This window comes from Capra hircus, chromosome 1 (assembly GCF_001704415.2).
Source record: "Capra hircus breed San Clemente chromosome 1, ASM170441v1, whole genome shotgun sequence".
In the NCBI taxonomy this organism is placed as follows: domain Eukaryota; kingdom Metazoa; phylum Chordata; class Mammalia; order Artiodactyla; family Bovidae; genus Capra; species Capra hircus.
In genome coordinates this window covers 127,001,744-127,206,354 of record NC_030808.1, presented here as the reverse complement: position 1 = coordinate 127,206,354, position 204,611 = coordinate 127,001,744, and the positions used below count along the sequence as shown (strand labels likewise).

Sequence of the window (204,611 nt, the reverse complement as noted above, 5' to 3'; positions counted from 1 at the left end):
ACAGCAGCGGCAGGACTTGGTGGTCAAGGGTGTGTCACAGCTGGTGGCCTTGGACTGGGTGACAGTGTATCTCCAAGTCTTCTCTTATTGCTGAAAATCGTGTGTTGTTGTTCAGTCAGTAAGTCGTGTTCAACTCTTTGTGACCCCATGGACTGCAGCATGCCAGGCTTCCCTGTCCTTCACTATCTCCCAGAGTTTGCTCAACCTCATGTCCCTGGAGTTGGTGATGCCATCCAACCATCTCATTCTCTGTCGTTTCTTCCTCCTCCCCTCAATCTTTCTCAGCATCAGGGTCTTTTCCAATAAGTTGGCTCTTATCAGGTAGCCAAAGTATTGGAGCTTCAGCTTCAGCATCAGTCCTACAATAGTCAGGGTTGATTTCCTTTAGGATTGACTGGTTTGATCTCCTTGCTGTGTGTTGTCTTTTGCATATTTAAAGCCTATGCAAGTTTTTTTTTTTTTTTTGCTCCCACTCGCAATCTATCTGAATCAGAACTGCTAAACACAGCTTGAAGATTTTAAAGTAAAGGTGAATCAAAAGATATTTTAAAAATCAATTTTGCAACATCTGTTTTGGGAAAGGTGGATATTTTGCATAAGAGCCAATATTAAAAGTGCAGAGGTTTTGCCTCCTAAGACATTGCGTATGCTGCTGCTGCTGGTGCCAAGTTGCTTCAGTCGTGTCCAACTCTGTGTGACCCCATAGACGGCAGCCCACCAGGCTCCCCCGTCCCTGGGATTCTCCAGGCAAGAACACTGGAGTAGGTTGCCATTTCCTTCTCCAATGCATGAAAGTGTAAAGTGAAAGTGAAGTCACTCAGTCGCGTCTGACCCTCAGCAACCCCATGGACTGCAGCCTTCCAGGCTCCTCCATCCATGAGATTTTCCAGGCAAGAGTACTGGAGTGGGGTGCCATCGCCTCCTCTGAGACATTGGGTATGCATGGCATTAAACTATCCTCCTCAGTATCTAGTTCTGACACAGTTCATTTCTATAAACAAACACTGAGCACCCAGCTGAGGGTGCTGGAGTTTGTCCTTGGTTTCAGAGCAATGGTCTCAATGACTTAGATTATGGCAAGTGTGGGTGTGCACACTGCATAATCAGCTTTGTTGTTTTCATGATTAAAATTAATACATGCACACTGGGAAACAGTCAAACAACACTGAAAACAACTTCAAAGGTGAAGTTCTCTAATCCTACCTCCAGAGAGAACACGATGAGCTGCTTGAAAAATATTCTTCCAGAAATCTAACTTGCAGATACAAATATATGTATAATTTTTAAATAGAAATAAGATTATTCAACTTACATTGTCACGTGACTTCTTTCCTTCAAAATATATTTTGTTTCCTTTAACAGTATGTCTTAGACATATTTCTCATTAACTTGTTTCCCTTAACAGAATGTCTTAGAGATTTCCACGATGAGAGGAGAGGTGGGGGAAAGGAAGAAAGAGAAAGAAGGAAAGACAGCTCTTTTATAGCCATAGAATAATATTTCATGATTTCATGATGTAGATGAGACATACTTTTTAATATTTTTAAAGTAATTCCCTTTTTTCTTTTCGAGATTTTACTAAAAGAATATTTATATAGTATTCCTGGCACAAACATTTTAGCATTTTGACAGCCAGGTAGCTTTATAAAATCATCAGTCAACTGACTGAGTTTATTAATTTAATCTTTCCACAACAAAATGACCAGCTTTGAAAGTAGCTGGCAGGATTGAATAGCAATTGTATCACTGTGTTGATTCAGGATGCATATCCAGCTTTTCCTGACTGTCCAAAGTAAACATTTTTAAAAATAATTTTATTATTTATTTCTGGCTGTGCTAGATCTCTGTTGCTGCATGGGCTCCTCTCTCATTGCGGTGTGCAGGCTCCTCACTGCAGTGGCCTCTCTGTTTGCAGAGCATGGGCTCCAGGGCACTTGGGCTTCAGTAGTTGGGGCACATGGACTCAGTAGTTGCAGTTCCCAGGATCTACAGCACAGGCTCAATAGTTGTAGCACACGGGCTTGGTTGCCCCATGGCATGTGGAATCGTCTCAGATCAGGGATCAAACCCATGACTCCTGCATTGGCAGGCGAATTCTTTACCACTGAGCCACCAGGGAAACCCTAAGGTAAACATTTTAATCAAAGATAACCACACTGATCTTCAAATGGTGATATTTAGAGCTGTGTGTTCATATAGTAGACACCGGCCATGGAAAGCTACCAGAAATGAGAGGCGGTTCTTCTGAACTGGCATAAGACAATTGGTGAGACATATTTCAATTTCTTCATTAAAACGGAATGAAATTAAAACATATGTCGAGAGCCCCACTAGAAACTTCCTCAGGACCTAGCAACCTCCAGCCCTTCACCCTTTCCTGCCTGTGTCCCCTCACCTGTACACGCGTGCTCAGTTGCTCAGTCGTGTCTGATTCTTTGTGACTCCATGGACTGTAGCCCATCAGACTCCTCTGTCCATGGGATTTCCCAGGCAAGAAGACTGAAGTGGGTTGCCATTTCCTCCTCCAGGGGATCTTCTTGACCCAGGGAATGAACCTACATCTCCTGCGTTGGCAGGTGGATTCTTTACCATTGAGCCCACATAGAGTTCAAGACCAGTTCTGTATCACTTCCCAGGTATAAGGCCTCAGGCATCGGGTTCCTCATCTGTAAACCAGGATGACACCTCCCACGAGAGTACAGGTAAAGCCCTGGGCAGCGTGGGTCATCCCCACAATGAAGCCTCCACTACTGCCCCCCACTTACTCTTTAACTGTGCTGAGTTACCAAAACCAGCCAGAACGAGAATATGTCCCTGCCCTTTTTTTTAAGCCAGGAAGCCACCTGGAGGCACAGCATTATACTTTGGGCATAACTGGGAGGTACAGTTCCCCAGGCTCATGTACTTACCTTTGGGGGAAAAAATAACAATTCTTCTGAGTCCTACATGTATACTTTGATAAAAAGCACAAAGTGACACCTTATTATAAACATCTCAATGATTTCCCAAGGGAGATAAAGCTCATTGCTCATCCTTTCCTCATTTCCTTCATCATCTCTGTCTAATCCCCAGCTTCCTGCTTGAGTTAAGAGTTGCTGTCCACTGCAGAAGCAGCAGCTGACCAAAGTTCAGCAAAGGAATGGGAGTCTGGAGGCTGAGGCCATGGGTCTGGCCCCTCTGTGGCCCCAAGAGGCACTGAAGGCAAAGCAGCCCAGGAAGTGATGCGCATCTCAACAGAGGACTTCTTGCCCTCCGTGCCTCTCCTTTAGGGAGCTGCACCCCTCCCTGTTCCTGGGGCCCACCAGTGAGGCATCCTCCAACCTCCCCCCTCCCCAGGGCCCAGGAAAGGCAAGTCCTTCTGGTGGGCAGCTAGCTGCTTTCTTCCAGCATGGAGCTGAGGGTGTCTTAGTTAGGCACTCCCCAAATGATAAATCCTTTCAGGATCCATACTTCAGAAGCTGGTCAGAGACTGGGGCTCCCACAAATGCAAAGCTGCTTGTGCCAGTGACGGGATGCCACACTGCCCTCTAGTGGCAACTCTGCCTGCCCCTTGTTCAGCAGTTTTCCCTCTTTACCCTGCAAATAGTCAACTGAGAAGCCAGTTAGCACGTATGCATGCACAGATGAGGCCTCTTTTCCAGCAAGCTGAAGCTCCCTCTTGTGGCCTACGAGTCAACTCTTCTCTCCACCTACCTACACTGTCTTCAAGATGTAACAAGAAGAGACATTCTGTCTCCATATAGTCTCACCCCAAATGCCCTTTTATCTAACTGATGAACCAGTTGTTTGGCAGGCTCATAACTGGATCCCTGATGGACAGACCATTAAATTGACCTTCTAAATGATGGATCCTGATGGACTACTGCCCATCTGAAAAATTAATCCTGAGTACTGGCTGGTTGGCTGATTAAGTTTCTAAGTCACAAATCATTTGATTGACCTACTGTCTTTTTTTTTTTGAATCTTATTAATATATATTTTTTACTGCTCTGGGTCTTTGTTGCTGTGCACAGGCTTTCTCTAGAGGCTACTCTTCGTTGTGGTATGTGGGCTTTTCATTGTGGTGGCTTCTCTTGTTGCAGAGCAAAGGCTCTAGGCATACGGGCTTAGTTGCTCTGGAGCATGTGGGGATCTCCCTGGACCAGGGATTGAGTTCCAGTTCCTTGCATTGGCAGGTGGATTCTTAACCTCTGGACCACCAGGAAAGTCCCAACCTACTGTCTTTCTAACTGAACTACTAAGCCTAAATAATTAAACACCTGAAAGCTTAAACTGTTCGCATCAGGTGGCCAAAGTATTGGAGCTTCAGCTTCATACTTTGGCCACCTGATGCAAACAGCCAACTTATTGGAAAAGATCGTGATGCTGGGAAAGATTGAAGGCAAAAGGAGAAGGGGGCAACAGAGGATGAGATGGTTGGATAGCATCACTGAGTCAATGGACGTGAACTTGGGCAAACTTCAGGAGATAGCGAGGGAGAGGGAGGCCTGGCATGCTAGTCCATGGGGTCACAAAGATTTGGACAAGACTTAGCAACTAAACAACAACAACAAAGCTTGAACTACCTTCCTGGCTGACTCTCCCACTAACCATTTAGTGTTTATGACTGACTCTGCCCAGCCGAGGTCTGGCAAGACGGAGGGCCTGGCTCCATCACTAGAGGTAACAGCTGGGTGGGAGGAGAGACTGCTCCTTCCTCATACTCTGATTCCTCTTTGAACTCAGGGGCCTACTCTTCTCCCTTCTAGAGCCACCTGAAGACTCCAGAGGGGACAACCAGGAAACTGACCTTCTTATCTACCTCTACAGAGGTTCTTAACCAGGGCTCCACGGTGGGTTTAAATTTTGTTTTCCAGATAATGTGGATACAAAGAGGTGTGTTATCTTGGAAGAAGGGTCACAGCTTTCATTGGAATCTCCAACAAATCTAGCACACACAAATATCTTCAGAACTATTACTCTGGGAAGATCCTCGGCAAACACATTCAGACAGGAAAAACCCTTAGCTAAATTCAAGCCCCATTTCTCTGTCACATCAGTCCAGGGTGGCAGGAAGATTAAGGTAGGAAGGGTTAGGGAGTCACAGTGGGCATGGGTGTGGAAGGGTGGAAGGATAAACGCTGTGTATGAAGTTTCCAGAGGGAAGCCCAAGGATATCAACGTGTGTCCTTTCGGTTTGCAGGTTACATGGAGCCCAACATGCAGGGCACCCTCAGCTCTGGGCAGAGGGCTCTTTGAGCTGAGAGGAAGGATACATTTACTAGGGTCTCTGTCTGGGGTAGGGAGTATTGGGAACATGTGGTTATGAGCAGCTATGTGTTTGTTTACACACTCGTGTGCTCACAAAGGTGAGTATAACACAGCCTGTGGTTATGTGCATGGATGTTCTTTGTGTCAGTGTATGTCTGAATAGTTTTGTGAATGCATTTGCACTTGTGTGCTCACTCCTGGACCCCTCAAGCCTTTGGCGAGGGTGGGTGGGGTGTTGAAACAGATTCTGGGTAAGAATTTCACTAAGTGAGATAATCTACAGACCGGCCGGAGGCCCACACGAGAAGTGCGGGAATCCTCAACTCCTCTCTCTCCCCATTCCCCTCCTCCCCTCAGCCCACTGCCACCATCCGATCCCATCGCCTTCCCCTGGACTACTACTCGGGCTTCAGTGCCCTTCCCTCGAGACCCCTCCGGACAGCAGCCACAGTGCCCTTATTCTTCTTAAGTTAGGACGCCTAGGTAGGTGCCCCGCCGAAACCCACAATAGATTTATACTGTCAGGGGATAACGCCCATCTCCTCCGTGGGACTCGGGGTCCTTTCACGACCGCGGCCCTGCTCGCTGGGCACTCTGCGCTCTCGAGGCTCCGTTCTTTAAATGCGTCGCCCCTGGGCCTGGTTCTATTCCACACTCCCAAGCTTTGGCTCCGATGCCTCCTCCTCTCAGCCTTTACGCACTGCTCCTACACCCTGCATCTCGGCGATTATCACTTGCCGCTGTAATTGCCCGATTACAACTGGCAATTGTAATTGACAGAAGATCCAAGTCCGTCCGTCACGTTCCACTTGGTGACCCCGCCCCAGCGGACTCCCCAGAGGACAAAGCCAGAACCGGCGCAAGTTACAGGCCAGCCACACATAAGCTCACGTGTCTCTTTCCCGCCGGGTGGAGCAGCTGAAGCCCAGGGAGGCGAAGAAGAAAATGCGCGTGCGCATAAGGACCAGTAGGAACTACGACTCCCAGAATCCTCCTGACAAGACTCCATTTCCCACAAGGCCTCGCGGGGCCCCACCCCGGAACTGCGCTCTTTGCCTGAAAGCGGAAGTTAGGGTGAGCCTGGCGGTGGAGTCTGTGCCTCAGAGAATAGAAGAGGTTTTACGGATTGTCTACCTCCAGGGGTCGTCAGTGAGTCAGAAACCGGGACGTCAGAGGGAAAGGACCTGGCAGCAGCCTTTCAGTGCATTATTCCGCTTTCCCTCTGGCGCGCACGACCAGACCCAAAGCCGCCGTGCACTCCCACCGCTGCGTTCTCTGTCCCCACCTCTGGACGTCCCTGGGAATAGAGGCCGATGGCTCGATGGTCTTCAGTTCAGTTCAGTTCTGTCGCTCAGTCGTGTCCGACTCTTTGCGACCCCGTGGACTGCAGCACGCCAGGCTTCCCTGTCCATCACTAACTCCCGGAGCTTACTCAAACTCATGTCCATCGAGTCAGTGATGCCATCCAACCATCTCATCCTTTGTCGTCCCCTTCTCCTGCCTTCAATCTTTCCCAGCATTAGGGTCTTTTCCAAGGAGTCAGTTCTTCGCATCAGGTGGCCAAAATATTGGAGTTTCAGCTTCAGCATCAGTCCTTCCAATGGTCTTGGTCTTGGGTAAAGCTTATTCCCAATGCTGCATTGCCTGTCTTGCACTGGGAAGAAGTGAAGACCTGGCCATAAAGGGCATAACCCACAGGGCTCCCCATGTTGGTCTCACAACTTTGCTTCTTCTAGCAGTAGCTGCAGGAACTGAAGATGTGGACTGTGGGGACAGGTGTGGACAGTAGCGTGGAGGGGAGAAATTTGTGGATCCTGACCTGCTGCTGCAGTTCCCAAGATGTTTCCAGTGGCCCCAGCCCTGTGGGTATATAGGACTGGTCCAGCACATATCCTTAAATGCTTGGATTCTGTACAAAGTCAGCCCCCTTCCTCAGACCCTCCAGTCCCAGCTTCATTCCCTCAAACTCCAGCAACACCTCATCTGGGCCCTGCTGCCTATTTTCATCTTGCTCCTCGGAAGCTACTTAGAGCATCCTGGCTTGAAATAGGAGCAATTGGTAGGACTGGAATGAGAAAGAGGGTCTGGACCATTTGGAGGAAAAGAAGAAAACTGAAGGAAAGGAGTGAACTAAAAGGGAACTGTAGGACATTTAAGTGACTGACAGCTACTGAAGCAAAATGGGAGGGTTAGGGTATAGGTGAAAGGGGGTGAGCGGTCTCAAAAGACAGAACTGTATGTATGCCTAAACAGGCAGAGGAACACATTTTTCAGAGTTTCAAGCAAGATCATCTTCCTTTGGTGAAATACAGGGGTTTATCAGGATTACCTCATCATTGCTGCTCATGAAATTTTACACTGACTGGCTAAAGGTCACATTCCAGGGAGAGGCTGAAACCGCTGTTAGGTTAGGTATTAAGTCTTGGTTTGTTGACTTGGGGCTTAGCACAAGCGACTCCATTTGGGGCCTGTTTCTTCTATTACCAGAATGTTCTTAATGAAGTTGTAAAAAAGTGTTCCTTTTACTCAATTCTGAACCTGGAGTACGGGTCCTTTTGTTATTCTGTATGACAGAATGGGAGCTATAATAAAGCAAGTCGTCTGCATCTCAAAATAACTCTGTTCATCTTGAAAAAAGTGTTAGTAGAGGTAGTTACGTGCTCAGTCTCAACCCCTGTACTGTTGTATAAGAGTGTGCTGTGGGCCCAGAACATTTCCTTACAAAGATATAAAGAGCTCCCACAGTCTGGGCTGGGCATATCCCATTGTTTGGGAATATCTTTTCCTGTTCTGGACTGGATGTGTACTTCTTTGTTCTGCTTAACCGTGTGCATCATGTGACACCCAACCAACCCCACTGCTGTATCTGTTTGCAGCAGGGAGAGAATTGGGCCCTTTGCTTGTAGCACAAGAAGAGTACATACAGAGCCGCTGGCCATGGGGACTGTCATCAGTGAAGCTGATCTTGCTCTTTCTCATCACTGGTAAAGAGTAAAGCATTGTTCACACATTGCCCGTGTGAATTGTGTCTTTTCGCCAACACCAATACCTGCCACAATGGAGCGGGTTGACACCCTGGGGCTGATACTCTGGTGGAAGATGTTGTTCTACCAACTACTGGCCTCCATGCAGTGGGACTCCTCCCCTGGAGGTGGTAATAAATGTCACTTGCTCAACAAAAAGCAATTCTGTGCTTGTTTGATTTGCTAGCTGCACTAGGTTTCTCTTTTAAAAAGCATCTCTTATATTTGAATGACGACAACAGCGATTTTTTTGGACTTGGGTATTTAGTAGAAATTTTCTAGAAAATAAAAGTCAGCTTGTCACTTCAAGAGAAGCAACTGAGATTATTGTTGACAATGATAAAATGTGGCCTTTCAGGCAAAAATTAGAATTTGAAAAACATATCTGCCGTGTGGGTGTGTGTGTGTATGTGTGCATGCACATGCTTAGTCACTCATGTCTGACTCTGTGACCCCATGGACTCTAGCCTCTCCAGGCTTTCCTCCGGCCATGGAATTCTCTAGGCATGTATACTGAAGTGGGTAGCCATTCCCTTGTCCAAGGGATCTTCCCCACCCAGGGATAGAACTCAGGTCTCCTGCATTATATGTGGATTCTTAACCATTTGAGCCACCAGGGAAACACATGCTGTGCTGTGCTTAATCGCTCAGTTGTGTCCGACTCTTTGCAACCCCATGGACTGTAGTCCCCCAAGCTCCTCTGTCCATGGGATTCTCCAGGAAAGAATATTGGAGTGGGTTGCCATGCCCTCCTCCAGGGGATCTTCCCAACCCAAGTCTCCCACATTGCAGGCAGGTTCTTTACCATCTGAGCCACCAGGGAAGCCCAAGAATACTGGAGTGGATAGCCTATCCCTTCTGCAGGGGAATTTCCTGATCTAGGAATTGAACCATGGTCTTCTGAATTACAGGGGGATTCTTTACCAGCTGAGCTACCAGGGAAGGCCAGGGAAACCCATACTACCATGTAAATATCTTAACAGCTTTGCATGCTTAAAGGATTCTTCTGATGAGCTTGGTGATGATGTTAGTGGATGTGATTTCAAAAATATGTCAAATAATGAAATGTGTGTCAACATTTGGAAGATCTGCAAAGCTCAGTATATCTGTTGTTGAATAACAGATTACTCCAAAACACAGTGATTTAAAACAAGAAAATTTATTATCTTTTGATTTCTGTGGGTCAAAAATTTGGGAGTAACTTTTGTAGGTGGTTCTAAGTTTGGGTTTCACTCACCTACAGTTGCAGTCAAGATGTCTGTCTCTTGAGGCTGCAGTCCTCTGAAAGCCTGACTGGAGCTACAGTATTTGCTTCCAGGATGGTACACTCCCATGGCTGTTGGCAGGAGAGTGGGTATTTCACCCCATGTACGTTTCCATAGGACTTTGTGTATCCCCACAACATGGCAATTAGCTTCCCCCAGGGCAAGTGACCCAAGATCAAGGGAGCAAGATAAAAGCATCAATGTCTTTTATGATCTATCCTCATAAGTCACATTCTGTAATTTCTACCACATTCTATTCTTTAGAAGTAAGTCATGTGTACAATCCATTCTTAAGAAGGGGAAAATAAGTTCTACTTCTTAAAGGGTGGCGGACCTAATACATGGACATATTTTAATAGCACTACATTGAGTGACCCAATATTTTCTGAATGCCCAATGCGTGACGTCACAAAACTGCAATGCATGGGTTAAAAAAAAAAAAACTATTCCAATTGCAAGATAGCCCAATGGATTTTTAATGACACAGAATACGAAGAGTTCACTGATGCAGTTTTAGATTCCGCATTGCTACTAACCTTTAAGAAGCTACCATTTGTTAGGTTTTGGCATGATATCAAATAAAATGGGGCTTCCCAGGTGGCACTAGTGGTAAAGAACCCATCTGCAATCCAGGAGACTTAGCGATATTTTTGATCCCTGGATCAGGAAGATCCCTTGGAGGAGGGCATGGCTATCCTCTCCAGTATTCTTGCCTGGCAAATCCCATGGATAGTGGAGCCTGGTGGGCTACAGTCCATAGGGTCACAAAGAGTTGGACACAACTGAAGTGACTTAGCATGCAGATAAGAATATCCAAAATTATCTGAAAAGACTACTAAAATACTCCCCTCATTTCCAACTACTTATCTCTGTGAGGTCAAATTTTCTTCATATACTTCACCCAAAATAATATTAGAACCAACTGGAATGCAGAAGCAAGTATGAGAATTGAGCTCTCTTCTATTAAGCCAGACAGATTTGCAAAAATGTAAAGTACTGATTACTGCTGCTGCTGCTAAGTCGCTTCAGTTGTGTCCGACTCTGTGCGACCTCAAAGACGGCAGCCCACCAGTCTCCCCCGTCCCTGGGATCCTCCAGGCAAGAATACTGGAGTGGGTTGCCATTTCCTTCTCCAATGCATGAAAGTGAAAAGTGAAAGTGAAGTTGCTCAGTCCTGTCCGACTCCTAGCGATCCCATGGACTGCAGCCTACCAGGCTCCTCTGTCCATGGAATTTTCCAGGCAAGAATACTGGAGTGGGTTGCCATTGCCTTCTCCACTGATTACTTGTAAAGTACTAATTACTTTTTGTTTTGGAAAGTATATGTTTCTTAAAAAGTGTATGTGCATTCATTAACAAGTATTGGATTTATTATTGTAATTTTAAATGAAATATTTTAAAAGTTTCTTAGTTTCAATTTCTAATATGGTCCTGATGGATAGATATAATCCACATTAACAAAAGCTCTTTGGCATCCTCAATAATTTTTAAGAATGGAAAGGGGTTCTGAGACCAAAAAGTTTGAAAACTACTGTCTAAGCAATCATAAACATCCAGTCACCCTTGAAATGACATGTTGAAGTATGGGCTTGCAGTGCAGTTCTGGCCAGTGACATATGAAGTGAGGTGTAGGCATCATGTTCAGTTTTCAGTTCAGAGTATTAAACAGAAATGTGCATATGGTCTTCAAAGGGATTGGTAATGTTTCTTATTCTAGCTGATTGATATGCGGTGTTTATTCACCTTCTTTATCTCTTACATATTAAATTTTTTGTATGTGCAATATGTTATTACAAAAATTGAACACATGGAGGAGAAGATTCCTCTTCCTCTGTGTAAGCAGTTTTTTTTTTTCTGTTTTGCAGCATATTCATCTGGCATATTGGACCCAAGTGTGCACTGTTGGACTCTAAAGAATGTTGTGCTCATGGCTCTCTGAGTCTGTGTCAACAACATATTTGTGATATTTGACTTGTAACCTGAGAATCCCCCGATCTCTTGCCACATATGCAGTCTCTCCATTCACAAGGCTGTCAGTTCAAGTTACAAAGTCCCTCATGAAAAGACCTTCCCTTTTCTGGGTTAGTCCCTTCTCCCCTAAGGTCAAGCAGGATACCAGCGTCTGTCATGCATCACATCTTTGCTAAGTTCCCTCACCTAAAGCCCATACAAGAATAGATATCAACTAGGTTTGCCAGCTCACCAGTTCTGTAAACTGCCACACACTGAATCCACTTTAGACCCCTTTTAGAACTTGTACGAGTTCTAAATGGAACCCACAACAGGTACAAAGGCAGGCTCACTACACTGTCACTGAGTGAGTGGACCTGCTCCCACGTCACACTGAGGACCTGGGGCTATGAAATCATGGTTTCTGGGTTTCTCCTATCCCTCTTCTTAATGTTACTTTCTCAGAAATTTATAAACCAAGTAGAAAATTAAAGAATTATATAATCCAATTGACAGATTTGAGGGGATACCTGAACAAAATTTGGGCTTGGCTATCATGGGTGAGTGGGGAATGCCTGACGGCAAGCACAAAAATGTTTGCTACAGTTCTACACACATATATGTGTATTTTAAATCTTTCCACAATAAAATATATTGCCATGTGACTAAAAAAGAAATGAGCAGAGGCAATGAATATGAAAGGGAAATAGACATATAAAAACAAATAAACGCAGTCACATTTTGAGGTATTGAGACGTGTTGGTAGAAGAAGCAGACCCATTTGCTGAAACCCAATTTACTGATCCATGCACCGTATTTGCTTGCTGCTTTTGCTGTTTATAAAGTTTACAACAATTCTTACTGGATGGAATTTTTAAAACAACCTTTGACCATTTCTGCAAAATCTTAGTTGTTCAGAATTCCATTATAACTACATGACAGCATTTTAAGGGCTGCAAAATCTTAGTTGTTCAGAATTCCATTATAACTGCATGACAGCATTTTAAGGGCTATTCAGTCTATTGCAGCCCAGTTAGTTAGAAGAGAAGGAATATCTACAAGAAAATATTCATGAGAATATATAAAAGATAAAAGAACACAAATATATAACTCTATAAGAAAAAGGCCACCAAATTGAAACATGGACAAAGAATATGAACAGACAATTCACAGGTTCAGAAATACAGTTGGGGGCTTCCCTGTTGGCTCAGTGGTAAAGAATCTGCCTGCCAGTTCAAGAGACAGGTTCAATCCCTGGTCCAGGAAATATCCCACATGCTTTGGAGCAACTAAGCACGTGTGCCACAACTACTGAGTTTGTGCTCCAGAGACCGGGAACCACAGCTACTGAGCCCACACACCCTAGAGTCTGTGCTCAGCAACAAGAGAAGTCACAGCAATAAGAAGCCTGTGCGCCGCAACTAGAGAAAGCCCTTGTGCAGCAACAAAGACCCAGTGCAGCCAAAAAAAAAAAAAGAAATCACCATTAAAAAGTCTATGTTGACTTAGAAAACAATCTTATGATTGCCAAGAGGAAGGGATAGTCAGGGAGTTTGGGAAGGTCATGTACACACTGCTTTAGTCAAAATGGATAACCAACAAGGACCTAGTGTAGAGCACATGGAACTCTGCTCAATGTTGTGTGCCAGCCTTGTTGGGAGTTGGAGTCCAGAGGAGAAGAGATATATGTATGTGTATGACTAGGTCCCTTTGCTGTTCACCTGAAACTACCACAACATTGTTAACTGGCTATACCCCAGTACAAAATAAAAAGTTTAAAGTTTGGGTTGCGGGGAGTCTGTATTCCTTTGGGGTAGTAGGGGGAGCTAGGACAGAGTGGGTGGGGCTAGGGGATGATATGGTGGGAATGGATTAAGGACTGGAGTGGAAGGGGCAGGATCTGTGGGACCGAGGGTGATTTGGCCAGACTGGGATTGATGAGTGACGGGGAAAGGGCAGAGGGTTTGGAGAAACCAAAAGGTACTTGAAAGGACTGAGGGAAGTGAGAACAAACGGCAGTGGAAGAACCGAGGCTGATTAGAAACAACTGAAGAAACTTGATAAGAGGGAGGGGAAGGGGGTGGACTGTCAGCAGCTAGGAAGGTAAAATGGAAACAACTGGCTTTCAGTAAGCTGACCTAGAGCCACTGGCAAGCAGGACCTGTTAACACTAAGCAAGGTCCCTGCAGAAGAAGAAGGTTTGAAGCAAACAGGAAACACTAATTTTCAGAATGCGACTAACTGTGCCTTGCAGAGGCACTTCCTCTTGTCTTGGCTCTGTTATTACATTGTATTTTGCCTCTAAAGCAATTGAGATCTTTGAAGACTCCTTTGATGGTCAAAGGTTTGACTCTTCCCCATGTGATCCTAAGGTAAAAAATAGGGTACAGCTGCCTTTAGTAGAAACTTCCTCTGTTTCTTAGAATTTGGGAAGCTGCTTCAGATCCTAGGAGGGCATGAATCACGTCTCTCTGAAACAAGGTGTAGGTATGCATAAGAGCATGCAGACCTTAAGACTCTTTCTCTTCTCTCTTGGTTTGAGGCAGGCTTGGTTTTAGGAAGTAGAAGGCCCTGTGGTCACTGGATTTCTCTGTGGTTCATGCCATTTTCCACACAGTGAATCGCAGGGCAACCAGAAAGGAAAATCTTCCAGCAGTGGAGTGGTGGTATTATGGGCTGAATCATAAACCCCTGATTTCATATGTTAAAGCCCTAACATCTGTTGCTTCATAATGTGACTGTATATTGGAAATGGGACCTTTAAAAAGGTTATTAAGTTAAATGAGGCCATTAGAGTGGGTCCTAATCCAATCTGACTGGTTTTATAAGAAGAGTAAATTTGGGGACACGAGACACACCAGGATTGTGCACACACAGAGGAAAGGGCATAGCAAGAAGGGGGTCATCTGGAGGCCTGAGTAGAGAGTCTTGAGCCTTAAGGTGTGGATGGTGAACATGGCCTCACTAGGCTGAGTGAATGAAAGAAGGAGGAGACGACCTCAGACTAGGGAAAGGATGAGGGAGTCGGTGACAGCTTGTTCCACTGGAAGGTTCTAGGGGCCTTGGTATTTTGCAGAAACTAGCCACACTCAGCAGATTTCAGGTTCTTGTTTATTTATTTTTTATTGAAGTAAAGTTGAATTACAGTGTTGTTTTAATTACTGCTGTACCAGCAAAGTGACTCAGTTATACAAACCTATACATTCTTTTTCATTTTCTTTTCCATTATGGTTTATCACAGGATATTGAGGATAGTTCCCTCTGCTATACAGTAGGACCTTGTTGTTTATCCACTCTATATATGCCAGTTTGCATCTGCTAATCCCAGACTTTCCTGCTGTCTCCCATTCCCCTCCTCCTTGGCAACCATCAGTCTATTCTCTCTGTCCCTTTTTTTTTTTTTCCTGTTTCATAGATAGGTTCATTTGTCTTATTTTAGATTCCGCATGTAAGTGATATCATATGTATAAGTATTTATCTTTCTCCTTCTGACTTCACTTAGTATGATAATCTCTCGTTGCATCCATGTTGCAGCAAATGGCATTCTTTTGCTCTTTTTATGGCTGAGTAGTATTCCACTGTATATATGTACCTCATCTTCTTTATCCTCTCATCTGTCAATGGATATTTAGATGGTTTCCATGTTTTGGCTAGTGTAAACAGCACTGCTATAAACATAGGGGTGCATGTATCTTTTTGAACCATGTTTTTCTCTGGACATATGCCCAAGAGAGGGATTGCTGGACCATCTGGTAATTCTATTTTTAATTTTCTGAGGAACCTCCGTACTGTTTCCACAGTGGCTGTATCAACTTACATTCCCACCAACAGTGCAGGAGGGTTCCCTTTTCTCCACACCGTCTCCAGCATTTATTATTTGTAGGCTTTTTAATGATGGCCATTCTGACCGTCATGAGATGGTACCTCATTGTAGTTTTGATTTGCATTTCTCTAATAATTAGTGATGTTGAGCATCTTTTCCTGTGCCTATTGGCCATCTGTATTTCTCCTTTGGACAAAAGTCTCTAGGTCTTCTGCTCACTTTTTTGATTGGGTTGTTTGGGGTTTTTTTGTTTTTGTTGTTTGTTTTTGTTGTTGTTGTTGTTGTTGAGTTATATGAGCTGTTTGTGTATTTTGGAAATTAAGCCTTTGTCAGTCACATCGTTTGCAAGTATTTTCTCCCTATTCTCGAGTTTCAACATTGCCTTTTTCTTTGTATAATCCCTACCTACATTCCAGCCAGTTGCTCATGGTGCCTCCAGCAGGCTCCTGATCGTCAGGGTTGTGCTCACTGCGTGTCCTCAGCAGCAGCATCCAGAACAGTGGAACTCTGCAAGTATCTGCTGAATGGATCAACAGGTTTACGTAGAGGTAGATGAGTGCATGTGCGAATCTGTATGAGTCAAGGATGCATCGCCTTCTACCACCCACAGCCATTTGTGATTCTCTCTGGGGTGAGCCCATTTCTCCTTCCACCTGTCCCTTGATGGCTCTAAAAGCCCTTAGTCATTTGGCTCCAGTGTCCTAGTTTTGGAGACCAGCTACTTATTAACTAAACCGTTGCACCACTCATTCTTATAGCCTTAAATTAGTTTGGGTTAATTCTTAACTGTTTCCTTTCTGTTCATGTGTCATTTAATGGTTTGCCTTTATCTGATTTTCCCCAATTTCCTGTGCATTTGTGGTTTTCTACAGGAGCTCTGTACCAGAGGCCTCATGCGGCCACACCAAACAAGTGTGGGCACCTAGGGTTTCTAGGAGGGCTCTCCGGCTGCTCTGGGTCTCATCTAACTGGTGTCCAACCAAACATTCCCAGCCAAGGTTATTCATGCTAGAGGAGGAAGAATGCCTGCCCCAGGGCCAGCTCTTGGGGAGAAGAAGAATTGTTGATATAGGCCAAGCCCCCAGAGAAGAAAGAGTTCACTGCAGCTGCTAAAGGTTGGTGATATACTTTTTCTCCAACTCAGTGAAAGTTGTCCATATTTGCTTTATTTCCCATGAATTTCATTAGTGTGTTTTGTCCAAATGACCTTTGGAATAAACAGGAAGAAAAAATTTTAAATCAATAGAATAAGCTGGACTTAGAGTGGACTGAGAGTTTTATCCATCATTGATTCTCCACAGCTAGTATGTGCTGGACAGGCAAATGCCTAATAAATATTTGATGACGGAAGGAGAGGAAGACAGAAGGAAAGGGTGGGGGCGGGAAGGAAAGGACTGGAGATTGCCATGGATGGAAAGAACGCTCATTTATTGCTCAAAAATAGTACGATGATATCATAGTTATGTTTTCAAAGCTAATTAGTGGCATTATCACTGACACCTAGAATCAATTAAACAAATTAAGTCACTTTGCAAATTAAAGGATGTATTTATAAAGATAAAATAATAGTAGACAACCAGAATAACAAGAATAATCAAAAAGTGTTTCTTGGAACTTAAGCATAAAGATAAACAGCAGTGCTCATATTTTAAGAGAAATTCAAAACTCTGTAATGTAACTGCCATTTGTTCTATCTATACCCAATTCTCCAAAGCAAATTTAAACAACCAACTACTTTGCTGCTGCTGCTAAGTCACTTTTGTTGTGTCCGACTCTGTGCAACCCCCTAGACAGCAGCCCACCAGGCTCTGCTGTCCCTGGGATTCTCCAGGCGAGAGCACTGGAGTGGGTTGCCATTTCCTTCTCCAATACATGAAAGTGAAAAGTGAAAGTGAAGTCGCTCAGTCGTGTCCGACTCTTAGCGACCCTGCGAACTACAGTCTACCAGGCTCCTCTGTCCATGGGATTTTCCAGGCAAGAGTACTGGAGTGGGGTGCCATTGCCTTCTGCCACCAGCTACTTTAGTTATGGATAAATGCAAGATGATCATGGAAGTGATCAAATTGACTGCAGCTGGCCGGTTTGGTATTTAGAAAAGGCCAACTAATCTGAAATTGTGGATTAAATAAATTTACAAATATGTAGACTTCCTACTGTGGAGAGGGGTTAACAACTCAAAAATATTTTATTACATGTCAATGAAAAACATCTCAGGACAGAAAAAGATTAAGGAAATTAACATTTTTAAAGTATCGATCTTTTATTTATTTGACACCATACAAGCTACACAGTTCAAGTCCAGCAAAATAATTCTATATGACACATATGTGGCAAAAGAACACACCAGCGTGATGGATGTAGAAGGGAAATAATTAAGACATATCATTTTTATAAAGTCAAGATCTCAAAACTAAGGTGTTGTTTCTTCAGCAATTCAGATAGTGACATATATTAAGGTTTTTGGTGTTAGAAAAGCTCACTATAATTTTATATCATTTTAATTTGGGGAGAATAAAATATAACTTTTAGATATATAATAAAAATAAATATAATGAAAAATAAAAATATATAATGAAAAAATAAAAAATATAATGTTTTAGAAAAATCTAAAAACATTTCCAAAGCAAAATTCCAAGACACCTCTGTTTTAACACCAGTCTTGCAAAGATTGTATTAATGAGGCATGTAATTTGTTTTGAAGGATTTGCCAGCATGATTTAGACTCTCGTGATCAGCACAACTATGTTATTAAAGAAAACTGTTGGTAACATAGGTAGAAGATGACTGGCTACTGCAAAAAAATAAAACTGTACTTTCTCAGTTGCTATGGGGTGTTCCCAAAGTTACGATTCAGGCTTTCTGTGTACAATAAATTTCACATGTGAAACTGATTACTGCGAGAGTTCAGTGGGTCCCAAACTTCAACCAGGGATGATTTTTGTCCTGTGTTTTGCCACTTGTACCTCCATTTAACATGTTTTTTCCCTTTAAATCAAAATTTTTTTTTCTTTTTTCTTATTTGTTGTTGGAGGATAATTGCTTTACAGTGTCAAACTTTTTTTTTTTAACTTAAATATATTTTAAAAAGAAACTTGATGGATATTACCACCTAACATCATCTCTGATGGGTATTCTTTGGAAAGCACTTCAATAATAATAATGATGATGATGTTGATGATAATTTAAGCCTATTTCAAAACTAATTCTATGAGACAGAGACATCTTGGTAGAGAAGAAATTAGAATCCTTAGGGCTCATGGGAAAGAGTTTGGGTAAATCATATGCTCAGATTACAGTTTGCCTTCTGTGGCTTTATTTAAGAAGCAAGTTAATGTTTACATGACAGTGAACTTCAAAGTCCAGGCACTAAGGAGGAAAATAGAGTGAAAGAGAAAAACAATTGGCTTGTCACTTCTCCTTACCCTGTGGGGAGGCCACAGGGGTCAGCAGCGCACAGACACTGGAGGGAACCCAAGTGGGGGGGGGGGAGGGGCGGGGTCCTATCTTACCAGAGCACAGTAATTCTTTATTAAATCATTGATATAAAAATGTATTATCCTAAGATACAAGCACTATGTTTCCTGACTCACATGGCTTTTACTCTCGTTGGAGTTTCACCAAGTAAATAATTCTTTCTACAGTCTTGGTGGAAAATTCTTCACCTTACCTCCTCTGTATGATGCCGTCTCTGACCATGTAGTGTGTCTTTACTGTGATACTCTTGGTTTATAGAAGTGAGTGCTGTTATTATAACAAAGTGGGACATTACATAATACAGTGAAACAGCATTCTTCTTTTCAAGCACTTCCTTTCTGACTCTGCCTCTTGTGGGGAATTTTCACTTCTTCCTGACTTTTAAGTTAGGCCAGCATCTTACATGACACCAGCAGGGTAGACAAGGTTGCCAGACGGGCCCCTGGACAAGACATCTTCCAGGCTTGCTTCAAAGCGAAACTCCAGGCCTGGAGGCCCAGCAGTAAACCAGTGCCTGCCTGGAGGGAAGTCACTACTTGTATTTTAAACATGGCAGATAGTATTTTGAGGTGCACACAGATAACATTTAGAAATGTTAAGTCCCGGAAAAGGTCCCTTTAAAGTCATAATGCTGAAAGCTCAGTTTCTCTGTACGCTGGTGCTGAACTGAATTTTGGAGACAGAGTTTTGGGTGAAGCAGAAAAGGATAACTTTATTACTTCATCAGGTGAAGGGAGCCACAGTGGGCTAATGCCCTCAAAACCGTGTGTCCCCACTTGGGGAAGATAGTGAGAAGTTATATAGCCATTGTCCAAAGAAGGCATGATCAGCTCATGGACATTCTTCTGATGGGCTGGTGGTAAGGTAAGTAGGAGTAAGCATCATCAACCTTCTCTTTTCATCTGGTTTGGGATCTGCATGCTTATGGGCAGCCTACCAGTTAATCGTTGTTAACTTCTCTCACCTCAGGGCAGTGGGGGGGCGGCGGGGGGCAGGGAAGCGGTTTCAGTATCCACAAAATAGCTCAAAGATAACTCTTGTGTGTTTCCATTGATGGGGAAACAGGACCTTGCCCCAAAGCTGCTCCTGACTGTTTCTCCTTGGTCTCACATCGCCTCCAGTCTCTAATTCACAACTGCTTGAATCTGCCCATTGGAACCCAGGAAAGGTCCTGCAGGCTGAATGAAGGCTGTTCCCTATAATCAAAGAAATGGGGGCACAGAAAGTCTCTGTGCCCAGGAGCCCCCCAGGGCCCTGCACAGCATCAGTTGAGCTCCATAGCTGACAGGTCTGTGTATTCCTAAAAGACTGTCTGAAAGGAGGAAAAGAGGGCTGAAGAGATTTTTCTTCAGATGAAAATGCAGAGATTTGAGCGAATTGGCTCCTCCCTCAAGAAGGGGGGAACAGAACTCTGCACTCCTTAAGTGTGACTTCCTTCTGAAGGGCGCAGTCTGGAAGGTGGCAGGGAGTGACTTTACAGTGGAGAAACCTGGCAGAGGTGGACTCAGCCAGGTGACCAAGGTCAACATCAGCAGTGATAACTTCAGTCAACAGTGTGCACCTTGGCCCTGAGCATGGCGTTTTCCCTCTATGGTCTTCCTCTCCAGTTTCTGTAACGCCAATAATGAGAAAACAACAGACAAACCCACACTGAAGGGAATTCTGTAAATACCTGACTTACCATTTCCTTCTCCAGGGGATCTTCCTGGCCCAGGGATCGAAGCCGCGTCTCTTGTGTCTCTTGCACTGGCGGGTGGGTTCTTTACAGACTGAGCCACCAGGGAAGCCCCCTCAAAACAGTCAGAGTCATCAAAACCAAGGACAGTTTGCTCCTGGAGGTCCAATGGTTGAGACTCCATGCTTCCACTGCAGCCCAGAGGTTTGATTTCTGGTCAGGGAACTCGGATCCTGCATGCCATGTGTTATGGCCAAAACCAAACCAAAATAAAACAAGCAAACAAAAATCAAGGAAAGTGTAAGAAACTATCACAGCCTAAAGCAGCCTAAGGAAGCTTGACAACTAAATGTAATATGGTACCATGAATGCTTTCCTAGAACAAAAACAGTATATCACCTCCAAACTAAGGAAATCTAAACAGTATGGCCTGATGAGAGTCTTTCTGACTTTCAATATTTCCTGAAAATCCAAGACAGACTTTGTAGTCACATCAAGAACTAGGTGCTGCCTCTGGTGGCTGTTACCCCAAGATAACTGGGGACAGATTCTGGTCCTCTGGTCTAGCGCCTGAAGTTACTTCAAGAGGGAGGAGCCAGGAGGAATGGCAGGGATAAATCATTTAATATACACACTCATTCATTCATTCACACACACCAATCCAATGAAATAGTGATACTCTCTTTTCAAAATGGCTCTCCCAGTCTCCATGGACTTCTCTGTGTCTATCCATCTTTACAGGTGGTGTTTATCATGCACTTTCGTGTGCCTGCTAGCCTAGATTGTTCTGTCCTTGGCTTCATCTACAACTTACTTGCCATAATCCTCTCATCAGTAAATAGATCCACCTGTCTAAAGACTTCCTTACATGCACAACACACAGTGGTACTCAGAGCTCCTCAAAACTTGCTGAGGCCACTGCTCTTTTAGTCTCTCTCTTGGTGGATGATGCCACCACCCACTGCTCAGCAACCCAGATCAGGAGCTCACCCAGTGCTGAGCTGTTCCACAAAGCCCCTGAGCTATAGAATTGGGCCACCTTCTGAATGTTTCCAAGAGTTGAGCCTTCTGTCCAAAAGCTCAGCTCTCAGAAAGTAGCCTGAGTTAAGAAGCTTCAGTTCAGCTTCTTAACACATCTCATCCCAGAGACAGCCTCAGTTCCCTAGCTGAATTCCCACCTCCAGCTCATCCACCCACCACCTGCCCATGCAGGGATGTCTCTAATGTACAGACCTGACCACACCACTCCCCTGGGACAGCCCTCCAGGATACTCCCTCACCCCTGGAATAAAGGCCAGGCTCATCAGCCCAGCACACAAGTCCCTTCATGATTTGCCTCCTCTTGTCATTGTCCCCTCATCTCCTGCCACATTCCCAGCTTCACCTTCTGCTTCTACCATACAACTGGAAATCCCCTTGTTCAACTTCCTCCCATGTCCTCCTCCTTCTTGGGCTTCGAGCCTGAGGCGGGTGCCCTCAGGGCTCCTCCTTACTGTTCTGATAGGCGCCCCCTTTCCCCTTCCCCCCACCACCACTGTGCATAACTCAGCCATTGTGCTCAGTCATGGATGCAGTAACTGGCTAGTCTAAGAACTAAAAAATACAGCAATGAACAAAACAGAAAACCCTGTCTTCTTGGAGCGTCCTGGCTTCGATTTTTCTTTGCACACTGCCTTCGATTTTCCTTCTCCCTGGGGAGATTTTGAAGGTGAGAACTGTTCTTCTATGCATCTTAAATACTTAACACAGTACACAGCACATAACTGGTGTGCAAAAAACACAGATGGATAGTCCATGGAAGAAGACCGCTGTTTCGCCCATCCTTCACGCCAGCTCAAGGATAGGAGTTAGAGAAAATGCCTTCAACATGCCGAGCAAAAACAACCAGAATGCCTCACTCCGTACCCTCCCGAATCCTCCCAATTTAGTTAATTTCCTTTCCACTGAGCAGCAACAGTTTAGGGGCACATCTGCATGTTCTTCTCCGAGGGTGTCCTCTTGCCTCTGGAGAGGACAGTTCTTGCACAACCAGAATACCGTAAATGTTGGTTGTTTTTAAGAATCAAGCTCCAGATGAAGCACAAACAATTCTATTTCTAGAACAGAGCAAGGATATTATAAACTTTGTTGCCGCGGAACCCTGATAGTCCAGGGGCCAGAGCTTAGGGATGGGGTGGAGGAGAGTGGGCGTGGATGGACATGCAATGCAGGGCGAGTTCCTCTGGGACAAAGGTGGAAGTGCCCCAAAGCTTGCCTTGCACCAGTGTGTCAAGAACTAGAAAGTTATCCCACATCTCTGTTTCTCCTTTTTATTGGACAGCCTTTAGTCCTGTTTGCGATTTCTGTTAAATCAGATGCACAGTATTGTATTTGTAAATTTAGAAAACTAGCTGGATTAGCAAACCAGTGAAGAGCAGATGGCACGCATATTGCGGAAGAGGAGGGGGTCACTGTCACCAGAAGGCTGTCTGTGTTCCCTCCTCACCTGTGGGGACAGGAGCTGGGAGGTGAAAGAGCCCAGTGTTGACTGTAGTCAGTAACCTCAGGGAGGTCTGGCCTTCCCATCAGCGCTGAGTCACCAGCTGACGTGCTCTCCTGACTGTAAGGCCACCACTGTGCCCTCCCCTGGGTCTCCGGAACAGAGAATTCTGGAAATTCAGCAGAGGTGCTGGGGAGACCTGCACAACCTCCCTCGCGGAAAGCCTTCCTCTCCTCCCATGATGAGGGGATGTGCAGCACCTTCCTCTTCCTCTTTGTCCCCCTTTCTGATGAAGTCATTTCTTGTCCATCCTGTGGAGCTGTTGGACAAAGCACAGCCTCTGCACCTGCAAGGCCGGGATGAGAGGGGGCCACCCACTGCCTTGTTGGGGAATCTTGTGTAGGGTACTCAGACTCTATGCTTCACTTGCCTCTCTGGATTCTTTTTTTTTTTTCTTTTAATGCAATCTTTCTTTGTTATTTTGCTGCGCTGGGTCTACCTTGCTGCAAGCAGGTTTTTCTCTAGTTGAGGAGAGTAGGGGCTACTCTCCAGTTGTGGTGAGCGGGCTTCTCATTGCGGTGGCTCTCTGGTTGCAGAGCAGGGGCCCTAGGTACGACTTCAGTAGTTGCAGCACACTGGCTCTAGAGGGCGCAGGCTTCAGTAGTTGTGGCTCAGCTTCTCTGCAGCATGTGGAATCTTCCCAGACCAGGGATCGATCCTGTGTCCCCTGCATTGGCAGACGGACTTCTATCCACAACACCATGTAGGGGACACAAAGGCAGAGAGAGCCAGCCAGCCCACACGTGTTACCATCAAACCGTGTCCAATGAGGGAGCATCTTAAACCATCACCCCCAGAGAATTTTGTAGCATTGAGATCCTTCCCTCAGGGCAGGCCGAGTGCAGCTCTCACCTTTCCAGGACCCATTCGTCACGGTTGCTCACGTCTGCTCCCAGAATGCCTGTGTGTGCATGTCGTGTGTGGGTGTTTCACTGTGATGATCTCGGAGGGGTTTCAACAGAAGGCCGTTCTTCTCTGAATTCCTTTGGCTATGCGTAGCAAGCTGAGCCTGGGCTGGAAGGGACGTTGGGTGTTCCCCATTCCTGGATTTGGGTAGAAAGGGGAAGATCTGAGAGCACAGAGCTAGCAGGGAGATTGTACTCTCTGGCGGCTGCACAAGTGTTTGGAGCTCACGTGTTCCTGATGGAGAGGCTTCTTCTGGGAAGGCCTGTGAGTCAGGACCCCCAGAGTCCTTAGCTGGGTGACTTCGCATGAGTCACCACGCCGATCAATGTCTGATGAATAAGTGGTGATAGTGCATTTTGCCTTGTCTGGTCTCAGGGCATGTGACCCTTTGGGGGGAGGGTCAGCAGTGGGGAAATGTGTCATCAACCTCTTCCCTTTGCTCACCCCTCTCTTTTCCTGCAGACGGCGTCAGACAGCGCATCTCAGCAGCATGCAGTGTCTGATTCTTGTTCTTATCTTGTTTTTCTTTGTCCTATTTTTTTTTTTCCTAAGTTGAATCATTCAAGTCTTTTCATGGCCTCTGAAATGAGTTGAATTTTCCTAGTCTTCCACTCGAATTCTGGCTCCTTCCCACTTTCCCATTCCGAACGCCCTGTTCTCCAGACAAATTCATCAGCTAACTCTCCCCTGGACGCTGCACAGACTTTTCCAACCTTGCCCATGCTTCTCCTGTTAGGCTGTACCAACCACACTCACCTTTCAGGTTTTACTGTCTCTTATGTAAATCTACAGAAACCCTGCCCAAGACTCACCTGGCCTCTCTACCCATCTCTGAGCCCCTAGCATTAAGTGTACTTGTGACCCCCCTGGACTGGGCAGGGTTGATGGCTTCTGGCATCTTATCTTCCTGCCTTTCCTTTGTGTCAGGGACACATCTCTCACTTTGCTATGTTCCCAGAGCATTCCCAGAGCTCAGGGCAGGCTAGAGTACATCCATAATATTAACAGGTGCTCCTTGATGTTTGCCTGAGATAAGGATGAAATAAGCTGCCGCCCTGAACTGTGCACCCAATGTTTGTTCCCAGGGCCCTTGGGTTTTAGGAGCGCCTGTGGCCGAGAGTGGGGGTAGGGGCACAGAGAGAAGAAGCCCAGAGCTAACTAGGCTTACACCTCTTCTGCATGGGGGTCTCAAGTCACATTAAAAAAAAAAAAAGTATGTGCTGAAAATTTGAAAACCATTGTGATTATTTTCATGGCTCAAGTGATAAATAGTAGGAAAAACTTGTGCCCACTGCTGAAAAGTGGTGCCTGTAACACTAAGAAACCATCAGAAAAGGAAGGGTTTGGCTCAGAGTGGGCACTTTACACAGAACCCAGTAAAAAGAGCTGACCTGTACGAAAGGGACACATAAACTTGCTGAGACCATCTAAATGCTTAGAAGTTTGCATTTTGGGTGACCAGAGGTCACAAATGGTGAAAACTCTGAAGTGAATCATTTAACAGTTAGACTGTCTCTTCTCTGCAGGCCTTGGAGCCCCCCAGGGGTCAGTGTGAAGCCAGGGCCTCTAAAGCCTTGTTTGCATGCAGGAGAAAGGATGGAGTGGACCAGCTCAGTGAGAGGGGCTGGGCGGTGCAAGGCACAGGCAAGGAAGGCAGGGGCAGCTGCCAACTGCCTTAGTGGCTCACCCCACACTTCCTCACCCCACTTCTCTCTGCCACCCTCTGCCTGTTGCTCCCCTTCCTGTGCTCAAAGTGGCCACCAGCCCAGAGTCTATGCATCTTCCCTGCACCAGAGCCCACAGCTGTCTGGCTGCCCCTCACATTGTAAGAGGGAGAGCCTGGGTCCGGCCAGTGCTGAGTGGAGAGGAGGGGTCACCAGGGGGTCAGGCTGACTGTAGGAGGCCTGGTGTGGGACCCGAGAGGGCAAGCCGGCTGACAGACCCTGCGCTGCAGGGATTCTGAGCCCACAAGTCCATTGTGTGAACAAAGGGATGTTGAAGCGGGGGATTTGCGTTGTCAGAATCAGTCACTAACTGTGAGGCTCTTGCTTCCTCCGGAGGCTGCAGCCTTGTTGCCAGCATGGACTCTGCAGCATAAGACCAGACCCGGTCAGCGGCTTCTCAGCTCTGGTGACAGAGGAAGTCAGAACACATGAGACCTTGACACGCGGTGTGGTACCTTCCGTACAGAGCAGTGACTGAAACCAGCCACGTACAATGAAACTGCTGTTGCTGCTGCTGCTTAGTCGCTCAGTCGTGTCTGACTCTGCAATGCCATGGCCTGCAGCCCACCAGGCTCCACTGTCCATGGGATTCTCTAGGCAAGAACACTGGAGTGGGGTGCCATGCCCTCCTCCAGGGCATCTTCCCAACCCAGGGATCAAACCCCAGTCTCCTGCATTGTAGGCGGATTCTTTACTGGCTGAGACAGCAGGGAAGCCCAAAATGAAACTACATGTAATCAAAATGTCCCTGGAAAATCCTTCAAATCACCCAGAAGGTATGGGACACATATGTCTCCCAGAAAGCCCAACACAGTTGCTTTTTCCTCTAGCACCAGAGCAGACTGTGTTTTTTGGCTGACAACCAGGCGATGTGATTATTGTGCTTTCAGAGGCCATGTGTTGGAAAAAAAAGCCTTTAAATGTTAGATCCAGTCTCAGCTACAGAGCTCCACGGGGAAATGCATATTCCCTCTGAGGCATCTCCTTGTAGGGGTGTGGGGAGGATACCCCACAACCTAAGATCTTCTCCCTGATCTGCCCTTCTCTTCCCCCACCTCCTCTCCCTGCCCTCCCCCCTCCCCCTGCCTCCTCCTGCCTCCTCCTCCCTCCTCCTCCCTCCTTCCTTCCTTCTCTCTTTCCCTCCCTCCCCCCATCTTTCTTTCTATCAATCATTTCTTTCTTTCTCTCCTTTTCTCCCTTACTCCCCACCCCCTCTTTCTTTCTTCCACTTTCCCTTTCTTTCTTTCCGTCAAGGATATATGATGGTTACACTGACTTCAGTTAGTTGTTCCTGGGATGGGATGGGATTTCGCTGGGAAAATGAAGGAGCTCTGCCTCTACCCCATTTGGCGCTTAGGTGTCCTCTGTCCACGTGGGGACGAGGTGCTCTCTGAGGCAGGAACAACACCTTGTAGTTTGAAGCATCTCTTCCATACCGTCTCCTTCTCACCACCACCACCAGCCCTCTGCAGGTACAACGTCCTGCTTAGATGTGCCTTGGCAACCTGGTTGATTCTGCCCGTCTGTGCTTGGTTCCCCTACCTGAGACGTGAGCTTCAAGGAAGGGGAAAGGTACGCTAAAACAACGCACTTTCTGAACTTTGAACAATTAGCTAGCTATGGACATATGATAAAGTAGCTAATTTTGAACAATTAGCTAATGATGGAAGACTCATCCTTGAGGTCTTTCTCTAAAAATGAACAGAGGGGCTAGATCCATGGACTTCAGCTTTGTGATCCATAAGGATCACTGGAGAGAACAGATTCTGATTCGATAGCTTGAATCAGATAGCCAGTGCTGCCGTGTCCCAGCCCAGTGCTAACGCAGGACCACACCATCACGGAAGGGGCCATGATGGGAGAAACAGCCCCAGAGTCTCACGTATGAACTGAGGATTATACTCCTCCCCAGGACCTGGTATGTAGATTTGTTGTGAAGACGAAATGGCTTAATATTTGTCAAGCATTCAGAGCAGTGCCTGACACTAAGTGCCGTAGAAGTGTTTTTAATTAACAATAATTTGTAAAATCCCATGCTAGTTGTCTGACCCCTACACCTCCAAAATGAATGAAATCAACTTCTTAGGTGCAGATGAAATCCTGGGTGGAGAAAGCTGGTAGACAAAATAAGAAGTGAGAATGTCATTCATCATAATTTTACCTGCCTTGGAGCAGGTAAAGATCTAACCCACATCCGCTGTCCTAGGCGGCTGAGCTGAGAGAACAGCCCCCAAAGGCACAGGGTACCCACAGCTGCCACCCCAGTTCCCAGAGCCAGCACGGTTATTCTCCCCAGAGCTAAGCTCACTTCCTCAGACCACCTCCCTACAGAGGTCTCTGCTGGACTCTGTCATACGTCGACCCCACCCCTAGTCTCTGTCAATCACATTACCCCACGTTGTTTCATCCTAATGGTCATCACTGTTTAAAGTGATCTGCTTTGTTATGGTGTCTTCCTTGCTAGAATGGAAGCATGTCTGTCTCATTCTGTGTTACACCTTTGACACAGAGGAGATGCCCAATTCATATTTGTGAATGCATGTACCACAACAGTGTCAGAGACTAGAGAACTGAAGGAGAAAATATAACAGGTTCATTCTGTTTTGCTGAATGTCCCCTTTCAAGCTCTCATTGCTATGAGCTGGGAGCTACTTCCCAAGGGCTGCAGGCGTCTGAGGGCAGCCAGTCTGGTGTGGAAATCGCTAATCACTGGAAAAGGACCTCTCCCAACTTTCCCTGGAAGGCTGTCAGCCCTGCCCCGACTGCTGGCTGGTGGGACATTTGTCTTCAGGTCTCAACTAGGTACAGGGGCTCCGGCTGGTGCCTTGGACAACCCTTATCAGAAATATTTGCATACTTTATACAGAGACATAAAACCCAAGCCACTTGGCCTTCCCAGCCAGAGCAACTAGCATGCCTTTCAATTTCCTTCTCAAGACCATCAGGTGTAAAATTTACTATTTCATATATCCAGATGGAACATGGCCCAGGCATCTGGGTAGTTCAGATCAAAGACAGAAAGTTTCTAATTGGGAGTCACGGATGAATTTATAAGTACAACCCACCCAAACTTCTATAGTGTCTCTCACAAAGACCACTGTTGGCATTTGGGCAGAGGTCCTATTTTGTGGTGTGGGACTTTCTAGCACACTAGATGCCTAACATCCCTCTCTTTGGGGAACTAAATGCCAATACCCTGGATGTCAACAAAATGCCACCAGGCATTTCCAAACACCTCTTGGGGGTGAGACTGACCCATGTGAGAAACGCTAGTTAAGGGGAAAGTAAATCACTTCATTTGACCTTAAACATAGTATTTTAGCATCAGCTTGTTTGGGAGGTTTTAAAAAATAATTTTTAATTACAGAAGTAATCGTCTCTTTGTATAGATGTATTTTGGATAAAGCTGAAGTCTCCTTTGACACCTACTTGCAGTTTTATCCCCTGTCCACTTCTCTGTGAAAATGAAGGTAATTGACATGATTTCTGTCCCTTTCTATGTGCTTCCATACATTTATAGAAACCTGTACAGAAGTCCAGTAGAGTGTCATTAGTGTGTGTTTGTACACATGCCTTGATCTGCATTTGAGGTTTTCACTTGGCAATATGTGTTGAAGATCTTTGCATGTCAAAACACATACAGCAGGAGTTTCCTGGTGGTCTAGTGGACTAAGACTCTGCACTCCCAATGCAAGGGTCCCAGGTTCAATCCCTGATCAGGGAACTAAATCCCACATGCCACAGCTAAAGAGCCCGCATGCTTCAACTAAGACCCAGTGCAGTCAAATAAGTAGGTAAATAAATAAAATTGTAAACAAACAAAAGACATCCTTTATGAAAAAACAGAACTCATAGAGTTGCCTCCTCCTTTGCAGCAGCTCACAGTATTTTGCCGTGATGATGGGCCTCTTGGCAGAGAGCAGCAAAGGAAATTACTGACAAGGTATCGCCTGTGGTCTGGTCACAGGACCAGATTAGACAAAAGCTGAGGTCATTTTGAATCATTGCCTCCAACCCTGCTGCCGTCCACAGAACAAAGCAGTGCCTTGACTTGAATCCAGAAGTAGTATCTCTAAGGCTGGCTACTGTGACTGGCATATGATCCCAGCTCTCTGAGTCTCCTGCACCAGAATGGATTCCTTTTCTTCCTCAGCCTCCAGTGTGCCATATTCCATCAATAAGTCCTGGTTCTAAGAGAGCAGTTTTGATGGCTGCCTTTGCCCTGAACCAAGTAATGCATAGAGAAAGATGTTTACTTTTATGAGTCACTGTAGGTCTATGAAGTGAGTACCTAGTATCAGGCACTTTCATCCTTTATCTCTAAGCCCCACAACATCCTTCATGATAGGCATTACCAGTTAATTTTTTTAAATAAGGAAACTGAGACCTAGAGAGTTTGGATGATTTGACCAAGCTGTTCAGTTATTGAGCAGACTGGGCACAAACCCAGGGCTTACTATCAGATGATAAACCGTGATACCATAGATTTATTTATTTAGTCAACAATATTTATTGAATGTCTATAATGTGCTGGAAATGGTACCCAGTGCCAGGAATATGGCACTGAATAAATAAAAAGGAGATCTTTACCTTCATAGAGCTTACCTTCTAGTCAGGGAAATGATTAAGAAGTAAACAGACATACACCTACTGTAACTTAGGGGATGCTAAGTACCGTGAGTGAATAGAAAGCAGAATAAAGGGACAGAGAGTGCAGAAGGAGCTTCTTTATGTTTTAGTTTTATTATTTTTAAAGTCTGTATTGAATCTGTTACAATATTGCTTCTGTTTTGTATTTTGGATTTTTGGCTGAGAGGCATGTGGGATCTCAGCTCCCCAGCCAGGGATCGAACTCACACCCTGGAAGACAATGTCAGCCACTGGACCACCAGGGAAGTCCCAGAAAAGGCTTCTTTAGAAAGGGTCTTGAATAAGGCCTCGCTGAGGTGGTGACATTTAAGCAGAGACCTGAGCAAGCCATGCTGAAAACTCAGGTGAACCAGGCAGAGATCAGAAGGTTCACAGGCCCTGTGGTGGAACATGCTGGGCAGGGCATTTCTAAAGAGCTGAAGAGGTCAGCAAGTCCAGACTGGAGTCCAGAAGTCCAGAATATACGAGGCAGGGAGATGTGGAAGTCAGGCCAGAGAGAAGCCAGGTCCTGATCACTTGAACTTTCTAGGTCATGGTTAAGACTTCATGGTTAAGATGGATTCCTGCTGTGATAGGAAGTCATTGGAGAGTTTTGAACAGGGGAGTGGTACGGTATGGATTAAGTTTTTAGAATCATCCAGCTCCCATAAGAAGAAATATTGTAGGTAGGGTAGTGTAGATTCAAGGACCTCAGTTAGAAGGCCCGGTAGGAATCCCAGGAAGAGAAGATAGTGGTGTGAGCCAGAGTGGTAAGCTGAGTGGCTAAGAGTGGCTGGATTAGTATGTTTTGGAGGCAGAACTGATAAGGCTTTTTGGTGAATTGGATGACTTCCCTGGTGGCTCAGATGGTAAAGCGTCTGCCTGCAATGCGGGAGACCTGGGTTCAATCCCTGGGTTGGGAAGATCTCCTGGAGAAGGAAATGGCAACCCACTCCAGTATTCTTGCCTAGAGAATCCCATGGACGGAGGAGCCTGGTAGGCTGCAGTCCATGGGGTCGTAAAGAGTCAGACACAACTGAGTGACTTCACTCACTCACTAAGGAGGAAGAAGACCAGTTAAGAATGACTCCTAGGTTTTTGCCTGAGCATCTCATTGGAGATGGTACCATTACTGAAGTGAGAAAATCTGATATGGGAGTAGGGAGTAAATTTGGGGAGGTGAGGAGAATCAAGAGTTCTGTTTTTGACACATTGCCATTGTGATGACTGTTAGACTGCAGATGGAAGTGCTGAGTCAGCCAATGGATCCATCAGAGCTGAATCCACACTAGAGATTCATTTGGGAAACACTGATGCATTTACAAGCGTGGCACTCAATGAGTTTACTACTGGGCACTGAGTAGAACTATTCATCCAGCTGCTGCCGCTAAGTTGCTTCAGTCATGTCCAACTCCGTGCGACCCTATAGATGGCAGCCCACCAGGCTCCTCTGTGGGAGCCCACCAGGCTCGTCCCTGGGATTCTCCAGGCAAGAACACTGGAGTGGGTTGCCATTGCCTTCTTCAGTGCATGCATGCATACAAAGTCGCTTCAGTCGTGTCCGACTCTGGGCTACCCTATGGACAGCAGCACCCCAGGCTCCTCTGTCCACAGGATCCTCTAGGCAAAAATACTGGAGTGGGTTGCCATTTCCTTCTCCATTCATCTAGCTGATTACCTACTATGTGTAGCTCACAGCACTTTGTGCTTGGAATACAGGAACAAGCAAGACAGACATGGTCATTACTCTGAAGAGGTTTGTTCTAAACCGAGCATGCCGTGAGGCATGGTCTCAACCTCTGTTATTATTAAATTTGTTAAATGTTAGAGTAGAAACAAACTTAAGAGATAATCAAGTTCAAGCTCCCAAACTGCTCTCCAGTTTATAGCACAGGAAATTGAGGCCTAGAAAGATTAAGTGCTTTGTTAAAATCTGTTGTTTAGAAACCACTTATATTTTATGGGATTTCCCTGGAAGTCCAGTGGCTAAGATTCCATGTTTCCACTGCACAGGGCATGGGTTCAACCCCTGGTCAGGGAACTAAGATCTCATAAGTCATGTGGCATGGCCAAAAAAGAAAAAACACACATTTTAGATTTTTTCAAAAATGCATATGTCCAGTCCACATTACTCATATTGTTTATTTTTACTTGTATTTTCTTAACTCTAAGAAATAAATTTGAAGTTTAGTGGAAGGTAAAGGCTTTGCCTTAGACCTAAGAGGAATTCAATTGAATTCAATAAGGATCTATTGAATACCTACTGTGCTAGAGAAGACAGCCCACAGAATAGGAGAAAATATAATATTTGCAAATTGTATTTCTCTTTTAAGAATTTTTTGATGTGGGTCATTTTTTAAAAGTCTTTATTGAACTTGTTACAATACGGCTTCTGTTTTATGTTTTGTTTTTTTTTGCCAAGAGGCATCTGGGATCTTAACTCTCCGACCAGCAACTGAACCCTCACCCCCTCCATTGAAAGGCAAAGTCTTAACCACTGGATGGCCAGGGAAGTCCCGTAAATTGTATTTCTGATAAGGGGCTTGTATCTAGAATGATTATACTTTTACAACTCAATAATGAAAAGATGAATAGGCCAATTAAAACACTGGCAAAGGGAAAAAATGGCCAGTTCATAGTATCCAAGACCCCAGTAGTGGGGACAGAGTCCAGTGGAAACTTTGGACCTTCCTCAGGATTCCAGGAGGTTCCATCTGAGGAGCAGGACAGCAGCATCACTGGGAGCTCTGGTGTTAAGTCATAAAGTCAGTGTGACTGGAGAATCTGGGAGCAGACATACAGCCTTTAGAGACAGATGTGGCATGAGGCCAAAATATGAGCACTCCAAACTGCAGGCTGGACAGCTCCCAGGAGTGGAGGAGGGAAGATGGCAGTGGAAAGGAACTCTGAGCAAAGTGGGCTGAGCAGGTAGGTTGCCCCGCCCTTGGTGGTCACAGATGCTGGAAGATGGTGCCTAAGACCACAGCCTGCTTAGACTTCCTGTCCACACATGGTCTTCTGGTCCATAAAGCAGAGGGTGGTATCCTTGGCTCCCTGTTGGTTGAAGATTTCAAGGCAGACCAAATGAAAAATTCTGGAGCCACTGAAGAGAAAGAAATGGACTGACATTTTAAGTGACCACAGTAAAGCCAAGATCAAGCAGATACTAAAGTATGATCCTCCTTCTGGGTAAAGAATAACCATAAAAGCTCTGCCTCAAACACGATGTATCCTTGAGAAGGTTACACGGCTCAGATTCATGTCCGTTTTCTCCCCTGTTTGCATGCCACAGTGATACGCTCCATTGTGAGAATTACGAATGAGGCCAATGCATTCTTTTGTCAGTGATTCTCAAACTTTCCCATCCAAGAATCTCTAACAGTAGAGAAGAGAAAACTTGGATCCTGGGAACTCTGGGGGTTGTGGCTCTAATAGTAAGTCCAAAGTACAAAATTTGCTTCTCATGTCCCATTTACCTTAAGAACCCAGGTGTCCTTTGTATTCTAATAATAGCAGGACAAGAGACCTTAAACTCTGGTCAACTTTGGTTACCTCTTAGTCAGCTGTGTAATAGTTTTCCATTGTTGCTGTAAAAATCACCATATATTGGGTTAGCAATAAAGGTCATTTGGTGTTTTCTGTAAGATGGCTCTAGGAGCACTTAGTTGCCTTTAACTTCATTCAAAACAATTTTGTTAGATTGTATTGTGACAGCTGTCATATCAATGTGCATTATTTTAAAACTTATCAAAATTGGTCAATTTTGTGTAGTCATTTTAATATTGAAGTTGGAAGGAAAAAAGCAACATTTCTGGCATATTATGCTTTATTATTTCAAGAAAGCTAAAAACATAGCTGAAATGCAAAAAAAGATCTGCACAATGTATGGAGAAGTTGCTATGACTGATCAAACATGTCAAAAGTGGGTTGTGAAGTTTTGTGCTGGAGATTTCTCACTGGATGATGCTCATGGTTTGGTAGACCAGTTGAAGCTGATAATGATCAAACTGAGACATTAATTAAGAACAACCATCATTAGGCCTTGAAGGAGACAGCCAACATACTCAAAATATCCAAATCAAGCCTTGAAAATCATTTGCACCAGCTTGGTTTCATCAATCACTTTGATGTTTGGGTTCCACATACATTAAGGAAAAAAAAAAAAACCCTTCTTGACCATATTTCCACATGTGATTCTCTACTTAAATGTAATGAAAATGTTCCTTTTTAAAAACAAGTTGTGATGGGTGATGAAAAGTGGAGAGTGTATAGTAATGTGGGACAGAAGAGATCATAGGGCAAGTGAAATGAACCACCACCAACCATACCAAAGGCTGGGCTTCATCCAAAGAAGGTGATGTTGTGTATATTGTGGGATTGGAAGGGTATGAACTCCTTCTCAGAAAACCAAATGATTAGTTCCAGCAGGTACTCTTCCCACTTAAACTAACTAAAACCAGCACTGGAGGAAAAGCGTCTGGAATTAGTCAGCAGAAAATGCAAAATCTTCCACCAGGATAACGTAAGACCACATGTTTCTCTGATGACCAAACAAGAACTGTTACAGCTTGGCTGGGAAATTCTGAGTCATCCACCGTAATCACCAGACATTGCACCTCCGGACTGCCATTTATTTCAGTCTTTACAAAATTCTCTTAATGGAAAAAAATTAAATTCCCTGGAAAACTATAAAAGGCACATGGAACTATTCTTTGCTCAAAAAGACAAAAAGTTTTGGGAAGATGAAATTATGAAGTTGTCTGAAAAGTGGCAGAAGATAGTGGAACAAAACAGTGAATACATTGTTCCATAGAGTTGTCGGTGAAAACCAAAAATGTGTCTTTTATTTTTATCTAAAAACCAAAGGAACTTTTTGGCCAACCCAATACTTGGTGGCTTAAAATACATACTTCTTATCTGACAGTTCTCTGGGTGAGAGGATTGACAAGGGTCCCACTGGACCAAAGTCAAGGTGTCAGCAGGGCTGTGTTTCCTTCTGGGGGCTCCTGGAGAGAACCACTTTCCCCATCCTCCCCAACTCTAGAAGCTGGCCACCTTCCTTGGCTCATGGCTCTTGTCCTCTGTCTTCAAAGTCAGTGACATTGTATCCCGGGAGCCCTTCTTCCATAGTCACGCCTGCCTTACTGACGTCAGCTGGGAAGGCTAAGGACTCCTGTGAAATCCTTATAATGTGCTCACCCAGATAATCCAGCATAATCTTCCTGCCTCAAGGTTCATGACCTTGAACAATTCTGCTAAACCCCCTTTGCCATGTGAAGTAACATGTCCATAGCTTCTAGGGAGTATGATGTGGACATCTTTTGGGGGTCATTATTCTGCCCACTACAGTTGGTATGACAAGAAGCCCTCTATTAATCCTGTGCCAAGTCACTTCAGTCATGTCCAACTGTTTGCAATGCTATGGGCTGCAGCCTGCCAGGCTCCTCTGTCCATGGGATTCTCCAGGCAATAATACTGGAGTGGGTTGCCATGCCCTCCTCCAAGGGATCTTCCCTACCCAGGGATTGAATCTGAGTCCCTTACATCTCCTGCATTAGCAGGTGGGTTCTTATTGCTAGCACCACCTGGGAAGCCCCAATCCTAGGAAGAAATAAAAGTAACTTTCTATCTTCCTGGGAAGGTAGCCAGGCCTGATATGGACACTGCTTGTCATCAAGGGTATAGACTTTACTGTATATCTGCAACCCTTCCCTGGACATGTTCTGAGAACTTCTGCAAAAGAAAGCTGAAAAAGGGAGCTATTAGAAGTTGACAATGACAACTGAGAGCCATCACTGAAGCTGATCTTACAACTACATGAGAAGTTGCTCAAGAACTCAACATGGACCATTCTATGGTCATTTGGCATTTATGAAGCAAATTGGAAAGGTGAAAAAGTGGGTGTCTCACGAATCAAAAAAAATCGTGTCGTCTTCTGTTATTCTACGCAACAACAACAAACCATTTCTTGATCAGATTGTGACATGCAATGAAAAGTGGATTTTAGACGACAACTGGCCGTGACCAGTTCAGTGGTTGGACTGTGAAGAAGCTCCAAAGTACTTCCCAAAGCCAGTGAGTGAGCGAGTGGAGTCTCTCAGTCGTGTTGGACTCTTTGTGACCCCATGGACTGTAGCCTACCAGGCTCCTCTGTCCATGGCATTTTCCAGGCAAGAGTACTGGAGTGGGTTGCCATTTCCTTCTCCAGAGGATCTTCCTGACCCAGGGGTTGAACCCAGGTCTCCTGCATTGTAGGCAGGCGCTTTACCCTCTGAGCCACCAGGGAAGTCCCAAACTTGCACCAAAAAGAAAAAAAACATTATGGTCACTGTTTGGTGGTCTGCTGCTGGTATGATCTACTATAGTTTTCTGAATCCTGGCAAAACCATTACATCCAAGAAGTATGATCAGCAAATCAATGAGATGCACCAAAAACTGCGACATCTGCAGCTGGCATTGGTCAACAGAAAGGACCACAACAATGCCTGACTCAATATTGCACAACCAACACTTCGAAAGTTGAGCGAATTGGGCTACAAAGTTTTGCTTCATCCATCACATTCACCTGACCTCTCACCAACTGACTATCACTGCTTCAAGCATCTCGACAACTTTTTCCAGAGAAAATGCTTCCACAACCAGCAGAAGGCAGAAAATACTTTGCAAGAGTTCATCGAATCCCAAAGCACAGATGTTTATGCTACGGGAATAAGCAAACTTATGTCTCATTGGCAAAAATGTGTTGATTGTAATGGTTCCTATTTTGATTAATAAAGACGTGTTTGAGCTTAGCTGTAATGATTTAAAATTCATGGTCCGAAACCACAATTACTTTTTCACCAGTCTAATATTTTCCCTCCCCATCCCTCCTTTACCCATTCCAACAGTTCAGCTTCCTCTCAAAGCTCCCATCTTGGTGGCAACTGAAAACACCCCTGTGGATTCCCCAAAGGCCTCTCAGAAGACAAGCTCACCCTACCCACCCCCACCAAGAACTTGTGCTCAGAGCCTGCAGTGCCTCTCCTCAGCAGGGGCTGGGATAGTAGTTTCTGGCTTCCTGAGGCTACTCTCTGGGAGGAAATTTCCTGGAACAACCCCCGACTGGCAGCCAGTTCCCTAAATAGTGACTATGATTTCTTACCAGTTAAAGCAATCACCTTCCAAATTCCAGTGTTCACCCTTTGACCACGTTCAGCCCAAGGCAGGAGGTAATCTCCAAGTTTTCAATCCTGTCTGGATGACTCAGCACTTCCACTGCAAGGACCGAGGGTTTGATCCCTGGCCGGGCAAGTTCTGCCTGCCTCCTCCCCGCTGCCCCCCATCCCCTACTCCCCTCACCCCTGCAACCCCAGCCAAAAAAGAAGAATCACAGACAGGGATGTTAAAAAAAAATACTGGCACCTGGTTTTTCATCCCTTCCTCTGACTTAGCGAGCTTGGGACTCCAGCTAGCCAAATGCTCTGGGATCAGACCACAGGGCTAACCAATCACGAAGAGTCATTGTGAATAACTGTGAGGCTGGGGTTGGGGGTGAGGATAGCAGCCTTGAAATAAATACTTCCCATTAGCTGGGAAGTTTCTTTGGTAGCTCCTCCTCCTTTAATTTATGCTACTCTTTCTCCTTTTCTCCCTTCTACCCCTTTTTATTATAATTACTTAGAATTAATTGTACGCTTTTGTGCGTCCAAGCTATTGTTCCATTGCAGCAAAGGGTGAGGGTGGAAAGGGCAGCACAGTCTACAGTCTCTTAATGCTTTTATTTCCCCTCGGCTTGAAAGTCTAGTTAAGGGAGTTGGGGTGAGACAGTCAGACTCGGGGTAAATAGGAAGTGAGTCAGTGTACAGTTTGCTCCAGCCTGGCCTGCGGTGTGTAGCATCAGACTTTCTAGAAAGCTCAGGCAGAAGGCGTGTCTCAGACTCTCCGGTTTCCTTTATGATTTAGTGCTCACGTCTGAAGGAGACTAAGGCACGCACACCCAGTAGACTTCAGAATCCCTGAAAGAAGGCACTGTCTACCATGAATGTTTTATTCTGCTGTCTGCCAGGAGGAAATTGGTGTGAGAGAACAGCTGCCCAGCACTTCCACTACTCGCTTTTATAAAGGGAGAATCAAAGAACTATTCTTCATTTTTTAAGCAAAGCTGGGGTTTCAAAATATTCTTTTATACTCATGACATTTGCTGAAGAATCTTAAACGTGGGTGGTGTTGGTTCAAAAGCCATACGGTGTGTGTGTTGTGTGTGCGTGAGCACTTTTGCCATCACAGAGACTGTAGTTGTGTATCTTAGATGTGAGGCTTCTAGTGTTAGAGATAAAATGAGAGGAAGGAAATGGTGGTTGATGTATTTCCTGATTTAAAAAATGATAGTGTCATTTAATTGGCAGCTATATTAACAACAATTCATGGCTCATTTGAAACTAATTTTTTTAGAAGGGGAGGGGGCTGTGCCCAGTCTTAGTAGTGGCATGTGGGATCGAGCACCCTGACTAGGGATCAAACCTGGGCCTCCTGCACTGGGAGCAGGGAGTCTTAACCATTGGACCACCAGGGAAATCTCTTGAATCTGATCTTAACCCGTTGATAGTCCTGGTTCAACTGGCTAAGACTATGGCTTCAGTTTCACCTGAATGCAAACAGAGCTGCAGAGTTATTGATACACACACATATATTTGTATTATACATAGACACTTATATATTTCACCTAATGCATGTCCATACGGTAGTATTATGTTCATGTTGCTCAGATCACAGGCCTATTGGTTTCAGATTCATTCCTCACCTTTTCTGCTTTACTGAGTCTCAGGGGAACTGGCCACTGCAGTTTACCAGGTTTCCAGGTCATCTGACTCAGTCTCTGTGGGGTCTCTGGGTCCTGATGTGGACAAAGTTTTGTTTGAGCCCTCCAAGCATCTCTGGCAGGTATGGGGTTTGATTCTAAATGCGATATTTCCCCTCCTACCATCTTGCTGGGGCTTCTCCTTTGCCCTTGGATGTGGGGTATCCCTTTTTCATGGAATCCAACATTCTCCTATCAATGGTTATTCAGCAGTGAGTTACAATTTTTGGGTTCTTACAGGAGAAGATGAGCACACGTCCTCCTACTCCACCATCTTGTGTCTGAGTCAGACCTGTGTTTGAGTCTCCTGCAGAGGTATGGGTCAGCAGTAGCCTGCCACAGGGGCAGGGACTCTGGGTACAGCAGACCTGTGGCATAAGCCCTCCTGGAAGAGGTCGCCATTAACCCCACCATACAGTCACCAAACAGACGACCCACAAACTGCAGAACAATTATACCAAATAAATTCTCACACTCTTAAGAAAGTTCTAGGACCCACAACAGATTTCCCAAACTGGGGATCTGGCAAATGGACTGAGAACCCCCAGGGAATTTGACTTTGGAGGCCAGTGGGATTTGATTACAGAACTTGCGCAGGCCTGGAGAAACAGACTCTTGGAGGGCACAAACAAAACCTTGTGCACCAGGACCAAGGAGAAAGGAGCAGTGACCTCACAAGAGACTGACCTAGACTTACCTGTGAGCATCCAGGAGTCTTCAGTGGAGGCATGGGTGGGCGGTAGCCTGCTGCAGGGTTGGGGGCACTGAGTGTGGCGCTGTGTGCAGAGGACCTTTTGCAGGAGGTCGCCATTATCTTCATTACCTCCACCATAGTTTGGTCTGGGGTCAAACAATGGAGGGAACACAGCCCTGTCCATCAACAGAAAATTGGATTAAAGATTTACTGAGCATGGCCCCACCCATCAGAACAAGACCCAGTTTCCCCTGCAATCAGTCTATCCCATCAGGAAGCTTCCATAAGCCTCTTATCCTTATCTATCAGAGGGCAGATAGAATGAAAACCACAATCACAGAAAACTAACCAAACTGATCACATGGATCACAGCCTTTGTCTAAATCAATGAAACAATGAGTCATGCTGTGTAGGGCAACCCAAGACATACGGGTCATGGTGGAGAGTTCTGACAAACGTGGTCCACTAGAAGGGAATGGCAACACTTCAATATTCTTGCCTTGACAACCCCATGAACAATATGAAAAGGGAAAAATTATGACAATGAGAAATGAACTCTCCAGGTTGGTAGGTATCCAATATGCTACTGGAGAAGAGTGAAAAAATAACTCCAGAAGAATGAAGAAGGAGCCAAAGTGAAAGCAATGCCCAGCTGTGGATGTGACTGGTGATGGAAGTAAACTCTGATGCTGTAAAGAACAATATTGCATAGGAACCTGGAATGTTAGGTCTGTAAATCAAGGTAAATTGGAAGTGGTCAAACAGGAGACAACAAGAATGACCATCAACATTTTAGGAATCAGTGAACTAAAATGAATTGGAATGGGCAAATTTAATTCAGATGACCATTATATTTACTACTGTGGACAAGAATCCCATGGAAAAAATGGAGTAGCCCTCATGGTTAACAAAAGAGTCCAAAATGCAGTACTTGGGTGCAATCTCAAAACCGACAGAATGATCTCTGTTCCTTTCCAAGGCAAACCATTCAGTATCACAGTAATCCAAGCCTATGCCCCAACCTGTAATGCTGAAGAAGCTGAAGTTGAACTGAAAGGTTCAATGAAGACCTACAAGACCTTCTAGAACTAACACCAAAAAAAAAAAAAAAAAAAAAAACACAAAAGCCATTTTCATCATAGGGGAATGCAAAAGTAGGAAGTTAAGACATACCTGGAATAACAGGCAACTTTGGCCTTGAAGAACAAAATGAAGCAGGGCAAAGGCTAACAGAGTTTTGCCAAGAGAATGCAATGGTCATAGCAAACACCCTCTTCCAACAACACAAGACAAGACTGTACACATGGACATCACCAGATGGTCAATCAGACTGATTCTATTCTTTGCAGCCAAAGATGGAGAAACTATACAGTCAGCAAAAACAAAATTGGGAGCTGACTGTGGTTCAGATCACGAACTCCTTATTGCCAAATTCAGACTTAAATTGAAGAAAGTAGGGAAAACCACTAGACCATTCAGGTATGACCTAAATCAAATCCTTTACGATTATACAGTGGAAGTGAGAAATAGAGTCAAGGGACTAGATCTGATAGACAGAATGCCTGAAGAACTATGGATGGGCATTGTACAGGAGGCAGTGATCAAGACCATCCCCAAGAAAAAGAAATGCAAAAAGGCAAAATGGCTGTCTGAGGAGGCCTTACAAATAGCTGAGAAAAGAGAAGCTAAAGGCAAAGGAGAAAAGGAAAGGTATACCCATTTGAATGCAGAGTTCCAAAGAATAGCAAGAAGAGATAAGAAAGCCTTCCTCAGTGATCAGTGCAAAGAAATAGAGGAAAACAATAGAATGGGAAAGACTAAAGATCTCTTCAAGAAAATTAGAGATACCAAGGGAACATTTCATGCAAAGATGGGCACAATAAAGGACAGAAATGGTATGGACCTAACAGAAGCAGACGATATTAAGAAGAGGTGGCAAGAATACACAGAAGGATTATACAAAAAAGATTTTCATGACCCAGATAACCATGATGGTGTGATCACTCACCTAGAGCCAGACATCCTGGAATGCAAGGTCAAGTGGGCCTTAGGAAGCATCACTACAAACAAAGCTAGTGGAGGTGATGGAATTCTAGTTGAGCTATTTCAAATCCTAAAAGATGATCCTGTGAAACTGTTGCACTCAATATGCCAGCAAATTTGGAAAACTCAGCAGTGGCCACAGGACTGCAGAAGGTCACTTTTCATTCCAATTCCAAAGAAAGGCAAGGACAAAGTATATTCAAACTACTGCACAATTGTACTCATTTCACACGACAGCAAAGTAATGCTCAAAATTCTCCAAGTCAGTCAACAGTACATGAACTGTGAACTTCCAGATGTTCAAGCTGGATTTAGAAAAGGCAGAGAAACCAGAGATCACATTGCCAACATTCATCAGATCATCGAAAAAGCAAGAGAATTCCAGAATAACATCTACTTCTGCTTGATTGACTATGCTAAAGCCTTTGACTGTGTGGATCATAACAAATTGGAAAATTCTGAAAGAGATGGGAATACCAGACCACCTTACCTGCCTCCTGAGAAATCTGTATGCAGGTCAAGAAGCAACACTTAGAACTGGACGTGGAACAACAGGCTGGTTCCAAATTGGGAAAGGAGTATGTCAAGGCTGTATATTGTCACCCTGCTTATTTAACTTATATGCAGAGTACATCATGCGAAATGCCAGGCTGGATGAAGCACAAGCTGGAATCAAGGTTGATGGGAGAAATATCAACAACCTCAGATATGCAGATGACACCACAATTATGGCAGAAAGCGAAGAAGAACTAAAAAGCCTCTTCATGAAAGTGAAAGAGGAGAGTGAAAAAGCTGGCTTAAATCTCAACATTTAGAAAATGAAGATATGGCATCCGGTCCCATCACTTCATGGCAAATAGATGGGGAAACAATGGAAACAATGACAGACTTCGTTTTGGGGGGCCCTGAAATCATTGCAGATGGTGACTGCAGCCATGAAATTAATAGATGCTTGCTCCTTGGAAGAAAAGCTATGACCAACTTAGCATACTAAAAACCAGAGACATTACTTTGCCAACAATGAATGGTCTATCTTAGTCAAAGCTATGGTTTTTCCAGTAGTCATGTATGGATGTGAGAGTTGGACTATAAGGAAAGCTGAGTGCCAAAGAATTGATGCTTTAGAAGTGTGGTGTAGGAGAAGACTCTTGAGAGTCCCTTGGACAGCAAGGAAATCCAACCAATCAATCCTAAAGGAAATCAGTCCTGAATTTTCATTGGAAGGACTGATGCTGAAGCTGAAACTCCAATACTTTTGCCACCTGATGTGAAGAGCCGACTCATTTGAAAAGACTCTGATGCTCGGAAAGATTGAAGGCAGGAGGAGAAGGGAATGACAGAGAATGAGATGGTTGGATGGCATCGTCGGCTAGATGGACAGGAGTTTGAGCAAGCTTCGGGAGTTGGTGATGAGCAGGGAAGCCTTGCGTGCTGTCGTCCATGAGGTCGCAAAGAGTCGGACATGACTGAGTGACTGCACTGTGATGAACTGAGGTCACATGTGTTCCAGCTTGATTCAGGCAATGAGAAGCACTGGATTGGGGTAAGGGAAAAGTCAAGGTGTATCTCCCCTAGGAAGCCTCTGGCCCTTTTGTGACATTTCTGATAGTACCTTAGCAAGATTCCAGCCCTTGCTGATAGGACCAGCTGTGCTTCCAGCCACCATCAGTGACCCCAGCCTCTGGGCTCTGGTAATACCAACTTCTATGACTTTCCCTTTGTCCCAGGCTCAGCGGTGACTTGCACTATCAGTAATCTAAGCTTCTCAGATCGTCCATCAACTGTGTAACCAATTCCCTGCATTAAATTGCCTCTGTTGTAAACATGTGGTAATTTCTATTGTTCTGGGCAGAGCATAACATATATCATGGTAAAAACATATTTTTAACACAATATTGTAAATCAACTATACTTCAATTAAAAAGAAATTTTTCTTTAACAAAGTTTTTGTAGTTTAGTCACTAAGTTGTATCCAATTCTTTGCAACCTCATGGACTATAGCCAGTCAGGCTCCCCTATACGTGGGATTTCTCAGGCAAGTATACTGCAGCCGGTTGCCATTTCCTGCTCCAGGGCATCTTCCTAATCCAGGGATTGAACTCACATCTCCTGCATTGGCAGGCGGATTGTTTACCACTGAGCCACCCTTAACAAAAGCTAGCCTTTGGAAATTCTTTAATTAAGGTTGTAGGTACCAATATATTATATTCTGTAATTATTTCTTTTAATGGCATCTCAGAATCCATGGAAATTATTATTACTTACCAGTAAAATTTTAAAATACTTGAATTTCATAAATGGTTGTGAATTCTACTATCTTGGACTTCAAAGCAGTGGCCTATTTTTACTCAATACATTCATAGGATAAATGTAATGGAAATAGTGCATCATTGTCATTCACAATAGAACTGCCACTCTTTTGTATTTTGCAGAAATAGCTCATATTCATTCTTGAGCTGATGTACTCACTGACTTCCAGCAATAACATCACAGAGGAATTATCTGGTAGTAGTTACTGTAAACGAAATACTCACAATCACTGCATCGAAACTGGGAAGTAATTTATACCTCCCTCTTTAAGTGATTTATGTTGATCATTACTTGTAATATCTTTCCTGAACCTTTGCCTAAAACCCTTTCTTCTGCTGACTGCAAATTCCGATTGACTGTATCACTCCAGGAGGGGAATGCATTAGTAGACTGTCCTCTAAGCGCCCTCAACTGTAGCAAGCCACTTTGGCTACTACTTCCTTTCTTCCTCCCTTCCATATATTGCCCAAACTTAAAGTACCCTACAAGTGAAAGAAAAGCCTGTGAATGAGCCAGGATTTCAAGCATGGAAACTGGTGCTGTATCTACCATGAGAGAGTATGGATGCCTGATTGAAGATGGCAGATGTGTTGTTTCTGCTGTACGATGAAGTGTATCAGCTAGATGTAGACATATAGCCCCTCCCTCCTGAACGTCTCTCCCACCCCCCATGTCATCCCACTCCTGCAGGCCATCCCAGAGCACTGAACTGAGCTTCCTGGGTTTTACAGCAGGTTCCCACTAGCTATCTGTTTTACACACTGCAGTGTATATAGGTCAATCTTTATCTCTCAATTCATTCCACCCTCCCTTTCCCCCTCTGTGTCCCCATGTTCCTTAAGCAATTATACTCAAATAAAAAAATAATAGTAAGTTGAATCCAGTAAGTTTAAAAGGCCTAATGCATGAAGACCAAGTAGGACTTATTCCTGGAATGTAAGCTTGGCTGTACATGTAAACATCAATCAATGTAATATATTAATATAAATGAGAAAAATCATTAAAAAGATGGGAGATGAAGCATGCTTGGTTTTATCCTTGCCAAAACTCCACTAAAGTGATAATAATGACTTTGAAAAAGTGATAAATACCAGTAATGGCAGAGGGACTCTCAGCAGATAATAGGTTTCAAAGAATTTCTGGAGGGTAGACAGTGGATAGAGGGGTAGTGGCAGAGTAAAGAGCATAGAGGAAGCTAAGCTTATGTTACATGAGTGGGAATTTAGAGGAGGATAGAACAGAGAAGGAAACCTTTTGCAAGACGGAACTTGGGACACTAGGCAATTCATAAACATTCATTCTGAGTGAATGATGGGGCTGAAGTTATGGTGACTGATAAAATGGCACAAAGGAGCAGATGGCCTCTCACCCCATTTGGCAGCCAGATAGGGTTTCCCTTCTGCATCTCTCCTCTCAGTAAATATTAACAACCTTGTTCTCCTTTCTACAATATGTTATGGCCCCATAGCTAAGACTCTGAAAGTCTGGGATTTAGGAATTCTATAGCTGGATCTCTGCAAAGTAATCATAGTAAAAGTAATAGAAGCAACAAATAGTTGCATCACACTGTAATGAATACATTATATATTAATTAATTTAATGTTCACAACTCTAGGAGAACCTGAAGAACAGAGTGGTTAATTAACTTGCCTAAGATCACACAGCAAGTAACAGGCAGAGCTAGGTCACCCACAACATAAAGGTGCAACCAATAAGCCCCATCCACGTGCAAAAAAAAAAAAAAGGTTAGTATTTCATTGCCTCATTCTGAAGTAAAGACAACTGAGGATGTTGTGAAGAATGGTCAGAGCATCAAGATAGATGGACCCGGACACAAGAGTGACCCAGAGGAAAGAGTAAAGACATGAAACAGAAAGAAAGAAATCTGCTACTGTCCTCCGAGAAATTTGAAAAGATATTTCATTGTAAAAGAACAGAATACAATGAAAAAGAAATAATCAGAGAAGTATAAATAGCCCCTGTATGTTAAAAAACACATTTATATGAAAATTTTAACAGAAGCATTAGAATATAAATTCAAGGAAGTCTCCCAGAGAAAGGACAAAGAGATGGACATTGTAAGAGAAAAAAGTCTTAGAAGCTAATCTAGGATGTCCTACATCTGACAGAATTTACAGAAAGAAGAGTTAGATAATGTGAAATATAGACTGTTTTCCAGAGGTGAAAGCCACGAGTCTCCTAGACTTATAAAATTTACGCATCAAGGATGTCAAAGAGGTCCTCTATGATGTTTATAGTCTGTTCTGAGAACCAGACTGAGTTTTTGTGTTGCCTCAATAGTCTAGGCGTTGAAAATGAGCAACAGAGTCTGCGTTATTGTGACTGAAAATACTGTGTGCCGTTGGGCTAGTAATCACTCTGATTACGTGTCTTTTCCTGTATAGCTTTTTGGCTTTTTACCCCTGGAGTTTGTATTTGCCTTTGTGGGAATCTTTGCCATTATTTTACTCTCAAATCTACCTAGTCTCTTTATCTGATCAGTCTCTCAAATCTCTTTCATTGCCCGCAGGCGTGCTAGGTTGCTTCAGTCATGTCTGACTCTTTGAGACCCCATGGACTGTAACCCACCAGGCTCCTCTGTCCATGGGATTCTCCAGGCAAGAATACTGGAGTGGGTAGCCATGCCCTCCTCCAGGGGATCTCCTGACCCAGGGATCGAACCCACATCTCTTATGTCTCCTGCATTGGCAGGCAGGTTCTTTACCACTAACACTCCCTGGGAAGCCCTCTTTGCCGCTGAAACACTCCAATTTGGGCAGTTTGATCTCCAGGCTCCTGCACCAGAATCACTCAGCGTCTTCCCTATATTCAATTATTTCCCAGATCCTACATCTTGTTCTTTTTGGTCTTACTCCTTTGGTTTACTGAAGCTAGATCTTTAAGTAACTTCTTTAGGAAGCATGTGTTAGCAATCAATTTTCCTCCACCTTGTATTCAATTTTCACATTTAACTGATACCTTGGCTAGGAGGAGGAGATTTTTATATTGAAATCATTTTTTTCTTGGAATGTTGAAAAATTGCCCCAATGCCATACAGTGTTGTTAATGACACGTCAGATATAATTCAAATTTTTGTCCTGTTGGTAAGCTCACTTTTCTCCTCTACTCCCCCCACCCTGACCCTCTTAAAATGGACTCATCATGCAATATCAACATAAGCATATTATTAAAAGGAACGTATGGAGTTATCTGGGCTTTCCAGGTGGTGCTAGTGGTAAAGAACCTGCCTCCTAATGCAGGAGACATGAGACAGGGATTCAGTCCCTAGGTCGGGAAGAGCCCCTGGAGGAGGGCATGGCAACCCGCTCCAGTATCCTTGCCTGGGAAATCCCATGGACAGAGAAGCCTGGCGAGCTACAGTCTGTAGGGTTGCAAAGAGTTGGACACAACTGAAGCAACACACGCATGGACGTGGAGGTACCCACCAGAAGAAATGCTTTGGAAGGTCAGAAGTGGTTGCCTCTGCAGAATAGGACTGAGGAAGTAAGAAAACCACTGCTTTTATTTTATCTTCACAATGTGAGTGATTATTTTGACAAAGCTTTAAAAACCATAAAACACAGGTTGCAAAACTCCAAAGAAAAGCAAGTGAAAGATGATCACACAAGTCAGGACGGTGCTGCCTTGGTGTCAGGGAGACAACTCTGCTTAGGACTCAAGGAGGAGGTGCTGGGAGCTCCTGAGAGCTCCCCTCACTGCTAGCAATATTTGGCTTAGGAACAATTAACCAGTTGCTTGGCTCATACTTATCCTTTACAAGCATGAAGTCTTGGCTTTATATTTATACTTGTGTGTTTCATAAATTCTTTTTTAAATTAATTATTTATTTATATTTGGTGGTGTTGGGCCTTTGTTGCTGCTTGTGGGCTTGCTCTAGTTGTGGTAAGCGGAGGCTACTCTTTGTTGTGGAGTATAGGCTTCTCGTGGCTGTGGCTTCAGTTGTTGCAGTACATGGGTTTAGTTGCTCCGGGCCGTGTGCAGGCTTTCCTGATCGGGATATTGAACCCATGTCCCCTGTGTTGGCAGGTGGATTCTTATCCACTGTACCACCAGGAAAGTCATGTGTTTCATGAATTCTGATAACTGATACACAATTTTTTTAAAAAGACAGATGACAAACTTTCATTCCAAAGGCCAATTCAAATTCATAGTCCAAGTCCAATATACAAAACAGAATTGTCTTACAAAGAAAAAATCATAAATATCTATCTTTCCTTTTTGCTTCTTTCAGATTCAATATTATAAACTAAAAGTATTAAGCGAAATCCTCACCTAACAGTATATTATTTTTATCTGAGTTAAGTTGGTACTTTTTGAGGATTTAAAAAATCTCTATGGAAGAGAAAGAGAGAATGCAGTTTGATCTTCAGGTTGTTGAAGACTTCAACACAAAGTGAAAGCCGTGTTGTATGAGGCTGTATTTTTAGACACAGGCTCCCAATTCTTTAATTCAGTTCCTCCTTGACTGAGTACCTGAAATTACTAGGAATTCATACATACATAAGCATTTATGCCAATCTGGTTCTAGGCTTGAGGTATAGATGAGGTGCTTGCCCTCATAGAGCTTACATTCCAGGGGAGCAGGGGAGATGGATATTCAGTAATTTAATAAATGAATGTACAATATATCACACAGTAAGACAGGAAAAGGAGCTGAGGAGTGAGCAAGAGGGCTGCTATTCTCTGCAAGGCAGTGAGGGAGGGACCTATGTGGTTATCTTGGGCAGATCTTGGGGAAGGAGAACCATTCAGCACCTTGCCTGCTTCTATGGACACACACACACACATCTGTCTTTCTGTCCTCATGGCGTGTACAGGTTATGAAAGACCCAGGTGATCATCTGAACTCTCGGAATCCAAATTTCATGGAATCCTAGGATTCAAAGTATGTTGTAGAGTGAAGATGAGAATAAGGTCAGTGAAAGAGCTTCAAGTTTAAAGAAAGATGAGGAAAGAAAACAAGTCGAAGAAGCATTCAACAGGGAGGGCTGGCTAGATTGGGCCACGGGAAGGGCTGAGAAAATGGCAGAAACAACAGTGTTGCTGGGTGAGGGGACTGGGGAAGAACTTCAAACCATGCTGCAGCCTTAAAGGTCATATATGTAAACATTATGGGCCCACAGGCCAATGGGCTCAGACACCAGACATGCCGAGATACAGAAGGCTGAGGAAACTTGACCACAAAATCGAAGCAGGAACAACCCCAAATAACAATAAGCTGCCTTTAGTCTTGGAGCTGATTTCCACTCAGAAACCCAACCAACCAAACAAAAACTCTTCTCTCTGCATCCAAAACCCTGGAAAAGTAGCCAAGGCAGGAGCCTAACACAGCATGCACGGGTGTGCTGCCACTTCAGCCGTGTCCAACTCTGCAAGCCTAGCCCACCAGGCTCCTCTGTCCATGGGTTCTCCAGGCAAGAATACTGGAGTGGGTTGCCATGCCCTCCTGCAAAGGAATCTTCCCGACCCAGGAATGGAACCCGTGTCTCTTTTATCTCTTGCACTGGCAAGCGGCTTCCTTATCACTAGTGTCACCTGGGAAGACCCTAGCACAGTATCAGGCACAGCAAAGCTTCCTCCAAAGAAACAGTTCCTTTCTGCCCACCCTCTGCTCGCTCACCGGGACTACTCAGACCCTCTCTCTTCCCCTCTCCACCAAACTCTCTGTCTCCATCTCCTTCACTGTTTCTCCTCCTCCTGCTTCCCTCCCCCTTTTATTCTCTCCAAGCCAACCCCCATCCCCAACCTGATCCTAATCCTGTCTTCTTCCAGGGGGCTCTGACCTCTTTCACCCAAGGGTGACCCCCTTCTCTAGCCTGTGCCATTTTGCATCCCTTACCTCAGCTCAGACAAACCAAAGGCTTATCCTCCAACCCACAGCCCTTACAAGGAAGGAATTCTAGAAATTTCTCGATGAATGTCTTCACTTATGTTACTAAACAGAAAGCAAGAGTTGGCACTGGAACTCATGGAGGAAAACTGAGAACCAATCACCTACCAATACAACAGCTATTTCAGTTTTCCAGCGGGTGGAGGTGGTGGGAGGGGGCAGGGTGAAGAAGGAGAGAGAAACATGTCTTTGAGTTGCCATAATTTCTGTGCACTTCTGTCTCTCTCAGTGGATTATAGAGACCTTGTTACTCGTTGGTGGAGTCTGCACCTTCCATAGTGCCTTAGTGGATACAAATCCTTTGTTTTTACTTTTATTTTTAAAGAAGTAATGCCTTTTTATTATTTACTTATGTCTGCATTGGGTTTTCATTGCTCTTCGGCTTTTCTCTGGTTGGGGCGAGTGTCTCTAGCTGCTGTTGCCAGGCTTCTCCCTGCAGTGGCTTCTCTGGTGGTGGATCAGAGGCTAGAGGGTGCAAGGGCTTTGGTAGTTCCGGCTCCCAGGCTCTAGAGCACAGGCTCAGTAGTTGTGGCACATAGCATTTGCTGCCCCGTAGCCTGTAGGATCTTCCGAGATCAGGGATCAAACCTATGTCTCCTGCATTGGCGGGTGGATTCTTATCCACTGAGGCACCAGGAAAGTCTCCTCTATCTTTTTTGAAAATGGAGAGCAGAGCACCTGGGGAACTCACGAGAACTCATGTTTCCACCAAATTAATATATATATACTATGAATGAAACTATGCATGTTGTTTAGAGAAGAGGAGACTTATAAGAGGTAAAGATTATGATGAGAGGATGGAGGTAAGGAAGCTCTGGTCAAAATGCAGGAGCCCCTCTCATTCCAAAGTGGAATTCTATGGATTACATTGTAGAGAGAAATGTAACAGGTAAGAATTGCAGTTGGCAGGGAAGAACTGCTCTGGCATACCTACGTGTGTTATGTTCTCTGTTTCTCTAAAATCAAATTAAACTTGGCTTTAGATTTCTCACTCTCCGAGGTTGTGGAAGAGACCCAATAATGATGATTATTGGGCTTCACAGGCCCAAGAAAGAGGAATATCCTGATCCATAGGCCATGGTGGGTGCCGTGGGTACACCTCTCCTTCTGCTAGCCGACGTGCTGCCCTTTTTGGTCTTGAAGGACCACAGAGTGTCTTCTTGATGCTACGTTCCTCTTACCACTGACCACAGTTATCTGTGGGGACCCCCACCCAGGCTCTCGAAGCAGGAGTGTGTGGTGCGCAGTACTCACAGGCTTTCAGGTAACCCCTCATCTGAGTGTCTGCTGGGGTGGTAGGACACTGACCCTCTGCCACATGGAAACCTGCCCCCACTACCCCATATACACACAAGCACACACAGACTTCTCCATCTCAGGGAAGCCACCGATAAGGCTGGGCTACATATCCTCTCTTTAAAAGCAGCACTCTCTGCCATCCTGAATAATTCTTCTTAAAACGTGTCAGTTTCCAACCAAAGATCTGAGTCAAAGGGTCTTAACCCGGCCTAGAAACTTCTCTGTTTAAGACTCTGAAGCACAAAGGAGTATTTCTTTTCCCCTGAGGAAAGGAAGTCCAGAACTTAAAACTCAAGGCCAAAAAGAAAATTATCTTATCATTCTTTTTTGCTGATAAGGGCACGGCAGTAAAAAAAGAAAAAGGATAAAACACCGATTACTTTTTCCGGTCACTCACTGTTTCATGTGTGAACACTGAGCTGTGGGGTGTGTGTTTGTGTGTGTGGTGGGGCTGGGGGAGTGGTGGCTAAAAACATTAACACAGGGGACTTGCACCTCTGGTGAAATCTCAAAGGGCAGCTTAGCAGGAGAAGCTGAGGAAAGAAACTCAAACCACGTGTCTGCAGCATTAACTGTAGCAGGTGCCACTGTGTCCTGTGACCATGAGGACCTGTGTCCTGTGAAATGAGGAAATGGCAATTTGCAAAGATTTCCTGTGCAATCATTGTTCTAGGGCTGGCTTGAGGAGCAGCGCTGATAGTATCGTGGCTCGGGATTGAGGAGGGCCTGAAGACCCCTTTTGCTCCACTCACAGAGCCCTGAAGCCTGGTGGGGGGCTGTGCCTGAAGGGACACCTTTTTCTAACACATCAAATCTGTGGTCCCCAACCTTTTTGGCACCAGGGATTGGTTTTGCGGAAGACAATTTTTCCACAGACTGAGTGGGGTGGAGGATGGTTTCAGGATGATTCAAGCTCATTACATTTATTGTGCACTTTATTTCTATTATTATTACATCAGCTCCACCTCAGATCATCAGGTATGAGATCTCAGAGGCTGGGGACCCCTGGGTTATAAGACTGCTATGACCCTATTTAAGAAGGACAGTGGGATAAGGGAATATACCAGGATTGGGAAAAATCTGCGTATTTGGTAGACTGTAAAGATTATAAGGGTGGCTCAGTGGTAAAGAATCTGCCTGCCAATGCAGGAGATAGAGTTTGACCCCTGGGTCAGGAAGATCTCCTGGAGAAGGAAATAGCAACCCACTCCAGTATTCTTGCCTAGAGAATCCCATGGATAGAGGAGCCTGGAGGGCTACAGTCCATGGGATCGCAGAGTCGGTCACAACTTAACAACTAAGCAACAACAAAGATTATAAAACTCTAAACCAAGACCCAACATTATATTAAAGCAGGGAAACCAACAGCAGAAAAATGAAAAGCATTCAACTGATCCTTGATCAAGGGAAGCCAGGCAGAAGGGAATCAGGACATATTTGTTCCCCCCATCCACCCCTCCCCCTCTCCTTCACTCCCTCTCCCCCATCTACACCACCCCCCCCCAATTCTCTGCACCAACCCTTGCCCCTGCTTGTAGAGTCAGTCAGTTGGTCCTGCACCATGTTAAGAAATAACCAGGTAATATGGCTAATATCAGTCCAGGCAAACAAAGGAGAATTTTTAAATTAGATTCTCACTTAAAGAGACAGAGGAGGGCTTTTAAAGACAGTAATCACTGTCAGGGTTCCTTATTCAGTTGTAAGCAACAGAAAATTATCTTTAAAAGTGTGCTCTAGGGGACTTCCCTGGCAATCCTTTAGTTAAGATTTGCTTCCAGTTCAGGAGGCATGAGTTTGATCCTTGGTCAGGGAGTTAAGATCCCACATGACTCCTGGCCAAAAAAACCAAAAGATAAAACAGAAACAACAGTGTAACAAATTCAATAAAGACTTTAAAAATGGTTCACATAAAAAAAAGTATTCTCTATAAGCCTCTTAGAATGGGGAAATTGGGATAGGAAGGATCTGAGATTCTCTTCATTAGTCATCAAGAATGGCTTTTTAAAAGTTGACTGCAGAATTATAAATGATACCTATTTAGGGCGGAAATAATTAGATCCTACCAAATTGCTCTTTAAAAATTGTATATATTAAAATATATGTGCAACTACTATATGTTTGATCTTTTCTCTGTACACCTGACAGTTTTTGATGGTCTCAATCTTTTCCATGTTGGTCCATCTGACAGGCCAATGACCCTCACGCATTGTCTCCATTTCCCTGATGCTAACGATGTTAAGTGAAAGGTTGTTGCTGAACCACGAAAAGACGCCGGGATTCTTGGCCTCCGGAGGAGAAGAATTCAATCCGGGGCCAGAGATGAGGCTTGATCACTCAGAGCTTTTGTGTAATAAAGTTTTATTAAAGTATAAAGGAGGTAGAGAAAGCTTCTGACATAGGCATCAGAAGGGGGCAGAAAGAGTACCCCTTGCTAGTGTTAGCAGTGGAGTTCTATACTCTCCAGTGATTCAAAGAATGTCTGGAGGTTGTAAAGACCTCACCAGACCTACTCCCATAATTTACATTTTAAAATAACAGGATTAGCCATAAAGTTTAATCCAGAGGCTGTCCTCAGGTAAGATACACTGAAAAGTGAAAGTGAAAGTGAAGTCGCTCAGTCGTGTCCGACTCTTTGCGACCCCATGGACTGAGAAGCCTGGAAGGCTACAGTCCATGGGATTTTCCAGGCAAGAGTACTGGAGTGGGTTGCCATTTCCTTCTCCAGGGCATCTTCCCAACCCAGAGACAGAACCTGGGTCTCCTGCGTTGTAGGCAGATGCTTTATTCTCTGAGCCACCAGGGAAGCACAATCTTAAAATGCAAAGGGGAAAAATTTGTCCTTTCTTCCTCCTTGAGAATTCCAGACCCCTCTCTCCTTGGGGACCCCTAGACTTCTTATCAATCTGCCTAGGAAATGACTCTCTCATAAGCATATTTCGTATGCTATTTGTTACTTCTATTTTTTCTATGAATCACTTGTTCATATTCTCTGCCCTTTTTTCAAGTATTGTTTCTTTTTTATTTTTAGCTAGTACTGATATACATCTTTTAACTATTACAGCTCTTGAAAATATCTTCTCAGGGTCTGTCATTTGTCTTTAACTTTTTATGGTATCTTTTGCCAGCCAGAAGGCTTGGGTTTTCATAGAAAGGAAGTCATCACTGACATTCTTCATGGTATCTGGGATTTTATGATTTATTTAGAAAGGTCTCCTACATCATAGGATTTATAAAAATATTCTTTTATTTTCTACTTTCATAATCTTTAAAAATGTTTGTATCTTCAATCTAGCTTTTATTTATTTGGCATATAACACCGGGGTTCGCTAACTACCAGACCATTCTTTGACACAGACCACTCATTATAAGCAACTAACTCCATTATCCCATGCATCATGAAGCAAAAGGGAAATCAAGCTCTTTCATCCACCTGAAAGACATCCATTCTGCAAAGGGGGGAAAGGATGAGCAACACTAGTCTATGTCCAGCAAAGATCATCCACTCTAGTGGGAAGACTATTATGGCAACCACATAATTTAAACTTCCTAAAATGGTCCTGATTTGCAATATTCTTTCTTTTTTTAAATAGTCTTTATTTTTTTATAAAAAAAAATAGTATTGATTGATTTGGCTGTGCTGGATCTTTGTTGCTCCTCGGGCTTTTCTTTAGTTATGATGAGCTGGGGCTTCTCTCTGGTTGCCGTGCTTGAGCTCTTCATTGCAGTGACTTCTCTTGCCATGGAGCATGGGGCTCTAGAGCATTCGGGCTTCAGTAGTCGTGGCTCCCAGACTCTAGAGCACAGGCTCAGTAGTTGTGGCACACAGGTCTACTTGTAGGATCTTCCTAGGCCAGAGATCAAACCCATGTCTCCTGCACTGGCAGGCGGATTCTTTACCACTGAGCCACCAGGGACGCCCGCAGTACCCTTTCTCACTCAGAGAGTATTACCACCCAACTTTTGATTTGGAAACTGTGGTGCTAATACAGTCAGTGAGGTTGTGTGTCCACAAGCCTGCAAATGAGACAGATAGACACCAAATGAAGTATATTGAATTCTCTGAATTCAGAGGAGCAAGGGGTATTTCTGCCTGGGAAGATGAGGGAAAACATTTGAACTGGACCTTAAAGCAAGTTAAATTTTAAGAGACCAGGGTGATGGGAAAGAGTGTTCTAGGCCAAAGGAACATAGGAGCAAAGACAGAGAAGCAGAAAAGCACAGGTTACTTTTCAGGAACCACTCATGATCTGTTTAATAGTTTACCTTCTATGAAAGTGGCAAAGGATTAAGTTAGACTGTAGTTTGACCCTGCAGGGTGAAGAGCCTGGAATGCTAGGGTAATGAATTTGCGCTTTACACTCTCTAAGTAATGGATCACCACTAAAAGCTTTTTTGTCCCTAATAGCTTTATTGAGATACAATTCATATACCATACAATTCATCCATTTAAAGTGGACAATTCAGTGGTTTTCAATTCATTCACAGATATGTCCAACCAGCATCACAGTCAATTTTAGAATATTTGCATCACTTCAGAAAGAAATCTGAGGGACTTCCCTGGTGGTCCAGTGGTTAAGACTTCACACTTCCAATGCAGGAGGCACAGGTTTGAACCTTGGTCAGGGAATTAAGATCCCACAAGTCTCGCAGTAAGGCAAAAAAAAAAAAAAAAAGAAACTTTATATTCTTTGTCTGTCGCCTCTTAATCCTCCATCCCCATTCTAGGCCTAAGAAACCACTGATCTCTGTTCTGGGCATTTCATATGAAAGGAATCATATAATATGTGGTCTTCGGTAACTGGCTTTTTCTGCTTGGCATAATATTACCATTGATGGTTTGAACAACAGAATTCTCCCATCAAAGTGGCTCTTTAGAGAGAATGTTCTAGATGCAGATGGTGGAAAGGGGCTGGAAGGTCAAGGAGAGCCATTAGAATGAGTAGCTGTTTCGGGGTCATGTGAGCACTCAATAAAGAAATTTTAGCTGCACCCAGAAGACGTGAGCTATAAACAACTTAAATAACAGGGACATATTATCTTACAGGAAATCTGGAGATGGGCATTTCTGGATTGGTTCATGGCTTACCAGTGTTGCCAAGAACCCACATTCTTCTATCTTTTTCTCTGTCATCTGAGTATAGTAGCTTTTATGCTCTGACTTTACTCCTCATTGTTGCAGGACATCTTGTTGCTCTTCAAGCTATCACTTCTTCATATAGTTGCTTACAGAAGCATGCATTTTGGTTTTTAACAAGAGCAAACTTTTTCCTACACTGTGTAGCCTGTGTAGCCTACCCCACAGACTTTCCCTCATGGACCACTGTCAGGACCACAGCACATATCCATGCCTCAGCTTGGGTATGCTGAAAATGTGCTTGTCTGACATCGTCATCTTCCATGATGGGTGGTGGTCTCTGCCAGCAAGAAGGAAGGGGGTGGGGGTACCGTTGGGCAGGCAAACAACAATGATTGCTACAAGGGCCAAAGAAGACTCAGGATGGACCAGCATTCTTAGTCCAACAGTCTTTCCCAAAGATGGCAGTGACGAGGACAGTCAAATGATACAATGAGGACAAGAAGGATGAAGACCAAGAAAAAGGTGACGGCATTGGTTCTTGATTACTAAAAGTGAAAAAGTGAAAGTGAAAGTCACTCAGTCGTGTCCAACTCTTTGCAACCCCATGGACTGTAGCCTGCTGGATTCCCTGTCCATGGAATTCTCCAGGCAAGAATACTGGAGTGGGCAGCCTATCCCTTCTCCAGGGGATCTTCCTGACCTAGGGATCAAACTGGGGTCTCCTGCATTGCAGGTAGATTCCTTACCAGCTGAGCAACCAGAGAAGCCCTTAATTATGTTGTATACCTTTAATTATTATTTTCTAGAAAGAGGACAGAAGAAGGTAGTAGATTGCAGAGCTTTGAGAAAAGAGGAGATAGATGGTAAAAAAAAAAAAATAACAAAAGAAAAATTACAAAACCTTTTAAACAGAAAGCAGGAGAGAGATTGGGCAACAAGATCAAATGAAAAGTGTTTTTCAAGATGGAAAGACTCTTGTGAATAACAGGATCACTTATTAGATATTAATTTGTGGCTTTTGTTCTCACTACCATAGGTCATAATCATGGAGATTTAAATAATGGATTAAAAATGGTTGAAAATATATTTCAAAATTAGGAGCACATTTGTTTCTCTGTTTGTTTCTAATGTTATTTATTTATTTCTGGCTGTGCTGGGTCTTTGTTGCTGTGTGTGAGCTTTTCTTTGGTTGCGGCGAGCAGGGGCTACTCTTAGCTGTGGTGCAAGGGCTTCTCATTGCCGTGGCTTCTCTTGCGGAGCACGAGCTCTAAAGCGCAGGCTCAGTAGTTGTGGCACACGGGCTTACCTTCTCCATAGCACGTGGGATCTTCCTGGGTCAGAGATGGAACCCATGTCTCCTGCACTGGCAGGGACATTCTTTACCACTGAGCCACCAGGGAAGTCCAGGAGTACATCTGCTTAACATTAAAAACCGAAGCGATCTTAGAGAAGACAAAAAGCACAAAAGCCATAAGAGAAAGCACTTGGTAACAGATTTAAATGTGCTGGATATGTAAAAATATACTACACATAGAATCAAAAGATCAATGATAAAGTAGAGAAAAGTGTGTATTTGCAACACACAGCTAATACGTGCCTAAAATACCTGATATAAAAGAGCACCTGCAAATTGATAAGAAAAGAACAAATCAAAAGGAAAATAGGCAAAAGATATGGAAAGGCAATTCACCAAGGAGACAAACAAATGATCAATAAAATTACTAAGAGTTATTCAAACTCGCCCATAATACTAATACCTATATAGTTATCACTATAATCTGGGCACTGTTCATAGAGCTTTACATCTAGTTACCTATGTAATCTTCATAGCAACCCTGTGACAGGTACTTTATCTCTGACAAATGTGAAAAGAATTAAGAATCTTAGTTAAAGAAATACAGCCATTAAGTGTCAGCATTTTGGCTTCAGATTCTGTGCTCTTAACAACTATACTTAGAGTCAAGAAAATGAAAATTAAAACAAAAACAAGATGACAAATTTTACCCATCAGATGGGTAAAACTTAAAAAGTGTGATAATACCCAATGATGGCAAAGGCATGAGAGAACATTTCATCTCATATATTGCTGGTAGGAGTATGACTTGCTTCAGCTTTTTCAAAAACCATCTGTAAATATCTATTAAACTTAAAAATACACACAAAACACTTGAGTCAACAATCTCATTTGGACAATCTATTCCACAGGAGTAAAAGTCTGACAGTATAAATGGAAGGATATTTATTGCGGCATTGCTCTAGTGGCAAAACAAACAAAAATACCTGGTAGACAGACAAAGCTCTGTCTACCACAATGATTGAGCAATATATGATTGGCCATACCAAGAATGAGTTAGATCGAAGTGAAGTGAAGTGAAGTCACTCAGTCGTGTCTGACTCTTTGCGATCCCGTGGACTGTAGCCCACCAGGCTCCTCCGTCCATGGGATTCTCCAGGCAAGAGTACTGGAGTGGGTTGCCATTTCCTTCTCCAGGGTAAGATTACTCTTTCCCAAACTTGAATCCACCTTATACCATTAAAACATTCCTTTTAAAAATATATTTATTTGTTTATTTGGCTGCGTGGGGGCTTAGTTGTGGCACTCTCATTGCATCACGCTGATCTTTCCTTGCAGTTCACAGACTTGGTTGCCATGCACGGGCTTAGTTCCTCCATGGTTTGTGGGATTTTAGTTCCCCTGCCAGGGACTGAACCCAAGTCCTTGGCATTGCAAGGTGGATTCCAGTGAACCACTAGAGAAGTCCTTCATTAAAACAATCTTATTTGAGTTGGCTTCAGAGTTCTCCAGAAAAATAGAACTAATAGGAGATATATTATCTCATATATATATATATAGATATATATATATAGACACACACACATTTATGGGTGTATATATATACATAGATACACACACATATATGTACACATATATAGATAGAGAGACAGAAACAGATAGAGAGAGACAGAGAGCATTTATTATAAGGAATTGGTCACATAATTATAGGGGCCGAGAAGTCCCCTATACCATCTGCAAGGTGTAGCCCCAGGAAAGCCAGTGGCATAGTCCTGAGAACCAGGAGAGCCCCTGATATACATCTCAGTCCAAGGGCAGGAGAATATTGATGGCCCAACTCAAGCAAGCAGATGGAGAGAGGCCAGATTCTCCGTCTCCACCTTTACATAGTAGTCACGCCCTCAACTGATTGTCTGGTACTCAATCACACCGCACAGGAACCACACCAGGGAAATCCATCTACGTTACTCAGTCTACCAACTGAAATGTTAATCTCGTATAAAAACATACTCACAGACACACTCAGAAATATTGTTTAGCCAGATATCTGGGCACCTGTGATCCAGTCAAGTTGGCACATAAAATTGACAAGTACATTTTGGAATTTGCTAGGAAATAGATGTTCAGGCTGGTTTTAGAAAAGGCAGAGAAACCAGAGATCAAATTGCCAACATCTGCTGGATCATCGAAAAAGCAAGAGAGTTCCAGAAAAACATCCATTTCTGCTTTATTGACTATGCCAAAGCCTTTAACTGTGTGGGTCACAATAACCTGTGGAAAATTCTGAAAGAGATGGGAATACCAGACCACCTGACCTGCCTCTTGAGAAACCTATATGCAGGTCAGGAAGCAACAGTTAGAACTGGACATGGAACAACAGACTGGTTCCAAATAGGAAAAGGTGTACATCAAGGCTGTATATTGTCACCCAGTATTACCTGCTATAACTAGCAAGTATCTGTAATAATTAATGTAACAACAAAGGATGTTATTTATCTAGTTAGATAGCATGTTACAGAAGATCCCAATCCTGAGCCAAACTCTCTATAAGAGTGAACTTGCTACCATCAGAGAGATATTAAGGCGCTACCATGTGAGGCAGTGTCATTTTTGTTGTTGTTGTTCAGTAGCCCATTAGAATCCCCAACTCTTTGTGACTCCATGGACTGCAGCATGCCAGGCCTCCCTGTCCCTTACCTTCATCTCTTGAAGTTTGCCCAGGTTCATGTCCATTGCATTGGTGATGCCATCCAACCATCTCATCCTCTGTTACAGGCCATCTAAATTTCTTGAATGGGATTTCTCTGATAGCCCAGTTGGTAAAGAAATGGCCTTCATTGCAGGAGATCCTGGTTAAATTCCTGGGTCGGGAAGCCCCGTTGGAGAAGGGGTTGCAAAGAGTCAGACACAACTGAGCGATTTTCACTTTACTTCACTTCAAGTTTCTTGGAGTCCATAGTACTCAGCATCCCCAACTTCCGGAAACAAACAGGCGATTATTATAATACATATAATATGACACATATAATAATATATTATAAACAGATTATTTCCATTTATTTATTTTTGTGGTGTGCCACGTGGCATACAGCACCTTAGTTCCCCAACCAGGGACTGAACCTGTGCCCCCTGCAGTGGAAGAGAGGAGTCTGAACCATTGGATGACCAGGGAAGTCTCCAGGAGATCCTTATTTTTGATCTGAAGAGAGATTCATAATTTACTAAATTACAAAAGCAAGTTGTGAAGCAAACCAGCTTTTGTATATGACAAGCAAATTTAAAAGAATCCTCTGTATGTGGATTGAGGCTTGCCTTGATGAGCACACGGAGAAGTGGATGAATATTAAGTATTACCATAGGACATTGCCATTCTTGTAAGTCAGAAGTGATCTGAAGTTGGCATTTTAATATAGCTCCTCCTAATAAACCACCAAGGATGTTAACATTGATTATATGAAAGTCTTTTATTACTTTGCTTTTAATTATAAGCATGTATTGCTCTTGTATTTTTCTCTATTTTAATTTTTAAAAATACCTTAAAAGAAATGAAAGAGAGCAATTAGCCTGAGCGGCTGAAAACTGTGAATAAGCTGCAAGTCTTTGTTTATGTGTCGATTATATCTTAATAAAGCGGGGGTGGGGGACCCTTCTTGGGAGGGTCACATCATATCTCTGATCCACCTCGGCACTATTGACATTTGGGACTGGATAATTCTTTGTTGGGGGAGGTGGGGAGCTGTCCTGTGTATTGTAGGATTGTTAGCAACATCCCTGGCTTCTACATATCCATGACAGTAGCATCCCACTAACCCCAAACAAAAGACAGCCAAAAACGTCTACAGACCCTGCCGAATGTTTCCTGGGAGCAGAATCACCCCAGTTGAGAACCACGGCTCTAGTCTTTAATTTCTCATCACTGAAGGGAGACCTTGAAACAAGTGCTATCCACGCTCCCACTAAGCACTGTTGCTGCTGCTGCTGCCAAGTCGCTTCAGTCGTGTCCGACTCTGTGCGACCACATAGACGGCAGCCCACCATTCTCTCATCACAACAAAGTGGAATCTCTAAGTGTGCCTTCCAGAAGCTGTTTTCTCCAGCGCCACTAGAGGGAGCACTCTGCAACACAAAGGACAAAGAGCACACAGGAAAACTTGTTTTCCCCTCGGTGGACTTTGCTGTCTCCGTTCCCAACGCCCCAGTCTTTAATAAATAGCCTTTGATGTCGAGAGTGATAACCCTTAACCACGAGGCATGAAGAGCTATTTGTCTTGTGATTTGTGCCATAAAAGTCGTGTTGTTAGATATGGTGGAAGAGTGCAAAATGTTCTTTGCTTTTTCCACGTTGTTTGTAAGACAGTTAGATGAATCATATTACTAAAAAGAAATGTGTCTCGGTGAGGAGAGTCTATGGCACAAGGAGACCAAGAGGTGAAACATCTAGTTCTCTTCCTGGTCCTGCCACTTCCAGGCTGTGTGATGTTGGCCAAGTCTCTTAGCTTTTCTGGTTATATGTAAGAAAGCTGAGGAGATAGGCTGAGAAGTTGTTTGCTTAAGGTTCCATGCTAAGGTCAAGTATGGATTGGATCTGACCTGCCAACTTCATGGGATAGTTGTGAGAATCAAATGAGATGGAGTAAGTGAAAGAGTTTTGAAAATAGAAACCCCATGCAAGTTCAGGGTGTGGATTTGCCCATACTGCGGGGAGTGAGAAGAGGTGATGGCTAAGAGGTAGCCTGCTGGGGAGGTGGTTGCAGGGAGGGAGCCAGGTGAGGGCAGGTCCACACAGGTTACTGAAGATATTCCTCCACCAAAGTGTTATAAATTACAGGGAAAGGCTTCAACGTCCCCAAATCCTTTACTGCTGATGGAACAAGAGGTTTCCATCCCCATCAAAATGGACAGGCTACTTGGAAGGGTGTTACTTTATGCTCTTAGGAGATCATAAATACTTTCATGAAAGTGAAAGATCTTACTCCAATACTGTTTTAAACTTTAAAAAAACCCTGAACCACAATAAGAAATACATTTCACAGAGTGACTGAATTCACACACATTATAAAACTGAAACAAAATTCTGACATGTGATACACCTGGAAATTTTCTGTCTTCTTTTATTCTGTCACTTGAAACCAACGCTAGTTGTGACACAGTAGAAAAAGCGTCCTGACTTTCAGTTTTAGAGATATTGTACCAGAAGTTTTCATGGGAGGAGGGGAGGAAACATAGGGCCCTGGTGCTAGGGGAGGGAGGAAACAGAGATATGACTCCCAAACATGACTCAGGGAGCCTCAGACGTGAACGTTATGCATTTTCCTAGGGGCTGATTCTTTGAGGAGGGAGAAAAAAAATGAGCAACAATTTCAAATTCACCTCCATGAGTGAGGATGGGCCACTGATCCATAGAGTCCAGGCTGGATTCTCAGAGGTCCTGATTGAAATCCTGTACCATCATCACAAAGTATGGATGGGCATGATGTAACCTCCACCACAACAAAAAGTAAAAGCTCTACATGTGCTGAGCCCTTCTTATACATTAGACGTTACGCCAAGCACTTCATATGAATGATGGGACATAAATTAAGTTTAGTGCTCACTGATTTTCCTTTCTTCCCGCTCACTAAAAAGAGTTCTGGCTTTGCCTGTCCAGTTTCTTTTCCGGCCCCATCAGGAGAACTGGACAGAAGTAGATGGACTGGAGGAATGTTGGTTGGGGCTGGAAAAAATCTTAGTATGGAGATTGGGAGAAAGAAGGAGAGGCTGAAGCTGTGGGATGTAAGGGACTTGGATACAAGGAGAAAAAGGATATTAAGAAGAATTTCAGGGGGATCTGTATGCTGTTAGAGAAATGCAAGTATTGAATACAAATTAATCTGAATTTCTTTGTGGTAACTAGGCTGGATATCTCAGACTCTAACATCATCCTGAGACTGGCCCAGGTAGGTCATGGTTTCAGTGGGGTTGCATAAGCATTGTCTCTTTTAATCTTCGTTACAGACACGAGTTTTTTGGGGGATTAGAAAAGGAGGCTGATATAGGCTAAGTAAACTTAAAGGCATGCAGCTAATAAATTTGGACAAATACTCCCCAAATTGATCTACAGGTGGAATACAATCTCCATCAAAATCCCAGCTGGATATTTTGCAGAAATTGAGAAGATAATCCTGAAAATCATATGGAAATGCCAAAGATTCAGAATAGCCAAAATCATCGTGAAAAAGAACAAAGTTGTAGACTCACACTTACTAATTTCCAAATTTTTATGAAGCTACAGTAAATAAAACAGTGTGCTGCTGGTGTAAGAAATCACATCTAGATCCATGGACTAGAATGAAGGGTCCAGAAATAAACTAATACTTACGGTCAGTTGATTTTTGACAAAACAGTCAAGAAAATTCAATGGGGGAAAGAATATATTTTTTAAATAACTTTTTAGAATTTTAGGTCAGTTTTAGATGTGTAGAATTCTGGTGAGAGTAGTCTTTTCAACAAACAGTTCTGGAACAAATAGACATTCATGTGAAAAGAATGAATTTGGATCTCTACCTTACATAAAAAATAAAGTGAATCATAGATCCAGAGGGCTTCACTGGTGCCTGAGCAGTAAAGAATCTGCCCTCCAATGCAGGCGACGCAGGAGATGCGGGTTCCATCCTTAGGTCTGGAAGATCCCCTGGAGAAAAGTATGGCAACTTACTCCAGTATTCTTGCCTAGAGAATCCCATGGACAGAGGACCCTGGGGGCTACGGTCCATAGGGTCGCAAAGAGTTGGACATGACTGAAGCAACCAAGCATATACACGTGCACATAGACCTAGAGGTAAGAACTAAAACTCTAAAACTCTTAGAAAACTCAGGCATAAATCTTTACGACCTTAGGTTAGACAATAGTTTCTCAGGTATGACATCAAAAGCACAAATGATGAAAGAGAAGATGGATAAGTTAGATTTCATCAAAGTTAAAATATTTCTCTCCTTCGAAGACCATAAAGAAAAAAAACATAACTACAGAAGGGATATGTACTTGTAGAACATAGGTCTGATAAAAATTTTTGTATCCAAAATATATTAAGAATCCCTATACATAAAATATTAATAAAAATACAAATAATTTAATTTGAAAATGAATAAAATATTTGTATAGACAATTCTTCAAAGAGGTTATACAAATGGCCAATAAATTCACAAAAAGATTCTCAACATTATTAGTTATTAGGATGAGTCAGTCAGTTCAGTCGCTCAGTCATGTCCGAATCTGCAACCTCATGGACCGCAGCACGCCAGGCTTCCCTGTCCATTACCAACTCCAGTAGATTCCTCAAATTCATGTCCATCTAGTCAGTGATACCATCCAACCATCTCATCCTCTGTTGTCCCCTTCTCCTCCTGCCTTCGATCTTTCCCAGCATCAGGGTCTTTTCCAGTGGGTCAGTTCTTCGAATCAAGTGGCCAAAGTACTGGAGCTTCAGCATTAGTCCTTCCAATGATTATTCAGGACTGATATCCTTTAGGATGGACTGGTTGGATCTCCTTGCTGTCCAAGGGAGTCTCAAAAGTCTTCTCCAACACCACACTGCTAAAGCATCAATTCTTCGGTACTCACCTTTCTTTATAGTCCAACTCTCACATCCATACATGACATGACTACTGGAAAAACCATAGTTTTGACTAGATGGATCATTGTTGGCAAAGTAATGTCTCTGGTTTTTAGTATGCTATCTAGGTTGGTCATAGCTTTTCTTCCAAGGAGCAAGCATCTATTAATTTCATGGCTGCAGTCACCATCTGCAATTATTTTGGGGCCCCAAAAAGTAAAGTCTGTCACTGTTTCCCCATCTATTTGCCATGAAGTGATGGGACCAGATGCCATAATCTTCATTTTCTAAATGTTGAGATTTAAGCCAGTTTTTTCACTCTCCTCTTTCACTTTCATGAAGAGGCTTTTTAGTTCTTCTTCGCTTTCTGTCGTAAGGGTGGTGTCATCTGCACATCTGAGGTGATTGATATTTCTCCCGGCAATCTTGATTCCAGCTTGTGCTTCATCCAGCCCAGCATTTCTCATGATGTACTCTGCATAGAAGTTAAATAAGCAGGGTGACAATATACGGCCTTGACATACTCTCTTCCCAATTTGGAACCAGCCTGTTCTACCTCCAGTTCTAACTGTTGCTTCTTGACCTGCATACAGATTTCTCAGGAGGCAGGTAAAGTGGTTTGGTATTCCCATCTCTTTCAGAATTTTCCACAGTTTGTTGTGATCCACACAGTCAAAGGCTTTGGAGTAGTCAATAAAGCAGAAGTAGATGTCTTTCTGTAACTCTCTTGCTTTTTTGATGATCCAACGGATGTTGGCAATTTGATCTTGGATTCCTCTGCCTTTTCTAAATCCAACTTGAACATCTGGAAGTTCATAGTTCATGTACTGTTGAAGCCTGGCTTTGGAGAATTTTGAGCATTACTTTGCTATTGTGTGAAATGAGTGCAATTGTGCAGTAGTTTGAACATACTTTGTCCTTGCCTTTCTTTGGGATTGGAATGAAAACTGACCTTTTCCAGTCCTGTGGCCACTGCTGAGTTTTCCAAATTTGCTGGCATATTGAGTGCAACACTTTCACAGGATCATCTTTTAGGATTTGAAATAGCTCAACTGGAATTCCATCACCTCCACCAGCTTTTTTTGTAGTGATGCTTTCTAAGGCCCACTTGACCTCGCATTCCAGGATATCTGGCACTAGGTGAGAGATCACACCATCATGGTTATCTGGGTCATGAAAATCTTTTTTTGTGTAATTCTTCTGTGTATTCTTGCCACCTCTTCTTAATATCTTCTGCTTCTGTTAAGTCCATACCATTTCTGTCCTTTATTGTGCCCATCTTTGCAAGAAATGTTCCCTTGGTATCTCTAATTTTCTTGAAGAGATCTCTAGTCTTTCCCATTCTATTGTTTTCCTCTATTTCTTTGCACTGATCACTGAGGAAGGCTTTCTTATCTCTTCTTGCTATTTCTTGGAACTCTGCATTCAAATGAGTATATCTTTCCTTTTCTCCTTTGCCTTTAGCCTCTCTTCTTTTCTCAGCTATTTGTAAGGCCTCCTCAGACAACCATTTTGCCTTTTTGCATTTCTTTTTATTGGGGGTGGTCTTTATCACTGCCTCCTGTACAATGTCACGAACTTCCATCCATAGTTCTTCAGGCAGTCTGTTTATCAGATCTAGTCCCTTGAATCTATTTGTCACTTCCACTGTATAATCATAAGGAATTTGATTTAGGTCATATCTGAATGGTCTAGTGGTTTTCCCTACTTTCTTCAATTTAAGTCTGAATTTGACAAGAAGGGGTTCATGATCTGAGCTCCCAGTCTGGTTTTTGCTGACTGTATAGAGCTTCTCCATCTTTGGCTGCAAAGAATATAATCATTCTGATTTCAGTATTGACCATCTAGTGATGTCCATGTGTAGAATCTTCTCTTGTGTTGTTGGAAGAGGATGTTTGCTATGCATTCCCTTGGCGAAACTCTGTTATTAGGGTAATACAAATCAAAACTGACACTACATCATTCCTAGCAGGATGGCTAAAATCCAAAAAGACAGACAATAAGATTGTTAGTGCAGGTGTGGAGAAGCAGAGTTCTCACACATCACTGATGAGAATGTGAAATGGTACAGCTCTTTGGAAAACAGTTTAACAGTTCCTCAAAATGTTAAAGATAAAGTTATCTTATGAGCCAGGCATTCTACTCTTTGGTATGCGCGTGAGGGACATGAAAACATATATCCACATGAAAACTTGTACTCAGATGTTCATGGCAACATTATTCTCAACAGCTCAAAATGTGTTCGTAAGCTGATGTATGAATAAACAAAACATAGTATAATCACAAAATGGAATATTATTTGGGCCTAAAAAGGAATGAAGTACTGATATATTCTATAATATGGGCGAACCTGAAGACCACTATGCTGAATGAAAGAAGCCAAACACAAAAGGCCATATATTGCATGATTCCATTTGTATGAAATGTCCAGAAGAGGCAAATCTATAGAGACAGAAGGTTAGTGTTTGCCCAGTGCTGGAACTGGGGGCAGAGGAGGAATGACTTCTACTGGGCACAAGTGTTCTTTTGGGGATGATAAAAATGTTCTCAAATGGGGTTATGGGGGCTTCCCTGGTGATCCAGCATCTCCCTGCCCACTGCCCACTCCATGCTCCCATTTCAGGGGGCCCAGGTTTGATTCCTGGTAAGGAAACTAGATCCCACATGTTGCAATTAAGAGTTTTGGATGCTGCAACTAAGACCCAGCACAGCCAAGTAAATTAAATAAATAAATAAATACTTTTTAAAAAATGAGGTTATGGATTACACACTTCTGTGAATAGTCTAAAATCCATTGATGTGTACACTATAAGTGGGTTAACTTTTTGACATAAAAATTATACCATAATAATAAAAAAATTGTTTTTAAAAAGGTATTGAGATGAGAGAAATTGGAGGCAGTAAGTATAGATAAGTCTTCTAAGTCTTTGTTTTTGGTTTTGAATTTCCAGTATATAACTGCATTTATTGCACTGAAAAGAAGGGCTCTCCAGATGGGACAGAGGTTGGGGTGTCTCTGTACTTACACTTCTGTGTCCCCAAATAGATGTTTGGCTCAATTCTCTGATTTAATCCTCACTGTTAGGATCAACCCCCAGAGCAAACAATGCCAGGAGTGGCATTTCACTTGGTGCCTACTCATCGTTTCTCCGTCTTTGCTTTATCTTTCTCTTCACATTTTCTTGGTCCCACAAGGTAGACTGAAAAAATAATCAGCCTCTGTTCATCTAATTAGAGACATAAACACCCATGTGTGTGAATCAAGCATGGCCACAGAGCCTTTGGGGAAGCAACAGGGAGGTGCCCGGAGACATTTTCTGTAGATAAGAAAAGAATCAGCAAGCCTGTGCCAAAACATGCCTGGAGCTTCCAGCGCTTTCCTCGGCCCAAGGTCAGGTTCTGTGCGGACGCTGACAGTGACCCCGGTCAGTTGTTGCTACTCCCTCCATCCAAAGCATGTGGCTTTCTCCCTTCTGAAACTCACTTCTGCTAATTCCATCTGCCTGGGGAGTCAGACCCCGCAGCACAGGTGTAATTCCTCAGAGTGGCAACTGGCAGTGGTTCCAGGAACAAGGTAACGACACAACGTCCCCAACGAACAGAGGCATCGATTTCCTGAGCCCAGGAGAGGGATCCCATGACTGAACGAACGCCCTGCCCCACGGTGGAAAGAAGAGCCATGGGGTGGCTTTACTGAGGCCACCAGCAACTCCCTGCCCACTGCCCACTGGGCTGAAAAGTCCTGGCTTTTGTCTTCCTCTTGGAATAACGGAAAAGTACAAACCACAGAATTATGAACCATAGCGGAAGAAGGGATCTCCAAGGTCATTCTTATCCAGGGCCTGGATAGCCCCATCATCAGATGTCCTCCTCTTGCCAGCCCTCCTCACCCTGGCCCAGCACAACCCCCAACAGGGCTCTCACTCCATCTCAAAAGGGCAGCTGATTCCTGGCAGGGCAGTGCTCAGGGCTATGACTGCCACTGTCAGCTCCAGTTCTGGCTCCTGTCACTCCCATCTCCTCCTGGTGCTTTGAATCAATATGGTAGTTCCAACACATTCTCCAAGTCTTGAGGTCTTTGAGAATGCTCTCATGTCTTCCCTTTTCTTTTTTTTTTTTTTTTTTCATTTGGCTGCACTGGGTGTTAGCTGCGGCACGCAGGATCTTTAGTTGCAGCATGCAAAAGTTGAGACATGTAGGATCTAGTTCCCTGACCAGGGATCGAACCTGGAGCCCCTGCTTTGGGAGCACTGGGTCACAGCCCCTGGACCGCCAGGGAAGGCCCTTCCCTGTCCTGTCTTCCCCAGGCTCCTGCCTTGAGCTGCACTCACCCTCCCTCCTACACCCGTGAGGCCACAGGGCTATTAAGACAAGTCTAGGACTCAGCTCCTGTTCTGTCCACTGTGATCTCAGATCCTGCAGTCACCATGTGCCACCAAACCTCCTGGCTCCTCACTGCCACTTGGACCTGACTGGGTCTCTGACTGGGTCCTTGGACCTGACTTACCACCCTGGCCACTCTGGGTATCCCACCAAGCCTCGGAGGTGGTGTTGACCCATCAGAAGAGCCTGAGGCCTACTACTGTAGACAGATCGTACCTAATTGCTCCGCTATTTCCTTGTAGGATTTGGTTTCAAGCCCCATCATTACTCCCATTTCCCCTCACCTGGACAGGCTGCTCTTGGTCTATATTCCTTCATTCGCTCAGCCACTCAGCATCATGCTTGAGAACACAGGATTTGAGATCAGAAGATCTAGATTCTGCCATTAACTAGCTGTGAGACTTCAGAGAAGTGTCTTAAGCTCTCTGAACACCTCATCTGTAGAGCTGGGGATAATAATAGTACCTGCCTCATAGTTTTGTCATGAAAACCATAAACAAAATAATCTTTGTAAAGCACTTAGCCCAGAAGTGCCAACATTCACTACAAGTATGCAATATATGTTCTCTACTATTTTATTTTAAAACTACCATTCATGTATTCACCATGTGTTTACTGCACCCTGTGGCAGGCACTGGGATATAAATCTCCCTATTAAAGAGAGGAGACCCCTTGAATCCAGGCAGCACAAACTCACACTGGTACCCAGAGGTCAGGGCCCAAGGCAGAGAATAGACCCTGAGCACTGTGTGCTGTCCAGGGAGGGTGACAAGAGCACCTTGCACCTTTCCCGCACTCTTTTCGAACCTCTGCATTCCCTGGGTAAGGTGGCACCACAGGGAAGTGGGAGGTGGGGGATGCCAGAGGATGAAGTGAGAAATCCCCAGAGAAGCCCCCTCCCCTGCTGCTGCTTTGGCAGAGAGCGGCCTTGCCTCTGCCATGCAGGAGGGCGATGTCCCCTGAGGAGGACTTGCTGAATCTGCCTGGGACAGTTCCGGAAGTAGGAAGGGCGGCCGGGGGTGGGGAGGCGGCAGGAATGTTCTGGCCTGCTGCTCGTACAGGCGAGTGTCCCGAGAGGAGGGCCTCTGGACATCAAAGGTTCCTTTTGTCCCCCTCCGAGTGGCAGGGCAGACCGGCCGCTGGCGATGACTCAGGCCTGGCCCTGACGTCACCCACGCCCGGCCACTGGCCTCCCTCTGCAGCCAGGAAACTGGCTGGGGAGTGGCACTCGCAGGCTGCAGCAAATCTCAAAATAAGGAGGCAACTGCCTCTCTCCTCCTCCTCTCCATCGCCCCACAGCACACCTTGGTTTTCTTTTATGCTGCTGCTTTTTTTTGTTTTGTTTTTTTGAAGCCTCACGGAAGGTTTTACTTATAGATCAACTTTCAAAATGTAGGAAGTCAGAATGGGTGACATCATCAGAAAAATATGTGGAGCTGATCTCGACCAGAAGTGAAGAACCCAGAGCAAGAAGGCGGTTAGAACTCCTGAGCCCAGGGAATTGGCAGCGTCTGGGTTTCAGAGGAGCCAGCGCCTCGGAGTAAGTGCAGGCTGCCCCCAGACCCCCTCACACCGCGCCCTTCACTGTGGGGCGCCATCTTGTTCCCTGACACCTGCGCCTGGCAGGCCCCAGCCCAGGGGGAGGGTGTGGGGGCTGCATCTGGGAGACCCTCCAAACACGGCACCGAGGGGATCTCTCTGATCTTTCTCTTCTCCACAGGCCCAGACCAGGACGCATTTCCTCTTAAAATAAAAATACACACACACACACACACACACACACACACACACAGAGTAAGGCCAAATTCTGGTGAAAAGGGCCCGCATCGTGCCTTTCCCCGTCACCCCTCATTCTGTTTCCTCTTTGTCCTTCCCCGCTAGTGCTCTATTTTGGACGGCCAGCGTGTTTGTTCAGAGTTCTGAAATGTTTGTTTCCTGGATCTTATACCAAATCATCAGAAACAAAAATAAACCCCATTCTAGGCAAATATGTGCCCTGTGCTGTCAAGTGGTATTTTCACACCTAACCTGCTAAAAGGTGGCAGCTCTGGTAAGAAAATGACCACAACCTGCCACCCATATGCAGCGTGTTTCTGGTTCTCTGTGGTTGTTCCAGTTCGTGCACCTCCACTGTCTCATCTCCCTGTTTTCAGAGAGCTTATTTTCATTCCTGCTTGTGCCATTGCATCTGGGATGATATGAAACACGGAGACGGATGATAATGTATCTTTGATGTCTGTTTTAATTTCACTGAAACAAGTTTAAGTCTTTGTGTAGCCTATAATTTTACAAGCTCTGGAAGTTTCTACCCAAGAAAGTTAAGTTCCTACGAGAAAAGTTTTAACGTTGTTCGTAAGAATTGTAGAGCACACAGACATAGAAATCATACCCAGTTCTCCTGGCATCCAAAGTCATCTCCTGAGTCATTATCTAGTCTTTGTATAGCGTAATTAGCCGAGTAGAATTGTTCTTCATAAATTCTGTTCTATAATGATGGGGTAAGGGTATTTTAAAATGTATCTCATGTTATAAATGCAATTGAGAAGCTTGTTGCTTAATGGAAAAGAGCGGCAGATTCCTTTGTAAACTGACAACACCCTTTGAAGATTAACCATTGCATGTTAATACATCTGTTTGGCAGATCTCACATTTTACTTTTTGTTTTATCTTAATATATCAGGTGGTCTTGAAGTGAGGCTCTGCTAAACCACTCTTCATCTGGCTATAAGATCTGAACACTGTGACCATTGATTTGGTGAGTGTCATTTGTCCCTAATGGCTGCTTGAATTTAGTTGACTAAATCTGTTCTTTTATTTTGTTGTAAGGTACAGGGAAAGGGAAGAAGGCACAGGGACTTCTGCACACAACAATAACAGCTGTATCAAAGAGGATGATAGTAATAGTTAAGATAGGCTAATTGCTGTAATAGACTGAAAAAGGTATAATGACTTAAACACAATAGAAGTTTATTTCTTGGTCATGTAACAGCAGAAATCACACATTCATTCAGAGACACAGGTGGAGAGAGGCTCCACCTTCTGCAGTATGTTGTTTTAAAGATCACCTGGGATTGTTTCCACTTCCCAGTGGAGGAGGAAAAAAGAGTGTGAAAAAGTGCACATGGAGATTTTTATGGCCTCTGCCTAGAAGTGGCCAGGACACATCTACTCACATTTGATTGGCTAAAATGCTAGTCACATGACCACATCTAACTACAAAGGCATCTGGGAAATGTAGTCCCTGGATGGGGGGGCAGCCACTTTCCAGTAACAGCTCTGGAGTGTTTCTGAAGAAGAAGTCGTCCTCTCTGCAAGGCATAATGAGGAACTTAGAGACGCTCAAAGATAAGATAGCAGAATGAAGTAGTGGGGGAAGTAAAAAGAGATCAGATATTTAATTATATTAATATAACTGACACTTTTTGGTAAGGAGTGGGCAAGGAGCAGGTTTTTCAAGATGCCTCCGTCTGTCCTAAAGCTGAGCCTTTACATAAGCACCGCTAGGCCACCAGTGGCCAGTGAACCACGAAGCGCATTCTTCCCCCCACTTTTTCCCCCTCCAGGGTCCTTTTGGTTTAAGGCCATTCTGGGTCTGTCATGCTTGTAGGAATTGTCCAGCAGAATTCTGTTCTCCTAGTGGTCACTAGGAAAGCTCTTGGTGGGTTTTGTTTTGTTTATTTCTTTTTTTTAGCTCATGGTTCTGTTTGCTCCTGGGGAATTTGGGAAGCTACCCTGCTCTAGATCTTGGCATAATTTTTAATATTGCCAAGGGGAGGGGGAAATTCCTGACAAGATGGGATCCTGAAACCAAGTTACAAGAGAAATATGTGAAAGTAGACTAAAAAAGACTCCAGCTGAGGGTATTAATGCTACCCAAAGGATTTGATGTATAGTTCTAGCTGTTTCTTTTCAGGAAAAATTGCAAAACATTTAGTGCAATCATGAGTGGTAAGATTATAAGCCCTGTTTGAAGAACCCTGAACTGATTTTATATGTTATGCAGTCTTTTCATCATTGTTGGTCTTGGAGCAGTATCCCTCTTGCTGGAAAATATCAGAAACCATATGGTGGTGCCTCTATGATGGCTGCAAGGCATCGTAAAGATCTCCAATACAAATGGGCTGCACGTGCTCACTTTAGCAGCACACAGACTATAAAAATGGTTTCCAGTCCTTGCCTGAGCTGCCTGGTACCTACTTCTCTAGTTTCATTGTCAATATCTGGCTAGACACTCTGGTTTTGGATTATATCTTACTCCTGGACTTGACATTTCTGGCACTCACACCCACACCCTGAAGAACACACATTGTCAATTGTGTGGGAAGGCCAGCTACTGACTGACTTAACACAGCTCTCAAAGCCTGGCCTCATCTCCTATTACTGCTGCCTCGCCCCCGCCCAGTCCCCTCACATCAGGAGGAGTGGGATAGAAGAATGAGTGGATTTGTTGCAAAAATGCTTCAACCTTTGAAAGTCCATTTTCTTGGTTTGCTGCTGCTGCTGCTAAGTCTTTTCAGTCGTGTCCAACTCTGTGTGACCCCATAGACGGCAGCCCACCAGGCTTCCCCGTCCCTGGGATTCTCAAGGCAAGAACACTGGAGTGGGTTGCCATTTCCTTTTCCGCTGCATGACAGTGAAGTCGTTCAGTCGCGTCCGACTCTTAACGACCCCGTGGACTGCAGCCTATCAGGCTCCTCTGTCCATGGGATTTTCCACACAAGAGTACTGGAGTGGGTTGCCATTGCCTTTCTTGGTTTGGTGGGTCCCAAAAGAACCTACTAAGTGGAGAGCTGGCTGGGTTAGTGGAGAAAACTAAAGATAAGACCAGGTTGACTGGGAGAGCCCAGGACCTGCAACTAGGGAGCAGCCGCAAGGAGTAAACTGAGAACAAGTACCAGGTTTCAAAAGCTGGCATCGAATGGGAATGGTCTGTTGCTACATGTTCAAGCCTAAAGGAGTCTGCCAGGAAGGGCGGAGCCAAGACCATGGTCAAGAAGGAAAAGGAGTCAGGGTCTATTCACTGGGGAGACTGTTAGTCACAGATTGTTAATTTCAACTGCCATGTGAGAATGACTCCTCAAAGTACTAAGGATGCAGGAATTGCCAGAGGAGTGAGGGAGTGAGCTGGGATCAGCCTGATTTTTAATGTCTAGCTGCCTAGTGTGGCAGAGAGAGGTGTGCCGCTACCAAATCAAAACTTCACTGCCATCAACACAACCCCTTCATCGGGCTAGCACAGCATGCTAGGTTAACACTACAGACCCACCAGTGAGGCAGGGGTAACAAATACACTTTGTAAATATTTCGATCTTCAACGTTTTCAAAAATGTGTCAAAGTAGATATTATGGAAAAAGTTAGACTATCTCAAGCTTCCTTAACTTATAATTTTATATTTTATTTTAGTTAAAAATTTTTGTTGAAGTCAGTGAAGTCACTCAGTCATGTCTGACTCTTTGTGACCCCATGGACTGTAGCCCACCAGGCTCCTCCATCCATGGAATTTTCTAGGCAAGAGTCCTGGAATGGGTTGCCATGAAGTATAGTTGATTTATACAATGTTGTGTTAGTTTCTGGTGTATAGCAAGGTGATTCAGTTTAATATATATATAATATGTTTGGTTTTTTTCCCATTCTCCAATTCATATGAGGGGTACAATTCAATGTGAGGCTACATAGTCTTTTCAGAGCTTAGATCGTGTCTATTGATTCAGATGTGGTCTGGGCACAGTTGGCTGATGCAGGCAGTGCTTGGACCAGTTGATTATTTTTAACCCCAGGTTAAAAGTTTTATACTTTTCAGGGCATAGAAGTACAAGCCCCCCTCTTGCCCTGGGTCAGCATTATGAATGTTGTGTTACTCCCTTTGGAAGATTTTGCAATCAGGCCACATCACAGTCACCAAAGCTGAGAATTCATGGTAATGGGGCTTCGTGATTTCTCATGCTGAAATCCCCTGACTTCTTGTCAAGAACACAGTTGGAAAACACCACACTGAAGACTTCAGTGTTTTGTTTTTAACTCAAGCCTCTGGTTTTCATCAGAACTTTATAGCTTCCTCCCACCTCCGAAATGGTATTTTTAAAAGTGTAAAGCTGAGGTTCTGTCAGAATAAGTAAGATAATACATATGAAATGGCTTGGACAACTTAGGAAAATATGTGGCAAGTTAGGGTGTTGATGAAAACAATTCCGTCTTTGTGATCAGTATTAGTGTTTGGATTTTTATTGGTTGATTGATTGATCTTTCTAAATTGACTTGCACCTAAAATCCTTAGCACCATTTCCTAACTAGCCAAAGCATGTGGTGTAAAAATTTCAAGGACATTTGGAAAGGTTAGGCTCCCTAGGCCAGAGGTCTAACCAAGAAGCTTCTACTCTTACTCAGGTTTGACCTGGGATTCACTGAGATCCATGAGAGAAAGTAGAGTTGAGCCATCTATCTGCCAAAAAAAAGATGCTTCCTGGCATTCAATGGGGCTCCCAGTGCATTGGCCAGAGGAGGCTTTGAAAGCTTCCATGGAAGAAGGCTGGAAGCTCCATGGAAGCTCTGGCCCTGGGTGGAGTCTCACAAGCTGGAATGAAGCCCCTCTTCTGTCCAGAAGCCCCTAAGCAGCATGCAGTCAGTCTGTGCGGTGTTCTGGGGCGAGGCCACGGGCTTTATACACAGAGGCAACAAGCATGAGATCAACTTGAGAGCAGTGAAGATGTTGTTCAAACTGAATTCCCTTCCACGTCCCTGTTCCTATAGTCTGTTATCTTCGAATGTAGCAAGAAAGTAGTATCTAGTGAAAAGGATTTTCTCATTGACCCAAATTCCCGGGCATTGACTATACCAAGGTACTCTGCAAAAGAGAATGTAGCTTAAAATTCACCCCAGCACCAGACGCAGTCTGTCTTCCAAGTCCTACAGCAGCAAGGCCATGGCTGGACCAGGCTCCTAAGAGGTCTCTCTTCCCTCTCTTTTCATTCCTCATGAGTCAAATTCTTTTTCTTTACTTAAAAAAAAAAAAAATTCAGCATTGTTTTTCAAATAAAAAGAGCCATAACTAGTCATTATACAAAATCTGGAAAATAAAGAAAAGTATCAAGAAGAAACCAACAATCTCCAGTAATCTAACAACCAAGCAACAATTCAATATTAACATGTTGACGTATTTTTTGTCAGTTTTTTCATATATATTCTTTTCTTCTTTTGAACATTATTGAAATGCTATTTTATATGCCTCTTTTTAAATTTATTTATGTTATAAACATTTTTCCAAGTCACTAGATGATTTCACCCCACTTAACACTATGTTGTAAACATTTTTCCAAGTCACTAAATGATCTTTTGAAATTTTTATTTTTAATGGCTGTGTTTCCATTGCATGGATATGTCTTAATTTATCCATTCTTTTTTATGTACATTTTTATTGCCTCTAGTGTTCTGCTATTATAAACGTAAAAACATTCTTATAAATAAATCTTGGTGGACATCTGAGGGAAAATTCCTAGAATTGAATCAGTAGGTCAAATGGCCTATTTTTAAAGTTCCTAATGCATAAATCAGCCCCTGAAAAGTTACCAATGTCTATTTCAAAATCTAAGTCCCCTTCAGTTTCTTATGTTAAAATGCATGTTCCTAGGTCCCAGTGGCATGGAAAGTTCTGAGGAGAGGGCCTAGGAATATGTATTTTAATATACCCTCCTAGTCCCTATGCACATTAAGGCCTGAAGACTATTGATAATACTGCGTTCAATTTAATAAACACTCATTTTTCAGCAACACATACTAGACAGAAAAAAGTCAAGGAACTGTAAGCTAGTACATCCAAACTAGAATTTAACTTAAAGGTGTTTTTTGGCTTCTGAATTTTAGATTTCTCCTTAATCCTGATATGATACAGTTGAAAGTTTATCAGCTAGGGAGTTTGGAAACTTGACTGTAACTATAAGATAACTGAGCCACAGAATAGTTCATTTACTCACTTGTGGTTGTTACCCAGCGATCTAGCGGCAGAGGAAGAACTAGACCTTGAGGGACAAGGGGCCTGGGTCCACCCAACCTCTAGGTAGCATTACTAAGTCCTAGCTTGTACTGCTTCCTGCACAACAGGACAATAAATTGAGAGATGAGTTGTTGGGTCAAAGAATACCAACTTTATTCAGAAAGCCAGCAACCATCTTACCCAAGTTAGAGTTCCTTTATACTAAAACAGGAACAGATTTGACTGGTTGTTGCAAACATCTAGATGTTGGAATCCTTTGTTCTTGCAGTCTTCTAGGTAGATCTGGTCACAATGTTCCTATAAACCTCCAACAAGACAAATGTTATGCTCTATTATGCAACTTTTTATCTCTGTATGAAAGGAGAAGTGTTATACTTTTAAAGGTCACAGTCTTGAGACTGGGATATCATGGACATTTTGGACTGCTGACTGCATTCTTTTTCACAAAGTGTTGAGCCAGCATGCCTAAGCACAGGCAACAGAGTGCAAGGGTTAGAGCTGGAGGAATAGCTCCAATATGGAGTCAGATTTGTTCTCTGTTACAGTAGTAGAGACAAGGCACTGTGATAAGACTGACTCCTAAAGTGAGCCCCTGGTTCTACCAGAGAATGCTTATCTGCCTTCTGATAGGCAGGGCATATCTCAGGACACGTGTGGGCAGCCCAGACCCTGTGAGGGACACCCTAAGGGACTACCCTGTGCCCTGAGCACCAAGATGATAACACTTAGTCCGAGGAAGACATAGGGCAGCCATGTGGATCCAGGCCGTAAGAGCCAAGGGGGAGGTGGGGTCCAGAGGCAGAAGCCAAGAGAACAGAGCAGGGACAGAGCAAGATTCACACTGTGGGCAAATGTTAGGTCACGGGGGGCATGAGTGGAAAAACCAAAGCCAGAGCTGAGGGGCACTGCCGTGGTTCAGCCTTAAGGATGGAGTCTCATTATCCAAATTCACAGTCAGGCGAGGTACTGCCCCCATCTCCACCTACCTCATTGTGTCTGAAAAGTGCTATGTGCTTGGCTGCCTTCTGATGGGAGGTAAGTAAGAGCACATGGCCAAATGGAGCAGTGAATTAGAGAAGAGGTCCCCAAGAATGGAAACCTGGAAAATGTTCTGTTACACCAGAGAACATAGTGAACAAACAACAACCAAATCCAAAAATTCTCACCACCTTCTAACTGGAAGTATGACTATGTATCCCACCTGCATAACTCTTCTCAAAGTCATCAGACCACCATCTCATCATTTGGCTTTCAGGTTCAGCCTCCAGTTCAGCCTCCAGAGACTGTTCAGCCCCCAACAGTCCCCAGTTCGTGATCAGGTTCTGTAAGACACCATCTAGATTCCTCCATGCCCAAGTTCACATGCATCTCCTGTGAACACACCGGGTGAAGCACAGGAGCCAGAACCGAGAGGAACCCAGAGGAGAACCTTCACAGCATCCGTCCTCCATTCAGAAGCATGAGGGAATCTACCTAGGATCACCAAGCTTCCCTGCTTCTGTGCAGGGTGTCCATTATCTCTTGGCTGTCCTTATGCAGGATCACTGCCCTCCTGATTCTTGGCCTCCTGGCCAAACCTGTGGAAGCAGGGTCTTGATGGGTACGGGTTCTGGGAAGGTTCACAGCCTCCCTTGAATCAGGGGTACAACAGATGGAGGATGACTTTCCAGACATGGCTGGGGCAGTTTGAGTCATCCCCATGGGGTTGGCCCTTTTCAAAGCCCATTTCCCTGGCCATCTGAACACCTTCCTTGGCTGAAGCACCTTCTGCTACTCAGATGGAATTTTACTTGCTGGCAGGACCTGGATCCCTAGGTTGGGAAGTTCCCTGTGGTGGCGACAGCATTGCCTCAAATCTAACTCCTAGGAGGTAGAAATCAGAGGTCCATGACATCCAGACAAAGTGTCCACATGCTGCAGGAGAGTCTTGAGCAGTCAACAGAGTAGGTTGAAGGTCCAAGGGCAAGAAGTGTTCAGTGGGGCCTCTGACATCTGACAAGTGCCACTGGTGGTCCTGTCCTTACCTGTCTCTGCTGACTTTATGTCCCACCACCATTCCACCACCCCGTGCTAATAAGGTACTAACTTTAGGAATAAAAAGCACTTACACAGTCTCTGGCTAAAACCTCAGGAAGACCCCAGCCCAGGCAAAGTCTATCCCCACCACATGGCTGTTATATCATGACCTTCATATTTCTCCATGGGAGTGAATGTCACCGGTATCAAGTCTGCCTGCTGGGCCAAGAAATATTGCCTTAAAGAAATCCAACATTCCTAGATGGTGAAATCCTACTACTGATGTCAAGAGCAACTGGACAAACCTGAGTCCTCACCCTACATCAAGAGCCTCATTTTCCATCATCAAAATGCCAAACAGCACACATTGCTATGTAGACAGTATTTGGAAAGCTGGAACAGGGAGAGAGACCTAAAGCCACACCAGTCAAGCTTTGAAGGCCCCACAAGTGACTGCCACCTTGACTACTGGGGGCCATCAAAATGAGCTCCGATGAGTCTATCAGGATGGCTAAAATAAAAAAAAAAAATACTGATGTTACCAAATGCTGGTGAGGATGTAGAGAAAATGGATCACTCATACGCTGCTGGTGGGAGTATAAATGGTGCAACACTCTGAAAGAATTTGATAGTTTTTAATAAAGGTTAGCATATATATACCACATATTCCTACTCTTGGATACTTACAAAAGAGAAATGATAACTTAGGTTTACACAAATGAACCTAAGTACCTTCACAAATGGGGCTTCCAGGTGTCACTAAGGGTCAAGAACGTGCCTGCCAATTCAGGAGACATGAGACGTGGGTTTGATCCCTGAGTCAGGAAGGTCCCCTGGAGGAGGGCATGGCAACCCACTCCAGTATTCTTGTCTGGAGAATTCCATTGACAGAGGAGCCATAGGGCCACAAAGAATTGGACTTCACTGAAGCAACTTAGCAGTCACATGAATAGTCAGAGCCTTTTTATTTGCTCTAGCTTAAAACTGGATACCCGCTGAATGTCCTTCCGTGGGTGAATGGATAACAAACTGTGATACATTCATATCATGGAATACTATTCAGCAATAAAAAGTCACATCTACCCATCCAACTTGAATGGCTCATAAGGGCGTTCTGCTGGGTGAGAGAAAGTCAGTCCTAAAGGATTACAGACTGCAAGATTCCATTTATATAACATTATCAAAGGGGCAAAATTATAGTGCTGAGAACAGATCAGTGCCAGGGGCTAGGCTTGGGGGAAGGTGTGACTATGGTGGGGTAGCGCAGGGGGTTTCTTTCTGGTGGTGGTGTAGTTTTGCATCAGGATTGTGTTGATAATTACTCCAGTCGTCACATGTGATAAAATTTCGTGGAACTCTTGACACACACACACGTGCACGCACACACACACAAGTGCATGTAAAAACTGCTAAAATCTGAAGTAGTAGTCTGTACCTAAGTTAACAGTGTTGTACCAGTATTAGTATTACTTTCTTGGTTTAGAGAATGTTTTACAGAAGTATTGATACCAGATACTATCATTCTGAGAAGACAGGTGACATCATACAGCTACTGTACTGTTTCTGCAACTTCTTGTGAATCGTAAACTAGTTCCCCCCAAACTATTAAAAACAACTTTTTAAAAGTTTAATTAAAGAGGGAGGTTGTTCCTCACCCCCAAGAAAGGGGGATTCAGCCACTGGCTTCTCTTTTGTGAGCAACTCCTATTGTTTATGCCAATTTATGGTTTGGCTTCTAAGGCGGCATCCTAGTGGCTTTGGCCTCACCCTCTGCATCTCGGAATCAGTCAGAGTTGGCCCATCTCAGATGCAACTGAAGCTCAAGTCTTGCAGGGCTACGTGTGAAGATCCCCCTTCCCCCACCCTGAGGCTGTAACTTCAAAGCGAGGTGAAGATTCAGATCTAAGAAATGGTCTCCCAGTGAAACTCTAGGACAAATCATCCTTCCAGCCACAGCACGGTAATTTCTTCTCTGGAATGGCTCTTTGTCTTCCGTGCTCTTCATACAGATTATTCTCTTCACCTTCACCAAAGGGCCCCTCCTCTAATGGAAGGAGATTAACCCTTCTCTGTGCGTCCCCCGCCCCCCCACCAGTCTCATTCAGTAGAGGGTTTTCTCTCACCAGCTCTGCTCTCTCTGGGCCTCGTGCCACAGCTGAATGCCCCAGCCTGTGATGGCTGCCTTCCCTCTGAAGCATTTGCGCCTCTGTCAAACACCTTTTTGCCAGACTTGGCCCTGGGAAGACAGTTTTGAAATTAACCTTATCGTGAGCTGCCGGGGTTCACAGTAGGGAATTGCACAAGGCCCTGGGGCATTTAGGTCAAGGGCTCCCCGCTGTGCTCATTACCTTCAGGGCCTCAGCCAAGCGAAATTCTAGAATTCTTTACTCAGTTGTTTTGTGGAGGGGTCCCCAGCGCCATCTAAGATCAAAGCTGTGCCTATGGGGCTGCTGTCTACGTGGCATTCTATCCGGATATGACAAGAAACACACACAAGCCACTGTCCCCCCCCTCAGGACTGGCCTCAGCCCCTAATTTCCTGCCGCATCTTATTTATTACAGTCATCTCAAGAGACCATGGGGAGAGGGGCCTAAGTGTACGTGTCTCAGGCCTGGCTACGAGTTGTAATCAGGACTCTGTGCCCGAAAGGGGACTGACTATTTGAGTTGTTGATCTTCAATAGGTGTTGGTGAATCTCCTAGTTTTGCACCTTTTGGTTTCAAAACCGTACTGAACAACGGAAAATGAAACCTGCAACTTATTTTTAGCTGCTAATGCTAACTCATGAGATTTTTTTTTTTTTTCTTTGCAAACCAAATAGGATAAAAGCTACTTCAGCTGGCTGAACTTAATCTGATTGACTTAATATAGCCATCAAGTCTGCTTCTCTGAAACTTCTCAAATGATACTGGGTCCCAGGTGATATTTTTGGCTAATATTTACTATTTTTGCTTAAAATTATGTTCTGTTGAGCTTTTAAAAAGTTAAATAGCTAAACATTGTCTTCCGGGAGAAACTGGGAAAGAAGTTACAAACCCTCTATACTGGAATCTATTTGTTAACTCACTTATTCTATAATCATTTTTGAGGCATCCGTTTAAGTGAAAGGTGGATATTTTTTTATTAGTTGAGCCAGTGTGTTGAACTACAAAGAGTAGAATACTTGTAGGAATCTGGCTTTTATCCTGGTTGCTGAGGTCTTCAGATAACACACTCCCTGAATCTGATTTTCTCCTCCCTTCAAGAAAGGGTTTAGACAACATCTTTCCAAGTGCCTTGCCCATCCTGTAATTCTGTGTAACGGGCTCTGCCACTGACAGCGCAGGGAAATGCTGAGGCACATTTTGGAGGCTGTGGTGTTGTCATCAGGCCGCTCTTAATTTCTGTCTCCCCTTTCCCTATTCTGGGAGGGACAGATGTAAACATAGCCTGTGGTCTGCTCACCAGACAACATGTGCCCCCGTCCCCCGACCTTGGTAAACAAGTGATTAAGAACTTGAAAGACTTCCGTAGGTATTTTTAGTCCCCAGATCCATTCCTTAACTCATGGAACAAGTTTTTTCATTTTAGGAAGTGGTTTCAGGAGATAAAGCTGAGGATTCCACTGGGAATGGTAAGAGCAGAGAAAGGACCCCTAATTTGGTGTTGGTCAATTAAGAGCCTAACCGTGGAAGTCCTCCATCGCATTAGGCAATGCTCTGTTTGCCGTGGGAGAGACACAGGTCTCACAGGGTGCCAGCCAGAGACATGAGTAAAGGCAGACAGTTCAATACAACAAAAACTACTGTGCTTTTATCTTTAGTGCAAAGGAAGTAAAGATTCACTGAGGTTTGTTAAGCTGCTCTGGTGAGAAGAGGTTGATGGTCATGACCTTTCTGAAATACGAAGTCATTTATCTGAGAGAAAAAAAAAGCAAATGACTTTGTTCCCAGGTTGTCGTGGAATATTTGTTGCCCAGGATGCACATAGATACAAGGAGAGGATTATCCTCTCGTGTGAGGATAGATTTTCCCCATCTGTAAGATTTCTTCCTTCTCTACCCGTATTTACATCCCCACCTTCCCTCTTCAAACTAGTTGCTAATCTCTCTAGAAAGAAGAAATTCAGCCTTCTTGCTGAATGTCTTTGGTCAGTTCAGGATCTAGAAGACCCTGTTGTTCCATTTGCTCTCCATCTGGGGAGTGGCAAACAGTGATGACTGCAAACAAATGTGTGACTAAGGATGCAGGAATGCTCTTGGCCTCGGTGGGCAGGCAAGATCCTTATTAGCGCCACGTTTCCAATGCACTGCACAGTGAAAGCAGGGGCAATCTCCTGCTAGAGCTGAGGTTGTGATATTGAAAACGATGGTGAGCCACGCTGACAGTATTCCCACAGGAGAGTCTGAGCTGGATGAGGGTGATGTGGGATGTTGTCTACCACAGTCTCCCTGGAAACATAAAGTCAGTCGCCACTTTGTTTCAGTTGAAAACCCCATGGTTCCCATTCCCTTCTCCCTGCAGCCCTTTCCCTGAGGGTAACCTCGGTTTGGTCCCAAGGGCTCCTTGCCGTCAAATGTGTGCTCCTTGCCCACATCTTATACAGGTGCTGATGGATGAAAGTGAGAAAGCTCATGTCTTGAGCAAACTCCGGGAGATGCTGGGAACAGGGAAGCCTAGCATGCTGCCGACTTTGGCATTGACCAAAGAGTCAAACACGACTGAGTGACTGAACAATAGCAACGAAAGAACTGGAGAGCAGGCTTCTTGGAGCTCAAACTCATCATGCTCGTCCATTTATCTAACCCTTTGTTCTACTGCCTTAGGAGCGTCGGGAGAGAGAATCCTCCTCTTATATTTCTATCCCGAGCAGGCTAGAGCTCACAGAGTTGATTAGAAAGCCCCCTTCACTCTCTGGTTGCCATCTAGAATTACTGCCAATGAGCGAGACAGTCGAGGCTCAGAGTTCAGCTCTTGGCCTAACCAACCTAGGAAGCAAGCGAGGCTGGATTTTTTAGAATCCCAAACCTTCAGAGCTGGAAGGGATGTTAAATGGGGGCAAAAGCAGATGTCCACATAAAGAGGTAATTGTCAAAATGGTGCGCTTGAAACACTAAACTTGGTTGAGGAAAATTTCCCATTCAAAAGTTCGTTTTAAAAATGTGTTAGGGGGACTTTCCTGGTGGTCCAATGGTTGGGACTTCGCCTTCTGATGCACTGGGTGTAGGTTCAATCCCTGGCCAGGGGTTAAGATCCCACATGCCACACAGACAAAAAACCAAAACATAAAATGGGAGCAATATTGTAAAAAATTCAATAAAGGCTTTAAAAATGGTCTGCATCAAAAAAAATCTTTTAAAAATAAAAAATAAAATATTTTTGGGGAAGGAACTCATCATACAGACTTATCTGTTTAGGACAGAAATACTATTTGTGAGTAGAAACCAGGTCCATTGATTGTTACACTGATTTTTCTTTAAGAATTTAGATTAGGACCATCTAACAACCAGATAACAGATTTACCCACAAATGCAGGCTTGTAGAAAAATTTTAATATAGGAAATGAGTAAACTCACTTATAAGTGTGTGATCTTGGGCCAATGACCATATCTCTCATAATCTTGGTTTCCTCATCTGTACCACAGAAAGACGGGACTTCATTAGGTGAAGTAGTTTGTTCAGATGGATACATAAGGTTTTCCACTGATTTCGCCTGATAAAACATTTCCAAATGATGACAAATCTCTGACCAAAATTGTTATCCTGGTTTCTACCCTTAACTTTCCAACACAGTCTAGTTAATTCCTGTTTTCTTATTCTTTTCCACTTGCTGGTCCAAACTGTCTGCAGTTGGTACCCACGGTTCCCAGAGCCTGGAGAGTTGAAACTGTTTCATCTAAACAGGGATGATCCTGGCTCCAGGGAGTGGAAGTCTTCTCTACCGCAAGTCTGCGCAATAAGAAGATTCTTACATCAGGGCAGAGTGTGGATGAAGCAGGTTTTATCCTCTTTAGATTGGTGGAAAGACCCAGACTTTGGAATCAACTGGACTTGGTTTGAATCCTAACTCTGCTGTGTGTGACTGGTAATCTCAATTAGTTCCTCACCTAAAGGTGATGATAACTAATACTCATCTTACAGGGATTATTGGGTGAGAATTAAATAATATGTGCGGTGCTTAGTTGCTCAGTTATGTCTGACTCTTTGTGACCCCATGGACTGTAGCCCACCAGGCTCCTTTGTCCATGGGGATTCTCCAGGCAAGAATACTGGAGTGGGTTGCCATGCCCTCCTCAGGGGATCTTCCCAAGCCAGGGATCAAACCAAGGTCTCCCACAACGTGGGCAGATTCTTTACCATCTGAGCCACCAGGGAAACCCATGAATACTGGAGTGGGTAGCCTGTCCCTTCTCCAGGGGATCTTCCTGACCCAGGAATAGAACCAGGGTCTTCTGCATTGTAGGTGGATTCTTTACCAGCTGAGCTACCAGGGATAGATAAAATATTGAGTATGATGTAGGTTTTCAATAAATGGTAGCTACCATAGACTTAGCTCTGATCAAGGTAGAAAGCAGAAGTTCCCACCTACATCTTTAGGCAAAATGTAGATGTTTAAAGTAGCCCTGGACTTTCCTAAGAATTTAGGCTAAAATATCATCCAAAGGCATTTTTAGTCATTGGTAAATTGTCACCATGTTGCTTCTGTGAACATCCTGCAAACAAATGTAAAAAGCAACCTCATAAAAACGTTTAAATTCTATGAACTTAAGCAGAAATGTTACATCTGGTAAACATTTTATTTTTAAAAATTGAGATTAGAATAGCTGAACCTGGTAAGAAATTTACCCACAAATGTTGAATATCTATATTAGGTATAAACGGAAACCAGCTGTAGTTTTTAATGCAGTGAATGGAGCAAAGAAATGTGCAAACCAATCCAAATGTTTATAAACCAAGGATTCCTCTAGGACTCAGTGCCCTGACTTTATGTTTTGTTTCTTTTTAAACAGAGAGTCAAGCTTTGTTCATACTTGAATTATGTACTTTGCATAAGTCATGCAATTTGACTTGAACCCACAGGACTGAAAATAAAATGAACTCAGACTGTAGAAGGAGGCTGTAAGCAAGCAAGGGCATTAATCAGAGTGAAGGAGGCACCCCTTACTGTTAGCTCTGTCCTTCTCCAGCCTGCTCTTGCCAGATTATTCTGGGTTCCTTGTGCTTAACTCATCAAAGTGGCAAAAACAGGTTAAAATTTTCATCACAGAAAAGGCATTTGCCTGATAAACGAACATTTGTGCCTATGCCCCGAGGAGGTTGACAAGCAAGCAATTTTTAAAAATCATAAGTGAGCGCATACCCTTGCCACTTGTAATCACGACAAAGCTTAAGTAATTTGGGCATGAGCATGTGTTTTTTTTTTTTAAGTGCAAAACAGGATTTACTGGTCGAGAATGTCTGTCTAAACAAGCTCATCCATATAGGTGCTCTCAACTACAGTTCAAATTTGTTTAATACAAACAGGTTTGGTAAACGAGCCACATTTGTTCGTTGAATGCTTTGGAACTTCACAAAATAAACCAATACATGGCTTTTAGACTCGTTTTGACTGAAGAGTAGACAGAGAACCCCACAGGGAGGTTTGGAAACTGCCTGCCCTGGCACCTGGCTTCCAAGCAGTAGTCAGGGACCTGCCCATCTTCACCATCCCACCCCTACAAAGCGGATATAACACTGTGCACTCCTCTTGTGGGACCTGGTATGGATTACTGTCCTTGTCACTGTCATTTATTATCTCAGACAGAGGAGGCAGTGACTTCATTTTGTGTGTCCAGAGTAGATTCCATATTGTGTGTATTTAGCTTCCATGATAATTTGTGAGTATTTTAATGTGAATGTCTGAATTATTGCTGAGGAATATCTGGACAGACACCAAGAGCATCAGATGCCTAGGTTTTCGCTTCAACCTCCTCCAACCCCACTCCCAGGACTCTGCTTTATAGATGACCATACATTAAACTGTTACCTTGTAACTGAGCGCTATAGTCTCTCTAATTCTCAACTGCCATAGTAAAGAAGGAATTAGCCTAAGGACACTCCATTCTAATTTTCTGTTGCTGTCAGTGCTAACCAGAGCTCATAGAGCAATGCTGTGGGGGTGGGGAAGATGGCTCCACCATTGGTATTAGACCAGAAGCTACTATTTCCGTTAAAGCCACGTTTATTTCTGGAATAGTTGTGGGAGAGAATGTGCTCCAAAGAGAAGAGGACTCAGTGCGGTTCAGGTATGACCGACCATCTGGCCAGCCCGACTCAGAGACTTTAAATTAGAGTACAGGTTAGAGGTAGGTTGGGCACTTTCCATACATTGAGCTAAAAATCGCTTGGGTGCTGTGGAAAGAGACAGAATGAGAGTTAGAAACAAAGGATCCGATTGTGAAACCTAGCACCTATGTTGAGATGTTCAAATACATTTTCTCCTTTAAAAAAATTCTGGGGAACTGGAATGTTTTGCTGATCTGATTATTTGCAGTCAGTCCTTACAAAAAATAGAGGCAATCCCAAAAAAGAGGGATTCATTTTTGCACATGTTGAAATTAATGAACGTTAGCATATTTAGTGATGCAATAGGCAATTAAAGACTTTTGGAGAAATACAAGGAAGAAAAACATAGTATTATATACTCAAAATCAGTCTCATAGCATTTTATGAAAATGTTGGCTTATATCCAGGATCTAAGGGTGGGGGTGGGTATGGTTTCTTTGTAGCTGAAGAAAGAGTAGAAAAGAATCTGGTCTATTTCCTTAAAAATAAAAGACTTCATGATTTTTACAGCGTGATAAATGAAATGCTTTTCTGATTTTTTACCTGCCGGCAGGATCTGGAGGAAATTTTTCTAGCAGGCTATGCTGTTTTCCTCTCTTTGGGAACATGGTGACACTGGTTTTGTAGCAAAACAGTCTTTGCTTATTAGGCATTTCTTCAAAATCCTGAATAAGCAGCTCTTTCCACATTTTTTGTTCCACATGTTAAACATTTCACTGCAATTTGAGCTTCAATTGTGTGTGTATGTTGATATGAAAGACTGAAAGGGAATGCCTAAGGATTCTTGAAGGTTTTTTCTTTAAAAATTTAATTCCTACGATTATGTATCAGAGCCTCTACGGAAGGTGATTCCGATTTATTACACACAGCCAAAGTAAAGCCCATCAATCTTGAGCAGCGGGGTTAGGGAGGGGATATTGAAGAAGACATGAAATTCGGTGTTTGAGTAGATGAGATTTAATTTTCGGAAAACATTTCACTCATAAAACGGATAGCACCCCAGTGTCAGCTCTGACCTCCATGATGTCAATGTCATCGTGGGAGCATAGCTAAGATAAGCCTCAAAGTAAAACAAAGAAACATCGAATGTCAGCTCAACACCATTTCTTCCCTTACAGTTTGCATGATATATACACACAAAGCCTCTTGGCATTCCTGTGAATGGCTTGTTACTTGACAATTTAGCTTTTGGAGGGGGGAAAAGGAGAAAAATCATTTTGCATTTCCCAGATTCTGAGCAAGTACAGTATGCTGTTGTAAGACTTAATATTATTTAGGTCAGTGTCCTAAGGACAGCTTTTATTGTTCATGATGGTCAGCTAGACATCCAAAGGAACTCAGCATTAATTTATCTTTCTGTAACTGCTTTTATTCTGCTTCTAAGTTTAAGCAAATTCATTCACATTTTCATACCATTCTGATGAGGAGGTATCTGCTGTTCTGTACTGCAGATACATTTAGCAGAATACATTTACACGACTTGTGGTTAGAGGTTATAGCACGGATACAGACAGCTGATCATGCATTCTTCTACAAGCCTGCCGGCACCAGTTAGGATTCTGAAAAATAGTCTAGAAATGCTACGACTCTTTAATTTACAATAGCTTTAAAAGGTTTGTTTTTGTTGTTGCTGTTTGCTAGCAATTCTATGAAATCAACAGTCTATAAAATGCATCCCGAGCCAGATACATACTGTATTGAAAGCTTTCTTCAAGAAGAAGATATGACAGTGTTCGTTCCAGCTTATTTTCTTCCTTAGCAAAAAGGACCGTTTGATTCTCAGAAGCAGAAGGACCCAGTCATTGTGCAGCAGCTCTGCTGAACTGTATGAAATGCCTTCTACTGCCTGGTTGCAGAATTTGGAGTTTGCTAAACAGTGTTTAGTGATTGGGCTCATCTTGCATCACCAGTTGATGACATTTTTCTTTGTTCCCTCCTACTCAGTTGAACCAAGACTCTGAGGCTGATATGCAATGTCACTTACAACATTAATCAGATACCGCATTTAAGGTGAGCTGTCCCCTGCCTCCTCCTTCCCCAGAGCTCGTGTGCTGCATGCAGTGCGTCTCTGGCTTCTGTGAGCCTAAGATGGCAGGCAGGATTAGCCGTGCTTGTGCTGTGTGTGCATGCTGTGTAGAGAATTCATTACACGTTGCCTAGTATTTCAGATGTGAGTATGTAAATGCTCGGGATGCCATATCATCTGGTAGCGAAGACTTATTTTTGCCTCATTACAGCCTTAGCTATTTCAGCATCACCTTTCAGTTCCGATTCATTTGCTTCTGGATGTTTGCTTTTCATCACATTCAAAATAGATTTTTACCTTTTTTTTTTTTTTAACAAAGCCAAAAAAAAAACCAAACCCCTAAAAACAAAAACAACAACTAAACTCTGCTACCAGATGGTGTCTCCCCTTTCTTCTTGCATTTGCTGTCTTTTAAATAATGTATGTTGTATTGTTAATTAATGTGAATATCAAATTAAACACTTGAAACTTAACATGTTTATTATGCAGGTAGAAGGCAAGGTGGAATCTATTTTTAACTCTGATGCACTCCACGGTGTGCAAGCAACTTGGTTCTTGAATTCGTATTTTCAGTGCTGGTATCAGTGGTTTGATTTTCAGCAAATGTGACAGTGGTCTTTGCAGTGGTCAGCTCCGGGCTTTGAACTCTCAGAGGAGGAAGGGGAAAAAATTCAACACACTACCTCCTTGGTTGCAGCCTCAGAGAAACCTTGGATGAGAAACTTGTTTTTTCAAACCTGTTTTCCTGTTGATAAATTCAGTTCTCGTGATCACAGTACATTCAAGCTGTTCTGCGTATGGTTTTGTGTGTGTGTGACAATTGCATCTAAAACTTGAGAGCAAGAAGACGGAGAAATCAGTTGGTCTCCATCGCTTTACATAAAAATGGCTGAGTGTCTTGTCATGCTAGCACTGCATTAAGTGATACAATACAGGTAGGTTGAAATTTGCATGTTTTATAGATTTTTTTGGAGCCATGTAGCAAGAATATTAGATTAAAATATGACTTTTAAAACAAAAATTAAATAAGACAGTTGTAATTGTGAGGTGGGGGTATTCACTTGGATGGCCTTTCCTATTCAGATTCTATATAAATATATAACTTTTATAAACTTCTAAGATGACTCTGCTATAAAAGTGAGATGATTCCTTTTAAAAAATCATATATATGATAGGTGTGGCGCCATCAGACAACAAAAGAATTTTTTGAAAAGTCTGTGGATTCAGCTCCATGTTAGTTTGAAACTAAAAATAAATGGGTTTCTGGAGATAATTTCGAACAGCGCAAACAAGCTTAATAAGAAACATTTAAAATACTTAAATTTTAAGAAGCGGTCTTTAAACGTGTTTTATGAAAGATGAAAATAAAAACTTAGATGCTTCCAAAATCAATTTTAAATGATACATAAGAATAAGTTCATTATTTATATATCTGTTATTTGGAGAGACAAGGAATTATAATTTTTAAATGGGGAAATATTAAATATAGATGACTCTGTTAGAAGAAAGAGAGCTTCACTGAATAAAAGAGTCCCTAGAATGGTTCATTGCAGACCATACAGCTGTGGTTCTGTAAGTACCAAATTCTGGCACTTTTCAAAATTATTTCATGGGTTCTTTCCTTTGAGCTTAACTTCTCAAATATATTTTGGTTTCAAATTAACTCTGGGCCAGAACTTGTTTCCTTAGTAACCACATCTTATTTAAAAATGCAGTAACAGATATGCAAAAGATTGTCTTAAGAAAATCCAAATGTTTCATGAAAATTTTGCAGTGCTTTTCCTCTCTTGGAGAGTCTGAACTGGTTTTAGACGTTTTTAAATGCGGTCTTCAAGCCTTAAAAATTAAGCCATAATTCTGTACATAGAGAGAAACCTTGCACAGTAAGAGCTTTTTCTTTCCTCCTTTGTGCTCAGTACTTTCAAAATTAAGGTTTTTTCTTTGTAACGTGCTCCAGAATGCTGGTCAAGGCTTGTGTGCAAAGGTGTAGTTTCATTATCACGAGTTCACCAGCGCCACTGAAACAAAAGGTATCTCAGAAATTCTCAGAATCAGAAAATGCTTATGCTCTTGTTCTGCCTGATCCCTCCATCGGTAAACTCTGAGCTATCGGTAGAGACGGACCCAAACCTGAGCCCACCCCCACAATAAGTGCATACTGAGTCTCTGTGAGAAAGGTCTTTGTAGGTGTGTTAGGAGGAAGATGCTGCTAAACCCAAAACCTCCCTGAGCTTTGCTCCAACGTGTAGAACGTTGAGATGCACAACCATCTGTGTAAATAGTTGCTTTATCCTAGCAGTCTGTCTAATATCCCAAAGCACTGTCTGTAAAATCAAACCTTTAGTGGACTAAAGATTTGTTGCTGTTGTTGTTTGGAAGCCAACTTAAATATCTTGCTTGGAGCTTTTCTCTGGTTCAATTGTATTAGAACATGATTCAGATTACAGTGATTTCGTTCTGTGGGCTTGCCATGAAATATTCTTCCTGTAACACCTTTTTTTCCCCCTCCTTTTTTTTTTTTTTTTTTTTGCTGTTTGGGAGCCATTTTCCTGCTTGCCTGTGACTTAAAATGACTAAGTACATTTTGCATATAGCATCAATCAGAAGATTGTAAACTGAAGGGAAATGTCAGAGCCCTGATTCCATATTGCCTATTTATTTTAGCATCAGTAGCATTAACAGTTGCAGTAGGACTAGGCTAATTGTCATTTGCTCTTGAGACAATAATGAGCCTGGCATTTGTAATTAAAACACTATTGCTGTTCAGAAAGATTACAACTCAATGTCTTCTATTTTGATAGGCTGGTACAAATTAATCATTTTGAAACCATTTGAATCTTAATCACAAGATTAGATGGATTCAATGGAATTGTTTTACCCTCCAATTGAATGCCGGAGAGATTCAACAGTGTACTGCTTCTCTGTAAAATGTCGATCCTTTTGTTTTTAACTCAAGCATGGTTACGTCATCTTGTAGATTTTCATACCTCATGATTTTTTTTTTTCTGGCATTTTTCATTATTTTGCTCTTGGTCTCTCCTAAAAGAATTTGAAACACAAGTCAAGGAGCTTGAAAGCCAACTAAGACTGGTGGGAAGTATGTTGTATCATTGTCATTGTAATAAATAGAACAGTGAATGGAAGAATAATTATTATTTATTACTTTGTGTGTTTTGCCTTAATGCTTTGCCTTCATATTTCACAGAAATGTTTACCAGACACAAAGCTTTTCTAAATTTACCCATTTACAATTATCATTGGATTTTCTAAATTAGCCAAAAACACTTCCTGCCAATTGTAGAGAATCGCACTTATTCCTGCTCATTGTTGAAAAGGCGGTGCTTCACCCATTTACACTTTTTGGCCAAGGTGTTTACGCTGGGCAGGCCAAGGCAGGTGCGACAGAAAGAATGTGCAAACAACTGCTTGGCTCTTACCAAAACGAAATGGATGAATCTGTGAGTTTTTCCCTGAATGATTTGGAGTCTACAATTCTCAAATCTTATGATAATAACAAGATTTGATAATTATTATTATAAAATAATATATCATTATTATCAAATAATAATAATATAATTATTATCATTTTAGAGAATAGGATTTTTTTCCCAAGCCTTAACTCGGTGAGAATACCAAGATTGCATCTCTTGCTACTAGAGTGATGTTGATTTAGGTCAATGATTTCCATGGATTCCCCCCATAGAGGGTCTGAGTACCCAGACCGCATCTTAGGGCTGGTTGATATGCGGAGATGAATCTTGAAAATGGTCTAACACTTTTCTTTTTGATACATGATGCCTTTGAGTTCTTGGTACCATATGGTTCACTCTAGCAGCTCCCTTCCATGGGAAATGCTATCCTTCACAGCTTTTTTGGTAATTAAACATTCAACACACATACTGAGTACCTACTACCTACCAGTCATATTGCAGAGGCTAGAAACAGAGTAACGAACAAGAGAGATCAGGGCCTGCCTCTCACAGACCCACCCCTAGTGTGGTGGAGGGGTGAGGGGCCAGGAGTGCAAAAATAAATATGTAAACAAATAATTATAGAAGACAAGTGCAAGTAAGAAAGAGAAGATAAAGTTTTAAAAAGTGAGGGTATCTTTTTGGGAGGAGAAGAGCCACTTGAGAAGGGTTGGCCAGGCAAAGCATTGTAGGAGGTGGTATTTAGGTGGAGACCTAGATGGTAAGATGGATCCAGACAGGTGAAGATATGATGGAGAGCATTACCAGGCAGAGAGTTGTTCATGCTCAGACCACAAACTTTCCTTTCTAATGAAAGGAGTCAGGTCTGAGACTTCATGGGTTGAGCCTGGCTTAGGTAAGCTGCCCCTGCAGTGAGACAGTGGCCCAGACTCCCAAATTCCCAGAACTTGGTGCCATCAGAGGCATTGCCTTTGACCCAGCCTCACCCCAGCACTGCTCCAAAGATGCAGTGAAGCTCTGAACATTGCAGTCCTAGGTGGTGGTGAAATTCAGGCACAGGTTCAGTTTAACCCAAGAAATCCACAAAAGAAAGGAATCCTGGAGCAAGGAAATTTCTGGGAAGCCTCTTGCTTTGTTTTTCTTAAGAACTCCAGAACTTTGACTCATGGCAAAACACTAAGAGAGCCACTTCCTTTAATTTTTTTTTTCAAAAGCAAGAAGTGGAAGGGTCTGTCCCATCTTGCCAGTAAATTGCCTTTGTCCTCTAACGCCTCAAATGCTTCAGTTTCTGCAGAACTCTTTGCCTGTTTGTTGATGGCTTTCTAAAGACTTTGCTGCTTGGACTGATCTTTCTCTATTTGAATAAATAATGCTAAGGAAATTCTTCAGAACCAGAAATCTTTTGTGCCTTTTAGGTTTGTCTGCTAAAGAAGCTCCAAGAACAAAGGGATAGGTTTGCTCTGCAAGTTAGAAACAAGGCCCTTCCAAGTCTTCTGAATGTTCCAAAAGCCCCTTCTAAACTTGATTCACAATTTATTGGGCTTTGCTTATCAGAAGTTAGAAGTGGCCTGACTCAGTCCACTTTGTTTGAATTTGACCAGCCATGAAACATTCCACTGCATTGAAGAATGTTCTAGCCCTTTGGAGTAGACTATTGTTCGTCAGTGGGGGTAGGGGTAAGTGGGAGGGGGCTTCACCAAGTCAGTTCATTTCTTCAAATGTTTGTTGAGCATCTCCTATGTGACAGAGACCACTGCCACCCAAACAGAATGGAAATGTGACATAAAACTCCCTACGAAGCTCATGTCCAGGTTTGTGCACAAAGCTAGGGCATTGTATGGACAGGTACAATTGTACGTCCTCTCTGTTTCAGAAAGAAACGAATGGCATGCTATTCTCTTAGTGGCCTTTTATACTGTTTCCTGGAGGTCAGCCTTCACTTTGGGGGCATTGCAACTGATGGCAAGGATGGTTCTTCCCCAGGACTCTGTGTCTTATCCTCGGTCACCTTCCCAAAATGTCTTGGCTCCTAATAAGCCACCGTATGTCTGGCTGCCCTGAGCCAAGCTGGTCTGCCTGCCTTGCCAGGTGACCTCCATAAGGGCTGCCACTCTTTCGCATTCATGAGCAGATGTTAAGTTGAGAAGCCCTTAAATGCAAAAAAATTGAATTTGTGATGCAGGCAAGATGCTTCTGCTTTTTTTTTACCTTCCCTGACAGGTCATGGGGGGTCTCCCTGAAGCCCTGTTCTGCTTCTGTGGGAAGCAGGTAAATCAAAGACCAGTTGCCAAAGCCCTTATCTTTGTTAGGTGAGCCCAGCATGACACTGCCATGGCCCAAACATCTCATTGACCAGAAAATGGCTCTTTTGATCTTGTGATTTGTTTTGCATCTTTTCCTTTAATGGTTTTCTTGCTTCTGCAGCTGCTCTAGTTCAGGGTTCGAGACTAGCGTTTGTGTCTACAGTCACTATATTTGGCCTATGGAGGAAGTTTGTTTTCTGGTTCAATTTTGTTTTTCAAATGCCAGCATAAATATTTTTTTTTCTGTGTTCATAAAAAGCTGTGAAGTCTTTCATGATTTTCTTTATATGATTAAATAAACCTCTTCCTTACCCTGTGGTCATTGCTGCCAAATAGATATTTTGAAATTCCTTTTTTTTTTTTTTGCCTGCTGAAATCTTCTACCCTGTCTGAGGCCTTGCTCTAATTAAGGCCTCACGGTCCTGCCCATCTTCCCCAGTGCCGAGCATGACGTGGTGTCCCTGCCCCGAGGGCCTTACAAGCCAGTGAGACGAGAAAACAAAAGCCACCAGCTGAGAATGTGGTTAAATCCCAGAAGGGCAGTGCCCTTGTAATTTTTTTCCCCCTTTTCTCTTGTTTCTTGAGCTGTGGAAGGGAAGTAGGGGACCTGTAGTAGGGAAACAGAGGGGTTACACTGAAAGATTAGAAAATGTAAGGTATTGGGGAAATGATGTGAAAGCGAGTGGGATGGCCATCTGTGGGGCAAAGTGGGGAGATGGAAGGACTGCGGAGCGAGAGGGCAGCAAGGAGGTGGGGACGGGGTGCAGGAAATCAGGGAGAGGGAACAAAGCGAGCAGTCAGGAGGCAGGCTGCTGTGCCGCACCCTGAAGCTGGGGTTGCCGGGCACAGGAGAAAGAGTAGGAGGGGTTGCAAGGAGTAAAAAGAGGCTGGGAGAGCCCCTGAGATGCAGGCTGTGTATGGGCTGGGTGCTCCCATGTTCTGTCTGGCTTCAGTCATGATGTTGGCCTTGGGGCTCCACTGTCCCACCGAGGCTGTGACAAAGAGCCTACAGATTGGCCTTGCTAAGGGTGATTTATCCCAGGATCTAGGAATTCTCTGTCCCAAGGCTTCTATTTTCATGCTGGGACCACCTCTACCCCTGCCACTGTCACTTGACTGGATCTGGACTAAATTCTAAATGGGCAAATTTTTACATTTGTTGTAACCAATTGCTTTTCATTTTCCACAAAGCTCAGCCTGGAGATAGACCTATAATATGTGTTTTAGGTGGCTTCCCTGGTAGCTCAGATGGTAAAGAATCTGCCTGAAATGTGGGAGACTCAACTTTGAACCTTTGGGTCAGGAAGATCCCCTGGAGAAGGGAAAGGCTACCCACTCCAGGATTCTTGCCTGGAGAATTCCATGGCCATAGATGCATGGAAAATTTTAGAAACTCTTTTGCCCAAAGTCATGTTGCCCTCAGCAGGCATGCAGCTCAGCTTTTGAAGCTCGCAAAGCCTGTCTTTCCCTGCTCTTCACCCGCCTATCCACGCCCTGCCCTGAGTGCCCATTAAGCCATCCGCAGTGGAGATTCTGCTTGTTTGAGCTCCATGGTCTCCAGAAGCACTGCCCCTGGCTGGCACACCAGCGCATAGTGCTGCCAACACCCTGTACTTCTTGCTCAGCTCTTATGGGAACATGAACCCCAGACTTTAGTCGCTGTGGGAATGGTAGGTTCACTTTATTCGGTCGTATTGAGAGAACTATGGCCCAGAGAAATTGTGCCTTCTCTAGGTCACTCAGAGAGTTAAGTGGCCTCGCTTAACTCCTAGTCCAGTGCTCTTTCTGCTAAATCAAGACGCTTTTAGGTCACATGGGAAGCCCGCTTCTAAACCAGCGGTTGGCAGACTTTTTCTGTAAAGGGCCAGATAGTAAGTATTTTAGCTCTGTAAGTGGAGGCAAAACTGAGGATGTTATCTGCATATTTATATAACGACAAAGAAAACAATGTTTCACAAACTGTTGATGAAATTAAAAATATACTAATATATAATATGAATTATATATAATGTATGTACTGTCATAGATACAGAAATGAATGGCTATGGCTGTGTCCCAATAAAATTTCACTTATGGGCAATGAAATTTGATTTTCATGTAACTTTTCATGTCATGAAATATTGTTTTTCTTTTGTTTTTTTTTTTTTCAATCATTTAAAGATGTTGAAACCATCCTTAGCTTGTAGATTATACACAAACAGTTGGCAGGTGAAATTGGCCTGTAGGATACAGTTTTGTGGACTCATTTTCTAAGTCAAAAGCTGCAAACTGGGGGCCCACTGGTCAGTCCAACCTACATATGTGCTTTGTTTGACTTCTAACAATAGTTTTAATTGAATCCATTGCCAACTTTGTTTTCTGTTTTTTGAACTATATTACTCTTTTTCCTTCTCATTATAAATGTAATATATACTTACTTTGAAGTAATTTGGAATGTTACCAGTTTGACGTGCATTCTTTCAGCCCTTTATCTATGCCCACTGATTTTTTTAATAGTTGAGATAATATTTTTATAAGCAATTTCGTATCTTTTTATTTACTTACTATACCGAAAGCATTGCATATCACTTTAAAGTCTTTCATTAACATAATCTTTTAAAACTTTATTATGAAAATTTTAAACATGTGTACAATATGGAAAAACTACTTCAATGAAATCCTGTATAGTTATGGTTCAGTTTCAACAATTCTCAATAACTGGCCAATCTTGTTTCATGTAAATCCTCATCTGTGTTATTTTAAAGCAAATCCCAGATCACATTGCTTTATCTCTAAAAATTTTAGTTTAGTTCAGTTCAGTCGCTCAGTCATGTCCGACTCTTTGCGACCCCCATGAATCGCAGCACGCCAGGCCTCCCTGTCTATCACCAACTCCCGGAGTTCACTCAAACTCATGCCCATCGAGTTGGTGATGCCATCCAGCCACCTCATCCTCTGTCGTCCCTTTCTCCTCCTGCTCCCAATCCCTCCCAGCATCAGGGTCTTTTCCAATGAGTCAATTCTTCGCATGAGGTAGCCAAAGTTTTGGAGTTTCAGCTTTAGCATCAGTCCTTCCAAAGAAATCCCAGAACTGATCTCCTTTAGGATGGACTGGTTGGATCTCCTTACAGTCCAAGGGACTCTCAAGAGTCTTCTCCAACACCACAGTTCAAAAGCATCAAGTCTTCAGCGCTCAGCTTTCTTCACAGTCCAACTCTCACATCCATACATGACCACTAGAAAAACTATAGCCTTGACTAGACGGACCTTTGTTGGCAAAGTAATGTCTCTGCTTTTCAATATGCTATCTAGGTTGGTCATAACTTTCCTTCCAAGGAGTAAGTGTCTTTTAATTTCATGGCTCCAATCACTATCTGCAGTGATTTGGAGCCCCAAAAATTAAGTCTGACACTGTTTCTCCATCTATCAGTATGAGTCTCTAAAAGATAAAGATATGAAGAGAGAAGAATTTTTTAAAGGAAATAAATGTTAATGTATTTAGGTATAGAAGAGAATAATATTTGCAACTTACAAATGAATCAAGGAAAAAAATAGATAAAAAGGTAGATATAGGTGTGGTATATATAGGGGTTTTTGGTACTGCTCTAGTAAGTCTTCCATAACTTTGAAACAGTTCTAGATAAAAAGTTTTAAAAATGTGGAATACTAAAAAATTACATGAAAAATGTCAACTGGTTAAAAAGAAAAATAACCACAGTATCATTATCATATCAACAAATAACAATAATTCTTTATTAATATCACAGTCAGCATTCAAATCTGTCCAGTTAGGTCATTTTTAAAAAAGTGTTCAAAGCACAATTCCAAATAAGGTTCATACTGCAATTAATATTTCCTTAAATTTTATTTAATCAATAGGTTTCCTTCCCTCTCTTCCTGTCATCCTTGCTATCATCATAAAATTTTTGTTGAAGAAACAATTTGTCTGACTCATAGTTTCCCACAGTCAGAAATTTGAGATTGCATTCCTTCATGCTGTTTTACATGTTCCTCTGTCTCAGAGGTTTTCTGTAAATTAGAGCTAAAGGCTTGATCAGATACACATTCATTTTCTTTTTTTAACGTGGTCAACATTTTATATATTTTATATAACCTGATTTGGGCTCCATTGGAAAACTCTGCAGATCTGGCGTTCTCATCTGACAACAATGAGTGTGGGGCTGGGGAGTGACACTTCCATTCCCCACTTAGGTGGGACATGAATGACCCTCTAGGCCCCAGTTCCTACTACTTCCTGCCTGGCTCCCAGGGATGGGAAGCTGCCACCCCAGTCTACACCCTACCTCTGCAAGGACTTTGGTAGACTTCCCAACATGACATCACAAGAGGCCTTTCAGAAATGTGGCGGGGATTATAGAAGATTTGGACAGAGACTTTCTTAAAATGCTTGAAGGGAAAGAGATAAGCAGTTATAGAAGAGGAAACCAAGTGACAGAACCCGGTGAGTGCCCAGGATGAGGGGAAGAGAGAAATAAAACAATAAATTAACAGAGTACAGGAAGAATGGGAGGCGGAGTGACTCCTAATGATTCCTAACCCATGGTGGAAAACAAAGGAAGCAAGTGGGTTTATGAGACATGCTTTAGACTTTTTATATATGATGAGAATATGGAAAACTTAAAAAAGAGAGAGAAGAGGGGCGGTAAATTGGCCAAGAATCTTAAATCAGAAAGCTCAAACAGGCACTCGTAGCATAATAGAAATCATGCGGGGATTAAAAAAAAAAGAGGTAGAAAACAAGGAAAACTTCCTACAAAAGGCCACTAGAAAAGGATCAGGAGCCATGCTGGGGAGATGTTGAAGAACTACTAATAGCAGGAATTTAAGACTTAAAAGTCTTAGGATATTTTTTTCTTATTTGCTAATGCACTGAAATGAAAAGTATTATAAGGATATAAAAATACATCATAGTTGTTTTGAAAGGAATAAATCTTTATAGAAAAGAATGAATATTTTAACAAATTGGGACATTCTTGGAAATTTCCAGATAGTTCCCCATACTCAGAAGAATGATTAAGAGAGAGAATATGTAACTGGTTATGAGGAAGGGTGGAAAATTTTGAAGGACAGGATGATTATGTAAGTTTTAGGCTGCAGTGTTTAAAACTGTTGCTGTGATATTTTAGTTATTAATAACAATTTGGGGGAAATCTACTCACTTCTGGAGAAACATTTGGCCCTAATGAGAAAGAAATGCCACTGTTTGTGAATTCGCAAGTGGATGTAAGGAGCCATTCACTTGCTAAGCCTCTTAGGAAAGCCAGAGCTGATCTCAACCTTAACAAGCTGTTGACAAGGTACCACGGGAACATGTTAGCAGCATAGAAAGTGGGCTGTACAGTCAGACCTGTATTTAAATCCCTTTATGTCACTCAGCATGTGACCCTGGGAGCTTACCCATAGAAATTTTCTAGGGCTTAAAAGTTGCTTTACCCATGGGAACTAGGATTCTTACTGCTTGGATAGTAGAAACTTAGAATTCTGAATACTTGACTTCCAGCACCAACAACCATAATGCAGATGCTTCACACATTTTATCCCATTTAACTATAAAAAAAGCCCTGTGAGGTAAGTGTAATATTAAAATCAGCCCTATTTTACAGATGAGCAAGCTGAGGCTCAGGGAGGTTAAGTAGCTTGCCTGAAGTCAGCGAGTAGCCTTGTAAGTGACAAAGCTAGGCTTTAAACCCAGGCAGGCAGAATCCAAAGGGCAAACTGCCCTGCCGTGCCACCCTCCCACCTTCCAGTCGCAGCAGGGCAGCATGGAGAGCAATAATACCTCATACTGGCACTTCCCAACCTGAGGTTCCTAATCCCCATGCCTAGTTTTCCCAAAGGCTCAATGGAAACACATAAAGTTGCGATCAAACCAGAGATTTCTTTAGTTTGGAATCCATGATTAACAATGGGTTCGCTCAGGTTTTGGTTGAAGCTCGGATGGGCAATGACATACACAAAAACATGCCAGGGTTGTTGTTTTTTTAAGTGGGAAGATGAATCGTTAGTTAATAAATGCAATTTAGTGGAATAGCTCTTTTTGAACGTGACCCACAGAGAAATAATAAAGGACGCTTGGCTTTGAGGAAGTTAGGAATTGCTAGTGTACATGTGTGTGCATGTTGCCCAACCTATCGGCCTTCAAAACCCTGTCTTTATTTTTAAATTACATGATGCTTTAATTTGACTTTGAGTCAGTATATTTCTCCTTGATTATTAAAATGTTTTACCAACTTTGTATATAAAATTGGATTCTACTTTATTCCTCAGAATCATCACAATCTTTTTTGTTTTTACATTGGGAGTGACTTTTAAAAAATTTTATTGGAGTATAGTTGATTTACAATGTTGTGTTAGTTTCAGGGGTACAGCAAAGCAATTTAGTTATACATATACATATATTCATTCTTCTTCCAATTCTTTTCTCTTATAGTTATCACAGAATATTGAGTCTCTGTGCTATACAAGAGGTCCCTTGTTGCTTATCTGTCTTACAGTAATGTGTGTATATTCATCCCAAGCTCCTGATTTATCCCTGCTGCCCCCACCCCCACGTTTGCCCTTTGGTAACCATAGGTTTGTTTTCCGTAAGAATGTTCACAATCTTAAAACGTGATCAGGAACTAGGATGCAGAGCGCTGTATTCCAAACTAAAAACAGGATGTTAAGTCATGAAAAGAACAGACTTATCTTTTTAAACTGTAACCTGGGAATGCATCTTTTCAAAAGAAAATTTAAAAAATAAGACTCATACCACCAAAATGCAGAGAAGGTGGATGGTTTTGTAGAAAACAAGCAAACAAAACTTCTACAATATGGCTAACTAGGCTGTTAGCTCCTCCATAAGGCGAGTTTGTGGCAGGCCTCAGTAAATACTTTTTCAATGAGCAGTCCCTGAATCTTTGGGTGAAAGGTCTAGCATAGCAGGCAGTCAGAGCGCTTTATTTCAGGAGGAGGCCTGGGTCTTTTGCGCGAACTAGTTTTCACAGCACGTTGGGAAAATCTGTCTAGATATCTCCTGTCAGCCATGGGAAAGCGCAGGTGACACTCGATTCCTGAGAGTTTAAATGAAAACTGCAGTTGACTTACTCTGAAACCTGCCACTCTTAAACGGGCAGGGGTTGGATGCTGTCTGGGATCTGGATGCGGAACCTGGGGACCCATCTGCAAACCCAGGCCTGGTTCTGGTACGGACTAGGTTTTGTGGCCGTAGACCCCTAAGTGGTTGCCCTTGGGGCGGGTTCTGGGATCTCCCGAGAGGAGAGAGGCTGAGGCCGCAGCCCCCTTGGTGGCATCTGGGGCCGTCGTGGGCGCCCCCTCCTCTCCCCGTCGTGCCCAGGTTGGGTTTGGGGTTTTGCGGGGCCGAGGTGTGTGTCCCCCCCTCCCCGCCCCCCCACGTCCCGGCCCTGCCCCTGTCCTCCCGAGGCCTGGTCCTGGGCACGCTCGTTGGTGCCCCGGAGTCCGGCCCGCGGCTGAGGCCGAGGAGCCCTCTTCCCTGCCGGGTGGCGTCCCCAACCCGGCGCCGGGGGCGGGCCGGGCCGGCCGAGCCGAGCCGCCGGCGTCCATTTTCTGGGCGGTGCTGCGAGACGCCGCGGCCTGACTCGCGGGTCCGGAAGCGCCATGGACCCCCGGGGAACGCGCTCGCGGGGCAGCAGCCGAGCCCTGTAAGTGCCAGCACAGGGGCCGTGTGCGGGGCGGGCGGGCGAGGCGAGGCCGGCCCGACCCCTGCTATCCCGGGAAGGAGACTCAAAATCCGGCCGGGGGACGCTCGCGCGGGGCTGGGAGCTCCGCGGACTCCGGAGAGCCGAGGTGTTGCGGGGACCCGGCGCCCGCAGGTGCCCGGACGCCCGGGCCCGCGCCCTGGGAGTCGGGGTCCAGCCACGGAGTCGGGCACGTTGCGCCGCAGCCGTGGCCCATCTGCAAGGCTATGCTGAAGGGCGGGGGTCCGGGGACCAACGCGCACCCAAGGGCGGGGGACGTGATGGGCTCCGGTCCAGCAGTCTCGGAACGGCGCTGACAGTCGCATCTCCCCTCCCTCGGACCGCGAATTGGACCCCAGTCCTGACCCATCCGGAACCTGAGGATTTCCTTGGTTGAACACCAAAGCCCCTGGAATTGAATGGGAAGTGCAAAGGCAGGGCCCTGCCCCCAGGGCTTTGCAATCTCAGCCTCCTACTTCGGCAGTAGTTAGGTCTCCACTGTTGGTACAACATGACCGCCCGCTGTTAGCCACTTTTTGCAGGATATATTATAAATCACCTGAGGTTTTAGTCTGTCTGCGGTGCCACTTTATAACTCCTCTCCTATAGGTAAGTGACTAATTCCATTCTGGACTTTGGCCCAAATTAAATATCTCTTCTAAGGATCCATAATGGATGATACGTATTTTGGTGCCTTAGACATATTTTAAAGGTTAGAAACTTTTCTCCTAATTATGAAGCTCAACGACTCGGTCAGGTTCTCATGGTTAAAAAGCATAGGAGGATTAGGTTCGCGGTTTCTGAGAAACTTCTAGTGAGGTACTATCTCTGAGGGTAGTGTTTTTCTAGCAAGAATTGAGACCCATTAGAGGATTGTGAAATCAATTTAGTGGGTTGCTACCAGATTTTTTTTGGAAGATATAGAATATATAATGCAATATAAAAAAGAATAGAAAATATCAGGGTGCATTGTATATAATAAGAGTAAGCGTTGTTTTCAGGCTTTGGACTTTCCATTTATGTAATATGATTTTTTAAAATGGTGGGTCACTGTCAAAAAAGTTTTTAAACCCTGATTTACAGGTTAATAACCCAGGATTTGGAATCTGGGGTGAACCTGTGTTTAAGTCCCAGGTCTAACATCGGCTAGCTCTGTGACCTTGAACAGATTCTGTGACCTTTCAGAGCCTCTTTTGACGTAGCTGTAAAATGGGGGGATGTCTCCTATGTTTTGAGGACTGTATGAATCACCTATGTCATTTGCTTTGCCCAGTGCTGAACTGACAGTAGGTGTTCAGTCCACATGCTAATGGAAGTCACTTTTCTTTCTGATTCGTTCGGTCCTGGCACCTAGTCATGAGACATTATTCTTTTTGTTTTACTTCTTTTTAGATCTAGATGTGGAGGAAATGGAGGACTCAGAACCAAGGATTTCCAAGTGATCTCTTCCGAAGCTCAAGACACTAACTCTGTTAAAGCTGGTCTGTTCTAACTGAGGTAATCGAATTTACATCTTTTGTTCTCTACTTGAAATAGGCAATGTTTTTTTTTCAGGGCCTAAACCGCTCCCAAGGAGCTTATGCTTTGTGGCCAGCAATCCACCAGGTTTGGGGATTACAAAGTGACAATGACATTTAGGCAAGCTGTTATTAAGGAGACGTGATGTGTGAGGTGCCTGGTGATGAAGGGGGAATGAAAGCCTTCTAGTTCCAGTTCTGCCAGTGACTGTTGTGAGAGCTTCTGTGAGTCTTGTCTTCTGGCTTCTTCAGGCCGGAAGGACCCACAGACGTCACCAAGGTCCAGAGAGTTTAAATGACTCTTCAGGGAGACCCAGTGGGCTGGGTTGGGGCAGGCCTGGAGCGTGCATCGCAATTGCTCATTCATGCAGTCAGCTTCTGGGCCTGCTACAGGGGGAACACTGTGCTAGGCGCTGAGGATACACACGTGAAGAGTCCACCCCCAGGACGCACACTGCACCGACAGGTGTTGACAGCCCAGCACACTAAGCTCCACCTTTGAGGCCTAGACAGAGCCCCAGATGACGGTGATAACAACTCCCATTGATCAAGCGCTTTTGTGTGTGAGTGCAAGGCAGTGTGTTAAATGCTTTAAGTGCTGTGTTTTTACTCCTCACACTACTTCTGCGAAGTAAGAAAGTATAAATGTGAAGGATTGAAAGGTGAAAATGCAGGCAGGTCATGGAGAACTTTGCCTCTCAGACCACATTTATGATGCACATTCGGTATGCAGAGCACAGGGATAGGACCACGAAGTTCAAGGTAGAGTGCTTGCCCTCCAGGAGCTTGAAACCTCAACTCCAGAGAGGCTGAGTCAAGAGCACAGTGCCTGCCAGTAGCCCCCGTCTCCTCCGCCTACTTCTGCAGCGGTCGGAGTGGACCCAGAAGAGACCGGGGTAGTTGATGTATCACAGTTCTGGCCCTCAGTGCAAGTTTTTTTGTTTTTGTTTTTTCAAATTTAACGTACTTTTCCATCCATCTGTGGAAACTGATGCTTTCAATTTATAAACAATAGTAAGGCCAGCTCTGAATTCATTTATTCATTCAACAAATGTTTATTGAGCTCTTATTTGGGTATTTAAGGCACTTATTTGGGTATTTAAGACCAAACATATTACTCTGTTTTTACAGTCATGATAATGGTCATGTTCATTCTCTTAGTGAGGAATTATTGTTCAACTGTTAGAATTTTTCTGTTACCATGCCAGGATATCAGCTTCCAAGGATGTTGGAGATTGACTTGTAAATAGGATACCAACTGGATGAATAGGAAACACGTTTTTTAAAAATCTACAGAAAGGAGTTTCGTTTCAATTTTGATTTTGCCGTCACCATCACCTTTATCAGCAGAGAAAAAAGCATTTTGGCAAGGGCGCTCCCTCTGACTTGAAATGCTCTTCTCTTTTAGCTTGTAGGCCACACAAGACACTGAATCTTCAAAAGTAAAGCAATTTAAGAGATGCTTTAATTTACAAGGTTCAAAGTTAGAAGTAGCTCCAGTGATTGCCCTAAGTAACAGAAATCAGATTGTAAGCCTGGAATGCTACTTGTAATAAACTTAAGCTCCAAATGGAGCAAATGAGATGTTGAGTGTGAGTGTGCTTTGCAAACTTCTAGGAGTTCTATAAATGTCACAGCAAATATTTATCGAGTACCTACTTTGAAATCAGAAGAAAAGGCAGGGCAGAAACCAGAGACAGGGAGACCAATTAGAAGGGCACCACAATCCACCAAGGAAAAGGCAGGGTGGGGGGAACTTGGGGAAGGCCGGAAACGGATGATAGCAGCGAAATGGGAAAGGAACGGACGCAAAGGGAAAAACTGACCCAATCTGACATCTGAGTAGAGAAAAAACAGCTAAAGCTGACACTGGGATTTCCAGAGCAGTGGTACCCATGAAGACAACTTGGAGAAGGGTGAGGGACTGCATTTTCGAGGGGCTGAGTTTGAAGTGTTAAAGTGTGACGTATGATGTCCCCCAGACAATCAGTGCTTTTGCACCCCACAGGGAGGCTAGGGCTAGTTTAGAATCACTGATATAAAAAAAGTTAAGAGATGAGAGAACAAATTTTCCAGTGAAAAACCGTAGAGAGGCAAAGCTTGAGGATGGAGCCTTCTGAGAGGACCTAGCAAAAAGTCTGACAAGAGAGCAAGGAAGAATGAGAGAACAGGGCTCTGGAAGCCAGCAGTAGAGGGTTTCCCAGAGGAGAGAGGGTGCAGCGTTAGGCTTCTGCTTAGTCGCTTCAGTCACAATTCCCAGGCAAGAGTACTAGAGTCCGTTGCCATGCCCTCCTCAAGGGGATCTTCCCCACTCAGGGAATGAACCCGGGTCTCCTGCATTGCAGGCAGATTCTTTACCACTTGGCCACCAGGGAAGCCCAGATGAACCAGACAGGGGATATGAGGCCTAAGACGGCCATTGGATTGACAAGTGCTAAATCCCTAATTAGTTGTTTTCCTTTGTAACATGCTATGACCTGCAGAATGGATATCAAGTGGTTCCATTTCCAAAAAAAAATGTGTAGTTTGCACAAATAATCACTGCAAAAATTTTATCCTAACAAGCCCCAAAACACACTTCTGATTACTAAAATTTCAAGATGTTAAATATGGTTTTGACAGTTGTCGTCCTCTTTATTCTGTTGTCGACAGACGACCAAAGAATATCCGTTGATAGAAAGTTCTTAAAAACTACATTTCTGCTGATGTAAAGGTTTCTAACAGTAATCAGATTTGTATTTTGCCTGTTGCCATACGACTGTTGTATGACAGGGGAGAGAGAGAGAGAGAGTGGGTGTGTGTGTGTGTGTGTGCGTGTGCGCACGCGCACGTGTGTGTGTATGTATTTCATGGGCATATGAGCTTAGTACAATGGAATGAGATGGCTGGGGTCAGATAAATCTAGTTTCACAACCTAGCTGGGCCATTTTCCAGGGTTGTGACTTCAGAAAAGTTACTCTCTAAGCCTAACTTTTTCCATCCATAACTCAAATAGGATTGTTTTGGAGATTGAGTAATATATAACTTGGTCAGGATCCATGCCATAGTAGGCAATTAATAAATGCTAATTCCATTCCCCTTACAATTTTTTAGATATATGTATTTTTGTCTAATATCTGTCTATACCTAAAGGCTTATTTTTATGACTTATTTTAGCATGTTCATTTTATCATGGCACATGCATACCTTCCATGATAGCTAGTCTATCCTGTGAGAGTTCAAATGACCTGCAATTTAGTATGGATAAGAATCTACCTGGGAAGGAGTTCCCTGCTGGTCCAGTGGTTAAGACTTCACCTTCCAGAGCAGGTGGTGTGGGTTCGATCAGTGGTAGGAGAGATAAGATCCCACACACCTCATGGCCAAAACACCAGAACACGAAACAGAAGAAATATTATAATAAATACAATAAAGACTTTAAAAATAGTCCATGTTAAGAAAAAATGTCTTTTTGTAAAAGATTACACCTGAGGGATTAACTAAAATGTAGATTCTCGGGTCCTTAGCACAGAGACTCAAATTCAGTAAATTTCAGGCAGACTCCTGAGAATCTTCATTTTAAACAAGCACTGCAGTGATGAAGATTAGCAAATGCCAGTTTTTAGGAAGCAGAGAAAGGAGATAAACCTGAGACTTGATAGGTTGATTTAAAATGCATAAAGACGTGCCTGTACTCAAAAGTTTTGTGTTATTCATGTTTACGAATTATTCTGTAATGAGATAGAAGACACACGGATCCCAGATAGTGAAGGAATGGTAGTCTTATCACACCCACTGTCGCCATCTGCGGTGTAGCCACAGCAGTGCTGGGTGACACAGCCCTCATATCAACTTCTTTTCCTGTGGAGTAAGTGGTAACACCCTGTTCCTATGCCCAGAGTTTGCAAAACCAGTGCAACTTTAAGTGTTGTTACCAATAATGTATTTAATGGCAGTAACAGTGCACAAGCACACCACTAAAATAGTTTGATGCATCTGTCTGTCTGACTCTGCCTTCTGGTCGACAAACATCCGTGTCATTATATTTCCTTTTTCTTCGCATCTTGTAATCATGTACTTTTTAGGCTAGTTCACATTGTTTCCAACCTCATTTTATAGGTGAGAGAATAATTTATCCTTTTTTCTCCTCCTCATCCCAGCTCTCTTTATTTATTCACAGGGGAGGATTGAGACATACATACATGTTTGGTGTTAAGCTATTTATGGAGAATATAAAACATAATTTTGACTCGTGTTTATTAAATTGCACTTTACATTCCTCGTATGTAATTTAGAAATTGGGTGACTCAATGGGGATATGTTTATTAAAATTCTACTGAGTCATTTTATAACTGTTGTTGGCATTCCACTGACAGTTCACTTTTTTTGGAACAGGATGCCAGTGTCCTGGAGCCTTGCTTAGAATTAGGGCTTCTATGTCTAAACCCATAGGCCCTAAGGGGAGAAGACTGAACTGAATTTCATGGAGTCCATCCTGCCCCTTATATGCATTATCTCGGCCATCTTACTGGAATCTCCAGATAACTGGTGTGGCAGAAATTGAGTCTGAGAGGTTCGGTCTGATGTTGTAAACATGAGTTTTTCACTCTCTGGGCTCTTATCTGGCTCCAAAGTCCAGCCTTCTGTCTCCACACCCCACGTAGTTTCCCCAGCTACATACTGAGAGCATGAAATAGCTCATCGTTCCTGGTTGTGGCTTAGAGACCCTTGCCCCTGCTATTCCAGTAATCTCAGAACTTTTGACAAGAAGCGAATGGACAGAGGTAATGTGCAAACTTGAATTCATTCAACAAATATGAGCTTGGTGCTAGGTATCATCAGATCAGGACCCTACTCTCAGGGCCTCCCTATCTTTCTCACCTGTTCTTATCTACCATCCAAGTGCTGCTGCAGGCTTGTCTTTTAGAGCAAAGACACCAGTGGATTGCTGCACTGATAAGGTCAAAGATTTGTGTCTTGCTATAGCTGTCATTAGACTTCCCTGGTGGCTCAGACGGTAAAGCATCTGCCTGTAATGCAGAAGACCTAGGTTCAATCCCTGGGTCAGGAAAATCATCTGGAGAAGGAAATGGCAACCCACTCCAGTACTCTTGCCTGGAAAATCCCACGGACGGAGGAGCCTGGCAAACTACAGTCCATGGGGTCGCAAAGAGTCAGACACGAGTGAGCGACTTCATTTTCACTTTCGTTTTATAGCTGTCACTGTCGTGTGGGGCTTTATGTTCCCAGAGTTGCTCTGTCACTTTGAAAGTTTAAAACAGTTCCTTAGGGGATTGCCTTGGGGCCCTAAGGAAGTCTACAGGAGAAAGAGCCCAGAGCCCTACAGTGGGGGGTTGAGGGGGAGGTCAAAGAGCAACCTGTAAAAGATCGGACTGGAGACCTAGGACTGGTTCCCGTGACCCGCTGTGCAGCCTTGGAAAAGAAAGGCACAGAACTGTGCTGGCTTGATTTCCTCACCTGTAACCAGAGAAAGTTTGGTTCAGTGATGGAAAAGGCTCCTTCCAGCCGTAATTCTGCTTCCTCCCCGGCAGAAAAGCAGATGTGCTAAAACAAGCAGGTGGTAACTCCACGTCTGAGGTTGGCCAGAGATCCCAGTTGCGAAGCTCCCTCCCACTGTCCTCCAAGGGGTACTTGTACTGGCCAGACCTTGAGTCCGGCCTGTACCCCATACACTTTTGAGGAAAGTGCATGGGTGTAAGGGTGGGAGAGATGGTCTGCTTTGGAGGAAATGAGGATTTTTTTCTACTGGCTGGGGAACCAATCAACAGGTGACAAAATAGGAGGTAAGGAATCATGGTTTGAAACTTTATGGCTGGAAAGAACCTGAGGAAGTAAACCAGCCCGGCCTCTTCACATTCCAGATAAGGGAACGGAAATGCAGGGAAGTCGTAGGATTTGCTCAGGGTCACGCCACTTGTGGCAGACGGGGAACAGAAGCTAGTGTCCCTTGCCTGTCCAGTTTGCTGAGGAAACAGGTAGGTCCTGTCGTAAGGCGGATTATCAGGAGAGCAGGAACGGGCAGTCAGCAAGCCAAGCCTCAGGAAGCACTGGCTCCCTCCAACTGTTCTGTTGACAAGAGCAGCCCGCCATGCCTGCTGGGCTTCTCAGCAGAAAGACACCACGGTGCAAACTTCCTGTTCCATCAAAGCTCTTGGATTCTTGTCAGTTAAGAGAGTCAAGAAAGTTTTCCTTTTAAGCTAAGAGAGGCAGGAGGCTGTCTCCTATTTTTTAAAGCATTTTTTTCCTCTCTTATTTAAGTGAAAATTGCTAAGGTCTCCAATAATTTAGTTTTGAGAGGAACGAAGCATTTTCTCAAGGAGTATAAAGAGGAAGACCCAGCTCGCATAGCCCATGTTGCTGGTCACACCTGTGCACGTAGTCCTCATCTCCCTGTGGTCCTGAGGAATCCAGCGGCTGTTCAAGTGCTAGAGGAGCATCCTGGGGTTCTTCCGGCCACCCCCTGAAGGCTGGCTTTGTGCCAGGTGAGATAGATACAAGCTGCCACTTCCTGCTTTGTGCATGGGACATTGTTTCTAGGTCCTGTTCTGTTTGTGTTATTTTTCCTGTTTGTGTGTTAGAACACTTGTGATTATTTGCAGAGTTGATTATCACTAGATAATAAGACCAGCAATTCAGTAAAAACAGAGCTGAATTTATTATCTCGCCAGGCAGAAGACAGCGGCATTCAGAATCCGTCTCCCCAAACACATAAGCATTTTCACGCAGTCATGGAGATTTCTGATTAGCTCTAATAGAATGCCGATTCACTTCTAGACCAAAGGGAAGATTTTTTTGGTCTCAGAATCTACTCAGCATTCTGGTCTGTCCCTGTGTAGACGGTCTATCCTGGTCCTATAGTCCTTGACCCGAACTCGGAGAGCAGGGGTGCCAAGGTCTCGGGTGGTCCTTGGTACTTGTAGGGGAGGCCGTGGCCAGCCTTACTGCATCCCGGGTCCCTGCTGCAAATTCCTTCTGTTGCCTGTTCCACCCTTTCCCTCAGACTAATGCATGTTCCATCTTTGCTTTAAAACGGGAAGGGGTGGGAGGACCACTTTGAGGAAGCCGAAGGCACAGGGATAGATGGAAAAAGGGATGACGTGGCAGTGAAATGAAGCCCCAAATGGGGTTTTACTCAGACATTAGAGAACTGGCCCACCCTGGGTGCTGTGCTAAATCGGGTTTGAAAAAAAAAAGCCTGACCTTTAAGATTTTTTCCTGTCAAGGTCTAGCAATTCTGGAGTTTTCTTTAGCTACTCTACCCTGCAAGTTGACTTTTTTTGCACAGAAGCATTGTAAATTACCTGGGAGAACATTTTGTTTTTTTTCCTGTAAATGAATATACACTGCGAAGTGAGTTCTGACCTTGTTTGGTTGTTTATTTAAGTCTGAATATTCATTTTTGTTTTTTGACAAGTTTCAGGAAATCACTCAAGAGCTTTGTACCATGTTTGAATGATCTATTTTAAGACTTTCTTTTCTATTGAACGATTGGCATGTCTGATAAGAAGGCTACGCGTCCCTATTTTAGGAAATACTTTTCGAGGTCCTTAACTTCTCTTTTTCATGTATGAAGCTTAAACAGGAATCTTACCTCCAATCCTAGCAGCTTCCTTACATTAAAAATGACCTGTCCTCCCCGCCCTCCGCCCCCCCATGAGGTTCTCTGGCTCAGGGAGAAAAATAAAAGTCGGGTGATTAGTCATTGTGGCGTTCAGCAAACAGACACTTTGGAGGCCATGATTTATGTCGCTGGTGGGGCAAAAAAACCCAGGTTATATCTGTCTCTAGCACTGACTGTTGTGAAAGGTAAGTGCCCTGTGTTTCCAGAAGGTCCCCTGAGTGCCCCTGGTTGTTGCGTTCAGGTTTCTGAAACCCGGTGGCCATTTTCTGTGAGTTTGAATCCCTGTGCTAAACCCCTCCCCCTGAGGAGTCCATGAGCATTTGTTTTCTAAAATGAAAGCACAGGCAGAGACTCGAGCTGTTCTACAGAACAGCCTATTTTTAGATTTTTTTTTTTCTTAATCAGTGTATTTAAAGCATAATTTTTCTAAACAGTCTATTGTGGGCTAATATCTACACTGAGTTTAGGTTTGTCTGGGGAATTTTACTTTTTTTTTTTTTTTTTTAATGCAGGCAACATGCTTATTGACGTAATTGTTCCCTGTTCCTTTTGCCCCCAGATCATTTCACTCTAAAACAGGTGAGCAGGGGGAACTGTTTGGATACCTACTGCCAGAAACCTTCATTTAGTTTTGATCAGATTTATTTTGAGGGTAAACTTGGCAGAAGCAAACAGGAATTTAGTTCCTTTAATACTCTGCCCTCCCCCCACCCCACAGTTTTTCCCAGTTGGTTTCGTCTGAACCATTGTGCATCCATGTGTGTGTCTGGCCAGAGTTTTGGTAACATTTCTGCAGTACAGAAAACCTTCTGGGCCTCTGGTCGTGCGTCAGCCCAGCTGGTGGGCTTGTTTGATGGTCCCTCCAGTCACCCGCAACCTCCTGAACCGCAGGGCGAGGTGACAGTTCCACAAGGTGTGTGTCATACCTGGCCTCTTTCCAGAGATTGCAGTATTGCCAATGGTAGCTTCAAACTGGGAAAATGGGAGGTGGAAGAGAAATGATGGAAAACACTGGGGGGAGAGATTGTGGAAAACAGAGGAGAAGGAATGTGTGTGCAAGGAAAGTATCTGCATGGACTCAAATAAATAGCTGACAGCCCAGGGCCATAAAAATCATCTCCATACATTGGCATTTTGGATGGATCCAGGTGGGGGATCTGCTGGGAACACGGGGCTGCCTGTTGACGGTGGGGAGGAAGTATGGCAGAGCGGGGCAAGAGCATCAGGAGCTCTTCTCCATGAGGTTCCCCCACCCTAGTGTGACAGATGCTTCGATTGGTCTCCAGACCAAGGGATTTGCTCTGCACCAGCACCCCCAAAGTCTCTAGACCAGGTTCAGTTGCTTCCTTGAAGAGATTGCTGTTGTTCCACTGAGAACGTCTCTGAGATTCCCCAAGGACACTTGTGGTCTTGCTGGTTAGGCTTTATTGTGTTGACCCTATTGTTTGACATCCAGGCTGTGCTTCTCTGATCTAGTTTCTAGAATTGTTATTGTCTGTGTAATGCAGTGAAGGAGCATGATATCAGTTCAAAATGCCCTTACCCAGTAAGGAGCTGTACAGCCTCTGTAGTTGCTTCTTCCCATGTTACATCTCCTGCTAATGATGAATATGGAACCCTCTTTTCCTAGATTTATTTTTTTAGTTAAAAAATTTTTTTGGCCATGCTGCATGGGAGGCAGGATCTTAGAGGATCAAACCTGCACCCCCTGCAGTGGAAGCGGCATCTTAACCACTGGACCTCCAGGGAAGCCCCTGGAACCCTCCCTAAAAATGGATGCCTCTAAGAGGCAAATTGTGCGGAGATCTGATGAGGAGTTATCATCCCTTTCTCAGAGCTTGAGCAGACCGTATCATTAAAATGACTTTAGGGAATGCCCTGGTGGTCCAGTGGTTATTATTCCGTGCTTTCACTGCTGGGACCCAGGTTCAATCCCTGGTCAGGGAACTAAGAGCCTATAAGCTTTGCAGTACAGCCAAAAAACAAATAAAAATTTAAAAATAAATAAAACAATTTGAGTCAAAGTGGAGAATTTGATATCTACCCTTTTTGTCTCCCAGGACTCATACAGTAGGAAGTTTTCCACATGGGAGTGAACACACTGGAGGGAACCTGAAGAAATACTATGTGACCTAAATATATTCTGTGTTAGGGCTTCTAACCACCTTTTCTTCATTAAAATGGAGTACTTCTGTAGTTTTGAAAGCTTGAATATTGGTATTTCACCATTTAAATTTTAAGAGGCCTGTGAATCACTGTAGGAATCACTGATACATTACAGGCCTAAGTGACCTACCTCCATGTCATTGTAGATTAGGGTCTAAAATGCTGATATATACAGGGACAGGAGGGTGATATGAATGTTCAGTGTAGGCTGGATTTAAGAAGATAGAATGGTTAGATCATGGCAAACTGGAGGACATGAAAACTTTTAAAATACGCAGGGCCGAATGAGCCAGGTCTGCAGGCCGATTCAGCCTTTGGACTGCCGCTCTGCTCGGCAGTTGTAGAGCTTCGCCGTCTGACTCAATCCACCAGGCTGGATTTCCTCAGTGGCAACCTGCCCAGTCTTTTCCTGCAGAACGTTGGGCTTGGAGCTCTCCAAGCCCCAGCCCAAGAAAAATTCATGGCCATCGAGCCTTCTCCATGTCACAGCAAAGAAAGGAGCTGCTTTAGCTGTGAAGTGTGTCCATCTCATACGGGCAAAGTGATTCGTCGGGAGAACACAGCTTTTGTGTCCAAGGACATCTGGAGAGGCATCAGACAAAGCAGGCTTGATTAAGCTGCTCTGTGCTCAGAGTGCCCATTTCAGGATGCAACAGGAAGAACCCACCAAAGGAAGCCCCATCTTATCTGGCCACGTCACTCCCAAGGCAGCTAAATGCCAAGGCTGATCTGGATGGTCTTGGGCAATGGGGTGAAAACAGGGGACAGCAGGCATATCTTGATAAACCTGGTCTGTGATATTGACCTCCCTGGCCCAAGGATGCTTTCTGAAATATCAGACAGTTAGCTACTTCCTAACTCATCCTAGGCTGGGACAATGTGAGAATTGTCCTCCCTTTCTCTGTTGACACTCTATTGACCTTCCTTCCGAACATCCTGGAATTTATAATGCCTTCCCTTTTTTCTAAATGTCTTTTAATCACTCTCCTTTTCATCAGCTCTCTTGGTGCTAAGTGAGTCATAATGTCTGCAAACACTCAGCACAGGGCCTGGCATGTAGAAAGTGCTCAGTAAATATTAGCTTTTATCGTCATTGGCACCATCATCATCACCATGATAACTATGGTCGTTTCCCCAGCAGATATGGAAACTTGGTTTCCTTAAACCTTAAACTTGGTTGTTTACCTCCACAGAGTCTCTTTGGGACAGTCTCTGGGTGGAGGCTGCGGAGAGGTGTGCCTCTCACATTACACTGTAGGCTTGTATGATGGGGTGGTTTTGACCACACTGAGAATATGATCCTAAAGGCTTTGTCCCCTGGCTGCGACTTTAACTTCAGCAAAGTACCGCACTCCTTACTCACACACCCCCACCACTTGCCATTGACCCTTTGGCCATGCAAACCCTCTTGCGGAGCAGGGGAGTTTCTTGTTAGAGGATAGACCACTTTTGTGCATCAGGGAGCCCACACAAGTAGTAATGATGTAGAACTGTGATGGTAGACCATGTGTAGATACAAAAATGAGGGCAGTCCGTGAAGATTTTGGGACACTGGTAGTGATGAGAAGTGGGGTATAACCGAACCTTCTTCAGTGTTGGTGACTGAAGAGTATTGCCTGCTCCCTGGAAACACTTTTTTTTTTTTTAAAGATTTTTTTGATGTGCACTGTTTTTTAAAGTCTTTATTAAGTTTGTTACATTATTGCTTCTGTGGATTTTTTTTTAATGTTTTTTGGGTTTTTGGCCACAAAGCTTATGGGATCTTAGCTTCCCGACCAAGGATCAAACCCATACCCTCTGACTGCCAGGGAAATCCCTCCTAGGAAATATTTCAGAAAATGGAAATAACTGATGCCATGCTCCCAAGGTGACCTATTGTTTGGACTGGAAGTTACTAAGGTGGTGAGGAGGAAATGGCCACAGCATCTTAGAGATGAAATCCTAGCTTCGTATCAAATTCATTTAGTTTAGAAAGCAAATTAAATAAAAGCCTTTTCAGCACTTCAAAGCGCTCACCTCTATTTTGAGGGTAGTGTGGTCTAGTATTTTATTAATTGGTAATTGTGGTGCTTTTTTCTATTTTCTAAAGTACTTTCACATGGAGTCCTGGATACTTAGTGGCCTGGGACCACTAGGGCTGCATGAGACTTAGAAGTGGAGCTGTATGCTTCGCAGATGACTCTCTCTTGGTTGGTTTCTTTTTTTCCACCTCTTCCTGCCACTGTTGGGGAACTTGGCTTGGAGTTCTGGACTCCAGTCCCCTCCCCCATCCACCCAGTTGAGTTATTGTCATTGTAACGCCCAACCCGCCGGGGCCATGATGGGCCGCCCCTCCTCTCCCTCCTGCCAGCGGGGGAAGTCCCTAACGGAAGGAGCCTGCCAGATCCCAGATCCGGGGACCAATGACAGCACACTTCACCAGCTAAAGCCACCCCACCCCAGCCACGTAGAAGGACCTGTCAGCCCGCGACGCCTTGGCCTAGTGACCTATCCGAACCCCCGTCCATCTAGCCTGACCATCCCTCGCAAGGAACCTATAAAAACCACCCCGAGCAGGGTCCGGGGGCGGACTTCCTCGACCTGTTCGGGTCCGGGAACCCCGCCGGGAAGCGCTTAGCCATTAAAAAGCCTATTAGACACTCTTTTGGTGTCCTGGTCTTTTACCTAACAGTCATGGTGTCTGGTAGCCCGCCAGAAGATGTATCTACATCCCCAGAGCTGTGAATGTGACCTTTTTGGGGGAAAAAAAGGGTCTTCACAGATGTAAATTTTTAAGGATCTTGAGATGAATTCATCCTGGATTATCAGGTTGACCCTGAATCCAATGACAAGTGTCCTTATAAGAGATACACAGAAGAGAGATACAGAAAGAGGGGACGGCCATGGGAAGATGCAGCCACAGGCCAAGGAACCATAGGACCATCACAAGCTGGGAGAGGCAGGAAGGATTCTCCCCCGGAGGCTTCAGAGAGGGCACAGCCCTGCCTGCATCTTGGTTTTGGACCTCTAGCCTCCATTAATGGCACCCCACTCTAGTCCTCTTGCCTGGAAAATCCCATGGGCGGAGGAGCCTGGTGGGCTGCAGTCCATGGGGTCGCTAAGAGTCGTACACGACTGAGCGACTTCACTTTCTCTTTTCACTTTCATGCATTGGAGAAGGAAATGGCAACCCACTCCAGTGTTCTTGCCTGGAGAATCCCAAGGACGGGGGAGCCTGGTGGGCTGCCATCTATGGGGTTGCACAGAGTCGGACATGACTGAAGTGACTTAGCAGCAGCAGCAGCAGCCTCCATTAGCTGTGAGAGAATAAATCTCTGTTGTTTTAAGTCACCAAGTTTGTGGTAGTTTGTTATGGCAGTGTTAGCAAACTGATACACTGTCCAGCCTAACCTTGATTCAGAAGTGCCTGGGAACTTGGGAAAAATCAGTTTCTGGGGTCTTAACGCCCTGGCTGTTCTGATTCAGTCTGGGGTAGCACCAAGAAACTAAATTTTTCGTAAGAACCTCCAGGTGATTCTGATACATCCAGTCACCTCTCAGTATCGGTGTTGATCAAGTTCCTTCTTCTACCCTATTTCTTTTTCATCTTTTTCACCCGCTTTCCTTGGGCATCATCCATGCTCATGTGTGCAGCCAGCTTGTGTGTTGGTGCGATGCATGGCTGCATCTTCAGCCCAGCTTCCTCTTAGCATCAAGGTCCATCGTGGATCAAAGTGCACTGTGGAGGACTGCTTGAGAGTGCCAGCTGCGTCTCCCACAGGCTCCTCAGAGGGCACACTGACTTAATTCTTCTTCTGCCAGACCAGCGCTCTGGTCTGGTTCCCCCTTTCTCTCTCCTCAAGTTTACAACTAGTTGATTCTTCCATTCAAATAGCTTTTACTTATTTTTCTCTTTGCCATCCTCAGCTGTCTCCTTGCCTTCTTTCCAGCCCCCTCCCGACATCCTTCTCATCAAACTGCTCCCAGAATGACCTGTCTGCATATTTGTCTAAATGATTCCTGCTTCAGATCTTTTAAAGGACTCACCATTGTCCTGGGTGCACATTAGAATCACCTGGAGAGTTTTTTTTTGTTTTTACCCAAGACCAAATGAATTAGAATCTCAAGATGGAGCCTGAGTGTTCATGTTCTCGAGTTCCCATAGGTGATTCCAGTATACAGGTAAGGTTTACCCAAGGCCCTGCTGGTGTATTCTTCATGACCAGGTCCCTGCCCATCTCTCCATCTCCATCTCCCATCCGGCCCTGCCCAGTGTCTATGCAGCACACATCCCACCTCTTTGTGTGTTTAGTCAGTAAGCCATGTCTGACTCTTTGCAACCCCACAGACTGTAGCCCACCAGGTTCCTCTGGCCATGGGATTTCCCAGGCAAGAATGCTGGAGTGGGTTGCCATGCCCTTCTCCAGGGGATCTTTCCAGTCCAGGGATCCAACCCGTGTCTCCTGTCTCCTGCACTGGAGATTCATTAACACTGAGCCATGTGGGAAGCCCCACCTCTTTGCCAGGCTCCAGATGTGTCTTTGTGTTGCCTGCTCCTTTGCCTGACCTTATTAGAATAGAATGCCTTTTTCCTTCTTGGATCCCAGAGAAATTCTCCCTGTCTCTCAAGACTCGGTTCCCACTCATCCTCCCTGACTATCCTTCCCCAAACTCAGTGTAAGGCTGCCTCCTTCAAAGCCCTGGGCGTGCTCATTAGAGCACTTCCATCATCACGGAGGAGCTGTTTGTCTGCATGTCTGTGTCCTCCATTGGACTGTGGGCTCCAGGAGCTTTCTGAAAAGAAATAAAGGATTAAATAAAGCCAAGGGGACGAAATCATTTTTCTGCTTCTCTGAATCATGGTATCCATACTGCCTTATAGTACATCAGGCACTTTTTAGAAAACAAAAGTCTACTTAAGGGATTTCCCTGGTGGTCCAATGGCTCAAACTCCACACTCCCAAAGCAGGGGGCCCAAGTTTGATCCCTGGTAAGGAAACTAGATCCCACATTCTGCCACTGAGAGTTCGCACGCTGCAACTAAAATGATCCCGTGTGCCACAATAAAGAATGAAGATCCCTAGTGCACAGTCCTGGTGCAGCCAAATAAATAAATATTAAAAAAAAACAACACTCTACTTGGTTTTAGTGAATGTAATGAAGTTGTAGCAGTAGAAGCAGTAGTATATAATACCATTAAGTGAACACCTAGTTAAAAGCTAGTCAAATCTAGTCAAAGCTATGGTTTTTCCATTAGTCATGTATGGATCTGAGACTTGGACCATAGAGAAGGATGAGCGCTGAAAAATTGATGCTTATGAACTGTGGTGCTGGAAAAGACTCTTGGACTGCAAGGAGATCAAACCAATCAATCCTAAAGGAAATCAGTCCTGAATATTTTTTGGAAGGACTGATGCTGAAGCTGAAACTGCAATATTTTGACCACCTGATGTGAAGAACTGACTCATTGGAAAAGACCCTGATGTTGGGAAAGGTTGAAGGCAGGAGGAGAAGGGAATGCCAGAGGATGAGATGGTTGGATGGCATCACCGACTCAATGGACATGAGTTTGAGCAAGCTCTGGGAGTTGGTGATGGACAGGGAAGCCTGGCGTGCTGCAGCACATGGGGTAGCAAAGAGTAGGACACGACTGAGCGACTGACCTGAACTGAAGGGAACACCTGCTAGCTGAGGTCTCTGTAATCATTGCCTCATTTAACTATCATGATAGTCATCTCAGGCATCATTCCCATTTTACAGAATGAATTAAATAAAGCACTGTGTGGTCAAGTCATGCAGAATGGCAGAGAATATGAAGTAAAATGCATAAATGATCAGCTAGTCAGCAGTATGTGGTATATAGGCTGAACAGGAAAAACCCATTTTATTGGTGAAAATAGCTAATGATGTGTAGTTTTTTGAGTGGCAAGTACACATTTGACACTGACTTTGGCCGACAAAGATGCACAGCTACTAAACATATCAATCAGAAGATGAGATGGTAGTTTATATTTACTAATATTTAGAATCACATAAATACAGTTTTCCTTTTAAGTATGCTAGAAGGAATTTGATCCAGAGTCACATGATCAGGGTTGAAAAACCCAACCTTGTCAACTTATAAGCCATGTGGTGTTTGGATTTTGGTTTAATTTTTATGAGCTTTCACATCTTCGAAGATCTTTGAAATGGAAATATTATTCCACAGTCCACAGGGGTGTTGTGAGAAAGGAGATCAGATGTTGTGTGCGGAAGGGCTTTGTAGGTGTCGCTGTTGTTTAGTCACTAAGTCATGTCCGACTCTTTGCAACCCTATAGACTGTAGCCCCGCCAGACTCCTCTGTTCATAGAATTTCCTAGGGAAGAGTACTGGAGTGGGTTGCCCTTTCCTTCTCCAGGGGATCTTCCTGACCCAAGGATACAACCCATGTCTCCTGCTTGGCAGGCAGATTCTTTACCATTGAGCCACCAGGGAATCCTGCTTTATAAATGGTAGAGGGCTAAACAGGCTAAGGTGAGGTGTTCTTTCTTTTTGTTCTGTGTTTGTTGAACAAGAAAGTTTCCAGAAAGTTGGCGTTTGGAAAGACGCAGGATGGGGAAGGCAGTATTTTTCTGGGTGAGCAGATACAAGCACTGGAATGATTACAGGCTGGCTGTATTCTCCGGAGCAGCAGGATCCGAGGATGCTGGGATGGGAGCCCCTGAAAAACAAAGTGGCCTGAGCTAGTTAGTTAGGATGAGGGAATGAGAAGAATGTTTGGAAAATTAGTCTTCCTGTGCTTGTTGATACAATGGAGCTGCTGCGCTGCTGCTAAGTTGCTTCAGTCGTGTCCGACTCTCTGCAACCCTATAGATGGCAGCCCACCAGGCTCCACCGTCCCTGGGATTCTCCAGGCAAGAGTACTACAGTGGGTTGCCAGTGCCTTCTCCAGCAATGGAGCTGGGATAATGCCTATAACCAAGGACCAGCCCAGGAACTACAGATCAGCTCCAGGGCCTTGCCATCTTGTTCTTTAGCTCATAGTCTATTCCCAACAACTTTATCCACAGCAACTCTGAAGTTTTGAGGTCTCAGAGTAAAAGCTCACTTACCCTGAGGTCCCAGTGTCTTCATCCAAACATATTAGTGTATTAACACACCAGAGCTTCTCTTTGCAGAGTTAGGGTTGCTTCCTGATAGCGTGGCTGTAACCTTCTTCCTCTTTCAGATGAAACTGAGCTTTATCTTTTTTTATTCTAACAAAGTGAAGAATATTTTCTAAGTTATCATCAGTATTACAGTCCTGATGTTAAAATAAAGTCTGAGTGGGTAAAAAGAATGATCACATTCTGCCAGTCTTTGGAGGAGAGCAGAGACCGGCTTTTGTCACAGACATTACCTCCCTAGACTTACTTGGAAATTTCTGAAGGAGGAGTCAGCATATCATGTTCAAGGAATCAGTAGTTATATTTTAAGATAGGATTGTTTTTCTGAAATATTCCAACAGACTCGAAATTATGGACCAAAGGAACACAACTATATTTCACAAGAATGAGTGAATTTTTTAAAGAAAAGAAAGAAAGAAAGATAACGCTAAGTCGTATCCAACTCTTGTGACGCCATGAACTGTAGCCTGCCAGGCTCCTCTGTCCAGGAGATTCTCCATGCAAGAATACTAGAGTGGGTTGCCATTTCCATCTTCAGGGGATCTTCCTGACCCAGGAGTGGAACTCAGGTCTCCTGCCTTGTACGTAGATTCTTTACCAGCTGAGCTACATGGGAAGCCTACATGAATTTTTGAGGATCAGTTTAAAAATTCAGCTTTGGGAGTTGGGAAGCCAAGGAAGAAGAAGAACACAAAGGCAGAAAGGGGAACTCCATACCAAAAAAACAGTCTAATATTATACATAAAATCCAACAATCACACACTTACTATTTGCTATGTACTTGCCCTGGCTGGGTGCCCTTGTGTGTGTGTGTGTGTGTGTGTGTGTGTGTAAAGTTGCTTCAGTCGCGTCTGACTCTTTGCAGCCCCATGGACTGTAGCCCACCAGGCTCCTCTGTCCATGGGGTTCTCCAGGCGAGAATACTGGAGTGTGTTGCCATTTCCTTCTCCAGAGGATCTTCCCAACTCAGGGATTGAACTCGCATCTCTTATGTCTCCTGCGTTGGCAGGTGGGCTCTTTACCACTAACGCCACCTAGTACTCTCATTGAATCCCCCCAGCAGCCCACGAGGTCTTTATGATTTGCTCCAATTGATATGTGAAGAGACCGAGGCTTAGGGAAGTCAAGAACACTCTAAGGTCCTGTGTCAGTGAGCAGGTCTGGTGGCTGCCAGTTGAGGAGTATGGTGATATGCTTAAGGTGTATGGAGCCAGAAATCTGGAACCCTGTTTTAGTGATACCATGAGACCTTAAGCAAGTCATTCTACTTCTCTGTGCCTCCATTTTCTCATATCTAAAATGAGAGGTTGGGCGAAACTATCTAAAGTTCCTTGTCTGTAAAATCCTCTTTGCTGGGGCCTAGTTGAAGGAACTGGAGATGTTTAGCCCAGGGAAGGGACATGCAGACCTTCCAAGGGCTGTCACATGCAGAGGTCGCAACTGAGGGCTCTGCGTGAGGACTGCTCCTCTAAGGAGGAAATTCCCACACTGGGTGGAGTGGTCCCCACCCCTGGTCTGAAGAATCTCGAGAATCCATCTACAGCAAATGAAGAAGTAGTTAGAAGGCATGCTCCACTAAGAATCTTGCTCCATGCTTTTTGTTATCTAAAACACCCAAGGTCTATTTATTTTGAAACGAAATTCATTCATCTGCCCATTTGAGCAAGGTTTTGGGAACTGGAACCCCAGTGACTCAGGACCCAAGAGCATCTCTTTGTGTGGACTCAGCACCATCTTGTGGACGTGGCACTGGGAACTGGCAACGTACTCTAGTCGTCAAGTGGAAAAGAACTTCAGGACACAAGCATGAAAGAGTTGCTGCCCTGGGAAAGGCTCCTCAGGGATCATGAGGGGCTGATCCCTTAGAGGAACTGCCTGCTCTCAAAGTGAGGGTCTGCCGTGGGGAATTTACTTGTCTGTCTCTAACCCTGTTATGATGCCCTTGACACCTGGGAGAGTAGAGTGGGCAGGTTCAGTGACACAGTAAGCCAGACCTTCCAAGGAGTTGTGGTACAGCACCCGGGGTCCTATTTCCTAGCAGGGTGGTGGGCATCAGTACAGAGGCCTCAGGAGGGAGCCCCGGACCCCTTCCCTCTGGCCTTCCTCTCCCATATCCTGTATCCAGCCCCACCTCCCCTGGTCCAGGACTCTGCTTCGTCCGCTCTCCTTCTTGCTGGCATTGATCGCCACTCAGAGCATCGCTTGCCCTGTTGTGCCTCAAGGCCCCCTTCTCCACAAGGTGAGGATGGAACAGATGGAAGGCGTAAAGGGAACCAGAGCACTGGGGCTGAAAATGCTTTGCCTTCCCCAGCCCTGACTCCTCATAATGGTGAGACTAGCCATCTGGGTGTTCTTGGCATTTCTGTATGTGAAGAAGCTGAGCAATAATCTTATTCAGAGCTAAGATGACGGACAAGAGCAGTATTGCTCACCGCCTTTACCAGGCCGAAAAGGTCGAGCCGTGGCCATGAAGAGGCCACTAGAGGGGTAGACGCTCTCCCTGGTTGTTGCGAACCCAACCTCTTTTTCTCTGCTTATTCTTCATAGTTGGGTTGGTAGAAATATGTGTAATAGGCATGCAGGGCTCCCCCAGATAATAGAATCACTGATTTTGCACCTGTTAACACATAGTTACTGGCTTTATTGATACTATATTATGATACATATACCTGTTCTTTGAAAATGTCCTTTTAATTACATTACTATACCCATATTAACAGACTTCTCTAACAGGCTCAGACGGTAAAGAATCTGCCTATAATGCAGGAGACCCAGGTTCTATCCCTAGGTCAGGAAGATCCCCTGGAGAAGGAAATGGCAACCCACTCCAGTATTCTTGCCTGGAAAATTCCATGGACAGAGGAGCCTGGTGGGCTACAGTCCATGAGGTCACAAAGAGTCAGACAAGACTGAGCAACTAACACACAGTGTGTTACCCACAGTCCCTTATTTTGCTGAGTATTTATTTTTGTACTTCTTTTCAGCAAGTATGTTTTTCTAACTTCCCTTCTTTTGGGGTCAGCCTGACCTGAGTCCCATAATTCCCGCCTGTCCGGCCCACCAGAGCTAAGTTGCCCAGGCTCCCTGGAAGCCCTTGAAGCCGGGGACTCTCCAGGCCACTCATTGCTCCACTTCAGCCCCAGGGAAATCCCCACTTACAAAATGACCCCCTGCTTCCAACACCCTTTCAACCAACAGGCATTAAATTGGTTGCTATTATCATAATGAGATGAGCTAAAGAAAAGAGTTGCTGGGATTGTTTTGTTTTCTGGAATTTTCATGGAAAATTATCAGCGTGTAAAAGAGCAATAGACTGAGATACTATGGTTTATCTGGATTGTCCCTTCTAATCCTATTAAGAACTAAGTTGCACTATTATATCCATTTTATAGATTAAAAAAAAAAAAGCCCAAGTCTTGAGATGCTAATTAACTTGTTTAAATTCATACAGCTACTAAGTGGCAGGACTGGAGTTTGAGCCCAGGAGTGTGTTAGCAGGGGCCCTGCTCTGCCCTCTGAGGATAAAGATGACTCCACAGGAGGAGAAAGGATAGCTCAGGGACCGAGAAAAAGAAAGCTTGGAACAACTGGCTCCTTCTGACAGCTGTCAAAAGTTTCAATCAGGGAATTCAATGGCAGCTTGAACCAAAATCCAGAATCAGCATATAAATGTGCAAAACCCCAGACCAAACCCAGATTTTCAAAAAAAATTTCACTGAATCAGCTACAACCTAATGAATCCATTAAACTGAGACATAAACTAAAAAGACTTTTACATGAAAAATCCAGGACATCAAAATGTTCTCTAAAATAAATCATAACCAGACTGCTGTTATTAGGTTCCTAGTTTAAAGTAAGAGAGAGGAGGTCTTAAGACTTTACCCTTGCAAAAATCCCCTCGGTGTGAGGGCAGAGAAGCAAATGTGGTCTGCCAAGAGACTAAAGAGATAGGAGAGATGATGAAGCAGAACACAGGGAAGGCTTTCTTATGAAATAAAAGAATTTCACCATATAAAACAAGCATGTGGGACTTCCTCTACAGTCCAGTGGGTAAAACTCCATGCTTCCACTGCAAGGGGGTATGGGTTCAATCCCTGGTTGGAGAACTTAGATCCCATGTGCCAAATGGCCAAAAAATAAAAATAAAACAAGCACATGATCCAATAAACGACTAGCACCAGGCCTTGTTTTTATAGCCAAAAGTTGAGTGACCTTCTGACTTAAAAAGACAAGTGCACACAAAAGAAATATATAGATTATTTGTCTTAAACACATTATTTTAGTTTCCTTCCTGTCAAGCTTTTACTAATTGCTAAAAAATTGCTAATAGCCAATTTGGATAATTTTTATTTAAGGTCTTAATGCTTTCTTCCATAGGCTTAGAAGAAGTGCTAACATATGATGCAGGTAAAGAAAATCATTTTGATGATACTTGCAGCTCAATGCCCACATATGGGCTAAGGCTCAGATGTAATAACTGCTCTTGGCGTTAGGAAGATGATTTGTTGATGAGCCCCTCTAGGGTGGTAAACACTGTGAGGGGGACTGAGGAACTCCCGGCACACAGTGAAATGGAGTATTTGCCCCTACCATTGAGGAATTTCACATTCCCTGTATTTGGGGCCTGTGGTCAAGACTTGGTAATATTTGTTCCTACTGACATTTACCACTAATAATAATTAATTGGTAATAGTTATATATTAATAGCTAATGTTTATTAAGCTTGACTTTGTGCCAGATATTAAGCCAACCACTTCATGGTTGCTGTCATTTAATCTTCATTTTAACCTGATAAGAGGCTATTATTAGCTCCATTTTGCACATGAAGAAGCTGAGATACAGAGTAAGAAGCTTGCCCAAGGTCATAGCCAGAACGTGATGAGAGCCAGACTTGACACCAGAGTTCAGGCTCTTAGCCATGGTGCCAGACTGGACATGGTCTGCTGTATCCCACATTATCCTTCAGGAGGACCCTGCTTCATGAGTGGACTAATGCCATGTTCTGGGGTCCCTCAGCTCTCTTAGTTCAGTAGCTTTAATCACCCCCCTATGCAGCCCACTCCAGTGTTCTTGCCTGGAGAATCCCAGGGACGGCGGAGCCTGGTGGGCTGCCATCTATGGGGTCACACAGAGTCAGACACGACTGAAGCGACTTAGCAGCAGCAGCAGCAGTATGCCCCTTCTGTGCCCACTTCTTGTGGTACCCCCTTGTGTTATACTCAGTAACTGGAGGGTGGTAGACATTTGCTAGATACTACCTTGAGATGGAAGTGGACCAAAATGATAATGTTTATTTAATAGTGTCATCTATTACTTTGATGACTTTTTTAAAATGACATTAAAAAAAAACTCATTTATTTAGATGCCCCAGGTCTCAGTTGCGAGATGCAGGGTCTTCCATCTTCGTGGCAGCATTTGAACTCTTAGTTGCCGCATGTGGAATCTAGTTCCCCAAACAGGGATCAAGCCTGGGCCCCCTGCATTGGGAGCACGAGGTCTGAGCCATTGGACCACCAGGGAAGCCCCTGAAGTTTACATTTTTTAAAGAAAATAAAAGTAGAAATTTTTTTAGTATAAATTTATTTATTTTAATTGGAGGTTAATTACTTTACAATATTGTATTGGTTTTGCCATACATCAACATGAATCCACCACAGGTATACATGTATTCCCCATCCTGAACCCCCCTCACACCTCCCTCCCTGTACCATCCCTCTGGGTCGTCCCAGTGCACCAGCCCCAAGCATCCAGTATCATGCATCAAACCTGGACTGGCGATTTGTTTCATATATGATATTATACATGTTTCAATGTCATTCTCCCAAATCATCCCACCCTCTCCCTCTCCAGCAGAGTCCAAAAGACTGTTCTATACATCTGTGTCTCTTTTGATGTCTCGCATATAGGGTTATCGTTACCATCTTTTGGAAAATTCTGAATTACGTGAAGTGTTTACTCCAGGACCATCTGATGATCCATATAGAATCGTTGTGCATATGGGGGATACAGCCCTCAGCAGGGTACCTGCCTGGGGCCAAGCAAACTGTGGGCGGGCTATGAGCCCCCCAAGACCCCCACCCCACAGCATACCATAGGGCATAACCTGTCCCCTTGTAGGTGGTGCCCTGCTCAAATCCAGGCTACCGATTGCTAAACTCCCACACACTGATTGGTAGGCTGGGGTCATAAGCATAGGAGCTTTTGATACCAGTAAAGAACTTTTGATACCAGGAAAAGCTAAGTGGTTTGTTTTTTGGTGCTCCAAACGTATAATGGAGAGTGTAGTTTTTGAGTCATCCTGCTCAGGTTTTAGTCCCAGCTTTGCTGCTCACTGACTAAATGACCTTGGTCAAATTAAACAGCCTCTCCAAGTCTCAGTTTTCTCATTTTCAAAATAAGGTTGCTGTGAGGCTTCATCAGGACGGTGTATATGGAGTGTGCAGAGCACTGCTGGGCACAGGGATGTGCTTGTGTGGCGTTGGGGGCATAGTGCGCGGCTGGCTTTAGGTGAGCTTCCTCCTGTCCCATGAATGAGTGGGGGACACTGACACACGTGTGGTGGAATGTCAATGTCACTTTAAAGCAGCTCTCAGGGAGGCTGCCCAGAGGGGCTCCAACACCCACAGGAGACACAGTGACCTGATTCTTCAAAGGATAGTTAGAAGTCGTGGGCTAGCTTGTGTGCACAGCAGACCTGGGTTACTTTCAGCAGGATGCAACACAGCCATCTACCCAGATCCTGTTCCCAAAACGGATTCAGTATCAGCAGTGTCACCTGGCTTCTGTTCTTTTTGAGATTCAACAGGTGAGTCCGATGTAGTTCTTCAGAGAACCACCATTGTAAGCTCACATTATGATGCCTCTTCCGTCTTGCTGCTGGTTGCCTGATGGGCAGAGAGGGCTTGTGTATGCCTTTGGGGGTGGGTCACCAATCAGTGTACCAGGAAACGCAAGCATCCAGAGTATAGGACCCGGAATCAGGCCACAGACCCAGCTGTGCTTCACTTATCCCAGACCCTTCTGCTGATCAGCATTTCATGAGAGGGGGCTGAGCGAGGGAAACGACCTTGGAAGGAACTGAAAGTGGTTACAGAAAGCAGACGTCCCTGGGGGTGCTTGCAGGGAGCACAGGTACGGAAATGGAGCCTTGTTAAACACCCAACACTAGGACCTTTTGCTGTACCCCCGTGTTGATAACTTTAAATTTTTAGCGTTTTTTTTAAGTTAACTTTTAAAAGTTTGTTGCTAGTTCAGTCCAAGCACTCAGGAGACAAAGGTCAAATGCTTAGGGCTTAAAGACAAAAGGACAAAATTCAACTGAGTACATTTTAAAGATCTTCAGTTCAGTTCAGTCGCTCAGATGTGTCTGACTCTTTGCGACCCCGTGAATCGCAGCACATCAGGCCTCCCTGTCCATCACCATCTCCCGGAGTTCACTCAAACTCATGTCCATCGAGAGTCAGTGATGCCATCCAGCCATCTCACCCTCTGTCATCCCCTTCTCCTCCTGCCCTCAATCCCTCCCAGCATCAGAGTCTTTTCCAATGAGTCAACTCTTTGCATGAGGTGGCCAAAGTATTGGAGTTTCAGCTTTAGCATCATTCCTTCCAAAGAAATCCCAGGGCTGATCTCCTTCACAATAGACTGGTTGGATCTCCTTGCAGTCCAAGGGACTCTCAGGAGTCTTCTCCAACACCACAGTTCAAAAGCATCAAGTCTTCGGCGCTCAGCCTTCTTCACAATCCAACTCTCACTTCCATACATGACCACTGGAAAAACCACAGCCTTGACTAGACGGACCTTTGTTGGCAAAGTAATGTCTCTGCTTTTCAATATGCTATCTAGGTTGGTCATAACTTTTCTTCCAAGGAGTAAGCATCTTTTAATCTCATGGCTGCAATCACCATCTGCAGTGATTTTGGATCCCCAAAATACAAAGTCTGACACTGTTTCCCCTGTTTCCCTATCTATTTCCCATGAAGTGATGGGACCAGATGCCATGATCTTCGTTTTCTGAATGTTGAGCTAAAGACAAAAGGACAAAATTCAACTGAGTACATTTTAAAGATCTTACTGGTTTTATTTAGTGATTCCTGAGTCAGGCAACATCCAATCTAGCAGACAGAATGGAGCTCCAAAGAGCTACACAAGGTGAGAGGTTTTATTGGCAGAAGGGAACAGAACAAGGAAATTATACTAGGCAGAAAGGTGGGTTGGTTATTGCAAGGTTCCTTTCCTTATAGGGGGGTGACAGGGATTGTCAGGCAGACTACCTAACTAATGCTTATCAGTCTATTCCTGATTTAAGCTGTATCTAGGATTGCATTGCAGAGAGAGCCAAAACTCTTAAGTAAGTTCCAGTTTGATGACATGAGACATAGCATAAGCAGCTCCATTTTGGGCCTGTGGTTTTGTCTTTAACAGAACAAAGCACGTCATTAGAGCTTGAAGAAATACTCTTTTCCTTTCTTTGAGCCAAAGCAATAACAGTAAGCAGTTTTTTGGTGCTTCAGAGCTGTGTTTCATTGTTTTAACTTGTGTGAGCAGTAATAACTTTGTGGCAGTGGACAGCCCTCGCTTGTCTTATCCAGCTCCAGTTTTAGGCCAGCAGAGTTGATTTTGTGTGTGTGTATGTGTGTGTGTGTGTGTGTGTGTGTGTGTGTTTTGTTTTTCCTTTTATAGTGTCAGACTTTTTGATTTTTTAATGTTCAACCTTTTAGCATCAGTGACAAGTAGTAGGACAGTTCGTGTTGACCTAACTCTGGATCCAGAAAGCCTGGTTAACAGTGCCAGGTATGGTGGGCTCTAGAGAGCTTATTGTCTGGGTGTTTTTTGTTTTTGCATTTACTTCATGAAAGTGTATCAGCGTGTTATATGCCAAGAGTGGTGCTGAGAGCTAGGGGAAACTGTGGTAAATAGTTTCAGCCTTCACAGAATTCATACGCTTGTGGTAAAGCACACATTTATCAAATAATACTTAACTACAACCACAGTGCGTGTGTGCATGCTAAGTTGCTTCAGTCATGTCTGACTCTTGGTGAGCCTATGGACTGTAGCCCTCCAGGCTCCTCTGTCCATGGGATTCTCCAGGCAAGAGTACGGGAGTGGGTTGTCATGCCCTCCTCCAGGGGATCTTCCCTACCGAGGGATCAAGAACGTGTCTCCTGCATTGCAGGCGAGTTCTTTACCACTAGCTCCACCTGGGAAGCCTATAACCATAGTATATACTATGAAAGAAGAGTCTGCTGAGGGGTTTAGGACAGGTAAACCTGATTGAGGGGTAACAGATTGTTGGATAGAGACCAGGATAGGCTGCTGCCTGGGGTGGCTTCAGAAGCTGCATGTGCAGAGGCCCTGAGGTGGGAAGATCCTCGGCATGTTCAAGGAACAGAAGGAGGGCTGGTGTGGATTAGAGTGGCAGGAAATGAGGTCAAATCACAGAGACCTTCTAAGCCTTGGTAAAGATACTGGAATTTGGGTTCAGGGTTCTAAGGAGCCTCACTAACCATGTCTCAGATCCATGTTGGCCAGGAGATTCTTTTCACTGTCATGGAAAGGCTCCCTCCCAAAGGCGGCCCCACCCCACAGCTTCTCTTCCCCTAACCCTCCCCTGATGCTTCATCGCCACTCGTTTCATGCTTTATCCCGACTGACAGGTCCCCAGCCAGAGTCTCATGATCCCTGAGATTGTATCATCCACAGGCCTGTAATGAAAGGACAAGTCTAAATACTCAAGTGGGGGATGGGGGGAGGCACATTCAGTCCACATCCTTGGACTGAGTTGGCAACAAACTTTTAAAAATCAACTTTTTTTTTTTAATACTAAACATCTTAAGTCAGCCACATGTGAGTGTAGTGTAAAAGCCTCTGCTGTTTAGTAAATTCTGGGGGCAGACGCTGACTGACTGTGTGTTCAGCTGGCACCTTGAAATTGCCTCGTGTCCCATTACGGTACACCCGGGGAAGCCGTGATAGGTCCCAGGCCTGAGGCTCATCCTCTGGCAAGGCACAGGTTGCCCTGGTAACTACCACCCATGGTCACAGGTCGGCTTGCCTGAGCTCCAATCCCCAGCTGGTTTTTCAGGGGACCCCTCTGGCACACTCTGCTTCATGTCAGGCAGCATTTTTCAGTGACTTCTGGGTGTGGGGCCCAGGCAGGCTACCCTCCCCACCAGCCCTATCTCTTGGAGTCCACCCGGGTCTGTTCCCTGCCTCGGGCTTCTCAGGGGTGAGCCTGCACCACCCGCCTGCAGCTTGGGCTTGGTGCAGAGCCATCTTGTGCTCGGAGATGGCAAGTCAGCTGCTCCGACGTCCCTCCTGCTCTGTGCCCATGCGTGACGCGGTAGCCTGCAGGGGGCTGGGCGCTGCGCGCATCAGCAGTTACCACTCTGCTGTGAGCGAGGCAGTGCCCTGGGTTCCATTTCCACCTCTGTACCGTGGGCCTGAGATTAGCAGCTTCCGTGTGGTGAGCAGTGACTCTGTTAATGCATTTAACCCCGAGTTGGTAGTAGTGTCTCCATTTTATGTGTCTGCCTCACCGGATTATGAAGGGGATTAGATAGATTAATATGTAAGTGCTTTACAACCTGAAATGTATCAGATGAAAGCAGTTTTATTCAAAATTGGTTGGGGAAATTCACATAGATGAACCTCGTAATTCGAAGTATATACAGTGCCTATCCATACATAATGCTGATTTAGGACCGTGTATCTGTTTATAGTACAGATCATTCATGTAGTACATGAATATTTTGAGGGCCTGCGATGTATCAGGCACTGTTCTAGGTGCCTAAGCTACATCCGTGCAGCAAATCAGAGATTTCTGTCCTCGTGATCCTTAAATTTCTAGCAGGCAGATGGACAGTCAATAATGAGTAAATTCTGCAGTGTATGGGGATGCTGTGAGTGCTGTGGAAAAGAAAAAGCAGAGCAGATAAGTGGGGCCAGGAGTGTGGGTGGCTCTTTTCATCAGGGTGAGTCTCTGCTTTCAAACAGTTCCCAAGTGCCTGTTGTGCCCTTTGGCCTGGAGACACAGCCGTGAACAGACGGATAAGGTCCTTTCCCTCCTGGAGTTGACTTTCTGGCAGACACAGTGGACAGTGAACAAGCAGGCAAATACTTCTGATAATTGCAGATTGAAGTATGTAGCATGCAGGTAATGTGAGGGAAGTAGAGGCAGGAGCAAATAGAGAGTTGGGGTGGGCCCTCGGAGTGGACATTTGAGCTGGGCCTTAACAGGGGTGAGCCAGCCCCCTGAGCAGGACTGGAATTGGGCCGGGAGAGACTGGCAGCAAAGGGAGGACTGAGTGTGAGCACAGAGTGTGGGGCAGAGGGGGTGGGAGTCTGGGAATAGTGGCTGGGACCCATGGACAGTGCAGGGCCTCACAGGCCACAGCAAGGGGCCTTCATTCCACCCTAACATCTGGGGATAGCCACTGAAGGGCTCTAGGCAGGGCCTGACTTGATCTCCTTCGTGCAGTTAAAAGACAACCCTACGCATTGCATGCCTGAGTGGTTCTGTTCAGTCACCAGCGAGCAGGACACAGAACTGGGAGTCAGTTCTCAAGCTGATTCTCACCTGTATTCTTTGAACCTCTGCTGTGTGCTGAGCACTGTGCTTGCTGCTTTTCACGTGCATTACCTGGTTCATCCAGAAAGAGTCCATGCAAACTGTGATTCATTGTCTTGCAGGAGTCCCTAGAAAGCTGGGGTGCAGGGAGCTAGGGGTAGAGAACAAGGGTGCAATGGCAGGTGGATTTAGATAGTTTTAACACCACGCAGCAGTTGGTGTCTGTCCTTTTTTTAGGATAACCCATCTTGCAATGAGCAGGAAAGTTCATTTTTGCTCAGAAGCTAGAATGTATAATAGTTCTTCCCTCCATCCTCCCTGACAGGTCACAGTCAACTGAGAGGAATGGGGCTAATCAATCAGGTAGGCCTTTAAGAAAAAGGTATTTGGCTTTTGAAACCAACTCTAGATCATACGCTCAGCCGTAAAATGAGAAGTTCCAGGGGATGGGACCCCTGTCCTGGTCATTCTGGTAACTCAGTTCCCACAGCATTCAGACTTTTAAAATCCCTTTTCACATTAGCACCTCTAAATGTCAGTGGAATTTGGTAGGACAAGAAACGGATGCAGCACTTCAGGGCTTTAGAGATATGAGTCTCCAAGCACATTCGCCAGCTTTCTTAAGCAAGCAGGTGTCCGGGCAAGCTCAGTCGTGAGATGAACCCAAGGGCTACCTCCTCTAAACACTGCTGTGTTTCAAAAAGGATAAAAAAAAAAAGAGAGAGAGAGAGAAAGAAACAAAGGACCTTTTCCCCCTTTCATCTTTCCAAACAAGCAACCTGAAATATTTAACCGGGCACGTTGCGTCACTTGTGAATCTGATAATACTCGTTCTTACAATCTATATGCACGCAACTACAAGTCTGGAGACCAGATGTTTACCTTTTCAGAACAATATATTCAAGAAAGGTGGCTCAAGCCAAGCTGCCTCCCTGTTGAGTGGACTCCAGCAGTTCCTTGATGTTACCTTTTCCAGCCACCTGAATTTCAGATGAAAAACAGACCTCCCTTGTCATGCTACACCCGAAAATCTGATAAATGCAGCTCTTCTCTGCTCCTTTTGGGCTGCATTTAGAAGGCAACGTGAGAGGATTTTCCTTTTCTTAGACGTAGCTGAACTCCATAAAGGGCTTCTGTTTTGTAATCTGTTTCCGAGATCTGATGCATGTGTTTCTAAGACCCCATCACGTGAGGAGGTCTGACGTAGTCACCCAACGTGACTGTGAGAAAAGGCACTGCAAAGATGTGTGTGGGATGTGGACCTGGATCACCGAAGTGGTGTCCTTTGTCAGAACACTTTCCGCAGAGAATAGCAGGTCCACGCAGTAGATTCTGCTTCAATATGGGTCTCGCACTGGCCCCAAATAGATTGTGAGTTTGACTTGTGCGTGATTCCAGGTCAGTATCTAATGCAGTGTGTTCTTTTTTTAGTTGGGTTTTATTTCCAAGTGTCTTTTTATAGAAGCATGGCAGTAGAAAGAGGGGAAAGTGGCTCCGTTGATTCAGTTTCATTACCATGTATGTTGGGAATTGAATGGCCAAGGTGCTGGCGAGAGGGCGCCTGGCATTTTCTTCTGATCAGAAGATACAGAAAAATGGGATTCAGTCTGGCCGTGGAGGGTGGCCTTGAGTAAGTGACGTCAAGTTCTCAGTAAGAATGCAGACTGGACAGGATTATTTCACTCTCCATCTGCAATGTCTTAAAGACTTGCTAATAAAAGTACACCAGATTTTATTAACAAGCTCTATAAAGTTACATAATAGTTACACTGGTTAAATAATTTTAAGAGGTTTTTCAAAACTTGGGGGGGGTTTACATTGGGAGAGTTAAAAATTTTATGGTAACTATCATTTTAAGTTTTTAACTTCTCTGTGCTTTAGTAAAATTGCCTTGTCTACTTGGGGAAGGGAAGATTTAATTAGGCTGGAAATACTAGGAATTAGTTGCTCAGATCATTGCCGAGAATTGTTTTCAAGTTCAAACCCAGAATAGGTATCCAGGATATAATGGGGAGGGGGTGCTAATCTAGTAGATGAATGGATAGACTCTAAAGGCAAACAGAATGCTGCGACCAAGCCAGCCTTTGAGACTTGAAGGCAAAGATTCAAGCAATGAGAGGTTGAATGAACAATACAGGCAGCAAATCGAGGAGCGGTTTTTACCTGAGTGTAGTGTGAAGGGGCTGTTGGTCCACCTGGTTTTACAGCCGTGCTCACACTCAAGTGATAGGTAGCAGTCACTTCCAGCTTGGAAAATTAAAGGCAGCTACAGAGTGTGTGTATGCATCTGTGTGGCCGTGGCGTGTCTATCTGTGTTTCTCTGTGCCTTGGTTTCTCCTGACGCCTGGGCATTTCTGCTTTGTATTTTAGCACACTTTCTCATTCATTTTGTCTTACATGTGATTCATTTTATTGAGTAAAATAATTTCTGAGTCATTTATTTAAATATGATTTTGAATATTTTCTTACTGTTTAAATCAGTGGTTTTCAAACTTTTTATTCCCAGGACCCCCGTACATTCTTATAAATTTTTAAGGACCCAAAGAGCTTTTGTTTATCTGAGTTACATTCAAAATTTTAAAGGAGAATTTAAAAACTATTTGTTAACTTGCAAAAACTGACTACGATAAACCCAATTACATCGTAAAATGATACAGTTTTATTTTTTAAATGACTATTTTATAAAGCAAAAATTAGTGAGAAGAGTGGTGTTATTTTTTGCAAATATGGTTGACCCTTGAACAACACAGGTGTTAGATACAGCACAGACTCTCCACTGGGTCAAAAATCCACAAAATCTCCCCTCCTCCATATCCCTTCCTCCAGTTTTGCATCTGTGGGTTCAGCCATCCGTGGATCATGTAGCACTGTAGTACATATTTAGTGGAAAAAACCTGTGTACAAGTGGATCTAAGCAGTTCAAACCTGTACTGTTCAAAGGTATACTATATCTTTACTATCTGACTTAATAGAAAGATAGCTGGATTTTCAAATCTGCTTCTGGATTCAGCTGCAATGTGTTGTTTTATTTGAACTATATGAAAAAATCCAGCCTCACACAGCTAGGTAGTTGGAAAAGGGAAGTTTGGTGTTTTTTTTTTTTTTTAAATAACCTTTTTAGTTAGTTGTGGATATTCTTTGATGCTACACCAGTATCTACCAGTAGGACTTTCTTAAAGGTTAATTGCAACATGGAATCCGTATCAGTGAACTTTCTGCAGTTTATATGGCTCTCTGTTACACCTTTTAGCTCATGCATGATTTTTTTTGGTAATATGCATTGGTCATTTGGAAAATATTGGTTCACTGAGCCATGTATATCTTCCAAATTCATTACTCAGTATCCAAAAATCACTTCCATTAACGTCACCACCAACATCATCAGAAAAGTCATTATGTATTGAGGGGTGTTGAGCTCATTGTGGTAGATACAAGTTTTCCAAAATTCTGTTTTTTGCTCCAGTCTGATTTTATTACTGGCAACAAAATGGCTGCTTTCTTGAAATGACAGACTCAATTATTTCATTTTCAAAAAAATGTTTGCCCAAGTAACCTTATCTGAATAGCCATGGTTTATCTTATCAGTAATTTTTTTCAAGTAAAAATGATGTTCCATGAAAAAAAAATTGGTAAGTTTGACGCAGAGCTCTAGGAAACACCAAATGCTTTTTCTCAAGGCAGTCATCGTTTTTCATTATGCGGCAGAAGTGTTTTATGTGTCCTTCCGATTTTACACACAATAATAGATGTATATTCAAGCGTCCAGATTTAAGAAAATGATAATTACTCCTTAATCCAAGTGTCACTGGCTTGATATCTGCTAAGGTTGTAGAAGTTTTCCCCATCTTTGGTTTTGTACCATTAGTGCACATGTTCACACAGTAAAAAAGACACATGACATCTTAGTGTGGTTATGAAAATAGTTTTGACCTCAAGAACTTGCTGAAAGGGTCTTGGGAGACCCAGAGATCCATGAAACATATTTTGAGAACCCTCCAGGTTACAATGAAACTAGGAAAGAGAAGAAGGAACGGGAATTTATTTTTATTTTCCTAGTAATTTGGCTTTCTCTCGAGTAGAATTTGGGTTCACCCAGGTCTGATTTTTAAAGCTTTAAATCAAGTAGCTTTCTAAGTACAGTATGTTATTTAAGCCATTTGCTGCTCGGGGCCTGAGGAGCCAATGTCTCCCTGCTCACTTATTGTCAGAATCAACAATGTATTGGTACCAAGACTGTCCCTAAACTCAAGGAGCAAATAGGAAGGATAGAAATGTGTACAAATGCACAATATTGCATGCGACAATAAAGGTTGGAACCCCAGACTGGAAATTCATGAGGAGGGAGGCTGACACCAAAGGAGATGTCACCTGAGATGAGTAAATTACAGGAATTGCCAGGCAGAGGAGCTAGGGGTGAGGACGGAAGAGCCTCAGAGGAAATGCAGTTTTTCTTCTAAAGCTTCATACAGGCAGAATGTAGAAATCTTTCTGAGTTATGAGAAGAGGACTCGTGTAGGGAGTGCGTGAGTTGTGTGTGCTGTGCGTATACTGGAGTGGAGTTGAGGAGCCTGGCGGCGGGGGAGGGGCCTTCTGCTTTGTCCCTTAATCCGCTTCTGTACTGTTCGCATATTTTACCATCAGCATAGATTTTTTTTTTTTAACTTTTTAAATACTAGTTAACTCTATCAGTAAGTGAAGTCATTTTAGGTGGGGGTGGGATGAATTGGGAGATTAGAATTAATATATTTACACTATTGACATTATGTATATGTAACATATAGATAACTGATAAGAACCTACTGTACAGCCCAGAGAACTCAATTCAGTGCTCTGTGGTGACCTAAAGAGGAAGGAAATCCAACAAAGAGGGGATAAATGTAAACATACAGCTGATTCACTTTGCTGAGTAGTAGAAACTAACACAACATCGTAAAGCAACTACACTCCAATAAAAATTAATTTGAAAAAAGAAAAGTCATTTTAATCATCAAAAGCATCTTAAGTGCCCATCCTTACATAATATGAATGTATTATATAAGGTTGGAATAATGCAGGCGACAAAGGCAGCAGCAGATTCTACATATGCTAATTAAGTAGAATTTCCTAATGGCCCTGGCATGAAGTATAATTATAAAGTATGTTTATTATATATTTATAAAATTCTTAAAAACATTTTAAATACTTATAAAGTATATTTATCTCAATATACACATGTAATTATAATATAATGTAGTATTTTATATTTAGTTTATATAGATATGTATATTTATATATATATATAAATACAGGATGACCCTTCATCCTCATTTCCCAGGATATAGTCCCAATGTATACCTGTTTATCTGGCACAGTTATTAGTTGTATCCCCTTTTCTCTCTCAAGGATCTTGTTGTTTTAGATGCTGAATTATACGTTCATGATATTTATTGTGCTTGTAAAATCTGTTTCTACCAGCACATGTTCATATATTTATATAATCATAGACCTATTGGTATCTGCATGTGGATATATACGTACGTGTATTTGTGTGTTTAGAAGGTGTATGTTAAAAGCTTTACAGATAAATCAGATGATCACAGTTATCTAATTACAGATTGATTTATTGTTTTAAAATATTGGCTCAGCAAAAATTTTGTAACAATAACATTTTTCATGCTTATTTATTCCATCTTGGTGATACTACTGAAAATAATAGATATATTATACAAAACTTACTTTTTAGTACATGTTTCAGAATATTATATATAAACTTAATCTCATCTGCTTTCCAGCTTCTATTTCTTTTTCTGAAGTCTGTTGTGGGCTTTCCATTGGCAAGAACTGCTAAGACTTCTGTTTTCACTTACTCTCAATGAAGAAATATAGCAGAGGAGATAACTTTTTTTTTTTTTTAAGTCAAAGAATACTATTTTTGGTGGGAATGACTGCCTCCCCCCTAAACTCATTTAAGTCTGAATTCTAACTTTAGGGATATCCTTAAAGTAACGATGACTGTTCAAAACTCTGGGTCCAATGTGATTTTACTTCATGTTCTCATCAGTTGCACAAATCAAACTGGCTACCGGGGCCAGGCTGGGCTTGGTGCTGAGAGAAGCCGTCGGGCAGTGAGCGCTGGGAAAGGCAGCGCGTGCCTGCAGGTGGCAGTGACGCAGGGACGCAGCTGCTCGCTTGCCAGCCAGGCAGCAGCCCCGTTGTTGTCGAGTCTTCCTGTTTCTCAAGAAAAGACACATTGATTTTTACGTTAAATCTTACTGTTCTTTGACATCAACTTTTCTGTTTTTTTTCTTTTTTTCTTTCAAAAACATGGTCCAAATGCTACCTGTATCAAACACCACAGTGGGTCCCTTCTGGTCTTCAGACTTCAAACTCAGTTGCACATCGGACATGTAGAATATGACTTGAAATTGCATCTTCGACAACTGTCACTGCCTTTTCACCTTGCATTTATGGATTTGGATGCTTTCTTCCAAACTGTGACATGGGCTCCTTGATTACAAGCTTCTTGAGGGCATGAAACTCAACTGTGCCTCGTTCTGACTGAACTTCATGTTCCTCAGCTTTGTCCACTTCAGCAGGCAGAGCTGAAGTCAGTGTCACCTCTCCCCGAAAGGGGGTTTGGCGAGGCTCTCTTGCCTTCCCTCACCCCCATCCCGGGGCCACTGCCCCCTCCTCTTTGTCCCAGCACTCCTGATCTTGCACCTTCACTGGGAATCTTGGCTTTACAGCATCTTGTGAACCCGTCTTACCCTCCCTGCTATACTGCAGACCTTTGGGGGCAGAATTTTTGTTTCTGTAACGGTGCTGGATTTTAGTGTCAGTCCGCAGACCTGGTTCTGGCTGGTGAATAAAAACCACATGAATATCCTCTGAGACAAGATTTTTCAGTGTTTACTCATGTCCCTTTCAAATTTGTTATCACGGGGACAAATAGAATGTTCCTTATTCGCTAAAAAAGGTACAATATATATATATAGGTTCCAGGGTCTCACCTCAGCTGTTCCAAACAAGAGTCTCGGCAGGGGGACTCTGTAAATGCTGACCATATTATAGCTTCCCAGGTGATTCAGATGCATAGCCAGGTTCAAGAACTTCTGTCCTACAGCACAAAGTAGGTATTCAGTAAATCTCTGTTCCAAGGAGAAATGAACTCTTGTCTTCCTATAACACTCAGCCAATATTCAAGAAATAATGGTCAAGAGAATTAAATTCTGAATTCACATACTAACTTCCCCATCTCACCTTTTTAGGTGGGGCTGAGGCCATCTGCTCCTTCCCAGGCTCTCACACTGTCTGGGGTGGATGGATTAATTCTTACCTGGGCTAGAGGATGGCCTGACTAGCTGGTTTGCAACCAGCTGGCCTCCCTCTAATCTTCTCCATGTGCTGAAGCCTCAGTGATCCTGAGTGATTTAACTCAAATCTAATGATAACTTTTAATGATAACTAGTACTTGCAATATAAAACTTGCTGTGGGGAGTCCACTAGAGCCTGTTATGATCTGGTCTGACCGTTTCAAGCTTCCCAGGTGGTGCTAGTGGTAAAGAATCCACCTGCCAAGGCAGGAGACACGGGGTTCGAGTCCTGGGTTGGAAAGATCCCCTGGAGGAGGAAATGGCAACCCACTCCAGTATTCTTGCCTGAAAAATCCAATGGACAGAGAAGGCTAGCAGTCCACAATCCATAGGGCTGAAAAGAGTCAGACATGACCGAGCGGCTGAGCACACACGACCCTTCCAAACAGGAGAAGAAGATATGAGAAGGGAGAGAAAGTAGATCCCCCAGGGGCCCAAAGCAGAGACCTCACGGAAGACCAAAGAGGCACCTGCCAAGTAGGTAGGTCAGCGATCTGTGTAAGCCAGTGAAGGATAGACTCTGGCGATCTGTTCAGGGTGACCCTTTCTCTCTTCAGGGGTACAGAGGGGGCCATAAAGATTCCTTTTTATTTAATTTTATTTAAAGATATAGTCCCCCACATCCCTGGAAAGGATTCATGGAAGGTTACAGGTAAAGGCAGGTAAAACAAGAGTAGAAGAGCTATCACTAAATAAAGTGAGACAGTGGTCACACCAGAAAGCCAGGCTCACGGTGGCTACAACAGTCGACGGTAAACGTTAGTTCTAAGCTTCCTCATTTCAAGAATTAAAAAAAGAAACATGGTGAGTGCATTGTTCTCATTATCTGGTTAATGAAGAATTTGTTAGTAGAAATGCACTTTTTCCAGTGGCTGAATGAGATAAGGTATCAAATGGATTCTTATATAAAGGACACTAAATAAGATAATGGGCACAGCTCATAATTGCTTTACAAAAAGGTAAAAAGAGAGGCTTTAATGTGGCCATCTGGTCTTTCCAACTGAATGAATGCCATGAGCTAAACATTTTACTCCAGTGCTAGGAAGACACGGCCACCGGGAGTTAAAGAGCGGCAAGCTGTATGGGCTTTCTGGACTTCGCTTGATCAGAGAGAGGCTTGATGAACAGCAGCTGGGTAGTATGTCTTTTAGACCAGAGCAGGTATTTTGGCCAGGGTACTACAGTTTAAGTGCAGGCGTGATCTCTTAGTATATAGTGAAATTAGTTTGGTGAGTTGCTGTTGGCATTTTTTAAGTGAAAGATAATAGAACAGGACAGACAGCATCACACCTCTTAAGGGTAAGTTTTAGTGTCACTTTTCTCTATGCACCGTGTATTTTTTACTGTAGGTAACCATGAAAGCTGGTGCTTTGGACTGTCTCTCACTAGAACAGTAGTGGGTAGGCTCCGGCCAACCAGGCTCATTATAGAACATAGAGAATAATAAGGCCTGAGGACAACAGGAGGGGGATCCTCAGACCAGAGCAAGAGCCACCGTGCCTTTAAATTGTGCTAATTTAAGAACCTGTGACTAGACAGTATTATAAACTCAGAAACATACTTCTCTGGTTTTGTGTTATGTTTCCATTTTGGTTGCCTTTAGTACCTCGCAGAGTTATTTTTGAACACCCCAGTCTACTATGGCTATGATAAAAGGGAAATCAGAGGGATGAGATGGGTCCCCATACGGGCCAGTAGTGCAGAGGGCAGGGGGCCCCTGGTGGTCGGACTCAGTCACACAGACCAAGACTTTCTACTAAGAGACCCTTCAGAGCCACAAATGAGGAATGATTCCTCCAGTTCTTGCTTCTTCCCTGAGCAGCCAATACCTTTAGTTACAGATACTGGTTGCTTCAGCTTCCCCAGTAGCTCAGCAGTAAAGCCTCCACCTGCAATGCAGGAGACCCTGGGTGGGGAAGATCCTCTGGAGCAGAAAAGGGCAACCCACTCCAGTATTCTTGCGTGGGAAATCCCATGGACAGAGGAACATGGCGGGCTGCAGTCCTTGGGGTCACAAAGAGTCAGACACGACTGAGGGCATGCACACGCACGTACACACACACACACACACACTGCTTAGTTAAGGAAAACTTAAAAAAAATTATTTTCTTGCTTCATGAAGTAAGGTGAAAGTGAAAGTCACTCAGTCGTGTCCGATTCTTTGTGACCCCATGGACTGTACAGTCCATGGAATTCTCCAGGCCAGAATACTGGAGTGGGTAGCCTTTCCCTTCTCCAGGGGATCTTCCCAACACAGGGGTAGAACCCAGGTCTCTCTCATTGCAGGCAGATTCTATACCAGTTAAGCCACAAGGGAAGCCCAAGAATACTGGAATGGGTAGCCTATCCTTTCTCCAATGGATCTTCCCAACCCAGGAATCAAACCAAGGTCTCCTGCATTGCAAGCTATGTTTGGATCAAATCATTAGGGTGGATCATCAGAAACAGACAGGAGTCTTGTGATGGGACCATGACATTGCCTGATTCTAAGAATTCAACACAGCAGCCCTGAGTGATGATGAGACCCTTAACATTATCAGGGAACCCACCCCCACCCCCGCCAAATTTGGACATGTATATGTAGCCTACAACTTTGGAGAAAGTCAGAGAAAAAGTTCTGGGAGGATTTCCAACTATAACAACTGTGAGCAATGGTATGAGAAACAGGCTGGGGCAAGATAAAGATTAAGCTTCTAAGGTTGACTCCAAGTCTTTGGAGCAACAACAAAATGAGATTAAAAAAAAAACAAAGACTACAAAACCCTGTATTTTCATACAAAAAGTAAGTTTTTCAAAGAAATCAAAAATAGCGTATAAACCAAAGAGCTCCTTGTGGAAGGACCTTTATCTCTGACCACTTCTCTCCTCTTCTTTTAGATGACAGTCATGTCCCTTTCCAGGGACCTCAAGGACAACTTACACAGCGACACAGTGCTCTCCATCTTAAACGAGCAGCGCATTCGGGGCATTTTGTGTGATGTCACTATCATTGTGGAAGACACCAAGTTTAAAGCCCACAGCAATGTTCTGGCTGCTTCAAGCCTTTATTTCAAAAACATCTTTTGGAGCCATACCATCTGTATTTCCAGCCACGTCCTGGAACTGGATGATCTCAAAGCTGAAGTGTTTACAGAAATTCTCAATTATATCTACAGCTCCACAGTCGTTGTCAAGAGACAGGAAACTGTCACTGATCTTGCAGCTGCTGGGAAAAAGCTGGGAATATCCTTCTTGGAAGATCTTACTGATCGCAACTTCTCCAATTCTCCGGGTCCCTATGTATTCTGCATTACCGAGAAGGGAGTGGTTAAGGAAGAAAAAAATGAAAAAAGACATGAAGAACCAGCCATCACTAACGGGCCAAGGATCACAAATGCATTTTCCATCATCGAAACAGAAAACAGTAATAACATGTTCTCTCCACTGGACTTGAGAGCAAGTTTCAAAAAGGTCTCCGACTCCATGAGAAACACCAGCCTCTGCCTGGAGAGGACTGACGTCTGCCACGAGGTGGAGCCCGTGCGCACCCTGGCTGAGCACTCCTACGCCGTGTCTGCCGTGTCTTCCGTGGCTGAGGCTTACAGAAGTCAGCCTGCCCGAGAACAGGACAGCAGTTCACCTGCGAAAACAGGGAAGGAGAACACTGAAGCTGTTGCAGCAAAACCGAAAACATGCCGAAAGCCAAAGACACTCTCCGTACCCCAGGAATCAGATTCCACTCCAGAAAATATACCACCCCCTCCAACAAGCAACTTGGAGGTGCGTCAAGAAGAAAGTCCACAGCCAGCAGCAGTTCTTTCCCTTTCAAAATCTCCCAGCCACAACGAAGGAGAGGTCCAGTTTCCCAGGGCGGAGGAAAATAAATCCTCTGATGTCCCTGGGCCACCAGCCGCCGAGGTGCCGCCTCTCGTTTACAACTGCAGCTGTTGTTCCAAATCTTTCGAGAGCAGCACTTTGCTCAGCGCCCACATGCAGCTTCACAAGCCGACCCAGGAGCCCCTGGTGTGCAGGCACTGCAACAAGCAGTTCAGCACCGTCAACAGGCTGGATCGGCATGAGCAGATCTGCATGAGGTCAAGCCACATGCCCGCTGCTGGAGGGAATCAGCGCTTCTTAGAAAACTATCCCACCATCGGGCAGAACGGAAGTTCATTCACAGGCCCAGAACCTTTATTAGCTGAGAATAGGATTGGTGACTTTTCCAGTCCCGGGAGTACGCTGCCAGAAACAGAACACATGGTTAAGTTTGTTAATGGGCAAATGCTCTACAGCTGCGTGGTGTGCAAACGCAGTTATGTGACTTTATCCAGCCTCCGAAGACATGCAAATGTTCACTCCTGGAGGAGAACATATCCTTGCCATTACTGCAACAAAGTGTTTGCCTTGGCTGAGTACAGGACAAGACACGAGATTTGGCACACAGGGGAAAGGCGGTATCAGTGCATTTTCTGCCTGGAGACATTTATGACCTACTATATACTCAAAAACCACCAGAAGTCTTTCCATGCCATTGATCATAGACTTTCCATCAGTAAAAAAACAGCAAATGGAGGCTTGAAGCCTAGTGTCTATCCATATAAACTTTACAGGCTCCTGCCCATGAAATGCAAGAGGGCTCCTTACAAGAGCTACCGACATTCTTCCTATGAAAATGCTCGAGAAAACAGTCAGCTGAATGAGCCTGCACCTGGTCCCTATGTTATTCAGAATCCACACAGCTCTGAATTACCTACCCTGAATTTTCAGGACAGTGTAAACACCTTGACCAACAGTCCAGCCATCCCATTGGAAACACCAGCACGTCAGGACGTGCCCACTTCGGCCAGTATACAAAACGCAGAGGGTACCAAATGGGGCGAGAGGGGAGAGTTAAAAGTGGATATGGACAATAACTTTTATTCCACAGAGGTGTCGGTTTCTTCCACTGAAAATGCTGTCAGTTCAGACCCCCGGTCAGGGGATGTGCCCGTTCTGGCTGTGAGTAACGGCAGTGAGAACTCCACCTCTGTGATCAGCTACAGTGGCTCAGCCCCCTCGGTCATCGTGCACAGCAGCCAGTTTTCATCGGTGATAATGCACAGCAATGCCATTGCTGCCATGACCAGCCGCAACCCTAGAGGAGCCCCTTCAGACCAGACTGTCAGTCAGACCCCAAAAGAGGATGGCAAGCCCACCGAGCCAGACAAAGTTGGGAGGGCCATCAGCAGACCCAAGAGCATGAAGGAGAAAAAGAAAGCCGGCCCATGTAGCAGGGGAGAAATACCAGAGGAGTCCAAATTCACTGCTGACCCTGGAGGCTCACTGGGCAAAACTACAAATACCATCAAAGAAACGAGTAAAATTGAAACCTACATCGCAAAGCCCGCTCTCCCGGGAACCTCCACAAACAGCAACGTCGCACCCCTTTGTCAAATAACGGTGAAAATCGGGAACGAAGCCATTGTGAAGAGGCACATCCTCGGCTCTAAACTGTTCTATAAGAGAGGGCGGAGACCCAAGTATCAAACACCGGAGGAGACGCTGCCCCAGGAGAGCGACCAGGAAGCCAATGGAGACAACCCTCTCGGGCTCTGCCAGTCCGAGTGCATGGAGATGAACGAGATGTTTGACGATGCCAGTGACCAGGATTCCACGGACAAACCATGGCGCCCTTACTACAACTACAAACCCAAGAAGAAATCCAGACAGTTGAGAAAAATGAGGAAGGCCAACTGGAGGAAGGAGCACGAAAACAGGAGCCCGAGCGGTAAGTGTAGATACCCGGCCGACCTGGACTGTGCGGTGGGCAAGGCTCCGCAGGAGAAGGCCTTCGAGGAAGAGGAAAACAAAGAGATGCCTAAGCTGCAGTGTGAACTCTGCGACGACGGAGACAAAGCCTCAGGGGCCGGGAGCCAAGGGAGGCCCCACCGGCATCTCACGGCCCGGCCTTACGCGTGCGAGCTCTGCGCCAAGCAGTTTCAGAGCCCCTCCACCCTCAAGATGCACATGCGGTGCCACACGGGAGAGAAGCCGTACCAGTGCAAGACCTGCGGCCGGTGCTTCTCCGTGCACGGCAACCTCCAGAAGCACGAGCGCATCCACCTGGGCGTGAAGGAGTTCGTCTGTCAATACTGCAACAAGGCCTTCACGTTGAACGAGACCCTCAAAATCCACGAGAGGATCCACACGGGAGAAAAACGATACCACTGTCAGTTCTGCTTTCAAAGTTTTTTGTATCTGTCCACGAAAAGGAATCACGAGCAGAGGCATATCAGGGAGCATAACGGGAAGGGCTATGCCTGCTTCCAGTGCCCCAAAATTTGCAAAACAGCTGCTGCCCTGGGAATGCACCAGAAGAAACACTTGTTCAAAAGCCCCAGTCAGCAGGAGAAAGTGGAAGGTGACATAGGCCAGGAAAACTCCAGTCCCCTGGAGAATCCACATTTCATTGATTCGGAAGGCACTGACCAAAAGGATAATGTACAAACCGTTGTTGATAATGTCCTTTGAATGGCGATCCTTAGGGGAAAAAAAAAACCCCTTTGAGAATACAAGTTGGTGGGTTTGTTTTGTTTGTTTTTTTTTTTTTAGTTAGCTGTTTCTTTTGTTTCTGTTTAGTTTTGTTCACTTAACAGTTATGAAGGAGTGAAATGTAACAAAGAAAATCTCATTTGTTCAAATTCCAGAAGAAGGATCCTAATATCCTCTCTGGGTTTTGGCATTAACTTCATGCAAAGTACACAAAAACAAAATAGCCGAATCTTCCAGTATCCCAAGTGTCTTGTGAAAGTTTATGAAGTTCTCAGTTGTGATATTTTTGCCAGTGGGAGGAAAAAAGAGTTTAATTTTAGCGTAATTTAAAACTTTCTGGTGAGTGCTCAGAGGAGCTGGCTGCTGAACTGTCTTTAGTAACTGGAGATATAAGGGTTCAGATATCATGAGAATGTCACCTTCATAAATATGTTAAAAGGTAAATGAGCTATGACAGTCATTATTCTCATCCAGCTTCTGCACTATTAAAAATTGTTTAAATTAATGGGTACATATGAAATAATAGTATAGCTGAAAATACGTGTGAAATGAGTAACCCAAGTAGGACATTCATACGTTTTCTAGAACTACTTTTCTGCAACACAAACCTTGTAAAATACAGATATAAAGCACTATAACTTTTAACTGTCCATGTCCCCTGTAGTGAATTATAATGATGAGCAATAGATCTGCAAATAATGAGAACTGATGTAAAAATCAGTAGGAAGCATTGTGAGTATGACTTCAGAGCATGTGTATGCTTTTAGATGGAATGCTGTTCTCTTGACGTTATGGCTGAGCTGTTACTAGAACCGGTCTTCTCAAGTCCCAAAAAACATAGGTCATGCCTTATCCACGGGGGAGAACCTTCCCAGAAGTTACTTGTGATTACCTGTGCTGTGCTATGTATTACTTTCTAGAGGCCTCACTTCAGAACATGAAAAAAGGTCAAATTCTTCTGAAACTCCCTGAAGTCTTCCATCCATCATGAGGCCATGGACGTGGAGGTCTTTCCAGATAGATTTAACCATTCTCAAGGGTTCAAGTAAAACCTGGCATCTCCTGTATCGCTGAAGGAGTGTCTTGGAAATTAAGTGCAAGGCACATGTGTGGTGGTGAATTCCCAGGCACTTGAAAGTGACAGAAAGCCTAATCCCTACAATTGTCAGCCTTCTTGGAAATTATGCAGCCCACAAGCATATACTATTTAAAAAATAAATAAAGGACAACAGAAACACACACACCCCTGCCCCACCCAATAATGACTTGAGTGGGTAGGAAGTGATGACCTTCCTTGCCTCAAATGGAGCTTTGTCTTTGGAGGATGGGAAGATAGAATGTGAAGTGACGAGGTTCCATGACTGACTGACATGCTTCAAAAATATATAGAATATATTCACAAGTCAGATGCCTTGTCTTCATGTTTGCAGACAACTGAGACCCTGGTTCAATTCCTGGGTCGGGAAGATTTGCTGGAGAAGGGATAGGCTACCCACTCCAGTATTCTTGGGCTTCCCTTGTGGCTCAGCTGGTAAAGAATCCACCTGCAATGCAGGAGACTTGGATTCAGTCCCTGGGTTGGGAAGATCCCCTGGAGAAGGGAAAGGCTACCCACTCCAGTATTCTGGCCTGAAGAATTCCATGGACTATATAGTCCATGGAGTTGCAGAGTCGGACATGACTGAGCCACTTTCAGCCCCCTTGCTAAAAACCCACTTGCGTTTTTAATGTTCTTTTTCTTTGACCCACACCATTAACACTGCCCTCAAAATCTAACCCCCCTATAGGATATTCCGTCACATGGACTAGGTTCCTGGGAAGCTGGAAATCATGATTCTTTAACTTTTTAAACTGCCAGAATAGGAGGGAGAGAGAAAACATTCTTACCCATTTGATACCAGAACACCAGTATGAACAGAATCTGGAACCCAGTTCAAGGATGACCTGCAGCCATTCGTGATCACAGGATTTGACAGCTGGAAATCCAAGGTTACCCAAGGTTGCAAGGTTACCACTGTGAAGAAATGGCTTGAAGGACTCTGGGTTCTCTCTTCAAGTGTTGTGGTGTCTCCACAAAGAAGACTTCATATGGATTGGGGTGGACCAGAAAGCATCTAAACACCCAGAAAAGGACATAATCAAAGCTGATCTTTTTATACTGTAGTACTTTGTTGTTAAATAACCCCAATATTGTATTTGCATTTATCTTTTGTTCATCTACTTTCACTTACAAACAGTATTATGTAATAGAGGAAAATGGAAAATGCAAATGAGTTCAACTTTATTTTATACATTGTATATATGTACACCTGAACCATTCATCTGGGTTTTGTTGAAGAGATAGTCACAAAGGGCTTATGCAAATCATTTTGAATTGATAATTAGAAAACTGAATAAGCAATCCTGTGATCTACCAATTTGTTTTATCTCAGTCAGGATTATGAATCAAGAATTACTGTGTATTTCAGTCATTTTGATTTGAAGTAACTCTAAATATAAAATAATTACATGTAATGATGTCTCCCAGCCCTTCCATGTGGATATTTTTTAAGTGGACTTGTATGCTAATAATTCTAGACCAAAGTAAATATGGCAGAATATTTATACATGAAAAAATAATTTTGCAAATATTTTCTATAATTGTATTATTCGTTTAAAATGTTGATAGCTTGTGTTAGTTTCAGGGAGGGGTGTATATTTTGATAAAAAATACTTGACTTTGTAATTCTGTATATTCTATACAATTTATAGCAGAGCCGTTTTAAGACAGCCTTGTCACATTTTTTGTTAATTGTGAAAATTTTATTCGAAGTGACGTTTATGCATTGAGTACATAACGACCAACTAGAGTTAAAGTAAGTGTGAACAGTGAAACATACTGTATGCTGTACAAGATATATTGTAATTTGCTGTTTTAGCATCTGTATTTTGGTTAGAAGATATTATTAAATGCAGATGTTAAGGGTTGGAAAAGTCTAATTTTATTTTTAGAACTAACGGATATAAATTTGTTTTTGCTTGATTAAAATAGCTTATTCTTATGTTGTCTCTTTTTAAACATTTTAGTGTTAATTCTTTTGTGTAGCCAAGCTGCAGTTTCATTTGTATGAGTCACAGCATTGTTTCACATATGATTCATTCAGTATATTTCTGTTCCTCACTTGTTTACATTCCATGGTACCTGCTTACATGCTTAGGACTCAAATGGAATATGACATTAAAAAAAAGCAGAATAAAAGAGACTGAAATCTTGTTATCATTTAGTGCTTTGGATAGGCCTGATATTATGATAAACCTGAGTGTTGGAAATATTCTGCTCCAGTCATCCACAGAAAACAGATTTCACGTATTAACTACCAGGTATTTGGCAACGTTCTTGCCACGGTCTATCTCATTCAGTCCTTTCCCAACGACCCTAGGAAATAGACTTCTTTATCTGCATTTTATAAGTGACTTTGAGAAGATCCCACAGCCAGCCAGCTAGGATCCCAACCCTTGGCTGCCTGACTCCAAAGCCCACACTTTTGTTCCTTCTCTGCATCTTAGAGGGAAATGCTTAATGTAAACTGAGCAGGGAGTGAGGAAGAGACCTGACCGAGTAGTGCAGCTTGTGATGGTAGCTGTCACATCCTCAGCTGTAGGGAGGCCATAGTAGGGTCAGCTCCCCGGACTCAACTCTGATTTTCTTACTGAGGCCTAAATACTTTGGGCATTTGGTCGCTCATATGTTTAAGGATATTGCTCTGTGAAGCCAGTTTGTAAAAGTTTGTAAATGTTTTTTAATGTGGAGTGAAATTATGATTTAATGCTATTGTAAACTAGCCGTTTTTCACATAAAGAAAAAAAATCTGTCCTGTCATCGCAGATCATACTCCCAAACTTAGCTGCTGCTGCTGCTGCTGCCAAGTCACTTCAGTTGTGTCCGACGCTGTTCGACCCCAGGCTCCCCCGTCCCTGGGATTCTCTGGGCAAGAACACAGGAGTGGGTTGCCATTTCCTTCTCCAATGCATGAAAGTGAAAAGGGAAAGTGAAGTCGCTCAGTCATGTCCGACTCCTAGTGACCCCATGGACTGCAGCCCATGAGGTTCCTCCATCCATGGGATTTTCCAGGCAAGAGTACGGGAGCGGGTTGCCATTACCTTCTCCGTCAACCTTAGCTACTTATCTGCAAATACAGGCAATTAGTCACAATGGGTAATGTGACAGGAGAGCCAGAGGCTCAGGCAATACGACCCATCAGCAGCACAGGGGAAACAGCTCAAGTGTCCAGCCCTGATTGCTGGTCCACAGCATCAATTTTGTATTTGAAGGGCAACCCAAACCAAATCCTCCAAAAATTCTATAACTACTATCTGCTAAAAGGAACTTATCTATCAAAACAGCAGAATTAATATTGAAAGTATTTGTAACAGTTGAGAAACTGGATTAAAACCATAAAAACAAATCACACAAAGCAGTCCTGTTTGTACATATTCTTTCTAAGATTTTTCTTGATGTGTATCATTTTAAAAAAATCTTTATTGAATTTGTTACAGTATTGCTTCTGTTTTATGTTTTGGGTAGTTTTTTTTGTTTGTTTGTTTTTGCACTGAGACATGTGAGATCTTAGCTCCCCAACCAGGGATTGAACTCACATGCCCTGCTTTGAAGTGAAGTCTTACCACTGGACTGCTAAGGAAGCCCCTGTACATATCCTTTCAATGACTTCAGGTCTTTTTATCCTTATTGCTCACTTTCCTCTTTCTTACCCCTGACTGATTGATTTTGTTCCACTCCCTGTTTCCATCTATTCCTCTTTGTGAGGACAACAGTTCTTCCCATTTCAAGTTCTTTGTATCTGAGAACTCCTCAACTCACACCTGCATTGTGGCCTCTGTTAATCTAACCTCCCTTAACCCCTCCTTTTCTTCTTCCCTCCCCATTTTGCACCCTTTGACCCTGAATATTCAAGCAAGTGAGCAGGCGAGTTGAGTTGGTGTGCAATTTTTAAAACTAAACACTCCAAATTTAGATTTTAAAAAACTGTTTATAGCAGAAATGAGATTACGTTTTTATTATTTCCTTCTTGACATCTGAGATACCAACTAATTCTATTTAGTATGTTTTACTGAGCAGTCAAGCACATCTTTTTCAATAGTTTTTAAGGTGATGACTTTCTGTGTAATTATATGTTCAGTCATGTCCAACTGTGGCCCCATGAACTGTAGCCCACCAGGCTCCTCTGTCCATGGAATTTTCCAGGCAAGAATATTGAAGTGAATTGCCATTTCCTTCTCCAGGGTGTCTTCCCAAGCCAGGGATCAAACCTACATCTCCAGCATTGGCAAGATTCTTTACCACTAGCACCACCTGGCAATCATAGGAGTATTTTATTCCAGTTACCAGACACTTTGTTATATTTAAAAGCTGTAAAGAATTTTATGAAAATTTTTATTTCATTTATTCAAAATATGTTTAATTTTCAGTATCCGGCATTTGGTCAAGGTTATGGCTACAGAGATAAAAGAGGTAACTTGTGACTTCAAGGAATTTGAGTCTAGGAAAGAAGGCAATAGATGATTACAAAATAAGCCCTGAGCTCCTAGGGACTCAGAACTAAAGCAGGGAGCATTGGCACTGAGCTGGGGCTTACAGAGCCTGGGCTTCCTAGTGTGGGCAGGTCCAAGTAGAACTGATTAAAAAGAGCTAGGAGTGAATGTATTTTGCCCCCAAAGCCTGGGGTTTGTGGTGGTGAGTCAAGAGAGGTGTGCTAAGGGCACATCACTAAGGGCCTCATGGGTCTGGCCAAAGAGTGGTTTGTTGGTTTTTTTCCCTATCTGAAAGCAGAAGGGCCATGGTGGGGGTTGGAGGAGCCCATGAGGGGCTGAGTGCTAGGAGATGAGGTCAGAGAGATGAATCACAGGTCCAAGCAAGCTGAGAAGCCATTGCAGGGCTTAGGCAGAGAGGAAACCATCTGATGTGTTTAAAGGCTCACCCTCCCTGCAGTACAGTGAACAGACCACAGGACGGGGTGGGGGTGGGGAAATCAGATGAGAAGCTGAGACAACATACAGGAGAGATGACAGTCGGCTGGACAAAAATGGGAGCGATGAAAACAGACAAGATCACATTCTGGATAGGCAGTTTTAATCTTTAAAAAATTTCAAACATGCAGAAGTAGAATAGTGTGGTGGACTCCAGTGTATCTACCCATCATCCAGCTCCAACAATCTACCAGTCATAGCCAATTTTGTTCTACCTATACCCTCACCTACTTCCCCTCTGTACTGTATTGTTTTGAAGCATATCTCAGACATCATACTATTTTGTCTATAAATATTTCAGAATACATCTTGTTTTTAAAAAATGAGCATTTCTAATATAACCATACCATTATCACACCTTCAAAAATAATATTCCTTAATATTATCAAATTCACTCATTAAAATGTTGGATTATTTCGTAATTGTCATAATCGTTTTCACAATTTGAATCAGCATCCAAATAAGGTCCCACACTACAATTGGTTGATATAGCTAAGTATCTTCTCATCTTTGGTTCCCCCATCCCTTTTTCCCCCTTTGCAATTTATTTATTTTTAATATTTATTTGGCTGCACTGGGTCTTAGTTGTGGTACTCGGGCTTAGTTGCTCTGCAGCATGTGGGATCCTAGTTCCCCAACCAGGGATCAAACCTGAGTTGCCTGCATTGCAAGGTGAATTCTCAACCATTTTCAGGAAAGTCCCTGAAATTTATTTTTGAGGAAATGAGATCCTAAAGAGTTTCTCACTACCTGTGAAGCAGCAAGACAACTTCCTAGGGTGTGTTACATTCTTCCATCAGGAGGTTTGTATGGTCCAGCTGAGCTTAGGGATGTACTGAAGATAGGATTTGCAGGAGATTTAAGTCCTAGTAACTTAAATGGATGAGGAAAACAGAACAGTCAAGAATGACTCTGAGCTTTGGGCCTGAGCAATTGGAAGCCTGGAGTTGCCGATAGACAACTAGATACACAGATCAGAAGTTCATAACAGAGGACAGTCTTCAGGTATGCATCTGCAAGTTATGTTTCATTCATTCAAAACATATTTGAGCCAAGTAATGGGAATCCAAGAGTGGGTGAAACCAATGGTCCCTGGAGTTTGTGATCCAGTGAAAAACATAATACGCTAAATAATTGCAATTGCAGTAAGTGCTATGAAGAATAGATATAGTGTTATGGGGATATTTAATGGGGGGACCTAACCAAGTATGGGAGTTCAAGAGAAGACATCCTTGAGGAAGTAATTTCTGAGCTGAGGCCTAAGGGATGAATGCAAGTTGAAATGGGAGAGAGTTTCCAGGTGGAATACAATACAAAAGTCTGCTTCTAGAGCGAACAGGGTGCCCTGGAGCCAGTGGTGGCCAGAAGACAAGAGCGATGGATCTGAGATGAGACTGGAGGACCTAAGCCATGCCATGTGGACCTCCCAGGTCACACTAAGGACTTTGCTCTTACACTCAGATCAGCGGGAAACCACTGTTCTATTTCCAGCAGATTGGGACAAAAGGAGGTATTGTCATCAGTTTTGTATTGTGAAAAAGTCACTGTCACTGAAATGTAGAGCACAAACTGAAGAAGGGTAGGAAGCAGGAATAGAGCAGTTAGGAAGCTATTGCTGTGGTCCAAGCTGGAGATGATGGCATGGGTTACATACAGAGAGTAAAGATAGAAAAGGGGAGGATTTGAGAGCTATTGAGGGGCTTCCCTCATGGCTCAGGTGGTAAAGAATCTGCCTGCAATGCAGGAAACCCAGGTTCGATCCCTGGGTTGGGACGATCCTGAGGAGAAGGGAGTGGCTACCCACTCCAGTATTCTTGCCTGGGAAATCCCATGGCCTGAGGAGCCTGGCAGGCTACAGTCCATGGGGTTGCAAAGAATTGGACACAAATGAGCAACTAACACTTGCATTTAGGTGACAGAATCAGCAGGACTTGTTGGACTGGTCTGGGAAGGAGGACTAAGAAGAGGTAAGGCTAACCTTTTGAATTCATAATTGTAGAAACTATGGGAATATAAGACGTCCTCTATAAAGCTTCCATGGGAAAAGACAGAATCTCAGAAAACACCAATATTTGAAAGATGAGTTAAGTAAGAGCCTATTATAAGAGGCTGAGGCAAAGATGGTGTCAGAGAAGTCAGAGGAAAACTGAGGGAGTGGCAGCTAGGAAGCCAGATGAAGAACCTCTAAGAAAGGAGAGCATGGTCAGTTGTGTCGAATGAATATAAAGCCAAGTAAGGAAAGTCTAGGAAGTGCCCTTTCACCCTCAGCAACAGGAAGGTGACTGGCAGGGATGTGCTGGTAAATGGTTAACCCCGGCTCTTTAATGGGGAAAGTGAAAGTGAAATCACTCAGTCATATCCGACTCTTTGCGACCCCATGGATGGTAGCCTACGAGGCTTCTCTGTCTATGGGATTTTCCTGGCAAGAATACTGGAGTGGGTTGCCATTTCCTTCTCCAGGAGATCTTCCCAACCCAGGGATTGAACCCGGGTCTCCCTCATTGTAGGCAGATGCTTTACCGTCTGAGCTACCAGGATTTATAATATGTGTCAATTTCTGTGGTGTAAATCCATCCACAGTGGATGATTTTAAGCCACCAATACGATGTCACTGGTGGCAGGTATGAGCCTGCTCTGTCACTGGTAATCTTGACATGAGTAACTCCAGTGTGGTGGTCCAGGCAGGAATGAGGGGTGGATGCAGGAATGGGGGTGCAGACAGTGAGCGAGGCTCTTCTGTCAAGATGCTTAACTCTGAAGGGGAGAAGACAGACAGGCAAAGGCAGCTCAGATGTGAAGGTTGAGATTCCACCTGAGTCGAACAGGATGAGGAGGCAAGGGAGCTGAAGAGACTGGTGAGAGACTGGTTATAGCCAAGAAGCATGCTGGCGGGTGTTATTTAATTGATGTCGTGTTTGACTCTTTTGGGACCCCATGGATGACAGCATGCTATGGGATTTCCCAGGCAAGAATACCGGAATGGCAAGAATGACATTTCCTTCTCCAGGGCCTCTTCCCAACCCAGGGATCAAACCAGCAATTCCTGCATTAGCGGGTGGATTCTTTAACACTGAGCCACCAGGGAAGCCTAAGAACTGTGGAGCCGGGATTTAATTTAAAGAAATACAGACCTCAGTATCTGATACACACAAATGGAGGGTCAGACATGAGGTGTCTCAGGAAAGGTTAAAGAATCTATGCTCTACTTAGCGAGTGCTTAGACTTGTAGGTTTCCAGGTTCTAATATTTTTCCAGGTGTTTTCTCTGTTTTTTTCACTGCTGTGTCTCCAGTGCTTTGGACATGGTCTAAGAGAGTAGGTCTTTTTTTTTTAAAGCAATTTTTTTATGTTATTTTAAGTCTTTATTGAATTTGTTACAACACTGTTTCTGCTTTATGTTTTGGTTTTTTGACTGTGAGGCATGTGAGATCTTAGCTCCCCAACAGGGACTGAAACTTCCCCTCTCTGCAATGAAAGGTAAAGTCTTAACCACTGGACTACCACAAAGAACTCCCAAGAGTAGATCTTAAACGTTCTCATCATGAGAAAAAAAAATTAACTACGTATGGTGATGAATGGTAGCTAGATTTATTGTGATGATCAGTTTGCAATATGCACTGCTGGGCGCAGGACAGGCCATCCCAAAATAAGCCACAATGGCATGTTGACTATTCTGACTTAAAGTTACATAAGAAACAGCCAAAGCAAGTGGGACATGCTGACCCTCTCCTCTGTCTCCCTGGAAGCAGGAAATAAATCTCGCAAGTGAGAGGTGCACCCCCTGTGTCTGGAAGTAAAAAGACAACCTTATTGCTGGAGACAGGGAACTCCATCCTTGAAGCCTGTGTATAAGCAAACCTTGTCACTGCTTAAATTCCCTTCTCCAAGCTCGAACTCCATTTAGATTCTTCACTAACTGAGAACCCAAAGCCCAAGTTTCTTTGTCCTGTATGTAAAAAGTATAAAAGCTGCCCATTTTGGCCACTTCTTCAGTCCTATTACTATGAGGCCTCCGCGCCCATGAATCGAAATCTGTTTCTTTTTCTCCTATTAATCTTTCTTAGGTCAATTTTATTATCAGTCCCGCCACCAGAACTCAAGAGAGGTGGTGGGGGCGCGGCGGGGAGGGAGGGGATTTTCCCCTTCCTAATAATATAAATATCTAATCGTTAAGTTGTACACCTGAAATTAGTACAATGTTGTACCTCAGTTTAAAATAGAAGGTGACAGTGTTAGTCACTCAGTCATGTCTGACTCTTTGTGACCCCGTGAACTGTAGCCCTTCAGGCTCCTCTGTCCATGGAATTCTCCAGGGAAGAATACTGGAGTGGGTTGCCATTTCCTCCTCCAGGGGATTTTCCCGACCCGGGGATGGAACTTGGGTCTCCTGCATTACATGCAAATTGTTTACCATCTGAACCACCAGGGAAGCCCTAAATTAAGGAAGCCATGGGAACCGCTAGCTGAAGATGATAAAATAAGTTAATTTTTAAAAAGAACAGAAGTGAAGTGAAGTGTAGTCGCTCAGTCGTGTCCGACTCTTTGCGATCCCATGGACTGTAGTCTACCAGGCTCCTCTGTCCATGGGATTTTCCAGGCAAGAGTACTGGAGTGGGTTGCCATTTCCTTCTCCAGGGGATCTTCCTGACCCAGGGATCACACCCAGGTCTCCTGCATTGCAGGCAGATGCTTTACCTTCTGAGCCACCAGGGTTTGTAGCAAATAGCCATGTTTAATAAATATTTGTTGAACAACAGCAAAAAATCTATGTTCTTCAAAACTCTTTCACAACCATGTTCATATCTGTCCTCATATCAGTCCTACTGTGGTAGCTGTGATCACTGTCTTCATTTAAAAGCTGTGGCCATGGAGGCATAGGGAAAGCCAGCGATTTGTTCAGGCTCAGGATGACAGGACAAACACTGAGGTTTTAAGATACTGTTTACACCATCAACAGACTTTACACTGACTAAGGTATTTTTTGGAAGACCAAGGACTGGAATGGTAACTATTGTGCTTTCCTCAAAAAGGGTGTTTATTAGCATGAGACTATAATACATTTCTTCAGGGTCCTATGTCATTCACTTTTTCATTCAGTATGTTCTTATATGGCAATTAGTGTTGCCAGGCACTATTCTGAGCCTCTAACATATTAACTCATCTAATCCTAATATCCCGGAGAAGGCGATGGCACCCCACTCCAGTACTCTTGCCTGGAAAATCCCATGGACAGAGGAGCCTGGTAGGCTGCTGTCCATGGGGTCGTGAAGAGTCGGACACAAGTGAGCAACTTCCCTTTCACTTTTCATTTTCATGCATTGGAGAAGGAAATGGCAACCCACTTCAGTGTTCTTGCCTGGAGAATCCCAGGGACGGGGGAGCCTGGTGGGCTGCTGTCTATGGGGTCACACAGAGTCAGACACGACTGAAGCGACTTAGCAGCAGCAGCAATCCTAATATCCATCCTGTGAGGTAGACACAAATTGTCATTATCTCCATTAATGTTTAGTGTAGTCAAGTTTCGCTGCACAGTGCCACCAAACTTAGTGGCTTAAAACAACCATTCACTATAGCCAATGGAAACAACCCAAATGCCCATCAACAGATGAACAAATTAAGAACATGTGGTACATATACAATGGTGTATTACTCAGCCATAAAAAAGGATGAAATATGGCCATTTGCAGCACCATGGATGGACCTAGAGATTATCATCCTAAGTGAAGTAGGTCAGACAGAGAAAGACAAATATTATATGATATCACTCACATGTGGACTCTAAAAAATAGTAAACAAAACTATATACAAAATAGAAACAGATTCACACAGAAAACAAACCTGTGGTTCCCAAAGGGGAAAGAAAGGGATAGATTAGGAGTACAGGATTAATAGATACAAACTACTATACATAAGGGGTTTCCAAGGTGGCACTAGTGGTAAAGAACCTGCCTGCAGATGCAGGAGACACGAGACGCAGGTTTTATCTCTGCGTCAGGAAGATCTCCTCAAGGAGGGCATGGCAACCCGCTCCAGTATTCCTGCTGGAGAATGGCATGGAGAGAGGAGCCTGGAGGGCTACAGTCCATAAGGTCACAGAGTCAGACGAGACTTAGCACGCGCGCACACACACTATATATAAAATAGATAAGCAACAAGGATTTATTATATAACACAGGGAATAATATTCAGTATCTTGCAATAACCTATAGTGGAAAGTAATCTGAAGAAATATAACTGAATCACTTTGCTATATACCTGAAACTAACACAATATTGTAAATCAACTCTACTTCATTTTAAAAAATAACCGCTTATTAATATTTAACATGTTCTGTAGTTTGACTGGGGTCAGCTGAACAGGCCTCCCATGCAGTTGTAATCAGATGGTGGTAGGGTGGAGTCAGCTAAGGGCTTGACTTCACTGGGCATCAAAGGAGTCACAGCCCAGCCCAGATCAAAGAGGGTGGAGGACTGGACTCCACGTCTCGATAGGGGAGTGGCAGTCACATACAGGGAGGGAAGGAATTGATGGCAGGTGTCTTTAGAGACAAGCTACTGTAAGGGATCATTCCCAGTGAGAAAACCAAGGCACAGAGAAGTTAGATCACTTACTCAAGGTCGTACCGCTTACCAACTGTGGAGAGACAGAGTTAATCCTAGGCAGCTGAATTCCAGAGCCCGCTAGAAGAGGCAAAAAGGGCCCAAGAGCGCAGCACAACCTCTCTCAAAAAAAGCTGTGGTGGTCAAGAGCACAGAGTTATCCATGGTAGAACCAGAGAGTTCCTGGGGTTCTCTCTCAGGAATTTGGGAGAGAAGAAATTCTAAAGATACTATGAATGGAAAGAAATGAGGAGAGTAAAAATTGGGTCAAATTTCAAGGCTCTCTTTATGTTGGGGGTGAAAATACGGTCTTGTGTGGCCCAAGGCAAATGGAAGATTTCGTACTTCTGCTTGTCTCCCTCCAATCAGAAAATGGAAATGTGTGTGTGTGTGTGTGCGTGTGTGTGTGTGTATGTGTGTGTGTGTGGTGTTTTTTCTTATAAGTAGTTGAAATCTAAAAATGTTAGATATCAATCCAAAAGAATCAGACACAAAGGGAGCCTACAGCTGGGACCAGAGAGTTAGAATCGAGATGTAGAACGGCCAATGCAGGAGGCACGAGAGACCCAGGTTCAATCCTGGGTCGGGAAGATCCCCTGGAGGAGGGAATGGCACCCCACTCCAGTATTCTTGCCTGGGAAGTCCCATGGACAGAGGAGCCTGGTGGGCTACAGTCCACGGGGTCACAAAGAGTCAGACACAACTGAACATATACACAGAGTAGAGCAGCCTCAGGAAGGTTTCCCAAGCTCCTTCAGCGCCCCCTGCTGTACAATGTCATAGCCCTGAAAATCTGCATCGTCACTTTCTTTAGGTAGGTCCTGGCCCCTCTATGGAAGGACAAGGAAGTGACATCTCTACTTCAAAAAGCTTACTCATTTCACTGGAGCGATGGGATGTTGCCAGAGAGAAGCTGATTCATTCCCAAGTAGTCCGTCTCCCCAACTCTGACAACCTGAGAGAATGTATTGTTTAGGTCCATCCTATTAATTTTTAGCCTCTCAGTTTTACTCAGATGGAGAAGGAAATGGCAACTCACTCCAATATTCTTGCCTGGAGAATCCCATGGACGGAGAAGCCTGGCAGAAGCCTGGCAGGCTACAGTCCATGGGGTCACAAAGAGTCAGACACAACTGAAGCAACTTCACTTTCAGTTTTACTTGGTCATAAGGCTAAGTCTGAGACTTCCCTGGCCATCCAGTGGTTAAACCTCCATGATTTCAATGCAGGGTTCAATCCCTGGTTGGGGAACTAAGATCCCACATGCTGCACAGCACAGCCAAAAATTAAAAAAATTAAAAAAAAGGCCAGGTTGTACACATTGACTGGGACACGCCCAGTTCCTGTATACATGTGGTGAGTGGGAAAAGCAGTGGGCCATTTCTCAGGCGTTTTCTGATATTTTTTCCTCCCAAAGACCAAGGGTGAGTGTTCCGGGTCACAGTTTCTGTCGTCTCTCATCACAGTGGGAACCAGCACAGCTCCTTCTCTGCTGTTGCTCAGGCTGATATGATAACATTCCAGCCACTGGAAAGTGCTCACCACCCACTCAGCATTGTTCTTTTACCAGGCAAGAGGCCCCCTCCCCTTGGGGCAAAGAGTCTGAAGGGCCAGCAGAGATGGGCCAGCCCAGAGTCTGAGCCATCTCCCACACCACACTCTGAACACGCAGGACCTAAGGTTCCCTGTCCCCTTCCAGGACCTGCTCAGGCCTGTTTTCTGCCAGTATCAGTCCCCCAGACCCCAGGGACCAGTAAGGGGCAGCTGTTTGCAGGGCATGTGGACAGAGTTGGGATGTAGTTTCAGGGTCCACGTGAGGTCCCCATCCTTGTGGTAAGGAGCAGAACTGAGGGTAGGAAGCAATGGGAGGAAGACCAGGGCCCAGTCCTTCTTGTGCTGTCTTGTTCCAGCCTGAAGCAATAAAGAAACAGGAACTGCAAATTCGAACCGGACCTTTCAGGTTGTTAGCAGAGTGTGTTTGCCAAGGGAAGAGAATAGAGCATATTTAATTAAGTGCTTGTTAGGCTGATTTATAACTTTTAAGTATTCTGATATATAGACCTCCATCTATGTTCTTACCCTCAACCTTGCAACTGTTTGGGGTGGGGGAGGTGTAGCTGTCACTTTCCTTAAAATGTCTGCCTTTCCATCACAATGTCTGTGTACAAGCTCTGGGATGTATTGAAATGTCCATACCCACCTTTACCCCACCCTTATCCACAGGCATAATCATTTCTCAATATATCTAGGTCAAGGGCCCCTTTACTGCAGCAATGTGGATGGACCTAGAGGTTGTCATACTGAGTGAAGTAAGTCAGACACAGAAAGAGAAATATCATATAGTATCACTTATATGTATATATATTTAAATATATTCATGTATTTAAAATATTTAAATATATTATATATTTAAATATATCTTACATACTTAAATATAAAATATACAAATGAACTTATTAACAGAACAGAAACAGAGTTGTGGATGTTAGAAACAAACGTATGGTTACCAGGGGATAAGGCGAAGGAGGGATACATTGGGAGATTGGGACTGACATATACACATTACTTTGTATAAAATAGATAACTAATAAGAACCTGCTGTATAGCACCGGGAGCTCACTCAGTACTCTGTAATGGCCTACATAAGGAAAGAATCTAAAATCGAGTGGCTATATGTACACATATAAACTAATTTACTTTGCTGTATGTCTGAAGCTAACACATTATAAATCAGCCATACTCCAATAAAATTTTTAAATAATAATAAATAACTAAAAGCCCCTTTAAAAGGGTCTTGTTTATAGCACTGGAGGAGACAACCCCTCACACCTCTGTTGGCCCATTTATATTCCAACCCTGCTATCAGACAACCAGCCCCTCCAAGCTGAGCCCAGAACTGGCTTATTTAGCTCCATGTAGACAGCATCAGCGGAGAAGGCAATGGTACCCCACTCCAGTACTCTTGCTTGGAAAATCCCATGGATGGAGGAGCCTGGTAGGCTCCAGTCCATGGGGTCACTAAGAGTCGGGCACGAGTGAGCGACTTCAGTTTCACTTTTCACTTTCATGCAGTGGAGAAGGAAATGGCAACCCACTCCAGTATTCTTGCCTGGAGAATCCCAGGGACAGAGGAGCCTAGTGGGCTGCCGTCTATGGGGTCGCACAGAGTCGGACACGACTGAAGCAACTTAGCAGCAGCAGACAGCATCAGAACAGCGCTCTCAAACACGCGTCACCTATTAAGAGCTCCATTCTAGGATGACCAGCCATCCCTGGTACATCCAGGAAGGATGGTTTTCTCAAGATGCAGGTCTTGCAGTGCTAAACCAAGATAGGCTTGAGAAGACCAGGATGATGGATCACCTTCATGGGGGAGAAGTCCAGAAAGAAACAGGACGTCAGCAGCCAGGACACATGAACAACGAAGTGGCCAATGTCCATGTGAAACAACTAACAGGACTGTTGACTTTCCACCACCCACCCCTGAGCCATGAGGAAATTTCCAGAGCACACAGACATCTAGCCAGGCTGCGCATGTCTGGGCTAGCAGAATGGAGGGGCAACTATGGTTACAGATGCCCTCATCTTTATTCTTTGGAAGAACCTGGAGAGAAAATACTATTTTTCACCAGTTAATAATTATTCATTTAATTTTAAGAATTAAAGGATTTTTAATAGTGGCAACTCCTACTAAAATCCTTTAATTATTTCACAAAGACCCCCTTGAGTCTCTGGTTTCTCTGAAGGACCTTCTGGGGAAACCAGCTCATCATGCAGCTTCCAGATGCCCTCACAAGGCATTTCATAGAGTCCACTCTAAGGAGCCGTGATAGTCTGACTGAGTCTTCCCAGCCCTCTCCCCTCCCCCAACCCCCATCCCACATCTGTCCTTCAAGTGTGGTGGATGGGCTTTCCTGCTGAGTTCTTTTCTGTTTTTAGGGTTAAAGCATCTGAGTTTCCTTTAGAAACCACCCCTTAATCCCTCATTCCTCAATCCTGCCTTCAGACCATGGGAGTGGGATGGGGCCGGAGTAGGGGGCAGGGCCTGGATGGGTGGGAAACACAAGATTTGGTTTCTAGCACACTGTATTTCTGGACTTTCCAGGTGGTACTGGTGGTAAAGAACCTGCCTGCCAATGCAGGAGATGAAAGAGATGTGCACTCGATCACTGGGTCAGGAAGATCCCCTGGAGAAGGGCATGGCAACCCACTCCAGTATTCTTGCCTGGAGAAGCCCATGGAGAGAGGAGCCTGGCAAACTACAGTAGTCTATAGGGTCTCAAAGAGTTAGACATGACTGAGCAACTTGGCACACACACACACTATATTTCTACATCTTAACATAAGAACAAGAAAACTGAGTCAACTGCCATATCCAGTTGTCAGTTGGATCTTCTCAATTGCCATAGACAGAATACTTGGCTTTAAGCAAAACTGGATCCAAGGGCCCAAGCTAAATGATATTCTTTTGCTTCCACTCCTCTCTTTCCTCTGTCTCACCCTTTCCTCTCTGCTCTGCTTTCCCCTGGCTTTAGTCTCAGCGTGGTTCTCCGTGATTAATGGCAAAGATGTCCATGCTGAATGGAATAAGGTTTTCCTCCCCTCAAAAAAGTCTTCAAAAAGAGCAAAGGCACTGAGGGGAGAGGGAAGGGGCAGGGGTTGTTTTGAGTACCAGCAAGCTGATATCCATCGGAGCTCCAGGAACTGCCAGCAATCTGGGTTCTTATGTTCTGTGCGGATTCTCATCAATCAGAGAGGTGACAGCTTTGGACTTGGACATTTTGCATCTATTAAACGATGGAAACAATACCTTCTTTTCAGGTTCTTCTGAGGAATAGAGATGAAAGCATATGGCACAGTCACCAGCTCAGTCGTAGCTGAATGCTGTGTGTTTCATGGTCCTTTTCACTGACTCTTCTACAGTATGTCCTAGAAGGAGGTGCGCAGTCTCTGCTAGTAGAGATTGAGTGTCAGCCATGATGCTGGAAGTTCCTGCTTTGAAACCAAGAAAAGCTACCACAATGAACACTGATGCACCGCAACCAGAGAGTAGCCCCCACTTGCCACAATCAAAGAAAAGGCTGCACAGCAAGAAAAACCCAGGACAGCCATAAGTAAATAAATAAATAAAATTACTAAAAAAAAATTTAAAAAAAATAATATATCATGGAGAAACTTCCATGGTGGGACATACGGGTCTGTCTTATTCTTTTAAGGCCTGCATGGTACTCTTCCCCTGCGTGAATCTCTAACCAGTCTCCTGAGAGACATTAAGTTGTTTCCAATCTTTTCTTTACACAAGCATTTTAGGCAGATTTTTGTAACAAAGTTTGGAGACACACAGAAAAAGAGTTTTCTGCTTACCTCTCATTTACCTGGAAAATCCAACTAATAAGAGACCTCATTCCATCCTAAGTGTTCCTGGTAGTTTGAATCAACATAATTCAAATTCTGAGCTCTCAAGCAAAAGTTCTCAGAATTATTTCGCTCTGAATTGATTGCAAACTAAACAGAAGTGCACGTGTCTTACAGGTCTTTTGTTGTTTAAGCAAAATGGAATGTGGGAGGAAGATAAAGGTATAAGACAGAATTGAAGGGAGGATGGATGAAAACTGGAATCAGGAAGTAGAAGCCTTCTCTCTCTCTCTCTCCTTGTCACCCTATATCTTTGCCTGCTTCAAGTCACCTTTATTAAGTCCTCTCTGCGCTGACCGGTCTTCTCTGCCTCTCCCTGCCTGCAGTGGAAGATGCTGGCCATCTCTGCAGGACAGGCAGAGTCTCCATCAGAGACTGTCTGCTGTGCTTGTGTTCTAATTGCCAATTTCTGGAAAAGGAAATCTGGTTCCCACCCTCCCCTACTCCCCACTGAAGGGCTTGGTTCCCCTCCTCAGTTTACCCTTGATGGAATGAACTCTGGTTAAAGGGATGGAGTTCCATTAGAAGGTGGCTGCAGAGGCCCAACCCTGAGAGCAAACCATGATCCACAGTCAGAGAAAGCGGGTTGACTGGGAGGGGCCCTCAAGTGCCCAGCATGTCCCATGGGGACAAGAGCTGCTTAGTCCATCACTGCATCAGTGTATCTCACAAAACCTATCATGGGGACCTCCTGGTGGTCCAGAGGCTAAGACTCTGAGGTCTCAGTGTAAGTGGCCTGGGTTCAATCATTGGTCAGGGAACTGGACCCTGCATGCTGCAACCAAGACCCAGTGCAGCCAAATAAATAAATTAATAATAATGTTTTTAAAAAACTGTCATGATTGCTTCGACTTTGCTGCCCAGCTTTCTTCTTTCTTACTAACAATTCTTTGTTGAGATATAATTGCTATGTAAGATTGTATATGCTTAAGGTATACAACGTGTTAGTTTGATACATTTATATATTGCAATACGATCATCACCGTAGCAATAGCTAACACCTCTATTATATTATTATATTTCTTTTTTGTGGTGAGAACAACTAAGATCTACTCTCTTGGCAACTTTGAGGTTTCTAATTCAGAATTGTTGATACTGTGCATTAAATCTCCAGAACTTATCTATTAGTTGAAAGTTTGTACTCTAAACAACATCTCCCCACTTACTCCCATTGCAATCCCTGGTGATCCCATTCTACTCTGTTTTTTATGTTTATTTATGAGGCTGCATAGGGTCTTAGCATGTGGCACACAGGCTCGTTATTGCTTTGGATCTTCTGCTGTGGCGCAGATTCTCTAGTTGTGGAGCACGGGCTCTGGAGCTCGAGGGCTCCGGAGAGCTCAGTAGTTTTAACATGCAGGCTTAGTTGCTCCGCAGCATGTGAGATTTTAGTTCCCTGACCAGAGATCAAACCTGCGTCCCCTGCATCGCAAGGCATATTCTTAACCCCTGGGCCACCAGCGAAGTCCTTCTACTCTCAGGTAGGACTTCTTATGAGTTTGCTGCCCAGCTCTCTACTCCAGTCTCCAAATACAGATATACAGTTATTAAAATGTCAGCCTGGCTAGAGGTAAGCTCAGGCCTCATCCAGCAGTAGCATTTCACAGGTCTTTGTGGGTGAGATGACACATGGCAAGGTTAAGTGTGGGATTTGATGGAGGTGTTTGTAAAAAACACCTCATTCTTTACCTAAAAAAAGTGAACTTATTTTGAAAGAGTGTTTTCACCTCACTTTGTCAAATGCAAACATGTTATTCTTAAGACATTTTATACGTTTTTAAATGTGAAACCTGTGTTTTCAATAAGTTCTTTTTGGGGAAAGTATTTTTTTTTAACACTTAGTTCAGTTCAGTTCATTTGCTCAGTCATGTCCAACTCTTTGCAACCCATGAACCACAGCACGTCAGACTCCCCTGTCCATCACCAGCTCCGGAGTTCACCCAAACCCATGTTCATCGAGTCAGTGATGCTATCCAACCACCTCATCCTCTGTCGTCCCCTTCTCCTCCTGCCCTCAATCTTTCTCAGCATCAGGGTCTTTTCAAATGAGTCAGTTCTTTGCATCAGATGGCCAAAGTATTGGAGTTTCAGCTTCAAAATCAGTCCTACCAACGAACAATCAGGACTGATCTCCTTTAGGATGGACTGGTTGGATCTCCTTGCAGGCCAAGGGACTCTCAAGAGTCTTCTCCAACACCACAGTTCAAAAGCATCAATTCTTTGGCTCTCAGCTTTCTTTATAGTCCAATGCTCACATCCATATATGACCACTGGAAATACCATAGCCTTGACTAGACAGACCTTTGTTGACAAAGTAATGTCTCTGCTTTTGAATATGCTGTCTAGGTTGGTCATAACTTTCCTTCCACGGAGCAAGCGTCTTTTAATTTCATGGCTGCAATCACCATCTGCAGTGATTTTGGAGCTCAGAAGAATAACGTCAGCCACTGTTTCCCCATCTATTTCCCATGAAGTGACAGGACCAGATGCCATGATCTTAGTTTTCTGAATGTTGAGCTTTAAGCCAACTTTTTTACTCTCCTCTTTCACTCTCATCAAGAGGCTCTTTAGCTCTTCTTCACTTTCTGCCATAAGGGTGGTGTCATCTGCATATCTGAGGTTATTGATATTTCTCCCGGCAATCTTGATTCCAGCTTGTGCTTCCTCCAGCCCAGCATTTCTCATGATGTACTCTGCATATAAATTAAATAAGCAGGGTGACAATATACAGCCTTGAAGTACTCCTTTTCCTATTTGGAACCAGTCTATTGTTCCATGTCCAGTTCTAACTGTTGCTTCCTGACCTGCATACAGGTTTCTCAAGAGGCAGGTCAGGTGGTCTGGTATTCCCATCTCTTTCAGAATTTTCCACAGTTTATTGTGATCCACACAGTCAAAGGCTTTGGCATAGTCAATAAAGCAGAAATAGATGTTTTTCTGGAACTCTCTTGCTTTTTCCATGATCCAGCGGATGTTGGCAATTTGATCTATTGTTCCTCTGCCTTTTCTAAAACCAGCTTGTACATCTGGAAGTTCACGGTTCACGTACTGCTGAAGCCTGGCTTGGAGAATTTTGAGCATTACTTTACTAGCATGTGAACACATCTTTTATTTGTCAATCAATAAATATGCATGCTGCACCAAAATATTTAGACAATCGAGACTGCATTAGTAATGCATGTGTATGGTGAATGAAACTGCACCAATTTGAATGTTTTGCAAATAGCATAATCATTGAATAATACACCTTGAATGTACAGCTGTCCATCATTATACATGGGGGTCTGGTTCCAAGATTTCCCCCGCTCTACCCCTAGGATACCAAAATCTGCAGATGCTCAAGTCCCTTATATAAAATGGTATGGTTTTACATATAACCTATGCACATCCTCCCATATACTTTAAATCTCTAGATTACTTATAATACCTGTGTATGCATTCTCAGTCACATTTGACTCTTTGTGACCCTGTGGACTGTAGCCTGCCAGCCTCCACTGTCCATGAGATTCTCTAGAAAAGAATTCTGGAGTGGGTTGCCTTTTCCTTCTCCAGGGGAAAAGTATTTTTAAAAAAGAAAGAAAACATGCTTATATCTGGAATATGAGTTTTGTAAATAAGCTGTCATCAGATAAAGTTGATGGAGGTAGGAATAGGATCTGTGTTTAAATTCCTACTGTGTCACCTCTGACCCCCTAGTAAAAGTTTTAGTATGAAAACCCAGTCTACCCTACCCACTCTGAGATGTCTTGCAGCATCTCTTTGAACACTGAACCAGACACAAAGACCTGAAGGAGATGCTAACACCATGAGGACCAGAGAGGAAAATCCTACCAGCAGAGGTCACTGATGCTCCAGCTGCGACTCGGCAGGCTAGCACACTCCAATAATGCTGTGCTTGCCCCTTCTACAGCCCTTGTCCGTTAACCTGCTCCTTGCTTAGTCTATTGAAGGGAATAAATGTCGCTGGTGTACTCCAAGTGTGTGCATGCTAACAGCAACTTTTCCCAGCAGTACTTCCCTTGATATCCTGAACCTCAGAGTTTTTCAGTTCAGTTCAGTTCAGTCGCTCAGTCGCAACCCCATGAATCGCAGCATGCCAGGCCTCCCCGTCCATCACCAACTCCCGGAGTTTACTCAAACTCACGTCCATTGAGTTGGTGATGCCATCCAGCCATCTCATCCTCGGTCGTCCCCTTCTTCTCCTGCCCCCAATCCCTCCCAGCATCAGGGTCTTTTCCATTGAGTCAACTCTTCACATGAGGTGGCCAAAGTATTGGAGTTTCAGCTTCAGCATCAGTCCCTCCAATGAACACCCAGGACTGCTCTCCTTTAGGATGGAGAGTTTTTAGATTAACATTGATACAGTCTGCTTCCCAGGTGGTGCAGTGGTAAAGAATTCACCTGCCAATGCAGAAGACGCAAGAGATGCGGGTTAGATATCAGAGTCAGGAAGATCCCCTGGAGAAGGAAATGGCAACCCGCTCCAGTACTGTTGCCTGGAGAATCCCATAGACAGAGGAGCCTGGCAGAATGAGACAAACAATAAAAGGACATTAGGTTCCACTTCAACCTTGGGTTGTACTTGACCAAGTGTTTCCCATTCTAGAAACAAGTTATACTTGCTTCTTACCTGGAAGGATGGGAGGTGACCCCACCGCACACATGCACACACACACACACACACACACACACACACACACACACACACAGGGTGAAGTTACATGCAAAAACCCCTGGAGCAAGGCTAGACACCATGGTATGGTATGGCATGATACTCCCAGAAGGGTAAAAAGAGGTGTTTGTTCTTTGCAGGTTCTTTGCCTGCAAAGAGTGAGAAGCGTCCATGAGCCATGTGTGGGCCAAAAGCTAGCCATGGAAAATCGCTACAGACCATGGACCAGCTTGCCCGCATTCTCAAGTGGCCACCAATAGAACACAGAGATTCTACCACAGGCCATTTACCCATAAAGGGTGAAAAGGAAGAAGCTGCATTTGCAGGATCGGGGAGGAAGGAATAGAGCACCTGAAAACCACTGAATTGCTGAACAGTAGCACCTACCTTCGGAGAAGGCAATGGCACCCCACTCCAGTACTCTTGCCTGGAAAATCCCATGGACAGAGGAGCCTGGTGGGCTGCAGTCCATGGGGTCTCTAAGAGCCGGACACGACTGAGTGACTTCCCTTCACTTTTCACTTTCATGCATTGGAGAAGGAAATGGCAACCCACTCCAGTGTTCTTGCCTGGAGAATCCCAGGGATGGGGGAGCCTGGTGGGCTGCTGTCTACGGGGTCGCACAGAGTCGGACACGACTGAAGCGACTTAGCAGCAGCAGCACCTATCTTGCATACTGGGCTTCCCAGGTGGCACTAGAGGTAAAGAACACCACCTGCCAATGCAGGAGACGTAAGAGATGCAAGTTCGATCCCTGGGTCAGGAAGATACCCTAGAATAGAGCATAGCAACCCACTCCAGTATTCTTGCCTGGAGAATCCAATGGACAGAGGAGCCTGGCCTCCTATGGTCCATAGGGTCACGAAGAATCAGACACGCACGTTGCATACTGGCCAAGGCTAAGATGCTGCCAGTCTCTTAGGCCAAGTGAGAATACCAACTTTGTAAGCCATTAGGATATGTGGTCTGTTTCCTATGCAGGCAGTCGGATAATTGCACCTTACAGTCACTGGGCAATCGATGTGTGATGGTCCCATGAAGCCAGAAGGAAATACACAGGTACCTGTGGCAGCAGGAAGCCTTAAGGGAATGGGAGGAAGCTGTCCATTTGGAAAGAGTTCAAAGGAAGAAGCACGTGAGCTAGGCCTACACAAGTCAATGCATTGCATTTTAATGGTCACAGTGACTGGATCAGCAATGTGCACGTGACCCACTCAGAGTCAATGGGACTTAGTGACTCCTGGAAATGCTGTGAATGAGAAGAGGTGATTCTCTCCTGACTGGACTTGCAGCTGAGGAGATACGCAATAGAAATGCTGGTATCTTGGAGTTGATCTTAGAGCTCAAATTCATACCTTGAAGTTGTTGGCTCCCACTCTGGGGTCAGTCTGGAGATACTGCCTCCTCCTGGCCTGGAGCTGAGCCTGGCCACCTTGAGCTCCTGAGATCGTGACTGTTTCAATGGAAGAACCTCAAGATGGAAGAAGTTGAGTCCTGATGACATTGTTTGAGCCCTGAGTCCAGCCACATCTGAAGTCAGTGCTACTCCTGGGTTTCCAGCGAGGCAATGAGCTCCCCTTGTACCCATTAGGGCAGCATTCCTGTTTCTCCTGGTGTGGGAAAGAGGAGAAGGGTGTTCTCTGAGCAAGTTCTGACATCTAAGGATTCCTGATATGCAGGTGGAACCGAGATAAATCCAGGCAGCTGAGGCAAGCTCCTCAGGCTCGAAAGGTCACCAGAAGTTGTTCTGTTACAAACATCCATGCCATTCTCAATCTTGAGCAACATTCCTGACCCCAGAGTGGGAGCCAACAACTTCAAGGTATGAATTTGAGCTCTAAGATCAACACCAAGATACCAGCATTTCTATTGCGTATCTCCCACAGAAAACAGCATATATTTAGAAGCATCTCGCTGAAAATGAAATTGAAACTTCAACTCAAGATTTAGAAGAGCTTCCAGCTGGAGACAAATGATAAATTAATTGGATCACTCCCGTGATTACTAATTTAAATGTGTAAAGTCTCACACATTTTTTAAATGTGTGAGGGAGAGTCTCTGATTTTCCCTTTATTCAAAATTCTGCCTTTATCCCTTTCTTTGAGTGGTGGTTAAAAAAATACATATGGAGGGTCATTTTTTTCTTCTGTTCTTTTTTGCTTTTTTTCTTCTTTTAAAAAAAACATACACAAACTAAAGTGCAAATTTCAAGTGTACAGTAAGACAAGCAACTCTTCCTCTCTGGGTGTGTGTCCTCTTCTACCAAGAAAGTGAGGGAGCATTTCCTAAGTCTCTCCTCAGAGACCTCTTCCAAGCCAGTGACACCCGTTCTGCATGTTTTAATGCAACAGCACCTCTATCTTGATGGCAGTATATCTTTTACCCCACACCTGATGCAGGGGCCCTGTGTGATTGGCCCTGGATAAATCCCTGTTAGGGTGCGCTCCCCCCAACAGCCACCTTGACACTGCCTCCAGAAGAGCCCAGCTTCGGGAGCAGGAGCCTGTTGACCAAAAAGCCCACGGCCCATAGGACTGCCACACTTGTCATAGTGCACACAGCACCTGACTAAGGGGAGCCAGGCACCCACGTCACAGCCATGCTAGCAAATGCTCACACACAAATTTAATACTTAATTAGGTGGATGGATGAATCTCCGTTCCAGATCCTTCAGGGAGAGGAAAAGGACTAAACAAAGAAGAAAGACGATTCTGAGGTAAGCAGGCTGTTGTCTTGACTGGAAAGGGATTCCCTAGCCATCTCACCTGATGTTTATTTTCAAATCAATTTCCAGTTCCTCTGCAGTGTAACTGTGCAGTCAAACTCCCTGGAAATTCTCTGCAGTCCAGCATCTTGCTTTAAGCCATAATGAAACCAGAGTGTTTATAAATTATTTGCTGAAGGGTTTACTTTATGCCTAATAATGTTAGATCCCTTCCCAGGGTTGGGGGATATATGTCAGTTAAGAGGCTTTGGAGAGCTATCTACAGAAAAACCAACTTAACAAGAAATTCTGAAACTTGGTTGTGTCAACAAGGACTTAGGCCTTGATTCACACCTGTCAGCACTGAAGCGTGTACCCTCAAAGAGAGAAGATGGCCAAAGCCGGTGCAAGCATCGGGCATTTACACCAAGAGCCAGAAGAAAGGGCAGCATGGCAAGGCCTTTCTCCCTTCTTCCAAGTCTCCCAGTAGTCCACCAGTTAAACTAATCCTCAGTAAAGAGGAAACAGATGGTTGTGATAAGTGTTATCCTGCAAGCTGGGCTCATAGTCACCAAAAGGCTGCAGGAAGCCTGGACTCTTTGAGCACAGGAGAAGAAATGAGTTATGAGTGAGCAACCAACCTGTTTGCCACAGCACAGCCACATGGGCAGTTATTGGCAATCATCCAGGTCAAGCCAAATTGAACTAAATAAATTATTTTTTAACTTTAAATAATCCATTTCCATAGTAAAATTGGATGACAGCCAATGGACCAGGCGGCCAAGGGCTCTGTGCAAAAAGCCCTGGTGGCTTCTGGAGGCCTTCAGTGACAATGAGGGCCTTCTTGCTCTGTTTACCACAGATCGTCTCCAGCAAATGCAGAGACTCAATAAGTGCGCTTGGCCTCTTCCTGGGTAAAGTTCACAGCTCTGAGAGAAAGCCGCTCATTGTATGGCCCCACAGAACAGTCATCATTTGTTCCTTCTCAGTGAAACTCAGCAGCCTGGGAACAGAGCTGAGCGCCCTTCAACTTCCCTGGTGAGCTCTGCCTCAAGAGCACACCCACAGGAGCCGGGATAAATGGCCCCGTGAAGGAGGCGTGGGGGTGGGGTGGGCAATGACCTTCGGAGGGCCAGAGGTTGAGGGCAAGGGGTGATTTCCTGGGAAGTACCAAAAATGTCACCTAAGAGGCTCATGTACTAACAATTCGCCTTTTATTTCCACCGTTTCTCTGCAGTTATGGAGGCAGGACCAAGGCTACCCTGATTGCAGTGTGTGTGTGTGTGTGTGTGTGTGTGTGTCTTAGAGATCAGGAGCTGGGTATGTGTGTGTGAGTGGGAGGGAGGTGAGCAGGACCAGAGAGCCAGAGAGCAAGTGGCACCTGTTGTAATTAACCCACCCCACCCCCTGGAATCACCCTGGGTGCACAGGGTACCACACTTTATCCTCCTTCCCAGGGTTGGGAGGAGCCCATGAGATCATGGCAGAAGAACAGGTGTATGCTGGATCAGTGATCATTGTCGTGTGCTCTCTGGGCCTCTTTTTAAATTTCATCCACTTCCTGCTTCTTCTCTCATCCTTTCTCCTTGTTTCTAGACATGGCTGCAGAAGTCAGGAGCCCACTTCCTCCAAGAACAGGATATAACCACTAGAGGCACCCAAGATTATTTCAGGATAAATGAACATTTTGTGGTTTAATAGACATGCATTTAAAAAATTTTTTCAGTCAGTTCAGTCACTCATTCATCAGTTCAGTCACTCATTCGTGTCTGATTCTTCATGATGCCAGGCTTCCCTGTCCATCACCAACTCCTAGAGCTTGCTCAAACTCATGTCCATCGAGTCGGTGATGCTATCCAACCATTTCATCTTCTGTCATCACCTTCTCCTCCTGCCTTCAATCTTTCCCAGCATCAGGGTCTTTTCCAAGGAGTCAGTTCTTTGCATCAGGTGGCCAATGTATTGGAGCTTCAGCTTCAGCATCAGTCCTTCCAATGAATATTCAGGACTGATTTTCTTTAGGATTGACTGGTTCAGTCTCCTTGCAGTCCAAGAGACTCTCTAAAGTCTTCTCCAACACCTCAGTTCAAAAGCATCAATTCTTCAGCACTCAGCTTTCTTTATGGTCCAACTCTCACATCCATACATGACTACTGGAAAAAACATAGCTTTGAATAGATGAACCTCTGTCAGCAAAGTAAAAACCAAAACTTTTTACTACAAAAAAAAAATTGTGAGTTGTATGGTGGTCATGAGAATTCCTTTGGTTCTTGAATCATTTCTTCAGGAAAAGAATGTTGAACTCCCCATAGTGCTAGAGGAAAATGAGACCCGGATGGAGGGAATTTGAATGGATGGCATCTTGGAAATAAAAGTAGTGATTTCAGTATTAAAAAATCAAGACTTCGGGCTCCTCTACATCATATTCCTGTTACATATATGTCTCAGGTGGAGCACTTTCTCTTTGCACATTAACAAAAATCTTCCTGTAAATTACTCAATGGAAATAGCTGCTTTTTAGGGAACAATATAGGGAGTTGATAATTTTTTGATTGTACCCTGATTTCTAATTCTACTTTCATCTAAGTCTTTTAATAAACCTCTAAATATCTTTCTTTTTATTTCTTCATCCAGGAAATTGTAGAACATTTCTGATGTTTCAATGAGTTTTTAGTTAAGAATTTTAAAGGTAATAACGATAGTCTTTCAAGGGCTTCTCTGGTGGCTCAAAAAAGAATATGCCTGTCAAGCAGGAGACATGAGTTCAATCCTTAGGTTGGGAAGATCCCCTGGAGAAGGAAGTGGCAGCCCACTCTAGTATTCTTGCCTGGGAAATGCCATGGACAGAGGAGCCTGGAGGGCTACCATCTATGGGGGTCACAAGAGTTGGACATGACTTAGCAACTAAGCAACAGCAATGTAGTCTTTCAAAGAAAGTTTAACTGAAATAAATTTCAGTACCCTAGAGGCTTCCCTGGTGGTCCAGTGGTTACTGCTTCACACTTCCATTGCTGAGGGCATGGGTTCAATCCCTGGTCATGGGAACTAAGATCCCACATGACATGTGGCCAAAAACAAAATTTTAGTACCCCAAATAAGAAGTTACTTCATATACAAGATTACATAGCTCACATTTCTATGCCATTCTTTTTAATTAATTCTTTTCTTGTTACAGACTCAATGTAACTGAGACACCTACTGTCCAATCCTAAGAAAAAACAAATTTCAACTGATTTGGGGTTTAAAGAATTCACCTAGTCAGTTTTATACCTGTGAGTAAAACTGTTTTCCCCCTACCCTTGCCCCAATCTTGGAAAACCTCTTCATGGTGCTTCCTGGACTTTATACTTTCCCAGATGAAAAATATTTTCTTATCACAGCAGCTCAAGAAACGTTTCCCACATTTAGTGTTCTTGTTCTAATGAGTATTGCCATCTCCTCAGTCCCACTTCATCCTCCTCCCACTTTTAGAACAAATGTCGCAGTTAGAAAATGCCTCTCGGGTGTTCCCTGGCAGTCCAGTAAGGACTCTTTCACTGTTGCGGGCTTGGGGCCTGGGTTCAATCCCTGGTCAGGGAAATAAGATCCCATAAGCCTCGTGGCTCAGCCTTAAAAAAAAAAAAACAAAAAAAACAAGAAAGAGAGAAAGGAGAGAAAATGCCTCTCTTCTTCAGTGGAATTTGAACCTAGGGTCACATCTTGTTTTCTGGACCTCCAGTCACTAAGAATATACATATCAGCTTAAGGTATTTAAATTACTGTACACACACATACACAACTAACATCTATTTTCATATCATGATAACTTTTTTAAATGAACTATATCTTAAATATGAGAGCAAAAGCAACAAAGGAAAAAAATAGATAAATTGGACATTATCAAAATGAAAAACTTTTTGCTTCAAAGGACATCATTTGAAAATGAAATACACCCCTCAAAATGATAGAAAACATTTGAAAATCATTTATCTGATAACAGACATATCCAGAATATATAAAATACAGTGATAACTCAATATTAAAAAGATAAATAACCCAATTTAAAAATTGGAAAATGATTTAAATATACATTTTCTCAAAGAAAGCACACAAATGGCTGGCAAGTACATGAAAATATGCTCAATACCATTAATCATCGGGGAAATGCAAATCAAAACCACAATACAGTACCACTTCACACCCAGTAGAGTACCTATAATAAAGAAAGATAACAGCAAGTGTTAGGAAGAAGGCTGAGAAACTGGAACCCCCATACACAGTTTGTGACAGTGTGAAATATTGCAGCCTCTTTGAAAGCAATCTGGCAATTCCTCAAAAGACTAAACATAGGATTACCATATAACCCAGTAATTCCACTCTTAGGTATGTACCCAAAGAAATGAAAGTATATGTCTACATAGACTTGTACACGAGTGTTCATAGCAGCATCTGGCCATTCATAATGTCCGCAAGGTATAAATAACCTAAATACCCATCAACTGATGAAAGGATAAATAAAATGTGGTATATCCACACTGTGGAATATTATTTGGCCATAAGGAGGAATGAAGTACTAATACATACTACAATGTGGATGAACCTTAAAAACATACTAATAAGTTAAAAAAAATCCAGACTGAGAAGATCCCATGTTACATGACTCCATTTATATAAAATTTCCAGAATAGGCAAATCTATAAAGATATAGAATATCCATAATCACCGAGGGCTGGCTGGAGGGAAGTGGAGAGTGACTCCTCATAGGCTTGGAGCTTCTTTTGGGGGTGAGGAAAATATGGTAAAATTAATTGTGATGATGGTTGTATGAGTCTGTGAATATATTAAAAACCGTTGAGGTGTACACTTTCAATGAGTGAATGGTATGATGTGTGAATTTCACTGTTACTAAAAAGTAAATTATAAGTAGTAACACATTTTAAATAATCAGTGAAAAAATTTCCCCCCTCTTTACAGCTGCCTTAATTGTCTTGTGTTCAAGTATTCTGAAAGACCTTGATGAATAATATGAAAGGAGATACCCTTTAAAATATTTAAATCATCTTACAAATATAAGAAAGTACACTCAATGTTGAAGCCATTGTTATTTGGTCAGTGTGTATTAGTTCCTTCATATCAATGCTCAATAAATACTTGTTGAATAGGATGGAAAGGGGTGAATCAAAGTTCTAAAGTTGTATTTGGGAAAAGAGCAAGATCATTTGAATTGTTCATTTGGAACAGAAAACAAGAATAGGTAATCACAATTCCAAAGGGAATAGTAGTAAAGAAGATTTAGATGTTGAAAGTTACTAGTTACTGGCGTTAAATATGTGTGGTATTGATATAATAATTGACAAACTGCTTGAAGAAACAGAAATAAGTCACCAACTGATTTTTACCTATAAGATTATTGAGTTTATAATAAAAGAAGGAACAGAAACCAATGAAAAGAAATTGGCCTGTTAAACAAATGGTGTCGAGATTACTGCCTATTTGGAAGAAATATGTGAAACTTGGCTCAAGCGATACACTCAATGTCAAATGAATTAAGGAGTGCAGTGGAAAATATAAAATCAGAAAAAACAGGGCATCCCTGGTGGCTCAGTGGTAAAGAATCTGCCTGCTGATGCAGGAGCCACGGGTTCGATCCTTGGTCCAGGAAGACCCCGTATGCCGTGGAGCAATTAAGCCTGTGTGCCACAGCTGCTGAGGTCTGCATGCCTTGAGCCTGTGCTCCATGAGAAGAGAAGCCACTGCAACCAGAAGCCCACACACCGCGACTAGCAAGTAGCCCCTGCTTGCTGCAACCAGAGAAAACCTGCGCACAGCAACGACAACCCAGCACAGTCAAAAATAAATAAATAGAATGTTTAAAAAAGAAATAAAATCCAAAAATAAAAACTAAGTGCACATATACCCAGTCTCCGGTCAGAAAAGATATTCTGAGCACAAAAGTGGTGATAAAAATTATCACAAAGGAAAAGATTGAATTTGGATCCACAAAAACTGACAATTTCTATGAAAATAGTACAGAGAAGGCTATACACACACACACACACACACACACAGACTAGGAGAAAATAGCAGTACGTCACATATACATATAAATGGTTCGCATCGTGGCAGTCCAAGCATTGGTTGGAAAAGAACTTCCAGACACAGAGTATTTCAGAAAGGGGTGAGTTTATTAAGAGCAGGGAGCAGAGATAATGAGGGCACTGCAAATGCAGCGGACTGACCTCCTGATAGACCGTGGAGAGCCAACCATTAAAACAGCAGGCTGGCTTAAGGGCGAGCCGGCCCCTTTTGTGTGTTTGTAGCCAATTTTTATGGCCTCCAGACAAAGAAAATTACTGCTGGAAGGATGGCATCAGGTGATCAGTTAGGGTGCTGTGTGGTGAATACCTGGGTAGGCGTTTTTGCCTAATTTAGGGTCAGGAAACTGGCTGGTAAGGATTGAGGTGCTTTTGGCCACAGTTACAATGGGGCTCAATCAGTTTCAGAGGTGACTGGGCTCTGCATCTGTGGCCTTGGTACAAAGGCTCACACCTGTGACCCTGGGATTGGACTCTACAGTTCTGTTGTATACACAGTTCAGATCTGTTGTATATAACTATTTCCTAGGAATCAGTAAAAAGAAAACATGCTTCTCCTCCCACCTCCCCAAATAAAAGAATCATAAAGAGGTTCCACTTCTGATATGGAACCTGGAATCAGGAAAGCAAATAAAAGATAACATGTTGTTGTTAAGTTGCTCAGTCATGTCTGACTCTTTGCGACCCCACAGACTGCAGCATGCCAAGCTTCTCTGTCCATCACCAACTCCCAGAGCTTGCTCAAACTCATGTCCATTGAGTTGGTGATGCCATCCAACCATCTCATCCTCTGTCGTCACCTTCTCCTCCTGCCTTCAATCTTTCCCAGCATCAGGGGTCTTTTCCAATGAGTCAGCTCTTCACATCAGAGGGCCACAGTATTGGAGTTTCAGCTTCAGTCTAGTGAATATTCAGGGTTGATTTTCTTTAGAATTGACTGATTTGATCTCCTTGGAGACCAAGGTACTCTCAACAGTCTTCTCCAGCACCAGTTCGAAGGCATCAATTCTTCGGTGCTCAGCCTCTTTTATTGTCCAGCTCTCACATCCATATACGACCACTGGAAAAACCATAGCTTTGACTAGACAGACTTTTGTAGGCAAAGTCTCTGCTTTTTAATACACTGTCTAGGTTTAATACACTAATACAATGTCTATTACATTGCTTTTCTTCCAAGGAGCAAGCATCTTTTAATTTCATGGCTTCAGTCATCATCCACAGTGATTTTGGAGCCCCCCAAAATAGTCTGTCACTGTTTCCATTGTTTCCCCATCTATTTGCCATGAAGTGATGGGACCAGACATCATGATCTTTGTTTTTTGAATGTTGAGGTTTAAGCCAGCTTTTTCACTCTCCTCTTTCACCTTCATCAAGAGGCTCTTTAATTCCTCTTTACTTTCTGCCATAAGGATGATGTCGTCTGCATACCTGAGGTTATTGATATTTCTCCCGACAAGCTTGATTCCAGTTTGTGCTTGGTCCATGGGAGAAAGGAATGGCAAAACATTTCAGCATTCTTCCCTTGAGAACCCCATGAAAAGTATGAAAAGGCAAAAGAAAAAGATAAAATATCAAATACCAAAACACTGGACTTTAAAAGAGAGTTAGGCAATCTGTCCAGTCTGGCAAGTGAGCATTTCCTCTTCAACACTGACATGATAAAACTACTGACAGGAGACCCTGGGAACTCAGCATCATTTAAGTCATACATTTCTCCTAAAACGGACAAATAGGCCAAGATGTGCACATGTGTTTGACATACAATGTTTGAAAATATATGTGTCCCTAAAAAGTATAATTAGTAGCATCTTTGTTTGGAATTCCACTAACTATTATGTTTGTGCTTTTCCAGTTTAATAACAGGTATTTATAATAATGACCAAGACACTGCATGTTCTTGAAGTTTCCTTTCAATAATCCTTCATCAACAAAAGTGCTGTCACACATCGTTCTAGAATGTATTGCTATCACAGATATCTGTGTCTTAAAGTCACTAATACATACACTGTTTTTTCTACTATACACTCCTTATGTGTAATGGAAATTTTACTATTTACTGTAGAAGATTGCTTTCTCTGAAATGTGGTGGATGGAATTAAACAAAGCTACTATTTAATAGAGAAAGAGTTAAAAATGGCAAGTTTTGCTGAGGAAATGAAGCCAAATTTTTTTAATGTCTAAGAAAAAATGTAAATGACAGGGAAGATCCTCAATCAGCAAAACTTAGATGGGACTTAAGCATGTTTATTTTAAAGAAATAAAATGATTGAGCAAAAAACTAGACTTTTTGTTTTCTCCAACAGGTGGCACTACTCTAGCACCCTGCCGCATGAACGCAGGCTGGGGAAAGGCCACCAGAAACCACCAAGCCCATTTCCTGTAGCAGTGATCATGGGATCTGTTATTTACGTTTGACTGTGGCCCTCAAGAACCTCCTTCTGTCATAAAGCATAACCTAGCACAGGCTGACACATAGAAAAGCACTTCATAAGTGTATCTGTGTATTTGTGGAGGATGATTCCAATCATTCTTCCTAAATTCACTCATTTGTTCATTCATCTACATAGTCAATAAATATTTATTGTGTGCCTCTCAAATATCAGGTGGGCCCCATGCTTAGGGCTAGAGGTATAATTATGAAGAAAATACATGGACCCTATTCCTATGGTTTCGTGGAGGACACAGACATTACTGAAATGCTCACTTTAATGAAATCATCATAAATTATGATAAGTGATCCAAAGGAAAAGTACAAGTCATATAACAGTACAGACACCAGGATAAGATGAACTAAGACAGAAAGGCTGCACAAATATGGATGGAATTCTGCACAGAATGAAACAGGAATTGTCTAAAATGTTCAGATCTACCCCGTGAGGATCTATTTAGTTATTAGGAGGATAAATAGCACTCTTCAGAATCATCCACCACCCTTGCCATGGTAACCAGTAGACACAATAACCAACAGGCACAGAAAACTGTCCCGTTCATCTCCCACTAAAGACTGCACTTCAGCCAAAGTCTGGGATAATTTCGCATGTTCTCTCCTAAGTGGCTTTCCTTCTTCTAGCTTCTCTCCCTTTAAATATAGTAATTCCATCAGAGGCTACACATAACCTACAACTTAAACTTCCCCAACATGGTTTTCTTAATATTGGTTCTCCTCTCACGAAAGAGTCAAAAGCTCTGACTCCCTTAAAGCTGACATTCCAGTTTCTCATTACTTCACAAAAGGATCTCCATGACACGCTCTAACTTCCTTTCAGTCTGCTTCCCACTGGGCCCTCTACAGATCTTGTAGGCATTTCTTAGTATACCTACCATCTTGGAATAGACATTGCCTATCTCTGTCCCCCACCTCTGTTCCATGCCTTTGCTCCATACCATTCCAGGCATTTGTGTAGTTTTCTTTCTTATCGATAAATGATGTCTTCCTTAAAAGAAAACCACCGGCTTTTTAGGTGTTGAAAGTCCTTTTTAAAAAGAAATAAATAGATATTGGAGTAGAAAATGGCAACCTACTCCAGTATTCTTGCCTGGAAAATGACATGTACCAAAGAACCTGGTAGGCTACAGTCCATGGGGTCACAAAGAGTCAGACACAACTTAGCATGCACACAATGTATAATATATAATTTTTACTGTTGTGTAAAGCAAAGAACAATCTTTCTCAAAATATTATAACTTAATATAAAATCTTGAACAAAAAAAAGAAAGAAGGAAACATAATGAAAGGAATAGGGGGTTTGTTTTAAACACACTTGCTTGGCAAAGTAAAAGTTGATAACTCACATGTGGAATCTAAATATGACACAAACAAACCTATCTGTGAAACAGAAACAGACCTACAGATATAAAGAACAGACTTGTGGTTGCCAAAGGGGAGGCAAATAGGAGAGGGATGGATTGCAAGTCTAGGGTGAGCAGATGTAAACTTTTATATACAAGATGGATAAACAGCAAGGTCCTACAGTATAACACAGGGAACTATATTCAATATCCTGTGATAAACCATAATGAAAAAGAGCTTGAAAAAGAATGTGTATATATGTATAACTGAGTCACTTTGCTATACAGTAGAAATTAACCCAACATAATAAATCAACTATATTTCAACAAATATATTTTTTAAATCGGTAACTCTATGCTAGTCCTCTCATTAAAAATATTTTATTACACTGATCTTTTGAATTGTAGAGTCTGGGAAGCACAGCCCTACAAAGAAATCTCCCTTGGCAGGCTCTGGCCTGATTTCATTTGGGAGAGAAAATTACCCCACACATGGGAGAACTGTCCTAGTCCTGAGGCCCTGTGATTCCAGGCCAAGAGAACTTAATGGATGGTAAACAGATTTCCTTTCTGTTCAGGTTTGCCCTCAGAGCTCTGGTTTCCTGTCTGAGGACCTACATCTTCTTCCGGCCATTCACTGGACAGACGCGGTCTACCCACAGGCTGCGGTCTTGGCCTTGCAGGCCTCTATGGAACAACCACATTAGAACATGACATGTGATAGGAAAAATGATCAAGTTCATAACGGTGATAATTTCATTTTGGAATATCCAAATATGCTGATTTTTTTTTTAAATTTCCTTACGCTGCCCTTCCCCCTGCTTCATATTTCTAGCGGTTTCTACTTGCCTCAGGAAGGTTTAGGGTTGTTACAGAAGGGAACAAAGAGAAAGAGGAAAAAAAAAAAAAAAGTTAAGTATCAGCTTCCAAATAGGATTTTAGGATTTTTCCGTCAGATAATCTTGAAAGCTAGGTTTCATAAGAGAAATAAAATATGTTCTAGATTCCTTGATTTCTCTTGTTGGCATAGCTTGCAAGGCCTCCTCTGTCTGTGCAGGCCCTGGAGTCCTGAGAGCCACCTATCCCAAAGCTTTCTTGGGAATCAGCCCTGGGCCCCCGCCCGCCTGAGAAGGGAATTTGCCAGTGCTGGTGGAGGCTGAGCGCTGAAGCTCTCAGGTGAAGAGAACAGATCAGTGCTGGTGCAGACCGAGTGCTAAAGCTCTCAGGTTGCGAGCAGATCTGAGGAAATGACCACTGTTGGCTGTTCAGATAGCACAGAGGAGACAGGAGTGAGGGGCTCCATGGCCAGGAATACCCCTAGAGGAAGCGTGGTCTGCCTAGGAAATGAGGTGCCTGTGCTGAGTGACACGCAAGGGGTAGGGCCACCACCTCCCCTACACACCAGACCCTGCCTGAGTAGGCTCTGGAAGGGGACTCCCACCAGAGCAAGCAAGCCCCAGTTTGCTGCAACTGCCTGCGGATCTCTGCCGCCACAGATGCTTTGTGCGTAGCCCAGTGTGGCCACCGTACCCTTCCCTGGCCTGAGTGAACAAGTATGTCCCAATCAGCCACTTCTTTTACTCCCTTTCATCTGGGCAGAGAACAGATGCCTGAGGGTGGCACACACACAGAAGTGGGGCTGAAACCAAAGCTGAGCCCCAGGGGCAGTGCAACTAAGGAAGAGGAATGGAAAGCTCTCTGCGCAGCTGCACAAGTCATGGATTAAATCCCCGCGATTAGCATGGTAAATCCTGTGTCTGGAATATCTGAATAGACAGCAAGCATTCCCAGAACTGAGAATGGCCTGACTTCAGAAGGAGTGGACTTTGTGAGCAGGTACACACTCTGGACCAGCTCAGAGTCTGGTCTGGCCCCATAGTGCCTACATCAGGTCCAGATACCTGCACTGTGTAGGCTCTTGATTCCCCAGCCAGAAAGAGGTCAGGCCTGGGCCACTGGAGGGGGAGTGCCAAGTCCAGGATATTGGACTGCCAGAGAATTCCTGGATCCAGGGAATATTAACTGACATGCACATTGCTGGAGATATTCATCTCAACACCAAGAACTGGCTCCTCCCAACTGATTACAGTCTCCAGTGCTGGACACCTCATACCAAACAACTAGCAAGATAGGAATACAGCCCCACTCATCAGCATAAAGGCTGCCTAAAGTCATACTAAGCTCACAGATGCCCCCAAAATACCCCATCTGACACAGCCCTGCCCATCAGAAGGAAGACTCAGCTCTACCCACCAGAGCACAGGCACCAGTCCCTCTCCCCAGAAAGTCTACAAAGCCCCTGGACCAAATTCACTCACCAGGGGATAGACGACAAAAGCAAGAGGAACCATAGTTCCTGCAGCCTGGGGAAAGACCATAAGCACAGTAAATTAGGCAAAATGAGATGATAGAATATGCTGCAGATGAAGGAGCAAGGTGAAAAAAACAAAACACACAAGACCAAATGAAGAGGAAATAGGCAAACTACCTGAAAATAATTCACAGTGGTGTTAGTAAAGATGATCCAAGATGATGTTAGATGGTGTTAGTAAAGATGATCCAGCATGATGTTAGATGGTGTTAGTAAAGGTGATCTTGGAAACAGAATGGAGGCATAGATTGAGAAGATACAAGAAATGTTTAACAAGGACATGGAAGAACTAAAGAACAAAAAGGAGTGATGAACAACACACTAACTGAACTGAAAAACACCCTAGAAGAAACCAACAGCAGAATAACTGAGGCAGAAGAATGGATAAGTGAGCTAGAAGATAGAATGGTGGACATAAATGCTGTGAAGCAGAATAAAGAAAAAAGAATTTTTTAAAAAAATGAGGACAACCCCAGAGACCTCTGGGACAACATTAAGTGTACCAATGCTCAAATTATAGAGGTCCCAGAAACAGAAGAAGAAGAGCAAGAGGAAGGGGTCTGAGAACAAAACTTGACGAGATTATAGTCAAAAATTTCCCTAATGTGGGAAAGGAAACAGTCAACCAAATCCAGGAAGTGCAGAGTCCCATACAGGATACACACAAGGAGAAGCATGCCAAGACACATGTTAATCAAACTAACAAAAATTGAATACAAAGAAAAATATTTAAAAACACAAAGGAAAAGCAACAAATAATATACAAGGGAATCCCCATAAGGTTATCTGCTGATTTTTCAGCAGAAACTCTGCATGCCAGAAAGGAGGGGCAGGATATATTTAAAGTGATGAAAGGGGAAAACCTACAACCAAGATGACTCTTGCAAGGATCTCATTCAGATTTGACAGATAAATCAAAAGCTTTACAGAAAAGCAAAAGCTGAGAGAATTCATCACCGCCAAATCAGCTTTACAACAAATGCAAAGGGAATTTTTCTAGGCAGGAAGCACAAGAGAAGAAAAAGAAGTACAAAAACAAACTCAAAACAGTTAAACTGGTAACAGGACATACATATCAATAGTTACCTCAAATGTAAATGGATTGAATGCTCCAACCAAAAGACATAGACTGACGGAATGGATACAAAAACAATAACTTATATATGCTGCCTGCATAGGACACATACAGACTGAAAATGAGGGGATGGGAAAAGATACTCCATGCAGATGTAAATCAAAAGAAAGCTGGAGCAGCAGTAATTATATCAGACAAAATAGACTTAAAATAACCAAGAGATAAAGAAGGACATAACATAATGATCAAGGGAGCAATTCAAAAAGAAGATACAACAATTGTAAATATTTATGTACCCAACATAGGAGCACCTGAAGATGTAAGGTAAATGCTAACAGCTGTAAAAGGGGAAATTGATAGTAACACAATAACACTCCACTTATACCAATGTATAAATAATCAAAAGAGAAAATTAATAAGGAAACACAAGGCTTAAATGACACGTTGAACCAGAGAGACTTAATTGATATTTATAGGATATTCCATCTGAAAGCAACAGATACCCTTTCTTCTCAAGTGTACATAGAACATTCTCCAGGGTAGATCGCATCTTTGGTCACAAATCAAACCCTGATAAATTTAAGAAAATTAAAATAATATCAAACATCTTTTCTGACCACAATGCTAAGAGGTTAGGCATCAATTAAAGGGGGGAAAAACTGTAAAAAAAAAAAACAAAAAAACCCAAACACATGGAGGCTAAACAATATGCTGTTAAATAACCAACTGATCACTGAAGAAATCAACAAGGAAATTAAAAAATAAACCTAGAGACAAATGACAATGAAAACACAATGACCAAAAACCTATGGGATGCAGCAAAAGCAGTTCTAAAAGGGAACTGCAATAGAACCCTACTTTAAGAAACAAGAAAAATCTCAAACAAATAACCTAATCTTACACCTAAAGCAAATAGAGAAAGAACAAAGAAAACCCCAAAGTTAGTAGGAGGAAAGAAATCATAAACATCAGAGCAGAAATAAATGAAATAGAAACAAAGAAAACAATAGCAAAGATCAATGAAACTAAAAGCTGGTTTTCCAAGAAAATAAAATTGATAGACTTTTAGCCAGATTCATCAAGGAAAGAAGGAAGAGGATTCAAATCAATAAAATTAAAAATTAAAAAGAAGTTACAACAGACATCACAGAAATACAAAGGATCATGAGAAACTACTACAAACAACTATATGCCAATAAAATGGAAAACCTGGAAGAAGTACAGACTCTTAGAAAAGCACAAACTTCCAATACCAAACCAAGATGAAACAGAAAACATGAAGAGACTGATCAAAGTAATGAAACTGAAACTGTGATTTACAAAACCCCCATCAAACAAAAGTCCTGGACCAAATGGCTTCCCAGGTGAAGTCTATCAAACATTTAGTGAAGAGCTAACACCTATCCTTCTCAAGCTCTTCCAAAAACCTGCAGAAGAAGGAACACTCCCAAGCTTATTTTAAGAGGCTACCATCACCTTGATACCAAAACCAAACAAATATACCATAAAAAAAGAAAATTACAGGCCAATATCACTGATGAAAATAGACACAAATATCCTCAAAAAAAAACCCAGCAAACCGAATCCAGCAATACCTTAAAAGGATTATAATCAAGTGGGATTTATCCCAGGGATGCCAGGATTCTTAAACACATGCAAATCAGTCAATGTGATATACCACATTAACAAATTGAAGAATAAAAACCATATGTCTTCCCTGGTGGTTCCATGGTAGAGAATCCAACTGCCAATGCAGGGGACATGGGTTCGATCACTGGTCCAGGAAGATCCCACATGCCATGAAGCAGCTAAGCCAATGTACCACAGCTACTGCGCCTGTGCTCTGAAGCCCAGAAGACACAACCACTGAAGCCCGTGTGTAGAGCCCATGCTCTGCAAAAAAGAGGCCACCGAAATGAGAAGCCCACATGCCCCAGTTAGAGAGTAGCCTCCACTGACCGCAACTAGAGAAAACCCTGCACAGCAGCTAAGACCCAACATCACCAAAAACATAAGGTAAATCGTTTTTTTAAGTGTATCTGTTTAAAAAACCATATGATCATCTCAGTAGATGCAGAAAAGCTTTTGACAAAGTTCAACACCCATTCATGATTCAAAAAAAAAAATCCAAAAAATGGGCACACAGTATAATAAAGGTCATATATGACAAATCTGCAGCAAATATCATTTTCAATGGTGAAAAACTGAAAGCATTTACTCTATGATCAGGAGCAAGACAAGAGTGTCCTCTCTTGCCACTACTATTCATTATAGTTTTGGAATTCCTTGCCATGATAATCAGAGAAGAAAAAGAAATAAAAGGAATCCAAATTGGAAAAGAAGTAAAGCTGTCGCTGTTTTCAGATGACATGATACTATACCTTGAAAATCCTAAAGAGGCCACCAGAAAACTTTGGGGCTAATCAATTAATTTAGTAAAGTTTCAGGATACAAAATTAATATACAGGAATCTCTTGCACTCCTATGCACTAACAACAAAAGATCAGAAAGAGAAATTAAGGAAACAATCACATTTACCATTGCAACAAAAGAATAAAATACCTAGGAATAAATCTGCCTAAGGAAGAAAAAGACCTGTATGCAGAAAACCATAAGCTGCTGATGAAAGAAAATAAAGACAACACAAACAGGTGGAGAGATACACCACGTTCTTGGATTGGAAGAATCAATATTGTTAAAATGACTATATTACCAAAAGCAATCTACAGACTCAATGCAATCCCTATCAAATTACCAATGGCATTTTTCACAAAGTTAGGACAAAAATTATACAATTTGTATGAAAACACAAAAGACCCTGAATAGCCAAAGCAATCTTGAGAAAAAAATGGAGCTGGAGGAAACAAGTTCCCTGGCTTCCAAATATACTACAAAGCTACAGTAATCAGGACAGTATGGTACTGGCACAAAAATAGAAATATAGATCAGTGGAGCAGGATAGAATAATAGAATTCTGAGATAAACCCACTCACCTATGGTCACCTAGTCTATGACAAAGGAGGCGAGAATATACAATGGAGAAAAGACAGCCTTTTCATTAAGAGGCATTGGGAAAACTGGACAGCTATACGTAAAAGAATGAAATTAGAACACTCCATAACACCATACACAAAAATAAACTTGAAATGGATTAAAGACCTAAATGTAAGGCCAGACACTATAAAACCCTTAAAGGAAAACATAGGCAGAACACTCTTTAACATACATTGCAGCAAGATCCCTTTTTACCCACTTTCTAGACTAATGAATATAAAAGCAAAAATAAACAAATGGGACCTAATTAATCTTAAAAACTTTTGCAAAGCAAAAGAAACCATAAACAATATAAGACAATTCTCGAATGGGGGAAAATATTTGCAAACAAAATCACTGACAAAAGGTCAGTCTCCAAAATATATAATAAGCTCATGCAGCTCAATATCAAAGAAACAAATAACCTAATCAAAAATGGGTAGAAGACCTAAATAGACATTTGTCCAAAGAATTTATACAGATGGCCAACAAACATATGAAAAGATGCTAAACATCACTAGCTACCAAAGAAATGCAAATCAAAACTATAATGAGGTATTACCTCACCCTAGTCAGAATGGCCATTATCAAAAAAATCTACAAACAATAAATACTGGAGAGGGTGTGGAGAAAAGAGAACCCTCTTACACTGTTGATGGGAATGTAAATTGATACAGTCACTATGGAGAACAGTATGGAGGTTCCTTAAAAAACTAAAAATAGAACTACCAAATGACCCAACAATTCCACTACTGGATATACGCCCAGTGAAACTGAAAGTCGCTCAGTCATGTCCGACTCTTTGCAACCCCATGGACTGAATAGTCCATGGAATTCTCTGGGCCAGAATACTGGAGTGGATAGCCTTTCCCTTTTCCAGGGGATCTTCCAAATCCTGGGATTGAACCCAGGTCTCTGCATTGCAGGTGGATTCTTTACCAACTGAGCTATGAGGGAAGCCCAGAGTAAACTATAATTCAAAAAGATACATGCACCCCAATGTTTATTGCAGCACCATTTACAATAGCCAGGACATAGAAGCAACCAAAATGCCCATTAACAAAGGAATGGGTAAAGAAGATGTGGTGCGTATATACAGTGGAACATTACTAGCCATAAAAAGGAACAAAATGCTGTCATTTGCAGAGAAACAGATGGACCTAGAGACTGTCATACAGAGTGAAGTAAGTCAGAAAGAGAAAAACAAATAATCATATATTAGCTCAGTTGGTAAAGAATCTCCCTGCAATGCAGGAGACCCCAGTTTGATTCCTGGTTCGAGAAGATCTGCTGGAGAAGGGATCAGCTACCCACTTCAGTATTCTTGGGCTTCCCTTGTGGCTCAGCTGGTAAAGAATCCACCTGCAATGTGGGAGACCCGGGTTCGATCCCTGGGTTGGGAATATCTCCTGGAGAAGGGAAAGGCTACCCATTCCAATATTCTGGCCTGGAGAAATCTATGGACTGTATAGTCCATGGAGTCACGAAGAGTCAGACACAACTGAGCAACTTTCACTTTCACTTCCACTTTTCAATGCATGACTAATGTATTAACCTAGAAATCTAGAAAAATGTGGAATCTAGAAAAATGGTAAAGATGATCTTATTTGCAAAGCAGAAATAGAGACACAGAGGTAGAGAACAAACGTATGGATACCAAGTGGGAAAGTGTGGGGGGAATGAATTGGGAGATTGGGATTGACATGTATATACTACTCTGGGGATTCCCAGGTGGTGGAGTGGTAAAGAATCTGCCTGCCAATGCAGGAAATGCGGAAGACACAGGTTTGATCCCTGGGTCACAAAAATTCCCTAGAGTGGCAAACGGCAATCCAGTATTCTTGTCTGGAAAATTCCATGGACAGAGGAGCCTGGTGGACTACAGTCTGGTGGGCTACATGGGGTCGAAAAGAATCAGACACAACACGTATATAGAACAGACAACTAGTGAGAACCTACTGCATAGCACAGGGAACTCTACTTGGTGCTCTGTGGTGGCCTAAATGGGAAGGAAGTACAAAAAAAGGTGATATATGCATATGCGTAGCTGATTCACTTTGCTGTACAGCAGGAACTGACGCAACAATGTAAAGCAGCTATACTCCGATTATTAAAAAAAGAAAGAAAAGTAAAGGGGACATGCCTCATTCCCTATAAGATCATATAAAATCGAATTGGTCAAATAAATAGGAATAGGCACAGAAAAAAATGTCCTCTGATGCTTCATAACAAGCCCAACTATTTTGTACTTTGCATATTTCCTTTAGTGACATGGTGGCTTATTCCTTTAGCACATTTTTCTCTTGCAGTTTTGAATCTGTGTGTGATTGATACCATAAAGATATGTGTTTGTCTACTGGCTAAAAAAAAAAAAAAGACTTGCGGTTGCCAAGGGGGAGGGAGATGGGGGAGGGATAGATAGGGACAGATTAGGAGCTGGGAATTAGCAGATGCGAACTATTACATACAGAATGGATAAACAAGGTCCCATAGGAACTATATTCAATACCCTGTGATAAACTGTAATGGAAAAGAATATGAAAAAGAAAAAATATATATATGTAAAACTGAGTCACTTTGCTGCATAACAGAAACTAATACAACATTGTAAATCAACTTATACTTCAATAAAATAAATTAAATAAAACAAAACAAAAGTCAACTTGATCATAGAGCTTTACACGGGGAAGTAGAGAAGGAAAAGAAAGAGGAACCCCCACCTCTCCACCCCCCACCTCATCAGTACTAGGTTGTCAGAGATGACCCTAATCTCCTTTTCCCTGATTCCACCCAAAGTGAGCAGGTTTGTTAAGTAGGTGGGGGAAAGGCTGGGGGCATCTGAAGTCTTCCTCTGTGGGGCTCTGGGAGGGGCTCACCTTGCAGGTTGGCTGGCATCACCCTGGGAGTGGCTACATCCCAAATGAACTCAGTAGCATGGCGTGATTCTGCAGGGAGAGAGGCAGAATCTAATTTCCTAGGCTGGCCCCAGGAATAAGTTGGGTGAAGGAGCTTCCATCTGGTCTGGAGAAGAGGCCTGGGGAGTACCTGAGTTGAGAACCAATGACCACACCTCAACCCTCATGAAGGTAAGGTGAGTCAACAGCAAGACCCAGGGTGGACATTCTCAGCAAGAGCCAGGTGGAGGATGAGGGGCCTGCAGCAGCAGCAGTCAAAGCAGAGACAGAGGCATCAGTGAGCTTCCAAGCCAGGAGGATTCAGACCACAGTTACTATAAACACAGCCTCAGCAGCAAGTCCTCACTGAACTCCCAGGGATGGGTTAGATACAACCCAGGAAAGTCCAGACCCCTGCCCCCCCACAACGGAAACCAACAAGGAAGCAGAAGATGCTACATGGGTATGAGGTTTCCATATTCTTCTCTCTGTCCCTCCAGGGTTGTCAGCCATAATTCCACCAAACACCCAGACACCATCTCAAAAAGATAAAAAGGAGGATGCAGTTGCCTAAGAGATATAGCATTTTTTTAATACCTAAAAAGATGATAATACCTAAAGGTAAATACCATGTACCTAAAATGTCGATTTAAATTGTGCCAGAATATTTCTCCTTCTATTTAGTGGTTGGAAGCATGTAAGAAAGATGAGAACAATTTTGGAGAAATGAAATGCTACATCTTCTTTACACATTTGTGAGTAGGGTGAAAAACTCAGCAACTCTTCACACATGTGCGTGCTGCCAGATCTCCCTGTCCTCCTCCTGGCTGCTAAATTTGGTATAGCCTAAGCCGTTCAGTCCCTCCCATCCACCCACATCCAACTGTGGAGAAGAGCTGGGAAGGTCCAGGTTAGATCATTGGAGAATCAGGGAAAAGGCAGAGGGATAGAGTACAAGTCACAGGGGTAGATTCTAAGGGGGAATGGAGAGTGGGGGTATGACTGTTTATCAGAGGCAACAAGTGGAAGTGGGTGGGGGCCGCAGATGGACGTAGAGAGAGAATGGGTGGGTGAGAGCTGCTAATCTGGGGACAGGGAGTGAGGAGTGGAGGGTTGGATATTAGAGAAAAAGAAAGATATTTTGATAAAAACTGCTCTAGATTCCATACTGGGGCCTCATTTATATTCCTTGTGATAGAGGCCTCCTTGGTGGGACAGTGGATAAGCATCTACCTGCCAATGCAGGAGACACAGGTTTGATCCCTGATCAGGGAAGATCCCGCATGGTGCAGGGAAACTAAGCCCATGTGCCACAAGTACTGAGCCCACACTCTAGAGCCCAGGGGCTGCAACTACAGAGCTTACACACTGCAACTACTGGAGCCCAGGTGCCCTAGAGCCCATGCTGGGCAACAAGATAAGCCACTGCAATGGGAAAGCTGCACGCCACAATTAGAGGAAAAGGTCGCACAGTAACAAAGACCTCATAGCCATAAATAGGGGTATGTGTATATTGTGTATATTATATATTTTATATATATATATATATATATAAAATGCTTAATCACTCAGTTGTCTCCTACTCTTTGTGACCCCATGGACTGCAGCCTGCCAGGATCCTCTATACACGGGGATTTTCCAGGCAAGTATACTGGAGTGGGTTGCCATGCCCTCCTCCAGGGAATCTTCCCAACTCAGGAATCAAACCCAGGTCTCCTGCACTGCAAGCGGATTCTTTACTGTCTGAGCCACCAGGGCTTGTATATATATATATATATATATATATATACTCCTTGAGATGAAATGTGTAAATCCTATCCAGACTTTGCTTCTTGGAATCCCATCTACTTAGGGCCTAGACCATGTGGATCTCAGTTTTGACAGGTCTCTGACTTAACACACACAGTGACCCTGCTACTATATAGAAAGAAAAGAAAGTGACGTCGCTCAGTCATGTCCGACTCTTTGCAACCCCATGGACACCAGGCTCCTCCGTCCATGGGATGTTCTAGGCAAGAGTACTGGAGTGGGTTGCCATTTCCTTCTCCAGGGAACTTCTCAACCCAGGGATCAAACCCAGGTCTCCTACATTGTAGACAGACGCTTTATCATCTGAGCCACCAGGGAATGCATTAACACAGAGCAGAGGATGATTTCGCCTCCCAAATGACATTTGGTGAGTCTGAAGACATTTGTGACGGTCACAACTGAGAAGGTGCTAGTGGCATCTAGCCAGACATGACACTAAACATCCTGCAATGTGCAGGACAGTGCCACCCCCCACCCCCAGCAAAAAGTTCTCTCAGCCAAAATGTCAATAGAGCCACAGCTGAAAAAACCCAATACAGAAAGATGGAGGAAAGGGGCCACTGTTTCCTTTCCTCTTCTCTTCCCAAAGACCAAGTGAAAGACAGCTTTTCTTCTTCATTTTAAACATTTTGTGATATTAATTCTTAAAATGCACTACTTTCTCACGGTTGTATCAGCCAAATCATAGAATTCAGATTTCTGGAACACTTAGGATGGGAGAGGGTCCACTGAAGAATTTCACACCCTATGGAAAAATAGAGTTGAATATGAAGGTTTCTAGAAAGTTCATGAAAAGTCCTTATACATTTTTTATTCTTTATATAAAATTATAAAGCTAGCACACCAGATTAAATAACTATCACACTTTAGATGTGATCAATATGAGTAGTCATGTTTACTCTCCATCTTTTGCTTACTACTAGTGAATCCTAGGGAGAAGGCAATGGCACCCTACTCCAGTACTCTTGCCTGGAAAATCCCATGGACAGAGGAGCCTGGAAGGCTGCAGTTCATGGGATCACTGAGGGTCAGACATGACTGAGCGACTTCACTTTCACTTTTCACTTTCATGCATTGGAGAAGGAAATGGCAACCCATTCCAGTGTTCTTGCCTGGAGAATCCCAGGGATGGGGGAGCCTGGTAGGCTGCCGTCTATGGGGTCGCACAGAGTTGGACACAACTGAAGCAACTTAGCAGCAGTAGCAGCAGTGAATCCTAAAGGAAATCAACCCTGAATATTCACTGAAAGGACTATTGCTGAAGCTGAAACTCCAATACTTTGGCCACCTGACGGGAAGAGCTGACTCATTGGAAAAGACCCTGATGCTGGGAGGGACTGAAAGCAAAAGGAGAAGGGGGTGGCAGAGGATGAGATGGTTAGATAGCATTACTATTCAATGGACCTGAATTTGAGCACTCCAGGAGATAGTGGACAGAGGAGCCTGGCATGCTATAGTCCATGGGGTCACAAAGAGTCACACATGACTTAGTGACTGAACAACAGTAAAATTGAATTCTCAGAATCTAGCTCTTCTCCCATCCCTCCTTTCAGGACACTTTCACTGAGATCCTAATAACTTTTTTTGTGTCATTGCAGATAAGACATCTATTAAAATGGATTATTGGGGATAAGGAGGTAGCCACCAGCTGATAAAGCCTCTAGAGATCTGAACATAGTAACCAAGTATGAAAACAACTTGAAACTTTGAAATTAATTTTCCAGCTTCTACAACAACCCACAAAAAATACAAGATGGTTAGATCTAGCCCAGTTCGAGACAACAGTTCATGACCCATGAGCTTCTGCTCTCCTCTGCTACCTCTGCCAAAAATGAAAAAAAATTAGCTGCTTGTGAAATACACAGCCTCAGCTCAGGGGAAGGATTGCAAACCCTAGACCCTACCTCCTTCCCTTCCGCCTTCTTCATCTGACTTCTGAGATGTTGCCTTTTCTTTACATCTAAGCTTTCTGCAAAGCTGTTCAGCCCAGCATGGTTATGTGGTCTTATTGGTTTCCTTTGCGGGCTTTAAATTCAGAATTTTAAGCTCATTTGTTAACAGCTTCTCTGAACAGACTATCTCATTCATTTGCTCATTCATTCATCACTCAGCAGTCATTGAATAACTGCCTTCGGTGTTCTCCCATGTTTTCTATGCATAAGAGAGGCAAAGACAAATAAAATATCGTCCAGTTGTAATAGGAAAAAACAAATCTGACTCAATATTGGATCAATTTCTTTAACTTTAACCTTTTTATTCTGTTGCTTTTTCTACAAGTCAAGAGTGTTGCCTATAGTCTGAAATATACAGGATAGCTTATTGTCAAGGCTCTGACCTTTAACTGTGTAACATCTTTCCATTAGTATAGAGATAAAAGGTTGCAGAACAGAGAATAACCTTTGTGTTGTTGCAGGTTTACAGGAACATCATAGCCTAACCTCTGTTTGACAGCTGCTGAAGAAAGGATACTGACACCAAAAAGTCTGCAACAACCAACTACACCTCCTCCCCTCTTAGTATGAAAGAAGCCTGAATTCAAACTCTAGTAATATGATTCTTGGGACACCAGTCCACCATCTTCTCTGTCTGCTGGCTTTCTGAATAAAGTTGCTATTCCTTACCCCAACAACTTGTCTACAGAACAAACTTAGATGTGGTAACACAGTCTTTGAGAATCTTACATAGAGGTGAACAAATAGGAAAGGTAAATGTGTTTTGGGCATTACAGTGAATGTACGTACAGCGTACTACAGTGGAACTAAGAAGGAAGAGGCCAGTTCTACAGCGCAAGCCAGATGAATCCCAGGTGCCCATGTGTTACAGAAATATTTTCAGTTGAACCTATTATTGAAAGATAAATAGGTATGTTGGTGTGATGCACAGAACTGGCTGCCTGTTCAGAGGGTATTTCTCTTCCTTTTTTTGGTCACAACATTAATTTTGTTTAGGTCTCGGGTCTCAGGCAGAAATGCACTTTGGGAAGGAGAGTCCATCTCCAGATTCAGGGGTATTAATGTTGACTAGACTAAGACAGTTATACGTTCATCATGAGATGTTAAGGGGAAGAAACCTGGTCAGGGTTTGAAGGAGTATGGTGGGGATGACTTGCAAAAAAAAAAAAAAAATCTGGGAAGGGTTTTCTCCTCTAATAAAAACTGAAAATTACACTTTAGGAGAAAATGCTCATTCCTGTAATTGGTTATGGGATATCTGGAGCTGCAGCAGTCATCTTGTGCCCATGAGCTCAAAGTAAGAAAAAGGCAAAGAAGATAACTCAGAACCTTGACATTGTTGTGTTGATAATTTAATCATCCTGGGGCTGTGTACCTGACTATACCCCACCCCAATTTTTACTGTAATAAAATACACATAACATAAAATTTACCATAGATTTGACTGTACAATTCAGCACTTTAAGTATCGTCACACTGATGTGCAACCGTCACCTCTATTCATCTCCCGAACTCCTCTCATCTTGCAAAACTGAAACTCTGTACCTATCAAACAATGACTCTCCATGTCTCTCTCCCCTCAGTCCTTGGCAACTACCATTCTACTTTATGTCTGTAGGATTTTGACTACTCTAAGTTCCACATAAAAGTCCAATAATGCAATTTATGTATTCTTATGACCAGCTTATTTCACGTCACGTAACAGCCTCAAGGTTCAGCCATGTTGTAACATGTCAGATTTACCTTCCTTTTTAAGATTGAATAGGATTCCATTATCTGTATATGCCACATTTTGCTTAGTCATTCACCAAATGTCCATTCATCAGTGGACATTTAGATTGCTTCCACCTTTTCACTATTGTGACTGATGCTGCCATGAGAGTGGGCACACAAAGCTTTTTGAGACTCTGCTTTCAGTTCTTTGGAGTATATACCCAGAGGTGGAATTGCTGGATCATGTAGCAATTCTATTTAAAAATTTTTGAGGACCCATAAGACTCCTTTTTATGGACAAAATAATCTGTAATTGTTTAAGCCATTTTCTGACAGTTTTTCTGTTCAGTTCAGTTCACTTCAGTCGCTCAGTCATGTCCGACTCCGTGACCCCATGAATTGCAGAATGTCAGGCCTCCCTGTCCATCACCAACTCCCGGAGTTCACTCAGACTCACGTCCATTGAGTCGATGATGCCATCCAGCCATTGCATCCTCTGTCGTCCCCTTCTCCTCCTGCCTCCAATCCCTCCCAGCATCAGTCTTTTACAATGAGTCACCTCTTTGCATGAGGTGGCCAAAGTACTGGAGTTTCAGCTTTAGCATCATTCCTTCCAAAGAACACCCAGGGTTGATCTCCTTCAGAATGGACTGGTTGGATCTCCTTGCAGTCCAAGGGACTCTCCAGAGTCTTCTCCAACACCACAGTTCAAAAGCATCAATTCTTCAGTGCCCAGCTTTCTTCACAGTCCAACTCTCACATCCATACATGACTACTGGAAAAATCATAGCCTTGGCTAGATGGACCTTTGTTGGTAAAGTAATGTCTCTGCTTTTGAATATGCTATCTAGGTTAGTCAAAACTTTCCTTCCAAGGAGTAAGCATCTTTTAATTTCATGGCTTCAGTCACCATCTGCAGTGATTTTGGAGCCCAAGAAAATAAAGAGTCTGACACTGTTTCCACTGTTTCCTCATCTATTTCCCATGAAGTAATGGGACCAGATGCCATGATCTTCGTTTTCTGAATGTTGAGCTTTAAGCCAACTTTTTCACTCTCCACTTTCACTTTCATCAAGAGGCTTTTTAACCTCTTCACTTTCTGCCATAAGGGTGGTGTCATCTGCATATCTGAGGTTATTGATATTTCTCCCGGCAATCTTGATTCCAGCTTGTGCTTCTTCCAGCCCAGTGTTTCTCATGATGTACTCTGCATAGAAGTTAAATCAGCAGAGGGACAATATATAGCCTTTATGTACTCCTTTCCCGATTTGGAACCAGTCTGCTGTTCCATGTCCAGTTCTAACTGTTGCTTCCTGACCTGCATACAGATTTCTCAAGAGGCAGGTCAGGTGGTCTGGTATTCCCATCTCTCTCAGAATCTTCTACAGTTTATTTTGATCCACACAGTCAAAGGCTTTGTCATAGTCAATAAAGCAGAAATAGATGTTTTTCTGGAACTCTCTTGCTTTTTCAATGATCCAGTGGATGTTGGCAATTTGATCTCTGGTTCCTCTGCCTTTTCTAAAGCCAGCTTGAACATCTGGAAGTTCACGGTTCATGTATTGCTGAAGCCTGGCTTGGAGAATTTTGAGCATTACTTTCCTGGCGTGTGAGATGAGTGCAATTGTGCGGTAGTTTGACCATTCTTTGGCATTGCCTTTCTTTGAGATTGGCATGAAAACAAGAGTTTTTCTGTTACTTGCAGCCAAACGCCTCCTACCTAGTATGATGGAAGGAGGGAGGGAATATTGGACAAAGAGTGTATTTGAGTACAGTAGATCTGCACAGAACCACCTGGCACATTTAGGAAATGGCAAAGAGTTTGACATATCAGCACATGAAGTGAAGGAATGCATCAGTTTTATTTGTTGTAGAAAAAACAGAGCCCACCTTAGCTACTTTAAGCTGGAAACAAATGCATTGAAGTAGCTGGTAACTAAGAATCTCCTGGAGGGTCAAAGAGTCAAGTTGAACAGTTTTTTCACCTGATCACTCAATACCCAGCTAATCACAATCCCCAAGTCATGCATCTGGTAAACACACAAAGACACTGTGGTTTGCACAGGATACAGTAACCCAGGCTTCTACCTTTACTGCCTGAGGTCTTTCCGCTATGTTTTGCCACCTTCATCAGCAATGGCCTCTTCTTCCTCATATTTCTCTCCTCTGAATTAAATTCTCTCACAGCTAAAGCTTGGAGAAGGAAATGGCAAACCACTCCAGTATTCCTGCCTGGAGAATTCCATGGACAGAGGAGCCTGGCAGGCGACAAAGAGTTTAGTTCAGTTTAGTCGCTCAGTCATGTCCGACTCTTTGCGACCCCATGAACCACGGTACACCAGTCCTCCCTGTCCATCACCAACTCCCGGAGTACACCCAAACCCATGCCCATTGTGTCAGTGATGCCATCCAACCATCTCATCCTCTGTCGTCCCCTTCTCCTCCTGCCATCAATCTTTCCCAGCATCAGGGTCTTTTCAAATGAGTCAGCTTTTCGCATCAGAGAGATGGAGTTGGCGTTTCAGATTCAACATCAGTCCTTCCAATGAACACCCAGGACTGATCTCCTTTAGAATGGACTGGTTGGATCTCCTTGCAGTCCAAGGGACTCTCAAGAGTCTTCTCCAACACCACAGCTCAAAAACATCAATTCTTCTGTGCTCAGCTTTCTTTATAGTCCAACTCTCACATCCATACATGACTACTGGAAAAATCATAGCCTTGACTAGTCAGACCTTTGTTGGCAAAGTAATGTCTCTGCTTTTGAATATGCTATCTAGGTTGGTCATAACTTTCCTTCCAAGGAGCAAGCGTCTTTTAATTTCATGGCTACAATCACCATCTTCAGTGATTTTGGAGCCAGAAAAATAAAGTCAGCCACTGCTTCCACTGTTTCCCCATCTATTTGCCATGAGGTGATGGGACCAGATGCCATGATCTTAGTTTTCTGAATGTTGAGCTTTAAGCCAACTTTTTCACTCTCCACTTTCATTTTCCAGAGGCTCTTTAGTTCTTCTTCACTTTCTGTCATAAGGTTGGTGTCATCTGCATATCTGAGGTTATTGATATTTCTCCCGGCAATCTTGATTCCAGCTTGTGCTTCTTCCAGCCCAGTGTTTCTCATGATGTACTCTGCATAGAAGTTAAATAAGCAGGGTGACAATATACAGCCTTGACGTACTCCTTTTCCTATTTGGAACCAGTCTATTGTTCCATGTCCAGTTCTAACTGTTGCTTCCTGACCTGCATACAGATTTCTAAAGAGGCAGGTCAGGTGGTCTGGTATTCCCATCTCTTTCAGAATTTTCCTCAGTTGGTCAAGACTAAATGACTAACACACATGTCTAAAGCTCCCTGGGGGAAACTGCATCCCAGTTTGAAAGGAGACTTTGACCTTGAGAAGGTGGGACACAATGTTCTGAGACTCACTCAAATGCAGTAGGAAAGAGGGATTTCCCTGGTGGTCCAGTGGTTAAGACTCCACACTTCTACCTCAGGGAGCACAGGTTTGACCCCTGGTGGGGGAATTACAATCCCACAGGTCCCACAGGGCAGCCAAAATAACCCTCAACCAACTAAACAAAACAAAAAAACCAAAACACCAAATTCTATAGGAAAGAATGCTCTAACTGAGTATGCCATGGGTATGAGAAAGGGAAATATGGGAGCTTATTATAGACTGAGAGTTTCCCAGGTGGCACAGTGGTAAAGAATCTCCCTGTCAATTCAGGAGATGTAAGAGATGCAGATTCGATCCCTGGGTCAGAAAGATCCCCTAGAGCAGGAAATGGCAACCCACTCCAATATTTTTGCTTGGAAAATCCCATGGACAGAGGAGCCTGGTGGGCTACAGTCCACGGGGCTGCAAAGAGTCAGACACAATTGATCACACACATGCACATATGGACGGAACATCTGTGTCTCCCTGAAATTCATATTGAAGCCCTAACATATATATGATGGAGTGTGGCTATGTTTGGAGATGGGGCCTTTAAGGAAGTAATTAAGGTCAAATGAGGTCGTAAGGGAGGGGCCCTGATCCAATAGAATTTGTGACTTCTAACTGCAGGTGGTGACTGCAGCCATGAAATTAAAGACACTTAGTCCTTGGAAGAAAAGTTATGACCAACCTAGATAGCATATTCTAAAGCAGAGACATTACTTTGCCAACAAAGGTCCATCTAGTCAAGGCTATGATTTTTCCAGTGGTCATGTATGGATGTGAGAGTTGGACTGTGAAGAAAGCTGAGCACCAAAGAATTGATGGTTTTGAACTGCGGTGTTGGAGAAGACTCTTGAGAGTCCCTTGGACTGCAAGGAGATCCAAACAGTCCATTGTGAAGGAGATCAGCCCTGGGATTTCTTTGGAAGGAATGATGCTAAAGCTGAAACTCCAGTACTCTGGCCACCTCATGGGAAGAGTTGACTCATTGGAAAAGACTCTGATGCTGGGAGGGATTGGGGGCAGGAGGAGAAGGGGACGACAGAGGATGCAATGGCTGGATGGCATCACCGACTCGACGGATGTGAGTCTGAGTGAACTCTGGGAGTTGGTGATGGACAGGGAGGCCTGGCGTGCTGCGATTCATGGGGTCGCAAGGAGTTGGACACGACTGAGCGACTGAACTGAACTGAACTGAACAAGAAGGGACACCAGAAAGCTCATTCTCTTTCTCCATGTGTAAGCATCAAAGAAAGGCTATGTGAGGACAGAGTAAGAAAGCACCATCTGAAAGCCAGGATGAGTGCTCTTGACAGAAATAGAGTTGACCACAATCTTGATCTTGAACTTCTGGCCTCCAGAACTGTGAGAAAATGAATTTGTGCTATTTAAGCCGCCCAGTCTGTAGTCTTTTGTTATGGTATAGAGTTGCAGGGCGTCCCATGGTTCCCATCAACGCCTGAAAACCTCCAGTTTGCAACTACTTCATTAAGGATTTTTAGGTAGGAAAATGCAAATTGGCATTTTTGAAAGACAGCTCTGGTGGTAAAGCAGGTAGGGTGGGAGAGGGATAGGAAGTAAAGACCCTACTTAGGGGTGTCTCAGTAACTGAAGGGAAAGATGATGAGAAGCTGAGCTAAGCAGCTGCAGTAGAAACAGAGAGGACCAATTTGAAAGGAATTAAAGGGGCAGCATCTACAGAATCTGGTTACTAAATACAAAAGACGAGGAAGAAGAAAGTGATGACTGTCTAGTTTCTAGCTTGGGCAGTTGGCCAAGTGAAGATGTAATTCATCCAAGCAGAAAATGTAAGGAGGAACACGTGTGGGGAGAAAAAGAAATTCACTTTTATAAAGTCTCAAGTATCAACACACAAGATACTTATTCATGACATGGAAACAGAGTGTCTCACAGAGGACAAACCAGGCAGACACCACCTTAACCAAGCGATCAAAAAGTTAATGTCACCAGTAGTGGGATGGGTAGTCACCAGGAGCTTCCCAAAAAGATGTACTGAGAAGAACTCAGCATTGCTTATGTAGTATTCCTGCCAAAAACACATAACACAAACCGGGGGAATGGTCTGTAAAGTAACTGACTGGCCTATATTAATAAAAAATGTCAAGGTGTGAAAGACAAGGTAAAATCAAAGAACCTTCCCAGATTAAAGACATGTAACAGTTGAATGCAACTCATGATCCAGGATTTTCTTTTTCTATAAAGATCATCATTGGGACAGTTGGAGAAATTTGAATGCGTTAGTCACTCAGTCGTGTCCAACTCTTTGCGACCCCATGGACTGTGTAGCCCACCAGACTCCTATGTCCTTGGAATTCTCCAAGAAAGAATACTGGAGTGGGTTGCCATTTCCTTCTCCAATAAATTATATATATATATATATATATATATAGTATTGTTAATTTCCTGACTTTGATCATTGCACTAACTCATATAAGAGAACCCTGGTGTTTTAGGGTATATACATGCAAATATTTAGGGTTAGAGGCACTACACATATTCCAAAAGGGTTGCAAGAGATGGGGAAGAGGGAGAGAGGGATAGAAGAGAGGTGGGGAGAGAGAGATTCAGAGAGAATGGCAAAGCCATAAAGCAAATATTTTTAAATGACTGGCCTGTATTAATATTAACTGTATTAACATTTGGATGTATATCCAGGTGGCTCAAGTAGTAAAGAATCCTGTTGCCAATGAAGGAGAGGCAGGCAGGAGACATAGGTTCAATCCCTGGGTCGGGAAGATCCCCTGGAGAAGGGAATGACTACCCGCTCCAGTATTCCTGCCTGGAGAATTCCATGGACAGAGGAGCCTGGTGGGCCACAGTCCATGCGGTCACAAAGAGTCGGACATGATTGAATAACTTTCACCCTCACTTTCATCTATGAGCCTAAAATGATATCTAAAGACAAAGTGTTTTAAAAGAATATGTTTGTTGACTCAACAAATTAGATGTAGGTGCTTGCAGTTATCAGAGTTTTGTGCATTTTTTATTGAGTAAGCATCCTCTATTCCTAGAGAGTGAGCCCTTAGCAAACTTACCTCCTGGGTTCATGTCATCTATCCTTTTCACCCCATGCCCCTTTGCAGTCTCCCTGAAAGATACACACTCTCAGGCCTTCACTCTGCTTTCCCTAGGAACAGCCAGTCATTCAGATTCTGAGACTCCATGTGCCCTTGGGCTGAGAGTCCCCTGGACCGACAGCCTCTTGGAGGGAGCATCCTTCACCTGCTGTCCTCCTGGGTCAGCCTCAGAGTTCCAGCCTCATTAAACTCATCATCCCTGTGTCCCATCCTTTCAGACTATCCTCCTCATAAGAAGTCAGAGAGAGTCTCTGGACCACTCCCTCCCAAGAACTGGGAGACCTTCCCCAGCCAGTCTCCTTAGAGGCCCATCACTTTCTTTTGGAGTCTGGGGGTGATGAGTGGCATGATTGGTCTCCCTTGTCTCACTTTCTTGGTGTGACAGGACAGCACTATGGGTGCCTCCTCACTTCCTTATATGAGAGGCCAGATCTGTGCAGGATCCACAAGAGTCTGGAGACCCATTTCGCGGGCAGGCTTTGGCCATCTCCACATTCTGGCCTAATATAGCAAGAGGCTGGAAAAGTCTACCAGGAAGAGTTGTACCTGGCCTATGGCATTTCTCCATGCCCTTCTTGGAGGCAAAGATAAGGAGGGCATTTCTTATTAAGACAAGTGAAAGTGAC

General features: G+C 43.6%; 1 protein-coding gene across 7 annotated transcripts; it reads left to right on the top strand.

Annotated features, from left to right (window-relative positions):
- Positions 16,196 to 151,767, top strand: ZBTB38 (zinc finger and BTB domain containing 38). 7 transcript variants are annotated; one of them, XM_018049743.1, is made up of 6 exons: positions 16,196 to 16,426; positions 71,094 to 71,237; positions 72,378 to 72,452; positions 89,950 to 90,015; positions 104,855 to 104,959; positions 143,690 to 151,767. In XM_018049743.1, the coding sequence occupies exon 6, from the start codon at positions 143,690 to 143,692 to the stop codon at positions 147,299 to 147,301; it is 3,612 nt and encodes a 1,203-aa protein (XP_017905232.1). In that variant the 5' UTR covers positions 16,196 to 16,426; positions 71,094 to 71,237; positions 72,378 to 72,452; positions 89,950 to 90,015; positions 104,855 to 104,959; the 3' UTR covers positions 147,302 to 151,767. The 7 variants fall into 7 exon arrangements, with proteins under 7 accessions (XP_017905232.1, XP_013821458.2, XP_005675553.2 ...); XM_013966004.2 differs by lacking the exon at positions 16,196 to 16,426 and adding an exon at positions 90,521 to 90,966 and having other exon boundaries at positions 70,732 to 71,237; XM_005675496.3 differs by lacking the exon at positions 16,196 to 16,426 and having other exon boundaries at positions 70,732 to 71,237.

Coding starts and splice junctions, on each gene's coding strand:
- ZBTB38 (XM_018049743.1), top strand. CDS start 143,690: ATGACAGTCATGTCCCTTTCCAGGGACCTCAAGGACAACTTACACAGC.